Below are 288358 nucleotides of genomic sequence, written 5' to 3'. Positions count from 1 at the left end.
CTGCAGGTGGCTCACAGCCAAGCAGACCAGAGGGGGGTAGGGTGTGATCTCAGCTGTCTCTGTGGGGAGAGCTTTACTACAGGCTTCGATACTTTGCCCTGGCAGCAAGTCAGTAGCCCAGCAGAGAAAGTAAAAACACCGGGGGTGAAAAATACAATCCTGAACAGCTGGAGTTTCTCAGGACCTGGCCACCCCTCCCCCACAGCATCTCAGCAGGCTCTCAGAGTCTCAGAGTGCAGGCACAGCACAATCCTGCTAGTGCCTCGCTGCTGCCCCCCCCCACAGTCTGTAGAGGAAGCTCGGTAACACCACCCATCCCCTCTCCCCCCCAAAAAAGCAGATTCCATTTGGGGTTTTTTTCTTTTTTTCTTTGCTAGTTTGTCTCTGATTCTTCTCTGACAAAATGAGTAAAAAACTGAAAAGGACCTTAACGATTGACAGCTTCTACATGGATAAAGAGCAGACTCTAAACCCTGAGGAGACTAAAAACAGACTGTGTCCAGGTGAATCCCCATAGGAGGAGATCATCTGTTCCTCAGCACAGATGAATCTCATAGAAGAAATTAAAAAGGCTCTCACAAGAGAGATAGAAGAAAAATGGGAAAAGGAGAGGGAGGCTTGGCAAGAGAGTCTGGAGAAGTCATCCCACTCATTTAATAAAAAGTGGATAAAGAAATCAAATCCTTGAAAAATAGGATTAGTGAACTGGAAACAGAAAATAGCTTTCTAAAAAATAAAATTGGCAAAATGAAAAAAAATTCCACAGAACAAAACAACTCAATTGGACAATTAGAAAAAGATATAAGAAAAGTGAATGAAGAAAATACTTCATTGAAAATCAGAATCGAACAAATGGAATTGCATGGCTCAAGGAGATAACAAGAATCAGTCAAGCAAAACCAAAAAAATCAAACAATGGAGAAAAATGTGAAATACCTTCTTGGGAAAACAACAGACCTGGAAAATAGGTCTAGGAGAGACAATATGAGAATTATTGGACTCCCACAAAAATATGATGAAAAAAGAGCCTGGACACTATTTTCCAAGAAATTATCAAAGAGAACTGCCTAGAAGTCATAGAAACAGAGAGTAAAATAAACATTGAAAGAATTCATCAATCACCTACTGAAAGGGATCCTAAAATCAAAACACCAAGAAATATAGTGGCCAAATGCCAGAACCCTCAAACGAAGGAAAAAATACTCCAAGCAGCTAGAAAAACCCAATTCAAATATAGAGGAGCCACAATAAGGATCACCCAGGATCTAGCAGTATCCACATTAAAAGATTGAAGAGCCTGGAATATGAATTCCAAAAGGCTAAGGAATTCAGTATGCAACCAAAAATAACTTACCCAGCCCGAATGAGCATCTTTTGCCAGGGAAGAAGATGGTCATTCAACAAAATAAGTGAATTTCACCTGTTTTTGATTAAAAAAACAGAACTTAACAAGAAGTTTGATCTACAAATATAGAACTCAAAAGAAACCTAAAAAGATAAAAAGAAATCTTGGGAACTATATTTCTGCTATAAAGATGTATAAAGAATACATGTATACCTTGTTCTAAAAATTAGAGATGGAAAGGACATTGTACCAGAAAAAGGGTAAAGTGGGGGTACTACATCTCACAAAGAGGCAAAGGAAACCTATTATATCTGAGAGAAAGAATGTAGGGGGATGAATATAGTGGGTATCTTACTGCCATCAGAATTGGCTTTAAGAGAAAAATTTTTTATTCAATTTATGGTGAAACTTCTCCCACCTCACTGAAAAGTGAGAAAGGAAAAGTGAAAAGGGAAGGAATAAGCTAAGCAGAAGGGAATACGAAAACTGTGAGGGAAAGGAGTAAGATAGGGGGAGGAACTCTAAGGTGGGGGGGATGCTAAAAAGGGAGGGCTATGAGAAGCAAGTGGTGCTCACAAGTTTAATACTGGGAAGGGGGGGAAGGGGGAAAGAAGGGAGAAAAGCATAAACAGGGGTTAACAAGATGGCAAGTAATACAGAATTGGTAATTTTAACCATAAATGTGAATGGGGTAAACTCCCCCATAAAGAGGAAGCGGTTAGCAGAATGGATTAAAAGCCAGAATCCTACAATATGTTGTTTACAGGAAACACACCTGAAGCAGGGAGATACATGCAGAGTAAAGGTAAAAGGTTGGAGCAAAATCTACTATGCTTCAGGTGGAGTCAAAAAAGCAGGGGTAGCCATCCTGATCTCAGATCAAGCAAAAACAAAAATTGATCTACTTAAAAGAGATAAGTAAGGGCACTATATCTTGCTAAAGGGTAGCATAGATAAATGAAGCAATATTAATATTAAACATATATGCACCAAGTGGTGGAGCATCTAAATTCTTAAAAGAATAAACATTCAAATGTTAGCTAGACAAATTCATATCACAGCAACAACAAAAACAATATTTTAGTTAAATAAAGACTTTAACTTTAAGGTTTGCAAAGAACTTTACAAATATTATCTCATTTTATCCTGACAATAATCCTAGGGGTAGGCGCCATTATTATTTCCACTTTATAGATGAATCAAGGGACTTGCCCAGAGTCACACAATGTATAAGGCTCTGAATCCAGATTTGAACTCAAATATTCTTGGCTTTACATCCAGAAGTCTATCAAATATACCATTGGACTCATAAGAAAGTAAGATGGTACTAGATTGCTTCCTAGCCTCTCCCATAATTCTCATGACTAGGAGTACTGAGTTTTCAGATGAAGGTTGTTCAATCTTGGGAGGCAGGATTATAAGAATGATCCTATCGATTACCTGCCAGTATTTTTTGAGTAGAATAGAGATCAATTCTCTTCTTAGGACTTAAGATCATATCTTCTGTTTGCCACTCTCATAACTCAACTACCTAGTTTCCATTAGAGTGATAATACTGGCGTTGAAGTGATTGATGAATGGGATAGGAACAACATGAGGTGTGGAGAATACTGCGGAGGGAAAATATCTTGATAGGAAAGAGTATACATAGCTTCTGTACAGTTTTACAGAAATGGATGCCTCAAAAGCCTTACCAATTTTGAAGTGAATCCTAACTTACTGAGTATTTTTCTCCTCTGAGATTCAAGGCATCCCATTTTCATGGAAAGTAGGATTCTGGTGAACAGTATAATTTGGTCCTGTGGGGTCCTAGTGAGCCATCTGTGAAACTGAGCTTGCCAAATACTCTACTACACTAGGTTTTGTTTGTTTTGCATCCAATTTCATGTATCAGGGCTAAACACAAAGCATCTCCCCTCCTGTTATTGTCATAACAAGCCTATGCAGCTTTTGTTTGTTCAGTGTCACTGACCTGAATTCCAGTGAGAAAAAGCCCACAGATGAAATAGTCTGCATAAAAGTCTTAGAGATGTCTTAAGGAGAACAAAGTCACTGTGGACACATGGACTTCTCTGGGACTACTTCTTCATTACCAAAATGTGTAGGGAAAATGAAGTAGAAATCCCACCATTTAATTCAGAATCACCTGCATAAAAGTCAGGCACTAAAAAGGAAACTGAGATAGAAAAGAGATATTCTCTCTTTGTCTTTCTATGTTGTTTTCTTTCTGTGTAACTTTCTATTTCTCTCATCAGTGTTAGGAAGTGGACCTCTTAAATACATATATTTTCCACTGGGTTCCATGCATTGGGATAAAGATTACTGCTGTTGTTGGAACTTTGTTCTCAAAGAAGACCATGACATCAGGGAGAAGATACTATGAAATGCAAGTGAATTGGATTCAAATGAGAGAAGGCAATGCAAAATCAACAGCTTCACACTCATTTCCCATAGTTCTTTCATTTGATGTAGATGGTTCTCTTCATTATTGAACAAATGGAACTGATTTGGTTCATCTCATTGTTGAAGAGAGCCACGTCCATCAGAAGTGATCATCATATAGTACTGTTATTGAATTGTATAATTATTTAAGCTAAGGTCTTTAACAGGTCTCAGTTTGAGACAATGCCCAAACAGTGATTAAGGCTAGCTAAGAAATGAGGTAGAGAATGTCTCTTTAACCTAGAAAAAAAGAAAGAAAGAAAGAAAAGAAAAGAGAGAGAGAAAGAGAAAATGAAATTAAGAAAAGAAAAAGAAAAAACTCTCAATCTGGGGAGGGGAAGACACTCAGGATTTCTAGACAAAACAGAAACATTAGTTATTTACATTCACTCTGAGCCCATCAGAGCCCAATGACCAGATTGAGCTTGGCCTGGGATCTTTCACTTTCATGTCAAGGCATCACCTCCTTATGTCTCGGTCCTCTTTGAAAAGGAAGGACAAACAACAATCTCTGTGAGTAAGAGTAGGAGCCCTTCCACTGAGGATCCAATTGGAACTGTCCAATTAGACAACATAGCTTCTTTTCTTTTCCTTTTTTTATAAACTAATCTTGGTTAAATGCCTACTATCTTTCTCTACTAGTTGTACTCTTAATATGGCATATAGAATTTAGAAGTCTAAGTAAAACCTTCATTCTTCTAAATCCCCTCAGATATTCATGTTGGCATCTATTGGCTTTAACACATTGACCATGATTTGGGAAAGTCTCCATTCTCCCACAAACAATTAGTAAAAATCACTTTTACATCTGGGCTCCAAAGCCATTTCCCTCAGTTAATTCAGCTGTTAATGGTGAAACAAGATGTTCTTCTAGCTATACTAGATGTAGTTCAGGTAATAAAACTCAGATCAACAGGTTAGATCTATTCCCATACATCCTGACTCCACTGCTCCTTTTCCCAGACTAACTTGTTTTTTAGCTTTTAACAGAAATTTTCAAATAAGCCTAATTTCAACTCTTTACTATTGGATGAACTACACTGATGAATACTCCTGTGGTCCAATAGAAATATAATTTTCTCTAGTTGCTAGCTAGAAATATAATAATTTATTCATTTTAGGGTTATGAGTCATTGGTTCTATTTGAGCTTTTTCAAATCCTTTATTAGGACTGAATCCTTGAATCTACATATCATTATTATAATTATAAATAAGCTTTCATAGATATATCAAAATACTGACATATTTTCTCCTTCCTTCCCCACCTCCAATCAGTTCCTTATAAGACTAGCACCAATGACATGTTTTAAATTGGTGATTCCATATAGGAGAACATAGAGCTTAGTGGGAGGGATAAATTGTTAGCAAAATGGTTTTGATTTGGAAAATGTCCAGAATCGCCATCAGTAGAAAAAGAAACAAGAAAAAAAGTATCACTGCATTGTCATGATCACAGAAGGAAAAGGCCGCTCTAAGATGGATTAAATTATGACAAAAGATAATAAGGGAAAAAACAGAACTATTCCACTCTTATTTTGCTTCTGTTTTTCTAAGTCAAGGAGAAAAAAATCAGATGGTTTGGGAAAAGAGATCCAAAATAGTAAACATGGAGCTAGCACTCAAAATAAAGTGAGAAAGTGATAAGAAGGCACCTTGTTTAGTCATGCCCAACTCTTTGTGAGTCCATGGATCATAGCACACTGATACTAAAATTTTCTTGGCAAAGATATTGGAGTGATTTGCCATTTCCCTTTCCAGTGTATTAAGGCAATCAAAAGTTAAATGACCTGTCCAAGATTATATAAGTTAGTAAGTATCTGAGGTTGAATTTGAACTCAGAGCTTCCTGACTCCAGGGCCAATGCTCTATTTATTTACTGACCCATCTAGCTGCTCTCATGAGGCATGCTCTATGTGCTCAAATAAATTATACCCCATCATTATGAAAAACAGGATTGGAGAGAAATTAATCATTTTATTTGATTCTAGAAGATAGAGACTATATTTAACTTTAAAAAAATCAGTTTTCCAAATATAGAATTGTAGAGGTGTGTCCAGACAAAGGTCATGTGAAAAGAATTTAAGGTTTTTAATGGGATTGTGATCTCAACATAAACTCATTAAAGCAGCCAAAAAAAGCTAATTTATTTTATGGCTTCATTGAGAAGTGTAGCATACTGAACATGGAGCCTGGGATGTTGTGCCCAATTCTCAATGCCACATTTTGGTAAGAACATTGACAGGTGAGAAGACATCTAAAGGAGTATAATGAGGATGCTGAAGTTGTTCATCATGTTCTAGTAAAAATGAGTTGAAGGACTGAGCATTAGACATAGTCTAAAGAAGAGACTTAGAAGTGACATGATAGTTTTGAAGAACTTTCATATGGAAGAAGAACTAGACTTGTTCTACTTGATTTAGAGAGCAGAAATAAGAGACAGTTATTAGTTCAATGCAAGGAAAAGCTAACTAACAATTAGAACTCTCCCATAGTAGAAGGAGTTGCTGAGGAGGTAGTGAGTTCTTCATTGGAAGTCCTCCAGGAGAAGATAGTCACAATTGCTGGGAATTCTTGTTCAAAAATGGGTTGAACTAATTAGCTTCTAAGGTCACCTCCAGCTTAGAGATTTTTGAGTTTGATTTCAGGTCCTGGTTTGGCTCCTGGGATATTATCATAGAGGAAGGAGAACAACATTGAGGTTGAGAAGGACATGTTTGGCACTTGGACTTTCCACTCATCTCTTAAAACCCCAGGGGAAATGCAAGATGTTTTTACCATTTGGAAAACCTCCAGGCAGGAAGGAAGCACAGAAACAAGTGATGGAGCCTATTGCCAAGTTCTGAATATTGCCAAGAACTAATGTTTAATGAGATACCCTAATGCATGACACTACCCCAATTCCTTTGTTTAGGACTTAAAAATTAGAATGTCCCCATACACTGGGGGCTTGGCACCCAATATTCTTCCTGGAGTGTGTAGGAACCAGCAACATAGGCATAAGGATTCCATTTAAGTCAGTGAACTCCATCAAGTTAAAAATCTGGACACTTTGAAGAAATACCAGTCTGTTTGCCAGATGAAATCTTTCCTCATAACTATATTTTCAAGGCCTTAGAGGGGAAAAATGTTTTTACATACTCATAATTATATCTGAATGTAGTTCAACTTCTGCAAACATCTCTATAGGAGACAGATAAGAGATAAACATGAGAAGAGGGAGCATTTCAGCTAATGAAGCTCTGGGAAGGGGAAGTGATGAAGTTTTAATTAACTGGTGTCCCCTCTGTCTCTGCCTTTTCTCATGGCTCTTTGCCGAGGTGTTTCATTTAGAAGCAAGTGTGATTTAGATGTGAATTTGAGTATGAAGGCCTTTGATGAGCTGACCAACCTGTCATTACTTTAGAGAAAGGACAAGTCCATTCATGCAAAGGTCAAACCATCCAGACACTTTGGACTTCTGTCTCCTTCCTCCCTACCCCCTCCCCTGCCTTATAGAAAAGGAGTCAGGAAATACTCAAATCAAAAGTCCCCTTTTGATATTGCCCAACACTAGTTGTATGATCTTGTACAAGTTACTGAAGCTCAATTTCTTGCTTGGGGATAATAGACACAACAATGTCTCTGAGCCCTGGTATTCTCATTCATAAAGTAGAAATAAAAATAGTGGTAGTACTTACTTTACAAGGTTATTTTAAGACTCAGATGAGACCTAACAGAAATATAATATACAGCACATACCCAAAACCTCAAAAATTTTAAGTAATTAAAGACCTTTGGGACACCTTGTATTATTATTATTACTCTCATCTCACTCCCTCTATCCTTTCTTTACCCTCCCTCCTTCTTACAATGGAGGCAGAGGATCTTAATTCAAATCTTCTGTCTACTACTTATCTTTATAATCTTAGCTAAGTCACTTGGCCCCAATTCTTATGAAAAAAGGTGTGTTTGTGAGGGGCAGTGCACTATATTGCTTATAACATCTCTTTTAACTCCAAGTCAAGTGATCCTCTTCTTTCCTTTCTTTTAAGAACTTTATTGCTTCTATAAGACATTTACACTTCAGTTTACTTCTACCAAAAGTTGTGAATTTGGACCAATTAGTTTTCTTTTGTTTTTTAAACCTGAAACTTTAATGTGAAATTTATTGATACAACTTCACATGTTTTGCTAAAGTAGACCTCTTTGATGTCAGAGATGTCTTATTGTAGGTGATTTTTAAATACTTCCATTTTGAAAAGACCATTCAAAGAGGAAAAACCTTGAGTGTTAAATTTATTTGGAATAAGTTAATTTTACATGATTTTACTAAACAACTCAAAGGTACTTTAGTAGCAAATTAATATATCCAAAGGTTATTGAGTTTATAGTATAGGGAAAATTCCTTTATTGTCAACTTTACAGATGAAGAAAGAAAACAACATGAAATAGATCAATAAACATTTATCAAAAATCTTCTCTGTGCCAGGCACTAGGCTAGGTAGGGGAGATTCTCACAAACATAAAATTGAAACAATTCCTGCTCTTGAGAAGCTTAAATTCTTTTGATGGAAAGGGTATATGTCTTGTCTATATTTGTGTCTGTATCTACATTGTATCAATATATTCATATCTATATTTGTATTTATATCCACATATATTCTCTATATATGTATCTTTATATCTATACAAACATGTATATATGTTTTTTCATATACATACATATGTATCCTGTCATACAATGTATACAGACACATATATAAGTATATAGACTACATACAAAATAAATACAAGATAGCTTTGGGAGGGCAGGCATTAACAACTGGGGAGATCAAGGAAGGTTTTATGTAGAAGGTGGTATTTAAGCTGAATCATAAAGAAAACAAGGGATTCTAAGAAGATGAGGAAGGAGGGTGAACATTCTAAATATGAGGGACAAACTAGGGAAAGGCACACAGAAAAAGATGGAGTGTTGTGTGTGAAGAACAGCAAGTAAATAGTATTGGCTGCAGTATAGAACACAGAAGGGAAAATCATATTAGATTAGACCAGAAAGATAAGATTTTTAATTTTCGTTACAGAAAATGACAGATTTGTGCAAGTTTGTACACTGATACAAATCCAGTGAGTGGGATGCAAGTGGCAGGTGGTAACTTGTCAGAGCAGCAGGCACCTGACTAAGTGTGTTTAGGATAGCTCCCAGCATGGTGCTGGAGGCTTGGGAATTGCTAAGCAATGAGACCAGATTGTACAAAGGAGACTAAGGACCAGGAATTCTGATGGTGCCCAGGAGCAGTTGGGTCTGTGTTGTCTGAACGATCCCCCCTCACTCCATTGGCCAGGATAGTATCCAATATCAGGAACAGTTCACATGAGCAAGCATGATGAAAAAGGAAATAATTTCATTTTAAGTAGGCTTTTTAAAATTGGAATCTGTGACTTTTTAAGTTAGTTATCCTTTACTTATTTTGGGAAAAAACTAAGGAAAAAGTCAGGGAGGAGTATGAGAATGACATACAAATGGGAGATGAAAGGATGCTTGATAAGACCCTTTTCCCTTTCTGCGAGGTCTGAGTTAGCTTCCTGTTGACCTCAGGATTAGCCAGAGTCAGGATCAGCAAAAGTCCTTGGTCTTTAGGGGGAGAAGTAAAGGAAACAGACAAACCTCCAGGAGGCTTACCACCAACCTCCTCTTTCCTTGTTATCCTCTTCCAAAGTGACTCTAGCTTGTCTTACTCCACCCCCCTAATCCCTCCTACAATTATCTGTATACACGAAAAGTTCCAGCCAGCACAGAATAGTGCGAAGGGCCATTTTCCAAGAATATGCTAATAGAGTATTGTCCAATAGGTAATTAGCCTTAAGTGCTTGGTTGTTTGATTCCAGTGTACCTATTCATAGTTTCAGCCCTTTATACCTTTCCTATTTGGTTTCTGGAAGACTGGCAGTGATTAATCCCAGCAGAGATGCCTCTGAATAATTCAAATTGTAGTGCAAAGTTTGGCTTTGAATTTGGATCTTTATTGAGTAAGGGTTTCAGGGATGCCTAGCACACAGTTTCCTTGACACGTGTCCTCAGGTGTCACATCAACTGAGAATTACAACTTATTCTTCATTCCCCTCCCTTCATGTAGTCTATTATCTAGTGCCACTGGCCTCTTTCCTGTTCCTTGAACACAAAACTCATATCCCTTCTCTGTGAATTTTCAGTGACTTCCCCATCCTGGAATTTTCTCCTTCCTTGTCCCTATCTCCTGGTTTTCCTGGCTTTCTTCAGATCTCAGCTATAGTCCCGCCTCTTACAGAAATCTTTTTCCAATACTCCCCTTAATATTAGTTATTAATTTTACTTCATTCTACTTATTTTTTCCCAAATGTGTATATCTTGTTTCATTATATCTTGTTCATATATAGTTGGTTCCATGCTGTCTCTCCCATTACACCTTAAGCTCTTTGAGAGCAGGAATTGTTTTTTTCTTCTTCCTCTATTTCCAGTGCTAATATCTGGCATATAGTAGATGTTTAACAAATACCAAATAAATTAACTTGTCTGTCTGATCTTGGCTAAAAAATCCTTAATAGTTTGCTATTGCCTGTAAAATAAAATGCAAACTCCTTAACATGGTATTGAAGTATTTGTACAATATGGTTCCATATTACCTTTTCAGACTTCTCTCATAATTCCTCTTCATGTTCTCTATACTCCAGAAAATCTGGGTTACTATGTGTTCTTCAAATTCAACACAGGATCATAAAATTATAGGATCACAGCTCTAAAGGGATGGGGGAACTTAGAGACTATGTAGTCCACTCCTTTTAGCCAATTTTAAAGATCAGGAACTTGAGGTCCTTGGAAATTAGATGGCTTCTCAAGGGCATACAGGAAGTCAGTGTTAGAGATAGGTTTTCAATCCATGTTATGTATTAACTTGGTAGATTTGCATAAATCATTCCCCATGCTTAGAATATATTTTATCCTCAATTCAGTTTTCTCATGAAGCCTTCCCTGATCTTCCCAATACTTAGTGTTCTCCCTATGCTCAAATTATTTTGTATTTACTTCTCTGAGTACATATTATAGTGTTACTAGGCAATAACTACTTTGAGGGCAGAGAGTTTCATTTTTGTCTTTGTAGGGATCACATTTAACACAGGATATTGTATGCATTCCAGTGGTTCTTAAACTTTTGTTTTCAGTATCTTTATCCTATTAAAAATTATTGAGGATCTCTCCAAAGCAATTTTGTTTCTCTGAGTTATATTTATAGACATTTACCATATTGGAAATAAAAACTATTTTTGAATTTGTAGACCCTCTAAAAAGGTTTCATAGATCCCCAGGATTTTCTAGACCATACTTTGAGAACCACTGCATTAGGCATTTGATAGATATTTGTTGAACTGGATTGACTAGAAACCATATCTCTATATTTCCAGTCCAATTTTCTTTCTATTACCACTACTAGTGTCATTATCATAGCTACTGTCCATGGCTCAGAAGACGTTTACTTGTGTGGTGAATTCTGATCAGTGTGCACTTTAATGACTCCAGGCCTATGTGCTTAGCTGGGTCAAGATGGAGAAATGTGATCAGTGCCTGATTTATGGTACATGAGATTTTCCATTCTTTCTGAAAAGTCTCCCCTAAGGCTCATGTTCACTACTAATCTTAAGCCTACTCATTTCATTAAATCTTAAAATTGGGAGAAATAATCATTCAATTTTGCAATGAAAAGATTTGAGTCAATTGAAGAAACAGCATCAGGGAAGCAGGAGCCATAAAAGATATTTTAAAAAGTCAGTTGCATTATTCCAGTTTGATCCTATAGAATCTTCTTTCAGCCTAGGGTTTTTAAAAGGAGGGATTAAAGAAAGGAATAGCCCATTATCTCCAGGGAAACAAGCAGAGACCTATGGTGGGTCAAATTTTTTTTTTAAAAAATGCCTTGTGCAGAGGAGCTTTGGAAGACAAGGTCTGCAGGCAATTGGGCTGCAGCTTACTGTTTTTGATGAAAATCTGATCCCCTTTAAATTTTATTGCTACTTTTTATTTTTGCACCATAGTGATTTCCCATTATCTCTCCCCCATTGAGCCCTATTTCACAACCATACTAAGCAAAACTAATGGACATAACAACTGCATCTGCTGGCATTCCACATCCATCGTCTCCCTCCTCTCCACTGTGACTAGAAAGAGGTGTTTGATTATGATGTCCCTGGGACTGGAATTTCTTAATACAATCCATCAGAGTTTGGCTGTTTTTTAGTATTATTATCATTTACATTGTTGCGTTCATTGTGTATATTGTTCTATCAGTTCTGTTTTCCTTAATCTGCCTCATTTCATACATCTCATGGTTCTCTGAAAGTGTTTGAATTTTGCATTGAGAAAACAGGGTATTTAGAGAATAGTACAGTGTTGAGAGCACTTTTTGGAATCAGAAGACTTAGGTTTGAATCCTATTACCTGGGCAAATCATTTTTCCTCTCTCAACCTTAGTTTCTCACATATAAAATGAGGAGATTGACCTAGGTGACTGATATGATTTTTCTGCTTCTAAATCTAGGATTCTGTGATTACACTGTTTCTTCCTCATCTGATCTTTTCTAGCTACTAATATTTAATCATTCGTTTTAATCATTCATTTATTTGAATGAATAGTACACTATTCTAGGTATTGGGGGGACATATAAAGCTTAGATAAATTATACTCTCAGTCCTTATATAATTTACAATTTACTTGAGAAGTTAGCAAAAATCAAATAGCTGTATAAATATGTATACACATATTGGATCTAACATGCATTTCAACATATTTAACATGTATTGGACTACCTGCCAGATGGGGGAGGGGAAAGGGGGAAAAAGAGGAAAATTTGCCACAAAAGGTTATGCAAGAGTCAATGTTGGAAAAATTACCCATGCATATGTTTTGTAGATAAAAAGCTTTAATAAAAAAAGAAGTTAGTAAAAACAGCTATCTAGGGGCTGGGATGGCATCAGTTTTAACCAGTTCAAAAGAGCCAATTGTTAAATTTTATAAGCATTTAAATCAAGTCCTTGACTTCACTCCCCTTCCCCCCATACAAAAGAAACCTAGGATATGTCTGTGGCCCTTGTGTCCCCTAGGACTTGTAACTGAGGTCATAGAGCAAAGAACCACTAGGGACCTGGCAAATCCTGCAAATCAATGCTTGATTTTTTTGTTTTGTTGATTAACTAAACTTAAGAAAACAATGGAGAAAATGTTAATGATGCAGATTAAACTTGAAAGTGTGTCTTGCATACATTTTTTTCTAGAGAATGACTCAGCAAATATTTACCAGCACACTTCTATTACCCATATACTGAAATAATTACATTAGAGAGAGGTACCAAAAAAGTGTCAAGAGAGGTCTAAGGGGAAAGTCATTATACCATGTTTAGAATCCAGAAAGGTTTCCCCAAAAAAGTGGCATTTGAGTTAGGGTAAGAATGTCACAAGGATCAATTAGCTGATATAGTGAAGTTAGGAAGACCTGAGTTCAAATTTAATTTCAGATACTTAATACTTCTTAGCTTTGTGACCCTGGGCAAATCACTTAACCCCAATTGCCTCAGAAAAAAAAAATTTCCCTAGGAAAGGGGAAGAGGCAATTCTAGAGATAGATCACGGCATGGGCAAAAGCTGAATCAGGAAGATGAACATGTATTGAAAAGGAGAGAACAAAATTGGGCTAAATTATGGGTTGTATGGAAGGAGAGTATCATAAGATAAGCCTAGAAATGTAGGGTAGTAAATTGTGGAAAACACTGAATATCAGATAAAGGAATTTAAACTTCACAGGCTAGATAATAGAGAACCACTGGTTTTTCATCAGAGAAGTGATATAAGCAGTACAAGTATAGTCTTCAACTACATACTGGTAAAATGGCTCAGGTATGTCCCAAGTGATACATACATAGACATATATATATATACACATATACATATATATTTGTACTTTTCATTAGATCCAAAATGCTATATTAGAAGGATTGTTTTCTATTTCAGCTTTTTCTAACCAAATGAAAGAAGTAACAAAGAAGTTACAAATCAAGATTAATAAAAGAAAAAGAAAAGCAATGCCTTCTTGAACTTAAAAATACAGGGTTTGGTGGGGAACATGGATGACTTTGGGGTTTTCTTTCAGATATGTACCTTTGAACAAATCACTTTTCTTCTAGTGAGTCTCAGGTTCCTTTAATAATAATAATAGTAAGTGACATTTACATAGTGCTTTAAGGTTTGGAAAATGCTTTACAAATATCATCTCTTCATATTCTCACAACAACTCTAGTAGATAAGGGTTATTATTATCCTCATTTTACAACTGAGAAAAAAAGGCTTAAGTAATTTATCCAGAGTCACACAGTTAGCTAAGTATCTGAGGATAGATTTGAACTCTGATTTTCCTGACTTCAGACCTGGAATTCTATTCACTGTACTACATACATTCATCTCCAAACTTGTATACTTTCAGTATATTCTTTGAACAACTAAGATAATGGTAGATAGTGAAGTGCTTAGGGGCTAAATTTATCCTTAAGCAATTCTCTCTCTATCATCTACCTAATATTTGTGTATCCTTAAATAAGTAATTCCAAGAGATTCCATGCTTCCTTCATTTCTCATTTCTCCCCTTTCTTCCCCTACCCATCCCATTTCAGTATAGAAAGGTCATACCAATACAGATTGATATTTTTTAAACCCAGTGACACCATGGATTATTCTATAGAGACCTGGTTAAGTAATGAGGGAGGCCTGGACAAAAATCCTACCTTTGGCCCATATGGATTATCACTTTCTCTCTGACTGCCTTGGACAAATGTCTAAGTTTCAGGGAAAATGTTGAGCTGCTTTGATAGGGAAAGTTCTTCACTGGAAGCATTATCTATATTTCTATGTCTGTCTGTCTATCTATTTCTTCCAACCCTCCATACACATGGAATCACTTAGTTGGAAGCTCACATGTGCTCTTAATGTTTTAGATTGAAGTAAATTTGAAGAAATTAAAGCTATCTAGGAGTCACATAAAATGTTCTAAATCACTATTGATTAGAGAAATGCAAATTAAAATAGCTCTACGATAACATCTCATACATATCAGATTGGTTAATATCACATAAAAGGAAAATGATAAATATTGGAGAAGATATGAGAAAATTGGAGTTGTGGGTGGAATTTGAACTGGTCCAACCATTTTGGAGAGCAATTTGGGACTATGTCCAAAGGGCAATCAAACTGTACAAACTCTTTGATCCAGCAATACTACTACTAGGTCTGTATCCCAAAGCAATCATAACAAAGGGCAAAAGACCTAGATGTGCAAAAATATTTACAGCAGCTCTTTTTTAGTGGCAGAGAATTAGAAATTGAAGGAATGACCATCAGTTGAAGAAATTATGATATATAAATGTAATGGTAAAATATTGTGCTATAGGAAGTGATGAGCAAGCAGATTTCAGGAAAACCTGAAAAGACTTACACAAACTGATCTTGAGTGAAGTGAACAGAACCAGGAGAACATTGTACACAGTAACAACAACTTTTTATGATGCTTAGCTATAATTGACTTAACTCTTTTCAGCAATACAGTGATCCATGACAATTCCAAAAGATTCTTGATGGAAAATACTATTCACATCCAGAAAAGAAATATGGAGTCTGAATGCAGATTGAAACATACATTTTCACTTTTTGTTTTGTCTTTTGTGGTTTCTTCTTTTCTTCTATTTCTTCTTTCACAACATGACTAATGTGGAAATATCTTTAGATGATTGTGCTTATGTAACCTATATCAGATTGCTTGCTGTGTTGGAGGGGATTTCAAAAAAATTGAAAATTCAAAATCTTATTAAGATGCATGTTGAAAACTATCTTTACATATAATTGGAAAAATAAAATATTATTTACAAAGTAAAATAAAATAAAAATTAGGTCCCTCCTAGACCATGAATTTTTTTGTTTTCCTATGATTCAGGATTCATTTTATTGTCTGATCATTGCTTCTCTGCAAAAATAAAGTCAATTGTTTCCTTTTGCAAGATCTCTAAACTAAAGCTATGCATTTAAATTAAGTCCTTGACTACATCTCCCCTACCCCCACACCCATATATTATAGCAGAAATCAAAGAAACATCCTTGATCCCTTGTGTCCTTTAAGACATGTAACTTAAGTCACAGAACAAAGAATTACCAGAGAACTTGGATTCTGCTGTCCAAAGCATTTAGGGCAGCACCTTGGACAGAGGTATTGGAAGATAGGAGATTTGGACTCCTAATAGTCTCAGTTCTTCAACTATCTTTAGATATGACTGAGGGCCTCTGTTTTTTCATTTTTTTAAAATGAAGATGATGATATCTGAGATCCCTTCTAGGTCAGCCACTCTGTGTTTGATCTTGAAATGAAGATGAACTGAGAAATACAAAGGTGGTAGTTTTGTGGATTGCTCCTTTCATTTCTCCACAACTTTTGCTCTGACTACTTTTTTCCCTCTTGTAGTGTCTCTCTGTCTCTCTCTCTCTCTCTCTCTCTCTCTCTCTCTTTCAGTAGGCAGGAAAATATAAGGAGTGAGTCTGCAAATAGACTTATTCTCCCTGTCACAATGGATCACTTCTCAGCCTAGAAATGGATCTAATATTAGATCAACTTTTATCCACTTATTAGTAAGGCTAAACATGCCTAGGAAGGCATAGGACTGCATGCCAGACAACATCAACCCAGAGTCCAAATGTTCCTTTAAGTTTTTGCAAACACAGTTTAACTTCTTAGATGCAGAGATCAGTGACTTGAGAATGGAGACAGATCTTCTGTGGCTGAGAACTAAATGATTATAGAATATCAAAGCTATAAGGGAACCCAAGAGATCATGGGCATTTAACATATGAGAAACTGACCAGGCAACTCCAATCCAAGATACTCTCAGTGAAGTGCTTAAATTCATCAGATTGAATGCTGGAATAAGTGAGCTCAGGACCTTGTATTACTAGTACCTTGGCAAAGATAAGTAAAAAAAACTTCAAGCCTCCATGGCCCCCCAAAAAAACAATGGAGGCTCTCTGATCCAGCTCTCACACAATAAAGAATGCAGCTTCCTCTATCTTGTGGAAACTTCTTTTTCATCACCTTTTGTCCAGGCTTGCAGTTGTCACTAAATTCCTATGCAGAAAAGGCTTTCACAACTGTAAGGCCCATCTCCTGCCTTAAATTGGTAAAATTTGCTGAGTGTTCCTCAAGTCACAGTTGCATAATTGCAGCCAGACTGGTTGGAACTAATGAGCTGTGCATGATGATCTGAGGATGGGGGTGTTTCTCGAGAGAATCTGGGATTTTTTTTAAATAAGAAAGAATACTTTGAAATAAGAAGTAATGAAAATAATTTAAAAAAACCATTTATCCTGACAGTAGAGGGGATTGAAGAAAAATGAATTTTTCCAACATGTATTTCATAACTCATAGAATACCAATTTGTGCTACTAATGCCCAGGAAATGTATTTAAGCTTTGAAAACTGGTGTCACAGTAATTGTCTATACACTAGGACTGGGAGAGAATCCAGGGCTACCCTGGGAATTGGTCAAAAGACATAGAGATGTGTCATGTGCTTCTGAGAAGGCTAATTATCAATCATACTGCAATATTATCTAAGATATATCCTTGCATTTAAACGGAAATTAATCTTTACACCTGCCTATGAAGAATGGAAGATGTTTGAATATTCTTTAACCAAGTTTTTTTTTAATGAGGCAGGAATACTTTAGGAAAAGATATAGAACATTGGGGAGGGGGGTGGAGAGAAACATAGAGACAGAGAGAGACAGACAAACAGAGAAAGATAGAGACAGAGAGAGAGAGAGAGAGAGAGAGAGAGAGAGAGAGAGAGAGACTCAGAAAGGGTGAATTATTGAAGTCTGCAAAGGAAGCTTTGTTAGTCTAATTAGAAATAATTAGAAATACTCAAAGGCAATCCATCAAAGCCACACTGAATATTCATAAAGCTTTCTGGGCCCATTCCCAGGTAGCCTCTGAGAGGAATGGGCTTGGCGTGATCTTTTATTGGCTCCCACTTTTTTTACAACTGACTTTACTGCTTTTGAACTAGAAACATGATGGGCTATTTGTGGATATATTTTTGTCAACAAGGAAACAGAATTGTATTTTCAAACAATCTTCTGTGCTAAGAAAACTTTCTCTCATCTTGTATCTCTCAGTCTCTTTTCATGAAAAGTAGGGTTAATTTCAGTCTTCCTGAAGAAAGAAGGAGAGAAATTGATAGTGGAATAGTCTCCCTGGAACTTGATATATATCTAAACCTGTGAAACAACAAAAGAGATGATTAGAGACATTTGCCTTTTTCCTAATTCAAGGATAACTGTAAGACAGGAGGCAATATGGTGCAATGGAAAGAATGCAAGATAATGCTGTCTAGATTTGGATCAGAGGACAAGCAGTTGAATCTTGGCTTTGTCACTCTCTGTGTCATCTTGGGACAGTCCATTCATTTCTCTGGGTCATAGTTTATTACTCTTATCTGAAATGAACAAAGGAGTGTTTAACACACATATTAGTAGTTTAGTGAAGAAATATATCATTCTCAACAGGGAAAAAGGCAGAGATTGGAGTGAAAGGTTAAAATGGATGATATTACCAAGATAGGAAAGTAACAAATAAAGCAAATGAATTTGAGTGTGTGTGGTGGGGGAAAAAGGGAAAGTGAAGAAAAGAAAAGAAATAAAATCTAAGCATTTAAGGCGGGTACCTTAGATTACTTTAGAAAATTGAGGAATGAATGAACAAATCATTGAATGTGAATGTAATAAAATATTATTACTCCATAAGAAATGTTGAAAGACATGATTTCAGTAAGTCCTAGGTAGTATGAAATAAAGAGAACTAGAAAAACAATTTATACAAGGACAACGAAATTGTAAAGAATATGCTTATTTTCCACAAGAGTTTCACCCTCTTAATGTTGGTTATTTAGAGGAAGACAGTCATAAGCGGAAAGGGATTTAGTAGAAGGGATGTCCTCAAAAGGGGACTATTGTAACATTTTTAATGCATGAAGAGAACAATAAGAAGTTCAGAAGGAAGAAGATAAGTAGTACAGTTTTGAAAATAAAGTATAAAATTTACTATATATATATATTTTTTAAAACAAGCAGTATGGGATGGAGAGTCATGGTTTCATACTGAATTATCTTTTTTATGGCATCTAGGTGATGCAGTGGATAGAACACTGGACCTGGAGTCAGGAAGACCTGAGTTCAAATATGCTCTCAGATGTTTTTAGCTGTGAGACCCTAGGCATGTAATTGTAATTTTGTGTCTTTTTTAAAGTTTCCATAATTTTAAAATGGGAGTAATAATAGCATCTGTTTCCCAAGGTTGTTATGAGGAGCAAATGAAATAGTATTTATCCAGTGCTTAGCACAGTCCCTGGCACATAATACATGTTATACAAATGCTTATTTCCTTCCTTTTTCATGCTATAGAAATGGTCCTTTTAAATGTTTAAGTTCAGAATAAAAAGTAAAATTTTAAATAATTTCAAAAATAAAAAAGGAGACCAAAATGGTCTCCAATGTCCCTTCTAGCCTAAAATCAATAATTTACAATGTTTAGCATAGTAGAGTGAAGATAGCATAAAATTAGTAATTCAAATACCTGGTTAATCCTGGACCTACAACCTACTACACAAGTATCTTAAAGTACTCCAGAAATATTACTTATTGTTATTATTGCAATTTATATGATCTTGGACAAGTAATTTAACTTCTCCGATTCCCAATTTTCTCATTTGCGAAATAGAAATAACAATAAGATTTTAGGAGTGAAAGGTGCTTGGAACCATGGAAATCATAGTCCAACTTCTTTTTAAATAGAAGAGGATAGTGAAGTTCATAGTAATATGATTTGCTTGATATTATATAACCAGGACTCAAACTGAAGATGTTCCAAAAACAGCACTCTTTCCACTGGATCTTGAAATTTCCACCTTTCTGATCTACCTCACAGAGCTGTAACAAGGCTAAAATTTTAAAAAAAGGCTAAAATAAGATGATGTTTATGAAATAAATGAGTAACATGCCTGTGGAAACCCCACTGATAAACCCCTTTTTATAATCATTTACTTACAGGTTGTTTCTTACATGTTTCTTTGTTTAAGCTATGTTCTCATTCCTCTGAATGGTGTATCTGCTATTGAGAATTCATCCATCTTGGAGGAAAAGGGGTCACTGCCCTATTGATTGTTTCACTGGGAAAAAAAAAACTCCTTCTGTTAATAACAAAAACCAGTTTTCTGAGCTCATTATAACAGATGAATGAGATGAACTCTAAGGTTTCTTCAAACTCTAATTCTCTGTGCTTCTATGAAATACATTGAGATTTGAATATTCAGTCTCAGAATTCTAGTTAAAGTTCTCTATTTTCTATGCTGATGAAGGGTTGGAGTAGGGAGGGAGAAGAGGTTCAGGTAATGCCAAAAGGATAGATGAATCAAAAAATATTCTTATTCCTATTTGTCTTTAGAAGGCCAAGAAAGACACATAGTTGGAAAACTTCAAGGAAACGTGATCCTATTAACTGAAACTTTAAAAAATCTTCTATGAAATAGTTTCCTTATATATTTCAATGTTTTGTGACAGAGGTGATGACTTGGAAAGAAAAAGAAAAATGGAGGAAGGGAAAGGAAAGGAAAGGAAAAAGGAAAAGGAGACATAAAGAAGAAATATGGGGAAAAGAGAGGAAGGAGGGGAAGGCAAAAAGATGAAGAACTTAAGGGAGATAGGAAAAGAAAGAAAAAAGGAATGGGAGCAGAAAGAATAGATAAAGAAAGGACAGAAGATAAGACTAGGGAAAAAGAAAAAAGAGCAGAAAATGGAGAAAGAGAAAGGAGAAAGAAGAGCAGAGGAAGATATAAGAGGAAAAGAAAGAAGAGTCAGGGAGGGAAAAGATGATTTCAGAATATTGAACAATGAATGACACATCCAGCCATTGACTCTCCAATGGCTAGCTAGCTACTCTTGGTTCCTGCTTTGTACTTATGCTTGTATTGGAGATCCAGGCAGCCATACAGCTGAATTTATTGAACTGAACTGATTATATTGAATTTGCACATGTGTGTCCATAATTGATATTAAATGAGAAATTTGTTAAAAAGACTTAATGCCTGAAAAACCAAGGGCACTTTCCTCTCATACCTCTAGAGAATGAGGGGTCATTCTTTATGTTAAAAGCAGTAGTTGTTAATGTATTCACCGGAATTGCTGTGAAAGCAGGAGAAACAAAGCTAGTCATTTGGCTTCAGTTGTTTAGTTCATGGTAAAGAAGTGACTAGAGATGCTTGATGGACTGTGACCTATTATTCACATTGCATGGTGAGGGAGTCAGAACACACTCATCTGAAAAAGGAGCCTTAAGACTAGAGCCACTAACTTGAACCAGTGACCTCACTAACAGTAGAGATATCACAGCTTCGGTGGTTTGCTTAGTTGTAGTTATCTTTCTGTATGATCTAAGAGAACTGAAGTCCATATTGCTCTGCATTATTTTGCTCCTCAAACTTATCTCTCTTCCTAAGTTATCTTTCATGGAGTGCACCATGATCTTTCTGGCTATTCTGGTTCTAAACCTTGGGCTTACCTTCTGCTGTTCTTTTTACTATACCACACTAGTATATGTTGGCTATATACCAAATGGCTGCCTGATCTTATCAATTCTACCTCTACAATGCTTCTCTCATAGGTTCCCTTCTTTAGGTTCTCATGACCAGCACCCTCTTTCAGGTCCTCAGTACATTTCATCTGTACTACCATAAATGTTTTCTAATTGGTCTATTTTTCATTTCTTCCCACACACCTGCCAATGTAATATTGAAACATAAATACGATTATCTCACTCCCCTACTCAAGGAGTTTCAGTTACTCACTATTGACTAACATAAAATACAAATGTTTGTCATTTAAAGTCCTTCATAATATGATTTCAACCTATCCAGATTATTCTTGAGGGACTTCCTCTCATACACTCCATATTTTAGTCAAACTGATCTACTTGATGTTCAGTACACAACAGCTTATATTCTACACCCAAATCTTCGTGTAGACTGTGCTCCATTCCTGGAAAGCCCTTCATTCTTACTTCTGCTTCTTAGAATTCTTTCCTTGCTTTCCATCTCAACTCAAGAGGCACCTCCTACAACAAGTCTCCTGTAATGACCTTCGTTTTTAGTGTCTTCCCTGAAATTGCTTTGTTAGAGGAAGAATGTTATAAGGTAGAGAGTATTGGGAAGTGGCTCTGGTATAAACAGAAAGTATTAATAAAATATGAATAAATAAATGAAATGAAAGGGCAGACTAGATTTCCTCTAAAATCCTCTTGCTTTATAAATCCTTTGATCCTATTTATTGAGGGACTATCATCATATGCCTGGTCAGTCCTGTGTTGGACTCAGGGCAGTAGGAAGACAGGAGAGAAAGACAGGCAATAAGGATCTGATAGCCTAATTGAGAAAACAATTGTAAAATAACATTTAAGGCAATATGATTATGTACCAAATGATGTGGTACGGATTAGAGTTTTCTTTTTGTCAAGAGTACCACCATTTTCCCAATCCTCCAGGCTGACTACCTACTTGTTATTCTTGGCTTTCTAATCCCTCTTATCCCCCATATCTAATCTTTTCAAGGCCAATTAATTTTACTTTATAGCATCTCCCAAATATATCCCCTTCTCTTCTCTGCTACTGTCTTCACTTTGGTACAGCCCCTCATTACCTCAAGCCTGGATTATTGTAATATTCTACTTGTTAGTTTACCTATCACAGGTCTTCCTATTCCAGTCCATTCTTTGCAAAGCTATCAAAGTGATGTTCCTAAAGCATGGGTCAATACCCAACCAGAGGTATAAACTCATGTAACTCCCTGTAACCTAGAGTATTAAAAATAAAATTCTCTGAATGGCATTCTAAGTCCTTCATAACCTGCCCCCTCCTACCTTTCTTGTACTCTTATAATTTGTTTCCCATGCCCATATTCTTGGATCCAACAATATCTACCTCCTTGCTGCTTCTTAACCACAACTCCACCTATCCTTAGCATTTTCTCTGACTATTCCCTGTACCTGGACCACTCTCTTTCTTCATCTAGGCTTCCTGACTTCCTTTAAGTCTCAGCTAAAATCTTATCTTCTATAGGAAGTCATTTCCAGTTTCCTTTACTCTATTACTTTGCTTCTGTTGTTTCCCCCTTCCCATATATTATCCACTATATAGCTTATTTGCCCATAGTTGTTTATATGTGGTCTCCCCCATTAGACTGTGAGCAGAAAATATCTTTAATCTTTCTTTGGATCCCTTTGCATAGCATAGCACATAGAACATAGTAGGTCCTTAATCAATATAAATTTTATTTTAAATGATTTATTGATTATATGTTAATTTATATTAGTCCATTTCTTCTCCTTATTCAGAGAGCCACTACTTATAAAACAGAATTAAAGAATAAGAGAGGAAAAGCAGTTCAGTAAGATTATTCAATATAGTAAGCAAATCTGACACATTCATAATCTACTGCTTCCATAAAAGAAGGGAGGAAAGTCCTTTTTCCTATCTATTTTATGGGACTGAGCTTATTTTCACCTTTACATTGTTGTAGTCATTGTACATATTGCTCTGATTTTGCTCACCTCATTTTGCTCTACTTCATATAACTTGTTCCATGCTTCCCCTTATTATTTATGGTTACAATTTCTTATGGCATGGTAATATTCTATTACATTCATATAGCACAGTTTGTTTAGTCATTTCCTATTTCATAGATATCTATTTTTTAATAAATGCTCTTATAAATAACTTTGTGTGATGGTTTTCCCCCCTGATATTGATACCCTTGAGGAATATGCTTTGCAGTTGAATCTCTGAGTCAGAGTATGGACATTTTGCAGGCTAGAGTTTCAATGCTGTTAAGTTGGTTCTTATTGAGCAAGTATAATATATACATCCCCATGGAGATAAAAGAGGAGAAGATACAGTCTCTGTTTATGAGTTTATAATCAATAATAAGGATATAGGACAAATATGCAATCCATATACACAATAAGCATCAAAGGACTTTGAGACTGTGTATGCTAATGTCATAAGGGAGAAGTAACTGTGAGCTGTAGGGTCATGGAAACAGTATTTGAGTTTGGTACTGAAGGATGAGTAAAATTCTGATATGAAGAGGCAAGCTTGGATGGTAAAGTTGGGGTGTGGAGCTACAGGAGAGAGTAGGAAGGGTACAAAATAGGGGCACTGCTAAAAAGGCCAAATATGAATGGAATGGATGGGAGGCACTCTTAATAGTCAGAAAATATGACCCATACAGGATGCTTGACTAAAAAGGGAATGATAGATTCCAACACAAACTCCACTGACTTCCCAAGCATACCTACTAGAAGAATCTAGCCTAGCTAGGTGGCTCAGTGGATAGAGTTCCAGGTCTGGAGTCAGAATATTCATCTTCCTGAGTTCAAATCTGACCTCAGACACTTACTAGCTGTGTAAATTGGGCTAAATCATTTAACCCTATTTGACTTGGTTTCCTCATTTATAAAATGATCTGGAGAAGTCATAGGAAATCATTCTGGTTCTTTGCCAAGAAAACCCTAAACAGTCATAAAAAATAGGATATGACTGAAAAATGATTAGAACAATAACAATAAATTGGTGCTTCTCTTCTAGTCTAGGTGATAGGTGGTGGTGGCAGGAACCAATGAGTCATTGCTTAAATAATCACCTTACTGATTATTTCACAGAATCACAAAATCACACATCTAGAATTGAAAGAGACCTCAGAAGCCATCTAATCTACCTCCTATCATTTTGCATAACTGAAGCCAACTGACTTATCTAGGGTCACATGGACAATAAATTTCAGAGGTGGATTTTAAACACAGGCCCTTTCATTCTAGAGACAATATTCTTTCAATTAATTGACACAGAAAGGGTGCCTGGTATATTGGGCAGCTTGCCATCTCTCTCTCTCTCTCTCCCTGACTGTTTCAGGGCAGAGAAATGGTATGGGAATAAAATGAGATTGAGCCAGTGCTGAAGACAAGGTTTGTGCCTTTTTTGCAGTCATAGTCTCATTAGCTGATTTAGATCTGGAAGGGGACTCAGAGGTTGTTCACTCCAACCCCCTCATTTTCATCATGATGGAACTGAGAGATTTTTTTCCCCAAAGGCCATACAGGTAATCTATAGTAGAGGTGTGACATGATCTTGGTTCTTCTGATTGCAAATCCAGCACTATCTTCCCCTGTGTCACACTGACTACTCCATGGGACACAGGGGAAGGGAAGTTCAATTAGTTCTGAATGCAGAAGAATTCTGCTCTCCAGGCAGTGGAGGGATTGCTGCTCTATATATGGGTTGGGGAGGATAGGGAAAGAAGATTTTAGGAGAGACTCTAAAAATGAAGAAATTCTCATTCAAAGATAGGTCATTTTAGTTTTATATCTTTTTAGTTTGCTAAGAGGATTTGGATATACCTGTTCTGTGATGGGAAGACCCCCATATCTTAATCTCTAAGGTCCCTTCTATGATTCCTTGTAAAATTATGTGATTCTTAATGCTAACTGCTAAAAATTCTTAATACTAAAACCTGAAATGCATGAGAAATGAAGGTGAACAAGTTTGGAGGCATAACAAGTACTTCTATGACTCTGTAGTCAAAGGGCCTCTGTTCAAGAAATTAAGTAAAAGCTAAAGCTAAGGAAGTTTGAAAGAAAAGTCAGATATTGTTCTTCACTACTATATGCTATCTGGAAGATGCGGTTCATTTGGTGTGGCTCATAAGGAAACTCTTCCTTCCCTGTAGTCACCCAGTTCTCTCATTATGACCCTAACATAGGCCTGTTTTTTCCAATAATATCCTGTGTTGATCTCTTGAATGATATTTTTGGGGAATATATGCTAGGTCTGATTTTAAAATGAGAGAATTAGCCACCCTAGATCCTGAGAATTTAGACTCTTTCCTTAGGAAATGTCTGCCTTCTCCCTGTGCTCTCCTTCCCTTTTCTATTATGTCTACCCCATCCCTAATTTCTGGAAAATCAGCTAGTCATGAAATTGGTATAATAGGGACAAGTTCTAGACTTCATTTGGAGCCTAAGGCAAAAGGGGCAATGGTTTTAGTTGAAGTGGAATTCCTCTCTTATTTCTCTTCCCCATGGGCAAGTATATAGAGCACTTGTTTCTTTACTAGTTAAGGGATGAGGTTTACAAGAAATTTAAGTAAATAAAATTGTTTGGAGATTCTAGAGCTTAGGGAACTTTAGGGAACCTGAAATACATGAGAAATGAAGGTGAACAAGTTTGGGGGCATGAACAAGTATTTCTGTGACTCTGTGATCAAAGGGCCTCTGTTCAAGAAACTAAGTAAAGTCTAAAGCTAAGGAAGTTGAGAGAAAAGTCAGATACTGTTCTTCACTACTATAGGCTATCTGGAAGCTGTGGTTGGTAAAAGAAAGGCAATTCACTCATTGCACTGCCACCAACCAAATGTTACTTCAGAGCTCATCTAAAAGAGTAGACCTGGGAAGAAAATCCTGCAAATCCCAGGGCAAAGGTTTCTGTCCCTTGTGAAATAGCAAAGGCTAAAAGCAGAATGATTACCTGTCCAATTGTGAGGTAGATTTGTAGAGGAACTATACAGCTTAGTTGTAAAGATACTCAACTCGGCAGCAGGAAAAGTCCATTTAAAAGACCCTACTCTATCAATGAACTTAGTAAGGACAATTGTTTCTTCATTTATAAAATGAAAGATTGGACTATATTGGCTCTGTGGTGCCTTTATATGTAGGAAACTAAGATCCCCAAGAATGAGAGAACATTTAAATTCATTGTTCCAGAGTTATCTTAATTGCATTGATTTGTTAATGGGAAGCACACCTGTGGAGGTTCTGGAGCTATAGAAGTATTTGCAAAATATACTCTTTGAATACCAAAAGAAGTTATGGCAGTCCTACCACCCAACCTACTAACCTTGGTGCATATTGGTAGTGTAAAAGTGCCCACAGAAAAAGGGAATCCAGCGTGCTTATACTTTACACAGGATGTACATACTTTACACACATATTTTATCTGATGGGAAAACCGAATCTCCATAAAACAAATAAAAGTGCAACTTATCCCCTCCACATTAATATCAGGAAGATTTACAGATAGATCAAGTATAAGAAATAGAAATCATATCTTATATATCTAAGTTCTTTCTGAAAAGAGGCTGAGAGGAGGTGCTGGGGACAATTTCAGGACCCTTGGATATATTATAACTAGAGGAACTCAGCAGAGCAGCACTCACCCTTAACTCAGTCTCCAAATTATTGATCAAGGTGTAGAGACACATATCTCTCTAAGCACTGCAGGTTGACTTGTCTGCAGACACTATGGTACACAAACTCAAGCTTCCACCATTACAAGTTGTGCAAATATATTATAGAAAATGCTTGTAGCACCAGGGAATTTGAAGCTTATCCTGAGTTGTCCATCTCCCTCTCCTAAGGCTTTTCCCCCTCTCCCTCTCATTACCCCTTTTCACTGGAAATGCTCTGAAATTCTGTTGGAAGATTCATTCTCCTTTCCCCACCATCCTCCTCCCAAACCCCCCCCCCCCAATCCAGCTGGAGCCTGCAGCTTCAGAAACAAGCCCAATCACGTGGGCTTTCTAGCTTTAGGGAGAAGGTTTACAAAGACACCAGCTCTGGGGTAATTTCCAGCCACCGAGAGCCAGGGCTTAGGATTTGGGGCTCTGCCCACTGATGGTGTTGTTTTTTAATCACTTCTGGATGCTAAATCAGATGGTAGCTCTGGGATATATGCACAGCATCCAGAAAAGACTCTTAGCCATCTCCCTTCTCAGGCTTCACTTTGCAACCCGCCCCCCATCCTAACCCCACCTCCTTCCTGTTCTTGTCAGATGACAGCATGCCTCAGGGATCATTGCTTCATGGAAATGAGCAACTTGCCTTAGTAAAATGATTGAGAAATTAAAATATCGTTTTCCTGGCATCTGGTCTGATTTGTTTTTTAATCAAGGTCCTCAGCCCTGGCCTTCCTTGAGAGTGAGAGAGCAGTCTAGGGCCTTTGGCAGCACATCAGCACTCATCCACAGCAAGAGCCTTTGGTAGTACGGGTAAGCACTCCTTGCTTGGATGTCTACAACAACCTCCCATTACTTACCATGTTAAACTCTAATCCCTATGTCTGCTTTTCAAGCTTCTCTGCAGCCTGGTCATCTCATCCCTTGCAGCTTTGTCCCTCCCCAACATAGGACCTGAGAGGCTGAACTGAAAGGGACTTTAGGGGTCAGAAAGTCTCCTGTCCTTCATTTTGTAAATTAAAAACTGGGGCAAAGAGAGATTAAGTAATATATCCAGGGTCACATAGTGCCTATTGGGTGGGATTTGAATTCAGACCTTCTTTAATCCTTCTTGACCCCTAGACCATCTGTTATCTGTTATCCATCCATTATACCATATTTGTTTGAATCCAGTCAAATTACTCTCCTTGACCCTAAATGTGTCAGATTCAGCTCCATTTTTTCCAAGAAGTTTTCCATTATTCCTCTTCTCATGGATTGCCTCCTTCCCTGAGTTTTTATATTGTTAGTTGTTTATACCATGTATTTCTCCCTTGATTGCATCCTATCTTGTTTTGTTGTTTAATTATTTCCATGATCAATTCAACATATGTTTAGTCCATTTCTTGAGTGACATGTGCTAAGCAATTGGGGGTACAAAAATAAAATAAGAGAATTCCTGTTTTCAAGAACCTTAAAATTTTACAAAGGTAATGGAGTACCCAGATATTTTCAGAGATCATATATACATAAAGGAGGTGTGTGTGTGTGTGTGTGTGTGTGTGTGTGTGTGTAAATAAATTCAGAAATGAAGGAACTATGTGTTATCTTCCCTTTCTTCCCCCCCTCTCTCTTTCCCTCTCCCTCTCCCTCTCCCTCTCTCTTTCTCTGTGTGTGTGTGTGTGTGTGTCTCTCTCTCTCTCCCCTCCCTCTCTGTCTCTCTGTCTCTCTCTCTCTGTCTCTGTCTCTCTCTCTCTCCCTCTCTTTCTCTCCTTTTCTCCTCCCTCTCCCCCCTTTATGTGAGTTCCCAGAGGGCAGGATTTGATATTCTTACATTTCTTCCATAAGTTTGGGCAAACAGTAACTATCCAATAAGTGCTTGTAAATTATTTCAGACACTCTGGGACTCTGGTAACTCTAGCTCACCAAAGAACCTACAAAATATATTAGATATCTGCTGAACCTTTCCCTCTGAGAAAGAGGAGAAAGTAGCAGGAACCTAAAACTTCTGCCTCAGTGTTGGGGCTTAGACTCCTGGAAAGAGCTCCCATAACTCAGGGATATTATGCTCCAAAAACAGGGCTAATATCTAGTCTAGATCTTGGGAAAGAAAATCATCCTTGTTCTGGGAACTTCATATTTAGTTCTATATAATGACATTTACTCACCCCAATCCTAAATGAAAGTCGAGCATCTCTTATTGCCAGAGTTTAGTCCTTGCTTCTTAGCCCTTTGACCTTCTGCCACTAGACCTCAAAGCTCTGAGTTCTGGCATCAGTTATTTATAGGAAGAAGAGACAGAACCCTCAGCCCTCATTCCTTCCAAGCTAAGGTCAAAGTAGAGAGACAATGTTTTTGGGATATGGATGGGGCTAGAGGAGAGGATAACCCTCCACTTTTAAATATAACTTTTCATAATTTATACATTTTAATATCTAAAAATTCTACTCTCTATGGCTCATATAATTTGTTTTGAAAGTTAAGTCTTATGTCAACTTTTCTGGAACATTAGTCCCCTCATGTTCAAAATGGGGACAGGAGGAGAGTGGATAGACTATATGTTCTAAAAACCTCTACTAATATCAGAGCCCTCCAATTTTATATGATTGTTTGTGCTACAGTAAAATCTTACAGTGGAAAATAATCTGAAGGAGAAAAAATACTGAAACCTTACCTTGGACTCCATTCCCAAGTCAAAATCAAAAATCTGTGAACCAGATTTTCACCCTATAACAGTTTAATATTTCCTTCATTTCTTGATTTGTATCATACTAAATACTTCTAGACCCCCTGATCCAAAGGGTGCAGAAAGAGCAGAGTACTGAAAAAAAGGCTGAAACTTGTTGAATTCTAAAAGGCAAAGATGATTCTCAGGGAATATAGTGCACACCATGAAAACCTTAAAGCCTATATAAATATAAGGTCTTATTAATGATATTAACATAATTATTTTGAATAATGTTATTACAAAGTTTTTAGAACACTTTCTCTTTTCATGCTGTTGGGAGCATGTTTTCTCTCTAGTAAACCCCTAGCATAGCCAAAGTTTTCTATTGTAGAGCCTCAACCAGATGCCCTTCTTGGGCAGAGTCTTATGGCCCCCAAATATTCTTTTTTCCCACCTCATGGAATCATTATAAAATGACAAAGTTCTCAGAGATCTGGTCCATCTAAATAGATATCTTTCCAATAACATCCCAGATAAATGGTGATCCACCTATTCCACTTAGACATCTCAGGAAATTCTTTATATTAAACCTATGAAAAGCATATTGGATTTGAAGGCAATCTGGTTTTAAATCCTGACTCACTTGTCTGTGTAGCCTGAGGAAAATAACCTCTTTGTGCCCCAATTTCTTTATCTCTAAATTGAAGGTATTGAGGTAGATGATCTAAATGTCTTTCCAGTTCTAAATCAACCCATAAGGCAAGCAATCATTTAACAAGCATTTTTCAATCACCTACTCTTTGCCAAACACAGTGCTAAGTATTGACAAAAACAAAGATAAAAATAAAACTATCTCTGTCCTCAAGAAGTATATATTTTATTGGGAGACACAACGTGCACAGAAATAAATATATAAAAATTTCTAAAAGGTTAATTTTTGGAAGGGAAGGCACTATTAGCTGGGGCACGGGTGAGGGACCGACCAGGAAGACTTTCCTGTAGAAGGAAGTGTTTGTGCAGAGTTTTATAGGAAACAAAGCACTTTAAGAGGTAACAATGAGAAAGAGATGACTTCTAGACACAGGGAATAGACTGTAAAGTTATGAAGATAGGGAATGAAGTGTCATGTGTGTAGAAAAACTAAAAGTCTATGTTGACTGAATTGTAGAGTGAATAAAAGGTAATAATATATTAAAAGGTTGAAAAGGTGGATTGAGATCAGGTTGAAAAGGACTATAGATGCCTAACAGTGAAGGTTATATTTATTATTGGAGGATACATAGAGCCATTGGAGTTTATTGAGTAGGGAGTGGCATTGTCAGACTTGTATTTTTAAAAAAATCACTTGGGCAGTTGAGTGTCAGATGTACTGGAGAGAATATAAACTTGAAGCATGGAAATCAATTAGGAGGCATTTGAAATAGGCCAAAGGTGATCAAGGATAGCAGCTATGTGAGGATAGAGAAAGAGACACATAGGCAAGATGTTAAAGATGCAAAATGACAAGATTTGTTAACTTATTGGCAATGTGTTATAAAGGGGAGTGTAGAATCAAGGAAAATGCTAAATTGCAGATGTGGATGGCTGGAAGGATGATGATGCATCATCAGGTATAGGAAAGTTTGGGAGAAGAGTAACTTGTGGTGAGAAGATAACTAGTATAGTTTTGCACATCTTGAGTTCAAAATGCTTATGACATATTATTTGAAATATTCAATAGACAATTAGGTATGTTCAACTAAAGCTTGAGAGGTAGGCTAGGGTTAAGAGCTAGACCAGGGAGGTATCTGCATAAGAATCATGTTGCCTATTGAAATCATTTAGTGAGATAGAGAAAGAAAAAAGAGAGTTGAGGACACAACCAAATTTGAGAGAATAATATCAATTATAAACCAGCACAAGAAACTGAAAAGTAGACTTATAGATAGGCAGAGGACCAAGAGGGAGCAGTGTCCTGAAAACTCAGAGAGGAAAAAACATCCAGGAAAAGAGAGGGATCAGTGGTATTAAACATTGAGGAGAAGACACGAAGGATGGGAACTAAGAAAAGGGCACCATATTTGGTTATTAAAAAATCATTGGCAACTTTGAAAAGAACAGTTTTAATACAGGTCAGAAGCTAGGTAGTGAAGTGTTGAGGAGTGAGAGCAGAGGAAGGGGAAGCAATGGAGACAGACAGCTTTTTCTAGGGTCTTGGTAGTAATTTTATGGTCTTATACTGCTATGTTTTTGCAGTTTCCACCCACTGAGCCTAGTTCTATCCTCCGAAGACAAATAGTATAGCCTTTTTCTTGAGTTTTCCACTTCAGTGAGTTGTGAAAATTTAATTCCCACTCATGGATGGGAATTAACTAACTTCTAAACTCTTCACTAGGTTCTAACTCAAACCTTTACTGCCACAACCTCCTTCAGCATTATCCTTCCTCTGATCAGATGATTGGCATACCAAATTCCTTCCAATGCCTTCCTTTAGAAAGTATAGAAATGACTATCAACTTTGCTTTAAATTTGTTGCTCTGCCTGGGTCCAATTCCATGGGACAAGATACCTTTTGGTGCCTCTACCTTCATCCCACCTTCTTTTGTGTCTTCTCTTTCTAATTAGATTATAAACTCCTTGAAGATTAAAAACTGTTTCTTTTTGTTAATTTTATTCCCAGTACTTAGACAGTACCTGGTACATTGTAGTTGCTTAATACATATTTATTGGATTAGGCTGGGAGGCAGTGTTATGCAATAGAATGGCAATCAAGAATCTATCCAGAGAAGGGTTACCAGGTTAAGCAGGAATATGACTTGTTTCAAGTATTTGAAGGCTGCAATGTGCACAGTTGGGTGGTGCAAATGGCCTGGTCTGAAGTGAGAAGATTCATCTTTTTTAATTCAAATCTGACTTCAGACCTTTCCTAGCTATATGACCATGAGCAAGTCACTTAACCCTGTTTGCCTCAGTTTCCTTATCTATAAAAATGAACTGGAGAAGGAAATGGCAAACCACTCCCATATCTTTGCCAAGAAAACCTCAAATGGATTCAGGAAGAACAGGATACAACTGTAAAATGAGTGAACAACAAACATGAAAGAGGAATAGACCTTGTTCTGCTTGGTGAAAGAAACACATTAATTTAAAGTTGCAAAGAAACCAAAATGGAATGTACTACCAGAATAAGGAGTGAGTTCCCCATCACTGACAATATTAAAATAATTTTTGGATAATCACTTTGAGATGATCTTCAGATGAAATTCTATGATGTGGAGCCAGAAGACAAGTGTCCAAACTCTAGCTCTACTTTTTTTAATTAAAGCTTTTTATTTTCAAAACATATGTACAAATGATTTGACAACATTGACCCTTGAATAGCCTTGAGTTTTGATTTTTTCTCCTCCTTCCCCCCATCCCCTCCCCTAGATGGCAAGCAATTCAATATATGCTAAATGTTAAAATATTTGTTAAATCCAATATGTATAAACATATTTATATAATTCTCTTCCTGCACAAGAGAAATCAGATCAAAAAAAAAAAAAAGAAAGTAAATGAATAAGAAAACAAAATGCAAGTGAACAACAACAATAAAAAGAGTGAGAATGTTATGTTGTGATCCACATTCAGTTCCAACAGTCCTCTCTCTGGGTATAGATGCCTCTCTTCACCACAAGATCATTGGAACTGGGATCAATCATCTCATTGTTGGAAAGAGTCATGTTCATCAGAATTGATCATCGTATGATATTGATGTTGCTGTGTACAATGATCTCCTGGTTCTGCTCATTTCACTTAGCATCAGTTCATGTAAGTCTCTCCAGGCCTTTCTAAAATTATCCTCCTAATCATTTCTTATAGAACAAAATATTACATAACATTTATATACCATAACTTATTCAGTCATTTTCCAACTGATGGGCATCCTCTCAGTTTCCAGTTTCTTGTCACTACAAAAAGGGCTGCCACTAACAATTTTGCACATGTGGGTCCCTTTCCTTCCTTTAAGATCACTTTGGCATATAAACCCAGTAGAAACACTGCTGAATAAAGGGTATGCACAGTTTGATGACTATATGAACGCAGTTCCAAATTGCCCTCCAGAATGGTTGGATCCATTCGCAACTCCACCAACAATATATTAGTGTCCCAATTTTTCCACATCATCTCCAACAGTCATCCTTGTCTTTTCCTGTCATCTTAGCCAATCTGAGAGGTGTGTAGTGGTATCACAGAGTTGTCTTAATTTGCATTTCTCTGACCAATAGTGACATAGAGCACCTTCTCATATGATTAGAAATTGTTATGATTTCTTCATCTGAAAATTGTCTGTTCATATCCTTTGACCATTTATCAAATGGAGAATGGCTTGGATTCTTATAAGTTTGAGTAAATTCTTTATATATTTTAGAAATGAGGCCTTTATCAGAACCCTTAAATGTAAAAATAATTTCCTAATTTATTGCTTCCCTTCTGATCTTGTCTTCATTAGTTTTGTTTGTACAAAAACTTTTTAACTTGATATAATTAAAATTATCTAACTGGTGTTCAATTATGAGTTCCAGTTCTTCTTTAGACACAAATTTTTTCCTTCTCCATAGATCTGAGAAGTAAACTCATATGTTCTTCTAATTTGCTTATAATGTCACTCTTTATGTCTAAATCATGAACCTATTTAGATCTTATCTTGGTATGTGGTGTTAGGTGTGGGTCAAGCCCTAATTTTTTCCATACGGGTTTCCAATTTTCCCAGTAGTTTTGTCAAATAGTGAGTACTTATCACAAAAACTGGGGTCTTTGGGTTTGTCAAACACTAAATTGCTATAGTTATTGCCTGTTTTGTCCTGTGATCCTAACCTATTCCACAGATTAACTACTCTATTTCTTACCCAATATCAAATGGTTTTGATGACCTTTGCTTTATAATATAGTTTTAAGTCTAGCACCACCTTCATTAGCATTTTTTTCATTAATTCCCTTGAAATTCTTAACCTTTTGTTTTTCTAGATGAACTTTGTTACTATTTTTTCTAGATCTGTAAAATAATTTCTATGGAAGTTTGATTGGTATGGCACTAATAAGTGGATTAATTTAGATAGTATTGTCATTTTTATTATATTTGCTTGGCCTATCCATGAGCACTTGACATTTTTCCAACTGATTAGGTCTGACTTGATTTGTGTAGAAAGTGTTTTATAGTTGTGTTCATGTAGTTCCTAACTTTCCTTTGGCAGATAGATTCCCAATACTTTATACTATCAACAATTATCTTGAATGGAATTTCTTTTTGTATATCTTGCTGGTGGACTTTATTGGTAATATATAAAAATGCTAATGATTTATGTGGATTTATTTTGTATCATGGAACTTTGCTAAAGTTGTGAATTGTTTCTAGTAGTTTTTTTAGTTGATTCTCTAGGTTTCTCTAAGTATGCCATCATATCATCTGCAAAAAGTGATAATTTGGTTTCCTCATGACCTACTCTAATTCCTTTCATCTCTTTTTCTTCTTTTATTGCCAAAGCTAACATTTCTAATACAATATTGAGTAGTAATGGTGATAGTAGACAGCATTTTTTCACTCCTGATTTTATTTGGACTTGTTCTAGTTTGTTTCCATTACATATAATGCTCACTGATAGTTCTAAATAGATGCTACTGATCATTTTAAGGAAAAGTCCAATTATTCCTATACTCTCTAATGTTTTTATTATGAATGAATGTTGGATTTTATCAAATGCTTTTTCTGCATCTATTGAGATAATCATGTAATTTTTGTTAATTTGGTTATTGATATAGTCAATTATGCTAATAGTTTTCCTAATATTGAACCAGTCCTGCATTCCTGGTATAAATCCTACTTGGTCATAGTATATTATCCTGGGGATGACTTTCTGTAATCTCTTTGCTAATATTTTATTTAAGATTTTTGCATCAATATTCGTTAGGGAAATTTGTCTATAATTTTCTTTTTTTGAAAGAAGTTTACATATCAGCACCATATCTGTGTCATAAAAGGAATTTGGTAGGGCTCCTTTTTTCCTTATTTTTTCAAATAGTTTATATAGTATTGGAATTAGTTGTTCTTTGAATGTTTGGTAGAATTCACATGTAAATCCATCTGGCCCTGGAGATTTTTTTTAGGGAGTTGATTAATAGCTTGTTCTATTTATTTTTCTAAAATGGAACTATTTAAATAATTTATTTCCTATTCTGTTAACCTGAGCAATCTATATTTTTGTAGATATTCCTCCATTTCATTTAGATTATCAAATTTATTGGCATATAGTTGGGTAAAATAGCTCTTAATTATTGCTCTAATTTCCTCTTCATTGGTGGAAAGTTCTCCCTTTTCATTTTTGAGATTAACAATTTGATTTTCTTCTTTCCTTACTAAAGGTTTATCAGTTTTGTTGTGTGTTTTTTTCATAAAACCATCTCTTAGTTTTATTTATTAATTCAATAGTTTTCTTATTTTCAGTTTAATTAATCTCCCCTTTTATTTTCAGAATTTCAGATTTGGTATTTAATTGAGTTTTTTCTTTTTTTTTAGTTTTTTTTAGTTGTAAGCCCAATTCATTGATTTTTCTCTTTCTCTGTTTTAAGTAAGCATCTAGAGATATAAAATTTCCCCTTATAACTGCTTTGGCTGTATCCCACAAATTTTGACATATTATCTCATTATTGTTATTCTCTTGGATGAAATTATTGATTGTCTATGACTTGCTGTTTCATAAAGAATGAATATTCATTAGAATTAGATTATTTAATTTCCAATTAACTTTGATCTATTTTCTTCTGGCCTTATATTGCATGTGGTTTTATTGCAACATGATTTGAAAAAATTTCACACAATGCTCATCCTCTTCCCTTCTTTCTCTCAATTAAAATAGGTTTTCTTTGCCTCTTTGTGAGATTTAATTTCCCTTATTTTACCTCCTTTTTCCAGTACAATCTTCTTTTTTGATTTTTTTCATATTATCATAATAAAATCAAATTATACCCGCATTCTCTAAGTATATCCATAACAGAAAAATAGTTCTTAAGAGTTCTTTCCTTTTTACCTTTTTATGCTTCTCTTGAGTTCTGCATGTGGAGATCAAAATTTGTGTTCATTTCTGATTTTTTCATTAGAAATACGTGAAATTCACCTATATAATTGAATGTCCATCTTCTTCCCTGAAAGATAATGGTCATTTTAGCTGGATAGCTTATTCTTGACTGTAATCCAAATTCCTTTGCCTTTCAGAATATCAGATTCCAGGCCTTCAATCCTTTAAGGTGGAAGCTGCTAGGTCCTAGGTAATCCTAATTGTGGCTCCTCAGTATTTAAATTGTTTCTTTCTGGCTGCTTGCAATATTTTTTCTTTGGTGCAATATTCTGAAATTTAGCCATGATATTACTTGGGGATTTAATTTTGGGGTCTCTTTCAGGAGATGATTGGTGAATTCTTTCAATGGCTATTTTACCTTCTGATTCTAAAATCAGTTTTCTTTTATGATTTCCTGTAAGATAATATCTACTTTTTTTTTTATCATGGCTTTCAGGAAGTCCAATAATTCTTAGATTGCCTCTCTTAGCTCTATTTTCCAGGTCAGTTGTTTTTCCTAGGAGATATTTCATATTTTCTTCTATTTTTTTCATTTTTTTGTTTTTGATTGATTCTTGAAGTCTCATTAAGTCATTCACTTCCATTTGTTCAATTTTAAATTTTACAAATTTAAATTTTACACTAAATTTTAGTGCCTTTTTAGCTCTTTTTGTAATTGGCCAGTTGAATTTTTTTGTTCATTGCATTCTTTTTTCATTTCACAAATTTTGTTTTTCTGTGAATTGGTGTCTTTTTCACATCTCTTTTGTAGGGCATTATATGCTTTTTCCATTCCCTCTTGCAATGATCTCATTTTATTTCCCCATTTTTCTTCTCTCTTTTTTAAGATCATTTGTTCAATCTTCCAAGAAAGCTTTGTGAAATGAGGACCAGCTCATGTCTCCATTTTGGGCTTCATCTGGAGTTAAGAGGCTCACAGAAGATTCCAAGGTGAACGGAAGTTGCAACACTCTTGACTCCCCACCCCAGCTCCTTGTGCGATCTCCATGTGCTATAGTCTAGGCTCGGCAGACTGTCCCTTTGCCCAGTTGAAACAGACCTGTTCTGAGGTTCTTACAAGTTACCTTCTGAGAATGTAAGAACCTTGGTAAGGTTCCTTGGCATGATTTTTTTTTCTTGTGGTAAGGGCTTCTTTCTGGTTTTCCTTACTCATTACATATAAGCTAGTTAATAAGATCTTAACTAACTTGCCTTTTGCCTTCCTCCCACCTTCCGCCCCCACCCACCACTTGATAAATCAGTTTGCAAGACAATTTGAATATGAGAATGAGCTCATGGGGAGCCAACAAAGCATTTGGTCCTTCCCCTCTCTATATCCTCACCAAAACCAAGGACCCAAAAGAATTCTAAGTAATTTTTCCTTGTAGCATTCTCCAGGAAATAGCCAGAGAATTGGATGGCTCTCATTTTGCAAACCATATCCCTGCCTGGAGGCTGCATTTTCCTCACTTTTTCTAGATTTAGCTCCCAGATCAAGCAAAATATAGCAAAGAATCCCAGCTCCAAGATAGAGCTTCTCTTATTGTGTGAGTTGAAGAGGAGTGGGAAATGGAGAAAGAGCCTTTAAAGAAGTCGCTTGAACAACAAAATTTTCTTTTTTTAAAAAAATTTCCATTCCCAATTTCCTTTATTGTTTTTTCTGATTAATTTCTTTTAATTACATTAATTTCTTTTAAAAATACCCATTTATTTGTAAATCACGTTGGGAGAGAAAAAATCATAACAAAAGGGAAAAACCATGAGAGAAAAAACAGAAGAAAAAGAAAAAAAAAGTGAACATAGAATATGTTGATTTACATTCATTTTTTTTCCATCATTCTCTCTCTGGATGCCAGTGGCATTTTCTATCCAAAGTTTTTTGGAATTGCCTTGAATCACTGAATCGCTGAGAAGAATCAAGTCTTTCAGACTGATCATCACACAAGTTTGCTATTACTGTGTACACTGTATTTCTGGTTCTACTCATTTTGTTCAGCATCAGTTCAAACAACAAAATTTTCCTAATTTTCCTTGTGGCTCAGACCATTCATCCATGCAGGTCAAGCCAATCTGGTCAGCATCTTCTGTTAAAAGACAGAGCTGGAAGGGATCTCAGAGATTATCTAGTTCTACATTTTTCATCTTACAAATGAGGAAACTGAGGCTCAAGAAATTTGAGAAACTTGTCCAAGGTCTGCAAATGGTATCAGAAGTGAAATGTGAACTTAAGTCCTTTGACTGTACATTCAGTGCAGTTTTATTTTCATAAACATCTCTTCAATGATCAAATAACAAAATTTTATTTAGTTCCTCTAATATGCCAGAAACCATACTATGTACTGGGAATACAAAGGCAAAAATGTAAGAGTTCTTGTCCTTGAATAGTTCTTATTCTGAAGGGGAGGAAAATATTTATCAGTATAACTATATAAAATGGAAATGATCCTGGAACCAGGGAGCAAAATGAGCATTGAAAAAATCCACCAATCAACTCAAGAAAGAGATCCCTAAATAAAAACATCAAGAAACATTATAGCCAAATGAGAACAAGGAAAAAAATAGTACAAGTGGCAGGAAAGAAATAATTCAGATATCGGGGGAAGGGAAGGAAGAGTGTCACAATCAGGATTACAAAGGACTTGGCAACTGAAATATTAAAGAATTGAGGGTCATGGGGCATGATATTCCAGAAGGTAAAGGAGCTAGGACTACAATAAAGAATCACATACCTAGAGAAATTAAGCAACATACTTTAAGGGAAAATATGGTCATTCAATGAAACAAAAGATTTCAAACTTTGGTAAGGAGAAGACAAAACCAAAAAATTGACCTCCAATAACAAAACCCAAGAGACGCATAAATAGGTAAAAAGGAAAAAGAAATATAAGAGATTCAATAGTGCTTAACTGTTTATATCCCCACATGGAGAAACGATACTTGTAATTTTTAATAATTTTATTACCAATGGTATAGCTAGAAAAATATACATAGAGGGGGGAAATAAAAAAGGAAATATAAGTTAATTGGGAAAGGAAAGCAATAGCACAAAGATAAATCAGGGAAGTCTTCATGTAGGAGATGATATATGCTTAATCTGAGCATTGAAAGGATTCTAAGCATTTACAATGCACAAGACACTGATCTGAGTCCCAGGGATAGATCCACTAAATGAATATTCAGCTTTTTTAAATTGAATTATTGAACTGAAGAACAGCCAGTTTATTGAATAGAGCATGGGGCTCTACTGAATATTATTGATGACCCATTGGCTGAGACTACTTGCTGTTGTGTTTCCTCATTCCAGACTAACTCCAGGGTTCCAAGGGATTTCTTTTGTGACTAGAATGATTGGAAGAGAAGAAGAGAAATTGTGATCAGAGCATGGAGGGAAAATTCTATAAAATAAGTCTTTGCCCTGGAGTGGGATTTAACACTGGCCAAAAGGAAAGCACTAAATCCACAATATTCTTCTCTGAGGGACAATCAAGAGCCATAGTCTGAGCTTGGCTCAGTGTGTGAATATAGAGAAAAGGATTAAAATAAAACCGGGAAGGTGTCCTTCAAGGATAATTCTCAGCAGCAGAGAATTTCCCCTTCAGGCCCCAATAATTACCAGGAGATGGTGATTCCCACACTAGGGCAAACTGGATCTGAGCTATGTGTTGAAGCCTTTGAGATAATCAAGAAATAAAAAAATAAAAAAAAGATAATCAAGAAATACCCACTGTTCTGGGAACCATCATTCCTGAGTTCCTGGCAAGAAGGATATCCTGTCATTCCCACCAGCCTTACATGAAAAACCATTAGAAGTCAGATAAAGCACACTGGGGACAATGGTCTCTTCTGTACCTCTGGCTTGTTGGCATGTGATTCTTTACCAAGATCTCTGGGGACTCACTTTTCTTCCCTGACACTCACTCGGCTCCTGCTTCGTGGGCACCTAGGAGGAGAGAGCCCATGGCATCAGCTTCTGCGGACCATGTCAGCAAAAGAAATAGGGAGGATCAGGCAGTGTTTACATCTGGCTGCTGCTCCAGCTCAGCAGGGCCATTTTATCTTGTGATAAAACAGAATAGAACCTGCCTGGAGTCCATGCCCTTAGGCCAAGAAGTGGTGCTAGTGAAAGCAGCAAAACAATTTTTAGGTTATTTTTTTTAGCCCCTGTTCTCGTTTTTTCACAATGCTTGCTATAAAAAAAGTTTGGAAATAAAGTGTTTGTCCCAGAGAACAAATCTCTGCATGCAGCAGGAAACCTCAAGGAAACCTGTCCCAAACTCTATATTTTGGACAGGACTAGGGTTGACAGGGCTATTCATTTATTGACACTTTCTCTCTCAAGCCCTAGAGATTAGGAAACTGCTTTTTGGCATCTTTGAATGGAAATGTTTCTCTTTGTCCTAATTCAGCTGGCTGGCCAGGGGTTACCTTAATCAGGAGGCTCTGAGGAGAAAGCATGCTGCCAAAAATGTATTTAAACTTATGGGCATCTTCTGGTTGACTTTCGCAAACTTGCTATCTTGCTTATTTAGTGAAGAAAATTAATGATGATGATAATTATCCATATTTAATATAAAATATCACTTACCAAGTACTTTGTTCATGACTAACTTTTGAGAAAATAGATATTATTACTCTCGTTTTGATGAATGACACACTGCTATTAAATGACTTGTCCAGGGTCACCTAGTTACTAAGTTCCAGAGTTGGGACTCAGATTTAGATCTCTTGACTTCGAACACATATTTTTGCTACTCTATCTTTTTGTTTCTGATCCATCCTTAAAAACTTAATAGGGTTTTATTTTATCCTGGAGAGGGGTGAGCTTCCTGCTTCAAAGTAGAATCAGTTTACTGAAATCATAATTTAATTTGCTATGTTTTACATTTCCAGAAATCATATCACTTTATCCAGCAATATTTTCATAAACCTGAATATGCAAAAGAGACTATTTTCACCACTCGTTGTTTGAATGCTGGCGTCTCTGCTCAGTGAACAAGAGAAAGGATGAAAGGATGAGGAAGGAAGATAATGCCAGGGATTCAACTACTCCAGAAAGGGAAAAGATAGGACTTGAAGAGTGCTGGGAAAGATGGCTGGAGAGATAAAATATCAAATCTTTTAGTCCCTTTAATCCAGAAATCCCACTACTGGCTATGTACTGAATAACTAGAACTTGCATAGTATTTTAAGGTTTGCAGAGTGCTTTACAAATAATATTTCATTTTATCCTTGTAATAACCTTGAAACATAGGAGCCAATATTAGCCCCATTTTACAGATGAGAAAACTGAAGTGACTTGACCAAAGTCATATGGATAGTGTCTGAGGAGATCAAAGACAGAAAGATCCCATGTGACCAAAATATTTATAACAGCATTTTTTGTGTGTATTGGCAGAAAAAAATGGAAACAAAATAAGCATATATCATTTGAGAATGGTAAGTGAATTTCCAGGAGGAAATATACTGAAATGGAAATATTACTGGCCTAGAAGGCAAGAGATTTTCATCCAGCTGTCCCCTGCAGAAGTCCCATGGTTTCCCACCTAAGTGCCTTTGCTTATGCTATTGTTCATTTTTGAAATGCAATACTCCCCTAGCTTTTAAACACCTCATTTTTTCAATAAATAAGCAGTTGAAATTTATACAGCTTTTAAGGTCTGCAAAGCCCTTTAAAACTCAATTCAAATACCATATACTCTTTTAAAAAAAAGAAAAAAATCCTTCTCCAGATGTCCCTGTCAGTAATGACCTTTCTCTCCTTGACCCTAGACCTTATATAACACTATTTGTATTTCATTTGTGCAGTTGTTTTGTATTATGGTTATTTATATATGGGAACTATTGAAGTAGTGATATCACATGTCCTCAATGAGAAGGATGAACTAGAGACAATATATAAGGCCCTTTTTAACTCCAGATCTATGCTCTTAATTTCATTATATACTTAAGTATGACAGAGGTCATGTCTAATCCAAACTGGAGATCTTCCTTTGCCCCAAGAACAGTTCACAGCTTTTAGGAGGAATTTTAATATTTATTAAATTGAATCGATGCATAAGCTCTGTGGCATAGTGGAAAGTGCTCTTTCCAAGAGCACTTGAAGCCAAGATATTCTTGAAGTCAAGAATATCCAGGTTTAAAGCTTGTTTCAATATTTGTGAGCTATGTGACCCCGAGCAAATCACTTAATCACTCTCTACCTCAGCTGCCTTTTCTGGAAATTAGGAGTAATAATAGCACTTGTTTCACACAGTTGTTGTGAATCAAATACAATCATGTAAAGTGTTTTGCAAATCTTAAAACATGATATAAATGCCAGTTGTTATTTTTGTTAAATTACTTCTTTCTGGTACTATTGAAGTGTGGTTTCCCTGAAGTCTTTTTGACATGGCAGAATGATGTGATCAACTTGACATTAGTGAGACAAAAGCAATATCTGCCAGGTAGGCAAGCCTAGTTTTCCTGAGAAGGTATTGAAAGTATCCTCATGATTTAATTGGCTTAAGGAACTGAGGCTGGGAATGCAGGGGAGATTTCATGTGCCTTCTTAGTGACTGAAAAGAGTCAGTGCATTAGGAGGTGGGATTTTCTTCATCTGGCCTGACCAACACCCTAGCGTGGCCAAGTCAGAAGCAAGGATGCTGGGCTTAACTGCATCAATGCTGTATCATTGATGGCTATCCTTTTGTGGTATGGCTAAGAAATCCTCATTTTGTTAACTGTTAAATGGCTCATGGGTTTCTTGTTTCATTCTTATTCCAAACACCTTGCACAGATGGACTAATCTAAACCTCAGGCACCTTCTGATATTTCACTGGGAGATATACTCTAAAGAATAGCCAAATACAAGAAACGAAACCTCTAGTCTTTGAGCTGCTTTCACTTTGGATTGTTGAGGGTGTGGGAAGCCATGTTTAATATATACAGACAGTAAAAGCAATTACCGGGTGCAAATACTACGTTCCATTCATGCAGATCAGAAAGAATTCCTCCTAGACTAATTGCTGGAGTCAAGCAGGGTATGGTACAATGACTCTTAACCCAGAAATGGCAGCAGGCAGAAGAACAATACCCCCCAATCCCATGTTCAAAATTCGTACAAGGATATTGGGCAGCCCCTGACATGTAATAACAGATGTTAAGGGATCCTCATATGCAAGCAATGATACATGCAGGGACCAGGTTAGGTGGCAACAAAATGAGACTCCTAAGGATGAGTTTGAAGGAAGGACCCCAGGCTAACCCCCTTTTTGGTGAGGCTGGAGATTAGTGATCCCAGCTGTCCAAGTTACTGGAAGTTGGGGGTAGAATGGGGATAGAGAATATGACAGAGAAGGATGGCTTATTGACTTAAAACATGGAGTAACTGGCATAAGAACTTTCTTCAGGTAGAAGCCCCTCTTGGGTATTTCTTAGGGAGAGGCCTTTTAAAGAGTATATAAAAGGGCTGCTTTTTCTTTGTGTACCAAGCACTTAGAACGGTACTTAGCACAGAGCAATCTATTATAAAATCCATTTTGATTGATTGATAGGGCTGGGGAGACCCTTTCAGAGTGACCCCTGGCAATGCTTTTATTCAGGGTTGTTGATAAAGTAAGGGAGGAGGGAGGAAAAGAAGAAAAGGGAGCTGAATATATATTTCAGTAAAAGTAGCAGTGGCGGTGGGTGAATTGCTTAATCCTGAATTTCTGAGCTTGTCATAGGCTTAATGTGGATTGGATCTCTGCACTAAATCAGGTACCAATATGGTGAGTCCTAGGGAGCAGATGCTTACTGAGTTACTTAAAGGCCTGAGTCAGAAATGTGAAACAGGTTAAAGCTTCCCTTATTACCAATTAGTAGTGGGATCACATCACAAGTGGCTATTATCCTGATAGCCTGGGCAAGGGATAGGGAGAATCAGTTTCAAAAAAGAAAAAAAAAATTTAAAACACCTGCCAATTGAGAGTGGCTGTGAGTGTTCCTGTCAAATCAAAACTTTCCCAGGACAGGACCAGCATTAAGAAAAATGATTCTGGCATCTCTCACTATCTGTAACACCTCTGGCAGATCCCTTAACCTCTTTGATCCTCAGTTTTGAGAATCTGTGAAATGAGAGGGTTGGATTATTAAATGACTTCTAACTCTAAGTCTATTGTGTCATGACTTCTTGTGTCTACCCACTTCTTGGGTAGTCTTTGATATCCAATGAAACTTAACTCTGATAGTTTTTACAGGTTTTTTAAAAGAGATTATTACTTTCTACTGGGGGCTGGAGTGAGGGGAGGATCCCCAATTTCTGCATTGGATCCTAGATGATCTTCTTTGGGAAAAGGTAATGGTAAGCCAAGATGGAGAACTGTCTTGCAGGTTCTGAAGGAATAACATAAAATGTTAGTATCCTAAAATGATGAATACAAAAATATCTCAATTGATTATCAATATTAAATAGAATACAAGCCCATCAGCTTTGATCAACATCATTGACATAAAACTGCCCTAGATTTTCTAAATCTTTTTTTGAAGAATTTAGAGCTATGCCTCTGTGCAATGCCCTATCTCAAAGCCTCTTGCATTGGGAATCACAACTGCATATGGAGTCTTGTAACTGAATGTGGGAAAATTATGTTTGTAACTGAATGTAGCAAAATTATGTTTTATTATCAGTAAATGCTTGATTTGTACACCTATTTTATATACCTATATGCTTGGGGTCACATAAAAATATCTAGGCAAAAAAAAATGTCTAGGATAGAAAATGTTTAAGAAATCCTGCCCTACCTGACAGGCAGGTGGAGACCAGTATTACTTTCCTCATAAATGACCTAGGTTTCTCCATAACAGAAGCCACTACAGCTCTATATCTCAGTCAGGAGCCAGATTTAGCTTTCCAGTTCCCTCATTCATCTAAGAAGCTGTACTTCTGATAAGTGTCACTGATTGGCTAAAAGCAGAGGTACCCTGATTGGCTGGTGCTTACACCATTACTGTTATATTCTACAATCTGCATTTGGTCCATTCATGAGGAAAGTGTGCTATTCTCACACACTAGCTTTTCCTTATTTCTAAAATGTTATTGATATCTTTCATTTTTACATTACCTACATTTCTGAATTCCTTCTCTGTCTTATCTAGTCATCCCTCATAACAAAAAAACTAGAAAGGAAAAAAGATGACTTGGCCAAGCTAACAAATACATCCACTAAGTGTGACAGTGTTTGCTTAATCCTCCACATTTGCAAAGGGAAACAGGTGAATTTTCTCAAATCTTCTTTAAGACCAAGCTTCTTGTTCATTCTTTTAACATAGCAGTTTCTTTTGTTGTTTTGGCTGTCGTTATACATAGTTGTAGTGACACACTATCATCAAACAGGAAGAGAAGAATTTAACATAATTCACTTGACCCAATGGGATTATCCATGGAATGATATGTACTAGAAACATATTGATGGATTTTTGTTTTTAACCCTAGAGGCAGGAATTCTATGCAGCTGTCATAGACCACAATCCTTAAGATGCACTACATCTTCATAATCCCATTGTCATGTAATGGAATATATCCATGACAAGTATTTCACATTCAACAAGACTATATATCAGCAAAGCTATATAGTATTGACCTGCCCCAAACCAACAAGGTGAAAAATCAGTATATTCACTTTTGCATCATCCAACAAATGAGCAGAGAAAAATCAATGTGGTGAAAAGGGATTATTTGAAATCCTCCCTTAGTTTACCCTTTAATCTTAGTCCCATTTTTATCACTCCTGCCAGTATGAACCATCTCCTAAGGAAAGCTTAAAATATAGATTTTATATGTGTGTGTGTAGCCATCCCTAAGGGTAGGTGAGGATGAAAGTTGGGAGGGCACAGGGTATATTAATCTCCTCTTTGTGGTGGTGCCATAAGTCTGGACCTGTGATCTAGAAGGTAGAGCCACAATCTAGATAGATCTAACATGGACAGGGCCTCCAGTGGAGACCATGGATTATATGTGGCAGAAAAGAAGAGAAATTGGGGTCCAGAGTCAAAGCTAGGAACAGGATGATCTATAGAGATTTGTATTTTACACAACTAAACTAATTCCACAAGATCAATTCCAGAGGCAGGGCATGTAGTTTGATGATCTGTCTGCTTTAGCTCATTGATTCTGGTCATTGATTAAATCAGGAGAGGTCACTCCATTTTTATATTATATTTTATACTTGTTTGTATCACCTTTCATTCCCATTTTCTTGCCTTTCTCCAAGGAGTACATTACCTATAAACATATTCTTTCATTGCCAGACTATTTGGTTCATCGCTGTCCTCTAGGCAAATGATTCATTATCCCCATCCTAGCCTTTTCTGTTTCCTGCTCCTGGGCTCCTTCCTGAGCCTCCTTGCTGCAAAAATTACCCATTTTAGTTTTGCTTGAGTTTTCCACTCTAGTTGCTGCTCATTTTATACCTTTAATGGAACCCTTTGTTTACACAAATAATCATTGTTGGGAGTATGTCCTCAGTGTTGGATGTTGGAGAGGGAAGTTAAAAAAGAAAGAGAGAGAGAGAGAGAGAGAGAGAGAGAGAGAGAGAGAGAGAGAGAGAGAGAGAGAGAGAGAGAGAGAATGACCTTTAGTAGACTTGTTCCTCTATAGAAACAGAAAATTATTTTTCTATTTAACCATTGGCTGGATTTGGGGGCAGCAATAATGCTGTTCATTGGGGGCTACCTTTCAATTGAAGGCATCTGTGAGACAAGCATTGTATCTACTCTGCCCTTCCCCACCCCACATCCCCTCAAGGCTGAGGTAGACCTCCGTGGAAATTATAAGCCTAGAATCATCAACATATTTGTTGGCAGACAGAGTGAGCATTACTAAAGCAGCATGAAAGTGTCTTCCTCCCTGCCCAAAGCCTAGTTTAATTATTTTGGTGAATCGTGGGCATGCATTTTACATTCCTTTGAAGCATCAGTTACTGAGAGCTGCTGAGAGGGCACCAGATAAAATGGAGTAATACACAGTCTAATTCAGGCTTATAAATATTATGTTCCTATGACTGGCACTTTCCAGGCAGGGAACAGGTGGAGAGGGAGGAGATTTGCCTGGTAAATAACCCAATTTTTAATAAATTAATGAATCATACCAAATTAATCTTGGAAGAATCCAAGAGAAAACCAAGCATAGTTGGGTCAGGTGTGTCTGCACTGTAGCAATCTTTAGTTCTGGGACTCATGCAGATTGGGCCAACTCTGAGCTAGGATTTTAAATAAAAGAGAAATAGGCCTATTGGCAAAGAACACACCTTCCCCATATTGTCTGGGGCAGAATTCACATGCTGAAAATTAGTTAATAACACAGGCAGCTCCACTCCAATTTTGCTCAAAATGAGAGAAATCTTGGAGCAAGGTTATTTTTGTTGTTCAGACAAATGAAAGAGAAAACACTGAAGACCGACTCCTGAAGTATTTTTACCATCAGTGTCTGTGGTACAATTGTACTTTTTAAAGAATCCTTTGGTATCTGCCAATCCATTCTCCTACCTTCAGATCTCTCTGAACCCTGAAGAATCAGACAAATAAATTTATGTTTATACAATATATTTCAATCCAATTAATTTATCATGCTTGCAAAATTGATTCCTCTTTTTAGATATCCTGAGCAAGTCACTTAAGCTTATTTGCCTCAGTTTCCTTATCCGTAAAATGTCAAGAAAATTCCCAAAGGGGTCATGAAGTGTTGGACAAGAACTGAAATGACTGAACAGCAACAACATCTAGGACGGGCAGTTTGATTTAATGGAAAGAGGATTTATGTTTATGAGATCTCAGTTTATTTCCCAATTCTGAACTTAGTATCTATGTGATTTAACATCAATTAACCTGGGATCTTAAACTATAAAGTGGGGGGATTTGATTAAATGGTCTTTAAAATGTTTCAGAATTCTAGATCTATGATCCTAAGATCACAAAGCTTATTAGTGAGTAATCTAGGATGAGAAATTAAGTGTTTGTGTGTATGTGACTGTCTGTCTGTCTGTGTCCTGTTTGCCACAAATAAAATCTTCAAAAACAATAGCTAAAATTTACAATTTCTCTTTATTTGCCTGTAATAAAAAAAACACCAGAGACTTTCAGATAGTAGAACTCAAAGACTATTTGTAAATTGATGGAGTGAGGAGTCTGAGGAGAGGCAGTGTTGTGTCTAGTAGAATGAATATTAATCTTAAAGTCTGAAAAGCTGATTTCAAGTCCTGATTCTGATCCTAGCTCTAGAACCCTGGTCAAATCTCAGTTTCTTCATCCGTAGAGATAAGTTCTTATACACTTAACCTCATTGAGCCTCCATTTCCTCATTAGTCAAATGAGAAAATTGAACTAGATGATCTCTAAAATCCTATCAAGTATAAAAATTTGTGTCTTCAAGTGGTAATTATGTAATTCTGTAAAGACATTAAAAACTAAAAGTTTGCTAGGATTCACTCAGAAATTCATCTCATCCAGGGATTTTGTTCCTTAGAAAATTCATTTGTGATGTGTTCATTCTTTTCTGAGATTGTGTTAATTTCTACCTCTTGTTGTTTTCAATTGGATTTTATTAATTTTAAAGATAAATATTAATTTTCTTTGAATTTTCCATTTTATTGACATTTAGTTGTATATAGGAAGCATCCTGGCATCATAGATAGAAAGCTGGCTTCAAAGAACATCTATGTTCAAATCTTGTCCCAGGCCCTTGGGCAAATTATTTGATTTCTCAGTCTCCAAGAAAACTCTCCAAATCTTTAAGTTGCATAAAAGGATCTGATCTAATTGATAGAGGGAGTTTCCTATACTAATAAAATTAGAGGTTCACTGTATGTGCAAGAATGTTTGTGGCAGCCCTCTTTGTAGTGGCCAGAAACTGGAAACTGAGTGGATGTCCATCAATTGGAGAATGGCTGAATAAATTGTGGTATATGAATATTATGGAATATTATTTTTCTGTAAGAAATGACCAGCAGGAGGATTTCAGAAAGGCCTGGAGAGACTTACATGAACTGATGCTGAGTGAAATGAGCAGGACCAGGAGATCATTATATACTTCAACAACAATACTATATGATGATCAATTCTGATGGACGTGGCCCTCTTCACCAATGAGATGAATCATATCAGTTCCAATAGAGCAGTAATGAATTCAACTAACTATAGCCAGTGAAAGAATTCTGAGAGATGACTAAGAACCATTACATAGAATTCCCAATCCCTCTATTTTTGCCTGCCTGCATTTTTGATTTCTTTCACAGGCTAATTGTATACTATTTCAGAGTCTGATTCTTTTTGTACAGCAATATAACGGTTTGGACATGTATACTTATTTTGTATCTAATTTATACTTTAACATATTTAACATGTATTGGTCAACCTGTCATCTAGGAGAGGGGGTGGCGGGAAGAAGGGGAAAAATTGGAACAAAAGGTTTGGCAATTGTCAATGCTGTAAAATTATCCATGTATATAACTTGTAAATAAAAAGCTATTAAAAAATAAAATAAAATTTAAAAAAAATTAGAGGTTCAGTCCAATTTCATAGTCACATATTGTATGTCCTGATAAAACTATTTTCCATTTCTATTATGAATTTATTTCTTGATTTTTTTTATTTTAGTAACTGTATTTTTCTTTCTCTTTTCCTCATCAAGTCAGCTAATGGTTTATTGATTTTGTTAGTCTTTAAAAAAAAAACAGCTCTTATTTTTGTTTGAAAGATTTTTTACAGTTTTTTTTTTTTTTTGTTTTCGAGTTTCTTTATTTCTCTTCTAATTTTGGAGATTTTTTAAATTTGCCTTTGTCTTGTTAATTTACTTTCTAATCCCTTGAATTACATGGTCAGTACTCTTTTGTTATGTGTGTATGTATATGTATGTATGTGTGTTCCTTTAAAGATTTCTATGATTGCAATTGATAGGTTTTAGCATGTTATCTTATCCTTAACAATATCTTTTCAATATACTAATATTTTGCTGAGGCAATTGGGGTTAAGTGACTTGCCCAGGGTCACACAGCTAGGAAGTGCTAAGTGTCTGAGACCAGATTTGAAATCAGGCCCTCTTGAATTCAGGGCTGGTGTTCTATCCACTGCACCACCTAGCTGCCCTCTTTTCAAACTTTTTATGGTTTTTTATGTCCTAGTTCATGGTCACTTTTAAAAAGTGCTGAAAAATGTTTTATCTAATATTTCCCTTTAGAAATCACCACAAGTGAGTCAAATCTATCCTCTACCTCAAAAAAAAATCTGTTGAGCTATCTTATTTATTTTCCTATTGGATTTATCTAGCTCTGAGGAATGTTACTTTCTGAGACTTAGATATATTTAACAGCAAGATAAGGAAAAGCTAAGAACATTTACATTTAGGGTTATAATTGTTAGGTCCAAGGTTTTTTGTATTAAATTATTGATAATTTTACCCCTCTTAAATTTGTATTTAATTTCTGGAATGTATTTTGCCTACTCTAATCTAATAACAGTATACTCCCACCAGCTTTTCAAACCCATAATCCTGCTCAGTTCTAAGTTACTTGGATGTCATCATCACCATCAGTCTTTTATGTTTTATTTATCTCTTTCCTTTCCCAGTTCATTTAAAAGTGTAATGCCTAATCTTTTCTACCCTCTAAAAAATATTGTATTTATTCCACCTACTTTCTTTTTCCTTTATTTCCATAGCATACACTCAAATCTAATCTTTCCTTTGTGAGTTTTATGTTTACCTAGTTTTTATTTTCTCTGTGACACAAACACTGGGATCTTTGATGGAGATGAGATTTGCTCTTGCATCTACTAGTCCATCTGGATTCAGCCCCACTGATAAAGGTTCTTGGAATTTTACAGATGAAGGAAGCTGAGATTGAAACTGATAAAAGTAACTTGATCAATGTCATATAAGTAGTAAATGGAAAATTGGGAATTGAACTCATCCCCTCTGGTTCCAAATCTAGCATTCTTTTTGCTATCTTCTGCTGCTTTTCAGTGTAGGAATTTTGATCCCACCCACCCCTACAAACACACACACACACACACACACACACACACACACACGCACATACACTAGTACTCTAGTAGCTGTGGCCAATTTGATAGCATTATAAACCCAGATCATAAGGTAAAGAGGCTATTGTTATCATTTATTTGTGTTAACTTTGCATGACCCTACTTGGGTTTTTTTGGGCAAAGATATTTGAAATATTGGCCATTCTTCTCCAAATCATTTTACAGATGAGGAAACTGAGCTAAATAGAATTAAGCAACTTGTGGAGGTTCACAAAACTAAGAGGGGTCTGAGGCCAGATTTCAATTTGCAAATCTTCCTGATACTTGGCTTGGCACTTTCACACACTCAGATCATCTAGCTGACCCTCTAGTCAATATAGTAACTAAGTTTAAAAGTAGCCCCTATAAAGTAGCTATATCAGGAAGTAAGGTTGCAAAGAGAATTCTAGAAGTTGCTACAAACTGTCCCAAAAATCAAAGAAGCATAATTTACAAATTATAATATATATTAACCGAAAATCTTATATTAGAAATAAATGCTGAATCAGGGGAAGCCATTTAGGCTTTACTGTCATGATGCTCTTATTCCTATGATATATAAATCTTAGAGCAGTTCCAGACCAGCAGAACACAAAAGATGCAAAAGAACAAAAAAACTTTGAGATGATTTGGACATGTTAATGAACTTACTCCAATCTGTGCCTCTTTGGAGTAAGTTCCCTAAAAAGTTCTATAAAAATGAGGTCTCAAAATTCTGCCCTATCCCATTTTTCTATCTCCACCTAGATCCATCCAACTGACTACTTCCAGTTCTAATCCATGGATAAATGAGTGCCTCTCCACTCTCTGTCCTCTTCATCATACCTTCTTACTTCCTTTATCACTGTATTCCTGTATCCCCACACCCCGCCCTGCCCCGTGTCTGTACCCCAGCTTCATATTTTTTATGCCATTTCCCCCATGCCCTCTGAGCCTCATTACAGTATGATTTCTGCCTGATTTTCTGTTGCCATCGAAATTTTTCCCAATGAGTATTCAAAAACTGGATATGCTTGCCCCCATGTAATAATTTCATAAATTAATTATCAAATTAGGAATATATTCCAAGAATATAAGACAACATAGGGAAATAAAAAGACAAAGGATATGTCCCTTGAAAAGGAATTTCAAATTTAAGTAGGAACTAGTTGTCCACTTTGACTGGCACATAAGGGAATGGAAAATAAAATAAAACTGAAAGAAATATTGGACCAATGTGATGAAGTTCTTAAACATCATGCTGAGGAATCTGTATTCTGTTCTCTATAAAGTGGGCCACTTAAATTTTTTTTCTTTAAAGTAAGGGAGTAACATAGATCAGTTTTGGAATGGTTATTTTTGCATTTGTAAAAGAATGGACTGGAGAGGGTAGAATCAAAAAACAAGGAGAAAAAATCAGAAGCATTATAATAGTTCAGATGATGAGGTCCTATGCCATGATGGTGGTCCTGTGGTTGGAGAGAAAAGGGGGCATTATGCAAGAGATGTTCTGGAGATTTAGTGCTGTTATTATTCCCAATTTGCAGATGGAGAAACAGACATTAAATTTAATTTGCCCAGCACCACATAGCTTGTAAATATAAGAAACAGAGTTCAAACTCAGGTCATTTTGGACACCAAGTATAGCACACTATATATCATGCCACCTAGCTATATAACTACCTTGACCACTACCTCCTCTTAGATCCTGATAGAAATAGCCCAGGTTTACCCAAGATAATACCCAAGAGAATAGTCCTCCTTTTATCCTAATCTTCCTTGCTATCATTAAGAGGAACAACATTTATGAAAAAAGGACCTACTATCTTTGCCATTATAACCAACAATCAACGGCCACCAATGTACAAAGTTTTGAAGTTTAGTCATGCTTAAAGAGAGGAAAAGAGGGATGGAGAGTAAATTTGCAAAGGAGACTGAAAAAGATTGATCAGACAGGTAGGACAAAAACTGGGGATAGAAAAACTGGGTATCACAAAGTAGGAAATAATACTCAGGAAGAGAGAGTGATTGATAGTGTCAAAATATAGAGAGGCCAAAAATTATACAGACTGAGAAAAAAATAGTAGGTATAGCACTTAAGAGAAGGTAGCCTTGGACAAAGAAATTTCAGTATAGTGGTAAGGCTAGAAAGCTGATTATAAGGGTTTGAAAACTGACTGGGCTGTGAGGAATTATAGGAATAGCAAATAGACACTTTCCACCTAGGAACTTGGCAGTGAAAGGGAAGAGAAATTTAGGACAAAAGGAGATAAGGTCAAACAAAAGTATTTTTAAGGTGGAAAGACCTGGGCATGTGTGTAGGCAGCAGAGAGGCCATTTAAAAGGATAAAATGAAGGTAAGAGAAAGGAAAAGAAAGATCACTAAGGCAATGGGATCAAGGAGATGAGATCAAAGAAGAAATTGGATGAAGGCCATGAGCAGCAGAGTTTGCTTTTGATGAGAAGAATGTTGACTTCAGAGAATGCAGTAGTTATATGTACTTTATAGAGAACTCATGATGATTTTGACTTTCAGTAAAAATAGGAGGTGGAGTCATCTGCAAAGTGGGATATGGGAAGGTATAGGGTATATAAGAAGAGAAGATATGGTTCAGAACAGATAATGAAAAGAGTATGATAGAGTCAATGGTAGAGGAGATGGTAAAGAAGAGAATTGCCATGCAGCAGTGAAAACTGAGTTGAGATTAGATATCATGAATGTAGTGGATCCAGCTGATATAGTTGCATATATTCAGCAGTAGAGATATTGTAAGACTATCACAGGCTTGAGAATTAGTAGATCATGGATAGTGAAAGGTAAGGATCAAAGCATTTAAAGACAGAGGAATGTAGATAATAAACAATTTTGATTGGTTTGGCCCTAACCATTTTTCAGTGCCACAGAAAGGGTTTTTGTTTTTGATACAATTAAAAAAAACATTTATTAGGCAACTACTGAGTGCAAGGCACTGGTAACAATATGCAAATAAATCTGTGAACACATTGATTTGGGAATTCCCATCAAAGTCTATTTTCAAGATGGTAAAATAACAGACACACCCAAGAGACATCCCATTTGTGAAGTAAGTACTTGTCTCTCCATTTTTGAATCCTTGTGAGCACAAACATTCACACATCTTTGGTTTCCTGAGGTTCAGGATTTCTGATGGATTTTAGTGTTCTTTAGCATCAACATGCTCCTATCTTTTTTCTTAGGGAAGTGACTAAGCACTGATTTAATGAACAAATCTCTGGGGACACCTGGTTCCTTCTTCCTTTGAGTTGTGAATGTATGTACCTTTATATCATCCTGTCCTTAACTTTGTTGCAGAAAAGGTAATTTATGTCATCTGTGACTCAGTGGAAAGAGGGTTTTTTGGTAGGGAAGAGTGTTTAAAAGGAACTGTGTGTCTCTGTGGGACTATAGATCTGGAGTAGGTCAAGTTATGGGAAGGCTGGAAGCAAAAAAAGATGGAGATAAGATAGTGAAATGGGAAGAGGTTACTCTATCATCAGGATTTTACATGAGATTCACAGTTCTGAGAGAAAGGCAGGCAGGCCAGGCAGAGGAAGAGGAAATAGCTAACTATGGTTTAAGGGGTGAAGACCCCTCTCCCATACATACATTTATTCATAAAATCATCTGATCAAATTTGGAAGAAACCTCATAGCTATAGTTTAACTCATATCAAACTGAGAATCCACTCTATAATATCTCTGACAAATGGTTTATCCAATCTCTAATTGAAAATCTTCAGTAAGAGGAAACCATAGTAAAACATCTAATTATCTTGAAAAGTTTCTGAAGCAACTTATGCAAGTTTTAGATGACTTTTGCTGTTAGGATATCTTTCCTTACAAAGAACCTAAATTTGTCTGTCTGTAGTTTACATCCATTATTCTTAGTTCTGTCTAGAGAGTCAAGAGGAACAAATCTAATCTCTTTTCCACATAATATACCTTTGAATTCCTGAAGACAAGCTTAATCTCTCCTTTCAGATTTTGCTTCTTCTGACTAAATATTTCAAGTTCTTTCAATTAACTCTTATATGACATGGTCTTTAGAGCGTCATAATTTTTGTTGCCCTTATCTGGGAGCTGTCTAGTTTCCCAATATCCTTTCTAAAAAGAACTGAACTACTGGTGGGATCTGAGTAGATTTTACTGCATGGCCATAGATTTGTTGTTGTTAGTCACATCCAACTCTTTGGGGTTTTCTTGGCAAAGATCCTAAAGTGGTTTGCCATTTTCTTTTTTAACTTATTTTACAAATGACAAAACTGAGGGAAATAGTGTTAAGTGACTTGCCCACAGTCACATAGCTAGTAAGTGTCGGAGGCTGGCTTTGAAGATAAATCTTTCTGACCTCAGGCCTGGAACTCTATCCACTGCACAATCTAGGTTATATTGGACCCTGTGTTTCTCTTAATAAGGCAGGCAGAAGATATTTCTCAAAGGAGATAGAACTTGGTAACTATCTCTCAAAAGGTACTAAAAAATAATTAAGACATGGAGAAGTAAAGAGTGGGCATAACGAGATAAGCAAGAACTTGAAGGTGGTGATAAACAATGCCATGTTTGAAGAATTAGATGGAATAAGGAATATTGTTATGAAATAATGAGAGTCAGAGTTGGAACTAGATTTTGGAAGGCCTTGAATACCTGGGTAAAGAGTATGGACTGTATCCTATAAGCAATATTTTGGAAAAGAATGTGACATAATGGAAATAGGATTTCAAGATGACTAATTTGTACCAGGTGTGCAAAAGTTGAGCCTAAAGATAGTCAAACAAACCAGAAACTTTGATCCAAAATTACCACTTAAAAAAATACCTGAAAAACAAAACTACTACTTGTCTAGGTCTGATTCAAATTATTCATAAAACACAGTATATTGGAAAATTTGCTGAGATCAATGACAGAAGGTATCAAAGACTGAAAGAAAATGTTTATCATTATTCCAGTCATTCTTCCTTCCCAGCTCCATGAAGAATCCTTCTGGTATAGACTTCTCCCTCTACAGGGGACACTAATCTTATTTTAAGGTCAATAAAAAATGTGCAGGAGAAACACAAATTGTTTGCCTACTTGCTTTCTGTATAAGCAACATCTAACCCTTCCTCTTTTGGAGTCTCATGAAATAACTGTGCTATACATACATACATACATACACACACACACACACACACACACACACACAAAACCCTACCTCTCAAGATTGTTGTGAAGATCAAATGAGATAATATTTGTATAGTGCTTACAAAGTACCTGTTATATATAATAGGGCACAATAAATCTTTCCCTCTCAGTGTTGTTTCTTCCCTCTTTCTTTTTTGCTTCCTTCTCCCATTATAGCTTGATGGATTCAACGGAAACAGGTAAATCCACTTTTAAACATCATTTCCCAAAAACAAACAAATAACAACAATAACAATCAAAACTCAACAACAAAATTTCTACACTGGATCCCTGAGTTTATCCCTCCATTCATTGGCTTTCAACATTCTGGATATATGACAATTGAAAATGGATATATTTTAATGAGTATTCCAAAAGGCCCCCCCAAAATCTTATAAGGCAACTATTTCTCAAGATTATGTCTTCAAAAAGGACCTTTGATTTACATACATATACATGTATATATATATGTATATATAAATATACATTTATATATACATGTCTTTATTTAAATACAGATATACCTATAGGTATTCAGAAGAAGTTGGGAGAACTCCCAGTTTTCAGAACTAAATATAAATAGGAAGGGGCTTGTACTATCAGATGCCCACAACTGCATTTGTAGCCATGGGGTACATGATGCTTTGGATCTGGAGTTTTGGGGGATGACTAGAAAACTCAGATTTTGGGCTGGAGTTCACTTGGCCAGGCCGAGATGCTGATAGCAAAGGCCAGCAAACCATTTCCTACGATAGATGGGATGATTGTTGAAAAAAATGCAAATCTATCTTAAAACCAGGGGAATGGGTCTCTTCTTTGTTCGCTGGATGTTTCCACCCTCACTATTCCTTCTAAGGAGCTGTCAGTGAATGGACTGCTGCCCAGATAGACCCTTTACTTTTTCTACCATTGGACCGTCAAAGATTTGCTAAATCTGTACCAGAAACGACAGAGGTTAACTGCAGTGACCGCACCAAACCTGAGATGTTTTCTGAAAATGTAACAGATAAATCCCCAAACCCCACCCTTGTTCCAGTTCTTCCCTCCCATCCAAATGTCTTCAATCCCTCTTCTTTAGAAAATGCGTTAACCCCTTCTTTCCCTTCAGCAGAAAACCAAAGGTCCGACAGCATTCCCCTTCCCCAATTTAAGAATTAGGGAGAATCCTTTCTGACTGCCCTTTTTTGCGGGGGAAGACTGGGCTGGCTTCAGTGTTTTTCCCAGAGGTCAACCAGATCATCCCCCCGCCTTTAAACAGCACTGTCAGTTCTCCAATCATACTGTGGCGTCAGGAACCGGGTAGGGAGTGTCTTTAGGGAATGACACTTCTAGCTAGGATTCCCCAAATTCTCTTCTAGTGTCTTGAGGATTTGGGGTCTGAAAAGCCAAGCTATACTCGGAAACTGTCCCAATCCCACAGGAGGAAGAGAGGGAAACTTTTCTCCCGTCCCCAGCTAGCAAAGCTAGGCCCGCTACTCTACCCTACTCTTGCTTTCCCTGCGGCCGTCTTTCTCCCCCTCCTCCGTACTCCCCCGCAGTTCCCCCCTCCTTTTCTGCAGGAGGCGGGCAGGTCCAGGCGGATTAAACACACAGAGCCACAGTCCCGGCCACCTCTCTTCCGCCCTGTCTTGGCGGGCCATTCCCTCTTTCTTGGTCCCTCTCTCTGTCAGCCTCCGCCTTCCTCTTTCCCTCCTCTCCCTTCTTCCTGAGCTACAGCCACCCGACGGGAGCCCGCCAGCTCCTGGAAGAGGCGGCTGGCCGGCGGGACTGACAGCTGGCTCCTGGCGGAGCTTTGCAGGGCGGAGGGGAGTTGGGCTGGGTGTTCGGAGACTGCCCCGCGGAGGGCGCCCTAGGATCGCGCCGAAGGGGCATGAAGTTGTTCGCTGGGGAGAGCCAGACAACGGGAGGTGCGGGGGAATCCAGAGCCGCCTAGGTCTAGAGACTCCTCAGTTCAGTGCGCCATGCGGCTCCAGGGGCCCGGAGGGTCGACGCTGCTGCTGCTGCTGAGGAGACTGATGCTCCTGGGAGTTTTTCTGCTGCCCGGTAAGTTTTGGGGCGCTTAAATGTGTCCCCATTCCCAAGACAGGCTCCTGACCCCAAGAAATAGTCAGTGGGTTTAGACTCTGGGAGCAAAGCGGGACCACCGCGCTCCTGAGATCTCAGGTTCCATCCCATCTCGGTTAAAGCTGAGAGGGAATCTTGCCCCTCCCTCTCCTCCTCCTCTACCTTTTTGGGCGGCGGGGTAGGAGAGAAGGACGTGCTGTTGGACCTTTGGTTTTACACTTAGGGGAGGGGGAAGGAAAGAGGTTAACTCGTTTGTTAAAGTAGGGGGATAGAAGGTATTCAGAAGAGATGTTGCATGGGGGGGGGTGTGGAGGGGGAGAGGAGAGACGGACAGAGACAGGGGAGAGGGAGAGAGGAGGAAAAAATTTTTTTTAATACCAGCTCTGTCTTTGTTGGCTATTGACATAAGCTCCTCCCAAGCCTTCTACGCCTGATCCCCAATCTGTTGCCCCACCTTGAATTCCTAATACCCTCTTCTCGATACTCCCCCCATTCTTCTCAGAAAGAAGGAATGACTGTCAATGACTACTCAAACCCTTCTCTCCCTTTTCCACATAGTCTGTCACCATCTTGCCCTTGCAGTCACGGAGTTATTCTCAGTTCCCCTCCTTTCTGTCTTCTTTCCACCCCCACCTCTAGCTTCCTTAGGCAATGCCTTGCGTGTGGACTTTATTCCTTGCTCCAGGTTGACAATTCCCTTCCATTTATCCCTATTCTCCAGCCTTTGATGTCTTTCCTTTCCCCACGTCTTGTAGAGGCTCTGAACTATGAGGAGAAGGGATCATTCGGCACTGCCAAGAGTATCTCTTCTTCTTCTTCATGTCCTGTGAAATGTGAATGGAGTGTAGAGACTTTCCCATCTTTCTTCCCGATAGAGGGGCTCTATTGAAGTGCTGAGTAGTCTTAGTGATGATGTGATGGGGAAGATAAGTGCTGAGGTGGACATGAGGGATTTGGAGATTCATGGCTCTATCATTGCCTTGGTGACCTTGGACAAGACACTTAATGTCTCTGTGAAATGGGAATAACTAGATGTGGTCTGGTGAGGTGGGTGAGTGGGAGTATTGTGAAGATAAAGTAAATTATATAAAAATACAAATACAAGAGAAAGTAATGATGTTAAAAGCTAATCAGGCTCCGTTCCCAGTTTACACCTTTTGTCATATCAGGGACTGAGTTTCTCCCTCTAGCTCTCAGTGCCTTCCCCAACTAACCTGAAATGAGCAAAGCAAATCTCTCTGTATGCTTTTTCTCTCTTTGAGGGGTAGAAAAGAAATATTAACCCCAAAAAGAGGGCTTCAATTAATTTCAAACACCTTTACTTTATCTCCATCAGCCTGTGCAGTAGCAAGTCCACCACTTGTCAACTCCTGTGTTCAGAAGACACAGGTCCTGGGCATTTGAGGGGCTAATCGTCTAGTTGAGTGTGCAAGCACACACACACACACATACACACACACACACACTCTTAGAGGAAAAATATATAACAGAATATGTTTAGTATTTTGTAATTTACAAACTGAACAAAAACATATAAAATAGGTTGTACTAATATAGTTATTCCCATTTTATAGCAGTAAAATCACTTGCTTTTGATAACACAGCTGGGAAGTTGGTACATATCTCTTCTCCTCAAAGCAGAATAATTGTTTTTACCTGAAGCTATTTTCCACAGGCAAACCTCTTGATTCCAGTTCACCTTACATTTGCCCTATTTTATATGTCTCTGCAGCATCTGGCCATGTGGAGACTCGAGCCCATGCTGAGGAAAGACTGCTGAAGAAACTATTCTCTGGCTACAACAAGTGGTCACGGCCTGTGGCCAACATCTCTGATGTGGTCATTGTCCGGTTTGGATTGTCCATTGCTCAGCTCATTGACGTGGTAGGTTCTGTTGCTTCAAAGAAAGATTGGGACTTGTACAGCAAGCATTTGGCAGTGTTGGGCCTATGAAACTGAAAAAATCCTTTAACAGCTTTTTATCATAGGGCCATTTCATCCCTCACAGGATAAGCATCAGATTTGGAAGCTTTTCAAAATGGGGCCCAATTCACTGGAACTTTGTATTAGGACAACAGAGTGGAAATATTTATTAAGGTGTTATTTTAAATGTGAGGTTCTGCTCAGTTTCATAGTTATTCAATTCTAGAACTGGACACTAGCCACCTTTTCTCAAGATAGGAGTAGAAAAAATCTTGGAACAATAATGAGTAATATCTATAAAGCACTTGAGACATACCCTCTCATTTGATCATCATAACAACCATGGGAGATAGATGATGTAGGCGCCAATATCCCTAATTCACAGATGTGAGGCAGCATTGAGGATAGAGAGGATAAAGAGCTGCCTTTGTAATTCCTCCTTGGCACATACAGGCTATATTATCTTGGTCCCCTCAGTGTTCTAGGAAACTCTTGGATTCTAAATCATAGAAATGGCTCATTTAGAAGCTGTCCATGGTGCTGAAACCACTGATCCAGTCCCTATCCTTTAATTAGGAGGAAATCCATCACCACATACTTACTAAGTATCATAGGTGAGATTCAAACCCAGATTTTGAATGATTCCAAGTATAGTGAAGTTTCCACTATACAATGCTCCTCACAATGCAGGAGAAGGCTAATCTAAAATAACATATCAGGGAAATGCCACACTGATGTCACCTATGTCACCATAAGTTCAATGTTTTCCTGTGCCACTTAAAAGTTGTTGTTTTTTTAAATTCAGCCACAAACTTGCTACTAACGTCCAGTCACCTCAAAAATCCATGCTACTGGTCATAGGAGATATCAAAGGAGAGTTCTTGAGAGGGGTAAATTGAGGGGCGGTAGGAGTGAAGGGCTTCCCAGAATAGTTCCTTCTGATAATATGAATAGCAGTCTAGGTTTGTGATAAATTAGTACAAGCCTGTGACTAGCATATATAACTGACCTGTTGTAGTTTGTTTCTTTCAAGACTTGCAGAGACTACATCTTGCTCAGCCATTGCTCTAAGAACACACAACCCTCAGCAAATCCTGTGCCAAATTGTGACTGAGTGGTGACTTAAGCTCTCTGAATATTGTAGTTGGTTCTCAATTATCCATGCTCATGGAATGGACCAAAGATAAAGAAAAACTATTTGTAGTGAGATGGCTAAGAGTTGTTACTGTCATGGGCAGCAGCTGTGTTCCTTATGGAACACCAAAGGGATGAAATTTCATGGACCAGATCACAGACACTAAGAAGTTTCTATTTCTCAAGGTAGGTTTAATCAGCTCCATTTTGTGGGCCCACTTTTAGCATTGACAGTCTTACTGGATGGTGACTGTATTCCAATCATTGAAATCTCTGATTTCTGAAATACAGTGTGCCACCAACAGCTATCTCCACCACTGGACTGGCAGTCAGGACACCTGGTTTTTGGTTTTGGCTTTCCTTATTACCTGTAATCCTGAGCACACAACACTTAGAATAGTGCTTAACATGTTTTTGAATAGGAACCTTTGGACCTTGTTTTTTCTTTAAATTTATAAAGCTAGAAATTTGTACTACATGATTTCTAATGTCCTTTACAATGACAAAATCTATGATCTTTATGACTAGATCTTATCTAAAGTTCTTTTTCTAGCTTTGACATTCTATATTCTAAGTTCTTTTTCAGCTATGTTTTAAGGCCCCTTCCAATTCTGACTTTCTTTAGTCCATAATCATATAAATTGGGGCCAAGCTCCCTGGTCTACCTGTATCTAGCTTTCAAATTAGTGCCCATTGTGGTGAATCTGAATAATTCAAAATGCTGGCCCCAAGAGCAGCTCTGCTATTAGAATTTTGTCTATTAGCTGTGTGGAAAGATCAATAATAGTGTTTTGATGGATTTGGCTTTTCCAAAAAGATCTTTTTTTTTGTAGAGGCTAGAGCTTTTCATTTCAGCCCAGCTCAGGCTGGGGTGGGAATAGAAAAGTGGTCTGAAAAAAATCATTGCAAGGATGTTATTCATATCATGTGATCATCATGGGGCTGAAGAGCAAACCCAAATATTAGTCAATGAGTCAAAGGTTGTTAGGGGATTTGCTAATCCCCTTTTAGAATCAGTCACTGAGCATTTACAGATGAAGAAGGTCTAGGGGCAGAGGTCACACAGGTATTACATGAACAGAGTAATGAGGGCAGGATTGAGCTTGGTATATGAATGTGTGTACATGTACATGAATATGTATGTGTATTATGTGAGAGAGACAAAGATAGAGAGAGAGACAAAGATGGTGAGAGAGACAGAGACAGAAACATAAAGAGAGAGAAACACACACACAGAGCAGACAGGCCTAAGCATATGTAATATGCTCTCTCATTTTCTCACTACCCAGTCAGAGAGATGATACTGGGAGACATATAAGAGTAAAATGAATTCCAGCTTAGTATTAGCATCAATCCCCTCCATTAGACCAAGGTCACTTAGACCCTCTTCCTGCTGTCTTCTCAGGGATGATCAGAGAAGCAGGATCAAGCACAGAATCTCTAGGCCAGCTAGATGGCTCCAGAGGCTTGGACAGGCTTGCTTGAAGTCTTTACCTTTTCCAGTACCACTCTGCAAAACAGAGGATTGCACACCCCAGGGAAACTGGGCTGGTTGCTAGCAATATTCTCCTTATTTCAGGTTTCTATGGCCACTTCCTTTCTGTCTTCTTTTTTTAAGCTTTCCTTTCCTTTCCTTGTCCCTCCATTTCTCCTCCCTTTTCCTTCTATCTCCTGTCTTTCTCATTGTCTCTTCTCCTTCTCTATTTCTTCCTGCCCCCTTTGGTTGTCTGGCCCTTCAATGGAATTTGTAATTGGAAGAGGACCCATAACTCCTTTTCACCATTTCTCTTACCCCATTTCTCCATCTCAGACCACCTAGGAACATGGGATCTAGATTCTTTAGTTTTTTCATCTGTAAAAGTAAAGGGATCGAACTAGAGGAGATCTTCATAAAAATCTCTAAGTCAGATTTATGATGATAAAAGTATTGTTTTAAATAGATAAAATTGTTTATTTAATATTCAGGAACCACAGAGTGGCAATCCTTATTGTCATGGCTTCTCATGTTTGTCAGCATCTGACAAAGTGGACCATCCTTGGCCACCAGAACAAGTTATAAAAATGGTACAAAATTGACCTTTGATAGAAAATGTGTAGCTAGGCTCCCTTTCCTTCTTGATAAATCTATTGCCCTTAGAAGAGCCTTAGGGAAAGCAGTAGTAAGGGAGCTGTTTTCTGATTTTTTTATCTCCTCTTACCTATGAATTTTTTGTCAAATAATTTCATTTCTCTGAGTCCCAGTTGTTTCCCTCAAGTAGAAATATTATTATCTGCCCTGCCTACAATACCAGGTCATTTTTTAGTGGGGGAGAGGAGGGGAAGTATGAGGGGAATCAGACTTGTGATTTTACTGGTGTGGAGAACTCTGGGTACAGAGACTCACTTGACCAGTATAGATAGCAACCACCTTGGACATTAAGAGGTTAAATAAATTACTTAGGGTCAAACTGTTAGGACACATCAGAAGTGAGTCTTCTTATCTCAGGCCAGCTGTCTGTTCCTTATACCATTAGACTGTCTCCCCACTGGGCTGTTGCCAGGGTCAAATAGGATAATGTATGTGAATATGTTTTAGAAAGTATAAAATGATATGCAAATATGAAATATCATATAGTCACTTTGCATTGGCAGAAATGGAGAGCTAGCTATCCAGTACTATCAGAGCAGCATGGAGTTCAAAGTCTCCATGAATTGTTTCTGCAAAATATTCCCCTGCTTGTATTGTCCAGCTAGGAGAAGGATCATTAGTTTGCAGATCTGACCTTGAAGGGGTTCAGAGGCCAACTAATCTAACTCTTCATTTTATAGATGATAAATCTGGGACCCAGGGAGTGTACAGAATCAACATAACTTATCCAATGTCTTACAATTTTCTAGGCAACATTTGAGCACAAATCCTTTGAGTCCAGAATTTGATCTCTTTCTACTGCATCAGTGGAACTGTGAACTTGGTGTCCTAATCATAAAGCCTGATTTTTATATGTGTATACTTCATCTTAGGCTAAAAAGTGACTTCTGGTAAGAGGCAGCTGCCTCATTCTTTCTGTCCAAGGATTCTAACATACTAACACTTTATGCAGATGCACGTTTCACTTTCCAAAGAACTTTCTCATCTAATTTTCACATCATTTCCAGGTTGGCATTTATTTCAGCACTTTTAGAATCTGTGGTTTCTCTGCTGTGCAATGTTCTCTCCACTGAAGCAGATCACAGCCCCTTTAGATTATCTCTGTGAATTGTCATGGCCCAGAAAATTTATTACTCAATGACCATCTTTCCAATGAGGAGTTCCAAACTTAATCAGGCTGGTCCTCAGATGTCAATGATGCATCTTGGTAGGAGTTTCCAGAGTTTAAGTTTCACTGGCATGGACTTTCAGGACATTAGGTCATTTCTGTGTTGTGATGAGGCATCAGAGAAGGATTTTAATGGAGCACCAAGTAGGTAGCATAAATGTTATCATATCCATTTTACAATATGATATGGAAATTGGGGCTTGGAGAGGTTGTGATTCACTTAACATATCACCTCCACTGAGTCACAAAGCTAGACTTCAAATTCTTCATTATAAATCTACTAGATGATTTATTATTTTGTAGAAACTTTGAGGTTGGATTAACTCAGGTCTCAGATGAGGTAGAGAAAGAAAGGGCACCAAGAGGACTGAGAGAAGATCTCATTGTCAATTATGAACAATTTCAGCCAATGTAATGGAATATAATTTGTGAAGAAGAGAAATTATGAAAATAAACATTCTCCTCTAGCTGGAATCCCTGACATCATAGCCCTCTGGGATCTATGCCCTACCCACCAGCCCTCAGATTTGGTGCAGCATTTTCAGTTGGCAGAAACTACATTGTGTCCCCAGCACTTTCTGTCAGTCACACCCATGGCTGTTATGACAGAAAATAGCCTGCAGATAGTAAATAATTTAATTAAGTTGCATTAACAATGCCCCAGTCTGACTTCATTTTATTTATATATGCACAGCTATTTAGTGTATTTAAGTACCCCTTGATGTTACATTGGGCAAAAAAACTTATGTCCAAACAGTATATCTCTGGTGAATTTGTCTAATATTGTATAAATGGATCAGCTTGTATGTGAACATGGGTTCATATGGGAATGAAAATGTGGGTTGATGAATGAGCACATGTGAGTCTTAGCATGTGTCAATATGTGATTTTGTGTTTGGATTAGCATATGAACATTACATGAGTGTGAGTGAGCATTTAATTATGAATGAGGAGCCAAAAAGTAAATTGGCTGAAATGCTGAGCCTAAAGTAGGAAAGATCTAGTTTAAAAACCACCTCAGGGATTTACTGTATAATCATTGGCAATTCATTAAACCTTTCTTTTCCTCAGTTTCCCTATCATAAAATGAAGGGGATGGACCAATTATGGTTCTATGTGTATGTAACTATGAGTGTAAAGTAATTAGGATATTCTAGCATATGAATGTTAATTTGGTGTATGTGAATGTGTGCATGTCAGAATATGTTAGTTTATCAGTTTTAGTGACTGTATAAATGTGTGTATCTGAGTCTGTGAATGTCTCTGTATATGTCATAGATTCCAGGTTTATGCTACAATATGTTTTTAAGCACTAGAATGAATCTTAGTTTTTGCCATCTGTGCCAGGGAATGCATTTTTACTAGAGCAAAAGAAATCTCCAGGAATAAATAGCTGGAGAATGAAGTCCAGAATGTGCAATACAAGAAGTGGACTCTGTACATTCTCCCAAGCAATGCACCATAGATATTTTATCCCTATTGTTCATTCCTTATGTGTGGGCTTCCAGAGGAGCAGCCCCATTCTAGTCCTCCATCGGTCTGTCCTATCTATCTCCTGTTCCCCAAGTAATTTCAGCGATTTTAACTAGAAGTGTTGAAAAGTCACTCCGAGGAATGATAGGAAATTGGACAAAGGAGAAAAGAAATCATGACTTTCAAATGGGAGAGTATTTTTATTACAAATGAAACAAAAAGAAAAGCAAATCAGATTTTCAACAAAGATCCCAAATTTCCCAATGAAGATGTGGGTAAAGATTTCTTTTACTAGTAGAAACTAAGTGTATGTTGTTATTGTTATTGTTGTTTAAGTGTTTCTTTAATACCGTAAGATACTAGGAACGTTGACTCATATATAGCCTTTCCCCTCAGATGGGGGAAGGCCTTTTGGTTATGGGAAAATAAGATCTTCCCCTGTTATAGAAGAATGTAGATCTTTTTCTGCCCTCCTTTTAATCTAATGTAATTGTGAGGATGATTGAATACATCAGTCCAATCATCCCAACTTAGATAAACTGAGGCCTAGAGGAAACCTTAGTTTAGGAAGACCAAGGTCACCCATTGCATCCTGGGTCTTTGCCACTCATCTTGGCTTTTGTCTTGCTATTGGATTTCAATGACTCTGAAGGACAGAATCAGACTAATGACTTTGCTGAGTTTTGCCTCACTTAAATCCAATTCACTCATAAGTCACCCTTGTGATGTTATTGGCCCCCTTTTAAAAAAAAGAAAAGGACAAACAACCACAAATACATGTAATGGCACTGAAAGAAGACAGTGTTAGCTTATAGAAGTTGTTAAGGTTCTCAGCTTTGAGCTAAGTAAAGACTTGACTTTATACAAACTAGGTTCAAACTTGTGATTCTAATGAATCACTCTGGCACATGTTCCTACCCAGGTTTGCCTTGGAAACATAATAATTTGATTGATCTCCCATCCCTAAGATCCCCCCTCAAGACATCAAAATATGTATAGGATTCTACATTTGTGAGTACCCAGAGTTCTCAAGTCATTTATAAGCACTCAAGTTAATTTTGTAAGATACAGGACAGTCAATCAATTTTCTTTAATCCATAGAAAATGTAAAATACTCAAAGGACTCACAGAAGCCCATAACCACCAAGACAACTCTTCTTCCCTCTAGGGATTAATATAGTTCACCAAACTAAGCACTACCTTTTAGTCAACATATCTGTAGAAAATAAATGTCCAAATAGCCTCTCATCTTTGGTGTTCCAATCTCCATTTCTGCCATGTCCTCTAGGTAACTATGAATCCTACCAGACCTTAATGTTTGGGAATTTCCCCAAAAGGAATTTCTTTCTGGAGTTGCTAAGAGTCATTCACTCTCACTGTAGGTTATGTAGGAGAAGAGATTAATCAAATGATTAGATTTCTAGGAACAACCCAGGTTAGGAGCTAGAGTAATTTATTAGAATCACAAGGTTGAGCCTAAATGACTGTAGTAGTAAAAGGTAAGATCCACATTTGATCCTCTTCATTCTGGCTTAGGTTCTTGTTGCTCCTACTACTACATGTTTGTTCATTTCTTTTCTCTTGTAGAGACTCTGCCCAGAAACTCAGTTTTATCCAGGAAATCCCCATTTCTCTCTCCTGGAGGATTTGTCCAAGAACATTTGACACCCTCGCACTACATCTAGCAGCTCCTATTTCTCAATCACTGTGGTTTGATCCTTTGGGAGTATGTGGTTTTCTCCTCAGGGAACTCTTTCAGCACTCTGCCACTACCTTTTCATGGCTGAAATATCTGGGGCTAAGAATTCCTATCACTGCTTCTTCATGGAAGGCAGCCATAAATGGTCAGTGGTAAGAGATCTCAGCCTCAGATAGTTCAGCCATGAAGAAGGTTTTCCTGGGCACTGCCTGGATTCTCAAGTTTCATTTCTTGCCCCTTCTCAGGGACATTCTTTGTGTGTCTATCTCTCAGGTCTGGTCTTGATAGGAAAGGTCAAATAAGAAAATATATTTCCCTCCCTTCTTTGTATATATGAGGTACTATGGGTAGAGAAAATTGCACACAGTGTCAGACTCAATTTAATGTGTTGGATAGTTTTGTTCAATTAAATGTGTATTAGCCTTTTAAGTTTTCTTATAAGGGATAACTAGCTAGATAGGATAACAAGGAAGAAATATATTTAGAAATGAAGTTCATATAAAAAATGAGAATCTCTTAAAGAACAACAATTAGAAGCAAGGAGAAGTGGAGGGAGAAGGACAGATGATTATTTAAGAGCACGAAGTGAGAAATTACAGTTATCATGCAAAAAGTGCAGATTTTCATACATACAAATTATCAGTCGAGAATTTCTAGCTGAAGTTTCTCTATTTGGTCTATATCCCAAAGAGATCATGAAAAAGGGAAAAGGACTAAATTGTGAAAAAATGTTTGTATCAACCCTTTTTGTAGTAGCAAGGAACTGGAAACTGGAAGAGTCCATTGGTTGGGGAATGGCTAAATAAGTTATGCTGTATGAATATAGTAGAATATTATTGTTATATGAGAAACAATCAGAAAGGCCTGGGAAAACTTACATGAACCAATGCTAAGTGAAGTGATTAGAACCATGAAAACATTGTACACAGCAATAACAAGATTATGTGATGATCAACTTTGATGGACTTGGCTTTTTTCAACAATGAGATTATTCAGGCCAATTCCAATAGACATGTAATGGAGAGAACCATCTGCATCCAGAGAGAGGACTGTAGGGACTGAATGTGTATCACAACATAGTATTTTCACCTTTTTTGTTATTGTTGTTGTATGCTTACTTGTGTTTTTTGTTTCTCATTTTTTCCCTTTTGATCTTATTTTTTTCATGCAGCATGATAAATGTAGGAATGTTTAAAAGAATTGTGCGCTTTTAACCTATATTAGATTACTTGCTCTTTAGGAAAGGAGGGGTTGTGGGGAGAGAGGGATAAAAATTTGGAATACAACATTTTCAGGGGTAAATGTTGAAAACTATCCTTGCATGTATTTTGAAAAATAAAAAGATATTATTATTATTAAAAAGAAATTCTGAGTAAGAATAAGAACAATTTTACTTTTACTTCCTGGAGTACCAAACCAAGAAATAGTAAAGACAACCCTTGTTCTGCAAGGTTGAAAAAAATCCTTTTTCTAGTGGTCTGAATGGGAAGATCCAGAAGGATAGGTCTTGACAATGGGAAAGGCATCTAAATTTAATACAGAGATTTCTTCACCAAACATGAGATTTCCAATATGATGATTAAATAAAAGAGCAAAATCCAAGTTCTATATGGGCTTGCCAAAGCCTTTCTTAGAGGTCTTTATTTGAAGGATTTATAGAATTTCCTCAGGGTAATACACCGACACTTACTCTCTCTTCTCTGAGACCCTGCTACCACCAAATGAATGTTTGCTGAGGGTGGCATAGGTGCCTGTTGTGCGGTCACATAGCCCCACTTTACATCTGTCCCTTAGTAGGCTTCTGGCATTTTTGTTGCTGATTTTATAGTGGAGGAAAATGTGGGAAATCAAATGATTTAATAAGGTTCTTCCACTGCTCTGTAGAAAAATATTTAGTTTGTTTCTTCTGTCTCCTTGCCTTTAATAGGATGAAAAGAATCAAATGATGACCACTAATGTGTGGGTGAAGCAGGTGAGTGTATCAAAAGGGCTGAGTCCTTTTTCCTCCATTCATTATCCTCTTTTCCTCCTTCTTTTCTTCTCCACTTCTAATCATTTTTTTCTTTTATTGTGTTTGATTCTGGGCACATGGGTGCTTTCAGGAATGGCAAGATTACAAGCTTCGCTGGGACCCAATGGACTATGAAAATGTGACCTCAATCCGTATCCCCTCAGAGCTCATTTGGAGACCTGACATTGTTCTCTACAACAAGTGAGTTTCTTCCCTATAATGACTCCTTCTACCTCCCCTCCTGATGCCAGAGAAGGTATTTTTGCAGCTTCTATATTTGTCCTAGGGTGCTGCATGGTGCCCTATTGTGTCTCTGGGTGTGATCTTGGGCAAGTAATCTTTACTTTTGGGTCTCAGTTTTCTCATTTATCTAATAAGGAGGTTATCCTGGATGACTCTGTTATCCTTTTCAGCTAAACCATTCTTTGAGTCTATAGGGAACAGAGAATAATCTTGTGATTCCATTGGTATAGGGAAATCTTGAGTGAAAAAATTTTCTCAACAAATATAAGTTGGTACCCTCTCTGCAATTATAATTGTAAGAGTTATTTACAGCATTGAGAAGTTAAATAGTAAAGATGTATAAGGAGCAGGATTTGAATCTAAGTCTTCCTGGCTTCGAGGTCAACTCTCTATCCACGAGGTAATACTGTCTTTTCATGTCTATGGATCTAGTATTTAGTCTGTTACAGCATAAACACTTGCTTTCTGTGCCATTGAGTGTCACTTAATTTCTCTAGATCTGTTTTTTCACCCATAAAATAACTTTGTTGTTCAGTTGTGTTTGATTTTTTTGTGACCCTGTGGACCAACTATTCATGAGGTTTTCTTGGCAGATACTGCAGAATGTTTTGCCAGTTTTATGCAGGCAGAAGTTAAGTGACTTGCCAGAGTCACACAACTAGTAAGTGTCTGAAATCACATTTGAACTGTGGTCTTTCTGATTCCAGTACCAGTACTCTATTCATTGTGCCATTTATGCCTTATAAAATGACAAGATGACCTCCAAAGTTCCTTCAAATTCTAAATCTATGCTTCTAAGAAATTATTTAGAATGATCTTAAATCCAAAAGACTTTTGCAGGGACTTTCCCAGAAGACACACCTTCAGAATTTGGTTATGTGCAACATTTTGTCCCTCTCATATAAAGAGAGACTGTCTAACCTATCCCAGTCAAGTTTATTGTTCATTAGAAATGGACCTTTCCTTGTATAAAGCAAACATGAAAATCCAAATTTATATCAGAGATAAATGAGCTGGTATCATTAACTACTTCATTTTATTTAAGGTTTCATTCTTAGGCAAAATCTAGTGGAGATTTCCCTAATGAATTTAAAATAGAATTTAATTTATAGATAATTCTTCAAATATGAAAATATATGTAAATTGAGACCTATTTGGAGAACATATTTAGATATTTCAGTTCTCCACAGACAAATCCAAATGGCTTCAATTTGGTTTGAAGCCCCTTCTGACAAGTTTGGTGTGAAAGGCAAATCTCAAACATGAAAGTATTTTAGAATCCTTAGCTCCCCCATAAGTTCTGCTCAAGTGCCATCTCTTAAAATAGGTTTTCCTCATCCTCACAGTTTTTAGTGCCCTGTACCTGTGATGTATATTTTCTTTGTATTCCACATTGATTTAAGTGTATTTAGGATTGCCTGTGCCCAGAACAAAATGGAAGATCCTTTTTTATCCCTAGCCCCTACCTTTCTCTTGCATACAGCAGGCACTTAATAAAACACTATGACTGCCTGAATGATTAGAAGATATCATTTCAGGCTAACTACCAAATTGTATGACATCTTTATATATTGCTTTATTTGCTGTTTCTAGCTTTTTAAAAATTTATATCATTTCAATAATCAGCATGGGTATCATATTCTGAGTACGCAGTGAGTTCCATTTTCATTTCAACACACCAATTATGTTTGTCTTTTGCTGGGAAAGGAGAAGGTAACCCCAAAGATATACAGAAATATGCATAGGTAGAGGTGATAAAGAGCTCCTGATAATAGGAACGAACTATTGCTTTCCTTAGCAGTACTTCCTGTCTCCTTCTGGTTGATTTTGAAGTCTCTTCTCTGGGGCAAAAGAAAGACACAGCTCGGCAGATGTCATCACAAACTCCTAGCTAACTAGGGTCCCAAAGGAAATAAAAAAGTTGCCTCCTTTCTGCCCAGTTTGTTCAGGGCTCCTGAGAAGTTGAGAAAAAAAATCTGATAATTTAGAGATCTTTTTTTTCCGTCCTTTTCAATTGGAATTTGCCTAAATTCTCAAGAGATTAGCTATTCCAAGTCTCTTCTCTCCTCCTTCCTCTTCCCTTCATGTAACTGAGGGAATCAGCCAATTTCTCTCTATCTACTGTTCTTTTTACCTTTACCCTCAGTGGTCATTTTCTAATATGTGTGAGAATGGGGACTAGTTCTTGAGGGAAAATCTGCAATGGTTATTTCATTTTTTTTCTTCTCCATATGGAAGGCACCAATTAGTCACTCCTTAGTGCCAGCTAAATCAAATGTAATGCATTCACCACCCAGATGTTAATACTCAGATTCCAAGACCCAGACCCAGCTGTCTGGGCCCAGCAGAAGTTTTCCTGCAGTGCTTACAAATAAAATAAATGGGTTTATTCCTTCCCTTCTTGTTTCTAACCATCTGTCCACAAAAGACTCATAGTATTCAGTCAAATGCCAGGCCTAATCTCTAAAAAATATCCTGAGGGAATATGCTTTCCCTAAAAATGATTCTATTTGATTGGGTTTATCTCTAGATTTAATGTATTTTTATATTACCACCTGAGGAAGAAACCTTATTAATGTTGAATGTTGTGTTATTTTAATATTATTTTAATTGGGATGTGTTAAGGAATAGCTCTGGTCATTAAAGGATATGGAAGGTATTATTGTTGATGTTTTCACCCCCTTATATATTATGTGCAACTAATGACCTCCAAATTGATTTGGATTTTGGACTACCTAGATTTGACTTTCCAAATTTACCATTTCCTACCAGGGACAGATTCATTCCAGAGGGATGGCAAGTTGGATTCAGACAATATATGTGATTGTCAATATTCAGTTGGAGAGCAAGAGTAAATTAATATTCTGGGGGAGGAATTAGGATTCTACTGGGTTTGGCTGAGCTGGAGAGATAAGCAGCTTTGGGAATCTGTAAATAGTCTCTACCAGATCTGAGAGAACAAGGAAGTATGTGAAAAGCCTGGGCTTTTCCCAAACCTCCCTTGTCACTAGGGGAATCAGAGGTGTTTAACTGTGGGTTTCTATCCTGGCTCCTCTGTAAAGCTACTTTCTATAGAGATTGGTATCTACGCCAAAGTGACCATTCTCTAAATTCTCATTCCACAGCCTAGATAGAACACAAGCAGCTCAGCAGGCATCTTGCCAGTTAGAATGAATCCTTTGGAATTGGCAACAAAGACTGGAATCTAGCCAAACCGAGACAAGCTGAGGCTTGAGGGGGAAATGGCAGCTTGTGGTTCTGGACACTAATTTCCAAAAAAATCGCAGGTGATCTGTGTGGGCTTGTGTGCCTTCAGCCATAAAACTGAGTATTCAACTCACAGTCTTTTTTTTTTTTTTGAAAAACAAAGGGAGAGAGATGTCATAGATAATCAAAAAGTCATTTCAAAGACAAATAGAAATAGCTTTTTGATTATTCATGGCATCTTTCTCCCTATGTTTTAAAAAAATGGCTATATATATATATAATTACAAATATATATGTTCATTAAGTGATATGAAAATGACAGAAAATTCATTCAAGACAATAAATGCTGAGGAAGACACAAAAGAATAAGTATTTATTAAGAGCTTTCTATATACTAGGTACTATACTTAGTACTTTATAAATGTTTCATTTGATCTTCACTACAACCCTGAGAGCTAGATCCTATTATAAACTGAGACACACAAGAGTCAATTTGCTTGACCAGAATCACACAGTTAATGAGTATCTGAAGCTATGTTTGAACTCAAATCTTTCAGACTCCAGACCAGTTCTTTATCCTCTGTGTTACCTAGATGCAAAAGATGGCTAAGACTCAGTTTCTGCCCTTAACAGGTCTAACAAGGGAAGCTAAAGTAAGCTGATATGTAATGACAATAAAAGATAATATGTTTCATCAGGAAAAGAAAATATATTATTTGGAACATTAGATACAATGTAAAGAGATACAATAAATGTGACAATAATTTCAAGATGGAAAGGATTATTGTAGCTAGAGCTGTAGCAGAAGCTTTACCAAGATGATAGAACTTGTAACAGTACCAAAAGACGGGGAAGATGTTCCTGGCAAGCAAACTAAGTCCTGGCAATGGGAATTTGCAATGCATATGAAGGGGAGAATGAGGAAACCACTCGGGTAAATAGGAATATAGGCTATGTGGGGAATGAAGCCAGGAAGAGAAGGTGGGGCGTAGTTTTGAAAGCCATATGGCTATAACATTTCTTTCTTTAAAAAAAAAATTTGCAAGGTGATTGGGGTTAAGTGACTTTTCTAAAGTCACACAGCTAGTAAGTATTATTTAATGACTGAGACCAAATTTGCAGTCAGGTTTCCTGACTTCATGGCTGGTGCTCTATCCATTATGTCATCTAGCTGCCCCATAACATTTCAAATATGAAACAAACAAGCAAGCAAATATCCTTTTTTGAATGAATTTTAAATGATTTAAAAAATAATTTGTTTTTCTTCCCAGTTTCTCTGTTTCTTTAAATAAACAGGAATCAAACTTTCCATAATATACCATGACCTTCTTATGCTCTAGGAGGAGGATAAAACCAAAACACCAATAACATGACACAAAACAATGTATGACAAGAGAACAGAAGAAATATAACAGTGCTGGGTGAGGCCTGGGAGGATGAAAGTTGTTGCTAAAGGGTTGGGGTGAGATTTCAAGAACTTTCATAGAGAAGGTAGCATTTAAACTGGATTTTAAAGGATTGGGAGAGGCTGGGATGAAATTCTAGACACAGGAAATAGCAAAAGCATGGAGTTGGGAAAGTGAAAAGTATAAATAATCTAGTTTGGCTGAATCTCAGAGTATTGGAAAGGAAATATAATGAAATTCAATTCCATTAGATGAATATTTATTGAGTGCCTACTATGTATAGTATGCTAGGGGCTAAAAATGAAACAGTCTCCGACTTTAAAGAGCTTTTATTCTGCCCTGGGTTGCAAAATATATACATATAAGTAAATAAAGCATAATTTGAGAAAGGAAGGAAGCACTGATAATTGGGGGAAATTAAGAAAGATTTGCATAGAAGGTAACACCTGAGCATATCATTAAAGAAAGCTAGGTATTCAAGGAGGCAGAAGAGATAGGATACAGAATGTGAAGTTTAAGGAACAGTTAATATAAGTCAAGGAAAAGTAGTGGTACCAATGATGAAAATATGCCAGCCCAAGATTGTTTTGATTTGCATTCCTATTATTTTTAGTGATTTGGAACATTTTTTTCATGTGATTGTGAATATTTTGGAATTATTCTTTAGAGCATTGCTTGTTCAAATCCTTTAACTACGTATCTATTTGGGAAAGCTATTATGTGTATGTACACAATTATGTGTATACATAATTTATATACATATAATAGCTTTCCCAGATAGATATGTATACATACACACATATATATATTATATGCACACATATAAACATACATGCATATATATATGTATATATACATATATATGTGTGTATATATATATATATATATATATATATATATAGTTTATACATCTTCAGTATCCAAATTTTTGGATACTTTATCAGAGAAATGTGATTCAAAGGCTTTTCCTATTAAACCACATCATTTCTTTTTATAGATACATTAAACTTGTCAGTTCAGAAGCTTTTCAATTTCAAGTAATTAATTATCTATTTTGTAATTGTCTCCATCTCTCATTTGGTTGTGAATAAAACTCCTGCCTAAAGCTGTGGCAGGTATATGATCTATTTCTCTTGTAATTTTTTTAATACCATGATCTTTAAATTTAAGATCCTATATCCATTTAAAATGTATTGTTGAATGTGGTATCTTAGGTCTAAGCCTAATTTTTGCTAGCCTGATTTCCAGTTGTTCCAGCAGCTTTTCTAATCAAATAAGGTATATTTTTATTTTTATTTTTCACTTATAAAATATTGGATTATTGAGTTCTGTTGTGTCTGATTCTCCCTTGTCTATTCCATTGTATTGACCTATCTCTCTATCTTTGAAATAAATACCAGATTGTTTTGATGACTGCTGTTTTATAATTTAGGGCCTGAAGGTATTATTCTCTCTGTCCCTACCTCTTTTCATAATTTTCCTTGATATTCTAGATCTTTTGTTTTCCAAATGAATTTTGTTTTTATTTTATCAAGTTCTACAAAATATCCCATTGGTTATTTGATTGGCATAGCATTAAAAGTTTATATCAATTTTAGTATTATGGTCATTTTTATTATATTGGTATAGCTTAATGAATATTGACTATCCAGCTATTTAAATTGTTCTTTATTTGTTTAAGGAGCACTTTGTAATTAAATCTATATAAGTGTTTTGTGTGCTTTGGAAGGTTGATCTTCAGATATTTTATGCATTTGGTAGGATTTTTTTTTGGAATGCAATTCTTCTATTATTGCTTCTGGTGTTTTGTTATTATCACATAGAGATGCTATTGATCTTTATGGATTTATTTTGCAGCTTGCAACTTAGCTGAATTTTTGTCTCAATTACTTTCTATGTTGATTCACTTGAATTTTCCAGATATACCATCATATTAGCAAAGCAGGATAGTTTTATCTCCTCTTTACCAATCTTTTTTTATGGAACTTATTTTTCTTTTCTTACTGCTGTAGCTAATATTTCCAGATTAAATCAGACAATAATAGGGAGAATGTACATCCTTGCTTCAGTCTCATATATATTGGAAAATGTTCTAGTTTACCCCCATTGAATAACATGCTTGCTTCAAGTTTTAGATAGATACTGCTTATGATATTTTTAAAGGTCCCTATTTATCTATGCTTTGTAGGGTTTTTAGCATAAAAAAAGAGTTGTACTTTGTCAAAGACTTTTTCTGCATGATCATGTGGTTTTTAGATGTTTGGGATTTTAATATGACTAATTATGTTAATTTACTAGCTGATAGTGTAGAGAGAGTACTGGTTCTGGTGTCCAGAGGATCTGAGTTCAAATTCAGTCTTAGAGTGTTAGATTAGGAGTCAAGATTCTTCTTCCAAGTTCAAAGTTGGCCTCAGACACTCACTAATTCTTATTATCCTGGGCAAGTCACTTAACACTGTTTGCTCATTTGTAAAATGATCTAGTGAAAGAAATGGCAAACTATTACAGTATCTTTGCCAAGAAAACCCCAAAAGGGGTCAAGAAGAGTTAGGCATAGGAAATTATAGATCTAGAAAAAATAATAACAAAGTTCATCTGGAAGAACAAAAGATCAAGAATTTCAAGGGAATTAATGGGAAAAATGCATATTAAGGTGGTTTAGCTGTACCAGACAAAACTATATTATAAAACAGTGGTCATCAAAACCACTTGGTATTAGCTAAGAAATTGAGTAGTCAATCAGTGGAATAGAGTAGATTCACAAGACACAATAATCAATGATTATAGCAATCTAATGTTTGATAAACCCAAAGGCCCCAGCTTCTGGAATAACAACTCACTATTTGGCAAAAATTGCTGAGAAAATTGGAAAATAGTATGGCAGAAACTAGGCATTGACCTATACCTAACACTCTATACCAAGATAAGGTTGAAATGGGTCCTTGCTTTAGACATAAAGATCGATACTATAGGCAAATTGAAAGAATAAGGGATAGTCTATCTCTTAGGTATGTGGAGGAAAAAAGGAATTTATGCAGAACTAGAGTATATTATTTTAAAAATGTATAATTTTGATTATATTAAATTGAAAAGTTTTTATACAACAAAACTAGTGCAGATAAGATTAGAAGGGAAACAGAAAACTGGGGGGGGGCAGAATTCATATCCAAGGGTTCTGATAAAGGCCTCATTTCTAAAATATATAGAGAATTGACTCAAATTTATAAGAATACAAGCTATTTTCTAATTGCAAATGGTTAAAAGATATGAACAGAAAATTTTCAGATGAGAGAAATTAAAACCATTTCTAGTCATATGAAAAAATGCTTGAAATCATTGATTATAGAACTGCAATTGATTATTGATTAGAGAAATGCAAATTAACACAATTCTGAGGTACCACTACACACCTCTCAGATTGGCTAAGATGAGAGAAAAAAATAATGATAAATGTTGCAGGAGATGTAGAAAACCTGGGATACTAATATATTGTTGGGGAAGTTGTGAACTGATACGACCATTTGGAAAGCAATATGGAATTATGCCCAAAGGAATATCAAACTGTGTATACCCTTTGATCCAGCAGTGTTTCTACTGGATCTACATTTTTATATAGCTTTTTTATTTAGAAAAAATATGCATGGGTATTTTTTAAGCATTGACAATTGCAAAACTTTTTGTTCCAATTTTTTCCCTTCTTTCTCCCCATCCCCCTCCTCCAGATAGCAGGTAGACCAATACATGTCAAATATGTTAAAGTATATGTGAAATACAATATATGTATGTGTGTGTGTATATATATATATACATATATATATATACATACAATTATTTTCAGAAGAATCAGACTTTGGAATAATGTACACTTAATCCATGAAGGAAATAAAAAATGCAGGTGGACAAAAATAGAGGGATTGGAAATGCTATCTAGTGATTCACACTCATTTCCCAGAGTTCTTTTGCTGGGTGTAGCTGGTTCTATTTATTCATTATTGAACAAATGGAACTGATTTGGTTCATCTCATTGCCGAAGAGAGCCACATCCATCAGAATTGATCATCATATAGTATTGCTGTTGAAGTATATAATGATCTCCTAGTCCTACTCATGTCACTCAGCATCAGTTTATGTATGTCTCTCCAAACCTCTCTGTATTCATCTGATGGTCATTTCTTACTGAACAATAATATTCCGTAACATTCATATACCACAATTTATTCAGCCATTCTCCAATTGATGGGCATCCACTCAATTTCCAGTTTCTAGCCACCACAAAGAGGGCTGCCACAAACATTCTTGCACATACAGGTCCCTTTCCCTTCTTTAAAATCCCTTTGGGATATAATGGGTTGTATTCTAAAGAGATCATAAAAGGGGAAAATTACTCACATCTGCAAAAATATTTGTAGCAGTTCTCTTTTTAGTGGCAAGGAGCTGGAAACTAAGTGGGTATCCATCAGTTGGAGAATGGCTGAATAAGTTATGATATATGAATGTTATGAAATACTATTGTTCTGTAGGAAGTGATCATCAGGATGATTTCAGAAAGACCTGGAGATACTTACATGAACTGATGCCAAGTGAAGTGAATAGAACCAAGAGAGCATTATACATGATAGCAACAAAATTATGCGATGATTAATTCTGATGGACTGTAGTTCTTTTCAACAATAGGGTGATTCAATGAGAAAGAGCCATTTTCATCCAGAGAGAGGACTTTGGGAACTGAATGTGGATCACAACATAGTATTTTCACTTTTTTGTTATTTGTTTGCTTTTTGTTTTCTTTCTCATCTTTTTCCTTTTTGATCTGATTTTTCTTGTGCTGCATGACAATTGTTGAAATAATAATGAAAGAATTGCACATGTTTAACATATATTGGATTACTTGCTTCTAAGGGAGGGAGTAGGGGAAAGGGAGGAAGAAAAAATTGGAACACAAAATTTTGCAAGGGTGAATGTTAAAAACTATCTGCATATATTTTGAAAATAAAAAGCTAAAAAAAAGAGTTAGGCATGACTGAAAAATGACTAAGCAACAATAAATTATGTTGATTGTTTTCCTAATGTTGAACCTTTCCTATTTGCCTGGTAAAAACTTTATTTGGTCAAAATTAATTATTTCTTGAATAAATTGCTATATTTTTCTCCAAGTGACTATTTTCCTCCTCTTCTGATGCAAACATAGCATTGTGTTCCTTAAGTGATTTTAATCTTTTTTTTTAAGAGGTGGTCCTGTTCCTACTGGCATTCTTCTTCTGATCCCTGATCTCTTCTGCTTGTTTGTCACCCTTTCTCTTTGGAGTTTTGTTTTCTTCCTTTTTTCTCTCTTGCTTTTATCTGGTTATATAGTTCTTCTTACACACACACACACACACACACACACAGAGTCCTGTCCTGATATCTTATCCTTCTCTTTGTCCCTTAGTTATTTGGTCTTGAACCAGCAATTCAGAACTTTGTATTCTGATGCTACAAGAGTTGTGGCTTCCACAATCTTTTGCTCCTGAAGGGCTGCTGTCTGGCATGCTGGTTATCTGCTACTGCTCAAGAAAACTTTTACAGTCTGGAGCCTGCCACTGGACAGAGGCAAGGGTACTAGGTTGTAGGTTTGGATTTCATTATGAGCCTGTGTGTGGGTCTACTAATACAGTCTCACTGCTAGTAGCATTGGTAGTAGGGAAGGGGTATTGCAAGGGCTTAGAATAAGTATCAGTTCTTCATTTTTAAAAAAACATTTTTTGAATTTTGAAATTTTCTGAATTCTGGTCCAGAACATCATAGAGAAAATTGAAGTTGTTTTATCCTTGGTGCATAATTTCTATTTCACAGAGACATAATCTCTCAGGTTATGAAGATTAGAGAAAATGCCTAGCGATCCATCTTGTTCCTGATGTGAATCAGAGTAGTTATTCTTAATCTGTAGTCTAGGAACTTGTTTTTTAATTGTTATTGTAATTTAATGTAATTTGTTTCTTGTACTTCAAGGGTTCTAGTCAAAACAGAAACAATTGCTATTTATACTCATTCTGAGTTAATCAGGGCCCAAATAATGACCAAGTGGCCTAGGACCTATTGTTGGCTAATCGATGAAAGCCAAAGTGATTTGGGTTTAAGGCATGGTCCTAACTCATAAACCCTAAGATTTCTTGTGAGGTTTCAGTGATGAAAATTTATATTCATTTGGGCAGAGCATCTGCAGGTAAGGGTATGATATGCCCTATGTGGACAGAAGGAAGGGAAAAAAGAAAGAAAAGAAGAGAAAAGGAAAGGAAAGAAAAGAAAGGAAAAGAAAAGAAGAGAAAAGGAAAGAAAAAAAAGGAGAGAAGAAAAGAAGAGAGTTAAGTTGCCCAATTGTCCATTCCAGGTAGATCCTCAGTTGGCTAGTTCTTACCACTAATCACAGAGGTTGTTGTTTTTGTACTCAGAAAGGACCAGTATCTCAAGGACCTTGAGATGGGAAAGCAGTTTCAGGCCTAGGTAGAGACAAAGGGTGTTGAGTCTTATTGGCCATTTGTTATTTCAATCAGTTTAGTTCAGCCAATGATAGAGTGCAACACTAAAAAACGTAGTTGGCTTTGGAAATATATGCTGTGAGAGGTTTATGTAAAATGGGCCCATTAGCTCAAAGAAGAGGTATAGGAAATAAGATATGGTATCTGAATTGGAAGGCACCTTTGAGAGTATCTATAGTCCCTTATTTTATAGATGAAAAAAATTGAAGTCGATAAAGGAGAAAGGCTTACTAAAAGTCATACACCACAAAGTTACAGTAGCAGAGCCAAGATTTCCCCTACATGACATAGGTAACTGAAGTATTTCCTCCTCTTCAAATACTAGATTGACGGAAAAAGTCAACATATAAATTTGTTTAGGAGGGAATTTGTATATTTTATCTAAAACAAAAGAAAACAAAAATCTATGTATTTTGTCTAAAATAAATAAAAATCTATGTATTTTATCTAAAACAAAAACAGCATGGGAGAAAGAGAAGAGAGAGAAAGAAAGAGAAGGGTAGGAGGAGAGACAGAGACAGACAGGCAGACAGACAGAGAAGAAACAGAAAGAATTTTAAAATTATTTACCATGGACCCAGCATTGTGTAAAGTACTACAGATAAAAAGGCATGTAAGCAATTCAGTTTTTGTCTTCAAGGAGCTTCTATTCAAATGGGAGTAAGAAAACATATAAAAGAGAGCAAGAAATGGCTGCAAGTCCTTTGAAGGTCTAGTTCTGAGAAAAATATAGCAAGAGTTCTCCTCTCAGGGAGAGTCCAAGGTGATTCTGAGGGTAGGATCCAATATTCCTATGGGGATGAGATAGAGATGTTAACTGGAAGCAGTATGGTTTGGAGTGAGTTGACTAGAAAGGGACTGAAAATCATGATCTATGAGGATTAAATGAAAGAAATGTGGCTGAAATGGAGAAATTTGAAGAAGGACATTGAAAGCTGAGGAGCATCCAGAGGAAAGCAAAGCTTGATGTTGCGGGGTCTTGGGTTCACATCTTTAGCCTGAAGAAGAGAAGACTCAGAGAGAAGACTCTCAGTAGAGAATTGTTTTCCAGTATTTAAAAGATGAGTAGATAGCAAATATGAACAAAATAGGAATGTTATATATAAACTCCTAATTTCTTTTTAAATTGAGAAGTAGGGAAGAGAGATAGAATGGTGATTGGGAAGGCAGAGTGACCTTGCACAAGTCACATTCCTTCTCTGGATTTCTCATCTGAAATACAGAAGACTAGACTATATATTCTCTGTTATTTGTTCTTGTTCTTACCTTTTGTGAATAAACAACTCTATGAAAGCAATTTCTCACTGGAATTTAATCATTTATTTATTTTTGCTGAGGCAATTGGGGTTAAGTGACTTGCCCAGGGTCACACAGCTAGGAAGTGTTCAGTGTCTGAGACCAGATTTGAACTCAGATCTTACTGATTTCAGGGTTGGTACTCTATCCACTGCACCACCTAGCTGCCCTCAATCATTTATTCTAACAAACTCAGGCTGGGAAAACTGGAAGGTATTTTGAAAGCAGAGAGACAGTAGCTCTTGGAGAAATAAGATTCCAAATATATGAGAGAAGGGGTTTAATTGCTAGATTAAGGCTGTAGGGAAGGCAGGAAAGATGGGATTAGGTACATGGAGTGAATATATTTGGCAAGGATCTCTAAAGGAGTCATTGCTATCTATAAATTGACATCAGTTTAAATTGTATCCCTAGTATCTGTCTATAGTCTTGTATTCAAAAATTTATAATGTTCAATATTTTTGAGTAATGACATGAAGGTGGATGTGACATATTTATTAACTATGAAAGTGACATGAAACTGAAATGGAGAGCTAGCATGCTGAGTAACAAATGGGATTCAAAAAAGTCTTCAGAAAACTATGGCTCATAAAATGAAATATAGTAGGCATGTGCATATAATCTATACTTGGATTTAAAACACACACATACACAACTGTTCAAGATAGGCAAGGTTGTACCTAGACAATAATTCTTATTAATAACAAATCTGAGGTCTAATAAATCATAAAATCAATACTAGTCAATGATGTTAAATGGCAACACAAAATAATTGCTATCCAAGACATCATTAAGAGAGATATAGCGTCAGAGTCAGTAAACATTTGTTGTTGTTGTTCAGCTTTGACTCTTCATGACCCTTTTTGGGTCTTTCTTGGCAAAGATATTAGAGGGGCTTTCCATTTTCTTCTTCTGTTCATTTTACAGAGAAGAAACTGAGGCAGAGAGGGTCAAGTGACTTATCTAGTGTCATCCACCTACTAAGTGTCTGAGACCAGATTTGTATTGCAGTCCTCCTGACTCAGATCCAGTGCTTTATCCACTGAGCCACATAAATTCCCTATAAACATTAATTAAGCACCTAGTAGATTAAATGATGGAGATAACAAATAAAGGCATAAGACAGTCTTAGCCCTGAAGTATCTTAAAGTCTAATGGGGGCGATAATATACAAAAAGAAATAAGAAGGTATGAGAAAGTTCTGTAGCTGGGATGGGAAATGATCTGAGGGGGGGGTTGTGAATTACAAAACTGTTTTTCTCTTGCAGAATGATGAGTTTTTGATGATAATGAAATCTGGAGAGCAGCTGGATGGGAAATGATGAAGTAAATAGCCTGAATGCTCTTCTTAAATGGTGTCCAAAATGAGCAAGTAATAATCATATTGTGCTTTGCCCTGGTCATATCATGCCTGGAATATGTGTTTGGTTTCAGAAGCTGCATTTCAAAAATCAACATTGAAACAATGGAGAAAATTCAGAGGAAGGTGGTGAGGGAACCACAGACAATTTCAAACGAGCATCAGTTGAAAGAATTGGGAATACTTAGAGAATGCTTCTCCAGGGAGAAAGAATAACAACTATCATGTATTAAGGGTTAATCATGTACAAAGAAAACCCTGTGCTATTCTGACAGCACAAGGTGGGCTAAGGGACAGGGGACACATGGCAGTTATGTTTACATCATAATATAGTAAAAGAATGTTGGATTTGAAATTTGAAGGTTTGGATTTGAACCCCTGCTCTGCAGCTCACTCCCTGTGTGACCTTTGATAATTCAGTTCCCCTTTCTGGATTTCTGTTTCCTCATCTATAAAATGAGAGAATTAAAAGAGATGATCTCTAAAATTTCTTTGGATTCTCTAGTTTAATGTTTCTGTGGAATTACCATCCAGCATACAGGCTGTTTTCCAGCAATTCTATCTTGCTTTACCTTTCACCTACGACTGGATCAGAGATCAATTCCCACATTAGGGCTCTGCTCTGATGGATGAATTTATCATATTTAATTGATCCCAGAACTCTTTCCTCTACTTTCTACCTTTTCCTCTGGAAATAGTCATCGAATCTACATTGCCCTTCCTGGAAAGGTTAAGCTAATCAATTTCCCCATGATTCCCTTCATAATCCCCATGACTTTCCAGAACAAAGCACCTCTCCCTGGCTACCACTCATCTATATGTGCAATATTCTCCTTTTTAAAATGAAAGCTCCTTAAGGGCAATTGTTATCCTGGTTTTTGATTTGATATATCCCAGTACCTATCTCAGTGTCTGACATAAGGTAACTTCTTCAAAAATCCTTTTTCTTTCATTCATGATTGAATGAATTCATCTAAAGAATCTGAAGATTTGTCATAAGAAATTCCATTTTACAGAGTCTTAGAAGACATAATTGGGAGCAACCAGCAGAAGCTGCAGGGAAACATATTTTGACTTTAAGAAAGAAGACTCTTAGAGCTGTCTCAAAGTTGAATGGGATGCTTGCAGAGATAGTAAGTTCCTAATCCTTTCCCTGATTCTATCATCCCTGTCTGTCTTCAAGAAGAGACTGAAGGATGATTTCTCATTAGTTTGTTTAGAGAGAATTTCTCTTTGTGTATGGAATAGATCAGTGATTTCAAAAATCAGAGAATCCTGGGTATTTCTGAAACTCTTTCACAGGGTCTATAAATTCAGAATTGGTTTTTATTTCTAATATGACAAATAAATATAATCCAAATATACAAAAAAACTCTTTGAACAGATCCTCAATAATTTTTAAAAGTATAAAGATACTGAGAATAAAAGTTTGAGAACCATTGGAACAAATGATCTGTGAGATCCTTTCCAACTTTGACAACTTAGTTAAGGCATTCCTCTTTGCTCTTAGACTAGAAGAAAGGAGGGGAGAACAAGTTGTGCCCCTGAGAAGTCTTGAAAAGTAGGGGAAGAGAAGTGAGAGAATATCTGTTGAAAAGCTTCAAACTTTTCAATGATATAAAAGACTTTCATTTGCACTGAGTGTGGAAGTTAGTGGTACTTTTAGGAGTCAGAAGAGAAAAGGAAAATGATTTTCAATAAGAATAGCAGTAAAGGTTTCATTAATGAACTATACCTTTAATTTATGATATATGGTAACTTCATTCTGAGATTTTTTTTCTCATGATGCCCAACAATCCAGAATCAAGAGCAAAGAACTTGAAGGGTAGATTGAGGATTAGGATATAGGAAATCTATCTCTATTGTTGAATGTTGGGAATGGGGTAAGCAAAGGAATCTAGGATTATGCTAGTGAATAATTACAATGGCAGATAATGGAATATAATTGCTGAGAATAGAAATAATTGAAGTCAATATTGGGGGAAGATGAATTAGGAGAATTAGGAAGGGTGAAGGCACTAGACAGCATAGTAGAGCATTTTCTTGATGAAAATTTAGACAGTATTGCTTCTCTTAGACAGTATTGAATTGTTTTTGGAGCCCAGAGTCAAAATAAACCTAAACTGACATCAGTCTTAATTTTTTCATCTGTCAAGTGAGAATTATAACTACTGATTTACCAACTTCAGAAAAGTTTTATGCCAGTCAAGTAAGATAATTAGGCCAACAAAACAAATCACTAAAAAAATTTTAAATAATTACTGTGTATAAAGCATAGAATTAAGTACTGAGGAAGACACATTTGCATAAGTTCCCTTGTGGAACCCACAGTCTAGTAGGATGATAAGTATCTCACACAGATTTCTATAATACACAATATTACATGTTAAGTACTTTAGAAAGCTACAAAACAAACTGTTAGATGAGGTTTGAGGTGGAAAGTGGGGGAGAGGTAGTGGGAGGAGTGGGATGGGAATAAGTAAAGGTTTCCTGAAAGAGATGTGTTTTGATTTGGACTTTAAAAAATGATTTCAACAACAAAGATGGAGAGGAAGAGTATTACAGGAGTTGAGAGTTGCCTGAACAGACAAGGAAACGTGAGAACTCAGTGTATAGTTAGAGGGCAGAGAAATGTCTATTTTGGCTAAATTTTAGAGGGTGTGAAAGGTATTAATATGAAATAAATCTGGAAAGAGAGTCATGCTAGTTTGTAAGGAGGTTTGGAAGAGTTTGGACTTCACATGGGAAATAATAAAGAATACTGAAGATTTCTATCAGAGGAGCAAGTAATATTCCCATATCTACATTTAAGAAAGAGTAAAGTATAATAGCATTGGTACAAAGGATGAACATAACAGTGATGTGCTGATAATATATAATCACTGGCTCATACATACATACATATAATATACATACATGACATAATTATCAAGTTCAACCTACATTATTAACATTTTCCCCATTATGTGCTTAAGTCTAGCGCCCATCTTCTTTAACTGTGGGTTGCAACCCCATGGAGTCTTGTAACTAAATTTGGGGGTTATGAAATTATGATTTATTATCAATAAATTTTTTATTTGTATACTTATCTTATATACCTATGTACCCAATGTCATGTAAAAATTTCTTGGGTGAAAAAGGACAGTGAGCAGAAAAAGTTTAAGCAGCCCTGGTCTAGACAATCAACAAAATAAGAAATCAAGCCCTAATTTATAAAGTGTAATTGCTTACTCTGGAAAGTTAACAAATAGCTCTCTCTCTCTCTAGCCTATTTGAGCTGGCTCCAGCACACCCTTGACTATAAGGAAGACTGTAGAGGTGAGAAGACCTATTAGAAGATGACTGACTGCAACAATTCAGTTGGCTAATGCTGAAGGCTAACAGTGATGGCAGTGGTAATAGAGAGGTGGTGATGAATACACAAGATGTGGAGATAAAATGGACAGAATTTAGTAATTAATTAGATGTGAAGGTGAGGAAAAGAGATGAGTCACTGATAAATCTAGAGTCATCATGCAAGATTGGTTGGAAAATGGCATCATTGATAGATGGTAGATGATGGTAGAAGTAGAGCAGGCTTAGAAGGAATCACGATTGAATTGGAAGATATCCTAGTGTGTGAAGACCGTGTATTTTAAAATCAGCCGGAGTCAGGAATTCAGGTTAGGGGAAAATCGTCAGTCTTATTCTCAGTGAAGAAAGATCGGAGGTGGAAGAGAATGGGCAATAGCAATGTGTGCAGCTGAGTCAAGAAGCTAGCTAGACCAGCAGCCACATGACCAGCAGCTAGGAGTATGGAACCCAGGCCAATCACTCCCAGCTTCTCTTCCTGTCTCCCTGTCTCCACCCACCCAAATCGTCATTTCCTATACAACACATCAGGACTTGCACAGAGAGTGGGCAAGGACCCTTCTTTATCCAACCATGTATATTAATAGAGTATAGCCCAATTACTATTTAGCCTCATGTACTTGGGACCTCAGTGCATCAACTCAAACCTCAGCCCATTACATCTCCTGCTTTCTTTTGTTTTAGAACACAGGTGGTCATGCCATCCCTGACTCCTCAAGGAGGTCAGAGCCCCCAAGGGGACGTGATCACACCCTTCCTAACTCCTCAGGGAAGGAAGTGAAAGCACCGAAAAGGAGGTGATCACAGCCTACCTGACTTCTCTGGAAAGGTGGTGAAAGCACTAAAAAGGAGATGATCACGCCCTCCCTGGCATCTCAGGAAGGGAGATGAAAAGCAAAAAAGGGAAGTGGGGGTTGCTAGCGGGTTTCTGGGCTGATGGGTCTTATTATGCACAAACCCATCAGCATGGGAGGTATTACACAAGCACATAGCAATAACGCAGAGGCTATTAGGGATGACTCTCCCCACAGTCAGTGCAGGCTCGATGTGGTGTAACAAACATGAATTGTACACGCAAGTAGCGGAATAGCAAACAATATAAATCAATATGGTATTGGAAAAGATCACCAGAAGTCCTAGAAGGAGGGTATGTACAGTCACACATACACCTTCTTCAGCAGCAAAGAGATAGTCAAAACCAATCTATTGTCCATTGCTTCACATGTCAGGGAATCCAATGATCCCCCTGAGTTTTTGAAGTCCTGCAAAAGTCTTTTTATGTGTTAGGGAATCCAATGATTCCAGCAGATTTTGAAGTCCTGTAACAGTCTTATCATTTCTCAGAGAATCCAATGACTCCTGGGAGTTTTCAAGTCCTATGTCTCAGAGAATCCAATGATTCCTGAGGGTTTTCAAGTCCTATGTCTCAGAGAATCCAATGATTCCTGAGGGTTTTCAAGTCCTACAACAATCTTATCATGTCTCAGAGAATCCAATGATTCCTGAGGGTTTTCAAGTCCAACAATCTTTGATGTCCATGAGTCAAACGCCATAACTGCCACGCTCTTTCAATGGTGAGCACAATCAGCAACAGAACCACCCGATATTTCTTGGGTCTTCTCCTTTGTTTCAAGGGTCTGCTCTGTCTCTCTGTGATGGACAAGGTGAATATGGCTCATTGGCACCCATCTGATTCCTTCTCCACCTGTAGAGATACAAGCAAACCCTCTCCCCAAAGCAGTTAGCCTATCTGGTCCTTTCCATTCACCACTTTCTGGGTCTCTCCACATCACCTGGCGATTATCTAAAGATAGTGGAGCTGCTCGCACTGGACACTGACCTTCCGGTGGGTTATAAAACCTGTCTGCCGGAGCCAGTGCATCTTTGTCAAAAATCAAGAAGTTAATAGTATAAAGGGCTAGATTTAGAAGTTCTCTAGGATTACCTGTGGCTCCCCCTTTCTTTTGTTTTTGGAGGAGCGTCTTAATATCTCTGTTTCTCCTCTCCACTATTGCCTGTCCTTGAGGATTAAAAGGTATGCCCGTGGTGTGTAAAATCTTATACTGTGCACAAAAGTGTGCAAAATGTTTCGAAGTATAAGCAGGTCCATTGTCTGTTTTTATTGCTTGTGGCACACCCATAATGGCAAATGCTTGTATGAGGAATTCAGTGACCACTCGGGCTGTCTCTTTTGCTGCTGGTATTGCAAAAGTGAATCCTGAAAAGGTGTCTACCACAACATGGATAAAAGATAGACAACCAAAAGATTTATAATGGGTCACATCCATTTGCCAGATTTCATTGGGTCTCAAACCACAAGGGTTCTTCCCTGGAGGCAGTGTAGGAGCGTGGAAAGGAAGGCAAGCCGTACAGGCTTTTACTATGCTCCTAGCTTCCTCTCTTGTTATTCCAAATTGTAAACGTAAAGCTTGAGCAGCCTGATGATATTTAGAATGAGATGCCTGGGCTTCTTGGAATAAAGGGGTATTGACCAACATAGTTAGAAGGCTATCTGCCTTTGAATTGCCATCAAAAATGGGACCTGGAAGTCCGCTATGAGAGTGGACATGCAATATATGGATCTTACCTGGATGCTTTCTCACTTGCTCTTGAAGTTTCTTAAAGAGCTGATATATATTAGAGGCTGCAAATCTTATTTGGACTGTGGCAATTCTTTGTACCACACCTACTGAATAGGCCGAATCAGATATTATATTTGTGTCTCCTGGATAATAAGCAAGAGCTAGAATGATCACGTACACTTCATTTTGCTGAGTGGACTGAAAAGGAGTTCTGACTACTCTCTTATAGTTAGATCATGAGTACACAGCACAAATATTATGTTTGGATGCATCCGTGAAGATAGTTGGTCCTTTAAGAGGAATTTTAGAAACTTTTTCTTCAAGAATCCATCCCCAATTATGTAATAAGTCTGGTTATCTTTTATGGAGACCCATGTATAAAATTTGGAGCTATGGCTAATAAAATTTGCCACTCTGGGATGGTCTCACAACACACATTAATTTGTGTATTGGTATAAAAGGTATATATCTTGTCAGGTCTTGTCCCAGATAATTGTACTGCCTGCTTAGTGGCCTTTAATAAATTTAGCCACAAGAATTTGAAGGGAGTAAGGTTTTGTTCTGGTTGGTGGAGATTCACCCAATTTCTATCACACTGTTCCTTGATGAAGAACTGCTGTGGTGCTTCTTGTGTGGCAAAACTGATATTTCCAAGGGTTTTTGAGTGACTCTTTCAACCACATTGGATAAAGCCAGTTCAATTTCTCTCAAAGCCTCTTGAGCTTCTTTTATAAGCTGGCATGGTGAATTTAAAGCACTGTCTCCCCTTAAAATGTCATATAACGGTTGTAGCTGATAGGTAGTCAAACCTAACATTGGTCGCATCCATTGGATGTCTCCTATCAATTTCTGAAAATCATTCAATGTGTTTAGCTTCTCTGTTCTTAAGGACAGTTTTTTGAACTGTAAGTAATTTAGGGTATACTATATCCTAAATATTGAAAAGGAGCATGTCTTTGAATTTTTCTGGTGCTATGTATAATTTGTAATTCCTTAATGTTTCTATGGTCTTTGTAGACATGTTTCTAACATTTGTTCCTTAGGTGCAATCCCAATATGTCATCCATGTAATGTAATAGCATAACTTTTGGGAATGCTTTTCTTACTGGAGCAAGAGCAGCAGCAACATACATTTGACACATAGTAGGGCTGTTTTTCATTCCCTGTGGCAAAACTATCCATTCATATCTTTTATAAGGCTCAGCTAAGTTAATGCTGGGCACTGAAAAGGCGAATCTTTTCATATCCTCCTTATCTAGAGGGATAGAATAGAAACAATCCTTAATATCTATGACCCAAAGAGGCCATTCTCTAGGCAATTAAGTAGGAGATGGAAGTCCAGGCTGAAGAGTTCCTATAGTTTCCATCTGTTCATTCACCTTTCTTAAATCTGTTAAATCTCCATTTTCCAGATTTCTTTTTTACAACAAACACTGGGGAATTCCAAGGACTTAGAGAAGGTTTTAAGTGTCCTTGGTCAAGCTGCACCTGTACTATATCTAATAAGGCCTGAATTTTGTTATTACTTAAGGGCCACTGTTCTATCCACACTGGTGTATCAGTTTTCCATTGGATAGAAACAGGGCCTTCAACAGCAGCCCTGCTTAAAAAACCAAAGTACTCATTTTTAACCCTAATTGCTGTAAAATGTCTCTTCCCCACAGATTGATGGAGATTTTTTCAACTATAAAAGGAGTAAACTCCTGTTTTGTTCAAAAGTCCATCTCATAGGCAGACTAACTTCAGCTGTATTGATCCTCCTACACCAGACATGTAGGTGTTGTTTAATCTTTTGGCCAGTGACGGGCCAATTGCATCTCTAAGACTGTCCGACCTGCACCAGTGTCTACCAACCTTTCCAATGGAACGCCATTTATATAGATCGTGAGCACAGGTTGGTCAGTTGTTAAGCTGCTGTCCAGTATATTGTGATTTTGATCTGGAATCAGAATCTTGGGTGACTATCACCAGGCTGCTTATTAGGATTCTGTATGAGTAAACCTTGATGCTACTACTTCTCCTGGGTGATAAGTCACACATTATCTGGCCTGATGGGATGGGATATTATCTACATTCTAGTTTCCACATCAGTGTGTGGATGGACACTGTTTTGTACGTACCTAGGAGGTAAAATGGTCAAGCTTATTGTGCCTGGAGGCAGGATCCATAAGGCTGAGAGGAACAGAACCCTCCAGGGAGTATCTAGTTGTCTCAGCTGCATACAACTCTATTCTCCCTAATTGTAATCCCTTTCTCCCATCAGGTTGCTTCTGGCTGGTTGATTGTGTAATCCTTTCTCCCATAATATGGCTTCCTGGCTTGATTGATCATATTGGGGTATTGGCTGTCTAAGTACTTTCTGGTCCCATTGCTGCTATCATGCCCAAGTGTTTTTTGCCTGGGCTCTGGGGTTGGGCCTCATCCTATTTCTGAACTTGTTCACATTCTGAGGCCAATGGAAGCCTCTTGTTTTTTTGGACATGGGGTACGGGTCTTGTTCTTCCCACCCTTGTTTTTCTCACTCTGCTCTATACTAAATTGAGCTTAGATGCCCTACTTTTACCACACTGAAAGCATTACATGTCTCTTAGAAGTCCCTTGCCAGAAGGTACCTTGTCTACCCATGTTGGGATCTTGGGAAGTCTGCATCATAGTCTGGCTATAAAAGGCATTTGTGCCCACTGTGGCACAGCGTCTTATGAACTCCTCTAAAGAAGCATCCTTGCACAGTCCTAGTATAATTCTTCTGCACACCTCATTAGCATTTTCTTTAGCAAGCTGCCTTATTAAAACATCTGTTGATGAATTTTCCCCATTAGTTCTTGTGATAGCAGTCTGCAAATGTCCCACAAAGTCAGCAAAGGGTTCATCTGGCCCTTGTGTTATTTTTGTGAAGGCCTCACCTTTGTCATTTTTATTGTGAATCGAAGCCCATGCTTTGATACCATTAGCAGCAATTTGCTCATATGCTGCTACTGAATAATTAATCTGTGCCGTGACATCTGCATAGGGACCTATACCTGTTAGTAGGTCACAGGTGATCGCAGCATGAACTGCACTTTGACTATTTTGTTGGGCTTGTATCCTACAGAGCTCACTATATTCAGAAAGCCACATGTAATTTTGTCCAGGTTCTAGGCATACCCTTGCTATAGATTTCCAGTCATTAGGAGTCAAGATTTCAAAAGCCAAATTCTGTAATAGCATCTTAACATAAGCTGATGTAGCCCCATAAAGAGTGCAAGCCTTTTTCAGGTCTTTGAGGATTTCTATGTTAAAAGGAGCATATCTTCGACTTTCTTGACCAGAGGAATTAAACTGGGAAATTACAGGAAAGATATGTGGCTGTAGCTCCCTCATATCTATGCCCTTTTCTTTGGCCTTCATTAAGCCTTGTTGCAATCTACTCATAATTGGGTGCTGGGGGGAAGGTGCTGGTGCTGTCACTGCCCCCCCCCCCCCACTGTCCCTTCTCCCTTCATCCTGGAGGGTGGAGTTGATGGAGAAGAGTCAATCACTGGCTCCTGAGGTGAAGCTGAAGCTGCCTCCTGAGGTGGAAAGTCACCACACCCTTGCTCACTTAAGTCTCCATGCCCTGTGGGGATATGGTCATTAATCTCTTCATTGTCTTCCTCCTTAATATCAGGCTTCCCTATTTGGCTACTTCGAGCAGAAGCAGCAACAGCAGCAGCAGCAGCAGCAGGAGCAGGTTTTTTCTTTCTTCTAGGGATAGGGTTTCTTAGTGCTAACTGAATTATATTGTATAAATAGAATGCCTCGATGGAAATTGAATGAGGACCATTTTCACTGTAATACGTGGACACTGTTGTCCAACCAGGGACCAGTTATCTCGAGAGATCTGCTCCTCCTCTACAAACCAAGGGGAGATGCGGTTTAATGTACCCACAAGTCTAGCTACCTGTTCCCAACCTATAAGTAGCCCTTGTCCTTCTATCAGCTTAAGCATGCTTTCTATAGAACCACTCTTGGGTGGGGTTGAAGGGGTTGGGGGCAGGGATGGAGAGTCTTTAGCTAGCATTTGTCCCATTTTAGCCAAAAAGAAAGATTACTAGTTAAGTTTTTAAGAAAATAAGTTCCCTGTTTGTCTATTAACAATACTCACCCAACTTCCTGGTCACTGGAGACTTCTTCAGTCCTTGGTTCCCACCATTGGGCGCCAAATGTGAAGACCACGTATTTTAAAATCATCCGGAGTCAGGAATTCAGGTTAGGGGAAAATCGTTAGTCTTTATTCTCAGTGAAGAAAGATCGGAGGTGGAAGAGAATGGGCAATAGCAATGTGTGCAGTTGAGTCAAGAAGCTAGCTAGACCAGCAGCCACATGACCAGCAGCTAGGAGTATGGAACCCAGGATCAATCTCTCCCAGCTTCTCTTCCTGTCTCTCTCTGTCTCCACCCCCAAATCATCATTTCCTATACAACACATCAGGACTTGCACGGAGAGTGGGCAGGGACCATTCTTTATCCAATCATGTATATTAATAGAATATAGCCCAATTACTATTTAGCCTCATGTACTTGGGACCTCAGTGCATCAACTCAAACCTCAGCCCATTACACTAGTGTAGGTTTCCTATAGCTGTACCTAATAGGAAGTTGAGTCTGGAGCTCAGAAGTGAGATCAAGACCAGTCACATAGATCTGAAAGTCATCTGTATAGAAGTGGGAGTGAGATTACCAAGGAAGTATAGCAAAAGAGGAGAAAAAAGCTAAAAACAAATCCCAGGGAAACATCCTTCCTTAGATACAGGAAAGTGATTTGCAAAGGTCAAAGCACTATATCGATCTACATTCTTTTATTATTAGCATTATTATTTTAGTTCTCACTATATCTGATGAGTATGTGTAAGTTGATGAACATTATTAACTCCCTGAAAGCCCAAGGGACAAATAAACTAGAGCTTGTTCCAGAGCTGAGGGCAGTAGAATTGGATTCTATAATGGTCTGACATAGATTGTTAACTGAGACAAAATCTTTGTTTCATGGACTCGTTGCTGAAACTGATGTTGGAAATCATTTAGTTCCTCATTTAACAGATGGATAAGGTCAATTTAAGTCATCAAATATTTATGAAACACATACTAAGTGTTGGATTTACAAAGAAAGGCAAAAACAGTCTTAGCCTCTGGAAACTCACAGTTTAATGGGGATACAGCATGGAAACGATGATATAAAACAAAAAAAAATTGAGGATAATCTCAAAAGGAAGATACTAATATAAAGAAGGATGAGGAAAAAGAGAAAGAAGAAATGACTTTTCCTAATGTTAAAATGGTAAATGCAATCCTGAACAGGGACTAAAACTCTTGCCTCAACTTCCAGTGCAGTAATTCATTATGATATTTCCTATCTCTAGTCAATTCCAGAAGGACTTGAAGATAAGGGTGTTGGAACTTTAAACAAATACCAGAGTACTTCTCTAATAAAAGCAGATATATTGGATAGACAGTCTAGGTATTTTCCATTTTTCACATAGCTTATCAATGTGTAACTTGGATGCTTTCCATATAAAATAGTTGCTGAATAGAAACTTCTCTAATTTGTCACTAGAGAGTATTTTAATTTCTGCATTAAACTGATTTCTGGAGGTAGGGAAAGGAATTCAAGTTTGCTAACTTCAGTAATCCAATTCTGCATATCCTAATAAATGCAAACATGCACTCAGATTCACTGAAGCCTTTACTTCTGGCTTCTGGCTTAATGAAATCTACAGATTCAGAGATTAGAATCCTTATGGTAAACTAAAATCTGCTGCTCTATGAAGTCCCCAATTAATTCTTCTTTTTGGGACCAGAGAGGATAAGTATAACCATGCCGTTCCACATGACAATCCTTCACATATTTGAAGAAGGTGATTTGAGTCTTTTCCCATACTCACCAACAAATTTCCCTTTTCCCTCCAGCAAGTCTTTTCTTCTCCAACCTAAATAGCCCTGGTTTCTTCAAATAATTTGAACATGGTATGGCTTTGTCATCTTACATCTAGGTCACCTTTTTGTTTTTCTGTATCCTTTCTAAGTCTATCCCTCTTGAGTCCAGATTTGGACATGATATCAGGACCATCACCTATCTTGCTTTGGAAACTATATTTTTGTTAATGTAGCCAAATATTTCATTGGTCTTTTAGACTAATGACAAATGAATATGTGTAATCATTAATTCATACTGAGCTTTCAATCCACTAGAATTCTTAGATCTTTACATTTTTTTTCAATTAGCAAGCATTTTTTCCCTTTTAATTTCCTTCCTATTGAGAAAGGAAAAAATGGAAAAACAAAACTGTTGTAATAAAAAGTCTTAGGTGAAAAAATGTCCATGCATTGATCAGAGTTCTAAAGTCTTTCAAAGTTTTTCTTCTGTGCATGATGTTTATGGAAATATGTATAGGAGAATTGCACGTTTGATATTTATCATATTGCTTGCTGTCTTGGAGAGGGGATGGGGGAAAGGGAGGAGGAAATTAAGAGCACAAGATTTTGTAAGGATGAATGTTGAAAATTATCCATGTATATATTTTGAAAATAAAAAGCTTTAAAAAAGGTGGCATCTAGGATATAGCCCTAGGACAGTGAGTTGTAATTGTTATTTTTGTCCCCAGAACATATATCCTCTCTCATGCATATTACCTGACCACATATGTTCTTACTCCCACATATGGGAGGGTATATTCCTTTGTGTTTGGGGTGATTTTCCATATCATTTATTTTGCTTTGTTGGTTAACTAAATATCTTTTACTTTGAACTAATATATTGTCTGTTGACCTGGTGAAAGGGATATCAATTCATGCAAGTTCCTTGAATGTGGGAACTGCATTCTTTCCTCTTTGCATTCCTAGCAGTTGTTAAATAGCACATAATAGGTATTTAATAAATGCTTGCTGCTTAATTGAAAAAAAAATTCTTTTTCTCTTCTCCTATTCTTCCTCTTTCTTCTTTTTCTTCTTCTTCTTCTTCTTCTTCTTCTTCTTCTTCTTCTTATTATTATTATTATTATTATTATCCTAATTCTAGTCTCTTTATTTTAGATCATTTTATGCAAATCTTCCCAGGTTTCTCAGAAACTATCTTTTGCCATTTTTTATGGAACTATAATATTTCATTGTATTACATTCATGTATCAGAATGCAACCATTTCACAGGTAAACAACTTGTTTCTTTTCAAAAACTGCTTGTTATAATGTCACTCTATATTCTGAATTTGTAGAGTTTTTGAACCCAAATGAAAGACACTACATTTGATCTTATTAGCTTCATTCAACCTTTCAAGAACCATTTGAATCTCAATTCTTTCATCTAACATATTCACTATCCTACCTATGTTTGCATTATCCACCAATTTAAAATTAATACTATATCATCTATTTTTCATCTAATTTAGCAAAATGTTTGACAGAATAAATCCAAATTTAGAGGTTCATATCACTGCACTAGAAATTTCCACTCTAGGTGACATAGATTCATTAACTACCATTCTTTTGATCTGTTTGTTCATTCAGAATTCAGAATCACTTAATTGTACAATTGGATATAGTTTATATATCCTCACTTTATTCACAAAGACATTATGAGAAACTTCATCAAATGATTTATAGAAACCTAGGTATACTATGTCTGTGGAATTATCTTGATCAAATAGCAAAGGGAAGAAGTCCCTGTACAAAAGGAAAAATGAAGTTAGTCTGGCATGACTATTTTCATAGTGATTGTTCCTTCTCTAAATGGTTATAAACTATTCCTTTAACAATCGACTTCAGAGTCCTATTCTGCATATTTATGTTTTCTCTTTTTAAATTCTTTTTTATTATAGCTTTTTATTTTCAAAACATATGCATGGATAATTTTTCAACATTGACTCTTGCACAACCTTGTGTTCCAAATTTTCTCTCCCTTCCCCTCACTCCCTCCCCTAGATAGCAAGTAATCCAAAATATGTTAAATATGTTAAAATAGATGTTAAATCATATATATATATATTATATGTGTATATATGTATATATATAATTATAGTGTTGCACAAGAAAAATCAAATCAAAAAGGGGAAATGAGAAAGAAAACAATGCAAACAAATGACAAAAAGAGTGAAAATACTATGTTGTGATCCACACTCAGTTCCCACAGTGCTCTCTTTGATGGTTCTCTTCCTCCCAAGATCTTCGCAAGTGGCCTAAATCATCTGATTGTTGAAAAGAGCCACATTCATCAGATTTAATCTTCATATAATCTTGTTGCCATCTACAATGATCTCCTGGTTCTGCTCATTTCACTCAGCATCAGTTCATGTAAATCTCTCCACACCTCTCTGAAATCATCCTGCTGATCACTTCTTATAGAACAATAATACTTCATAACATTCATATACTCTAACTTATTCAGCCATTCCCCAATTGATGAGCATCCATTCAGTTTCCAGTTTCTTGCACTACAAAAAGGGCTACCACAAACATTTTTGCAAATGTGGGATCCTTTTTCTTCTTTATGAACTTTTTGGGATATAAGTCCAATAGAAACACTGATGGATCAAAGACAATACACAATTTGATAGCCCTTTGGGCATAGTTCCAAATTGTTCTCCAGAATGGTTGGATCATTTCACAACTCAACCTACAATGTATTAATGTCCCAGTTTTCCCATATACCCTCCAACATTTGTCATTATCTTTTCCTGTCATCTTAGCCAATCTGAGAGAAGTGTAGTGGTACCTCAGAGTTGTCCTAATTTTAACTTTTCTAATCAATAGTGATTTAGAGCATCTTTTCATGTGACTAGAAATGGATTCAATTTTTTCATCTGAAAATTGTGATCTGATCATTTGTCAATTGGAGGGATGGCTTGAATTCTTATAAATTAGAATCAATTCTCTATATATTTTAGAAATGAAGACTTTATCAGAATCCCTGAATGCAAAAATTTTTCCCAGTTTATTACTTCCTTTTTAATCTTGTCTGCATTGGTTTTGTTTGTATCTATTTTGTGTTCAATAATGTACTCCAGTTCTTCTTTGGCCACAATTCCTTCCTTCTCCATCTGAGAGGTAAACTATCTTTTGTTCTTCTAATTTGCTTATAATATTCTTCTGTGTTTTCTCTTTATATTTCTTTTTGCCTCCCCATCTCCCTTCGTGTTTCTCTTTCATTATCCAATCTGAATAAACATTTACTCATCCTCTATTCTGTGTAAGGCACTATGCTAGATGCTGAGGATACAAAGAAAAGTAAATAGTCCCTGCCCACAGAGTACATTCTACATATTATACTCATGATACTTTGAGTTAAGAGATCTCAATCAGTTTTTTTTTTTAGTTTCTGATACATGATGTCCCAGGTATTCCTTTGACTTATCATTTTAATAACCTCATCCAAGAAAGGAAATGCCATTTATCTGGTATGATAAAAAAATTATAGATTTGGGGATAGAATGTACCTGGGGATGGGGGTGGGAGTTCAACTACCTATTTTACAGATGATGAAATTTAAGCAGTGGAGTTAGAATTTAATATGAATTCTCTGATTGCAAATCCTTTTCTCTAAATTATATTGATGAATCTCTCCTGGTTCTTAGTGATCACTTTTTTTTTCTTCCCATAAGAGTTCACAAACCAGAATTTTAACATTAATAAATATTAAGTTTGGGAACCCATAGTTTGGAAAAATCTACCTGTTTCTCTTTCAGAGAATATAGTTGCCCTATGTCCAGTTTTGTGGCATCTTTTTCCTTGGCACTATTCTCTCCCTCCAAAATTTTTCAGAAATCAGTGATAGCAGTTACTCTTCTAATTCTTTCAGAATCCTGGATATATTTCTTCAGGACTTCTTGGCTTTTAGTCTTTGAGGAAATTACATACTTACTCTCTTACCATCTTCTATTTTACTTTGTTATTTAGTTCTTTGTTAGCCATTTTTGTAGAGAAAACAGAAAGAAAGGAAGAGTATAATAATTCCTTTTTGTAGCATTTGTTATCATTTTCTCATTAGAGGGTCATAGATTTAGATCTAAAAAGGACATGAAGTCATCTTTTCAAATCTCCTTGTCTTAGAGAAGAGGAAATTATGAGTCAGAGAACTAAAAATAATTTCCTCAAGATTACACAGTTGGTTAAATAGCAAAGGCAAGACTAAAACCCAGGTCCCTGCTTCCAGAACCAAGTGCTTTTTCCACTGTATCAGACATGGTCTCAGCCCTCAGACTCTTACCAAGTGGAGATTGTATTTCTTCCTTGTTCTCCCCATGCCTCCCTTTTCCTTCATCAGTGAATACAAAACTAGAAACTAGGAGTGGAGGGAGGGAGTGGGATACTGGAAAGGTACAAAAGGGAAAGGGGAGAATGAAATACATCTGTAAGACTATTCAGTCTTAAAGCTCTCTGTGACTATATTTTCTGTAGAGCTTGCAGGATCAAATGAAGAATTTTGAGTTAGAAAGACTGGGATTTGAATCTCAGTTCAGACTCTGTCAAACAGTGCAATCCTGGGCAAGAATCTAGACTGGTTTTCCATTTCCTTCTCCAGCTTATTTTACAGATAAGAAAACTTAGGTAAACAGGGTTAAATGACTTTTCCAGGCATTTCCAATACACTTATGATGGAGAGTGTCATTTGCATCCAGAGAAAGCACTATGGGGACTGAAGGTGGATCATAGCATAGTATTTCACCTTTTTCAATGCTGTTGTTTATTTGCTTGTTTTTTCTCCCTCTCTCATTTTTCCCCTTTTGATCTGACTTTTTTGAGCAGCATAATAAATATGGAAATATGGTTTTTTAAAGTGACTTGTGTAGGGTCACATAGCTACTCAAGTGTCTTGAGGTCAGATTTGAATTCAGGAAAATAAGTATTCCCGACTCTAGATCTGAAAATCTATTGATTATGTCATCTAGCTGGCCTAAATATAAAATGATTAAATACCAACTATTTAATGCAAGGTAATTTGAGGGGCATTAGCAGTTGAACAGATCAGGAAAGGTTTCTTAAAGAGAGAAGAATTCCATGAGGTATGTAAGAAGGGAGCACATTCCTGAGATGGCCAGTGTAAAGAAAGAGGGAGGGTATGGAGTAACATGTAAGGAACAGAAAGAATGATAACAGAGGTCAGGATAAAATACAATGTCCAATTAGGCTACTAAGATAGGTTGGGACCAATGTGTATAGGGTTTTAAAAGCTAAGAACTTATATTTTATAGAATAACAATTTCTTTTATCTTAGAGGCAATAGAAATCTGATAAAAGATTTGGTTCAGTGAGGGAGTCCCATGGCTACCTCTGCACTTTAGGAAAAAAATTTGGTAGCAGTGTATAGGGGGCAGTGAAGTTTGTAGAGAAGAAACAAGGTGGACAATTAAGAGAATGTTACAGTAATCTAAGCATGAGGTGATAATGATTTCTTTGACAGAGCCAAGGTGATTCTAGCTATTTAAGCTAAATAGTGCCTCCTTCTCAGACTTCCATCTATCTTTTAACATTAGCATTGTGCAGTAGAAAGCATGCGAAATTTGGAAAGATAGCTTCTGAGTTCAAATCTCTACTCTACCTTTTACTGTGTGACCTTAAGTAAGTAATTTGAACTCTCAAGGTTTTTAGGGATTCAGTTTAAGATGGCCTTTAAGACAATTCAATTTCTAAATCTATGGTCCTTTGAACTGTACCATTATGTCACCAAGAGCTGCTTCTTTGTCATAATGTCAGTCTTTGCAACTCACTGCTCAGTTTCCATATGGCAAATATAATATAAATGTTTTTAGTCAATATTAGAGGCTTCCTCCTACCCCCATAAACTTTCACTAGTTCTCTGGGTTGGAAAGCCCTCAATTTCTCTATTCCAAAACTCTTTTGCTCTCTCATTTAAATGAGTGGGAGGAGGAAAAGAGACCTTGAAACAAAACTAGACCCAGGAGACAAGGTCTTGGTCTTTCCCAGACTAACCGAATTTGTGGTCTTTCATATGCCTATGTAAACTTTTCCAGGCTTCCAGCCCATTCTGTATCTCAACATGAAAAACCCAGCTGTTAGACACTTCACACTTTGGCAGTTCAGACAACTGGGACATGGTCTGTTTGCCAAAAAAAGCATTTTATTATATTTAAGGCAGAGACCAGTAGCTTGCTAGATTCAAATGGACTAGATTGTCAGAGAGCAGGCTGGTTTAAACCATGAACAATTATTGATTGAGTGCTATGTTAAATCCTCTGAGAGAACACAAAAAAGTTTACGATCTAGTCCCTTCCCACAAGAATCATACAGTCTTCCTAAGGAGATGAAACTCACCTGAAATAAAAAATAACACAAAATGCTGTGTGATCCATTATCGGGCTCTGTGACTCAGAGCCTCAGAGTATCTGGCTGCAGGATGTTACCTAGAAAACCTCTATGTCAGCATCTGCTGCTAACTATGCCTCTTTCCATTACATCATTACTAGTATCTCATCTTTCTGAGAATCACAGAGTTTTAAAAGATAGGTATAAAGCAGGTATCAGTGGAGACAAGGTGATCTATTGTCACATAAGAATTTTATCAAATATAGTATTGTTGATGGGTTCAATTTGAGTTGTCCAGCAGTCTACTCTTAACTTAAAGTCTATAAACTGAAAAAAAAATTGAGAACTCTATTTCAATTTAATTTGTTTTCTTTGTAACCCTGTGTATTTTGTGTACTTTTGTCCATTTAAAAACAGAATTCTTAGGAGGAATCAGTTGGCTCAGATTGACTACTGTGTATTTAAACATGACACAAAATCTATAGATAATATACAAATGACCCCATAAATAAGACACAAGAACTTTCAATGGCTTCTCTACCGAGCCATATCCTACCTCATTAAATTTATGGCACATTGGATCACCCCAGTGTGGATCAAACTATGCTGGAATAAAACACGTTAAATTTTCCTCTATTGGATGACATCATACTAGATTATACATAGGACAAGATTACATTGGGTGACACTACAGTAGATACATTACAGTGAATTATATTGTCCTGGATCAATTTGCACAACACTTAACACTACAAAAAAACCCAGACATTTTCCCTCAATCCTTCATTAAAGTCTATTAAATGAATCTGCCAAAGAAACAACTTGGTTTTAGTTTGGTTTGTTTGTTTCATTGGTGACTGAACAGAATTAAGCTCATCTAGTTTTTTTTTTTTACAGTCAAGCAAGAAAATGAGGTGGTAACAATGGACCAGATTGAGTAGTATACTGGTAAATGTTTAACAACAATCTCTTATGAGGGGGCCCTGAAAAAATAATAGACTTTCTAATTTTATCGCATTATTCACATTTCATCCATTACTCTTTTAAATCTAAGCAATCAACAAAACAATAGATGAAGACTTGATTTTTAGCATTTACTGACTTCCGAGGTATAGATGTTCACGATGAAAATTTAACTCTCAGCTTAGTTTGAACTGACTCTCACACAACCATTACCAAATTTCACTGGTGTATTGTAAATGATCTATCTATTGTTAGGCTACTTGTCTGGCAGAATTTGGCTACTTCTTGAGTTGGTCTTTACTTCTGTGCTCATCTGCAGTGGGACTCCCCTGGGAGGAGAATGTATCTAATTCATTCTCTATGTTTACATCCAGACCAGCCTCAGTGTCATGCTCATTAAGGCTGAGTGGGAGGCTAAGGGTAGATCTGGAAATATTGGAAGCTCTAGTTCCATTATGCAGAAATTTGTCTTGTTTAAGCACCTCCTACTTTGTATTTTCTTTACTGTCTAGTGAATGTAGAGTAGATTGGCAAAATGAGCTAAAATCTCAGAACTTGGATCTGGGTTCCTACTGAAGAGATGGCAAGCCCCAAAGCTGAGATTCTTTTTGGTCCTAAGTTTTGGGCTGTGGCTGTCTCATAGGCTAAGATGTTGGCTATAACTACAACATAATGCTAATTTGCAGCTTCCAAGTCAAAATGGGGTCAACAGTGATTCATTTGTAATTGAGTTTGACACCATTCATCTGGATCATTGCTCCACCAGAGAGAAAAATGGCAAACCACTCCAGTATCTTTGCCAAGAAAACCTTATGGACAGAGGTCCATGGGATACCAATGAGTTAGGTATGCCTGAACAAAAACCACTGATCTAAAACACTGCGAGAAAGCTTAATTGACTGGCCCTGTGTCATAGTCACCATGTGTATAAGATGGAGCAGGTCTTCCTGGCTTAAAGCCATCTCTCTACTACAGTATAAAAAAAGTATCTAGGAGCCCTCTTTAGTGCTACCAGAAGCAGATTAAAATATAATTGGGAAATACTTAACAAAATAAATAAACATAGATAACATTATGTTTTCAAAGGGAGTCAATATGCCACCCACAGAGATCTTTATGTATGTATGATGAATTAATAGCTCCAATTCTATTGGAATCTGACTCCACTACACTACATCATGTAGCTTTCCTCATTATAGAATAACATCTTCCCTATGACTCATGGCTGGTTGTTAAATGGCTATTGAATATTATCCTTCCTGCTGTTTCAGTTTTAAATTTAAATTATCCATGAGAGGTTGTCTGACATGTTGGATAGAAGGAGCTTGGTGTTAGAAGATCTGTTAGAAGAAAAAATCCTTTCTGTTACTGGCTTTATGGGTTTAAGCAAGTTACTTAAGCTCTGGAGTTTCAGCTTCCTCATTTGTAATAACACTTATAACACTTGTGTAGCAAGCTTACTGGGTTGATATAAAAAGAGTGATTTTTTAAAACTTTTAAATGCTGCATATCATCTATCATATTATCTATGTATGACATTCAGTATCATATTATCAAATATTCAGTATCATATTATTCTTAAAGTAACTGAGATATAATCTATTCAGAGAGTTAATTGTAGCCTGGGAAGATAGAGTGTTCCACTAAAAAGAAGATTGGAGGCATGAGATCTAGGTGCCACTTCCTAATTTTTCTACAGGTTGATTATATGGTCTGGAGCAGGTAACTTAATTCCCTTGAGTCAGCCTTCCAATCTATAAAATCAAGATAGTGACTGCCTTACTTCTCTCATAGGATAGATACCTTGAAGCTCAAATAATTAAAGTTCTTTGAAAAGCAAAAAGCTATGCACCACTACAATTAACAATAACAGAAATAACAATTCCAAATCTTCAACTGAAATGGAGTAAATAGTTTTCAAAATAGATCCAGTATATGAAATCAAAATAACCTGAGAACAGTATGAGGTCATATTCTTCTCATCATCCTGTCTGCTACAGAAGTTGTACTATGAATACTTTTGGTGAGCCTACAGAAAATGAACTTATATTATAATTCTTTTATTCAACTACAAAAAGCAGTTATTTTATCATTCTGTGAGCTTTCCACAGGCCATTAAATATGAAAGAACAATAATGGGTTATTGACTTTCCCCAGAACTGTTTTTATTTGAACCCCATTGAACAAGATGAGAATAATTTTTCTATAATAATAATCTGATATTTATGAAGTATTTAAGATTTTAAAAGTGCTTTATATACATTATGACATTTGAGCCTCAAAATCCTGTGAGGCAGGTATTGCTGGTATTATTATTTTTATTATCATTATAAAAAATTACATTTGGGTAATTATGCCTATATTTATACCTATGTCCATATGTGTTCTCTCAACTCACAACTGAGGAAGAAATTACAGTGTGACTAGCCAGGGCGTGTTAGTGCTCACAGTGACACTAATAAATGTAATGTTCTTATTGGCTTCTCATCTTCCCCACTATAGTGCTGATGGTGATTTTGCTGTAACCCACCTGACCAAAGCTCATCTCTTCTATGATGGAAGGATCAAATGGACACCCCCTGCCATCTATAAGAGCTCCTGCAGCATTGATGTCACATTTTTCCCCTTTGACCAGCAAAACTGTACCATGAAGTTTGGTTCCTGGACTTATGACAAAGCAAAGATTGACTTGGTGAGCATGCACAGCCATGTGGACCAGTTGGATTACTGGGAGAGTGGCGAGTGGGTCATCATCAATGCTGTTGGAAACTATAACATTAAGAAATATGAGTGTTGTACTGAAATTTACCCAGACATCACCTACTCCTTCATCATTCGTAGACTCCCCCTGTTTTACACCATCAACCTCATTATCCCCTGCCTTCTTATTTCCTGTTTGACCGTCTTGGTTTTCTACCTGCCCTCAGACTGTGGGGAGAAGATCACATTATGCATTTCCGTGCTATTATCCTTGACTGTGTTTCTACTTCTTATCACTGAGATCATCCCATCCACATCATTGGTCATTCCCCTGATTGGGGAGTATTTGCTCTTCACTATGATCTTTGTGACATTGTCCATCATCATTACAGTCTTTGTGCTCAATGTCCACCATCGCTCACCTCGCACACACACCATGCCTGCATGGGTCCGAAGGGTATTCCTGGATATCATCCCCCGCTTGCTCTTCATGAAACGTCCTGGTGTGGTGAAGGACAACTGCAGGAAGCTGGTTGAGTCCATGCACAAACTTGCTGGAGGTCCAAGGTTCTGGCCACAGCCGGAGCCCAATTTTGTTACCTCATCTTCCACCAGCCCCCAGAGCCCAGACCGGTCACCCTCAGCTTCATTCTGTGTCCATCTGGAGGATCCAGTCAAATCTCAACCTGTTTGCAAGTCTCCCTCAGGTCAGTATACTGTGCTGCAGCATCCTGAACCTGGAAAGCCCAGTCCCTGCTCTTCACCCATTCCCCAACCTCCTCCAAATAATACCCATCCCTCTGGCTTCTCCAAAGTCAGATCTCTAAGCGTGCAACAAATGTACAGCTCCAGCAAAGTGGAGGAAGGAGGCATCCGTTGCAGGTCAAGGAGCATTCAGTATTGTTCTCTCCAAGAGGATTCTTCCCAGGCAAACAATGGACAGTCTGCCAGCTCCCCTGCCTCTTTGAGGAGCAACAAAGATGAAGTCCAACCCCAGGAGAAGACCTCCCCATGCAAGTGTCAATGCAAGAAAGTCAAAGGTGTACCTGTCTCAGATCCAATGACCAAACCACGTAGTACCAAAGAACAGCATGCCCTGCCCATGTCACCAGCCTTGAAACTTGCAGTAGAGGGAGTCCAATATATTGCAGACCATTTGAAGGCAGAAGACACAGATTTTTCGGTAAGTCATTCAATCAATCACCCAAAAAGGATTTATTTATTTTTGCTGAGGTAATAGAGATTAACTGACTTGCCCAGAGTCATACAATTAGGAAGTATTAAGTGTCTGAGATCTGGATTTGAACTCAGGTCCTCCTGACTTCAGAGCTGGTACTCTATCCACTGTGCCTATCTAACTGCTCCCCCAAAGGATTTATTAAGTCCAATCCATAGCAGCTGTTAGAAATTATAGGGCCTACTGGGATAAGTTCCTAAATAAATGATAGACAGTCTGCTTTTTATTTTCTTCTATAATGACAGGGAAGGATGAGTCAAAAACAGTTCCTAGTTCCCAAATTATGTACACAAACTTTTGAAATATATTGAACGATCTATGTGTCTATTTGCTGCAGATTTAATTTCTTCCCTACTCCCTCTCCATGCATGCCTAGTTAATTTTAAAGAAGCCTGATTTTCTTCAGTTCACTTGATGAGGAGGACTGCAAAGTAGGACTCTTCAGGGTAGAACTTATGTACTTGTGTTGGAGGTCAGAGAAAAGCCAAAATCTGCCCCCATACAACTGAAAACCAATTGTACATAACTGCTCTTCGCTTTGTGGACAATATCAATCTCAGAACAATACTCAGAGTGTGACAGGTAAATGACTGAAAAATGGGGCTGACCCTGGGTCTGAAACATGAACTTATGCAACATTGCACAAGAAAAAAAAAAATTGTTGACTCAGTTATTCAATCTGGGTTTACAAATTCCTAAGAAAAATCTCCTGAGGAGCAGCTAGGTGGTGCAGTGGATGGAGCACCAGCCCTGAAGTTTTAACACTTACTACACCTCCTAGCTGTGTGACTCTGGGCAAGTCACTTAACCCCAATTGCCTCAGGAAAAAAAAAAAACAGAACCTCCTGGAGAGATAACTTTTTTTTCTAGATTAAAGGAAGGAAGGAAAGAAAGAAACTAGCATTTATAAAGGGCCTTCTATGTGCCAGACATTGTGCCTTATACTTTGCAAATATTATCTCATTTGATCCTCATAATAACACTGGAAGGTAGGCACTATTCTGAACTCCATTGGACAGTTGAAGTAATCAAGGCAAAGATTAAATGACCTGCTCAAGTTTTAGTATCTGAAGTTGGTAAGTATCTGAAATCTGATGTGAACTCAGATTTTCTTAATTTCAGGCCCAATTCTCTATCTATTGTACCACCTAACTGTCTGAAAATCAAAGTCTTGCGCAGTGTGGATGATGGGCACAGAGAAGAAAGAAACTTGACTTAGGAAAGAGAGTGGAAGCTGACATTTAGTGTTCCTTCCCATTTATCTTGTATATAGTTTGTTATTGCTCAGTTGTTTTCAGTTGTGTGTAACTCTTCATGAATTCCATTTGGAGTTTTCTTGGCAAAGATACTGTAGTGCTCTGCCATTTCGTTTTCCAGTTCATTTTACAGATGAGTAAACTAAGGCAAACAGAATTAGGTGACCTGCCCAGGATAATACGGTAAGTGTCTGAGACCAGATTTGAATTCAGGAAGATGAGTCTTCTTGACTCCAGACTCAGTACTCTATCCACTGCACTACTTAACTTTGTGTATAATTGCAGGTTGCCTCCCCCATTAGCCTTAAGGGCAGGGATTGACTTGTCTACTTTTGTATCTCCAGCATTTAACACCACCAGCTGGCCCACAGTACGCATTTAATAAATGTTGATTAATTGATTGTAATAACCGAAAGAGTCAAATGTGACTAGGGCTGTGTGAATTTTGAGAGACATGAAGGATGATAATAATGGTGGCATGGGAAGAGAAAAACAATATTTATAAGGTACTTTTAGTTTTACAAAACACTTTTGTTATAACCACTCTGTGAAGTAAATAATGTAAGTAGTATTTTCACTCCCACTTTACAGATGGAGAAACTGGGGTTCTTAAAGGTCAAGGAACTTTCTCACATTCATATCACTGCTGAAGCTGAGCAATATTGAGATTCTGGTCTTCTTTCCATTCAGGACTTCCTATGGCCCTTGGAGTCAAGGACAAAAATAGAATTTGATCTCTGAGGGTTATTTCAAGACCCATCAATGGTGCTATTTTCAAGAATAAGGCAGATGATGGAGACACCAGGAAAAATAGTTCCTTCCACTGGGATTTTAACCTTGGATTTCAAGGACCTGATGGAACAAATTAAGTTAGGATATTTACAGAGCCAGTCTTAAACATGTTACTAGGTATACAGATGACCTTGGGTTATCTGCAGAACATTATGTGAAATTATCCTATTAAGGCAAGGTACTTGTCTTCTTAAGAAAATCTTTGCAATAATCCTATATGGTTGGAGATTTGGAAGATGGAAGAACCCAGAGAAAGCCCAGGAAAAAATGATGTGTTTGATTGTTTAATTCAGACTATTCCTGATTAAACTTACACAGAAATTGCTGTGAGAAAGAGCATAGCGTAGTGCAGAGGTGTCAAATACCTGTCCATGGCATGCATTTGTCTCCCAACACTCCTGACTGCATCCTTAATCCAATTAAAATATAACTGGAAATATTTGACAAAATAAAAAACAATACAATAAAACATAGATAATATTACATTTTAAAACTAAGGCAACATGCAGCCCATGAGGATCCTTATGTGGGGTTGTACATTTCTATTTGTCAGACACAGCTGGTGTCATAGATGGTCTTGAAGTCAGGAAGATAGGTTCCACCATGCTGGTCATTTGACCCTAGGCAAGTCACTAATCTTCTTAGACTAATACACAATATTCTAAGAATATAAGTTGAAGAACAGCTACTGGCCTATATTGCTGTCAAGAGTTTGTTCACAAAGAAATTCCTTATACCAATGAAATCAAAGATCCAGACCCTATCCCTTGACAGCTGGAAGTGGTGAATAGAACTGGAGGAGAGGGAGCAGGCATTTTAAGCAGCAGCTGGAGTTAATCAATGACAAATATTTATTAAACACCTATTATGCTCTAGGTGCTATATGTGCTATATCCTGGGAATACATAGAATGGCAGAAACGTAGCCTTAGCCCTTAAAGAGCTTACATTTTAATTAGGGAGAAGACATACAAATGATTATGTATTTCAAAGATATAGAGAGTATAAGTAGAGAGGTGGGTGGAAGACACCCACAATGCCTCCACAAGTTGAGATTTGAGCTGGGACTTGAAGGAAGCCAGGGAAGTCAGGAGGAAGAGATGAAGGGAGAAAGCATTTTAGTCAGGGAAAATTCATAGATTCAGAAGATCGAATCTTTTGTTTGAGGAACAGTTAGTAAGCCAGTATCTTTGGAACAGAGAGTACATGAAGGGGAATAAAATATTTGTAAGAAGGGACTAGTTGTATAAGGCTGGAGGTAACAGGGAACTCCTGAATAGAGAGGTGACATAATTAGGCCTGCACTCAAGAAAGAATTATTTTGGCAGCTGAGTGAGAGATGAACTGAGGTGGGAAAAAGTGAGGAAGATGAATCAGCAGTAGTTTAAGCATAAGATGATGGTTAGTGGCAGTGTCAAAGAGAAGAGAGCATGTGAATATAGAAATAACAAGAATTGGCAACGTATTGAGTATGTAGAGTATTTTTGAGAGAGGAATTGAAGATAACCCTGAGTTTGCAAGCCTAAGAGGTGATACTCTAGGCAGTAACAGGGAAGTTTAGAAGAGTAGAAGCCTTTGTAGTGGGGGTATAATAAGTTCTGGTTCTGATATGTTGAACTTGAGATGAATTTGATATAGTTCAAGATGTCCAAGAGAGCAGTTGGTGATGGAAGACTTAGGAGAAAGGTTAGAGTTGGATCTATAGACCTGGGAATTTTCTGAAAAGAGATGAAAATTGCACCCTTGGCAGCTGATTGGATCGCCAAAGGAGATAAATACTATGGGGTGAAAACAAAAGAGCAGCCAGCTTAGCATCTAGGATAACATCCAGAATTGGTGGTATGACTTAGATAAGGAAAGAAAGGTGAGAAAGAATTAGAGTTAGATTAAAGAAGTGCTCAGATAAGTATGAAGAAAACTAAGAGAAATCAGTGTCATAAAATTCTGAAGAAAAGAGAATATCTTGGAGAAGAAAATGACTATCAAAGGCTGGAAAGTGATCTAGAAAGATGAAAATTAGTACAAGATTCAATCTGTCAATTAAGAGCATTGGTGACTTTGAAAAGAGAAGTTTCAATCAAATCATAAGCTCAGAAGTCAAATTGTAAAGAGTTTAGAATCAAGTTGGAGTAAAAGAAATAGATGCACCACATATAGACAGCTTTTTCCAAGGGTTTAGCTATGAAGGAGAGGAAAGATATAGGATGATAACTAGTGAGATGAATGGATCAAGTGAAGATTTTGTAAGGAGGGGAGAAATGAAAGTGTTTATTGACATTAGGGAAGGAATTGGTAGGTAAGGAGAGACTGAAGATTATTAAGTTAGGATGATGGGGGGATGGTGGGGGGTAATCTGGAGAATATGGGAAAGGAAAGGATTTAAGGATGCATGTAAAAGAGCTTTGACTTGTTGAGAAGATACATGCTTTTTCACATGAGATGGGGGGTGAAGTGCATGAGTGATATAAGATGAGAGAAAAAGGAATTATCATTGAATGGCTTTTTTAAAGTATGAATTGAGGTCTCCACTTTAGATCATGGGAAGAGGGTTCTTTGGGAGGCTGAAGAAGAATGAAAAGTTTGGGATAGCTGTAAGTAGGATAAAGAAGCTGTTAGAAAGATATAAAAAGATTGCCTTGCTGTAGTGAGGATCCAATTAAGATTACATAACATGGGTAGTAGATCCTATCAGCTCTATCAGCTCAGTTTCTTTATTTCCTGTAGTTTCATTCAGTAGCACCTGAATAGGACAGGTGGTAGGAATGATCAAAAGTTGAAATTTGGTAAAGAGTTTGTCACACATGAAACACCAGCAGATAATATAATGATGTGTTTGATTGTTTAATTCAGACTATAAGGGCCTTGTGAGTCAGCAGAGTAGAAACATCAATGAGGGCTGGAACTGACAAAAAAGACTTCATGAATTAGATGGGGAAATATGCTAGGTTCTAAAGGATGTGTAGGATTGAAATAGATGGAGGGATATGGGAAGCACATTTTGAGTAGAGTAGATTAATATTCCCAAAGGCACGAACAGAGAAACAAAAAGGACATTTCCAGAGGATAATGAGGAGAGCTTGATTTGAATAGAGGTTGTACACTGGAAAGGAATAAGAACTGAGGGAAGATGGTGGAGACAATGCATTCTGAAGAGGATTTTGAATGTCAGGCTGGGGAATTATGGTAAGTAAACTGGGAGCTTTTATCCACCATTAGCTGAAAATTGATCCTATAACAAACCCTTTAAATGAAGGGTGGGGAAATGAGCAAGTAAAACCTATGACAATCCAACTACAGGATAATGAAGTAGAGAATAATGAGGAGGGAAGACTCAGGAACAAAGTTTGCCTTGAGGATCCCCAGAATATGTCTCATGTCAATAAATGTCAAGGGTGGAAGCCCAAAGATGCCATTATGTAATCATGAGAGAGATTTCCCTGTGAGTTCTTGAAACAGAAGAGAGATTTCCTATCTCTTGGCATTATACATATCTGAGAAAATGTGCCCCTTAGGGGACAACACATTCTCTAGTAGTTTAATCAAAAACTTAATGAAAACCAAGAGATAAATGTGGCATTTATCAGTACATAAAGTTCTGTCAGAACAAGTGCTCTGGAATGAAACTGGAAACAAACAAACAAAAAACATGCATAAAACCCTCATTTTTTTCCTTCTTTAGCTCACTATGTCACTGCTATCCAAACAGCCCTTTATCTCTGGATCCCTTTCATAGGGCTGAGGTGACCGGCTTTTCATCTGTGATGAGTTACAAGTCCCTGGGGAGTACAGCAGACTTCACACAGATCAACATTCAGGAATGAGTTGCAGGAACACTTTGGTCGGCTCCTATGTTTCATCTTCAGGAGAGAAACAGGGTGTTGGGAGGACAAAAGGAAAAGGCAATTAGAAGAAAATTGGAAAAATAATACCCTGGGGAACCAGGCTTTTTCGGCCTTCCATGGGAATAGAGGGATAATAAACAGCATCTTTACTAATAAATTACCTTGTTGCTTCTCTGGCCCTGATTAAATAAACACATTTGTTTCGATTTGGCTCAATACCATTGGGATTCCAGCAATTACATAAGAAAGTGGAACAGAAAAGTCTATTGAAGGACTATCTCATACCTCAATATACTTGCAAAGCCCCCAAATTGAAGTTTGGTTCTACTTTTCCCTCTTTTTCCCCACCACTTTAAAGGGTTTGTTTTATTTTAAATATTTTTATAGGACCAGGGATTAAACATTAGAATAGGCTATTTTGAAAGTAGCTAAGACCACTATCTCCTATACAGTCTCTGGATTTGTAAACACACAGGTAGAGATAGGTGGAAAATTGTTCATTTATAGATTAGCTGTCCCCCTGAAATGGGCCCTGCTTTAATTTGGAGAATCACTCATACCATCTAAAGCAAATTGAGATGTCAGCACTCTGAAAGAGAAAAACTAATGATCGAAGAGGAAAGTTACCAAGATGGCAAAACAATAAGTCTCGAGAAGGTACTTATGAAACACTCAGTTTCTTTTCTCCAACTGATAGGGACTTGTTTTCTCTATGTCAAATCAGAGCTAATAGGGCTGATAGATTTGAATAGCCCTATGAATTTTTTTGGTTTCTCTCTCATATACAAAATAGACAGACATAGATACATAAACCCTCAGAATCTATGTAAGAGTATCAGCTAACATGTAGCCCATTCATAGCAGCCCATGTAGCAACATTCATTCATCTTTGCACAAATTTTTAGACACAGACTAACAAGATCCTAATTACCTTTCCATAAAATCATGTGAAGTTTACTAACCCTTCTTCTCCCCATCTATTGTTATACAGTGGACCTATACCTATTATAGCCAAATCCCAATATAACAGTTTTGGAATTGGAATGGCAGGCAAATCTGTCTGTGTCTTATCAGAGCAATATTTTCTTCTATGCCTAGGGACAGAGAGATATGGGACTTTAAGTAGTGAGAAGAAGACCGAGGAAAACTTTTTGACACATTAAGATTCAAAACAGTATCACTTCAGAGCAGTGGTTCATTATTATCTTTACCCCTCTCCAAAAATGCTTTCAGTTTGTCTCATATGCTACTTGTATGATATTTCAAGAGTTAACTGTAGCCACTTAAAACCCAGATTTGGAGGCAGTTCGGTGACACTGTGGATAGAGCACTGGGCCTTGAGTCAGGAAGACCTGAATTCAAATATGGCCTCAGACTCTAGCTGTGTGACTTTGAGCAAGTCACTTCAACACTATAGGCCTCAGTTTCCTTAACTATAAAATGTAGATCATAATGGTACCTTACCCCTTGTTGTAAGGATCAAATGAGATAATATTTACAAAACACTTAGCATAAAGCCTAGTACACAGAAAGCATTAATAAATTCACATTCTCTCCTTCCTTTCCAGATGCTTCCTCAGTCAGGGTAATATGCAAACAGAAGAGAGAAAATTGGCTGAGAAATAAGAACCCACCACATCTCCCCATACTCCCATTCCTTTAAGGCTTATTAACATCTCTGTTAATCAGAAATCTCTTGACCTATTCTTATCTCAGAGAATTTAAATTATACAGTGGGAGCTCTTATGGTGCAGTGGAACATCTTGAACTGGGAGTCAAGAGACTAGGTTTCCAGTCTCAATTCTTCCAGCAATTAACTGTGCAACTTTGAACTTACCATGATCAAAGATTTAAAGCTGGAAGAGACATTAAAGATCATCACATTCAATCACTTATTTTATAGATGAGAAGACTGAGGACCCCCAGATACTGTGATTTTGCACCGATTACATGAGTAGCCTTTCTCTGTAACTAGATTTCCTCACCTGTAAAATGAAAGGATTGAGTGAGATGATCTGTTAGGCTTTTTTTCTACTTTATGGAAAATTTTGCTATACTTTTTCAGAGAGATTCTTTTGCTACTGAACAGAAAGTCAAGGATGGAAGTTGATGGCATATGTTCCAGATGCTTCATTAGTCAAGGCCACATAAGGCTTAACTAACCAATTGATCAGTACATTGCATAGCAGTGGAGCTCAAGGAATGTGTCTATATGTGTGTGCATATATATATATATATATATACATATATATATACATGTGTCTTTGGGGGACTTCCTGTAGCTTGACAAACTGAACATATTCATGATTGACGTGCTTGCATAGGCTTTATTTAAGGATACACACAGTGTGAAATTATTTGTCTCAAGATGACCTTGAGCAGCTATGGATCTTCTGTTTACTTCCCCTGGCTCTGAAATGCTTTAAATCCTAGAGAGTTCATTCCAAACAGGTTAGAGATCCCATTAGAGGAAAAAAAAATTTCCTCTTTTAGGTAATGATGGTTTAAACAAACAAACAAACAAACAAAAAAACCCCTAAATAGAGACTCTAGACCAAGCTTTATGTACAAAGGCTTTCAACTCAAGGTCTACCCCACAGTATTTCTCCCCACTTGCTCAAGTACTGGGCACGTTCCCAGGATTTAGTGATATGTGTAGGCTAGGCAGAAGCTACCCTGGCTCCTAGCCTGAACATTCTCCTGCAATAATGGGTTTGTGGTTATCTGGAGTTAACATGAATCAAGAATATCTATGGCTTCCTATATATCCCTTTCATCTCTCATTAAGTCCTAAAATAACTTCTTTTTGCACAAGCAGAATTATACAGGAAATGCTTCTGAATGTTGGAGGGCATGGTTAGTAATTCAATGTTCTGTCCCATTTCTAGGTGAAAGAAGACTGGAAGTACGTTGCCATGGTCATAGACAGGATCTTTCTGTGGATGTTTGTCATTGTCTGCTTGCTAGGAACCGTGGGACTCTTCCTCCCACCTTGGCTGGCTGGAATGATCTAATAGAATGAGAAAACATTTAGAATACATTTGGAATTTTCATCTACCTGGAGGGAGAGAGTAAGATGGAAACTCTCTCTATGAATTATTCATCACATATCTGCGCATGACTCATTACTGAGAGCTCTGGAAATCTTCAGAGATCACATCATATCCCAAGTTATCCCCATTTTCTGTATCCATTTTGAAGCAGTCTTGGAAATAGTCAGTGACTAGCCTATTTGTCTGGAGGAGAAGATTTTGGTTTGTACTGATTCCGTTCATACCCCCAATTAATCTTACCTCCTTGGCTAGTAAAAAGTATGTGGAGTGTGGATGGTTTTATCTTTATTTGCAAGACTATTTTAATGGAAAAAATCTTATTAAAGATCATCTTCAGCATGATGATCATCATCAATATCCCAGTATATGAATAGATATTGTTGCAAGTTGTGGGCAAAGATATGACCCTTAAATAGAACAGAAATATTATGGCGTTCAACCCATGACCCAACTGAAACTCAACGTACGTTGAAGACCCCATTGGAGAATGGTGACAAGATGATTTGGTTGTATGTCTTTATCTAAGTCATTCTGTCAGTAAATAAACTCTCTACTGGTCTTTTGGGGTGTAGTATGAGGCCAACTGTGAAGTGAAGGAGAATAGAAAAGCTTCAACATGACTTAGGGATGTTCAGTAGCATAGACTAAATTTTAATATGTTTAGCTTCTGATAAGAAGCTGCTGAAGTGAGTCAGGTGTCCCAGGTCCAAAAAATCCTTGATTCTATTCCTTAGCATATAAGTGACTCCATGGACTTATCTGTCTGATGAAGGGGAACTATTGTGTAAACCAAACCTCAATCTGAAGAAAAAAATGTTAGAGGTTTCACCTATTTCTTATTTAAATCTGGTCTTTGTTGGGTCTAGGAGGTCCTGAAAGGTGATGTAGATGCTATATCTAAACTATGAAATTAAGAGAACCCTTTCCCTCCATCCTCCCTTTACTTGGCCTAGAGCTTATGTCTGTTTCTTTTACGTCCTGAAGGAACCCAGCCTCCAAAAAGGCAGAAGGCATGTTATCTACTTTTTTAATCTTCTTCAGCACTTCTGTGCATAGTTCTTCATACATGCAAATATAATCTGTAATTTCCTCAGTGTAAGGAAACAGATTGTGACCTGTATTATGATAAGTTCTAGGATTTTGTCTGAAGCACAAGGACATTAAATGACCTGCTCAGGCTTACAAAGAAAGGATTTGAATCCAGGTTTACTCCAAGTTCTACATTTTACCTGCTATACTATGCCATCTACGGTAGGCTCTTAATAAAGGTATGTTTAAAAAATGGCTTTCCCAAATTATAGATCCTTCAGGATGGACAATGTTCTTTCCTCTATGAATAATAAATTAAATATTACTTCACATTTATAGAAACTATTGAGGATCTGGTATATTAGAAAATAGAAGCTAACCCAATAAAGGAAAGATCTGAAGCAGAGATTTCATACTTCATCAAGAATAAATCTCAGCTACTTATAAATGACATACCCTCTGGCACTGTTCTTCATGGTACCATTTGAGTAAAGTCAACACCATTGGTATAACTTTTCTTGGATACTCAGTAAAGTCAACAAAAATGCCCATTTTCTGAATAGGTTAGCCAAAATTTTCTTGACACATTTCATGGGAAAAAAAATCTAAAATGGTTTCTTAAGAGTTGGATAGAGATTTGGTCTTGGCTCCATATAAGTCAGTTTTGTTATTCTAACTATTGGGGCACAAAAAATGTCATGAAAATAGCAAGAAGTTTATGGAAATCCCTATTGTCTGAGGATTTAAGATCAGGTTAATCCTAACCTGCCCACTATGTGAATTTACATTTTACCCATGTCTATTCTCTGACATCATGAAATGTCAAGAGTTGGAAAGATCTGACCCATACCAGAACAAGAATCATCTCTACAACATACCTGATAATTAGTCACAAAATAAAAGTGATCTCTAAGCTTCATTAATAGGGCAACTAAGTGAGGGTATATAGAGTGCTGGATCTGGCATCAGGAAGACTCATCTTCCCAACTTCAAATCCAGCCTTAGACACTTTTGTGTGATTCTGGGAAAATCACTTAAATCTGTCTGCCTCAGTTTTCTCATCTGTAAAATAAACGAGAGAAAGAAATGACAAATTATTCCATCACCTTTGCCAAGAAAATCCAAACTGTGGTCAGAGTCAGACACAAATAAAAACAACTGTACAATAGCAATAAGCTTCATTAATAAAAATATAATATATAAAAAGATATATCCCTATTGTCCTTTGCCCTAGCCAGACTACATCTTAAATCCTTTGCTCAGTTCTGAGTATGATGAAAACACACTATTAAGATGAAATCCACCCAAAGAATCCTGGAAAACTGGAAACTATGCCACATGAGAAAGGTCAAAGGATGTTATGGTATTTTATATTTTATACTTAGCTGATAGACATGTATTATGTACCTGTAAGAAAGGCAAAAAACAGTCTTTGCCCTGGAGAAACTGACAAATTAGTTTTATTTTGAAGAAGGAAAAAGTTGGCAGGAGTGTGTGTGTGTGTGTGTGTGTGTGTGTGTGTTAGATGGTGTGTGTCTGTGTAATAAGAAGCAAGGATTAGAATTATTTTGTTTGGCTCCAGAGAGCAGAACTATGAACAATGGTACTTAATTTACAGACAAACAGATTTTAGCTCAACATAAAGTTCGTTAATAAGTGGAGTGGGCTACCTTGGGAGGTAGCAAGTTCTCCATCACTAGAGGTCTTCATGTAGAGGCTGGATGCCCTGCCCCTTATGGGGATGCCTAAAAAAGGATTCTTGTTCAGTTATGGGTTATACCAGATAATCTCTAAGGCCCCTTCCAACTGAGATTGTGTGCTTCTATGATTTTTCTATAGCAATAGTAGTTTGAGAGACAGGAAGAAAATTGAGATCAGAATAGATTAAAGTTATAACCAAATAAACATTTATTTAAGCACATAGTAAATTCAAGGACCTATTTTCAATGAGTGCTAAGGATAAAAAGAATAAAAACTGTACTACACAATTCTTGCCTTCAAGGAACTTATAATTTAATAAAAGGTATAAGATTCAAGACAGAATGTGGTAGGATAGACAGAGATAGAGAAATGAAAGTGAAACAGACAAAGAGAGAAAGTATATCATAAAAGACAAAAATGTCTAAAAGGAAAAGGCCAAAGATAGTGATTGTTTAAAAAAAAAAAGGGTAAAACATTGAATTTCATAATTGGGACACCATAGATGATCTAGGAGAGAATGATAGGATGGTGTCTGTGGAAGGGGCAGCTAGGTGACATAGTAGATAGAATGCTGGACCTGAAGCCAGGGAGACTCATCTTTCTGAGTTCAAATCTGGCTTCAGACATTTACAAGCTGTGTGACCCTGAGCAAATCATTAACCCTGTTTGCCTCATTTTCTCATCTGTAAAATGATCTGGAGAAGAAAATGACAAACTACTCCAGTATCTTTGCTAAAAACAATCCTAAATGATATCATTGAAAGTTGGACACAACTGAAAAATGACAACAGTAACAAAAACAGTGACAACAGTGGAAGAGTTACTGGAGGGGTTTGGAGGATTATGGAATTCTTATCATTAAATTTCTGATAAATGTTTTTATAATTCTTATTCCCTTTTATTTCCAGTGATCCTAGAGTTATGGAGGAAAAGGAATATATGACTGAGAAGAAAAAAATATATAGGAACTTGGTGAGAAAGTGTTAAGAGAGATCATGACTTTAAGGTGAACCAACTTCCTGAGGACTTTAATACAAATCTTCCTTGTATAGGAAGCAAGTGATAACTAATTTTTTTTCCTGAGACAATTGGGGTTAAGTGACTTGCCCAGGGTCACATAATGAGGAAATGTTAAGTGTCTAAGAACAGATTTGAACTCAGGGCCTCCTGACTTCAGGGCTGGTGCTCTATCCACTGTGCCACCTAGCTGCCCCCGAGTGATAACTATTCTTAAAGAGAATGAAATAAAGCATCTGCAGTTTCCCTGTATCTTGTCCTTCTTGAGATAGACAATGAGATTGAAATCATGTATGAAGAAGGAAAATATCCAGAGTCCTTCCTACCTCTGGAAGTCAGTCTTCAAATGCTTAATATGAAAATTTATCCACACTGATTCCAAGGATAGCCGGCCTATTTTTTCTAACAGGGACTTGCTAAGAATGTGAATGGAACACACTCCAAGAATTCTCAGCAGCCCCATTTCCTGGCAAGTTAAGGGGCACAAAAACCATCCTTACCGTATATCCCTTCCAAATGACCTGACATGGTCCCATCATTAGAACAGGAGGGCAAGAGAATTATCTTCAGATATTGCCTTGGTTGAAGCACTCTTCCATTAGCATTTGAGCTGATCAGATTAGCTAATATTTATCTTGGGAGGGGCTGACTTATTTAGTGGTAGGAGGAGAGAAAACAGTGTAAATATTTATGGCATAGGAGAAAGTGGATAAGGTAGTTGGGCTTAAATGGTGGTGGTGTCACAAAAGGAAAGGAAGATGGAATATTTGTTGACTTTGAGCAAAAGGTTCTTCTACATAGAATTCTTCCATTCAAGCACACATGAAAGACAGAAAGGAATGCAAACCAATACTACTGTGATCATTTCATTATTATCACCAGCATGAATTACTGAATAATTTTTCTAAGTACATCCCTGTGGATGACTCTTAAGTAAACTCAGACTGATAAATGAAGAAATAAGGCCAAGATTAGGGGAAAGGCAAATTCTTGGATTTTTATATCAAAGTTTACATCAAAAGCCTGTAGTCCATGTCCTACCAAGGAATTCCAAGGAAAGATTTCAATGAGTCTGTGAACTTAGATAGGAAAATATATCTGCATTTTCATTAACCTTTGACCTAAAATTTGATATTTCCTTCGATTATGAATATAGAGATCAAACCCTCATTTTGAAATGAGGCCCATAGGCTTCACCAAACTGTTTGAGGAATTCATGAAACAAAAACAAAATTAGTAACTTCTGCTGTAAATAATTAATTCCCCTATTGTGTGTAAAATAGGATTTGATTTGCTAAAATTCCATCTATAATCATGTTTTCAGGATCATATCTAACTGTTAATTGAGGATCACTTCTTCTCAAAATTTTAGGAAAGTAAGAATAATCACTGACCTCAAGAATGTTATGTCTTATATATCTAACATATATATGTTATAAGTTATATGACTTTCTGATCTATATGGGAGAAGAGGTATGGGGATGGGTGACTGAGATCCACTACACAGAGACCAGAAGCACTTATGCAATCTGGGAATGAGAGAAGTTAAGAGGCTAGATTTCAGGGACTTAAGTCCCACAATCCTGTTTACATAATGCTATCCAACTTGCCAGATGTATGCAGCAGCTGAGTCTACTGAACAGACCCTTGTACTTTATTGAGGTTGTTCTTTTGGGAAGCAGAAAAAAAAGTTCGAGATTGCCTTGGCGTTACTGCTCCTGGCTGGCAGCTCCTGCTCACTCATCTATTGCTCCGATCAAATTGGAAGCTGGTAAAAGGAGCAAGAAAATGTCTAGTCTTTTGATTGAGTCTTTTCCTGTTCCAAGGTCATTGAAATCTCATCTGATGTTTGATATCTAATGTGTTCTTTGTAATAACCATTTTTGCCATAGGCTAATTGCTTCCAAGAATGGGAAAAGAATGAAATTATTTCTTCACCATCTCCTTTGCCCTGGATTCATTTCCAAGGGAAATCTTGAAAGATAGTCTTGGCATTCTGCTGTCATCCATTAAGAGCTGGCTCAGGGTTTTGGGCTGACATTACCTTTGCCTTCAGTCTTATAAGGTCAGATTTCTTCCTCTCCCAGACCTAGAGCAAGCTCTTCTTGGATGAAGGGGAGGGTCAGAGTGCCATATTTCATAGGAAGAACAGTAACAAACTAGAGAATTGCTGAGGGGAAGGGGGCTGTGATGTTGATAAGATTATAGATCATTTCCATAAGAGGGGAAATGACTGGAAATGTTTTTCCCAAATAAAAGACTTTCCACAGGACATGAAAGTTTTTTTCCAAGCTGTCATTTGGAAGAGAGATTATTAAACTCATTTTGCTTTACTTCAGAGGGAAGAACTAAAAGCTTCAAAGAGGCCAAGTTTGTAAAAGTAGCATGACATTTCTTAATAAGTAGTGAGTTCCACAAGGTCTTGCAAGGGTCATTGTTGAAAAATTATCCATGCATATGTTTTGAAAATAAAAAGCTTTAATAAAAAAACAATAAAAAGAAGTAGTGAGTTCCTCATTATTTGAGGTCTTCAAGTAGTCAGTCAATAAACAGTTATTAAATACCGATTATGTGTGCTTGCAAGCACTCTGAAAAGTTCTGGGGATACAAATATAAAAGAGTAAGACAATCCCTGACCTCAAAGATCTTAAATTCTAATGGGGAAAGACAATAATCAAAATGAAGCTGAAAAGGAAAGGGATAGGTGCCCATGCAAGGTATGTGATGAAAAAAATCCAAAGGAGTATTAGTTTTTAGCTAGGACGAAAGTGGAGAGATGGTTGGTGCCATCTTAAACAGAGGTTTTGGGAGGATCTTTGCTCTTTTCTCCAATGAGTGAAACAGAGAGTATTGAGGATGCTGGTGAGGTTTGAGGATCAAAGATGATGCAATTCAGCAGGATGAGGAAGTTTAGTGATGAAAATGAGATTTTTGGAAGACATGATGAAGAAATCTAAAGAACAGCAGCTTATAGAAATTAGAAATGAGTGGAGACTGGAGAGCTACTTGTTGGAGATTCAATTTAATCCATTTCCACAAATAAATAGTTGCAAAGTACTCTGTGGGTCCTAGTAATGCAAAGGAAAAATATCTCTGCTTTCAAGGAGTTTGATTCTATTTGTGTACACATATAAACATGATAAGAGATAATTAGAGGAGAGCAAACATTCACATCTAGGAGCTGTATAGAAGTCCCATGTTCAAGAGATATTTGAGACTTGAACAAAGATAGAGATACAAAGATAGAGATATTAAGAGTTAGAGCTGGGGGAATTCTTGTCAGTATGATCAGGATTAGACTAGACTAGAGGACCCTTCCAATTCTGAGATTTGTGTGATTCTGAGGGACAGATACTCCTTTAGCATTGAGTTTGAATTATAGAGAAAAAACAATTAAGAATTTAGAACTCTAATCAACATCATGACAAACTATGAATCTAAAATAATGAAGATGAAACACCCCACTAATCTGACAGAGATGAACTAAACATGTGGAAAGAGACACAGATTTCTGAATGTGGCTAATGTGGAGATTCATTTTTCTATCTAAGCAATTATGTATTGAAGGCTTTGTTTTTCAGGATAAATTTGCACAATTGGGGAGAGGCAGTAGGAAAGACATATTCATATAATATTTTCTTCTTACTTAAAAATAAGAGAAAAATAAAATAGAATTAGAAAATGATTGATATCCTTCTTGGCAATCAGTGGAATTATCTTTGTCTAATAAGTATCTGCTAAGTACAAGTAATGGAAGACCTGTAACAATTCTTCATTCATTTATCTATTCAACAACATTTTTTAAGAGATTTGTTGAATATTGGTAATATAAAAGTAGATAGTACAGCCCCTGCTTTCAAGGAGCTTTTCCATCCTTTCAGAAGACAAAGATGAGTTCTTGAAGAAAGGTGATTAGGGAAGTCTAGGAGTAGAAAATGGCACTAGAATGATGATGCTGTGATTTACACATTTGTTTCTCCCTTTAGTGGTCCTGGAAAAGGAGGTCCCTATTTCTACTCATAACTCTGAAAAGAATTCTTTGCCTTAGTTTCTTCATTAATGAGTCTTAGCTGATTAGCTTCAAATTTCTTTCAAGTGACCCAGGAAATACAAATATTTTCTCCATCCAGAGGGTACTAACTCTCTGTACCCAAGCCCAGATTTGCTATTCTGATAATGAATGAATACAGGAAGGGGAATTGAATGAGAAAAACAGGAATTATAGAATCAAGAGAAGATAGATCTGGAATAGATCTTAGAAATCAGTTAATATAACCTTCTTGTTTGAAACTGGGGAGGGATAACTGAAGACCAGAAAAGGCAATTAACTGAGTCAAATTCACACAAGTTCATAAGTTAACCAAGACTAAAACCTACTTCTCTAGATTACCAGTTCCCTATTGTTTCTACTGTCCTAAACTTCTATTGTCTGGAATATTTATTCTAATTATGGATCTCTACCTCATCTGAACTGCTATAAGATTAATTAACTGAAACAAACTACCTAGCAGGTTTCTGTATATTCTATTTGTTTTGTTTTCTCATTGTTTCACAAATGGGAATCTTGGCTTCAGATGTAGAATATGAGACTGCCAAGAGGAAAGGCTACCTTATTTATCCTTCTCTCCCCCACAATGCTTAACACAAGGTCTTGTCCATGTTAGGTGTTTGATAAATGCTCACTGATTACCTCAGCACTTGCCACAGACAAGTTTTTCAAAATCAGTTGCAGTTTAGACAGCATTAAAAATAAAAATGAACAGAGAGGCAAAGTGAGTTGAAAGAATAATGGATTTTGGATCAAAATAACATCATTTTGTTTCTTTATCTTCCTTTTTATACATCCATGAAATGGGAATAACCAGAACCACAAACTTTAATAAAAGTTCATTGAGGGGTTGGGATCACTGGTACAATGAAGGTGAATGGAGTATTTGACAGACTGCAGTGGGAAGGTTAAGCCACAGGTAGATGCATAGGATGATAAGGGGTCTTGGAATTATTTCAAAGTGAAGATTGGTAGATAGGACTAAGGAAGTCTAGTTGAAGTCTATGGTATCATGATCACTGACTTCAAATATATGAAGGATTGTCATAAATTTACCTTCCTTGGTTCCAGATGACAGATCTCTGAGTAATAAATAAGTAGACCTCAGAAGAGCATTGTATTTGGGTTTGAAAAATGCCCTAATAATTGGGACTTTCAAAAATGAAATAAGCTATTTTAGGAAGAAGGAAATTTCTATTATAGAAACTCTGATACAGGGAGAAAATTCAGGGATTCCACTTTTGTCACACACTATTTTTGTGACTTTAGTCAAGTCACTTAACCACTGTGATTTTCTTTTTTTTTCTCTGAGGACACTAGGTCTCCCTATTTCACCTAGGCTAGAAGTATAACAGCTCCTCAAGAATGATGAGCTTTTACCTGATCAATTTTTTTCTGACTTAGACTGCTAAGATGACCTCCACTCCAAGGGTCCACCATATTGACACTGGACTTAGTGCAGACACTTGAGACTTTAGCTCTCCTGCAGTTTAGAACTCCCTAAACTCAAGCCGTCTACCATGTCAGCCTTCCTAGTAGCAGGTTCTATAGGAATGCAGCATCATACCTAAGAAATAAGCTGCATTTTCTTGATCTGTAAAATGAGGAGATTCAACTAGATGTTGCCTCAAATCCTTTCTAGTTTTAATTTATTAAGCTATGGGGTCTTCAAGGATGGTTGAGCACTTCTCAAGGATCTTAGAAAGGATTCTTGTTCAGTTATGCATTGCACCTCTGAGACCACTTACCATTCTGTAATTATGTAAAACTCACTTGATCTTCAGAAATGGCCAGGAGTGGAAGCCAATGGAAAGTGAATGGGAGCCTCCTTGTCATAAATGGACCGATCAATCTTAGTTCTGTGACAAATACCACAGGAGCATATGAAATTGGAATTGTTTCTATATCCCTGCCAGCAGTTCATCAGCAAACCCAGACTGCATTGCTGCCCCATCTATTTTGCATTTCAAATGAATTGATGAAATATTCATGGAAGAAGGATGGGATTCCATTTCGTGGTGATAGTGATTGGAGGGTAGAATGGGGTAGGATGCAGGGGGGTGGGGGGTGGGGGAGGATAGCCAAGACAGTGACTCCCAACATTAGTTCCCAGGCTAGCAAATGTATTCATTTGATATGCAAGGCAGTTAGATTGCTGAACCATAGCTAGAGATGTTACTGTGTAAAGCTATGCAGAGCCTTGCTCTGAATACAGCTCAGCTCATTCTCCTTTCCTTTGCTTCTTCATCTTAAGCCTCATCCCTGATCACTCTCAGTCTCCAACAGTTTCTCCTTTCATCTGAGAAGTTTCTGTCTATTCACTGGGCTACTTTGAGAAACCTCTAAATATTATTAAATATTTTTATATATAATATATTGATATATGAAACATGATAAATATAAAATATTATTAAATATTATAAGAAGAGCTTAAATTTCTATAGCTTAGTGAGACTTACAAAGCAGTTATCCTACAAAAGACAAAAGTCTTGGGAGGCAGATCCATTATTATTATCCCCATTTAACAGATAAGACTGAAAATGAGACATTTCCTGGGATTTTCCTAAAGTCATACAGGTAATAAGTGGCTGATCAACAAGGTGGTTTTCGGATGGTAGGTCCTGGGGTCTTTCCATTATACTATTAAATCTCCATAGAGACTCATTTGAGGATGTTTTTGCTTCTTTGCTCATATTAATAATAAATACAAATAGCTAGTATTTATATGGTTAAGTTTTGCAAAGCACTTTACAAATATCACCTCATTTTATTGTCACAGGAACTCTCAGGTAGGTGGTTTTAGGATCTTCCTTTTATAGATAAGGAAATTGGCCCAGAGTCACATAGTTATTAAGTGTCTGAGGCTGCATTTAAAATGAAGCCTTCTTGATTCCAAGTCCAACACTCTGTCCACTGTACTACCCAATTGCCCCTTTGAGTTGAGAGCATTCAAAGGATGTCTTAGACTGATACCTTAAAGATGCATTTATTTCAAAACCCTTCCAAAATAGAAAAGAACACAGAAAGCAGAAGAATATTCAGAAGTGGAGCTGGGAATATCAGGCCTGTGAGGGAAATGAAATAAATGGAAATGGAGCAAGAATGAAATGAAGAATTGTTAAAACAGGATTATAAAATTAGGATCAGGTGGGATCTTGGAGGTCGGTTTGGAGCCCTCCTCAATTTACAGACAAGAAAATTGTGACCTGGTTTAAGAGACTTAGCTAAATTCAAATTCCTTAATCTTTACAATATAGAAAACTAGTTCCAGATCAAGGACCAGATTCCATCCCTCTGGATTCAAACACATGGGATTGTATATTTAGAGTTGGAAGGGACTGAGGGACTCCATTTAGTCCAATCTTCTTATTTTCCAGATGATGAAATGAAGGTCCAGGAAGACTGACTTCACATAGGTAGCAAGCATTAGAGATGAGATTTGAATCCACACCTTCTGTCTCCATAGCCATTTTACTTTCTGCTATTCAGGGGTTCTATTCATTCATTCAATCAAGCAATAAAAGCTTCTTTTTAAAATACCGGCTATGTGTAGGCATTGCGCAAAATGCTGAAGAAACAAAAACAGGCTAAGGAAAGACCATGCCCTCAAGAAACGTATCACATAATGAGGGAGACAACATGCAAATAAATATGCAAAGATATATACAGAACACATAGGATATAATTAATGGAAAGAAGACACTAAAATGCAAAGGGACTAGCGAAGGCTTCCTGTATAAGATTAGATTTTTATTGGGACTTAAAGGAAACCAAGAATATCAGTAGTCAGAAAAGTGGAGAAAGAGCATTCCAGGCAAAGGGGCCACCCAGAGAAAATAAGAACCAAGAGATGGAGTATTTTGTTCACGGAACAACAAAGACGCCATTGTCAACAGATCAAACCATATTTGTCAGAGATTAAGGTGAAAAAGACTGGAAAAGTTGGAGGGGACGGGGTTATGAAGGGCTTTGAATGCCAAAAAGAGCATTTTTATATTTGATCTTAAGAGGCAATAAGGAACCATTGGAGTTTATTGAGTAAGGGTGTGACATGATCAGAACTGCACTTAAGGAAAATTACTTTAGTGATTGAATGGAGAATGGAGTAGAGTAGGGAGAGACCCGAGACAGGTAGATCCCCCAACAGGCTATTGCAAATACTTCCATTACTATCACCACTACCACTACCATTTATATAGCATTTACTATGTGTCAGTCTCTGTGTTAAGTACTATAAACTTTTATTTAGTCCTCACAACATCCCTGGGAGGTAAGTGTTTTTATTATATGGTATGTGATTTTGATGTAATACTATTATATTTTAAGAAAAAAATAAAGAAAAGCCCAGGAAGACATTGTTACAAAATGAAATGAGCAGAACTAGTAAAACATTTTACACAATAATAGCAATGTTGTTATGACAATCAACTGTGAAAAATTAGCTACAGATCAATATGATGATTCACAATAGTTCCAAAGGACTCATGATGAAAAATGTTTTTCACTTCCAGAGAGAGAACTGATGAACTTGATGCAGATTGAAACATCTTTTCTTTCACAATATGACTAATGGAAATATGTTTTGTATGACTTCGTATGTATTAATTTGTGTCATATTTCTGACCTTCTTAAGGGTAGGGGGTGAGCAGGAAGAAGAAAATTGGAACTCAAAATAATTTTTTAAAGGGTCAGAGGCTACAGAGAGGTCAAAGAATGGAAATAAAGAAAATGCCATTGGATTTGGCAACCAAGAGATCATTAGTAAAAGTGGAAAAAGCCATTTTGGAGGAATAATAAGGCTGAATGCCATATTGTAAGAGGTTAAGAAGAATGAGAAGAAAAGAGAGGCACCTATTGTAAACAGACAGCCTTTGGGAAGAGTGTAGTTACAAAAACAGAAGAGATAGGATAATGGAAAAAGTGTAGTTACAAAAGCAGAAGAGATATAGGATAATAGTGGTGATGCAAGGACCAAGTAAGTTTTATCAGGATAAGACCTTAGGAATTTTGTGGTCCAATAATAGGATTCTGTTCAGTTTTGTTGATCAATCTTGGCTGTGATCCTCTATCTTTTACCTTCTCTAATACTATATTCCCAGCTTGCCACTACTTTATGGTAGTGGCTGCTAAATTGTGTGTGATCTTCACATGGCTCCTCAATACTTGAATATACGCTTCTGACTATTTATGGTATTTTTTTATTTGACCTGAAAGCTCTGGCTTTGTGTCTATAATGTTTTGGGGAGTTTTTATTTTGGGGTTTCTTTTAGGAGGTAACAAGTAGATTCTTTTCATATCTCTGATTATAAGAGAGCTAGGCTGTTTTTCTATAAGATTTCTTGATATATGATGTCTAACTCATGATGAAACATGCTATCCACTTCTAGATAAATAACTAATGGACTCAGAATACAGATTGAAGCATATTTTCTTCTCTTTTTCTTCCATTTTTTCTTTTTTTGGAAATGGCTAACGTGGGAATTTTTTGTTGTTTTTACCATACATTTTTTGCGATTTTGAGTTTTGAGATTCCTCCAAAGATCCTTAGACCTTCATTGCCTGTCAAAGATAGAACCTAGTAACAGAGAGACTCTGGTGCTGTTTGACAAGAGAACTTTGGATAATATTCATCTTTAATACTTCATTTTTTGTTCACTCTTATGCTTAGCCCATACCAGCTGCCTTGCTCCCCTAAGGATGACTTTATTTTGAGGGATCTTTGATGATTAGTGGCTGGCTGATTGATCTCTCTGGTCTGCTACCCACACATGAGTGCCCTCCTCCATCTCCCCTGCCTTTCCAGTCCCACTTAACATTTTGTCTTCCCTTATTAGAATGGAATCACCTTGAGAATAAAGACTGTATTATAATCTTGATTTTATTTCCTCAGTGCTTAGAACAGTATCTGACACATGATGGTAAGTGCTTAATAAATTCTCCATCTTTATCCTCTATATAAGATTGAGAGGAGGGTGGAGAAAGAGAATAGGGAAAGAAGTTTTTTCCTGCAGGGGAAGGTGAGAAAGGAAGAAGGGAATGGCAATGGATAGGACTTCTGGCCTTTTTCCTATTCCAGTTGCTCCAGAGATCCATTCTGCTTTCTGGCTCTCTCTCCTTCTGGAGCCACAGGCCCCTGGAAAGGGAGCTCATTAGTGCCAGGTGGCACACATCAGGGAGAGCAGCTTCCCACACACCATCAGACATGTCAAGATGACTTGTTGGGGCCCAGCATCCTCAATTACTCCATTTGAGCACCGTTCCCTGAAGCGTGGAAGAGCTCTGAGAAGTCAGCGTGCTATCTGGGAAATGGAAGTCTTTGCATATGTGTTCCTGGCTCCAGCCTTCCACATTCTCTTAGTAAGACAGCCCCTAAGCCACAGCCTTCCTGCTGGATGCTTAACTGCTTATTTAACCAGCTTATGTGAAGTGGGGCAGAGAATCACTAGTTGGGCCCAATCAGGAGGGGAACCACTCCCCTGGTTAATCTGCTGCCCAGGGGTGTTCAGACAAATGAACTTTTTTGCAACTGCAGTCAGACCTCCCCATGGCCTAGGAGGAGGGGGTGGGCAGGGAACAGCCGAGCACACCGAGTAGGTGAGAAGGGTTTGCTTTTGATCTAACAAGGCTACCCAGAAGCAGGTGCACATCAAGCTTCTCTGCAGATCCCTACTTGGGCTTGTGTAATCACCCAGGAGCACTTTGCCTTTTTTTTTTTTAATGTTTTTCCTCCTCCCTGTCCTCATTTTACCTCCTGAGTCCCCCTTCACCTGAAACATAATTTATGTTCGAGGACATGAAGAGAATAACAATAGGGCATTTTTTTTACATTGCTGGATCCAAAGAGCTCTACTGAGAAATTATTCCATTTGACTGGGGAAGCCGAAACCTTCCAGATCACTCCAGTCTCTCCCCCTTCAGATTCTACCCTGGGGAACAGAGGGACAATAGAGTGAGGAATCACTTTTCACCAAATATGAATTGAAATCCAAATTATTTGACTTTCCACAATGTAAAGAATCAAGACACAAGAGAATAGAATATAAGCTCCCTGAGGGTAAATTACCTCTTTTTGTTTTTGTGTCTCTAGCACCTAAAGCAGGGCCTGGAACATAGCAAGTACCTAATAAATACTTATCATTGGTGAAGAGAGGATACTAAGGAGAAACTCTTTTTTTGAAAGTATGCATGACCATGAGGCAGCAAGGTGGCTCAGTGGATAGAGCACTAGCAAACCAAGAAGACCGGAGTTCAAATCAAGCCTCAGACATTTACAAGCTACCTGACCTAGTCTTCTCAACTGTGAAAGTGCTCATAATAGCACTTACTTCCCAGGGTAACAAACAAGAGAACATTTGTAAAGTGATAAGTTTTATAGTTGCTTAATAATAAATAATAATAAATTTTAAATGCTTAATAAATAAGCTTCTTTCCCTCTTCCAGGCAACCCATGTTGGACCTAGATTGATGTTATATGTCTTCAGTCTATCATCTCCGTAACACTGAACAAGGATATGTTATGCTAATGCTGGTTGAATAAAATTAATTGAGATCAAGCATTATGTTATCTTTCCTATATTAAAGAGAGAATTTGCTCTTTATATTTTGGATAAGAAAGTCTATTTAGAACTAGAATGGACTTTAGAACTCATATGTCCAGTCTCCCCACTTTACAGATGGGAAAAGGGAGGCTCAGGGAGGTTGTGACTTGCTCAGAGTCTCCTAGCCAGTAGGAATACGAGAAAGGGTTTGAATAGCCCAAGTCCAGAACTCTATCCACTATGTCACAGTAATTCTAAAATTACCTGCTTATCATGAACACATACACTCAATTCTTTCCAACCTTAGACCTGACAACCAGCCTTGAAACTTCTGGTTCTATGTTATAGAATCATTGGGTTTTAAAACTAGAAATGCTTTTAATGTTTTGTTGTTGTTTGTTTGTTTGTTTTAGGGCATAGATGTCAAACATACATCTGCTGCCTGCAATTTGTATGCTTCCTACCAGATTAAACTGTAATTGAAAAATATTTACCTAACCAAATAAAAATACAATAGATGATGTTAATATGGGGTTTTCTAAGCCCAAACGCAGCCCTTTATGTGTGATATGTGTGATCCTTATGTGGATACAAGAAATGCTAATAATCATTTTTACTGGAGTGTGATACCGCTGATTTAGAATTTGCCTCTCAAGTTAGAGGTGAGGAAAATGAGACTCTGAGGCAGAGTGATTTGCCTGGGGTCACTCAGCTCATTAATGGAAGAGCTAGTATTTAAAATCTTATATCTCTTCGTATTTTGATCAAGGCTCTCCCTATTAGAGCAGAGCTGCCTTTCTATTAAAATCAGTTATGCAGAGACTTGCCCCTAAAGTACTGGACTCAGTCCAGGTTGAAGGCCATCACAAAGGTTGACAACTTCCAAGAAAAAGAGGAAAAGAGTTTGAGATAAAAGCAGCTATGGAAGAGAGATGGAATCATCTACAAAGCTCTTCAGCTGAGGGTCAAGTATAAAAGTATTTTCTTGATGACTTGAAATCATATATTTTAATATGTAATTCTTTACACATAGAATGTTCCTTAAGTTCCTACATTACACTGAATCGAAATAAACCAATTATAAATGTCAAGATGCTTAATCTTCTAGTCTTACCCAAACATCCCATGAAAGATTCCCATACTCCCATCATCTAAGTATCCTGATTACATCCTTTTCCCTCTGGCCATTTAGTCATTTCATCAGGCTCCCAGTAATGTTATTAGCCATTAAATGTGTAGCACAAAGGAATAAGATCTTTCAAAGAAAATAACTGAAAATAAATTCAATTGAGTAACAACGATTTGGTCTTTGTCCAGCCCCAGAGCCAACAGAAGCTAAAAACAGATTTCTGAAGAAAATTTATGGGAACAAGATATGCTGATTCCAAGCTAGATAGAAGCAGAATACAATGGCAGGAACATTGTAAGGCTCTTATAGAAGGCAAACCGGGAGCAGGACTCTCTCCACTCACATCCCTTTCCCTTTCCCATAACTAGCACAAATAACCTTGCTTAAAGCTATAGGGCTAAGGAGAGGGGGAAATTTCTTATTGACTGTGTACTTCCCCCTCATTCCATCTACAGGCTCCTCATGACATTTTCCCAATCTCTCTAGATTCTCCTACAACTGTTGTCATTAAACCATTAAATACCCTATTAATCTAAATGCATCAAATATGGACAAAGGTGGATGAAACCAACAGGTCAAGCAGGAACCAAATCACTGTGGGTTACTGAGAACCTGCTCAGGGTCCAGCCTTCAGCCAGGATCAGGGAATCAAGTCCAAATCTGGAAACAAGAGGAAATAAAATTACTATAGGCAGATACTAAGTCAAATCAGTAGATCTGAGCATCACTCCATCTCCCTGCAATGTCTTTTCCTAGTAATTCCTGAAAAGTGCTCATTAGTGTTTTTATTCTTATATCAATTATATTTCCCAATGTATTTCCCCCTTTTTACTTCCTATCCTTTTTCTAATGAGTCACTTCTTATAACAAAGAATATTAAAGAGGGGAAAAAGGTCAATATAACTAACCAACATATGAACTAAGTGAAATACTCTGTGCAGTTCTCTACAGTCATAATTCCCCAACTATTGTGTTGGTTTTCAGACATTTTTCAGTGATGTCTGACTCTTAGTGTCCTCATTTGGAGTTTTCTTGGCAAAGGTCATTGGAGTAATTTGCCATTTCCTTCTCCTGCTCATCTCACAGATGAGGAAACTGAGGCAAACAGGGTAAGTAACTTGCCGACAGTCACACAGCTAATACTATCTGAGGCCAAATTTGTACTCAAGAAGCTAAGTCTTCCTGTCTCCCCCTAACTCTATCCACAGTACCACTTAAATATCCAGACAACTAAATTCCCATGAGTAAATTAAGGAACTTTCAGTTTTTGTCAGAAGGGAAAGGAATAGAGCTGAAGGACTTTCTGCAGGAAATAAATAGCAATAATGATAATGTCAGCAATAATAATAATAACATATTTCTATACAGATCATGCATTTAGAGCTGGAAAGGACTTTAGAATCTATCCAGTCTAATGCCCTAAGTTTCAAGTAAAGCCAAGAAAGGTTTAATAACCTGCCTCAGTCACTCATATAATAACAGAGACAGGATTTGAATCCATGTCCTCTGACCTTGTTCTTTGTATATCATAGTATACAAAATATTTTTTTTACTACAGCCCTGAGACATAAGATAGTAGTATGCGTTTCCATGAGACTTCTTCCTATTCTTCCCTTTTCTTCAAGATTAATCACTCTTTGTAATTTTAAGGCTTCCCTTCAATTTCCCCCAAGATGTTTTCATCTTGGAAAGTCAGACATCAGCTTTCTGAATAGTCTTTATTATTGGAAGAGAAGCTAGGTGAATTGAAGATGACCAAAGGCTGGTCACTTCTTCAGGTTCAGCTAGATTCACCAGCCAGGTATTCTCCTAGAGCAAGCAAACTGAAAGTTCCAGGAAGACAAATTGCTTCAGCATGAATAGGGATTGCTGGATAGTAGACCGAGCTTGCAAAGCCCAGGAGAAAAGTCAGGGGCTGAAACATTCAGTCCTCAAACCTCCAAGCATAGGATTAAATTTACCTCTTGGTCTCTCTAGGAGACATCCCGAGGGTTCACAGTCCTCTGAGGAAACAGATTTTCCAGCTTGGCTTGCAACCCCTGAAAATCTCGAAGATCCTGTAGAATCCTGAGATCCCAATTTTCCCAGCAGATCTTCCCCTGATTGACCTAGAATGTAGCATTATCAGAAAACTTAGAAATTCATTGGTTCATTCATCCATCAGTAGACTAAGCTCTTTAATTTGTTATGTCTGGCACTCAACTGGTAGTCAGTGAGAGCTAGAAAAAAAGGGAGATGCAGTTTATAATCTCGTATTGATGAATTAACTGAAAAATAGACTTTCCAAGCTGAATCCTGGTATATTTGTGTGTATATCTGAAGTAAATAAGGGTAATATAAAACCTTTTCCAGGTCAGTATAGGAAGGATTTCTGTAGGAGGCTGAGATCAGAGGCATAAGCTTACAGGATGAGGGGAGGATTGATGAGGCTAGGAATCAGTATGAGACAAACAATTGCTGGGTTAGGAGAGACAACAGAGGATCTGGAATGTGCAGTGTGGATGTGAACCAGACATAGCTGTACTTGGCTTCTGAAGGAGTCTGCCATGTTAATGATCCTAGGGGCGAAGCAATTTTACCTGCCCTTCCGTGGAGTCCAGGAGGTCCTTGTACTGATAAATCGGGACTGTTCTGCTCTTTGGCTCCTAGTCCACCTATTAGGGAAAAGTCAATTGGAAACAAGTGGGATTTTATTTCTTAGTTCATTAGGAAACCTGGGCTGGGGATTTTCTACTCACACACTTACACATATAGGGTCTCTACTCTCAGGATTTCATGTTCTGATGGGGAGACACGGCTCATATCCTCAATGAGCTTTTAGTGTGAAGTGATAATCACAATACTTGGGGGTCTCTTGTACTAAAGTGGAGTGAGGAGACATGGCCATTTTCCTCAGAGACCTTCTGTTCTAATAAAGGGAGACACAGGCTGATGTTAAGGAGTCTATTTAGTGAGATACTGAGTGTGACTAAGACCAGAGAGCAGCAAGGCACCTTGCTTTCTCTATCTGCATTGAAACTGACTTTTATTAAAGCTGCTCTCTGTATCCTATTCTCTGTCTGCATCTCAGCAGAGAGAGGGAGAAAGGAATAGGCTGGAGCCCAATCCCTAGTGCTAAGAACCATCCATCAGAGATAGTTTGAGAAAGTTAGATACTAGACCCCTTGACTAGAAATGCCATATATGACCCTTAGCCTGATCATACAAATCTCTGAGCTGGTTATATAGGGAAAACTGAAAGGCATAGATATGGGGTTCATGGGACTCCTGGGGAGAAATTCTGATAAAAAAAATACTTGCTTGCCCTGAACGCATAGGTTTGCCAATTCACTACTTAAACACTGTGGAAATCTAATTTGTGTAATTAAATCCTATTTAATATACACTAGGGGAATCCTGGAATGAATAATTTTATAAATCTAATAATGATCCTTTTGCTGAGCTGTTTTATTTTAGATTTTGGACCACTGAGTTTGCTTAAAACAAGGTGTACCTTACCCTGATCTATCTGCCTCAGCCTCCTTTCACTTCTTAATGGAACAAGCTAGTGACAGCGAGAAAGTCCCCTGAGGTCTACAGTCATCTCAGCTCTTGATCAAACATCCTTCACTGCATTGATTTCTATCTGATGCCAGGCCTCCTTTCCCCACCCCCAGACTCTGTCAGTAATAAGCACCAGGATTGAGGGGGTTGCTGCTTTCTCCCACCTTTGCTATAGGCAACCGCCAATGCCTGATCCCTCCAGCTGTTTTCTTTAGGAATAGGGGCGAACAGCTGGAAGAAAGTGGGGTGCAAGAGAAAGAGACCAAAGGTGATAGTTCAAGAGGAAAAAAGGCAGGAATGGTGGAACAGCATCTTTCCCCAAGGATGGTGATAGATCCTAGCTGTCCTGTGATGTCTAAGCTGAATCCTGCCAATTAAACCACAGACCTGGAGTCCTGCACAAGACCGAGGGAGAGAAAAAAATAACAGGCTTCCCTGCAAACAGTCATATAGAAAGACAGTTAGGTTCAAAGTCTGTCCTTAGCCAGCTTTATACTTTTTTTTCATCTTCTTTGTTTTTCCTCTCCCCACCCCCTGCAAGGTTTTCAACTCTAATCTCATTGCTTGTGTCTCTTGGAATCGGCATCTCTATCCATCTCGGCATCTGATCTCCGACCTTCCGTCTGCGTTGAAAGCTGGCTGCTGTGGCCACCAGCCAATCAGGAGGACGGACACCTGCCAAGGTCATCTCCACCAAACCTCCTTGATGGGGGCCCCCCCTCTCCTCCCTCCTCCCAGAAATGCAGCTGCCTCCAAGGTCTGGCCTAGAGTAAGAAAGGGATGTGGCTCTTTGAGGGGCTACCACGCAACAAGCTGACTGAGGAAGCAGCTGCCAGACGCGACAATTCCTGCATTGGTCCAAGGCAGGGACAGCCCTATCTGTCAATGGTATTTATTAGCAGGAGGGCTGGTGAAGACGTAGTGCAGAAATCAGTGACAGGCAGATTAAGCTTCTCCTCCCCGCCCCAATCTCACCCCCTCCAGGGCTCAGTAAAAGGCAATATGGTATAGTGGCAGAGAAAGTGTACTGAACTGGCTCTCAAAAGATACTCAAACTGTGTGACACTGGGTAAGCAAATGTCTTCTCTGTGCTGCAATTTCTTCAGCTGCAAAATGAGCAGTCTAGTTTTGATGGTCTCTGATATCCCTTCCTGCTCTAATATTCCACAACTTTTATTTCCTCTTACATGTTCCCAGGGAAAGAAATCTCACCCTGTCCCATTCCAATCCTGATATCTGAAGGCAAGGACTATATCCTGAAGATCCTGGTACCCATTACAGCATCTGTTATTCACAGAATGTCCGAGTTGAAGGGACCTCAGGGATAATATAATTCGATTGGATTATGCACAATTAGTGATCATTCAATCTTTACCCAAAGACCCTGCTACTAGGAGGATAATCCACTATCTACTGAGACAGTCCATTACACTCATGGATGGTTCTAATTGTTAAGGAACTTTTTCTTCTCATAAGCAAGTTTAACTTCTATAATTTCCACCCAGATCAAGTCCTTAATCCTCTGAGCAAATAAATAACCCATAAACTCTTTGACCTCTTCCATAAATATATGCAAGCCAAAATACCTGGATATCCCTCTCTCCCAGGCTCTCTAGGGAATCCATCCTGTCCTCTGTCTTCTTTCTGGCCAGGAAGACTAGAAAGAGCAGGTAAGCCTGGCTCTCCTGCCTCCTCCCAGACAGGCACCGGGGGCCTGGTGTTCTCATGAAGAAATGGATCAAATTTCAACACATGAGCTAAGAGAGAAGAGAAAGGTTCTTGGTCACCATTCTTCAGAGAGGGCTGGAAGAAAGACAGCTTATACACTGGGGTCCTAGGGGAAGCTAGTGAGGAAGAATAAGGTATGAGGCTACACAATAGGGCTACCTACAAATGATGGAAGAGGGATGGGAATTGGGATCTCTGGGAGCCTGCTCTAACTCGTCACTATAAACAAATCACTCAAACCCCTCTGGACCTCAGTTTCCCCATCTATAAGAGGAGAACAATTTTCTCTGAACCCTATTGCTTTATAAGAAAAGTACAGCAGATAGGAGAGCCTTTTATTCATTTGGAGGGAGGTTCTATATGAAGGCAAAATGTGTTGAGAATTGGGCAAAGGTAACCATGTGGGTAGCCTGGGATGCTATAAGGCAAGGAGATAGGATATAGGTCAGGGAGAAAAGAAGTCTCATCAAGTCTCATTTCATACTTTTGCTCTCCTCCTGTTTGGGGTGGGAGAAAGTTTCAGGTCCCACTTATTCAAAGAGTGTGACTTTCCTAAGAGAAATGTCTCTGAGATAAACACTGACCCACTCAGCCCCTACTCATTTGGAACTTTGAGAAGTTCCCCAAATGGGTTCAAGTTATTAGGTGTGTGATCCTGGAAAATCAGCTGTCTGATTTCTGTCTGTTTCTCAATTTCTCAATCTGTGACATGTGGATAATAATAAACATCTACTTCATGGGGAAATTGTGAGAATAAAATACGATTATGTAAGAGTATTGCAAAACTTAAAGCAGAATATGAAAATGATTTGCAATTGTTTTGTTATTATTACTCACTCTGAATGAATTCCTCACAGGCCTGGCTGGCCAGCTGGTAAATGGTGGCAAGGGACTGAGGTTCTCCCTAAGAAGCAAACATTATTATTTTTGCTTGATACAACAGTATGATAATTTAATCTGCAGAGAATTTGAAAGCTAGGCTAAGTTAGTGAGCCATAAAAGTTTAAAATGGGCACTGCTGTGTGAGGAATAGCAGAAATACCCAGATAATAATGACCTTTTTATTATTGGTATGCATTACACATGGAAATCTGGGGTGAGCAGTAGTGGGGTCTAAGAGAATTGGACATGAAGTCAAAAAGTCTACGTTTTCATTCTTATTAGTTTTGTGGCTTTTGGCAGATCACCTTCTTTTTCTGGGCCTTAGTTTTCTCATCTATAAAATGGGGAAAAGGACACTACCCTTGCCCATCTCATGGGTTTCTATTATTTAGTGTATGGTAGTCATGAACAAAGTGGTGGAAGTAAAGTGCTTTGAAAAAGGTAGTATTTTATAAACTGTACTATAAATTGTAGACTGTTTATTATTGTTATTGTTCTGATTACTACCACTACTAACAACAGCTGACAATGCATGATTTTTGCATGCCCTGAGAAATGGCATGCAGCACAAAATCTGGATTGTAAGGCAGGTATAACCTTCTGGAGGACTGCTGACTAGAAATGGAACAGAATAGAAAAAGAAACTCACTTTCTCTCCTCGCTCTCCTTTGGGTCCAGGAAGTCCCTGAACAGGAAGGAAGGAAACAAAGACACACATCATTATCAGAATTCTCAGGAATCTGAAAGGAAATAAGAAGAAAACTGAGAATGTCTGGGTCTGACTCTCACTCAAGGTAACTGCAGCTATGCCCTGGGTCCCTGGCTAGCACTGGATGTATCCTAAGTTCTTGCTCTTTTTGTGGATGTGAAGGACTCATACTGGGAAACCCATATCCTAGCACTCTTTATACAGTGCTGCAGCTTTTTCAGGCTCAGTCTAATGTTTCCTGGATGGGAATGGAGACAGACAGACAGACAGAAGCAGATAGAATGTAGGTAAGCCCACGGTCAAAGGCTTGGAGAGTGTGAGCATTGCTCATAAGCATTCCTGTGTGTGCTCTTGCAAGTAGGTAAATACACAGAAAGAAGCTGGGAACGTGCTAAACACTGTGCCTTGGGTTTGGATGTGGCTCTGTAGGCGTACGTGAGAATATGAGCACAGGTCTGCAGCATCCAGGTGAGGGGCCACTGTGTGGATGTGTATTTGAGCACAGAGGCACAGAGAGGTTTGGATTGTGCAACACTGTACAGCCATTCTAGCTGCTCTCCTTGCCTTAGCCTAATTCAAGATTTCAGGAAATTCTTGATTGGCACAAAGAAGCTGAATTTTGGGGGGGAGGGGAAATGGGCAAGATAGGCAAAGAACATGGGGAAATCTTGAAATATTAGATTCTCTTCAAGGTGTAAGGACAGAGGCTGAGAGGTGACGTGACAGAGGGATAAATAGTAAGCCTTCAATTCTGTAGAGTAGAATGAGGGGTCTTTCTTTGAATGAGAAAGAAATCAATTTAAGAAAAATAAAATGCTATTTCATGCAATTGGAAATCAACTCAGGGGCTCAGTACTTCCACAATTTACAGATGAAATGCAAACAGCTTCAAATAAAATTTACTAACATTTCCGTCTCTCTTATCTTTATATTTTCCCAGAGCCCTGAACGTTAGGTCCTGATAGACACTTAAAAATATATTTATTGAGTGAATGGGCTGGTAATGAAGGGCAGTCAGGGGGGATTTATCGATATTCCCAACCTTCAGAGAGGAAGATTCAGAAGAACAGCACAACCTCCTCAGGTTATTTGGTCTTCCCCTCCTTCACTGATTCCCCATTATAATGCAAAGTTTTAGGGACCTTACTGGCACTGCTGATATTCTGCCATTTGCTTTTCCCACTGGGTACTCAATGTCAAAGCTGGACCACAGATGCAGGACACAGTGGTTCTTGCAAACCTCAGGCCCAAAAGTTCATTTCTGCACAAACTACCCTCTTCCCCCCCTGGAGGCATCCAGAGAGAAGCCAGTCTCCAGAGGAGGAACTTTACTCACAGGGCACTTTGCCAAGATCAGACAAGCTGCTGACTCCAGGTAAAGTCTCCCCTCCCTGCTGGGCATTTACTGCATGAGCCAGGGGCCTCTGGTGCCCGCACAGCAGGGGCAACTGGGACTGCTGCAGGGTATAGGACTTAGGCGGAGCCATCCAGCATTCTAACCCAAGAGACAAAGTGGAGGATGCCTTCCTCCCAGCCCGCTGTGTCCAACCACGAGATACAGAATGGCAGTGAGTCTTGCTGATGTATCATCTTGTTATAAACCCAAGGACTAAGTCCAGTCTAGCCGGGTCTGTTCCTCTTTAAATAAATCTGGAATATACAATTCCAAGCTTTTGTTAACAGTTACACTGGGGGTAGAGGACTGATGTTTTTCTTTACCAAAAAAAAGTCTTTTAAAGAGAAATAGCTGAGGTTATAAAAATGGGATTTTCCCCCCAAAATTGCTTTACATATCTGTTTTCTATAACCCATACAAGGAGGCACATCCATGAAATTTCAGCAACATCCACACTCTTCTACTCTCTCAAGTCCCAAGGCCACAGCAGAAGCTCATCAGTCCTATACTCACAGTGGGTCCCACGTCTCCAGGGGGGCCCTTCTCCCCATTGATGCCTCTGGCGCCAGCTATTCCCTGAAAGCCCTGCAAAGAGGAGCAGACACCGAGACGTTTCAGTCTGCTCTTGCAGCAGAGGACTTCGGGTCTAGCCCTCTATACCACTATATGGTCCAAGTCTTGTTTGGGATTCTTCTTCCTAGCTCAAGAACCCAAAAGAACTCACCATTGCCTATGGGGATTTTGTAGCATGGTATTCAAGGCTCTCTTTAGACTAATCCAACCCTATTCTCTGTTCTCTTACATGAACTTTTTGTTTCATCTAAGTCAGTCTTTTCATTGTCCTTAGACATAAATCTCAGTTTTCTGGTCTGTAATATGGGTAGGTAGGTGTGGATGGGCTGCTCTATGGCACACTCTATCATGTGAAATCAGTAGCATGTTCATTCCCATCTTTACACCTTACTTTTTTTTACACTGCTTTCCCTCTCTATAATGTTTTTCCCTTCTGCCCCAAATTTGCCCATTATTCAAGGTCTGTCTCAATTGTGGCCTTCTCCATGAAGGCTTACTGGGCTAGAGAACTACTCTCCTATACCACAATGGCATGAAATCAAGGACATATATATTTGAAAAAAAATATGTGGAGAGATTGGGTAGTGGGAATAAAAGATGGCAAATGGGCAAAGCAACTGGGTTCTGCAGGGGACAAAGCTCCTGAACGCCTAAGGAGAGGACGGTCTTCTCTTCCTTAGGGTCCTCCTAAGTGAGAAACCTTCTGAAGTCCCTGAGGCCAAAATCCATATACTCCCACCTCATAGCCAAGCTCAAAACTGGCACGTGGTAGGAAAATCCTGGTTCCGAAATCCTGGTTCAATTGATTCTTGGGGTCTTATATGGAGGCAGCTCTGACCTTTTCTTATCCTTCTCTGCTTTTCCTCCCATCCCTCCCACTCAAGTCCTCCCTTTCCCCCATAGTTCCACGCACTGGTAAAAAGTGTAATAATTACTTCAATGCTAGTAAATTGCCTAATAATGAACAGCAACAAAAATTCTGATTAGATTTTTAAAGGCCCCAAATTACTTAGGATGCTACAGGAAATTAAAAGTAAGGATGACATCATGGAAAACAATTATTCTCCTTCCCTGAAACCCTCTGCCATATCACCCTAAAAAAGTCTAGATCCTGGCCTGAAGGAACTATGGGGATAACCCTGGGGGCAATGATGGTGTTCTGATGTTCTATTCTTCTGTTCTCGTTTCAAAGTTCTCTGCATAGTGCCCCCAGCATCCCGGAGGCAAGAAGCCAGAGAAATCCAAGAGAGAAAGGAAAACACTGGAAAGTGTGAAGCTGGGGTGCACAAACTGACAGCCTGTCCACCAAAGTTCCCCTGATCAAGAAGTGACAGGCTGCTACTCACTGAGCAGGGGCTTCATCTCCACCTTCCCCCGGTGCTATGATCCTCAGGACAGGAGGATGGAAGGCATTTGGCTCAAGGCCCCTGGTGCCTTTGTTCTTTTTCCTGTGCCTCCCACTCCAATTACATTATACAAGCAGGGAGGGGAGGGAGATAGAAAGATTCAGAAGAAGAAGCCAGAGGAGAAGGGGAAAGAGAGAGAGAGGCGAATAGGAAGAGGCGGGAAGGGAAAGGGGAAGAGAAGGATGAAGAACAAAAGAGAAAGAAGGGGAAAACAAGAAAGTCAAGCAAAAGGCAAGGGAAAGGAGGAGCTGGAGAAGGGAAAAGGGAAAAAGATGAGGAGAGCAGCAGGAACAGTGAAAAGGAAGAAGGGGAATGGGAAGACAATAAAATGAGGAAGGGAAAACTGTCAGAGGTTTTCTCTTACCCTTGGGCCAGGAGGTCCTGGAAAACCAGCTGTACCTTCAAATCCCCTCATCCCCTGGAAATGAAAATCAGAGTTTAAAGATTAGGCCTGAAATTGGGTTTGGGTAATTCATCCTTAAGGTAGAGAAGAGCTAGGTTAAGGTCCTTGGACACAGATACACACACACACACACACACACACACACACACACACACACACAACCACACAGCATACTCAAGCACACATGCATTTATATAACACATCCTTTGACATTTCACTTCCCAGTTTGAGGGGACCTTTTGAAGGACCACTCTGTGTCAACAACATTTTTACCTTTGGACCTTGGAGGCCGTGTCTCCCAGGTGGTCCCTGATGGCCAGGGTGGCCCTGTAGGAAGAAACCCTCAAAATATGAGTGCAGAGGAAGAAGGGCCAGGACCCCTGAACTCTCTAAGAGCCAGTTGCTCTGAAAGTCCTAGATATGCTTAATGGTAGTAAGAAAGGCCCCCATCTTCCCTTGCCCAATCCCCAGACAAAGCATCCATTCTGCATATAATACCTGTAAGCCTGGATGTCCAATGTCCCCCTTCTCACCTTTGACCCCTGGTGGACCCTGTACAGAAACAAAACTATAGAATTCCTTCCTATAATTGCCCTTGACACTATTTTTGTATGCATAAAAATAATCCAACTTGTTGGAAAATAGGAAGAGAACACATAGGTGGTTTTGTAAAAGGGCTGGAGGGAAGAGGAGGGGAGAAGGAAGGATTACCTACCACTGGTCCCTGAATGGTAAGACCCTGAGTCCCTGGTGATCCCTGCTGGCCTCCAGGGCCCTCTGGTCCTGTCTGTCCAGGTGGACCTGGTTCTCCCTGAGGACAGAGAGGAGATGAAAGATGAAACCGTATCTTTTTTCCCCTGATTCTGCTATAGACCCTCAAAAGCTTCCACCCTGTGTCTGAACCAAAGCTAAACTCTTTAATTCAGCATTTCAAAATCGTCTACAATCTCGGATGCCCACAATGGTCTGATTTTATGATTACAGTTCAAAATGATCCTTCTCCTCAAGTCAGAACACAGATGCCCACAGAAAGGATTCCACTAGAGGCAGCTGGGTGATGCAATGGATAGAGTGCCAGAACTGGCATCAAGAACACCTGATTTCAGATATGGCCTCAAATGCTTGTGCTGGTTGTGTGACTCAGGGCAAATCATTTAACTTTTTTCAATTTCCTCATCTATAAAATGGATGTAAACGCTGTCCCAAAGCCAATTGGTATGTGACTCTCTCCTTATTGGTGGAGATAAAGATCCTCCCCTGGATGAGGTGAAGGACCGAGTTTTCAAGAAAAGAGAGCTTCAGTTCTTGAGTCAGTCCTTGTTTAGGGACTCATCATTTGGGTGCTCCTGGCTTCCAGGTTCAGTAGTGAAGATGGAAGAGGCCAGCCCCACTTAAAACTGCTGAAGAAAAAGATTCTGGGAGGATACAAGAGGATGTTTATCCTATAGTGCGTCCTTATTCTCATTTTGCTACTCTAGAGACTTCAGGGAGTTTCTCCTTTTGGTGAGATCAAGAACATTTTCTCTTTGTTGAAGTTGAGTTATCTTAAGTCCAATGGAGAACTCCTTCATGCTTTATTGTCTGTTATATATTCTCCAGTGCACAATTTCTCTGACTTTTGTTTTGCTATAAATTGGATAAATAGGCTTTGAGACAAGGGTTACATGGGGGTGATAATGATGACATTTATGTTCCAGGATAATCCAGCATCTCTCTTGTTATTAGGCTCACATGAGATAATTGTGAAGCTCTTAATATAGTGCCTGGGACATATTAAGGGCTATGTAAATTTTTATCATCATCATCATCATTATTTATACTCCTCACTAAAGGCAGTTAGATGATCAGTGGGATAGAATGTGGGGCCTGAACTCAGGAAAACCTGAATCAAATTCTTTCCACAGATACTTTACAACTATGTGACCCCATAACAGACACTTAATTCTGCCTTCCTCGGTTTCTCCAGCTACAAAATGGGGATAATAGTAGTTTTTATTATTGTGAGAATCAAATGAGATAATAATTATAAAGTACTTAGCACAGGACCTGGCTTAATAAATGCTTTTTTCCATTCTCATAATTTTAACCAAATTGATGAGGCATTGGGGGTGTTGGATGACTTGGAGTTCCACTTGCTTCAGCTATTTTGCTGGAGGGTCTAAATTCACAAGAAAAGGCAGGAGGCAGAAAAAGTACTAATTTTGCCACTTGTCACTTGTGTGATCTTGAGGAAGTCACTTTCTCATAAGGAGGTTGAAGTAGTCTGTAAATCCTTTCCAGCTCTCCATCTGTGATCATACAAGCCTACAATCCTAGGCATCTATGGTCCCCTGAGTTCCAGGGAGACGGCTGAAGGTGCTAAGGCTCCTGAACCCCCACACTGTCATTTTCCTACTTCACTCTCAATAAGAAACTGACAGAAAATGGAATTAGTTCTGACCAGTATGACCAGGAGGGAGGAGATGAGCTGACATCTTGTGGCAAGAGCTTATTTTCTAGAGGGAGAAGTAGATCTTAGTGAGGGAGCAGAGCAAGGGGAATTTACCTGTTATTCACAGTGAAACTCACTGGACACTTAGTAGGCATTTGCTAAATGTGTTGCCTTGAATTCACAAAAGTTTCCAAGCTTTGTTTGGTCTAGGAAAACCGAAGGGATATAAAATACTGATCCATCTAAGGGATGTTTGTGCATAGGCAGAGACTAATCCTGAAAAGGTCATAGGACTGTGGTGGAAAGCTATCTTGGGGAATCATGGTTGAAATAGGGGGAATAAAGATTTCCCATTGGAAGGTTATTCAATAATAATTCAAATTCAAAGGCCATCAAGTCTAAACTTAGAGCAAGTGATTCTTCTTAATTTTTTTTTAATTATGTGACTCATTGGCAGTCTGATAAAACCAACAGACCTCTTTTCAGAAGAATAAGATAGGGTGGTGAGCATTATTGTCAATAGCCAACCTCAGTGTTCCTGATTTTGTGAAATGTAGTGAAGAGAGTATATATTTTGAGTGTATATATATATATATATATATATATGTACATATATATATATATATATATGTATATGACTGTCAAGTCCTTTTTAGCCTCAGCTGATGGCTAACTCTTTTTTCTTCCCTTTTGCCTTCTTTTTCCCCTGAAACTTTGATTTCTATCATCATTATCCTCAAATATGTGAGCCATTCCCCCCTCTAATGCATCAGGGTTAGTGTTTTGTCCGTTTATCATTATGGGGAGAGGGTTCTGCTTCCAAACTGCGTCTGCCCTAGCTACGAAGATTAGTATTCATGGAAGCTCTGAAGTTTGGATTGGTTTTCTACAGATTTGAGAATTCACTGGTAGAAGGGGGGAGTAATAATCATGAGAGGGGGAACACAGAATTTCCCTAACAGAGAGACTGATCCTTCTTTAATTCTTTATCCCTTAAGCTCAGCTGCTTTTGCATCCCTGGCTGTTGGGAGTAATGTTATCGTCAAAAGTTAATTAGTGCGATGGAACTGTGTCTCCTTTCCCTTCCTTCCCTCCTTCTCTCTCGAGAGGCTTCCCCGCCCCCATCCCAGCCCCTGCAGCAGCACATTCTGCTGAATGGTGTTTCCCTGATACTGAGAAGAAGCTTTGCATGAAGATGCTGGGGATCCCAGCGGCCAGAGTTTAATGACTTACTTACTTTCGGTCCTGGAGTTCCTTGCTCCCCCTGAATGCCTCTTCTCCCTGGGGTACCCTGGAGAATTACAAAAATCAGCCTTGCCAGCAAATCCAGTACCCACGTGCGTCACCCACCCTTCCTTGGGGAATGAGATAAATCATAGCTCATGATCATTCTTTCCTGTATAATCAACCCTCTAGGCACAAATCATCCTTTATGATAAAAGCCACCCCAGTCCCACAGAGCCCAGCTAGACATCTCTTGAGAGTGGGAAGGCCAGAGCAGGGGAATACAAAGGGAATTCTCATTTTAGGGCTGTGGGGGAGGGAATATATGTATATCTATTTATGTATATTTACTATATTTTATCTTGTCCCAGGAAGTCCATTAATTGGAGTTAAATATTTGAAACAAGAGAAAGGTGAAGAAAGGAGAAAGAATTCTGGACTGAACTTGAGAGCCGAGTTTTAGTTGCAATTCTGTCACAAGGTTACAGTAGCTGTGTAACCTTGGACCAGCCCCCTCTCAGATCTTGTTTCCTTCTCTATAAAAGGAGGGGGACTGGACTTCTTGATCTCCAAGGGAAGATCTGCCATTCTGTAGTTTTACAAATTGATCAGATTTCAAGAACTTTTTTGTATTATGAACTCTGGAAACAGTCATTTCAAGCAAAGAACAATGCCTAGAGGAGCCTAGGTTTTAATGGTATTCTAGGTCACAGTGGAGTCAGATTTAGGATGAGAATAGCTTCTTTAGAACTATCTGTCAAGAATACATCAGGCAAGGCAGGATGGGTTAGGCAGTCCATTGTTCCGAGCTCTGGCTGGAAGAATCCAATGTCAGAATGGAAGCTCACCCTTGTCCAGCCCAGGTGCTGCAGAAATGCTTAGGGCTTTAACCTGTAAGTTATGGCTGGTCCTAAGATTTAAATTGAGGGAGTTTAATGAAGCATTCTGCTCATTAGGTATGAGCTCAACTCTAGCCAAAGAATTGCCCTGATCACCAAAGTCACTTCTGATTTTCTTCATCAGTCTCTCCCTCCCTCTTCCCCACTCTCTCTGCCTCTGTCTGTCTGTCTCTCTCCCCTCTTTATTTCCCTCTCTCTGTCTCTTGCTTCTATCTCTGTATCTTTCCCTTCTCTATCTCTCCCTCCCTCTTTCTCTCCCATTCTTTCCCCCTTCTCTGTTTCTCTGTCTCTCTCTCTCTCTCTTTTTCTGTTTCTCTGTCTCCATCTCCCTGTCTCTATCTCTCTCTGTCTCTGACTCTGTTTCTGTCTTTCTGTCTCTGACTTTCTCTGTCTCTGTCTATTTCTGTCTTTCTGTCTTCTCTATCTCTTTCTCTCTCTGTCTTCTCTGTCTCTGTCTCTATCTATCTATCTATCTATCTATCATTTCTCTGTCTCCTCTCTGTCTCTGTCTTTTTATGTCTCTCTGTCTCCATCTCCCTGTCTCTGTCTCTCTCTGTCTCTGACTCTGTTTCTGTCTCTCTGTCTCAGTCTTTCTCTGTCTGTTTCTGTCTCTCTGTCTTCTCTGTCTCTTTCTTTCTCTGTCTTTCTCTGTCTTCTTTGTCTCTGTCTCTCTCTCTCTCTCTATCTATCATTTCTCTGCCTCTCTGTCTCTGTCTTTCTCTGTCTTTCTGTGTGTGTTTCTGTCTCTCTGTCTTCTCTGTCTCTCCATCTCTCTCTGTCTTTCTTTCTTTCTGTGTCTCTGTGTCTTTCTGTGTCTCTCTCTGTCTCTGTCTCTGTTTTTTCTCTCTCTGTCTCTCTCTCTGTGTATCTCTCTTGGTCTCTCACTGTCTCTGTCTCTGTGCCTCTCTCGCATCTTCGCATCTCCTCTCTCTCTCTCTCTCTCTCTCTCTCTCTCTCTCTCTCTCTCTCCTTCTCTCTCTGTCTCTCTTTTGGCCTTTCATGGAGAAAGACAGAAAGTGGAGAGGACAGAGAGACAGAAACAGATAGAGATAGAGAGAAACAGATAGAGAGATGGGGGAAAGAAAAGGGGAGAGAGAGATAAAGAGAGAAAGATACAGAGATAGAGAGAAACAGAGACAGAGAGGTAAATAAAGGGGGAAGAGACAGACAGAGGCAAACAGAGAGAGAGGGGTGAAGAGGGAGGGAGAGAATGATGAAGAAAATCAGAAGTGACTCTGGTGATCCTTTCTGGGAGTTCCCCATAACAATGAAATCCTAGGCCTAATCTTTATGCCTTTCCCTTATCTGCACTTCAATTATCCATAGAGCAAAGGTTAGAGAGGGAACCCCTTCTAATAAGTCACAGAATCTGCTTGAATAGAGGGGGAACGAAAGCTAATTTTCCTTTAAGATAAGCCTTTATATGAAGAAAGCTTGAGGGAAACTGCCTTGAAAAGGCTGCCTAGTCCCCTAGGCCTCTAGGAAATAAATAATATTTTGCTAATCAAGACAACTTTCCATTTCCCTATCCCTGTGTCCACTAAAACATCCAATCCTACGACTTTGATCTATGCAAAGATACTCATATAATACATTTTTTGGACATGGGAATATGGGAATTTGATTATTCATATAAATTACAAAGGTTTTGTTTTTCTTTTTTTTTCCAATTTGAAGAGGGAGATAAGAGGGAAAAAATAAATGTTTATTAATTTAAAAAATAAATAAAAGTTTAAAAAAAGAATCTTCAGACAGAGGTGAATAGAAGGAACAATATCCTTAGTGAAGTCAGGACAGCCAAGCATCTGGGCCAGCAATAGATATTGCTAATGGGGTCACCACATAGCCATCATGTAGCAAAACGTGTGTTCAGACATTGGGCTGTTTGGCCACAGTAAATGTATTTCAATCTGGAAAATAGATTGGTCTTGTACTAAGAGCTGCCCTGGGTCCATTTTAAATGCTGAAAGATTGAAACTTTGGAATAAATGTGATTTTACACCTGACAGAGGGTCAAGGTAGCTCCACAGTAAAAATTCTTCCTGGTCAAATCTCAACATGATGAAGGATCCAGGATTTTTTGTTATATCAGCATTCATTCTACTATGTCCTATATCATAGAACTGAAGGCTGTTAGGGATAGGAAGGGACTTCAGAGGTGATGGTGCTCAACTTCATTAAAAAGTTAGGTGTACACATTTAACATATATTGGATTATATGCCATCTAGGGAAGGGGGAGGAGGAAGAGGGAAAAAATTGGAACACAAGGATTTTCAGGGGCCAACACTGAAAATTTATCCTTGCATATGTTTTGAAAATAAAAAACTTCAATAAAAAATAAAAATAAAACAAAACAAAAAAGTTAGGTATATTGAGACCCCAAATTGACTTGTTTTCTGTCCCATAGTTTATCAGTGGCAGATTCATTGCCAGAACTCAGGTCTCTGACTCCCAGTTCTTTCCTCTAATGAACCATTGGACAAGGTTTTTTGAAAGCTCAAATCTCATTGAACTACTTTTGTAAGAGTTTTTACCATGACAGAACCTGACCTATATTTCTAAGGCAGCTTCATGGAAAGGATAAAGAAGCCTGACTCACCCTACTGCCCTATGATGTGAAATCCTCAGTGATTTCAGGCCCCTCTAACCCTGAGAGAGTAGAAAGAGTGAAAGCGAGGAGAAAACTTAATGACTAGCCCATTTTGGAGATTGGGGTCAGGTTCTGGGGAACAAGCCAGATGCTTATAGGATTAAGGAGGATCATTTCTGGAAGTTCCCATTGCCTGGCAAGAGTATGGTTTTCCCCACAATTGTCCTTCTGGATTAGACAGTGTCTGTAGTTATATGTAAAGGAAAGATAAAATAAACTTACAGGGGGCCCTGGAGGCCCTGGAGGGCCAGGCTGATCTAAAGAGCAAGTACAGGCAGAAGGCAGGGCAGGGCAGGTTTCTGCATCTCTCTGAAAAGAAAGGAAATACATTCATCCACTTACACACATTTGCCTAGAACCTAATGAATTAAGGCCATTATATATACAGGCAGGAAAATTGAAAGGCACAAAATAAATCTTTTCTAACCCAGGACATTCCACTCTAGCAGTGGAATACCTCTCTTGGAATGATTATCCTGACTAATGGGTAGATGTTAACTTAACATCTACCCATTAGTGTTCCCAGGTTCTACTATCCCAAGCACAATTGTTCTTATTCTTTAGCTCAAATGCAACCTCACTCCTTCTCAATCGGATGTAACTTCTCTTGTCTTTGAGACCCAAAAGTACTTTATTTGTAATCTTTTATAATCTTTTTGTCACTTGTATTATTTACATATTTTACTTTTTTCCTAGCAGACTATAGACCCAAATTACATTCAATAAAGGGCCAGAGAAAGATACACAAAAATAAACTGGAAATTAAGTAATCTAATTCTAGACTATAGACTCCTTGAGAACAGGAACAATGGCTTATGTATTGTTTATATATCACACTGAGTTTTGTAAAGAATATGTTCTTATAAAAATGTTCTTATAAAATCTTATTAAATGTTTATTAAATGGCTTAACAAATGGGGAGATGAATGAATAAGTCAATGAATGGAGCAAATAAAGACACAACTGTACCAGTGCAGGGACCTCACAGCATCTGTCCTCCTCCGCCCAGGTATCACTGCAAACAATCTGCAGGGCCTGGAGCTGAAACTGGGAATGCAACAAAAATGGCAGTGTGATCAGTACAGCACTGGATAGATGACCAATCTAGACTCAATCAGGATGAATTTTAGACAAAGCCATAAAATCAACCAAGTTTGTCTTCCCACTGACCACAGCTCCAAGAAGAAAGGAAATGTGCCTGAGCTTACAGTGGCCGAGCCACTCCGGGGTCCTCTGGTTTTGGTTAGTTTCCCCAGGATGACAAATCCTGCAGTGGATGGGCTCCCCGCCTCATTGATCAGCCTCTCTGTGACCTTCCGACAATCAACATAGAGCTTGACCTTGGTGCGACTGACTGCCACATGTACCTGCCAAGGAGAAAGCCAAGCAACATTTGCCCCAGTGCTTTGCAGGTGACAGAAGAGATGAATATAGAAACAGAAATTCTCATTGGCAAAGAGCACCCACCAAGTTCAAAGGATGAAGCCCTTTACCTTGAAACATAAGGTAAAGAGCTATCATCTGAGAAGCAACTAAGGCAATGACAGACTGGCAATATAATAAAGTCATAAAGTCATCGTCTCAATATCATTATATGTCACACTTCCTTCTTACTGACATGCTCATAGAATGAAGCATCTAACCCTACAATTCTTCACAACCCACTTAACTTCTCAATCCTTTACAATCTGTCTTTTCAAGTCATCATTCTACTGAAATTGCTCTCTCCAAGGTTAACAACAATCTTTTATCTGTGAAATCAGGTATCTATTGATTGGGGAATGACTGAAAAAAAGACAGATTTTGTGATAGTATTATCATGAAAGTCATGTGGTTATTATTGTGAAGAAAGAAATGACAAATACAAGGAATTCACAGAAGCAAGGGAAGATTTGTATGAACTGATGTAGAGCAAAATATCTCTCTTCAGAATGGTGGACACCCCTATTTTGTCAGACATTTATTATATAAGACATATTTGCTTATTTTTCTTGCAAAATTGGGTTCAATATGAAGTGGGGTTGGTTGTATTTCTTCTGCATCCTAGATTTATTTTTGGATAACCTGTAGCCATCTCAAACAAGGCATGTCTAAAATTATATCTCTGCCAAACTTTTCTTTTTCTGCTAACTGCACCATCTTCCTCCTAATTCATAATCTTTGAGCCATCCTCAATTCATCCCTCTCTCTCATTGCATCTTCCCAATCAGTTGTCAAGTCTTGTTGTTCCAGTCTCTTGTCCCTATCCCCTCTTCTCTCCACTCATGGAGCCACAGTCTTCTTTCAACTTCTCCCCTTACAACCTCTCTTTTATACAATTGAATTAATCAACTTTGGAATAAGTCACTTTGATGCTGTTTTCCCTTCCAGCATTCATCTTTTGTACGATTGCCAAAATAATCTTCCCAAATCACAGGCTATGCCATTCCTCAGCTCACAAAACTCCAGTTGCTCCTTCTCCTCTCTAGGATAATATGCCAGTTTCTTATCCTGGCTTTTCAGATCCTACATAATCTGGCTTCCATTTTATGAATTCCTTGCTCTGGCTCAGATGAACTACTAGTTGCTATCCAGATTTAATACTTCAATTTCAGTGACTGCTCTTTTGCCAAGCTATTTCCCATATCTAGAGAATACTCTCTCCTCATCCTGACCTCACAAATCCCAGAATGCCTCGCTCCAGGTGCTACCTTTTCTTGAAGCCTTATCTCTGATTCTCCCAGGTATTAGGGCTTTCTCTGTCCTCAATTTTCCTCACAATACTTATGTGTCATATTATCTAATAGACTAAAACCCCTTTTAGGGAAGACTATTTTAATTTGTATTATTTTGTTTAATTTTTGTTATTTCGTATCTCCATAAATTGAGTTTAATTAAGCACATTAACTGAATCTAATTAAATCAAAGAATGTAACTTTGAGATCCTTTAATTCAGAGGTTATTAACCTGGATTTGACATATCCAGAACCATGAATAGATATCAGGGATTTTTTTTATTTGGATGAGGAAAAAATTGCACCTATATTTTCTATATTTTCATTATCTTGTGATTCAAATTTAGCAGTTTCTTGTAATAAATAAAAAATTATTCTGAGAAGGGGTCCAAAGGCTTCATCAGACTACCCAAAGAGTCAATTACACAAAAAGTTCAAGAACCCCTGATCTAATCTCATCTGCTCATTGTACAGAGGGGAAAGATTCATCCTGGGAAGTAATTTGTTGAAGGCCCTAGAACTAATGGATGAGAGAGCCATGACAAGAACCCAGTGCTAGTTTCTGTTCCACTGCTCTTTTTTCTCAAGAGTCCAGAATCTTAGCCCTGGCTTTGCCACTCAAACTATATCATCCTTCCTCACTGATCATATTCTATTCAGCAAAATATTTAGCTAATGAAGGCAGAAGATTCACATAAAATGTATGGAGATGTGAACAAAAAGTGAAAAGCTCTCCAGAAATGCAGTATAGAAAATGTTTCAGGCAAGACAGAGCCCAGGTCAGCAACCAAGCTGTGACCCTCTTCAAAGTTAGGACCTTGTGGAAACTCCCATAAAATATCTTCTTCACTTCTTGAAAATCAAATGTGACTTCTTGCAACTCAGCCTTGTGGTCACGATTGAAATAGGTCAAAGACTTTCTGCCAGCTGTAAGGGGAAAAAACAGATGATGACAGAGCTGATGCCCAAATTGGACACACCTATCACCCTCAGTCTATGATCAGGTAAGGAATACAGGGGTCATGAGCCATTCCCAAAATAGTCCCTCAAAATGAACTGTAATTATGAAGAAGTTATTCAAAATTGTTATATTGTGTGGATGATGGAACAGGAAGAGAGCTGACATGAGGTTTGGGAAAAGAGGAAAATAGTGGGTTTGCAGGCAACTTTCATTTTATCTGTTCAAGTAGGTAATATTGCAAAATAGTGACTAATTAAAAAGTCATAAATTTTTGGCTTCAGAATTGATGATACATTAAAAAATAATGGTTTTGCTTCCTTAGTTATGTTTGACATGAATGGGGGGGGGGGGGCAAAGTTCCACCTGATCTATTTGACTCCTAATTAACAGTAGGTAGAGAGTGATAGAAAGAAATGGGTTGGGGAAGGTGGTTGGAGTGAGGGAAGAGATAGCTTAGATTTCTGTCTAGGATGACAGGGATGGGGAAGGAGGGAGAAAGACTGGCCTGGAATTAAAAACCTTTTGTGGATAATGCACAGGCACACTATTTAGAGCTGCCTGCAAATATTATTTGGTGGATTCTTAAAATGTGAAATGACTTTCCACAGCCCCAGCTTTTCACAGTCTTTTAAGTAGCTATGTTTTCATGAGTTTCAGTTCACAATTCCTTGCTTTAAGTAATTGAGAGAACAATATTTAGAGAGGTTGTCTATCAATTTGGACCCGTGCCCCTCCAGAAACCCCAAAATGATACCATCAAGGGTGACTCCAAGAAGGGGTTCGAAGGTCTCATCAGTGATCTGCCACAGTGCAAAAGGCTCCCTAGGTGTCTCTGGGAGAACACGGAGGAGAAAGCTGATGGTGTGCTCAGGGGGGAGGGCAGCCGGATGGATTTCACTATATTAATACAAAGACAGACACCCCCACCCCAGGAGAAGTGTTAGGGACAGCTCCTATCATGGCACTGGCAACCCAGGAGGGGTGGACACAGAACTGCTTGATTATGTATGTTCCAGCTTCACTAATCAATGGAAAAGACCATGACAGAATTCAGAGGGGAGGAAGGGAGCGGAGGTAGAACAATGGTCTTCCTGAAGCTCAGGAGTCACTATGAGAAGTAGGTGCTAATCTTAACCCTCCATATTTAGACTCTGCTAAGTGGGAAAATATGAAAGGCCCAGCCCTTCCAGGAAGAAGTCTTTCTTGGTCCCTGTCATTGATCCCTTGAAGCAGGATCATGGAATCATAAAATCATAATTAAAGAAATAAAATGACCTCAAAATGTCATTTAATCTAACTCCCTCATTTTACAGCTGAGAAAATAGTGGGGTCAAACCCAGGTTTTCTAACTAATTCCAAAAGCAGCCCACTCTTCACTGTAGTACCATCCTGTCTCAGGCCTACCTGGCTCGCCGCATCAGCTGAACATCCCTGAATAGCGTATATGTACGAATGCCACTGAAGACAGAGGGCTCCATTGAGACCCCTTTGATGGATGCATACTCCTTTTCCACTAGGCCAAAAGCCTCCATCATGTCAAAGCCTGGAACATTCAGAAAATGAGGAGTAAGAAGGGGAAAAATAAAGAGAAAGAGACAATAAACGGAATACATATACAACTGGAGAGATGGGCAATAGGGCAAAGAGCAAGGTACAGAAGAGGGAAAGAGAGAGGGAGAATGTAGAATAGTAAAAGAGAGAGGAAAGAATAGAGATGGAGACAAAGAAAGACAGAGACAGAGAGTGAGAGAAAGAGATGGAAAGAGAGACAGACAGGTAGAGAGAGAGAAAGAGAAAGAGAGAAGGAGAAACAGAAACAGAGAGACAGACAGAGACAGAGAGAATGAGACACAGAGAAATAGAGAGGTAGGCAGAGAGAGATAGACAGAGAAAGACAGAGAGATAGAGACAGAGACAAACAGAGAGACAGGAAGAGAGGGGGGGAAGGGAGGGAGGGAGACAGAGACAGAGAGGGAGGGAGAGAGACACACACAGAGAAACAGAGAGAGACAGAGACAGACAGACAGAGAGGGAAGGAGAGAGACAGAGACAGAGAGACACACACAGAGGAATAGAGACAGAGACAGAGAGACAGAGACAGACAGACAGAGAGGGAGGGAGAGAGACACACAGAGAAACAGAGAGAGACAGAGACAGACAGAGACAGAGAGGGAAGGAGAGAGACAGAGAGAGAGACACATACACAGAGAAACAGAGAGAGACAGAGACAGAGACACACACAGAGGAATAGAGAGAGACAGAGACAGACAGACAGAGAGGGAGGGAGAGAGACAGAGAGAGACAGAGACAGAGAGAGAGAGAGAGAGAGAGAGAGAGAGAGAGAGAGAGAGAGAGAGAGCAGATTAAGAATCCCTTTGATGGAAGGGTTTAAAATTTCCCACTAACTGGTTTATTCTTTCCTTTAGTTTTTGTGGTTATTCCCTGATCCAAGCAGCATTAATGTGCACGGTAGGTTAATATGCATGAGGCTACCTTGTACCAGGCTTGTCTAGGTCAGACATAATCTGGAGGCTTCCCTGTTCTTTTCTATCTGTCTTCTTACTCACCACAAGCTGCCACTCTCTAAATGCTAAGTGATCCGCCAACTACCAGACCCTGTGAACATGAACCAAGCCCTGTGGAGCTGCCTGTTCAGAGCTCGGGGCCATTCATCGTCTGTTGCCAAGGTCTATCCTGATATCATCACTCAATGCCTTAGGCCCTATGTATTGAAAGGGCCTCGAGCCACTTCAGAGAGAATCACACTAGCTCCTTCCTTTCTCCATCCAGGCAGACTCAAGAGATAGAATTACCAGTATGGGATACTGTAGGAAAAACATATTATCTGTTTCTCTGCCTAGCAGAAGTTTAATAAGCTAGTGTGTATGTGTCTCTCTGTATGTGAATGTTTTAGAAAGAGATCAATAATGAATTTTTCCTTCCTAACATGGCACCAAATGCATTATTAGAAAAGAGGAATATCAGCAGACTGTAAAACTTGGAAGGAAAGTCATTTTTACCTCTGTGTGTCCCACCTTATGTTTCATATATCACAGAAGTTTCTGATCCATCAAAATTATGTTTCCATTCCTTGCTCTTTTAGTCACTTATTTTCTCATTCCCTAGAGTCCTGTCAGGACTTTCAGAGACTTCTTCCTTCATTGCACCATCCTGGCTGGTTTTCCTCTGTCTTAGCTGGATATCAAAGCACTCTGACTCACTCTTCATTTCAGATATTAATTGGTATAAAGCAGAGAGTGAAATCTGAATTCCTGTTTCTAACTTATCAGAGCTTCCAGAAGGCAAGTAATAGCCAGTTATCTCCAAGCCTAGAAAAGTAGTAAGTTTGTTTTTTAAAAATCCTGTTCCAAATGCCCTTCCCTCCTCCTCCTATCCTGACCATTCTATTTATTTTAGTAGCCATTATATATTTAATATCTTTTGTAAAAGGAGTAATAGGATATAAAATTCTACCCAGGGTAGGCTGTGTGTGGGGGTGGGGATATGGGTGTGGTGTGCTAGAGAGAAACAGATGAAGAAGAGAGTCAGACACAAGAAAGGGGAAGAGAGGAGAGAGGGAATGAGAAAGAGAGAGGAAGTGGGGGAGAGAAAAAAGGAGAAGAGGAAGAAGGGAAGAGAGAGATTCTATGGAACAGAAGATAGAGACACACACAGAGAGAAAAATAGAGACATCCTGAGAGACAGAGAGAGAAAGAAGAAAGAAGAGGAGGAACAAAAGAAGCTAGAGATATTAGGATTGTGTTATGTATAGAAGAATAAGGATAAATAGGAAGATGAGTCTGAGAGATGAGAGCTTGGTGCAGCTACCAAGGTCCAGTTAGGAACAGGACATCACAAGTTCCATACCTGGTAAAGAGCTGTTGGCATGAAGACCCGGGCAAGCCGCTGAAAGGTAAAGAGAAAAGGAATTTAGAGAAGCAAGTTAAACCCATCAGGTGTTTCAGCCCTAGAATTGTCATGGAGAAGTCTAGGAAAAGTATTTTGGAATTTATATTTCTAATTTCAGAAATACTAACTTCATATGTCAATGTAACTCATTATTTTATAGAGGAAAAACTGAATATCAGAGAGGTTTAGTAATTTTTTATAGGTACATAGCAAATATTAAGAGCCAGAATATATGTCTAAAAATCCCTTAAAGTAGTGAGGATTTTTTCTGAAATGAAACTCATTCACTTTATATAGATCAGTTATCCACAAATAGGAGACTGTTTACAGGTTTTTCTTCCTCTACCAACCAACTGGTCCAAAGCCATTGATCCCAGTATTGATCTAGTCATTGAGAGCCTGAGTATACCTGCCCAGAAGAGTGTTTTGTCCTGAGCATATTTCTAGTTTCTAAAATTAAATGTTAGTCATTTAGGGATTATTTCTATCCCTGATCCCCTTCTCCACACAAATGAGAATTGTCAACTTTTACAGACTTTATCTAATGAATGAATCTTCCAAGTTCATTTATTCTGGAAAAACTAAAATCCATTCTTCTGGAAACAAAGAAGGAGTCTCTGGGTAGGATTGTAGAGAGACAGAGAAAACCACTTGGGTGAAAATGAAATCATCTATCTGTTTGCATTCAAAAAAGGGACGAAACAATACCCATACTTAATTAAATTTTAGTCTCAAAATATGACTGGAAATTACAGAAATATAGAAGGAACCTTAAACTTAATCTAGTTAGAAGGAACCTTAGAAATAACATGACCCTGCTTGCCATCTAGAGGAGGGGGTGAAGGGAGAGAGGGGAAAAATCGGAACAGAAGTAAGTGCAAGGGATAATGTTGTAAAAAATTACTCTGGCATGGGTTTTGTCAATAAAAAATTATTATAATAAAAAAATCTAAAAAAAAAAGAAATAACATGACCCAACTCCCTCACTTTAAAGGGAGGGATATTGATATTAAGGTCACAAACATAAATTCTCCACACTCCTTTCACATACTTCCACAACTTCATCCTTGTGTGCAGATCCAGCCTCTGGTCAAAATACTTTGAGTGATGGAAAAATAACTACCTCACAATACATACCAATTAATTATTGGACACCTCTGGAATTTAAAACCCAGACTTGAACCTGCGGTCAATCTCAGTCACATGTATGAATGAGCTGAAGTCAGTCTACTCCCTATCCACATTCTGAGCCTCATCTCTCATTGTGGAAACTAAGGTCTGTTAAAACAATTTCAGAGACAGAATTTCTTTGGAAGGGTGAGAGCACATCAGTCCCTTAAACTCAATCTCATAACAGTTGTCTTTTCTATCTATAGGTAAGGCTACCATGTTGTTCAGTAGAAATCTAACATTTAGAATAAAACAAAAAAAATAATTCCTCTATGCCCAAAGGGCTATAAAACTGTTCATACCCTTTGATTCAGTAGTGACTCTGCTGTGTCTGCATCCCAAAGAGATCATAAAAAGGGAAATTACTCACATGTGCAAAAATGTTTGTAGCAGCTCTTTTATAGTGTCAAGGAACTAGAAATTGAGTGGATGAACATCATTTGGGGGATGGCTGAATAAGTTATGGTATATGAAATATTATTGTTCCATAAGAAATGATCAGCAGGATTATTTCAGAAAGACCTGGAGAGACTTATATGAACTGATGCTAAGTGAAATGAGTAGAACCAAGAGAATATTGTACACAACAACAAGATTATGTAATGATTAATTGTGATGGACTTGGCTCTTTTCAACAATGAGGTAATTCAGTACAATTTCAATAGTCTTGTGATGGAGAGAGCCATTTGCATTCAAAGAGAAGACTATAGGGACTGAATATGGATCACAACATAGTATTTTCACCTTTTTTTGTTGTTGCTGCTATTTTCTTGCTTGTTTTTTTTCTCATTTTTCCCCCCTTTGATTGGATTTTTTCTTGTACAGCATGACAAATGAGGAAATATGTTTAGGAAAATTGCTAACCTATATTGAATTACTTGTTGCCTAGGGGAGAGGAGAAATGGGGAGGGAGGGAGAAAAATTTGGAACACAAGGTTTTGCAGAAATGAGTGTTGAAAACTAATTTTGTGGATATTTTGAAAAATGAAAAGTTATTATTTTAAAAATAATAAATATGACATTAAAAAAATAAAGTCCTTCACAAACTGGAAAAAAATACTCTTCCAAGTCAGAGCAAATCTGGTATGTTGGGCTCAGGTATAAATATTATATTTTAAGAGGATCCAACTGACAAATTGGAGAGTATCTGAAAAAAAGCAACCAGAATGAAGATGGGACTGGATATTACATCTTTTAAGAAATGGGTAAGGGAGCTAGAGGAATCTAGCTTAAAAAAGAGAAGACTTAGGAGAGATTTGGTCACTAACTCCGAATATGTAAATGACTGGCAAATATATAAATTATTGGCAAGTGAAAAAGGGATTAAACTTGATCTGCTTGGCTTCAAAGGGGAGAGTGAAAGTGATAGTGAGACAATATTTGGCTCAATATCTGGAAGAAGTTCCCACTGAACAGAGCTGGGTAACCAGGATTGGGCTCTATCATTAAGCAATATGTTTGCCATCTTTCTGCGTATTCAAGCTGAACCTGAATGTCAACTTGTCAGAGATGCTGAGGCAATTCTGGCATGTGATAGGAAGGTGAACTAGATTGACATCTAATGACTCTTTCAACTCTGAAATTGTAAGAGTCTATGAGGAAAGGCAAAAAGGGCCAACTAGATTTGCTGCAAGTGTTAGCTAGTGTTTGCTTTTTAATTCTCCAGACACTGAACTTGGCAGAACTGGGGACTGGGAAAGCTATCCTAAAAAGTTAAGGATGATTTGCAGATTCAGTTTTCTCAGTAACTTTCACAGCTACCAATACAATCAGCATTCGGGACCTTATAGTTATCTTATGAACTGTGGTTGCTATATCTGCAGCATCTGGTAATTTGGACACAGCAAACAGCTACTTCTATAAAATGATTTCTATAAAACTCTAACTGCCAGTGTCTGGCTTCTGGGAAATGTTTATAAACAAAATACGTGCCTATTGATTAGGAAATAGCTTTTAAAAATCTATGGTACATAAATGTAATAGAATATTTTTGTACTGTAAGAAGTGGAAAATGTAAGAAAATCAGATGAATATGTTGTAGGAAATAATGTATTGTAAAATAAAGAAAATCAAGAGAATTATCTATATAATGATAACAATCTAAATGAAAAGATCCCTAGAAGGAAGTTGGACTGGGTGATCAAAAAATCAATGGAGATACTACAGAGCAGATATTAAAATGTGCTTATCTACTCATGCCAGGGAACCATTAGCATTGAATATTGTATACATAGATAGTTTACAAGCACTGCATCATGTTTCTTTCCCTAATTCATTTTTTTTCTCATAAGGAGATTCTGGGCAAGCCATTTAACCTCTGTTTTCCTTGAATGTAGCTAAATGACTCAAGGAATGAAGCACGGGGCAGACCTGATTTCAGCCTTAGACACTAGATGTGTAATCTTGGACAAGTCACTTAACTTTTTTGGCCTTAATTCACTGGAGAAGGAAATGGCAAATCACTCCAATATTTTTGCCAAGAAAACTCCAATGGCAAAGTATGGTCTATAGGATAACAAAGAATCTGACTGTACTGAACTACTGAAAATGACGTCATCAACAGATTGTAGGAAAGAATTGAAATAATTGTGATGCAAAGAGAAAAGACATCAATAAAATGAGTTTTTGTTTGTTTGTTTTAAGGAAAATAGTATTTAGATGAGAAAATCAGAGGAAGGAAAGGGAAGGATCAGTTTCCAGGGGATTTTGATATTTAAAAGGCCACCTCAGTTATCCAGACTGATACATTATTTCTGCCATTATAGTTCAGAATGAGGGAATGATAGCCTTTTTATTCCCTGTTCTGGTCATTGTGTTTACATTTTACATTAAAATATTGGTATTGATAGCTTTTATGCCATTTTCATTTCTAAACATAGCACTTCCCTCACTTATAACCATCAAGCCATCCTTATAACAAAAGTTTAAAAAGAAAGATTTAAAAAAAAACAATTTAGCAAAATTATCCAACATATTACCCAGTATATGTGACAGTACATGCAATGTTACACATGTATAGTTCTCCACTTCTAAAAATAAAAAGAAGAAAGTATGCTTTTCTCATCTCCTCTTTGGGACCAAGCTTGGTCAATATAATTACACTGGTCTTCACAGTAAAATGGGACATTGACAAGCTGGAGTTCATCCAAAACAGATTATCAGATGGAGGTAAAAATTAATCAGAGAACACAGAGAGCTGGCTCATGAGCTATTACAGAAAAAAAGATGAGAAGCTGGCTAGCTCAGATATAGCTTGACTAGATGACTATCTACATACAGTAATAAAGTTCCCTTTCCCCTTAATACTGACTGCCCCACCCTGGTCTGGGCTCTCAATCTCTCTGTCTTAGACTATGCAATAGCCTGCTGGTTGGTCCACTTGCTTCTTCACTTTCTTTCCCACTCTATTCTCCACTCATTTATCAAAGTGATGTTTCTAAAGCACATCTGATCATGTCACCCCTCTATTCAGCAGGGACTCTTTATGACCTCCAGGATCAAATGTAGAATTCTCTATTTGGCTTTTAAAGCCCTTTATAACCTGGTCCCTAGCTACCTAACATTCTTATACCTTACTCCTCTCCAAGTACTCTGAAATCCAGGGACATTGGTTTCCTTGCTGTTCTCTCCCCCCAAATCACTCCATTTCCAGGCTATTGCATTTTCACTGACTCTCCCCCATGCCTGGAATACTTTCTCTTCTTACAGCCTCCTGGTTCCCCTGATTTCCTTCAATTCTCTGCTAAAACCTAACCTTTTACAAGATTTCCTTAACCCTCCCCCCACTTTTTGGTGGTACCTCTTCTCTAAGATTACCTCTAATTTATCCTGTATATATTTTATTTGAACATAATTTTTACATGTTATCTTTTCCATTGGATTTTCAGCATTTTGAGAAAAAGGACTATTTTGCCTTTCTTTGTTAGAACAGTGATTAGCAAATAAGATAGTATTTAATGAATATTTCTTGAATTAATATGGGGGCACTAGTAAGGGCAGTCAAGAAGCTTAATGGATAGAGCACTGGGCCTGGAATCAGGATGACCTTAGTTTAAAATCTGGCCTTTGAAACTTATTTAGCGGGGTGACCCTGAGCAGGTCAGTTTTTTTCCTTTTCTTTTTTAATTCTTAACCTATATTAAATTGCTTGCTGTCTAGGAAAAGGGGGTAAGGGGGAGGGGAGGAGAAAAATTTGCAACACAAGGTTTTGCAAAGGTGAATGTTGAAAACTATTTTTGCTTGTATTTGGAAAAAATAAAAATCTATTATAAAAAATAGAAATGCAAAAAACATTCTCTTATTCTGTTTGTTTACTTTTAACACCATTACTACTATTATTTGTATGCCACACTCAATGCACTCCCTTTTTTGTGTGTATTTATTAGAATCTCTAGTTTTCTTCAAAGTTTAACTTAAGCATCACCTTCCGCATGAAGTCTTTCTAGATCCCCCAGTTGCAAGTGCCTCTCCCCACAAATTATCTCTGGGCAAGTCTCTTTGACCATTTTTGCCTCAATTTCCTCATCTGTAAATGAGCTAGAGAAGGAAATGACAAACCATTCCAGTATCTTTGCTAAGAAAACCCCAAATGGGGTCATGAAGAGCTAGACATGACTGAAAAGACTGAACAAAAATAACAATAAGGCCCTCCTTCCTACATACATACCTAATTAATCTCTCTTCTCTGGCCTTTCATAATGGCTATATTTCTAGCATTCATTCTTTATGGTAAAGTTCCCCTAGTTTCCATATTAAAATGAAAACACCCTTAAAAAGAAACTCTATTTAGCCTTTCACACCATGAGATTATCAAAGTTTTTCCTCCCTCACTGGAAGGGCTCTGGCAAGATTAGGACAGTGTGAGTCCTGAAGGAGACAATAAATACATGGCAAGAAATTTTTCAGCAAGTGAAAATAGAGTATCCTAAAGGTAAACTTAATAGAAATTAATAAAAATAATAGAGAGGGCCCTAGGCTCCAAAGTCAAGAAATCAGGTCTACCTCTACCACATCCCAGCTATGTGACCAAAAGGAAGTCATTTACTATTTTGAAGCCTTGATTTATTTTCTGCCCTGGAATAATTCCTGCCCTGCCCCACTTCATAGGATTGTTGGGAAGATGAGATGAGCTCTGACGTTGGAAAGAAATTAAAAGTACTATTCCAGTGCAGTGCCACGGATCAGCCACCGATAGCTGCACCTGGAAATAGGGATAAGGTTAGTGCACTCACCGGTCCTTCCTATGGCAGAGATGACATTGCTCTCACCCAGACTATAGACAGCTGAAACCATAACCTTGTACTTGGTGCCAGGAAGCAGGAGAGGAAGCGTCACGTGGTTCTCTAGGCCAGGAATGATTATCTACCAGGATCAGCAAAAAGGATTTTTGTCATCTGACCAGGGACACGTCTGTCTCCATTCTGTGCATCATTACCAATTGATATATTGCTTTATTCAGTTTTGTACTTTCTCCCTCAGTTTAAGGACTCCTAAAGGTAGAACTATGTTTTCTTCCTCAAACTAATCCCTGCACTTGCCCCACCAGGACAGAGCTAGGACTATTTTCTCAGCCCCAACCCCCATGGGCTTGTTTCTCCTTCCACAGACTAGCTCAAGGATGGGGCAGTATTCCCATCTCTCACCACATTTCTCCCCATCCCATACTAAATCCCAGCTATCTGGATGCAAGGATTCAGTATACAGGGGAGCCTCTATAAAGTGTAATAAACTGGTCCCCTGCATGTTACCTCAGTTGAATGAATATTCCTCAATTCAGCTTCAGACTTACGGTTTTCTCAGGGCCAGAGCCAGAAGCCAGGGCATAGGTGAGTCGGTAGTGCAGAACGTTGTCATTAGGGGGTGTCCAGAGGATCCGAAGGCTGCTGGGGGTCTCTGAGGCTAGCACAAGGTTCAAGGGCGGATTCCTGCTCACTGTAGCAGAGAACACACAGTACCTTGGAAAGGGAGGTTGGGGCTACCTAGAGATAGCAAAGGTCACTAAGGGACATGGGCATATTCCACCAATTTTGTAAAAAGGGCAAGGGACAGTGAGATACACTAGAAGTAGGACAGTAGGGGCTGGAGGGAGACAGAAAGCTGATATACTTTGATTTAAGAATCTATTAGGCAACCTTTGACATATATCTTTCTGCCTTTGTACTTTTTTGTTCATGCAGTTCCTGCCACTAGAATGCTCTTTTCCATGCCTATTGCCATCCCACAAACTAAGGTTTAACTCAAGTCACCTCTCTATGAGTCCTCCCCTGACTACTCCCACCCATTATGATTGTTCCTTCATTTAATCATTTATTATTGTGACATATAAAATGCCACAAACATTTATTAAACACTTAGCATGTGTACAGATGGCATTGTGCTAAGCACTTGGGGATCAGACAAAAATAAAATAGTTCCTGCCTTCAAGGAACTTAAATTTTATTGGTAGATATAATAAGAGAGAAAATAAAAATGGTATAGGGACTAAACTTGGTTCTTTTTTGGTACATTAATTCCCAGATGATAGCATTCAGGTCTATATTTCCTATGCAATTTATATTCTACTTACAAAGTTTCCTGGAGCACAGAGGTTAATTGTCTTTCCCAGAGCCAGTATGTGTCAGAAAAGACTCGGAACACTGGTCTTCCCAGTTTGAGGCCAGCTCTGTAATCACTACATTATGCTGCCTGATTAATATATTCATGATGAATTGAGGGAGAGGTAGAAGGAGAAAGTATTAAAAATTATGAGGATCAAGGAAGACCTCCTATAGAGATGGTACATAAGCTGAGCATTGATGGTAGTTAAGGATTTCCAGGAGTGAAGGTGAAAAAGAAGGGAGTCCATTCTAGACATGGAGGTCAGAGATGGAATGTTAAGTTGAGAAAGCTGTTTTGGCTGGAAAGCAAAGTACATGAAAGTTTTTTTAATTCAGGACTTTGTGATCCAAACTTTTCTCCCTCCTCTGTTCTCCCCCTTCCCTAACACAGCAAGCAATCAGATATAGGTTAAATATGTACAAATCTTTTAAATATATTTCCGTATCAGTCGTATTGCACACACACAAAAAAAAATCAGATAAAAGAAGAAAAACCACAAGACAGAAAAAGAAAACAAACAAAAAAGGTTAAAATGTTTCAATCTGCAGTCAGTCTCTGTAGTTCTTTCTCTGAATGTGGATGACATTTTCCATCCCAAATCTATTAGAATTGTCTTGAATCACCACATCGCTGAAAAGAGCCAAGTCCATCATAGTTGATCATCAGATACTCTTGGTGTTTTATATTCAGGGTTCTCTTGGTTCTGCTCACTTCATTCAGCATCAGTTGCATGAAGGACTCTTTTCATTATAATGAGGATTCTTTTCATTATTCATTCATTTTCATTAAGTACTTCTCTTTTCTACTTCCTATTTCTCAATACAAAAACTCCTGAAAGAGATCTTACACTTAATCCACACTGTTTAGTGAATGAACCCATCCAAGACTTTTGATAGGAAGGCCTGAGCAATATTGGGCATTAATTCTGACTAATTCCAACTCTACTCCTACCCTTATTCTAATTGTGAAGGGGCAAATAGAGTAATACTTATTTGACAAAAAAGGAGCCACCAAAGCTTCTTGAGCAGAGTGACGTGGTCAGACTTGTGTTTGGGAAGATGATTTCAACAGGTAGGCGGAGAATGGATTGGAGAGGAGAAAAACTAGGAATCTGATTAGGTGGTTGTTGTCCTTTGTGCTAGAAGAGGACCAAATTATGTCTGATTGTGGCTGATCAGACCAAAGCTCTCCCCCACAGGTTGCATACAAATAAATAGTCCAAATAAACATTTGGAGTGGAGATGATTCTAAATTTGTGCATCTCATGTTCCCTTTGAGCTATTGCAGTTCTCCTTTGCTTGTAGAGTATAGTGTCTTCTTTCTTTGTTGAAACATGAATGCTGACTGGCCCTGCATGGGTATCTCCCATGTCTCATATTCAATTCCAAAGCTCTTCGGAAAGACCTTAAGAGTGTCCCTTGTGCTACTTCTTCTGATTTAATGCAAGTGCTTGCCACATGTGCACTTAATCCACACTGTTTGGTGAATGAAACTATCCAAGACTCCATAAAATAATCTTTTAAGTAAACATATGTTTGGCATTTGAACAACATGGCCAGTCCCTTGGAGTTGGGCTCTTTGCAGCAGACTTTGAATGGTTGTCATTTTGGCTTGAGGATAGACCTCAGTGTTCAGTACCTTATCTTGCCAGGTGATCTTTAGAATCTTCCTAAGACAATTCAAATGGAAGTGATTCATTTTCCTGGCATGGCACTGGTATGCTGTCCAAATTTCACAGGTATATAACAATGAGGTCAGCACAATGGCTCTGTAGACCTTCAGGGTGGTAGGCAGCCTAATACCTGTTCTCTCCCACACTTTCCTTCAGAGCCTCCAAAGCAATGCTCTAGCTCTGACAATATGTGTTTCAAGCTAATCATCTATGTGTGGATCCTTGGAAAGTATACTGCCAAGGTAAGTGAACTTATCCAGAGTATTCAAAATGTCTCCATTTGCTGTAACTGATAGTTGCTTGTATGGATGGCACAGAATTGGCTGGTGGAGAAGCTCTGTTTTCTTGGTGTTAATTGTCAGGTCAAAATTCACACAAGCAGCAGAGAATCAATCTATATTCTGTTGCATGTCAAGAATCTAATCTCTAGGAATCCAATTAGGAGAGCAATTATACAAGCAAGAGGTGATGAGGGACCAAATTAGGGTGATGGTCATCTGAGTAGGAACAGATGTTATAGAGAGAGAATCGACACTTTTTTATTTTAGATTTTATTTTTTAATTTTATTATATATGGAAAATAAGAGGCAGGGAAGAATTAAGAATGGTAGTGAGATTTTGAAACTGGATGAGTAGATGTATATTACTTTAATCCCCATGTGTCTATGTTCTGTCCCCCCCAACCTGTTAGATCTGGGAGGGACCTTAGAGATAATCATTTTGCAAATAGGAAAATGGAGGTTCAGAAACAATTTATTTAATTAGTGGCAAAAATTAGTGGCAGAGTTGAACTAGTTGCTAATTCTAGTTCTATGACAAACTCTTTATGTGATTTTTGGTAAGTGACATGTTAATGCCATCTCCAATAAATGAGAACCAATCTTCAGACATAGAAATTCCTCTTATTTTCCTAAGTGCCCTGTGTCAGTAAGCACTTAGATGCTCAGAGAAAGCTTCACCTGCTGTTCAGGTTAAGTGGAAAAATCTGACCATAAACTAGTCATATTCATTAGAAAAAATCCATGCTATAAATTAAGTGCCCTAGAGCAAATTAGCCTTTTGGCTTCCTAAACTGTGAAAAGCATTGGACTTTAGAGTTAGAAGAGACCCTAGAGATCACCCAAACAAACCCTCTTATTTCATGTAAGAAGAAACTGAAGCCCAGAGAAATTTTTGTCAAGGTCAAGCAGTAAGTAAATGATAAAACTTTCAGCCAAAATGCAATCAAAGCTTTGTGATTTATGGATAGTATTTCATTAGTGGATGAGCTGGGACATAATTTCAATATCCGACTGTTCTTCCCACCACATCTAGAAAATATCAAAACCATTTTTTTCCAAACTTATGCCTGTGTGGGGAATACACTCAATTTGCTCTGTGAGTCACTGGGGATGACGGCAGGGTTTGGGGAGGAGCAGGGAAGGTCACATATACTATCCCAAAGTCCAATAGAAATAATTATTATATTTAAGGATGTGCTGGAGCCAACTCAGATCAGCTCTAAAAGCCCACTGTTTAATTTTCAGCATTAATTTGCACCTCAAAAATCAGTAAACACTATAAACCGCTGCTAAATTTATTGTTCTAGTGATTGTTAATAATGCAGATTAAGCTTAAACATTTGTCAGGAATACTTTTTTTTTCAAAAGAGTTTATGGTTAAATGTATGCCATGACACTTTGGTTTACATTACTATACAATCTTTAAGAGAAAGTATGTGGTGGAAATTGCATGCTCCTAGGTATTATATTATCCATGTCCCTCCATTCTTCCATTAGTATATAAGGATCATCACATTATGATCATGGTATTGATTTATTCTGGGGTGAATATTCTGGGATGTGCTGGTAAATGTTTAACAACCAACTCTCTGAAAATATGCATTTATGATGTACTTTTAAGTTTAATCTGCTTTTTTAACCTTTTCTCTATCACTTTCTTAAATCTGAACAAATAGCAAAACAGTCAATCAAACTCTGATTTGTAGCATTTTCTCATTTTGGAGGTATAAATGCTCACACTGAAAATTTAATAACTGGCTTTTGTGCCTTTATGGAGCTGGCTTCAACATGCCTCTGGTTATATTTTATATACTAGTATGTATATACTATTTTTATATACAAGTTTATATGCATCATACCATGGTGCATGGAAAATAAGAAGCAAGTAAGGGTCAAGAATGGTCATGAGCTTTTGAAAATGGGTGAGTAGATGTATATGACATGTGTTTATGTCCTGTTCCCTCCTACCTGACTCACAGAGTCACAGAATGTTAGATCTGGGAGGGACCTTAGAGGTAATAATTTTGCAGATAGGGAAATGAACTATGGTTCTAGTCTTATTGGGAGGTCTCTCCTCAGTGATCAAAAAGGGGAATTTATGACTTACTTGGAGTATATCGGAGGGATACTGTGTCACTGCGGGCCCCATCTCTGTAATAGGCTAAGATGGAGATCTCATATTCTGCATGCTTCCCTAGACCAGGCAAAGTGGCAGTTCCTAGATTCCCCGGGACTGAAATCTGCAGTAAGAGAGAGAAATAGAGGAAATAAAGCAGTAGTCCTCAAACTTTTTAAATAGGGGGTCAGTTCACTGTCCCTCAGACTGTTGGAAAGCCAGACTATAGTAAAAACAAAAACTTTGTTTTGTGGGCCTTTAAATAAAGAAACTTCATAGCCCTGGGTGAAGGAGATAATTGTCCTCAGCTGCTGCATCTGGCCCACGGGCCTTAGTTTGAGGACCCCTGAAATAAGGAATAGAGACTACATTCTCCTAGATACTAGGGTTGAGTGTCTCTTCAGAGGAGATCAAGCCACTGAAGAGGTGTTGGATCTCTAGGTTCCTGGTTTTTAAGGATGAATTCCTTCTGGGGAGAGCAAGGTGGTATGTGTTCTCTCAGAATACCAGAGAACCTGGTATATTTAGTCTAGGCCCAGGAAAGATGGTGACTACTTTATTGACTTTCACTGAGGAAGAAGCAGCAGTAGGCTCAAAGACACTTGGCCCAAGAGGTTGGCCTTCAGGAAGGGAGCTAGAGAGTTCCCTCTCAGTCAGTGGATCTTCCTGTCACAGGATAGTTTGGGGGTAGGGTGGGGAAACTGTTGTGTCTTCTTTGCAAAACAGATCTCTTCGGCTCTATTCCCCATAATGCTCCACCAAGACCCCTCATCTTATACTTATACCTCATAAGCTTTTCCTTCACCCAAGGGCATCCATTTGATCTGATAGACCACCACGCCAACAGCTGCCGCAGCAGCCCACTCCAGCCGGACATCATCCCCTGGCAGTTCGGTTACTTTTAAGTGACTTGGGGCTGGGACTTTTCCTAAAGGGCAGGAAAAGGAGAAACATTCTTGACCTTGAATTTTGCCATTCCAATGCCCACTGGTACTGCTTCCTTGTCGTTCTTCCCAGCTGCCTGTGAGTACATACAGAGCAGATGGCTGGGGAGCTCAACAGTACCCTGACATCTGGCCCCAACTCATACTACAGCTCTCAAATGATGGCGGACAGGGAATCCAGGGCCTGGCAGAAATCTTTGTAATTCACCGATTTCATGATCATTATTAGACTCCTGGGGTAAGAGCTGCATTGTGATGCACAGAGCTTGAGTCAGTAGAGATGTAGGAGACAGAAATAGGCTTCCATCTCCAAAGGGGTTATAGAGATCTATGAGTCCAACTTTTCCATCTACACCCTTCATATCATTATTTTCCTCTGTCTTCTCCTAGGAATTACCCTTGTTTTTCTAGAATCTTGTCCCACAGTCTTAATGCTTTGTTTCTGCTTTCTGTATTTCAGTTCAATTTGCTAAATATTTATTAAGCATCTCTGAATCTAGATCCCTGCAATTCTGTAATCCTATCCTCACAAAGGATGTTCTCTCCCCAGGGCCCATAGAGAACTTGTAATAAAAGCTTCTATTTATATAGGAGTTTCAGAGTAAGCATTTATTATCCTCATTTTATAGAAGGAAATTTGAGGTACAGAGAGATTAAATTACTTCTTCCTGTGATCACACAACCATTTAATGATAGATAAACCCAGTTCACCTGATTCAAAGTTCAATGTTCTTTTCCTTGCACTATGCTATCTATCTAGGGGGACGTATCAAGGAGTTACTTCATCCTTTAGCTTGGAAAGATATCACCACAGATTTCTCTTCACTCACGTGTGGTCACTCGTCCAGTGAGCGTGGAGGAATCACCCTCTCTGTAGATCGTTGTAACACTGACAATATATGAGGTGGAGGAGGATAATGGGGCCAGCTTGACAGAAGAGGCATTCCTGGAGACATCTATCTGCAAGGTAAGAATTCTATAGCATTCTGGATTATAGGCAGTCATTCCCACTCCCAGGGAGAACAGGGGATTCACCTCATCTGAGAACCATGTAATTCACTCTCCATCCCAAAGTCAGTAAAGTCAATCCCAGGAGTCCAGGCCACAGAATGTATCCCAAGGGTTTACACACATCCTTCCCCCAGAAAAAAAAAGCTCACAACACGTGGTTTATAACAGCTGAAACTACAACTCCCTAACTTGGAGATGTTTTATTCCTCTGTGAAAAAAGTCCACAGGTCAAAGTCTGCTGTTGTCATGGTATGATTCTATTACTCTTTGGGCTTTTTTTTTCTTTTGTAGGTTAATTGTTCCCTATATTTAGCCCTTACAATTATATCTGCACGTATTATGACTCACTCCTTGTCCCATCTCCCACTGGCTAATAGGAAACTATAACTAGTTTTCTAAATTACACATAGAGCTATACTGGCCAAGGTTAACCAGGGGCAGTGATTCCTGATTGGTTATGGGCTTGGTATAGTTTATTAAATTCTGCTAAAATAGGATTATCAAACAAAAGTTGATTGGAGTCACGCTATGGCAAAGACAATCCTAGGAATACAGTAGAGTAGTTGAAATGGATAAGTCACATGAAGGTGTCTTCCTGAGAAGATAGTCCGCAGAGACTGAACCCCAGACAGGTTTGAAAGAAACTAAAGTACTCATAAGCTTAGGAGCTATCTAGACATCTAAAAATATTTCTTCCATGTATCTTGATTACATGTAACATCATGGTAATACTTTGGAATTTATTCCATTTCCTTGTAAATAAACCCTGGAAAAGTACACAGTCTCCTTTGAGAGTGCGTCATAGAGGGATGAAGGGAATGAAGAGTGAAAGCTTTGAAAGATTAAAAGAAAAGATCATAAAAGGAACTGGAAACCAAGGAGCTTAGAACTAGGAAGTCACATTTCTAGGGCATGACTACATAAAAACCAAAAAATTTCCCAGATTCTAAGGTACCTACCACCAACTTCTGATCTCTTCCCTTCCTCTATAATGTTTCCTACTGCTTTCCTTCCCATTCCCCTACTCCAAGCTTCTCATTCCACCATCTAATAAGATGGCATTCTGTCACTTACCTAGATTAAAGAAAGCATAACTCATCCCAGAGACATAGAGAGCTGAGGAAAGAAATTCAAGGAGGCCTGCAGGTTGTACTAGGAGACACTCTGGGACTTGCACCATCACAACTGAGATCATATTCTCCTATTACACACTTACCTCTCCAGCTTGGTTCCCTTCCAGGGAGACATAGGATACATGGTAGAGGCGTATCCCCCGTGATGATGCCTCCCAATGAACTCGAACAGAGCTGTGGCTGACTTCAGAGAAGCTCAGACGTTTGGGGAGATCCAAAGACACTATAAATTCAACAGCATGAACTTAGGGACTGTGAGGATTTGGGTTCTTTAACATGAATCTTTGAATGTGTCTTCTAAGTAAACATGCTAGGGTTATATTAGATTGTGGGAATTATTTGACCAAGGAGGAGACAAATTTGAAAGGAAATATCTTGTTTTGATCCCTCCTTGCTATGAAAGACTCCTTGACAGTTCTCCTTTTGTAAGAGGATAATGCCTGTTAAGGAGAAGATGGAGAAAAGACAGGTAGCTGTCCAAAGTTTGCAGGAGATGAAATCAAAAGGACAAATAAGGGAGAAAAAATGATGAATGAAAGAAGAATCATCAGGGTAACACTCACAGGTCTTGACTCGGATGCTCTGGGGTTCACTGACTTCCTCCCCCAAGAGAGTATACACAGCAATGCTATATTCTGTGCCAGGAGCCAGACCTTCCAGCAGAACCTCAGGATCCCCCACTCTCACCTGGAGCACAAGACCCCAATGTGCTATTGTGGTGGAAGGTTTGATCAATGAACATTCATCATCCTCATCCCAGAAATCCCCCTTCCCTGCTTCCATCTTCCCCATCATTTACTACTAACTTAGGTAACTTTGAGTAACTTTTTTATTCAGTTTCCTTATCTTTAAAATGAATGGGTTAGACTAGTCCCAACTCTTATAGAAAGAAGCCTAAGTCTAACCCTCTGCTTCCTACTATCATTCCCATAATATGCTCCTGAAGAAGCTGGGCTAGAAAAATCTCTGGTTATGTTGCTCTCTGGGTCCTAACAAGCAATTCAAGGGAGGACTCTGGGGAACAAGCTTGCACATACCTCTTTCCCACCTTCCTCTTCCTCCTCTACCTCCTGCTCTCTAGAGGAAGCTGATGAAATGCAGTGAACCAGGTATTGAGTAGCTTTATTTGTGGGCTTCCAGGTCAAGTGGATACTACTGTGGGTCACACTGAAGATGGTCAATGAACTTGGTGGAGATAGAGGTACTGTCCAAGGAGAGCACAGTGTCAGAGAGAAGCAGGAGAGGTGGACCCACATTAAGAAAACTCAGAATGGAAATAAATCTTACAAAGGGGATGAATGGTGCTAAAAGGTGGGGAGATGGTGATGGACGTTATTTACATGGCATAGAAATGAGGAAATTAAGGTTGAATTCTGGATCCATCCATAGTCACACACACAATAGGTTTATTGACTCTGACTCTGGAGCTTTTTGCATTGTCTCTATTGTATGAAATGAGGTCCACCTGCACAATTATAACATTTTAAGTAGGGAAACTAAAGCTCAACAAAGTGCCATGTCTTATACAGAGTTACAGAACAAGTCCACAGAAGTCCCCCACTCCCCAAAGCTAGGTCCTTCCCTCTGGATAACACACTCTATATGCCTTTTAGAATAGATCCCCTTATAAGTACCGGCATTATAATCAATCTCCCAAAGCCTGGAGAAGAAGCTAAGAGCTTCCTAACATTCAAAGCTCCCTGGATCAACTTCACTAAAGCCAAAGATAAGACCTGCCCACAGAGTACTCCTGACCTACGTGTAGTCACAATATCCTGGAGTCCCTCTCCAACACCATCCTTATAGACAGGAAACACTGTAATCAAATACTCTGTATTGGAGGTCAAATTCAGCAGCTGGGCAGATGAAGTAGCCCCCTCCACTGTGACCTGTAAAGGAGAGAGGTAGGGGCAAAGCAATTTTACTCCAACGCAACAATGGTATTGGAGAGGGCCTCCCAAAATTGAAAAGTACAAGGTGCCAAGTCACCTATATTTTAGCTCGAATTTATCTAGTATCTCTGGATCTCAACTTATAAACTTGTTAAAAGAGGAGTTGGAGTGAACTACTGTTCACTAAACATCCTCACAGTTTTAATGCCCTGTGATTGTTTTTAATATTACAAATTTCAATTAATCACTCAAAACGCATGAGAATTCAACTTTTGGAAAGGGAAATTAAGACTCAGAGGCCAAAATTTAGAAGTTATTCTATTAATAGGGATATGGGGCCAATCTAAAGCCAGAATTGGGTTGATGAAATGAAATTAAATTTTGGGATTTTAGGACTAGCTCTAGCTATACCAAATACTAGGAATATTTATCTAGTTATTTGACTAACCTGATTCCTGGTTTCCCCTCCTAACCAATGTCTCCTTTGACCAGAAACTCCACCAATGAGGGGCAAAAAAGAAAGCAAAATGTGAACCTGACCTCTGCCACGAGTGATGGTTCAACCAAAAGCCAAGCTGAATCTTTTGAATTGTTTGCAGGTTTTGACTATCCATGGTCTCCTGATTTCTCTTACCTCCCTGGGTGTGCCACCTCTAGAGGGATGATACACAATCCTGAACTTCCTGGCAGGCTCCAGAGGAGGGGTCCAGGCCAGGCGGAGCCCCGTGGCTGTCACCTCCGATGCAATCAAATTCGTGGGGCTTGGGTGGGGCCATCTATTAGCCTGCATACCTGTGGGTGTACAGGAGGGAAAGTGGGTGAGCTAACTCCCTTCAAGGTATTCATTCATTCCTTCCTCAGACACAGGGAGAAAAAGGTCCCCAAAATGTTTCTCCATTAACAATTCCTTCAGCTCCCTCTGGAGGTCATTTCTAGAAATGGGAACTGTGTATGTAGGAGAAAAGATAGAAAAAGACATTTCCTCCTTCACTCAGTGGAACAATCTCCCTCTCCCTCTTTCCCTCTCCCTCTCTCTCCCTCCCTCTCCCCCTCCCTCTTCCCATCCCTCTTCCTCTCTCTCTGTCTCTCTCTCTCTCTGTCTCTGTCTCTCTCTCTCTGTCTCTCTCTGTGTCTCTCTCTCTGTGTCTCTCTCTCTCTGTCTCTCTGTCTCTCTCTGTGTCTCTCTTTCTCTGTCTCTCTCTCTCTGTCTCTCTCTCTCTCTCTCTCTCTCTCTCTCTCTCTCTCTCTCTCTCCTCTCTCTAATGGATACCACATCTCCATCACTTCTTGGACAAGGGGAAATTTGTCAACAAATGTATGCTGTCACCTATGTCCCTGCTCCGACTTCTCTCTTGGATCTTCCAGCAAAGGAGTCGGATGAGCCTGTTGGTCAGGTTGCCAAGGAGAGGAAAATCCTGGACATTGTGAACTGTGACATCCAGGGGTAGGGAGGCCAGGTGCATCAGCTCAGATTCATCAGCATTCTTCACTCCTGCACAAAGAAAATCTGGGCATGAAGTTTCTGGGTGTGCCTAAGAATCTCACTTCTTCCATGTGGTTGAATCATTTTTAGTCATGTCCAATTCTTCATCACTCCATTTGGAATGATTTGCCATTTCCTTCTCCAGCTCATTTTATTGATGTGGAAACTGAGGAAAAGACCCTTTGTGATTCCATTTGGGGTTTTCTTGTGCCCAGGGTCACTTAGCTAGTTAGTGTCTGAGGTCAGATTTGAACTCATAGCTTCCTGATTCCAGGTACAGGAATCTATCCATTGTGCCACTTATCGGATCTAATTTTCTTTTCCTAATTAATCTCTCCTTCAGAGAGAGCACTGTGTACCTCCCTGATAAACTTCCTTGTACATTGCTTTTTAAAGAAAATCTAAAAAGAAAGAAAAAGAAAAGCAAAGGAAAGAAAAAGGAAGGAGTGAAGGGAAAAGAAGGGAGGGAAGAAAGAGGGATAGAAGACAGTCCCTGTCCTCAAAGGAGCTTATCTCCTAATAGGAATAGATTACACATATAAGAGAGTAGTGGCTAAATAAGGGTATGTTTTTATCTGGGAAGACTCAGGGATGGTGAGTTAAATAGGGACTCCTTTGACTCCCCTTCTGCAGAAGCAATAGTAATGTTCTAATGTAATGTTGATTGATTGCAGTTCTTTGAGCAAAAGACAGAAAGCAGGAGGGGAAGATGTATACATGCTTTTGTACAAGATGAAAAAATGCAGGAAAATAGTTTGCTTACATATTTCATCTTCCCTACTCGATTGTGAGATTCCTAAGGGAAAACATCACATTTTATCCATCTCTGTTTTCCACTCAAAGCTGGGTACATGGCCTCAAACAAAATAGTGTATTGTATAGCAATAATTTGATGGATTTTGTAAATGAGGAATTATTTACCAAGGCAGAGCTTAGTTTAGCAAAATTATCTTGATCAGAAAATGCTTGAAGGTCTCAAGGAGATATTTCCCCCAGGGTTCTGTCTTGGGCTCTCTTCTCTTCTCTCTATACTGTCTTGCTCAGTGATTTCATCAGCTTTTATGGGTTTAATTATTATCTATGCAAATGATTCCCAGGTCTATAGGCCCAAGTTCAATCTACTTCTTGAGCTCCAACCTTACTAATTGCCTCTTAGACATTTCAAACTAGTAGTCTTGTAAGCACTGAAAACTTAATATGCACAAAACAGAATTTATTGTCTTATCTCTAAAAACTCTGCCTTTGTCTCAACTTGCCAATTACTGCTCAGGGCACCAATATCGTCCCAGTTACCTGAGCTCACAATCTTGATGTCATTCTCTACTTCTCATTCACACATCCCACATATGTAATTGTCTGTCATTTTAAATTAAGTATTGTCATTTTTAGAGAAGGAAATAGCAAACTACTCCAGTATCTCTGAGAAGAAAATCCCCAATGGGGTCACAAAGAATCAGACATGACTTAAATGAGTGAACAATAAATTGTCATTTCTACCTTCATAACATCTTTTAAATATCTCCCCTTCTCTGTATTCACACCATCTACTTTAACTTTCTTCAACCCTATTATAAGCCATTATCCCTTTATACCTAGACTATTGCAATAGCTTTCTTGTCTCCCATTCTCCCATCTATCCTTAATTTTGCTGAAAAATTGATTTTCCTAAAGTGGAGATCTGATCATTTCATCTTCCTACTCAATATTTATTAGCTCCCTATCATATCAAGAATCAAATCTAAAATGCTATTTGGCATATAAAAGCCTTTACAACATCATCCCCTCTTGCCTTTCCCTTTTTCCTGCACTTTACTCCCCTACACATACTTTATGATCCAGCTCTGCTAACCTTCAAGCTATTCTTCTCATATTCATAGTAGTAATCCATTTCCTGACTATTTATTCCTCAGAAAACTTTATCTCCTCTTCTTTGTCTCCTGGATTCCCTGGGCTCATTCAAAATCCAGCTGAAATCCTGCTTTTTGCAAAGGGACTTTTCTGGGTCTTTCTTTCCCTTTCCAAGAGCCTTCCCCCCTTAGATTATCTTTGATTTACACTATACATATGTTGTAGGGCATAGTTATTTTCATATTGTCTCCCAAATTAACATGCAAGCTCCTTGAGAGTGGGACTGTGCTTTTCCTTTTTTTGTATTTTCCATACTTAGCAAAGTCCCTAGTAAATAGTAAATGTTCAGTAATTGCTTGTTCACTGATTGACTGACCTTATGCTACAGAGTCACAGAATACTCGAGCTGAAAGGTGGTTCAGGAAAAGCAAGTCCAATTCCCTCACTTGTCAGATGAGGAAATAGAGTTTCCCAAAAGGCAAAGTGCCCTTGACTCAATGTCACACAGTGAATAGTAAAGCTAAGCCTCCAAGCCTCAAAGTGTTCTGGCTTCAATTCCAATGCCTGTTCTGCTCTACCAGATTTGCCTCCCCTTTTGCTCAAAATTGAGCTCCGAGGAGTTTACTCAGATAATTATTATTTTTTAACAAAAATAATGTTAATAGCATTTATACACTGCCAATTATGTGCAAGTAATTGTGTTAAGTACTATACAAATACTATCTAATTTGATTGTCATCACAAACTTGGAAGTTAGGTGCTCTTATTATCCCCATTTCACAGCTGAGGCAAGCAGACGTTAAATGATTTTAATAAGAACCTCAGGTATTCTGACTCCAGACTTAGAACTCTAACTACTCCACCACCTAACTACCTCAAGCTGAGTGCCTGACCCGCTATCAGTACCACCTTTGTTTTTCTGCAACTGTCAGAGAAAAGGAAATGACTGAGTCCAAAACAGTCAACCAGAGGGATTGCCAATAGAAGAATGATGGAAACTCACTATGTGATGGATTGAGCCCCTCCTGTTGCACCTGCCTTAAACCTTAGAGAACTAGGGATCAGAGACTGGAAGATATCTCAAATGTCATCTGGAACAATATTTGAAACAACTGGAACAATATCATTTTATGGATGAGGAAACTCTCTATAAAGAGTAAATGTCATGTACAAAGTGTCCAAGACAGGATTTGAATCTCCATCCTCTGACTTGCATACTGACTAACAAAGCCAACACTCTTTAGGCCACGGGTCAAGAAAGGAACATCCAGAAGTTGCATTGACCATGCTTCTTCTGCACAAAGATCCAGGCAGAACTAGAACTCTGCTCTCTGGGGAGCTCCTAATCCAGGGCACTTTTTAACATCCCTTGCTCTCCAATGGCTCACAACATTCTCTGGTTTTGCTTTGGGAGAGGGAAAGCAGGAAGCTTTATTCCCAAACAATATGTATATAAGTTTGTGAGAAAAAGATGCTTAGAGAGGGTGAAAGAGAGAGAGAGAGAGAGAGAGAGAGAGAGCGCACTACAGAAATAGGCTCTGAGATAAAGACGGTGAAACATGGACAGAGCCAAATGTTCTTTTAAAAATAACATTCCCTCATTCCCTACTCCTTGGAGGCTTCAGCTACTCCCCCACACCCACGTCATACTAATGGGATGTCACACTAAGAGGCCAAATTGTGCCACAACTGATAACTATAATCACCTTCATTTGATTTACACTGTGTACAGAGACGCCCGGGGAGAGGTTGCTGTGTCTCTGTTTGTCTTATTAAGATAATTGCTGATCAGTGCCTTCTCAAAACAACACTCAGATCAGTCTAGAGCAGGAGTGCCAGGCAAGGCCAGGGCACCACTGATAAATGTGTACTCTGGGACCAAACCACCCTTAAAAAGGGGTGAAGAAGGTGGGCACACATGCAGGGTGATTTCAGAGCCAAGAAACTTCCTTTCTCTCATCTTTTCTTTAAATTCCTAGCACTTGACATAGCTCTTAGTCCAAATGCTTGTTAACTGACTGATTGAATAACCGACTGATTGGCTGACTGACTGATTGATTGACTTCATCCCAGATAATCACAATATGTTCAAGCTGGAAGGCAGCTTGGAGAAAATAAAGTCTTCCCATGTGCTTGCCTTTAGGACAAATCCCTGTCATTCTGCAACCAGAGAAAAGGTTTAAAATGCAGATACTCCTTGGAGAAAGAGCACAATGACTGTCATTAATGCATTAGCGAAGTGTGCAATGTGATAGAGACTTTCTTGGGATCAGATCTCGATGCTAGTGATAGTGAGAGCTAGGGAGAGTGGACTCCTGAATAGGGCAGATGATGTCATGGAGTTGGGGGAAAAAAAGGAGAGATCGAGAAATGTCTTCACCCATTTCCTAATGTTGATGTCAATTGGCCAGATTTATAAACTCAGGATTTGGACTTTAATGGAAAATGAAGAACATGAATACTCTTCACTTTGCATTCCCAGGAGTAAGGAATTGATTATCACAGAATATCACAGATCTTCATCCAATCTATACTCTCACAATGTGGTTGATGGAAGGTGCCCCCAAAAAGGAGGGCCAAGTGCCAGCTTCTAAGGTGTGTCTTACCAATGGCAAAGATATCCATGCCTAGATCTTTCAGAACTTGAGCAGCAAGTCGGGCATCATCCTGGGACTTGCCATCAGTAAGAAGAATCACTACTTTAACTGCCTCTGAGCGAGACCCGGCTTCCAGCTTCAGATTCTGCTCTAGTACATGAGTCAGTGCAAGACCTTTAGGGAGAATGGCACAAAGTCACAAATCAATAAAAATAATACCTCTTTCATGAAGCTGACTTTGAATGCTCCTGGCCATAATGGTCTTTCCCTTCTCTGAATGCTTATAATACTTAGAATCAAAATTTCCAAGTTTTGCTCTGAGGGTGAATGATGGAATTGAAAGGGAGATTTTCACATTTTACAGGTGAAGAAATAGGTTCAGAGAAGTTTAAATTACTTGTCCAGGGTCACATAGGTTGTACATACTGTTCTGATGAGTTTATCTTTCTTCTCCAACTTGAATTTGTGTTTCTTATAGTCAGGGATTATGGCTCCTCCTTTTTTCTCTCCTCAATGGAGTGTATGTCCAGAAATATTATATTGGCTAAATGGCTGAAACAGAAGTTACTAAACATTCCTTTGTCTGGTATTGATAAGAAGACTTTGACTATACTCTCCCTCCTAGTTACTTTCTCCTTCCTTAGGTCTCAAGATACTATCCCCTGGTTTTCCTCCTGCCTATCTCTGAATGATCATTCTTTGTCGATTCAGAGTCCCCTAAATCTAATGATCTTCCAAGGCTTTGTCTTGAGCCCTCTTCTCTTTTCTCTATATACTCTCACCCTTAACATACTCAGCTATTCCCATGGGTTGAATTATCCTCTCTATTCAGATAACTTCCAAATCGATACATTCAGTAATAGTTGATTATCCTAAGTCTGAGTTTGCACCACTAAGTGACTTCTGGATATCCTCTCAGCATCATAGACTAAATAGGTAAAAAACAAACTCTTGGTCTTTCCCCTAAATTTGTCCCTATTACAAAGTTCCCCCAGCTTGAAACCATAGCATCCTCTTTGATTTTTTTCTCCTCCTTCCATATTCAATAAGTTGCCAAGTTTTGTAAATTCTCCTTCAAAAATATTTTCCATATTATATTCTTCCTCTCCATTGACATAATCCCTACTCTGGTGCAGGTGCTTATTATCTGGATCATTGCAATAATGTTCTAATTGGCTTCCATCTCCATGCTTTCCCCTTGCCAATCCATCTTTATACATCTTCTTAAGGCACTGGTCTTATATCGTCCCTTTTCTATTTAAAAGAAACAGCTTCAGAAGAAGGATCAGGAGTTATAATATCAACAACACTGATAGCTTTTAGTGACTTTCTATTGCCTTTAGAAAAAAAATACAAAACTTCTTATCCTGGCATTGAAGGCCTTCTACAACCTGATTCCAGCTGACTTTTTAATAATTAGTCTCTAATCCTGGAATGCACTTCGTATACTTATTTATTAAAAATGTTCTCTTCCTTCAAGGTCCAGATTAAATGCCACTTTTTACATGAACTTTCCCTGATCCTTCCAGGTAAAAGTGGTTCTTCTTTTCTCAAATCTTGCTAGAGCATTTTGATCCTGTGGCTTCTACTTTGTGTCATATATTTTTGTGTGCAGCATAATCTAGTCCTTCCTCTCTGCATTTGACTATAAGCTTTTTAAAAGCAGAAACTCTGCCATTTTTCATCTTTATAGTAGTGTAGCCCTACTACAGGAGCTTGCAAGTAGTAAGTACTTAATGCATGCTTGTTGAACTGAAGTCAAACCTTTGTCCTGAACTTCTTTTATTTTGAGTATTCCTTAGTAGATGCTCCAGGAAGTGCAAAAAGTCGTAGGTCAGAATATAGAATAGGCTAGTTGTGCCCTGGTGGGTCAACATACATGGCTTACTCTTTGTGAATGCTTATGCCTCTAATTAGGCAGTTCAGTCTAGTAAGAGAGATAAGGACATACATATACATACAATTTAAAAGTACTTTTTAACATATACAAACTAATGTATGATTGAAGATATATTATGCTTTAAACCAGGGCTTCTTAAATTTTTTCCATTCATCACCCTTTTTTACCTAAGAAATTTTTACATGATTCTAGATATATAAATATATAAAGTAGGTACTCACATTAAACATTTATTGATAATAAATCATAGTTTTATGATCCCCACATTCAGTTATGTGATCCCATAGTTTAAGAAGCATAGTTTAAATCCATAGTTTAAGAAGCTGAACTCTAAAAAAACAGCTTGTCTGATACCTAAAATAAGGTCTCCTGGGAGTGCTGGATTTGCAGATGTCTAGATTAAAGTATGTTTAGGAAAGAATATTTAAACAGATGCAAGGAAGAAGGGAAAAGAAATAGCCCTTATTGTGAGTGATGAAGAACGTACCTGTGAAAGTGTTACCACCCTTGTAACGGAGATTTCTCACAGCCTCTAGAACTTCATCCTTGGTATTGAATGAATTAAGGTCCCATTCAGTCCGGGGATCTCCACTATATTGGGATAAACCTAAGAGAAGGTACCATAGATGAACCATTGAGGCCTTCAAGGGAGATATGCTTCTGAACAAAATTGCTTCCCTTTGGTGCTACTTTCTTCCCCAAGTAGTTTCCCCTGTCATTGGACATATTCAATAGTTTCTTAATTTATTTTTGTTCCTGAATATGTCTTGAAGATAATAAAATCCAGTTTCTCCTATAGCAAACCAATGAGTTCCCTCCCAAATGAAAGATCCTAATAGAGCACAATATAGATGAATTGACCATATCTCCAATTTGGAATCTTTTTTTCTGAAAATTTTCTACTTCTATAGGGCCAGAGCTGGGCCTTTGACCTTAGTCAAAAGAGTGTTCCTAGAGAGCAGAGGTTTTTTAACCTCTTTTCCATGGATCTCTTAGGCACTCTGGTGAATCCCAGGGATCTCTTCAAAGAAAAATGTTTTTAAATGTGTAAAATAAAATACATACAATTAAAGAAAACAATTATATTGAAATACAATTTTTGGGAAAAAAAAACTATTTCACATACATCAGATTAAGAATATCAGGTATAAAAATTTGGTTGACCATCCTGACCATGGAAAACAGGTGATTCAACACAATTTTCTCATTTCAGTAGAAGACTGGGAGACTAAAGTTACACAGTGCTTCATATACTGCCAAATATAATAGTTGTTTAGGCTATTTTTCTTAATTGTGTTTCTTACACACACACACACACACACACACACACACACACTTTGTTTCTATCCCAAATGATAAAGGATACTTGATATTTTCAGAAAGAATTTTGATGTGTATACAAACAGTTTTAATAAATCATTTTTTAAAAATAAAAATTAAAAAAAGAATACCAGGTATAGAGGGTAAGAAATAGTATTTTGTTTGCCCAAGTATTCTTGAGTGCTCCAGCACCTTTGTCATATGATCCATCAGCCAGACTAATGTAGAAAGCAGTGCTTTCTCTTGCTAATAAAGAAATTACTGGAGTTTCCCAAAGGAAATATAAAGAAGGGGGTTGCTGCTGATTGAAATATTCACATTTGATATCCCTCCAAAACATTAAACTGTTGTCTCCACTTATTTATTACTTCTGCTCATTGGGGGATCCTTTATATTTTTAATTTCAAATCCTAGAGGAATTAAGTCTTCATTGAATGAGTCCTCAAATCCTGGAAACAACTGTTAGGGAATAACAACCACTAACAGAACAACCTTGTACCTACCAATTCGGACTTTATCTTGGGCAATGTGAAAAGGAGAAATGATATTGGCCAGGAATTCTCTGATGAGTCTGAAGTTACTTCGCCCAATACTCCAGGACCCATCCACCAGGAATACCATATCCACAGGAATGGAGGTGTCACAATGGAACTGGGGACCTTGGAAAAGGGAGGCAGAAACAGAAATAACTAAGACAGAAGCAGAGAGAGAAAAGAATTCTTTATCTATTACTAAAAGGTACTTTATGGATTATCCACTCCAAACTCAGGAAGCTAAGGTGGTAAAAGGATGAGTGACTGGTCCAAGGCCACAGAAGTAGTATTAGTTGCAACTCAAATTCATTAAATCCTTTGGTTTCAAATCTAGCTATTTTTCCATTGTTTCCAGATTCATTCGTAAAGTAAATTTGAGCAGGCCAATTTCAGAACCATGGATAGCTCTTAATACTGAGCTGGGTTTCTGTCTCTTTTAACTGCTTGTGCAGGTTACCTTTTCAAGCATCTCAGACTATTTATGAGTCTGACTCATAAGTACTGATTACAGGGGTTACCTGCCCAAAGAGGCTCATACTTTATCCAACTGCCTTCTGTTCTGATTTATAGCAAAATACAACTCTTTCATCTTGAAATCCAGCTGGACTGCTTAGGAAAATATAGTTCCAGACCTTAAGGAACTTCTCATTTCATGATATGTATGTATGTGTTCTTATTTGTATATGTCATGTATGTATGTGCATGCATGTATTAATTGTGTATACATTGTACATATATAATGTATATACTGTAATACATAGTTGTTTGCATTTTGACTCCTCCATTAGACTATAAGTTCCTTGAGCAAGTACTTTTTTTGCTTCCCTAGCGCTTAGTATGGTGTCTGACACATGAATGCTACTCTATAACAAACTCTAGTTGACTGAGAGATATACACATATATGTATAAAACATATATGTATACACAAGTGATATACTATATGTATTACACAATATATACATATATAATTATATATACATAGTGTGTATATCTCTCTCCTCCCTCCCTCTCCTCCCCTCTCTTTTTCCTTCTCTCTCTCTCTCTCTCTCTCTCTCTCTCTCTCTCTCTCTCCGCCCTTCTCTTTTTCCCTGTCTTGCATTAGAGATACTTTAATATTATGTGAGAAGTATAATCCCAAAGAAATCCATGCAGTGAATTAGGACTAGGTAGTTAAGAAATAACAAATATCTATCTTTTCTCTCCTTTCCTCCCTAATATTTCCAACTTACTTCATCCAACTAACTACATTCTGTCCTGATTTATAGTAAAATATAGCTCTTTACCATTGGAGAGCTGCTGGTCTGCTGGAAAAATATAGCCATGGACCTTTGGGAGAATGAAAGGGACTTCCCAACTTCTCTACCCTGACTTTCTGGACTACTAGTTCTTAGATGTACTCTACAAGCTTTGCCATCATGAGGATATATCCCAATGGGTATAGAAACTGGCTTTGAAGGATGTTTCCCTTAGGAGTCTTCAAAAATTTCCTCTCCAACTTTTCCTGTTCCACATGGGGTAAGTATGGAAGGGGTGGTTCATAATTCAAGTGAATATTCTTTGGGAAAATCTGAGCATAAGCAAATAAGGAAAAGAACTGGGACCTGGAGACTTGGGCTTCCTGGGTCTTCTCTATGACTTGCAAGCACTTTTATTCCACTACCATCCTGTCCCTTATCTGAATTCCTACAGTTAAGTAATATAATTGGTGCTTGTTTTGAGTGTAAGAACAATTAAACAGTATGATCTGTGAATGCAGGGAGTATGCATTTCCACTCTTTTATAGCCCCCCAAATTCTCTAACATGGAAACAGTTACACAGAAGCGGACAATAACTGGCTGATTGGATAAGATAATCTATATAAAGTACCACATAAATGTCAGCTAATAAGGATGATGATGACAATAGGAACAGCAACAGTAAAAGGAGGCAGGGAAGAAGAAGATGATGATGATGATGATGATGACGACAAAGCATAGATAACTCGCAATTTAGATGTGGGCTGAATTCCAACATGGATATTACTGTGAAGCAATGTTGAAGGCCAAGAAATAACATGAGAAAGCACAAATTGAGGGACTCCATATTCTTCTTCTTTGCACCAATATCCAAGCCCTCTCCCTTGGTCTGTACCTACCTAAAGTGGGAGAGACTTCACTCCAAGTTGGTGAAGTTGCTTCAAGCTCAGGAACCTGTTCGAATTCATTATTTCCCACTGAAGAGGAAATGGACTCCAGGGTTTCCCCTGATTGTTTCCGGCTGTTCCTGCCCAAGGAGATGCTCTTCAAATCCTCAACTAGAATTAATATGAAACATTACCCAGGGCCAAAGTCCAGTGACAGGAATACAAGAAAAACTCCCATCACATTCATTGTCTCTTCTGATCCAATATAACAGTAATGTGGGAAGGATGCTTACTGTTATTCTCATTTTACTGATGAGGAATCTGAGGCTCAATGGATAGAATTACTCACCTAATGTCATACAGTTAACAGAACCCAGGAGAGAGGGAATTGGGGACAGCTGTAGATGCTGATTCTTTCTGAACAGATTTACTTTATGACTTTGATCTTGAGCCAATTATCTAATCACTCTGATCCTCAATTTTCTCATCTATAAAATGGTGATAATAATCTCACAAGTCTTATTAGAAACAATAAGTCTACTGTTTGTGATTCTGCTACCTTTCCCCAATACTCCTCTTCATCCTCCTGTTTTCCCTCTCATGAGGTCCTATTTAGGTCAAATATACTCACAGTCCTAGGGAAATCTCACCTAATCTAAATTCATTCTGTTTTTTGATCACTGCCATAATTCTTGGAGTCTATGCTCATTTTCCAGGCTTAGTTAGGTAAGAGAAAGCCACAAAGGGCAACACTAGCAGTATTGCCTAGCAGGCACTTACTCACAAACCTCCTCCTGGCCAGCAGAGTATCACGGGAGCCACTGAGTGCAAATATTTGGAGTGTGTATTCCTTGGTGGGGCTCAATCCAACCACAGTGACTTTAGGTGTCTTGGTAGTCAGCATTACTTCCTGTTCTGAGTCCCCTTTGGGAGAAACAGTAATCACAGTAAAAAGTTACAACTTGTCTGGGATGGGAACACATTGCTCTTAATTATTTGGGGGTAGGGAGAGGGTTTCCTACTTAAAGAACTTTTATGTCTTTGATTTTCCTTATTCCCGCCCCCCCCTTCAGCTACTTCCTTCCAAATAGGACCAGAGAGAGAATATTCATAGGTCTTCACTGTTTCGGGCATATTTCTGAATGGTTAGGTGAGAGATGTAGAGAAGTTATCATATATATTATAGGTTTTGGATTATATGTGGATACTCTCATTTACCTATGCTCTAGTCAAACCTGGCATCTTTTCATCCTCTGAACATCATCTGCTTTTCTGCCTTTGTGTCTTATTCATTCTTCCCCAAGCCTCAAATATCTTCTCCCAACAGCTTTGCCTATTCAATTCTGCTCATAATTCAAATGTATAGATGCCTCATGCTCCATGAAGCCTTCCTTGATAACCCCTGATTGGATGATCTCTGGCCCTTGGGGAGAGGGAATTTATTTACCAGATCAAGCTTGGACCAGATGACTTCTGAGGTGTTTTTCAACACTGAGATAAGAGATCCCTCTGAAGTCTCACAAAGCTCTTTTTGATAAATGTTGATTAAGCATTACTATGTGCAAATATCATTAAGCAACTTTATCATGCCATATTTAGGGTATGACTTTTTCTTTTTTGCTGAGGCAATTGGGGCTAAGTGACTTGCCCAGAGTCACACAGCTAAGAAGTGTTAAGTGTCTGAGACAGATTTGAACTCAGGTCCTCCTGACTTCACAGCTGGTGCTCTAACCACTGCGCCAACTAGCTGCCCCATATGACCTCTATCTTATTTAAAACTATGAGATCCTTGATTTTAAAGACTGCTTTAGGTATATTTGTATCCACTTCAGCACCAAGCCCAGGGCTTTGCTAATACAAATGAAAACAAAATTTGCTAAATGAAAATGAGTAAATGAATTGAATATAAAAATTAAGCATAAGAAACAAATGCAACTTGGAAAACTAAGTCCCAATTTTTAAGTCTTGAAGATAATAGATATTTGCACTTTGGAGTTCCCTGAAAAAATCTGTGTGCCCCAGCCCAGGCCTATTCCCTTGCCTAGTCTTGTAAACCCAGATATACACTCTCTCTCCTACTATGTCTTTAGTACCTGCCATGGGCTTTACTTGAACTTTGTAGCCATTGGTATTTCCTTCTGATTCCTTCCACTTCATCTGGAGCCGGTCTTCAGACAGCACAGTCAGCCTCAGTCGGCTGGTCCCTGTAGGAGAAATCAGAATTCTTGAGTTCGTGGAGAAAAATGAGGTCTTCTTTTCAGTCTGAGTCAGAGGTTTTTACTGAAAAATATGTAAATCTTGGTGGGGGGGGGGGGGGGGAGGAACAGGGACACAGAAACCAAGAGCCAAATAATTGGATATTTTTTAATATAATTTCCCACATAAATAATTTCACATTTTTCAATGAAAAAAAGTTCAAATCAAAGTCAACAAGACAGAATTTAATATAATGTCTTGACTCTAACAATAAAAACAATGCAGCAATTAGATTATGAGCTCCTTCTTGTCAGGGAATATCTTTTGCTTTTCTTTTTGTCTCTAGTACTTAACACAGTTGACTGGCACATAGTGGGTACATAATAAATGCTTATTGATTAACTGACTGACAGTTATTTACTATGGTCAAATCTGAGAAAGTATGAGATGTGTCAAATCTTAAGGAAATAATCAGCTACCATCATTAGTCAGAGCAGATTTGTGGTCAGATGAATTGTGCTATCCAGATGCTTGCTATATATGAAAATAAAATGTATAAACTCCAAATTAAACATTAATGGAAGTGAAATAAGGCATGTAAATTAATAGGAATGGGATAAAAAGGGAAGGAAAAGGTAGGAGGAGAAGGTAAGAGAGGTTCATGGATGAGGGTAGGTAAGGTAATATTAAGGCAAATTAAGGAGTAGAATTAAAGTATAAGTTATCAGGAATAGGAAATAAGAGGCATACACAAACACAATAAGAAAAATCAAGGGTATTTATTTTTTTAAAAGTAAGACTTGCAACCATTGATCTCAAAGCCCAACTTAAAGATTCAATCAAAAGAAAAATCTACATTAAATCAGCCATATTAATATTCTTCTAGATGTATATTTATGTATGTGTAAATGCATGTATATATGTGTGTATATATGCATATAGATACACGTATGTATATAGATATGTGTATCTGTGTGGGTGTGAATATATATGTAGATATATATTTATATATATGTATATATAAATATATTTATGCTTAACTGTAGCCTGCTTGGGGGAGGTGAGGAGGGATAAAAGAAGGGAAAAAAGAATAAAATTAAAAAGTACACAGAATGGAACAAAAGAATAATTTATAAGAAAGCAAAGGTGGACAGTCATGAATGTAATGTCTTCTTTCTTGTGTTCTCTTGAAATGGAAATTTATTGTTACATATTTTGAATCTTCTCTGATATTCTTCTGGGCACATGACAATTTTTTTAAAAAATTTACTTTTTCCATTTTTCTTTTTTCTATTTTTTCTTATTTTGTATTTAGTTTTAAATTAAAAAATAAAATTTCAATTACTTGAGAAGTTATAATAAATTATTTGAATTTTTCAACAAATTTAAATTTTATAATCTTAAATTTTTGTTTCTAATTATTTTAATATGAAATCCATCCCTTAAAGATTGATGAATATATTATAGGTTTAGAAAGAAGATCCCATGGAATATCTAAAACTAATAAAAAAAAAACAAAGATATAGTTTAAGTAATGAAAATACAGAAAAAAATGTAAAAAGCTTCAAATCCAGAAAATATCATCCACTGTATCTGTCATTCCACCTGTCATATTATGGCCACATGACTTACCATTGCATCCTTTGTACTGCTGAATCTCTGGAGATCTGGGTGACAGACTCCTCAGTTTTATGATTCCAGCTTGGACCTGACTAGTCAGGTCACTGTCTTGAGAATATGAGCCCAAGCTGACATAGTCCATTCTATCTAACTAGTCCTGGGCATCTTCACAAACCACCAAAGACATATTCTTGTCATTACTTACCCACCACCTCTAGACACTATCATTATAGCAATACTGACATTGTTGCTAGAACTGATATATTAATCAATTCCCTTTTGACTCTACTTTCTATCCCTAAGAATTCTCAAATGGGAAACCTGTCAGGTTACCATATCCCTATTTGTATTGTCTTTTCCTTCAGGTTCCCTATTAAAATGTAAAAGAGTAGGGACAGTAATATTTTTGTATTTGCAGTTCTTTCACTATTGAGTCCAATACAATTCTTTCACATTATAAAATTTTCATTAAAAATGTCATTGATTATGTTGAAAATTTTTATTGATATGACATTGTTGTCAATTAGTTTGGAAAGTAACAGCATCAAATCAACAGCATACCATACATATGTAATTAAATGACTTGCTCACTTTACTTTCCATCTGCTGCTCTGCCTGGTTTCAGCTCTAAGAAAAAAGATGCTCCTTCCAGGGTAAACTTAAGTTTTCTCATCTCATCATCAAACCTGGACATCACTCCCCTTCAACTTCCTCTCTTCTCCCCAGACTGGAGGCTGGAGAGTGGAGTACAAATACTTCTCAAAGCCTTCCTTTATAGAGGGTAGAAATTTCAATTAAGTTTACTTTACATCTGCTGTTCTGACTGGTTTTAACTCTATGGAACTACATTTCCTTGGTATATATATATCCCTTGGTCATCCCCCACATCCAACTTTCTTGTTTCCTTTTCTGTGTTAGTGTCTCCAATAGATTATAAGCTTTTAGATGTCAGCGACTATATTTCTTTTTCTTATTTGTATTCCCAGCACTTAGCAAAGGGTATGGTATAAAGTAAGTTCTTAATAAATGTTTATTGAATAGAAAAAATAAATATCTTTAAATATGTTATTTTATTCACTTATGGTACAAAATAGGAAGATTTTTTATTGGTCAACAATTCTCTTACCCACCCTATTATCAGTGTGTGGAACCATTCAAAGTTGCTTTGCAAATGACTGACCAAGCATCTTCCTTACTAACTCATATGTGTCAGAGGGAGGAGGACTTGAACTCGGGGCTACCTGACTGATGTCTGCTTTTTATCTATTATAAAACATGATGTCTTTATCAAGTTACAATACTTTCTTTGATGTATGTTTAATCTGAAAAAGGAGGTTATCATTTTTCTCAATAATAATAATGATGATGAAGCAAGCTAATTTTTAATAATTCCCTTCTCAAAATCCATAATTGATGGATATTTTTTTTAATTTTAAATAAACTAACATGACTCAGATTCATGATTTGATCCAGAAAGATAAAAGTGACAACATTTGCAAAATAAAGTAGAACAATGAAAGATACATTTAAAAATTAATAATTTCATTTTTCAATTTTAAAAACCTCTGACTGTCAAATGAAATTAAATTAAGTAAATATCTGATTGTTAGTCATTTGACCTGTCAACATAAGACATTTTTACTTTACATTCAATACATATTTCTAAATATTAATGGTAAGTAATTAATCCAACATGAATGGTTATGTTACATTAAGTCTTGTTCCATCTGAACAAGAATTGCTAATAGACTTGTCCTGTGATAGTAAGTTGAAACAAGTATTTGAATCAGAAAATGTTATATTTGGGCTATAAGTGAACAAAGGGCTCTAAAGTTTGTCAAATTAAATGATACTGCACACTATATTCAATTATCTTGTTAGCATTAAATGAAATTTTCCATTCTGGTTATTATAAAGACAAAATAATGTACTAGATTAGAAATTTAAAAAGAAGCAACAGTGTTATCAATGATACCATGTTTTCAAAAACTTTGAGTTAAAAAACAATCACCCTTATCACAATAATATTATTAATTATGGTTATTTTCTGTTATAAATTTGAGCATTATAAATTACTATCAATAAATAAATACCTATGTATATTATGTTATCTTTACTAAATGCTGAATATTTGTAAGTTATAAAAATTGTAATAAATTCTTAATTTAATTTCAATAAAATATAACTGAAGAATTTAAAAAATGTTTTATTATAAGATAGAACATGGAAATTTTTGGAGGAGGTTAAAAAAGCAAGGTATTGTAATGCAATGTTAAGCAACCATAAGTCTTAGTGGAAAAATAACTCTTCACTCAAAACCTCTATCGCAGGGACAGGGGAAGAGGGGGGAGAGTTTCAAGGGTGGTGGTGGGATGTGGGACGGGAGTAGAACAAATATTCAATTTATTATCACAGAGCCCCAGTCTGGAGAAGACTAACTCAAACAGAAAATGACCCATAAACCAACATATAAATCTATAATTTCATCTATATTGAAAATGGTCTTTGAATATGAGAAATGAAATGGGAAACCTGGGGTATGGACATCCTGAGGGGCACCACTTCCAGTTCTTGGCGTAAATTTCCTCCCAAGTAAGATGGTTCAGGCCAGCTGCAGAGAGGAGTCTCCAAGCTTGGCAGAGCATGAGAAATTACTTATGACAGAAAGAGCTGAGACAGCAGCTGGCAACTTGTCCCAGTCCAAGGGCCCTAGGGCAGGCCACAGATGTGGATCTCCTAGCACAGGCTCACAGACACAACACAGGGACAAGAAACTGCTGATGAGACACGGAGGTGCAACAGAAGTGGTGTAGTGGGAAGAGTTTGAGCTTTACATTCAAGAGGACAAGTTTTGAATCCCATATGTGATACTCACTACCTGGACAACCTATTTTGGACCTCAATTTCTTCATCTATAAAATGAAAAGGTTGGACTATATAATCTTTAAGAACCTTTACAACTCTAAAGCTTACAATCTTCTTACTGACTACTAGAGCTTACTCTCAGATTCCCTTTTAGGGTAGGGACAGTACTAAGAAAAAGTTTGTTGAATTGAATTAAATTCCATTAGGACACAAAGAACTTTCCATTATCTCTCTGTGCTAATGGGGTGGGAGGGAAAAATGACTCTGAAAATTGAGAACAGCAAATAGTCCTAAATCAAACTCTTATTAGCCTTGAGTATGCCTGAGGTAATAGAGCAGGTGAGAATCCCTAATTCTCTCTGATTCATAAATTGCAAAATTTCACATACCTATAGTTCTCCAGTTTTATATCCTATATCATTCCAATAGAGTGTTTGCTCAAGAGCATCATCTCCTCCCCCCACTGCCCATTTCCCTGATCAATCAAGCAATAAATATTTGTTAAGTGCCCACTATATATTAGGCACTATGACAGGTGCTAGGAGATAGAATAATCTGTGACATCAATTAGCTTACATTCTATTAGGAAAGAGAATATGCACATAAATAACATGGAATAAAGTTTACCCAAAATAAACTCAAGGAAATTTGGGGAGGGAGGATATTAGTCATTAGGGTAGCTCAGGAAAAACATCATGTAGAAAAACATAATTCTGAAGGAAGTAAAGAACAGATCTAGTGGAAAGGGTTCTAAGACCTGGATAATATTGCCCAAATCTCTTAACCAATCTGGGCCTTAGCTTTTTCCTGTATAAATCAGTACAGAAACACGGCATTTTTTAAAGTTCCTCCCAGCTCTAAATTCCCTTATTCTATCCTCATTTTATCTTCACCGCTGTGCCTTTGCTCAAATTGTTCCTCTAGTCTAGATTACTTTTTCTCTTCCTCTGGATTTATTCAAATCCGTCCTTCAAAGCCCAAATTATGATCCACCTTGCCTGCTCTATTTCCCAGCCCTCACAGATAGCCCCTTCTCTTAATCTTATAGCATTTTCAGCCTTCACTATGTGATGTGAACACTTAGTTATAAACATCAGCACTTTGATGGATCCATTAAATTATCAGTGTTGGCACTCCCTCCACTGGTGCATATCATCAGTCACTATAGCTTCTCTTCTCATATGCTTCTTAGCTATGTCCCATGAATCTCCATTGAATATTACACTCCAAAGTGGATGCCTTTCAATATTCCATAGTTGACAAAACAAAACAAAAAATAACCACTTAATAATATGCTCTCCAAAAGTGTTTTCTGATGTTTCTGAATATCATCTCCTTAGTTAGATTTTGAACTCCCTGAGGAGAGGGGATATTACTCCTTCTGAATCACCCATGGGCCAACTATAGAACTTAGTAAATAATATGTCCTTATTGTACAGTTATTTGTTATAATTAGCTTCTTGATTATAGTAGAAATAATGTAGTATTTTAACTCACAAGTCTTGAGTTTGAACCTTTGCTCTATCACTAACTACCATGGAACGATAACTTACTCTTTCAAGGTCTTAGTTCCCTCTTTAATCAAATTAGTTTGTACTAGGTGATCTTAAAGGTTTCTTTCAATTTCAAATTCTACAATCCCTTGAACTCCAATTGCCTGAAGAATGGGGAAGATGAGAGTGAAATGTCTAGGGAAAAGTACCATCTTATAGTTAGAAATTCTTCAGCTATAGGTAGGGCTGATTCCTTAAACAATTAAAATAAGCAAAGGAAAAAGATGAAATAAATAATTTTGATTACATGAAATTGAAATGTTCTTGCAGAAACAAAATTAGTTCAGCTAGGTAAAGAAGGAAAGCAATTGACTGGGGAAAAAATCTTTGTGTCAAAAATCTCTGATAAAAGTTTGAGATATAAGATATGTAGACAATTGATAAAAGTATATAAATCCCAAAGCCATCTCCCAGTAGAGGAAGAATAAAGTGACATGAATTAATAATTTTTAAAATAACAATTACAAACTATTAAAAACCTTAGTCACTAACCAGAGGACAAAGAAATCAAAATAACCTCAAGATTTCACTTTACACCTAGAAAATTAGCAAAAATGACAAAAGATAGCAATAATAGTCATTGTTGAAAGGACTATAGAAAGTCAGGCACACCATATTACAATATAATGCATTTTTGGTAGTTATGCGAATCACTACAATCATTCTGGAAATCAATTATGAATTATAAAAAAAAGATGACTAAAACATCTACAGCTTTCACCAAAGATTCCACTACTAGACATATATCCCAAGGAAGTTAATGACCAAAATAGGAAAGTTTGTCTCTAGATATTCCAAAATGATTATACTAGTATTTTTGCATAGTAAAGATCAAAAGACTAAGTAAATGCCATTAAAAATTACAAACAAATTAGAGAGACATGGAAAAACTTATATGAACTAATGCAAAGTTAAATAAATAGGACAAGAGAAATATACGCAATAACTTCAACAATGTAAATCTAAAAGAATAATCACAAAATAATCAAAATTGAATGTTGCAAAATTACAATGACCATGCTTGTTCTAAAAGAAGAAGTATGAGAAAATATCTTTCCTTGCTTCTTTGCATAGATAGGAGTTTACAAATGTGGAGCACTGCATATAATGTCAGAATTTTTAGGTGTATTGATTTGTTTTACTAACTTTTTTCTCTTCCTTTTAAAAATTCTTTATTATAAAGAATGGTTCTTTCAGAAAAAGAGGAAGGAGAGAGATTCAATGGGAAATATGAGTGATATAAGAACAAAAAATATCAATAAAATTTATTTGTAAAAAGAAAACATCAGGAAGTAACTGCCAGGGTGATTAATTTACAAAGAGTGAAAACTGAGACTGTGGATACAGGGGAGCATAGTTGGATCATAAAATCCAGACGGAAAGCTAATTTTCTCTTCCCACCCCTTGTCTACTCTTCCTATACAAAGTTCAAGGTAAAGTTCGGGTCCTCTTGACTGGAAACAGAAAGATGATAAGCAGAAGATACATAGGAAAGAGTAAAGGGACTCAGCATGAGTTGGGGAAACTACACCATGCTTCCTACTCTAAAGAAGTGCCCAAGACCCTGGATATTCAGCTTTAAGATGTGGCCTCTTGGGGCCAGTAGCAGTTTCAGGGGGCCATCATTGGGAGGGAAAGTTAAGGACATGTCAACATCTTTGCTTTTAGCAGGAACTTCTTGAAGCCTTTTACTATGTGATTAACTCCTTGGAAAAACAAGGATGAAATTCATTAGTTCCCTAGACTACCCCGATCTAGGAACAGAGCTGGGCTTCTTCTTACCGCTTTGAATATAGATATGGAAAGGAGGGTACTCAAGAGGACATCCATAAGGGGGAGAGAGGCAGGAGAAAGGAACAATGGAGGGATTCACAACTGGAAGAATCTGAGAACTCTCTCTCCTCAGGATATGATCGTCTCTCTGGGATCCCCCAAATTAAAAGACAAGAATTTCCTCAGTGAGAGAATCTGAAGTGGAAACTTTGAAAAGGCCAGTGTTACTCAGGGCATATTGGTCTCATTTCTTTAATAAGCCTTCTGTTCCCTGCCCCATGCCTACCCCAAAGCCTAGTGACACCATCTAGAAGAAGATCCGGTATGACTTTCTGGCTTAGAGTCAAAGCCTGCCTCTTGTCCAGAAGCTTGAAGAGTAAATATGGCATAAGGGGCAATTTATTGAACCTCCACACAGAAAAACTATATTTGGTTCTCCATTTTGTTACTTACAAGCTATATGACCTTAAGCAAAATATTTCATCTCTAAATTTGAGTTTCTTTCCCTATAAAATGGGCCTTTTTCTGTTGTTAGGAAGTAGCATTATATTTTCTTCAATATTTCCTCAGGAGTTTCTTTTTACTAAAGAAAATAAAATAAATAGGAATGTCATAAAATTGAGGTATATGAATGAAGTGGAATATTATTGTGCCATAAAAATGACAAACATGATAATTCAAAGAAACTTGGGAAAACTTGTATAAATTAATCCCAAGTGAAATGTATAGAACTAGGAGGGAACTTGACACAATAGACACAATAAGATAGAGGAGAGTAGCTTTGAAAGATTGATCAATTCGGGGACAATCATGCCTTCAGAATCCCATCTTCCTATCCCTTGTCAAATAGATGGTGAACTAGAGATGCAGAATGAAATATACATACTATCAAATGTGGTCAGCATGTTGATTTGTTTTATTTGCTCATACATAGTTGTTATGAAAAAGCTTTGATTTTGGGGAAGTGGAGTATGAGCTATCAATAGAGAGGCAATGATAGAGGAAAAAGGAGGGAGAGAGGAAAAGAGACAAAGAATAGAGAGAGGGAGGAAGGCAGAAAAAGAAACACAAATCAAACATTAAAAAATACAGAGAATGAAACAAAAAGAAATTTATAAAAGATGTCACAAAAAGGTCACAAAAAAACACTTTCTGACTAAAGTGATAAACTTTGTATATATTACATTAAAAAACAAATTGTATGTAATCGAAGCTTGCTATTTCCTATAAAATCCTCTTTTTGTACTTATTTACATATTAAAATATTCATCAACATTTAAATTCATAACAAAAAATTAAAATCAAATAAAGATAGTCTACATTATATTGTTCTGTCTACCAAAACTGTGCCTTGCATGGGGATCAGGCTTATGGAAAACGTTTGACAAATGCAGCTTGCATGAGATCGAATTCTCCTCGAGTTCCCCTCCTCCCAGACAATACTACATTCACCAGTGGTGATTTTAATCATCCTTCCTCACCCTCAGCTTAAATTTCCATTTTGAATCTTGCAGCTGGAAAATCCAATCCTGGCTTTTTGACGTTGGATAAAATTAAACTTTACATCAAATTTAACTAGCACTGTTGTATAGACAGGCTGAAGTCAGCATCCACCCCCAGTGCTGTTCCTAAGCAGACAGACAGAAGCCTGGCTTGTGAGCAGCCAGACGATTCCTGCTCATAAAGCAAACATTATGCATGAATTCACCCATGCGCTACCTCTGGAGACAACAACTTCAGTGAAAACTCAATCCTCTCATCCCCATTCCAAATGCATTGAAGGCTGCCCATGAAAATGAGGCTGCTCTGATTATTTGATATTTATCACAGAATCCAATCCTGGACCTGTATCTACTTCACTGGCTCTGAAAATGTACAGTCAACACTGCCTTGGATCAAGGTTAGGTACAACTGAGTCTTTTTGCTGATTCCCTATTGAATTGAGTGCCGGGAATGATGATACAATGGAAAGAGTACTGAATTTAGCATCCTAGCTTTGACCTTGGGCAAATGACTTCACCTCTGTGGGTCTCAGTTGTGCCATCTGTAAATTGAAGGATTTAGATTAAAATTCTTCCAAGGTCCCTTCTACATCTAAATCTGTGATTGTATGATGGCAACTGAAGTAACCCAAAGACTTAAAGCTTACAACTTCCATCTTCTAAAGCAGAAAAATAATTTCTCTCATTTGGTTTTGAAAGGCAACATTGAGGTTGATGAATTGAAATTAAAAGACATATTTTGGCTTAATATGAGGAAGAATTTTTCTAACAGCAAGAGTTAACAGGCACCTAACAGATATGCTTTGGAATATACCGAGCTCCCTATCACTGAAAGTTTTCAAGAGTAGACTTCCCTCAGAATGCAGAAGAGAAAGATGACAATCTAGATGACTTCCAAGGTTCCTTCTGATACTGGGATTCTGTGATTCTAGGATGGTCTGAGTCTATGATGCTGTTGCTTACCTTGGCCATGAATGTAGTCCAAGACTGATGCCCAGACCAACCAGATGCAGATGCATACTTGTGCTGTCATGGCACTCTGGGCCTGAAAAAAGACACGGGAGAACATGGCATTTGTATCTCTCAAACAAAAATGCTGTTGTAAGCATGTGAAGCCATCACCTTCTTCACATTTCATGCCTTGGGGGTAATCTTGACCAATGTGTCCTTTGTTTAGGGGAAATAAATCAGAAAGGAGGAAGAAGTATGGTCAGCTGAAGAGAGAGTTGCTCCATTTGGCTTCTAATCATTCTCAGAAGATACTAGTGCTTTAGGGTATTCTTACCTTTTTCAGGCTAGAGTTGTAGGAGCTAAAACTATCAGGTTTGTTAATTCATCTTCCTGTCTCTAGATAGGATGAAAACAATTTCTTCCTTTTTTTCTTTTCTTTCTCTCATTCTCTAATTATTAGAAGCTTTTTCTGCTTATCCCCAGGCCAACACACATAGATACCAAGAGGCCAGCCAGCTATCAGGATATAATTTTCCAGATAGAGTTTTTTTCTTTTTTGCCTCTGAGGAAGAATGGTATAAAGGGTGAGTTTTCTAATTAGCAGGAAGTGGTATTATAGTCATCTATCTCTTGTGCTAGAGAGGGTTCAGTGGGTAAAAGGGGAGAATTTTTTCTTTAATACTCATATACCAGGTTAATCTCTGACCTTGCTTGGAAGTGAAAATGTACAAAGGGAGCACAAATCCTGAATTTGTTAGGTGGGATGGGCAGGGAAGAGGATGTAACAATTAGAGACAAACAGAGCAGCCTACAGAAACACTGGACAAAAGCACAGCAGCATTTGAGTCCATGCTCATGGACATCCTTGGGATTTCTACTTCCAGCCTTGAGGGGAATTTGAGTTAGTGACTCCTTGATTATCCATGTGTGAAAGAACCCGAGTGGGATTACTATTATAACTGTGAGAGCAATGATCTTAAAATCCTGAGGTCTATAGTTACTCCTAATCCTAATTATTTAACTGTGAGAATTCAGGACTCTTTAGGGTCTCATTAATAGCTTCCCTCAATTCACTGCTCCCCAGGGAATCTCTTACTTGTTCCCCAAATCGGCATTCTCATGTTTCCCCCTCAACATGTCCTCAGGAGCCTTGATCTATGAAATGCAGTAAGATATTGGACTGAATAAGTCTGTGGCATTAGAGAATTTTAGCCCCCAGTGACACACCCCAATCCTGCCTACAGAGTCCCTTTCTAGTGTGAAACTCTAAACAGTTGAATTTTTTTTTAAAAAAAGCCCTTTGCCTTTAAATGCACGTATATATCTATGATCTCATTTTATCCTCACTAAAGACCTGTCAAGCTTAGAAAAAGTATAACAAAAATAAAGACCATAACAAAGACCATGAAATTATAACCAATAAGTCCACATGGTCTTCAATAAGTAGTAGCCTTGCTTGTCTCAACTTCCTTTGTGGACAGCCTTTTTAAAAATTTTACTTCTAAGAGTTAAAAAAAAAAACTCCTGAACTTTAAATTGTATTCCTAATTTGCTGGACATTTTTGGTCTTTGTGCCAATCTTATTTGGAATATGCACCAAAGTTTCACAGTCTCATTCTGCCCAGGACAGTCTCTCAGAAGTTAACCTCCCTCTTCCCCTGCCCAACTCTGCCATCCTGAGAAAGGATCCTAAAGAACATAGGAATTGGGTTCTATCACAAACCTTTTCCTTCAAAGAAATTTCCTTGCAGACTGGTCCAAGAGGGTAGAGAGGGAAAATATGTGATGTGTCCGTCTACATTCCTGATCTCTGAGAAAGGAGGCAAGTTGTAAACTGCTGCTGGTCTGGCCCCAGGGGACCTTATGAAAGTCCTTTGGAGGCTATGACATCACTGCTGAAATAGGATAGAATACTCATGCCCCTACTTCTCATTTTCCCTCCCCTTTTTTTTCTTTCCCTGATTTTTTTTTCTTCTTTTCCCCCTTCTTCTTCTCCACATCTCTTTTTTTCTCTCCCTCTTCCCTTCTTTCTATTTTCCTTCTTTACCCTCTTTTCCCACCTCTTCTCTTTTCCTATTTTCTTTCTTTCTCCCTTTCCCCCCTCCTCTCTTTTTCCTTCTCCTCCTTTCTCCTTTTTCTATTTAAGGGAAAGGATGGCAGACTCTGCTTCTCTGAAAGTCTTTAAAATAGAAAGAAGCTTTCTGAGATGGAGGTAAAGGTTGTTTTGTCTAAGAATGTTATCCAATTTGAGGGGAATGGAGAAAAGGATTCCAAATTTTAAAAGTCGACAGTATTTTTTCTATTTTTGATATTTTTTCCAATTAATGTAAAAATAATTTGGAATAATCTTTTTTGAGGAACTTAAATTTTATTTTAATAAAAATTTATAAATATCATATAAAATTATAAATTTATATTATGAATATAATTATAAGTTACATAAAATTATTATATATAAAATTATAAATAATATTATAATAAATTATAAACAATAAAAATCAAGTGATTTGTCCAGAGTCACACAGCTAGCAAGTATCTGAGGCCAGATTGGAAATCAGATTGTTTTAGAAGCTAGTACTCTATCCACCATGACACTTACCAGTCCCCAAATACTTATTTTTAAAAAAAAAATTTTAGTCCTAAATTCTTTCTTTCACTCCTTCTCTTTATATTTCCTTGGAAAAAGCAAGAAATTTGATATAAGTTATACACATGTTATGAGCAGCCAGGTGACACAGTGGCATCAGTCCTGGAGTCAGGAAGTTCAAATCTATCCCTAGACACCCCCTAACTATGTAACCCTGGACAAGTCATTTAATCCTTTTTGCCTCCATTTTCTCATTTGTAAAATGAGCTGGAAAAGGAAATAGCAAACCACCCCAGTATCTTTATCAAGAAAACTCCATGCATGTGCAGTTATGCAAAACATATTTCCATATTAGTCAAGTTGTGAGAGAAAGCACAGACCAAACAAGAAAAATAAATAAAGTTTTAAAAAGGAATATGCTTCCATCCATATTCCTACTCTACTAGTTCTTTATGTGATGATAGATAGAATTTTTCTTCATAAGTCCTTCAAAATTGTCTTGGATCATTGTATTGCTGAGCTAAATCATTCATACTTGATCATCAAACAAAATTGCTGCTATTGTTACATTGTTATCCTGGTTCTGCTCATTTCACTTTGTACCAATTCATATAAATCTTTTCAGATTTTTCTGAAAGAATTCTGCTTATTATTTCTTATAGCACAATAGCATTCCATCATTATCACATGCCACAACTTGCACAGCTAATTAATGAGCATTCCCTCAGTTTCCAACTCTTTCCACCATACACAAAAAAAAGAGCTGCTATATTTTTGCACAAATAGGTCCATTTCCTTTTTAAAGATCTTTTTGGACAACATCAGTTTCAAGGGATTGTGATTCAAAGTCTTTGGTAACAGAAGGTCTTTATTAATCATATTCTAAAACATGGTGAGTTCTTCAGAATCATCCTGCTGTCATGAAGCTCTCAGACAGACACAGCAAGATACAGATGCAAAAAGACAATATAGACATTAAGATAAAAACCTTAACCAAAACTTTGAACATTTGCAATCAAAAAAAAAATCTGTAAAATGTGTCCTAAAAAAGGACAAGCTTAAGTTCCTCTTCTTCCAGTAAGTCCTTCTTCATATTAAAGTTACATCCCTTTTTCTTGAATTCTAATTACTGGATTTAGAGTTAGAATATTTGAGTTCTAACATAAGATCTGACACTTACTACCTGAGTTGGGATGATCCTCTGGGCTTCATTTTTCTGATCTGTGAAATGAGATGACCTCTAAAGCTCCTTAGAATTCTAAATCTATGAACTTTAATCTCTTTCATGAATTTAGCATTCCTTGGTCCCCACTGATTGGCTTCTCAGAAAAGTGAGGCTTTTCTACTCATTGAGCATCCATTTATTCATTCAAAAAGGATTCTTAAATGGTCACTGAGCACCAGGTACTAAAGACAAAAGCAAAAAAAGAAGCAGTCCCTACTCTCAAAGAACTTACTTCCAATGGGGAATAACATGAATCTAGGTTAGGAAATACAAAGTATATTGAAAATATTGTTGTATATAAAAAAAAAATTTTAAAAATAAGTTTTGGGGAAGGGGTACAAGTAATTAAGGCAGGGGGATCAGTATAGATAAATGAGCTTTGAAGGAACCAGACAGAGGTAAGTGGGTGACAACCTGAGCAAAGACAGGATGCTAGGAAATGAAAGCAGTCGGTGAACTTCCCCAAGGAGAAAGTATCTCTTCTCCACCTTGTGTCATCTCACCGGCCCTGAGCAAGGTCCTGTTGCTGTTCGGTATTTGTTTTCAGAGAATACCGATGGCACCCCCACAGTAGTTATGGTGTGCTTAGCTGTGGCTGAGCTCGGAAGCTGCTCCCACAGACTGGGCCCAAGCGGTCCGTTAGAACATTTGAGTGGAAGTGGGTCAGGTTCCCTTCGTGCTCCTGCAGAGTATAGCACTTCTGATGTAGGAACGCCACGCTGGACGCCAGCATTTCTCTGTCTCACAGACTTCAGCAATCTCTCACTTCTGATCCCCGCATGAGTGCTCACCTGGTGAGAGCTCTCTGATTTGGGGTAAGCATGCATTTGGCATTCACGTTATACAGCTAGCCCACAGGAGCTGTGCTCTTAGGACAGAGCTTGAACGCTGGGTGGTTCCTATGGAAAGAGTCTCCAGTTCTCCCCTACCTTATTTCACAGGTGATCTTTAGGAACTTCTGGGACAGCTGAAGTGGAAGCGGTTAAATTTTCCCGCACAAAACTGATGGACTGCCAGGTTTCCCAGCATGCAATGCTGTATTCAGTACAATGGCTCTGTAGACCTTTAGTTGGTGCAAAGTCTGATAGCTCTTCCCTCTTTCAGCATCTCCCAAACACTGAGCCAGCTCTGGCAACGTGTGCATCAACTTCATCTCTATATGGCCAGGTCTGGACCATATCCTGCCAAGGTGAGGGAACCTACCACAGCATTCAGGATTTCCCCACTTACAGTGACCAATGTTCCACATATGGCTAGAGCAGTACAGCCTGGCGGGGGCCTGTTTTTTTGGTCTTGATTGTCAGGCTAAAACTAGAACAGGCAGCAGAAAATTGATCCCTACTCTGGTGCCTCAGTCTCAGAAGCTGCGTTGAAGTGCTGAGCATGTATAGTGTACTGTGGAACATACTGATGGTTTGGAGCGATATCATTTTCCAGAGCAGTCTCTGTGGAAAACTCAGGGAATCAACCAATTATTAGTTGGGGAAGTCTTTGGAAAATGAGCAGATTAGCAAAGTTTGATTCTAAACTCTCAGACTCCTTCCACCAATGTTGATATTTCTTCTTTTCAGGCATCTTGATTCCTCTTGATTTGCCTTCCCTCGTGCTCTCCTTCTTGTTCTGAAGAAAGGATGCACTTAAATCTCAGTGCAAATATTAAATGCATGTGCAAACTATGCATAAGAGGTGTGTGTGTGTGTGTGTGTGTGTGTGTGTGTGTGTGACCACTGCAGAGAAGCAGCATAATATAGATGATGAACAAACAGTATCCAAACCCGGAAGATCTGAATTCAAGTTCCTCCTTCGGACACACTGGTTGTGTGACTCTGGGCCAGTCACAGCTTCTCAGTCAGTGTCCTAGACATGTAAAGCTATAAATTTCATAATTCTAAATCAAATTTGGAAAAGGGCTTTCATCACCTGGGAGTCTCCTATATCAATGAAAGCATAGGACCCAGTCCCTCTGCCTATCACTTCTGTGGAAAAATATTGTCCCCTCTTAACAGAGTATCAGGAATCAGCAGAAGGTGATGGGGAGAGCAAGTGCTTCCTTTCCTGATTTTCATGAACATACCAGGCAAGTAACACCCTATCCCCAGCTATACCCCAGGCAGTTTTGCTTCCCAATTTTTTCTGAATCATCATCATCACAAAATAATCGGGTACTGTGCTAAGCCCTTTACAATGTTATCTCATTTTATCTTCACAACCCTGGGAGGTAGGATGCCATTATTATTATCCTCATTTTATAGGTGAGGAAATAAAGAACAATTGTTGGGAGAGAGGGAATGAGCATTTATATAACGCCTACTGTGTGCCAGGCATTGTACCAAGGGCTTTACAAATCTCATTTGATCTTCACAACCACACTGGGAGATATGTGCTATTAATACGTCCATCTTACAGTTGATAAAACTGAGGCAAACAGAAATGACTCATCCAGGACTACATAGCTAGTGTCTAAGATTGAACTATAACTTCAGGTCTTCCTGATTCTAGACCCAGTGCTCTACCCCCAGCACCACCCAGAAGCCTTGATAATATCACCACCAAAAACAGGGACACTAATACATTGTTGGTGGAACTGTGAATACATCCAGCCATTCTAGAGAACAATCTGGAATTATGCCCAAAAAGTTATCAAACTGTGCATACCCTTTGATCCAGCAGTGTTACTACTGGGCTTATATCCCAAAGAGATCTTAAAGAAGGGAAAGGGACCTGTATGTGCACGAATGTTTGTGGCAGCCCTCTTTGTAGTGGCCAGAAACTGGAAACTCAGTGGATGCCCATCAATTAGAGAATGGCTGAATAAATTGTGGTATATGAATATTATGGAATATTACTGTTCTGTAAGAAATGGCCAACAGGATGATTTCAGAAAGGCCTGGAGAGACTTACACGAACTGATGCTGAGTGAAATGAGCAGGACCAGGAGATCATTATATACTTCAACAACAATACTATATGATGACCAGTTCTGATGGACCCGGCCATCCTCAGCAACGAGATCAACCAAATCATTTCCAATGGAGCAGTAATGAACTGAACCAGCTACGCCCAGAGAAAGAACTCTGGGAGATGACTAAAAACCATTACATTGAATTCCCAATCCCTATATTTATGCCCACTTGCATTTTTGATTTCCCTCACAAGCTAATTGTACAATATTTCAGAGTCTGATTCTTTTTCTACAGCAAAATAACATTTTGGTCATGTATACTTATTGTGTATCTAATTTATATTTTAATATATTTAACATCTACTGGTCATCCTGCCATCTGGGGGAGGGGGTGGGGAGTAAGAGGTGAAAAACTGGAACAAGAGTTTTGGCAATTGTTAATGCTGTAACGTTACCCATACATATAACCTGTAAATAAAAGGCTATTAAATAAAAAAAAAAAAGATAATACCACCACCTTACATTTGTATTGAGGCAAGAGTGTTATAATGTAAAGCACACTGGTCCTCGTCAGAATTTGAGTATTTGAGTCCCCATTCTGACTCTTCCTGAGAATTTCAGGAAGTTGTTTGAGTCATTTTCCCATTTATGACGTAAGTATGATATTTATGGTGCCTCCGTACTGTAAACATTTCTAAAGAAAGTGCTTTATCGAGGACTCTGGGAATGTCTACTGTGGATGGCACACAGTGGGTTCACAAGCCTTCTCTCACAATCCCGCTCCCAGTCTTGTGAAGCTGCACACCAGACATTACCCCCATCCTACAGATGAAGCTACTGACCTTGTTATGGATTTAAGGTTCAGAAGCTAGTTAAGTGGCAGAGCTGAGAATTGGGGCCCATGCCTGCCTTGCAGTCCAGTGCTCCTCCCACTCTCCCCGCAGTGCCTTGAGTCAAAATTTTAGGAGAGGAAATCGGATGTGGCTGGAGAAAAGTTCCCTATTCTGAGAAACATAAAGTTGGGAATGGGAAGAGGAAAGGTGCCCTCACACTGAACTGCTCCTGCCATCCACTCCAACTCAACACTCCCGAGGAAAATCCCCAGAACACTATCTGAAGTTATTCAACTGTCGGCACTGTTTTGATTCAGTCATATCACAACCAGACTAGTACATACACATGTACACACACACACCAAGGTTAATGATAGAGAAATAAAGTAGTGCCATAGATTAAATATTCATAACTTTGCTCTACGGGACCAAAAAAAATTACAAACAACATGAGAGATTATGAATTATTTAATGACTAAACAAATGGACATATGAATGCAATAGAATAATATTACATCATAAGAAGCAACAGACAGTGCAGCACGGTACCCAGTGAGCTAGCCCTGGAATTAGGAAGATATGAATTCAAGTCCTTTCCCTGACACACACTGGATATGGTGGTTCTGAATAAGTTGTTAACTTGCTAGCAACCTCCCCTAGGCAATCTCTGGAAGTGTAAGCTGCAGAACAGGTGCTGATCAGCATGAGTAGAGTTTCCTTATTAGGAGCTTCCAATATTGAAGAAGTCACAAATCTAGGCCAAAAAAAAAGGAGGAAAAGGGAGAAGGCAGGGGAAGAAGGAAAGAAAAAGAGAGAAAGAGACAGAGAGACAGAAAGGGGGGAGGAGGGAGAGGGAAAGGAAGGAAGAAAGAAAGAAAAAGAAAGAGGAAGGAAAAGAAAGAGAGGAAGGAAGGAAGGAAAGAAGGAAGGAAGGAAGGAAGGAAGGAAGGAAGGAAGGAAGGAAGGAAGGAAGGAAGGAAGGAAGGAAGGAAGGAAGGAAAGGAGGGAGGGAGGGAGGGAGGGAGGGAGGAAAGGAGGGAGGGAGGAAGGGAGGGAGGGAAGGAGGAAGGGAAGGAGGGAGGAAAGAAATGAAAAAATGAATATACAAGAAAACATGGGAAAACTATGATCAAGTGATGCAGGGTGAAGGAAGCAGCACTACCAGAACAACAAACACAGTCTTCACAAATATAAAGACTCAAAGACTACTGAGTCAGATTGATTTCAATGAACAATCTGTTTGAGAACAGAGACTACACACCTTCTCTTAGGAAGGAGGTGGGGGATTACAAGCAAAGAATGTGGCATACACTATCAGATCAACTATAGCTGTTTTGCTTAAATTATTTCCTTTGAGACAAGGGAGGATTCAACGTACAGGGAGAGGTAGGGTATATAAGAAAATGATCCTAATGTAAGAAACAAAACAAATATCATCAATTGCAAAATTAGGGAAAATGACACTTTCTGAGGGCCTGGTCAGACCTTGATCTTAGGCTCTGGCCACCTCTTGGTTGGAGTATTTCTCCTAGTGGCACAGGGCCTCCCTCAGTTGCATTCTACCACTGTGAAAAAAAAAATCGTATTTTCCTGTCTCTTTTCTTGGTTTCTAACGTGGCCAAGCTTGTGTGGAACAGGAGAAACAAGGCTGCAGAACCACACGGGTCTGCTGGAGTTGCTCACACAGACCCGACGTGTGGAGGCCACCAAGCAATGACAAGAAGGCATGATGCCCTCAGAGCCCTTTTCACTGTGTCACAAACTCTGAGAGTCACAAGCTTTTAGGGCCCGGGAGACCATTAAGCCTCTTCTCACCTTCTGAGCCGGCTCTGCCTTCGGTGGCACAAGAGGGAAAGGTGGAGTGCCATAGTCATGGCCACAGGCAAAGGGGTCCGAGCTCTGTGATTGGGCCAGAAAGGCGGCCAGCTGTGAGCTCCACCCCCCCCCCCATTCACTCCTGTTTCAGCAGGTGGCCTTCACCTTCTTGCAGCCTTATAACTCTACAGGGCACATTTACAGACTGTCCCACTGGAGCCTCTCCTCGGCCCATTGAGAAGGAAGGGGGGAATTAACATCCCCATTTTGTAGGCCTCTAAGCTCAGAAGGGCAATACCTGGCCCAGGTCAGAGAGCCACGCGAGAGGAGGTCCGAGGCAGGGCCCTCGTGGTCAGGCTTCTCGTCCCTGATGTGAGCTGAAAGGGGATTTATGCTGCATCTGGCCCACCTCTGGACTCCCTCATCAGCACAGGCAAAGGTGGCTCTGGAGCTATTTGGAAAGCTCCTGGTAAAAAGGTCACTTGTCTACGATGTCCCCTGGATCAGTGTCTTTAAACAGAGACAGTCTCCATTTTCTCTAACCTGTCAGATTGTGTATTTGAAGCTCTCTTATGATCTTTAGGCATATCCTACCTTTTAATCTATCTATACACACATTTACTACATATGTTTGTGTGTGTGTATATATATATGCACACACACACACACACACACACATAACCGGTGGTGTATATACATATATGTGTGCATAGGCATATGTGTATATATGTATACATACATACATGTATATTAGTGTGTGTGTGCATGTGTGTATATAATATACTCCCTACTGGACTGCAAACTCTCTGAGGGCAGCAGCATAACTACCCATCTCTGTGTTGAACACAGAGAGTTTTGCACATTCTAAGTACTCAATAAGTTTATATAATGGGCATCTGGGTCATTCTCAGCGTTTTGGAATTTCTCTCTCTAAAGTTACAGCTCCTCCCCCACACACATCTTGGACTAGGATTTTGATGGCCTTAGACTTCATCCTGGCTGGCAATGGGAGTTAGGCCCTGGAGAGGGGGAACATTGCCAAAGGAAGCTTTCAGGCTCCTTTACTCCATGTCTTCCATAATCTCCATAATCAGTGTCCGTGGCCCCGTCACAATGAGGTTGCTGACTGTCTGATAGTCCAGATGTAGCACCAAAATGCCATTCACTGAGATCACAAACTGGCACACCTGGATTGGAGAGAAAGAAGACGTAGGGTATATGGAATTGGGGGTATGGAAACAGTCCGGTCTGAATGCCAAAGTGTCTTCAGGGGATTATCCCTGGAGTGTTTGCTAAGGCCAGAACGGGTCAGCAGGGGGAAGGGGCTATGTCTTTTACTTGATTTATGTGATGTGATGAAGAGCCTGGTTCCAAAATCATCTCATTTAAACCTCCTCGCCAGGTGGCTGCTTCCCCTCCCAGTCTGCAATGAGACAAAAGATCCTTATACCTCCTCTCCAGAAAGCTCACTCTCCCCTACAGAATCTTAAGCCGTGTCTTGAGAAAGACCTGGGATGGCCTTGCCTGGTGGACCCTTTCCCAGGGTCAAAGGTTAAAAGGATATGCCCGTTCTTAGAGGAGGAATGGTTTTAGGTCAAAGACCCACAAAAAGGACCTGGAGTTCTATTCTTTCCACATGAAGCACTGCCTTTCATGCAGTAGGCAACTGGTCCTGACATGGGCCCAGGAATGGGCCCAGTTGGATTCCATCTTACTTCCACCTAATCCCAAGAAGCTTGTGTTTTAAAGTAATTTTAGTTTAGTCTCTTTTTTTCTTTTTATAATGAACCAGTGGTCAATTAGTCCAAAGAACAACTTGTTTTGTTGCATCTAATTGACCCTGTTGTACTTTCAAGCATTCTTTTTATTTTGTTTTCCTTTTCTCCTTAACTCTGAAGAGAATATTAAAGAGAAAAAAATTGGGAAGAGAGAAGAAAAGAGATGAGAAAAGAGAGGAAAAGATATGATGGGAGGGGAGGGAAAGAAATAGAGAAAGGAAGAAAAGAAAAGGAGGGGAATGGAAGAGAAAGGAAAATAGAGAATTTGAGAGAAGCAGAGAGAAAAAAAAGAGAAAAGAGGAGATGAAAACAGAAGAGAACAAAAGAGAAAAGAAGCCTAGAAAAGTACTCCATGACTACTAGCTTTTCCTTGGTGATCCAACTCTGTAGCAGCATTTGACTCAATTACTGTTGTGAGTGACTCTGATAACAGACAGTAAACCCCAGGGCATCTAGGTGGTGCAGTGGATAGAATACCAGCCCTGAAGTCAGGAGGGACTGAGTGCAAATCTAACCTCAGACACTTAACACTTCCTAGCTGTGTGACCCTGGGCAAGTCACTTAACCCAATTGTCTCAGGGGAAAAAATAGATAACAAACCCCAAGCTCAAAGTACCCAACCCCGAGCTCAACCTCTCAAATTTCATGAGATAAGATTACAGAAGATAAATGCACAGGAAAAAGTTTAAGTCTCCCCCAAGAACCCATTCTTGACGTACCTTCATGCCGGCAGCAGCAGCTGGGCCTCCAGGATCCACAGCCTGGATATGGCAGGGTCTTCCTCCCCGGACCACAAATCCCCAACCCACAGCATCCCCTACGATCTGGAAGGAGAAGGCAAAAGATTATTGTGCAACAGTGGTTCAATAGAAAGAGGGCTAGATTTAGAATTAGCAGACTTGGGTTCAAATCTGGACTCTGGAACTATCTTATTCTGCCTCTTACCCTACTATGTGCCTTATCTGATGGATCTCAGGCAAGTCGTTTGACCTCCTTCCTTAAGCCTGTTTCTTCATCTGTAACATGAGAGGGCTGAACCAGATGGCCTCCAATGGCCTCTACTAGATCTAAATTTTTGGTTCTGTGACTATGAGGCAAAGTCAGGGGGCCACTAGACTCAAAGGCCCTCTGCCATCTCAGAGTGTCAAGATGTTCCCCATTAACCAAAATACAAAGAGGAAAACAAGACTGGAAAAGTGAAGTGGAACCAAAGAAAGGATGAGAAATGTTGTTGTACTACTGACTCATACTGAGCTTGCTTTCCACTAAAACCTTCAGATCTTTTTCAAAAAAGAAAACTATTGCCTAGCCATACCTTCCTCATTCTCAATTTGTGAATTTTATTTTTTGAACACAAGAGTAGAAGCTTATATTCGTTCCTATCAAATTTTATTTTAGGTTAGAATCAAAATCTTTTTTAGCCACCTCCCCAAGTTTCATGTCTTCAAATACTTTGATAAGCATATCATTAATGTTTTCATCCAAGTAACTGATAAAAACCATGGCCAGCATAGAACTAAGGACAAGCAATATGAAAACTCACATTTGCATAGTAATTTCTTTACAACAGCTCTTTAAAGAAAATAACACAAAGTATTTATTCCCTTTCTATGGATCAGGAAACTGAGGTTCAGATAAGGTGACTTACATCCATTGTTCCCCAGCCAAGAAATGTCAAAAACAGAATTAAAATTTAGGACCACTACCTCTAGTTCCAGCACTTGATCTACCATACAATATTCCTTTGAACCCAATGACTATGTCCCTCCAAAGCTGACAACAAGAGAAGTCAGCAACTTATTCAATCAAATTGACTTAAGTTATAGAGATGCAAAATTTTAGAATTGAAATTGAGTTCGGAGATCAATCATCAAATCCAATGCCTTCATTTTACAGATGAAAAAATTTGAGTTCTAGAGGAAGGGAAATGACTTCCTCAATGTCACAGAATGGACGGCTGAAATTGGAGTCCAGTTTTACTTCTTAATTCAGTATTCTTCCATTATATTGTTCATCTTATTACTTACCTATAATAAAGTGAGAGGATGTTTTAAAAAAGTAGAGATAGCAGAACAGGGAGAGAAGGGAAAGGGAAAAGAGAGGATACGTATAACAGAATGGTTCCACAAACAGTCATTCTAGATTCTCCCTTAACTTCCTACCTTGCATGGTTTCATTGACACATACTTAAATCTAACATTGGGAAACCAAGATTTTGTGTCAGGGTATCAACATGGAAGCTGGTGGGGGTAATGATTTGGGATTGTTATTCCTCTTCAAGAAGACCTCTCCCTTCAATGACTTCTTTCCCTCTTTACATCAACACATCCATAGCATGGCTGTTCACTGGCTACCACTTCTAGAGTTCCCTTTCCTTGGCTCTTCTGTCCTAAAGCTTATCTTCACCTCTAATAACCACAAAGGCCAAATTTCCTCCCATCGGACTATCCTCTGATCCAGCATGATTACATCCAGAATCAGACTATCTCCTGCCACCCAGCCTTCCCAATCACATCTTCTCTGGATGCCAGGATTTTTAGTTACAATTTCCCACTTACTGTTAGGGTCTTCTTCACATAGGGGGCTCCTGGGGACAGCAGTTCTTCACTGGTTACCTGTCTCTTTAGCACTGATATAAAAGAAAGGGTCATTTAGTTGGAGTTCAAGGAGGCCCATAGAAAGTAGTAAGGAATAATCCCATTCTTTTGCCCCAGTGAAGCCCATCAACCAATTCATACCTTTTAATTTATCCTCAACTTTTTATCTCAAGTAGGGAGAATGTTCCCTTACCCTGTCTTTGGGATAAAAAATGATCTCAACATATCAGAGCAGGTATCCATGAAGATCTAGGGAGAGAAATTCTGATCCAAAGACCCAGAAATTTGTATTTTTAGGAAAAGAGTCACAAGCTTTGGCAAAGCCTCTGCCTACAGCATAATTGTGGTACAAGCAGTGTGGGCATTCACTTATTTACTCATGACCAGTATGTGCCAGATCCCTCTGAGTAATATGGAAGATAAAACATGGTTTCTGACAATAGAGCACCCTCCATATAATAACCTCTAATTGGGCATTTGTCTGTGATATCGCATGTGAGTGTGTGTCGTATATGATTGCACATTGGGAGTCTGTGATATTAGTGTTTATTTATGACTCTACATATTGGGCGTCTGTGACATTAGCGTTTATCCATTTATGACTGTGTCTGTGTGACTGCACAGGTTAGCCAGAGTCCTACCTGCCTCACCCCACTTAAAGCATCCGATGACCACCAGGTCTTGGGTAATCCCTCTCTGCCTCTCTAGTCTTGCCATCTAGTGGCACTTTGAAGAACTAAATGCTTAAGTATGGTCCTTAGAAAATCCCCTTTGAAAGAGAGCAGGACAGCAGATAGATTTTATGTTCAATTTTCCCAAGATCACGCAGAAGGTGACAGACAATCCAGACCTCCACCTTCTGATATGGACTTCAGGGCTCTTTCTTCCCTACCACACCACCAAACTGCTGACTGATGTAGAGAGAGAGATGGATGGGGAGCCTTACCTGACTTGGGGTTACACTCAGAGCCTGGTGGGAGCCCCAGAAGGGGGGGACTGTTGTAGTAAGGCCCAGCTCCCCCTGTTAGGCTAGTGACACTGCTTCTCCTGACAGCTGAGACCACTTTGATTTCTTTATTAGGCTGAACTGGAAGAAGAAAAATAAGATCTTGCTTTGGCAGATTATTAGAACAAAGCAGCTGATAAGACTGCCTGCTTCCACCAGAATTCCATTTTTCACCAAGGCGCATGCCCCAACAATCCCCTGATCCAAAACTTTCTCAGGATGAGGCAGCTACATCTGGCAGTAAGGACTGGGATAGAGAATTCCTGTTTGTTTTTTCCCATATTGAACAAATGACAGACTCATAGATTATCCAAAACTCCATTGGTTTTTATGCAATATGTAAAGTACTTTTAAAAAGGCATATACAGAAGCATCACCTCTCTCTCTCTCTATCTCTGAGAACTTTGTACACGGCATCATTTTCAGAAGCCTGGTTCTCAAAAGGCCATTTTGGGTACCAGTGTGCCAATTACCCCTCCCCAGGAGGAGCGGAGGCCCCTGACCAGTTACCTGAGAGGAAGCTTGTATTGCCCTGGTCTGGATTGAGCTTTCGAAGACAGAAGGGGCTATCAGGACTCTCAGGGACGGTTCGGAGGCTGTCAGTCAGAAGCTCAGTCAGCCGCCTTCGCCTACGGAAATTGATCCGGAACTGATAGAGGAGATTGCTGTCAAAGAAGTGGTGCTTGGTAGAGACTGGGCAGAGAGAAAGGGGAGGTCACAAGGGCTAGAGAAAGTCCCTTTCTCACCTTCCCCATTCCCTTTCTCACCTTCCCTATTCCCTTTCTCACCTTCCCCATTCCCTTTCTCTTTCCCTCTCAGACTAAGCCTCTTCCACAGCCACCTATGAATGTGATGAGAGTACTGGAGGGTCTCCTACTCCTAAAACATTTCCTCCCACAACCCACAGCTCTGCTCCCTTGTGGGAGTCTTTCCCTGAGCACTGCACTTGGAGTCAGGAAGTCCCTCACCTCAGGTACTTACTAGCTATGTGACCTTAGGCAAGGGACTTAAGGTCTGTTTGCCTGTTACTTCATCTGTAAAATGAAGGAGGGGGACTCAAATGCCTCTGAGTTCCTTCCATCTCTTTGTTTATCATCCTATATTTGACCTAGAATGCTTTTTCCCCTTCTCTGGATTCCTGATCACCAGTTTCTCACACAAGGGGTCCTGTATCACACACTTTCTTATCTTGTCTTGCTCCATACATAAAAGCTTGGTCTTCCCAGCCAGAAGGAGCTCCCTGAAGGCAAGGGTTGAAGCTCCTCTTTGTCAATTTACACAAAAGTGTAACAGAGGATAGAACCACCCCAATAAGACTTACTAAAGACTATTGTTTTTTGGTGCCTGAAATTCCACCATTAGTGTGGCATTCCTTAAAAATATTTATTGCAATTCTTTTAAAATGTAGGAGCTACTCCACAGTGTATGAGAAACAGTGAGGGCACAGGGCAAAGAAGCTCTGCTTCCCTGGCTTTATTAAATTTGTCCCCCACTGCCCCAACATGCCATCCTCCTTGTACTTTGTCCTCTCCTCCCTCTCACCATGTTGAATGATCCCATGTTCCAGGAGAGCCCGACACAGCTCCACAGCCTCCTTCCTGCTGGCTGCCTCTCCCTCCTGAGTGAGCCAGTCCACCATCTCAGAGCCCAAGAAAGCGCGCTGGTACCTGATAGACTTTTCCTCCCGCACTTTGAGGATTGAGTCATCTGCACTCACCAGCCTAAGGACAGAGGCCACATTGGAATGGAGATCTCTCCCATCCTACATTCCCCCACCTCTCCTTAATGACCCTCCTTAGGGTACTTTGTAACATATAAGATGCTTGGACATCCATGGCATCCTTGGAGATGTGAGGTAGACATGGCAACAGGTACTCTGATCCTCATTCTCCAGAAGAGGGGGAGTGATTGGTGCCCAAAGCCAGGCAGAAAATGTGTAGTAAAGCTGGGACCACAGCTCAGGGAAGATCATGTGCTAAAGCAAAAACATCAGGAGTCTGCTAACTTAGACACCAATTTCAGCTGTTACTCAATTATGTGATTGAGGAAAATGAACCTCAGTTTATCTATAAAATAGGGATGACAACGCATGTAGAGTTGTTCTAAGGAGAAAGTGATCTTAATGGCAGTGAAAAATGCAAACTCCTTCCAAATGTGTGGGATGTCACCGTTCTTTGTTAATTATGTGTGGGTACATGTGCATATACGTGTGTGCATGTGTCTCTAACTGGACAGGAATGAGACTATCAAGCACTCTGGGGAGTACAGCAGCAGCTAGGTACCTCACTGAAGAAGGCTCAATCTCCTTGGTGCAGGCTAGGACTTCTTTCCCAATCCTGCCAAAGCGGATACCTTGGGACATCTGCCTCCAGCACCCGCCCGAGGGGCTGATGTTTAGCATCCCCAGGAAAGTGATGGAGCAAGGTGAATTACAGCTATTTGCACTATAAGACATGGTCAGCAGAGGGAGCTCCAGACCTGTGGATCCTCTGGCTACTCAGAAAGCTGGAGTAAAGCTAGGACAGACAGGTTCGCACACAGAGGGGATCACATGCACGCTGCAAGCAGGCTCAGCTCTCAGGGTGGACACTGCCGGCAGGCGTGAGCCCACACCACACGCACAGTGCACTCGTGCGCTCACCGCGTGTTCCCTCAGACATTACACAGACACGTGTGGGGGCCACCCACTTATTCGCACAGTCACCAATTCAGAGCTAAAACCGGACTTTGGAGGCCAGCCACTCTCACACTCACTTTACCAATAAGGAAACTGAGGCCCAGAGAGGACTTGTTTGAGGGTTAGTAGGTAGTAAATGACAAAACTGGCATTTGAACTCAGGTTTCCTGGGTCCAAATCCATCCTGCTTGCCTCCAGACCATATTCATCCATTTAATTCAACTGCATAAGAATCAATTTAGCATTTGTATGTGAGGATACAAAGAATAATGGCCTGTAAAAACAGGTAAAATGTTATAACCCTGCAACAGAAAACTAGAGCTGGTTTGAGATGGACATAAAATGTCCTAGAGACAAGAGAAATACTGAACTTCTTAAGCAGGGGAGGGCCAGGGTCAGACACATGTTTCTGGAATTTTACATTGATAGCTGTGTGGAGACAGATTAGAATAGAGGTTCTTCAATTCTTTCACTTGTGACCCCTTTTTGCCTGAGAAATTTTTTTTACAATCCCAGATATAAGTATATAAAATAGGTGTACAAATCAGACATTTACTGATAATAAATCATAATTTCATGACATTTAGTTATGTGACCCCATATAGATCACAAGCCGCAGTTTAAGAAACTTTGGACTAAAGATTGAGGCTAATTAGGGAGTTATTGCCAGCGTTTAGGCAAGCTTTGTATCTGACCTAGGATGATTGATCATATGAACAAAGAAAGATGTACAACAGAGAGAATGAAGGAGAAGTTAAATCACTTTGCATCTGAAATAGATATATAAAGTGGGAGATAAGAGTCAAGGGTGAAATCTAGTTTGTGAATCTGAATAACTAGAAGGATTATAGTGCCCTCAACAAAAATATGGAACATTAGGAAGAAGAGCGAGTTTGGGGCCAGATCAACAAGTTTGATTATAGCTAAGTTGAGTTTGAGTGCCTACAAGTCATCCATTTAGAAAAGCTCAATAAGCAGTGAGTGAGGCAATACAGGAGTTCAAGAGAGAAACTAGGACTGAGTATATAGATGTAAGAATCACCTGTGTAGAAATGATAGTTGAACCCATGAGATCACAAGACAAGTGAGTGGGAGATAAGACCGTTGAAACAATGAGTCTTGACAATTTTTTTTTTAATTTGTGAAGAAAGGAGAGATATAAGGACTATATCTTCAGGAATTGACATGATCAAGGTTTTTTTTTTTTGTGAATAAGGCAGATCTGAGCATATTTGTAGGCAACAGCAAAGCAGTTAGCATATGAGATTTTCAGAGAAAGATAGGATGTTAGAATGGCAAGTTCTCAGAAAAGAAAGGAGGGAAAAGGACAAAGGGCACAAGCAGGGACTGGTATAAGCAATGCTGACAATCTCCCCTGCACACTATGTATAAATATATTCATGTGAATGTAGAAGAGACAGACTCATGTACATTAATATATATGTACATATATATATGTGTATATGTATGTATGTGAGTGTGAATATATATATATATGTATGTATGTGAGTGTGAATATATATATATATGTATATATATATATATATATATATATATGTATTCCCATGGACTCTGAAGGCAGACATATGCACATGGCACTGATACAATCACAATTACATTGCACACAGGCTCTCATGTACACAAAAACACGTACACAAAAACTGATCATACTCAAACACACACACACAGTAAGAAACACTGGAAGTACACAGACAAGAAAGAATGTGCTTAGAAGTGCGCAAATGTTTGTATAAAGGAGGGGTTAGTTTAAAAAGGAAGAGGACAAAAAGCTGATGAAGTCTTTTATTGTCAGTGATGGTCTTGGGGCTACTATGAGAAAATGACAGGATGAAGATTAATCCCAATCCCAGTTCCCCTCCCCAACCATTACCCTTGTTCCCCCCATCCCCTCTCCCACCCTGTTACATACGCTTCATACAGACTCTGGCCTCGAAGAAACACTTTGACATCCTTGTTTAAGGGGAAGGTCCCATCATCCTTGCGGAAACGGTACAGCAGTTTGGCATCTTTGTAGTCTGAATGTTCATCACACACTGTGGAGGTTGGGGGTGGGTATCACTTAGGACATCCCACACCCACAGGTACCAGGTAGCACCCTCCCACTCAGAAGGGAATCCTCATAGTGTCTTGCTAAACAGTCCAAAAGACCACTGGAGCCACTGAAAGATGGGTAAGTAAACATGTTTATGAGGGCAGATGGACAAATGACCCTGATCAGCCACTCAGCATATTCTATTCCTGGTGTTTCATGGTCACAAGCTGGCCTTGGCACAGAGCAGGAAATCAGACAAACAGGAAATACTTGCAGAGAAAGTATTGATCTCATTTAGACAACCCTTACTCCCAAGAGCTGACTGGCAGGAGAGGAATGTTCAAAGAAAGCAATTAAAAAGTCAAAAGTCAGAAAGATAGTGAGTGGTAGAAATCTGACTAAAATTCTGAGCTGGTGTCTTCCCCTCATTCTCTCCTCCTTCATCTCTTTCTCTTATTTAGAGATAGTTCTTTTTCTTGACAAGGCAAATACATGCATCTTTGATCTCATCATTCCCAACAGATAGCCCCTTCAACCATTCTCAGTCTCACTAATCTTCCCCATTTATCTACTGGTTCATTCCCTGCTGCCTTCCAATACACCCATCCTTTAAAAATTCTCATCTCATCCAACTATTCCCCAGCTATATTTCTCTTTTCTCTAAACCCCTTTCCCCCTAAACTCCTTAAGAAAAAGCAGGCAATCCTGGATGTTTCTACTTCCTGTCCTCTTACCCTTAACTCTACAATCTGCCTTCAACCTCATCATTCAACTGAAACTGATCTCTCCTAGGTCCTTAATAATCTGTCAATTGACAAATATAATAACTCTTCCTCAATCTTTACCCTTCTTTACCTTTCTGAGGCTTTTAGCACTATGATCAGTCTCCTCCTGATATCCACTTCTTTCTAGGTTTCTTTCTCTGTATTTTCCTCCTGCCTATCTCATCACATCTACTCGGTCTCCTTTGCCAGATCTTCATCCTGCCCATACTCATTAACTATGGGTATTCCCCTAACTCCAGGTTCTATTTTTGGTCCTCTTCTCATCTTCCTTCATACTACGGGTTTTTTAACAACTCTATGCAGATGACTCCCAGTTCTACATATTTAGCTCTCACCTCTCTGCAGAGCTTCAGTCTTATATCACCAAGTGCCTTTTGGACATCTCAATACCACCAAAACAGAACGCATGAGCTTTCCTCCCAAGCTTTAGGATGACTGTGCCCTACTCCATAAAATTCCAGTGACTTCCTCTCACTTAAAGGATCAAACATAAAATCATCTTTTTTGGTTTTTACATTTTTCTCCCTTCCCACCTTTACAGCCTTCTTACACTTTACTTACCAATATGTACTTCATTTATCTTAGAACATGCTATATTTCTAGGCTATGTATTTTTTCAAAAATGATTTCCCTGCCTTCCTTTTTAGCTGAAGTCTCACCTTCTGCAAGAGGCCTTTTCTGGTCATTTTCTACCTATAAGATTACCTACAGTTTACACTGTATATTTTGTTTATACTTAGCTACTTTTAAATTGTTTTCTACTCTCATTCCCAAACCTTCCCCCCATTATAATGTGAAGTCATAAAGGCAGAAAACAGTTTTGTTGTTGTTGCTGTTTTCCCTTCTTTGTTTCCTCAGGGGAACGATTCACAGTAACCTGGATACATAGTAGAATCTCAATAAATACTTGTTGCTTGTCCAGAGATCCATTCATTCATCCATCCATCCACACATCCACATAAGACTTCTGTGTTTCCCAGGAAGGGTCCCAGGAGGAAGGGGTTAGAGAGAGTGGGTGGGCTGGGCACAGTGGACCAGAAAGAAATGAAGACAGAAATCAAAGTATTTCCATGGAATAGTCAAGTCACACCCTCTTCACCACAGTCCCTCCCTCAATAAACAGAGTCATTAAGAATGGCTCTAGAACCAGAGCTATTGGCCTGATGACCACATTAACACAAATAAACCATGACTGAAAGACTTCAGAAATGGTTAAAGTGGTGCCAAATCTTAACCTCAAAGGACTGCTGGTAAAGCAAGCCTTCAGTCCCTCAGAAGAAATAGCTGCTAGAGGAGACACTGTCAGACAAAGGCTAATGTGTTTGTTTTGAGAACCTTGTTACACAGGAGGATTCTACAGGGAGAAAAGGAGGACTTAGAAAGTAATGGGAGTATGACAATAATAGTTTTGAAAAAAAACTTCAGGACTTTTTTTTAAGAAAGCACAGTTTTCATGCCCAGGAATGAGTTGCAATGAGTAAATTAAGACAGTCAGCTTCTCAAGTCCTGTGTCGTTTGCATGTGAAGAGCAAGGGAAATGAGAGCGTCTAAGATGCAGGAGTGGAAAGCCAAGTCTCATTCCTCTGCGGCTTTGGCTTCCCGGACCGCAGTCCAAGGCCTGGGTAAGGGTCAAAGCTGGTTCTTGTTCCATCCAAATGGCTCTGTTCATCATTCATCCCTAATTATGGCCTGGCCACACAGCCTAGCTTAGGAGAACCACCCAGGAGACCTCCAGGAAGAGGAGCTTGTGAGGTTATGTGGGCCTATCTACACACATACACATACACACACACACACACACACACACACACACACACACACACACACACTAATTGAGGCTCTAACACAACCCTCCATACTCATAAATACCCATACAACCTTATATATGCTTCACACTCTCCCTCTCTCCCTCGGTCTCTCTCTCTCAGTCCCGCTCTGTCTTTCTGTCTCTGTCTCCTCCCTCCCTCCCCATTTTCTCTGCTCTCCCCCACACCCTTTGAGGATGGAATTCTCCAGATGAATTTGCAATCCAGACAAGGGCCTTGTGTTTCCCTCTCATACACCAGCCATTACTTAGTGGAGCAAAAACAATCTATCCCTCTGACCCAAACTGCAGACCATTAGGACTGCCTGACCTCTATGTTCTCATTCTAGGGGTGTCAAGAAGTCTCCCTGCTCCCAAATATCCCTCTGCCCTGTGGCTGAATTAATCAGAATAATAATGAACTTTCTCTGAAGTGAGAGGTTTCATACTTAGCTTACTGTATGATAAAAAGTCCAGATCTTCATAGACCTTATTGTCTAGCTCATATCATCTTTATTCTATATTTGTGAAATATATATATTTTTTAATCCAAGTGTATAACTTTATATATCGCCTTATTGAATTATTAAAATTTGATTTGGCTCATTATTCTAGTTTACCAAAGTCTTTGTATCCCTTTGTCTCAAGCTTTATGCTATCTATGTAATTGATAAGCATGCCATTTATTTCATTCAAATAATGAATTCAATTCTATCTTTGATGCTTACTAACTGTGTTTGACTAAACCATTTAATTTCCAGGGGTCTCGGTTTCCTTCTCTATAAAGATGGTGGGGGAGATGACTCAGATGGCCTTAAGTCTCTTTAAGTTCTAAAACCGTGACCCAATGATCTTTCCTAGCTTCATTCTTTTGGATTAGGCCCGGCCCTATCCAGATACCTCTGATTATGCCAACAACCAGAAGCACCTCAACACAAGGGAAATTATCACATGGATCACGACTTGTCAGAAAGGAAGCTTCCTTGAGCAGAGCCTGGTCATGGGGCTGGGTCATAAGGGTCAATTTTTTTTAAAAAACTCAGGTGAGAAAGAGAGCTAGTGGACACTAACGGAAAAAGGCCTCATTACCAAAAACACTCTTTCTTACCCCAACTTCAAATACAACTGGAATCCAGTGACAATGCAGCCCATTAGGGAGGAAAATAGTAGCTACTTATCTGTAGGACTAAAACTGTACACAGGCTGACACTAAACCATTGTCTTTTTCTACATGGGGGTGGGGGAAATTTTTGAACATGGAGGCAAAAGAAAATTGAAAAAGTGTCTAGAAAGGGAAAAAGGAATTTTGTAAATGCTAGGGCTTTTTGGGGGGGAGGGGGGAGGGAAGGACACAAGGTTTTGCAAGGATCAATGGTGAAAATTTATCCTTGCATATGTTTTGAAAATAAAAAGCTTCAATAAGAAAAAAGAAAAGAAAAGAAAGGGGGAAAAGAAAAATAAATAGCCAATTAAAGCAGAGACCCTCTCCATATCTTAAATTCAAAGGAATTAAACCACAGTGAGAGGAATGTAGGCCAGATACAGCTAAAAATGTGAGACACTGGAGATAATGAAATAAGGCTCTAGATACTGAAGGTGAGATCAGGCAAATAGAAGAAGCTGGGGAGAGAACTTTCTGAGGGGAGGAGAGGCTCTTCATAATGTTCTACCCATCCCTTACCCGATCCACACAGCTCCCCACCTACTCTAAGTGTGGCTGGGCCTCTCTGTTGTTCAGAAGTGAAGCTGTTGGACTCTACAGAAGGTCCAGGAGAGTGGGGAGATAAGTTGGAAGATGGACCACATACCATGATGAATGATGTAGTGGTCCATTAGTTTCTGCATGAGCCGAATGCCTGTTTCTCTGTCCGGGGCCTCCTTATGGTCTATTAGCCAATCTGTGAGCTCCTTGGCCACAAAGCAGTTGGGATACGTCCGAAGATGGTAACGTCGATCCTTGATGAGCTTCCCATCATGAAGTCGAAGCCTAAAACAGATGAGGGAGGGCAGAGGAAGAGCCCTTAGAAGTGATGTATATCTCCTCACTCTTTTGGCAGAAAATAAGGCCACTTTACAGTTTAACCACTGAAAGCTGAGACTTGGTGGTGGTCCATGATATAAAACTTGCAAAAATATAAAGCTTGCAGCGATATATCTTACCAAAGAGGACAAAAAGTGCAGATAACCAAAACAACAGGTAAAACTACAAAACAGCAGTTAGTCTAAAAGAGTGTATGTTTAAAGAAACAGATGATCTCCAAAGAGAAGGGAAAATACAACAGTGAGTAATTTAAAAGGCATTTCTGTCTGACTATGGACGTGCATGCCATATTAAAGTTACATTTGCCTTCCTATTTACACTTTGTGCAAAGTAGTATTACCTTGAGATGCAAAGACAATGCAAAGAGGGTATCAGCTTCAGGCAAGCTTAAAATAACAACAATACCCCCAGTATATACCTACTGCCTAACGTAATATAAATGCTAAATGGAAGCTTGAATAGTTGTATTAATTATAATTAATGATTGCAATTAATTAGTGATAAATCTATCATTCATGCATTCATCCATTCATTCAGTACTTATGTACATTTGAAAATGGATCACAAGGAAGCAGAGTCAAGATGGCAAGAAAAGACAGGAACTCTTCCAACCTCTCCCCAAAACCGCTCCAAATTCCTTTAAAAATGACTCTACACAACTATTAGAGCATCAGAATACCCCAAAAATTGCAATAGAACATTTTCCATTTTGTGGTCAAATACCTAGAAGGATCTGTGAAACAGCTGCATAAAACCCCTGAAGCTCGGCGCAAGGCACCCTCCACCCTGGAAACAGAGCCCTACTCTAACAAAGAGCTGGGTAATAGGCTAGAAAAATTAGCAGACAAACAGAAAAAGATTCTGACCATAGAAGATTACTATAGTGACAAGGAAGAGCAAAACATACACTCAGAAGATGTAATAACAAAGCTCCTATAATTTAAGCCTCCAAGAAAAACAAGAACTGGGCTCAGATCATAAAAGAGCTCAAAAGGGACTGCAAATCAAGTAAGAGAGATAAAGGAAAAAATAGGAAAAGAACTGAGTGATGCAAAAGGAAGTACAAAAAACTAATGAGGAAAAGAATGCCTTAAAAAGAAAAATTGGTCAATTGGGAAAGGAGGAACAAAATCTCTCTGAGAAAAATAATTTCTTAACAATTAGAATTGAGCAAATGGAAACTAATTATTTAATGATAAATCAAGATAGAATAAGGCACATGAAAAAGTGAAAAAAAAGAAAAAATGTGAAATATATCACTAGAAAAACAGCTGATGTGGAAAATGGATCCAGGAGAAATAATTTAAGAGTCATTGATCTACCATGATCAAAAAAAAATTGCCTGGACATCATTTTTCAAGAAATCATGAAGAAAAAAGTGTCCTGATAGTCTAGAACCAGAGGATAAAAGAGAAATTGAAAGAATCTGCCAGTTGTCTCCTGAAAAAGATCCCAAAATGAAAACTCCCAAGAATATTATAGCCAAATTTTAGAACTTCCAGATCAAGGAGAAAATACTGCAAGCATCCAGGAAGAAATAATTTCAGTATAATGAAGCCATGGTCAGGATAACAAAAGATTTAGCAGCTTCTACATTAAAGGACTGGAGGGCTTGGAATATAATATTCTGGAGAGCAATGGAGCTATGATTATAACCAAGAATCACTAATCTAGCAAAACTGAATATAATCGTTCAGAGGAAAAAAGTGGTCATTCAATGAAATAGAGGATTTTTAAGTATCTGTGATGAAAAATCCAAAGCTGAATGAAAAATCTGATTTCCAAATACAGGACACAGGAAAAGCATAAGAAGGTCATCAGCAAAGTAATCTCATAAGGGACCTGATATGGTTTACATTGCTACAAGGGAGGATGAGACTTGTAATTCATTAAAACTTTCTCATTATTATGGCAATTAGAATGAGTATATATTAACAGAGGGCACAGGTGTGAGTTGAATATAAAGGATTAATATCTTTTTTTTAATGATGAAATTAAGGGATGAGAGAGGAATGTACTGGGAGAAAGGGAGAAATGGAATGGAACAAATTATCTGCCATAAAAAAGAAGTGAGAAAAAACTTTTACAAGGGAGGGGAAGAAAGGGGGAGGGGAGAAGATGATGAGTGAGTGAACCTTACTGTCACCAGAACTGGCTCAAAGAAGAAGTAACATACATACTCAGAAAGGGTATAGAAATCTATTTCACCTCACAGGAAAATAAGAGGGGAATGGGATATGAGAAAGAAGGGAGCATTATAAAAGAGAGGGTTTATTGGGGGAGGGAGTGGTCAGTACCAAAATACTTTTGAGGAAGGACAGGGTGAAAAGATAGAGAGAATAAATGAGGAGAAATATAGTTAGCAAGAGTAATTGTAAAAAAAATTTTCAAAGCAAATTTCCCTAAGATCTCATTTCTTTAACATAGAGGGAATTGAATCAAACTTATTTTTTAAAAAAAGTAAGCACCATGCCCCAACTGATAAATGATTAAAAGATATGATTTGTGCACAAAGGGCACAAATGCATATACTTTGGCTTAACTGCATGAAAACTAAAAGAGATTCAGGGGGGAAACTCCCAGAAAGTGCCCTTAATATACAAAAAATATTCACAGCAGCTTTCTTCTCAGAGCAAAAAAAAAAAAAAAACCCTGGAAAGTTAGGGGATGTCCATCAATTGGGGAATGGTTCAACAAACTGTGATATGTGTTTGTGATGGAATATTATTGTTGTGGGAAATGATGAGCAGGCTGCTCTCAGGAAAACAACAATAAGCAAGGTGAAATGTAGTATATATAAAGTAACAGTAATATTCTGGGATAGCCAGCTGTAAATGTCTTTGCTATTCTCAGTAGGATAATCATCCACAACTACTCTGAATGGCTTACAATGAAAACTTCTATCCACACTTAGAGAAGGAAATGATTGTGTCTGAATACAGACTGAAGTATTCTCTCTCTTTTTGTTTAACTTAATTTTTCTCGAGGGTTTTAATTTTTATTAGGGTGGGAAATCTATGTTTTCTTTCACAACTTGACTTTTATGGAAATGTTATGCATAACTTCACATGTGGTTTCTTAATTGTGGAGAAGGGAAATAATCTAAAACCTCAACATTTTAAAAAACAAATGTAAAGAAAATTTCTTTTGAATGTAACTGGGGAAAATTTTTAAAGAAAAAAAAAAAAGAAAATGGGTTACAATTTCCCTGAAGCCCCTAGAAAGTTACCCCATGTATGGCAAGGGACAGGAGAGGAAGGAAATTCTCAGTTTGTGGAGGAGGGTTCCCCAGCTGGCTGACGATGCCCTACTAATTGTTGCTCAGATCATGTAGATTAAGGAAGACACTTTTCTCATGTCACACAACCCTGCCTAGCCCTGTGACCATGAATAATTTCACCATGGGATTTGACAGGGTAACTGACAAAGTCCTGAGAATGTAGCTGCTCTGTGTTGTCCCTCAACCTTTCTCCATCCCTGTTGGCTCCTCCCAGAGCTTCAGAATTTCACCTCCTCTCAGAAAAAAAGAACAGCCGTGTTCTCAGTTTAAAACAAACCCCTCAAATCACGTGTATATACACTCAACACCCCCCCATCCCCTACTAGCACAGCATACACACAGCACACCCACAAACACACAGAGGCACTCACAGATACCCACACAAGAGGCCTGTTGCCACACAGACCAAACCCTTGACATTTTGCTACCTGACTGGCTCCCCATCCTCAGGTGAGATCTTTGGGGTTTTCACTTGGCTTGGAACACGACTTTGCAGTCGCCTGCCCAGTCCAGCCAACACTGTCTGCCTCTCCCGAGGCAGCTTAAACAGGTTTCTGGTCAATAGTGCTGGCCACAGAGGTCTCATTCCTTCACACAGGGAATCTTTATCTTCCCTCAGATCTTGGAGGGTTGCCCAGCTCGATCCCAACTAGGGCCAAGTATAATTTTGTCCTGGATTTTGCTTAATGCAAAGGAATTATAATTTCATCAGCAAGGGAAATTCCAAAGTCTCTCCTCCCCCATCAACATTATTTGTGTCTTGTAGGTAAGTCTTCAAGTGTTGCTTCAGTTACCCAGAAATTAAGTGATCCAGGGTCACATAGTTAGTGGCAGATTGGAGATTTGAACTCAGGTCTTCCTACTTTTCAGCATTCATAATATTGTCTTTTGCTTCATGCATCAGAGTTTCTCTGAGAAGAAGTTCTCTGAGAGAAACCCTCGAGAAAAATTAAGTTAAACAAAAAAAGAGAGAATACTTCAGTCTGTATTCAGACACAATCATTTCCTTCTCTAAGTGTGGATAGAAGTTTTCATTGTAAGCCATTCAGAGTAGTTGTGGATGATTATCCTACTGAGAATAGCAAAGACATTTACAGCTGGCTATCCCAGCTTCTCTCTTCTTCAGAGAGACTCTGAAGAAGTCAATTTTGGGGATTGGGAGGATTGTAATAAAAACTGTCAGACAATCAAACAGTAAAAGGTCTAATCTCTAAGAGACCAGGATCCAAAATGAGTCACTAAGGCATGAAGGCAAGTTATTAGCTCCATAATTCTGTCACTCATCAACTTGCCTTATGATTTTAATGTAGCCTAATGGGTCACATTTAAATCTTACAATCCTTAGCTGCAGGGGGAATTTCCCCACCCTCAGCACATGGAGAGTGGGGAAAAAAGAGGAAAAAATACCCGGATGTTTTTGCAGAGACTTCCCTTCCTCTCTGCTGTATGGGCCCCGGCTATTGTTCCCCCCAAATGCCTCACCACTATCCAGGGGACATTTGGGAAGTCCCTATTGTCTCAGACATCACAGCTGAGTTTGTATACTAGGGTCTTATTTAGTGATCAGCCACTTTCCACAATCCTTCCCTTCTAGCCTCAGAAGTGTCAGATATGTTGCCACAGTGAGGATAATCCAGAGAAGTAGAAGGATGAGAGTCAGTAGGAACATCCAGCAAATAGCGACTGAACCTGGAGAGAGGAAGAGAGCTAGAAACATTATCCATCCTTTTCAGCAACGCAGTGATCCAAAACAATTCCAACAGACTTGGAATAGAAAATGCCATCTGCATCCAGAGAGAGAACTATGGAGACTGAATAAGGACAGAAGCAAACTATTTTCATCTCTTTTTTTGTTTGTTTCTCGTTTCCTTTTTGTTCTGATTTTTCTTTCACAACATGAATAATATGGAAATATGTTTCAAATGACTGTACATGTATAATCTATATCAGATTACCTGCTGTCTTGGGGAGGGGAGAGATAAGGGACAGAGGGAGAAAAAAATTTAAAACTCAAAAACCTTACAAAAATGAATGCTGAAAACTATCTTTCCATGTAATTGGAAAAATAAAATACTATTGAAATTTTAAAAAATAAAAAACATTCATCCAGTACTAATCCTAGAATCTTAAATTAGCAGTAGTTTCTATCCTTTGGAACAGGAAGAGTTGGGGGTTTTGAGGGATCAGCAAACCCCAGAGGAGGTGCTATACTAGGATCTATGTAAAGTATTCTAATGGGTGCTAGAGCTACAAAACACAGGAAGAGAGAAGAAATACTATCTCTTATAACTGGGGTGGATCAGAATAATAACTAGAATTTATATGGTGCTTTAAGGTTTTGCAGAGAGCACTTTACATATATATATATATATATATATATATATATATATATACATATACATACATATACACACATTATCTTATCTGATCCTCACAGCAATCTTGGAAGTAGATGCTGTTATTATTCCCATTCTACAGATGGGAATTAAGAAATTAAGAGAGAGAGGGGTTAGATGACTTGCTTACCATCTGATAGACAGAAAGGGATCTTTGGAGCCATCCATAACCTAACCACCTGTCTTACAGGGTGATGATTACCCCCCACAAGAGACTATCTTCAGACATCTGAACCTGTCAATCAAGAAGATGAGAAAGTTTCAGGAGAGTTAGAAACAGTGATTTATTTTTCTGTGGAGTAAGGAAGAAGTTTGGAAAAGTGAGAAGAAAAAAGAGAAAAGGGGAATGGATAGAGAAAAATGGAGAGAGAGAAAAAAGGCCCAAGGAAAATGAATGAGTGATAAAAGTAAAGAAGAGAGAGATGAAAAAGGAAAGGGAAGTGGTGAGACAAAGAAGGAAGAGATAAGGAGAAAAAAGAGGGGAAAGATGGAGGAGAAGGCTGGGAACAAAAGGAGAAAGAATTAGGGGGAAGAAGAAAAAACAAAAAACAAGAGTGAAAAAGGCAGCTCAGAGAAGAAGGAATCAGAAAGAAAGCAGGGTGAGAAATAGGAGAGAGGTAGAGGAGAGAACTGAGGGAAAGAGAGAAATTATTGAAGCTTTAAGATTGTATGATAGCATCATAGATTTAGAATGATTTAGAGGGGATTTCAGGGGTTATTAGTCCAAATTCATTTCACAGATGAACCCAGATATAAATACAAACCTCTTTCAAGTGTGGAATCAACTTTTATGGAAACTATAGTGAGCACTAGGGAGGGCTCTTAGGCCCGGTTCATGTGAGGCCCTTTTGCAGTTTCATTTTTTATGAATTGATCGATTGTTCCAAAGGTTCCTAACCACTAAATATGATCATTCAGAGTGACCCAGGGCAGGGGGTTTTAGCTGTTTTGTGGAAAGGAATTGTGGATACTTGGCAGATTGTACAAAAAACATAAGAGTGACTTTTGAAGGACAGTATTGAGCATGTGGCTAAATCCCAGGAAAAGGTGTTCAGTGGCCACCCACTTTCAGCTTCTCTACAGACAGTTTCTTTCTGGACAGGCTTCTCATTTAACTCATAGACTCAGAGAAGGCTGGAGCTGGAATGGGCCTTAGAAATAGATTATCTAACCCTATCCCACTTCACTTTTTAAAAAAAATTATCATTATTATTTTTATTTTAAACTTGACAGGCACCAACAACTATGGGCATTCCTATATATAAAAAAGAAAAAAGAATTATATATGAAAATGCACATCTCTATGATATACAACTTGTATTTTTAAAAGGATAAGGAACGGATTTGTGATTTTCATTAGTACAGGGAACATTTAGGTTAGGAAATTCCCTCCAGCAACACAAGTATGTACCTTCTTTGTAACTTATAAAGAACAGCCTAGAACTCTGAGAAGTTAGCTGACCTGTTTAATATGGTCCTTATTCTCTCTCTCTTGTGTATACACACATATATATACATGCACAGATCTATATATTTTAATGTCAGTCTATTTGTCTGTTTCCACTGAAGTTCCTTCTTTCTTCTGTCATTTTTTAAAAAGTCTTTGTTGACTCTTTTTTCTTTCTTTTCATTTTTAAGGAGGTATCACTAGCTCCCTCCTCCTCTATAACATTCCCATCTCATTACCAAAAAAAAAAAAATTCCTCCTTTGTAACAAATAAATTAAGCCAAGCTAAGTAAATCCACACCTTCGCCATGTCCGAAAATATGCCTTGTTCTGCATTTCTAGTCCACTAACTTTCTGCCAAGAGGTAACTGATATCTGCTATCATCAGTCCTATGGATCTGGAATTGGTCCTTTGTGGGATTAATAAGAGGTCTTAAGGCTTCAAGATTGTTTCTTTTTATTTTGTTGTAGTCACTATATATATATTTTCTGATTATGTTCACTTCACTTTGCATTTGTCTATATACCTTCCCAGTTTTCTCTATCTCTTGTCAGGTTCATACTTTGTTTTCCTCTTTAGATTTTATATCCAGGATGATATTCCTGAGCTAAAAGTTATGTAGTTTAGTGACTTTGGAGATTAAAATTCTAAATTTCTTTTCAGAATAACCCAAACAGTTCTCACCTCCATCAGCAGTGCATCAAAAAGGAAATATAAACATTTATTAAGTGTCTATTATGTGCCAGATACTGTGCTAAGCACTTTTCAAAATTATTGTCTATTTGATCATTATAACAACTCTGGAATGTCCATGAATATCCTCATTTTACAGTCGATGAAACTGAGACAAACAGGGTTTATGTGACCTGCCCAGCATCACAAAAGTAGTATCTGAGGCTGGATTTGAATCTCAATCTTCCTGCTCCAAGCTAGCACCCTATCCACAGCACCACCTAACTGCCTTATTGGGCTGCTTGTCCTCCCACATCTGCTCCAAAAATCGTCTGCCAGAACTTCAGGGTATCTTCACATTTCTCTTATTATTCCTGATTTGAGATGTTTTTATATAGTTGCTGTCAGTTGAGAGCAGCCAAAGCTCTCTAGGTTCATACCCTAGAAACATCTATTTATTAGCAAATGACTCATTTTTTGACTGTCTCATCTTAGAAATTAGGCCTTATCCTTTGATCCAGCAGTGCTACTAGTGAGCTTATATCCCAAAGAGATCTCAAAGAAGGGAAAGGGACCCACATGTACAAAAATGTTTGTGGCAGCCCTATTTGTAGTGGCCAGAAATTGGAAACTGAGTGGATGCCCATCAACTGGAGAATGGCTGAATAAATTGTGGCATATGAATGTTATGGAATATTATTGTTCTGTAAGAAATGACCAACAAGAGGATTTCAGAAAGGCCTGGAGAGACTTATATGAACTGATGCTGAGTGAAATGAGCAGAACCAGGAGATCATTATACACTTCAACAACAATACTGTATGAGGATGTATTCTGATGGAAGTGGATTTCTTCAACAAAGAGGAGATCTAATTCAGTTCCAACTGATCAGTGATGGACAGAAGCAGCTACATCCAGAGAAAGAACACTGGGAAATGAATGTGGACTACTTGCATTTTTGTTTTTTCTTCCCAGATTATTTTTACCTTCTGAATATGATTTTTCTTGTGCAATAAGAGAACTGTATGGATGTGTACACATATATTGTATTTAAGATATACTTTTAACATGTTTAACATGTATGAGACTGGCTGCCATCTGGGGGAGGGGGTGGAGGGAGGGAAGGGAAAAGTTGGAACAGAAGTGAGTGCAAGGGACAATGTTGTAAAAAAAAATTACCCATGCATATGTTCTGTCAATAAAAAGTTATAATAAAAAAAAATCAGGCCTTATTAGAGAAACTTTTAAGTTTCTCCTTTAATTTTTCTTGTATTCCTAACTTCCTTGATTGTTAAGTCCAGGTTAGCTCCCTGGAGGCCTCAGAATCAGCCAGAGTCAGGATAAGTAAAAGTCCTTGGTCTTTAGGGACAGAAGCAGGCAAACTACCACAGGCTTACCAAAGACGTATCCTTGATTCTGGAGTCCAAACTCACCAACTTCTCTCCTCCTTGTCCTGAGGCAAAGTGAGTCTCTGGCCCCTCTCCCTTTGCCCTCTAATCCTTGCCTCCAATTATTTTAACACCAAACATTGAGCTAGCACCTACTGTGAGAAGAGCCATTTTTCCAAACATATGCTAATGGAGTGATTGTCTCATATCCACACACCTTTTTCAGAGTTTCAGCCCTTTATACTTGATTTTGTTTGTGCAAGATGATTTTCAATGTTATATAACTAAAGTTCTCTATTTTCTCTCTTGTGATAATCACTATCCCTTATTTGGTTGGGAATTCTTCTTCAACAGTTGAAAAAGGAATTCTCTCCCTCCTCCTATGATCTGTTGCTGATACAGCCTTTTTTATCTAGGGCATGCATCAATTTGGAACTTATTGTACTACACAGAGTGAAGTAGTCACCTAAGTCTAACTTATGTCAGTCTGTTTTCAAAAAGTTTTAATGGAACAGTGATTAACTGGGGGCTTTTTGTTTATCAGAATGTTCCATTTTCTGTTCATTTGCTTTTGGATTTCGTGTGCCTGATGTTTCACTAACCAATTGTTTTAAACTTTTTAACCAATATGAAGTAGTTTTGATTATTACTGCTTTGTAGTATTGTCTCACATCTAATACTGCCAGGCCCCCTTCCCACATTTTTCCCCATTATTTCTCTTTAGATTCTTAACTTTTTTCCCTTCCAGCTGAATTTTGTTGCTGATTTTTTTCCACTCTATAAAGTAAGCTTTTTGGAATTTGATTGGTATAGTAATGAATAAGTAAATTAATTTATGTGATATTACTTTTTTATTGGATGCCTAAAAGGTAGCAGAAGAATCAAAGTCTCCCACATGTACCCAGAAAAGATTTTAGAATTGCCACAGACTGAATAACAATCAAGCAAATCCAAAGAGAAGCTATAATAAGTGCCTTCGTCAGGAGTAGCACTACATAAAAATTCAGTCTATGGTATGCCCTGACCTTGGAAGCCAGAAAAAGCCAGGTAACAAACCAGAAATGTTAGCTTCTGGGTGGAAAAAGTAGAGAAGGTTCTGAGGCACCTGAATTCTACAGTTTTCTGTACTTTAATCTGTAATATTGAACATGAACCAGCCATAAGCAATTCATTTATCTCCAACTATTTATCCATCTCTATTTAGTTCTCTAAAAAGTGTTTTATAGTTATATTTATAAAGTTTTTATATTGGTAGTTGAACTCCCAAATCTTTTATAATTATGTATTCAGTCTGAATGGAATTTTACTTTTGATCTCTTCCTGTTAAATTTTGTCAACCATATACAGAAAGGCTGAATATGTGTGGATTTATTTTATGTCCTGCTACTTTGCTGAAGTTATTAATTGTTGCAATTAATTTTTTGTTGAATCTCAAGATTTTCTAAGAAGACCATCCTATCATTTACAAGAAGCAAAAATTTTGTTTCTTCTTTGCCTTTGACTATTTCCCCAATAACTGCTGTCTTACAGCCTTTCTAGCATCAGATGAAATAATGGAGCATCTGGAATATCTCCAATCAGATTGCTTCAGATTTCTGGTCCACTGGGCATTCTGGGATCAGAGCAATTCTAGGTTTTGTCCCCCCTCCCCCTGGGACTTTACCCTCCACATTCTCAGGGCCGTCTCCCTTGGCTAGAGTCTAGTACAGGGAATTAAAGGATTTGGATGGCCTTCTTTGAACCGTAGCTGCTTTATTCAACTTAACCTTCCACGTAACCAGAAATCTCAATCCGCTTCACTTTGCAATTAAAGGATATGAGGTCTAGAGAGAGAAATTACTGCCCAAGGTCAAACAGCTAGTTGATGGCACAGCTAGAACCCAGGCCTCCTTGCTCCTAGACCAGTGCAGGTACTGGGTAACAATATCATCCTGTAGCTACAATGTTCCTCCTCCTCCCACCTCTTCTAAAACGTCCCAGGCCTGAGTCTCTCAGGAGGGTTCGCAGGGTACCCTCACCCACCAGAAGCTCAAGGAATTTCTTCTGAAGCACAGCCTCAGAACCACCTGCATGTAGGGCTGGGTGCCCAGACCATGATCTTCACCTTCAGGAACTTGCTGAAATGACATAGAGGTATATCAGTGAACCAGAGGAAGGGTAGAAGGATCCAGGAGAGCAATGAAAATCTTCCAAATATTCATTCACCTTCAGAAAGCTCTAGTGCACTGAATTGCTAGGCATTTCCAGAGCTCACTGTCTGTCTGTATGCTAAATTGTTCTAAGGTTTTCTCCCACCCCCATCCCAAAGAAATCCTTTCCTCCCAGACACCAAACTAATTTATCTACTTTAAAACACCCCCAAAGCCTATATAAACCTATGAGAAATCACAGAATTTGAGAATTATAAGAGCTTTCAGCTGATATCCATTCCAACTCATAATCAAAAAGAATCTTCAATATAATAATTCTGACAAGCATTCACCCAGACTTTGAAGAAAAATCTTCGAGGAAGGGCAACATATCACCTCCGGTTTTTAATTAGTCTTTCCTAACCTTAAGCCAAAATATACTTTTTGAAAATTTTACTCATTTGCTATTCTGTTTTCTAAAGCTAGATAGGTTACACCTTCTTTCACATGACAGCCCTTCAAATATTTGAAGAGAGAGAGATTAAGTAGCCCTGGGTTGTATCCAACCAAAACAATTTCAGAAATGATACTAAAGTCAGACCTTGAGTCCCTGCAGACATAATACTGGGGAATTGGTTAGAAGAGGGAATAACGATCCTCTAGACTCAGATCTTCTCATCCTAGAATTAGGCTTAGGAAGGGATCAAAAAGGACACATAATTTTCTCATTTCACAGATGAAGATACAGAAAGTTTAAGTGATTTCCTGAAAATCACACTGGTAGCAAAGAGCAGGACTAAGAGTCAAACCAGGTCTTTTGATCCCGAATCCAAAATTCCATATCAAATCCAACATACCAGGAGTGTTTTTCCCAAGGCAAAATGGTGGAGCTGAGCTATGACTACAATCCTTTCCTCTCATAAAATCTCAGTGTCAGAAGAGATTTCATAGATTATTAGTCTAGGGATTCCCAACCTGGGTTGTGAGAGGCTTGTTATGGGGAAATCAATAATATTTTTATTTGATTTTGAAGGAATTGATTTCCAATCAATGAATTTATAAATTTTCGGTCTAACCTCAAGAAGCATATTTCATCTCACTTTTCTTTATGAAAAATTAATCTGTTTTATTATATGAATATGCACAGTGAACTCAGGAATATATTTCCTTTCATATTGAATTAAGAGATTTATCGAAAGCCAAAGAGACTGAAGAGCTGAAATCTACCTCTCTATAATATCTGTCCATTGTTCCCAGTTTTGTCCTCTAAGGCCAAGCAAAACAAGCTTAATTCTTCTGTCCCATGACAGCCCTCCCAATTCTTAGAATATCAGATTCTTCCTCCTCTCCATAAATCTTTACTTCTCAGGACCTTTCACTGACCAAGTCCCCTTGCCATCCTGATTATCCTTCTTTCAAACCATTCCAGTTTTATCAATAATTTTCTTAAAAAGTAACATCCATATACTGCGACATATTCAACATGTATAGGACTGCTTGCTATCTAGGGGAGGGGGTGGAGGTTGGGAGGAAAAAATCGGAACAGAAGTGAGTGCAAGGGATAATGTTGTAAAAAATTACCCTGGTATGGGTTCTGTCAATAAAAAGTTATTATAATTAAAAAAAAAAAGTAACATCCAAACTGAACTCAATTATCCAGATGTGATTCTGACTCAAGTAAAGCCCATGGGGTTTCATTTTCTTTGCTCTGAGAACCATCCCTCTCAACACAGCTCCAGATTAAATCTGCTTTCTTGGATACCTTGCCAAAGTTGACTCATTAAACTTGCTGTCCACCAAAACTCCGGATTCTTTTCTTTATAAATAATAACAAACCGTTATCTCACCACCTCTCAAAATTGAGACTTTTCTTTAAATGTTTATGTTTCTAGGCTGCATCTGCCCTAGTGAAGCCTCTAAACTTACCGTTGCCTGAAGTAAGTATGGCCTCTGACTCTCTTTAGGAGTTCTCTCTCTCCTTTCCCATCCCCTGAGCAAACAAGTTCCTCCTCGTGATGCCCTCTATAACTCCAGACTCCCATCAGGTCTCCCCTCTTCAGCTTCCCCACTACAGATGGCTTATCTTTTTCTCGAAGCTAATCCCAATCCATAGTTTTCACCCTAATCTGACCACGCTCTGGGTGCTGCTGAGAGAACAGAGATTTTTCCCCTTCTGCCTCTCCTCAGACCCAGACTTTGTCATCTTGTGCTGTGTTCCAGGGCTAAGCCTTCGGGGCTTGGCACAGTGCCTGGTATATAATAGGCATTAATAAATGTTTATTGACTGACTTCTAGCCACCGAATTTCTCATTTTTCATGTCCGTTCTGTGAAAGGAAGGGGTGTGTGTGTGTGTGTGTGTGTGTGTTGGGCTTGTGGTACAGGCACGATGCCAATGTTATGGGAAAAAGCCAAGGACAAACTCAAGGGTAAAAAATTAAAAAGCTCGTAGGACTAGAAGTTCTCTAGGGAGGGGAGAAAAATCAGTTCTCTCTAGTGTGAACTCCCCATGATCAGTAAGCAAAGGAAGAGGAGGGACATCCTCGAAATTTCAAATCCAAGAGAAAAGAAAAGGAAGGGGCTGTAAACTGTGGCCAGGAGGAGAGTTGTTTACTCTCAATATTCAAATTCAGGTTTTCAAGACCTCTACCCAGCTTGCTTTAGGGTTTCCAGACAAGCTGGCTCCAGCCCAACCATTAAGATTTTCAGTTTATATATATTGACACCTAGAAAATCAGCAAAAGCTACAAATCAGGGGTTGATTTTTTCGATTGTTTAAACTTAAGAAAATGAAAAAGTGAAGTTAATGCAAATTAAACTTCAAAGTATGCCAGTTGTAAAACATTTACCAACAAGTGCATCTCTCCAGTCAGAAAACAGTTGGCAAACACTTAAACGAGAAAAGAATTTCTAATTCGGTTTTAAAAAGTAGGTAAATGGAGTTGCAATATACATAGCCCTGTAATGGAGGAAGGGAATTGAAAGCAGTCTGGCTCGGTAGGTCCAAGAGACCTGGGGAAAGGAAGAGAAAGAGAAGAGGGAGGAGGGAGAAGAAGAGGAGAAAGGGGGAACGAGAGGAGGGGAAGAAAAGAGAGGAGAAAGAGGGGAAGAGGAGAGAGGAGAAAGGGGGAACGAAAAGAGGGGAAGAGGAGAGAGGAGAAAGGGGGAATGAGAAGAGGGGAAGAAGAGAGAGGAGAAAGGGGGAACAAGAAGAGGGAAAGAAGAGAGAGGAGAAAGAGGGAAAGAAGAGAGAGGAGAAAGGGGGAAAGAGAAGAGGGGAAGAAGAGAGAGGAGAAAGGGGGAAAGAAGAGAGAGGAGAAAAGGGGAAAGAGAAGAGGGGAAGAAGAGAGAGGAGAAAGGGGGAAAGAAGAGAGAGGAGAAAGGGAGAAAGAGAAGGGGGAAAGAAGAGAGAGGAGAAAAGGGGAAAGAGAAGAGGGGAAGAAGAGAGAGGAGAAAGGGGGAAAGAAGAGAGAGGAGAAAGGGAGAAAGAGAAGAGGGAAAGAAGAGAGAGGAGAAAGGGGGAAAGAGAAGAGGGGAAGAGGAGAGAGGAGAAAGGGGGAACGAGAAGAGGGGAAGAAGAGAGAGGAGGGAGGGGGATAAAGGGAAAGAGACTGAGCCAGAGACAGAGACCAGAGAGGGACATTGGTCACTTGCCCTTTTCCTAGAGAACCGGCGCTGCCCTTTCTTTAAGCTTAGGAACACACAGACATCGGATCAGAAACGCCGCACTAAGACGCTACAGTTTTGGCCCCCGATACTTTCTCTTCCCCCACCTCTCTGGGGCCCCTTCCCCGCGGCTCCCCAGTTCCCGAGTCCCGCCGGCGCACTCCTTAGCCGCTTTTCCCCACCCCGTCTTGTTTCCCCTTCACGAGGTTGGTGGGAAGCAGGAGCCGGAGTCAGAAGCCGAGGGATCAAACTCCAGCGTAACAAGCCATTTCAATCAATGCGAGCCTCAGTTTCCTCATGCGTAAAACGGGGGGCGGGCGGGTATGGGGGAAAGGGGGAATTGAACTCGCGGGTTTCTGCGGTCCCTTGCAGCCAGCTCCCCGCCGTGGGAGTTCCGAGCCTTCCTCCCCGTACCTACCTCAGCTGTTCGCCCGCCAGCATCACCTCGGCCCGGTGCTGCCGCTCCGCCGCCTTCTTCCGCAGGGTACCGGGCCCGCTCTCCATTGCCCGGCGCCACCCTCTCCCTCCTCGCTTCCACTCCGTCCCGCCCCAGATTCTCCTGGATCCAGGGTCCGGAGCCAGCAGCCGTTGCGGTGGCGGCTGGGAGACCCCGACCGGACCAGCGAAGCTCCGCCCGCGGACTCTTCCCGGACAGGTGCCCCAGCGAGCCGCGGCTGCAGCTTTTCCTCGGGGGCAGGACTGCAGAGGGGCCCACGTGGCCTCCGCCCGCGGGCTGGCAAACTCCGGGGCCTGCCCTGTCCCCGGCGCTACCTGGACCCCGCCCCGCAAGCCCTCCCCGAGCCTTCGCGGGAGCTTTCTGCTGCCGTCTCCCACCCCCAAAATACACAGGCTGTGCCATGATGAAAAGAGCATCAGGAGGGAGCCGTCAGCGGCTTTTAAAGAGCTCGGCATCCACCTCCTTTTAAAAATACGGACAGCGGGGCTGAGTGCTTGTAGTTTGCACGTCGAAGGTCTCACCGAGAATAGCAGAGGGGGGATTTGAACCCAAGCCCTCTAAACTCACGGCCTCTGCTCTCCTAAGTGGGTTCGAGTCCCAGCTCTAGCCCTTCTGGGATTGTAGGAGAGTCACTCAAATTCAATGTCCTCATTTACAAAATGAGGGACTCCCACTACTCGGTTTCTAGGGTCCTTTCCTACTCCAGTGTTAGACTCCACGATTAATCCATAATCACACATATGTATGTACATTATGCACAGACCAATATCGATCAGCATAGGCTTGTAAATAGTAGATCAGTAGTTTCAAAATCTTCCCCTGTCCGGGCTCAGAATGTAATTCAGTGACCAGAGTCCTACTGAGATACTCTACCTCCCGAGAAGACATTCTCTGAAGCTATTCTTATTCATTAACACCTGAGGCAGATGAAGGAATTGGTGGAAGCGGAAAGGAGAAGGTTGTAGAACAATGCATGTGGAGTTCTATATAGAGGAAAGACAAAATTTTACCTAGTCAAAACTTTTGTTAATGCTTAACAAATGTTAAGATTAAATGGCTTTGACGAATTTGGAAATAGGTTTAGAAGAATTGCACATGTTTAATCTATATTGGATTTTTTGTTGTCTTGGAGAGGGAGTAAATTTGGAACACAAGGTTTTGAAAAGGTGAATCTTGAAAGCTATCTTTGCATGTATTTGGAAAAATAAAATACTATCAAAAATTTAAGATCAAATTGCTAGCCTCTCTCTACATATGAATACACACATACATACATATGTGTGTATATGTATGTATTTATTTATTGGCTGTTCTCTTACTAACATATTGTACTCAAATGACTATGCTAGAATATAAATCTCTCTTGTCCAGTCCTCTAGACAATCTCAAAAGCCTATTCATTGTTGGTTATAAAAAAAAATCCTATGTTCATACGATCTGGGGTTAAAGTTGGCACCAGAAAAAAACTTTGAATAGGAACAGATGACATTGGCCAATGCCATTGTTTGGAGAGTCTGTAATTAGTAACTAATTGGTCAGAGAAAGAGCCAAATTCATGAACTAGCAAAGGGAAACTGGCCCAGGAACTGGCTTTTTTTTCCCCTGTCTGATGAAATGAGGAGAAAGGGGCATAAAGCCTACCCCAAACATTTTATAGAAGAGAAAATGGAGCCCATGAGGATTTAACTTGCCCTAGATCAGTTAATCAACTTAAACACTTCTCATTCTGATTCTAATGTCATGTACCTCCTTTGAGGGCAGCAATTTAAATTATTTTCTGTTTAGCTTATGACTGTATATAATTTGGTCCTGACTTGTCTACTTTATGACAGGATCATAAACATAGAAATCATATAGTGCAAAACTGTCCATTCCCTAATCCATTTTTCACAAGAAACAAGCCCATAAGATTAAGGTCACATAGGTATAGGCAGTAAGTGGAATCTGTTCACCATCTGCATATACAATAAAGTACACTTTTCTCTCTCTGCTCATTTTGTTTACCTTATTAACTCCTTTAAGTGTAGGAAGTATTTAATTTTTGTCTTTCTATTCCCCAAATCTACAGAGTACCTGAAACAAAGTAAGCACTTAAAATTAATACTGATTCATTGACACAAGTTGGAATTAGCTCCCAGTAGTGTGGTGTGGTAGAAAAGTAGTACAGATAAAAGGGTCGCTCTTCTGGAGCCTAGGGACTTGGATCTGAATTTTGCCTTACTTCTTGAATGACCTTAGGCAAACTACTTAAGCTTTCTTATTCTCATCTTCCTTATTTGTAAAATGAGAGTTGAAAGAGATGACTGCTTAAAATGTCTTCCAACTCTAAATCTATGATCCTGAAATTTTTAAAAACATATTCTTTATTCTACAAAGATCAGTCCTAGCTTTCATCTTCTTCCCTTGATTGCTCTAGTCTCTCGAGAGTTAACTCAGCAGTCTACCTTGTCTTCCTCCCTCCCTCCCGGGTCTGAAGCCAGCCCTTAGTCTCCACTCGGTCTACCCTTTTATTCACTGCTTCAAACAAGTTTTGTGTTTTCCCAACTGGAGTATAATAAGCTCCTTAGGGCCAAGGACTTTGAGTGTCTTCCTACTGTATCATTTCTTTCACAACACTCAGGAAAAAGCTGGACTCTTTAGTAAATAGTGACTGAAGGATAATAGAACTGAACCTGATCACATATAGGGAGAGAATGCTTCAATCCCAGCACCAGAAACCAAGAAATAATTGCAATCTTAGAACAGCACTGGTCTAAATTGGATTTATCTGAACCCAAAATGGAAGATTTAATTAACAGTGGTTCTGGACAGTCAACAGGAACCAACTGCGTTGTTTCACTAATTTCTAATTATTTAGTGGTTAATCTCAGTCAGAACATTTCATTTCAGATCAACTCAATCATGCCATTTTAATTCCAGGAAATGAACACACAAAGCTTTATGGCTACAGAAGGTTCTCAGGTTTGGTGTTTCCCTCAGGGGAAGGTTTAGTCTCTGATGCAGTTTAAAAGACACACTCATAGCTTAGAAAACACATCTGCCCTTCCTGTTCAGTACAAATCCCAGTTGTGGTTTATATGCTATCAGGATGTATCAAACATGCTTGTAGGATAAACAGATAGAAATCTGAACTGGGACTTCCCTGTCTACTTAATTTGCTTTCTATAATCTGGGCATTCCAACCTTATAGTTTAGAAGTCTGTACACTCTGTCCTTCAGTTTGGCCAAAGTGACATTTGAACTAGGTACCTAAACTCACATGCCAGAAAGATGTGGTGGTAAAAGGGCCAGGACTAGGGACAGGGGACTGGAGTCAGAGGACTGAAGCTGCAATTCTGTCTATGATACTTATATATGTTTGACCATAACCAACTCAGTAAATCCCTATAAACCTCTTTTCCTTAACTGTAAAAAGGCGACACTAGTGCTAAAACTATCTAGTCACAGAAGTGTAGTGAGAAAAGTGCTCTGTAAACCAAAAGAAGTCATGTGCATGTGAATTCCACTTATGATCACCTCTTCTTTGAGCTTCACTTTTAGTTTTGCACTATTTCCTTCTCAATTACCCAATTTCTCTGGTTTGAAGCAAATGCCTTTCTGGATTGCATGTAACTCAAAGACTCCTGGGGAAGAGGGCTTGTTTCCAGTGAGTTACACAATCAACATTCTCCACTTCCTCTTTAGGAAAACTATATGTAAAAACCTACATTTACAAACAGGTAAATGAGAGAGCAGTGGTGAATTTTTACATTACAAAATCTTTATTCCATTCTCCAAATAAATATTTCAAATTTTTCTAATTCAAGCTCCCAAATGCCCACATAATTCACAATTTACATAAACAAAATCAATGCAATTAAAATTAGGAGAACAGCTAGAGAAAAATTTACCACAATTTCTCTGATAAAAATCTGATATGCAAGATAAATAGGGGACTAATAAATATATGAGAATAACTGATTCTCTAAGCAGTTTTAAAAAAGGAATGCAAATAATCAAGAACCATGTTAAAAAAAAAAACACTTCAAATAACTAACAAGAGAAATACAAATTAAATCAATACTAAGATTCTACTTCATGCCCAACAGCCTTTAAAATGTTGATGAAAAAAGAAAATACTTGTTAGAGAACCTGTTGGAAGAACTGTAAATTGGTTTGATTATGGAAATCAATTTGGAACTATATCCCCAAAATTATTAAACTATACTTTTTGCCCCAATGATATTTAGTAGTAATATCACTATTACTTGTAGAGAACTCTCAGGAAGCTAGAAACTTCAGTAATTGGGATGTTATCCTCCTCCTAAGATTAATCGAGCACATTTAACCTTGAGATCATGGAAAAACATAAAGCCTTGGCACAATTGCTGGGGCATCGTAAATTTTAAATAAGATTGACTACATGCTACAGAGAGTTAGATCATAGAAAAGAGAAACCAGAGTTGGTTATGAACAATGTTTTTCATAATAACATGGTTTTAAGATATATAAGCAACATGATTTTTCTCAATAAGCAGCTCTGTTGAATTATCAGCAACCATTTCCTTATTTTCAACTGCTCCTAACCCATCTGTGTTGTGCTGGTCATCACAAGTACCAATTGTATTGTGTAATACAGCATAAATACTGTAAATAAATTATAAAATAGATTCAGAGCAATCTGAGAGGACTTTGGGAACAGTGAACACTAGAATGGTTCATACAATGGCCACAATTATTTAAAAGAAAACAATTTTTAAAGAATTAACTCAAAATAATGCAATGACTAACCTTGACTTCACACTGATGATGAAACATGTCCATCTCTGGGCAGAGAAAGACTATGAAACAAATATGTAGAATGAGACACACACCTTCAGCCAATCAGTAGGTAAATTTGATTTGACTTAAATTATCTGTTGCAAAAGAGGACTTCTTCATTCTCCAGTTGATAAATGGTCAAAGGATATGAAGACAATTTTCGAATAATGAAATTGAAACTATTTCTACTCATATGAAAATGTGTTCCAAATCACTATTGATTAGAGAAATGCAAATTAAAATTAAGACAACTCTGAGATACCACTATACCCTTGTCAGATTGGCTAAGATGACAGGAAACGATAACAACAAATGTTGGAGGGGATGCGGGAAAACTGGGACACTGATGCATTTTTGGTGGAGTTGTGAACAGATCCAACCATTCTGGAGAGCAATTTGGAACTTCACTCAAAAAAGTCATCAAATTGTGCATTCCCTTTGACCCAGCAGTGTTTCTACTGGGCTTATATCCCGGAGATCTTACAGGAGGGAAAGGGACCCACATGTGCAAAAAATGTTTGTGGGAGCCCTTTTTGTATTGGGAAGAAACTGGAAGCTGAGTGGATGCCATCAGTTGGGGAATGGCTGAATTAGTTATAATATATGAAGATTATGGAATATTATTTTCTGGAAGAAACGACCAGCGGGATGATGTTAGAGAGGCCTGGAGAGACCTACATGAACTGATGCTGAGTGAATGAGTAGAACCAGGAGATCATTGGACATGGCAACAAGACTGTACGACGATCAATTCTGATGGACGTGGGTCTCTTCAACAGTGAGAGGATTAAAACCAGTTCCACTTGTTCAGTGATAAAGAGAGCCATCTACACCCAGAGAGAGAACCATGAGAACTGAGTGTGGACCACAACATAGCATTCTCACTCTCTGTTATTTGCTTGAATTTTGTCTTCTCAGTTTTTTTCTTCTTCTTCCTTCTTGATCTCATTTTTCTTGTGTAGCAAGATGACTGTATAAATATGTAAACATATATTGGATTCAACATGTATTTCAAAATATTTAACATGTATTGGAGTACCTGCCAGCTAGGGAAAGGGATGTAGGGAAGGAAGGGAAAAATTTGGAACAAAAGGTTTTGCAAGGGTCAATATTGGAAAAATTACCCATGCATATGCTTGGTAAATAAAAAGTTTTAATAAAAAAGATTTTTAAAAGAGGGCTTGTATTTGGGACTGGGCAAGGAGATGATGCATAGTGAGTTTTGGTTTAAAAAAGAGAGAGAGAGAGAAGAGAATATCAATGAAAATTTGAAAAAAAAAGCAGAGGGAAGTTCAAAAAGGGAGACAAAAATGTTTTTATCATTGTCATGTTAAATTTTATATACATTTAAAAACACTGTAAAGAATGCTTTATAGTTTCAGATGCAATTTTTTCTTCTTTATTAAGATGTTCTTTATTTAGATTTGTCTAGTGCACAAAAATATTATTTTGAGAAACCTAACAGGATATACATCTAACTGCTTCTTCCATACCTCAAAACTTTTCATCTATTCTTTCTCCTCCTTATTTCAGAAGAAATGTTGTGATCTTTACTTTATCCTTAACTCCATTCGGGGCCCTGATCCACCAGTCATCCCCTCTCTTCCTTGGCTCCTTCCCATCTACTTTCAAACAGACAAGCTTTAAGAAAACAAACTAAACAGCTCCCAAACTTCACAATTTGTTAAGCTTCTTCAAGTTATCACTTCCCATCTCTTTGCCTTTTAAAACTAAACTTCTTGGGAAAAGGTAGTCCAGGCCTGAAGCCTCTTCATTTTCTACTTGGTTGCACCTCCTCTGGTTTTTTCTATCATGCCTCTAGTAATCTCTTTATATTGGAAAATCATGTGAAATGGGGTATTCATAACTTATTACTATCCTTAGAAAGGAACCTTTCTAAGAATGTAGTGCCTTCTCCTCCCTTTCCCTACCCCTACCTCTATTATTTGCAACTTTTATGTGTTTACTCCCCTTAGAATGGAAGTTCCTTTAATGGCAAGGATTATCTTTTTTTCCCTTTATTTATCTCCCCATGGCTTAATTCAGGGTCTGGAACATAACAGGCATGTAATAAATATTGACTAATATGTTCTCATACCAGCTCAACTGAAACCAAAGTCATCAGACTTAATTCATTGAATCTAATGAATTTTTCATAACTTTTTCAGCCTAGATAAAATTTCCTCTGTATTCTTTATTTGAATTTTCTTTTCATAGGTACATTTTACCTTCCACTGATACATACAAGAGTTCAGACATAGAAATAAGAATCAAAGAAACACAATATGAGTAGGATCATAAGAATGACAATCACCTGAACAACCATAATGGACATGGCTCTTTTCAACAATGAGATGATTCAGGTCAATTCCAACTGGATGGAGAGAGCCATTTATATTCAGAAAGTTCAATGGGGACTGAATGTGGATCACAATGTAATATTTTCTCCTTTGCTGCTGCTGTTTGCTTGCTAGTTTTTTCTCATTTTTTCCTCCTTCTTGATTTGATTTTTCTTGTGCAGCATGATAAATGTGGAAATATGATTAGAAGAATTGCACAAGTTTAACTTGAATTAGATTACTTGCTTTCTAGGGAATAAGGGAAGGGTGGAAGGGAGGGAGAAAAATTTGGACCAAAAGGTTTTACAAGGGTGAATGTTGAAAACTATCTTTGCATGTATTTTGAAAAATAAAGAGCTATTATTTTTTTAAATGAATGATAATCACCAAAAACTAAAAACAAAAACAAAATGGCTCAAAAGACTAAAAATATACCCTACCCACTACAGTCAATTGTTAAAATAAATGAAAAACTTGTGCATTAACTTGGACAATGTCATATTTCTCTTATAATTTCATCCTAAATTCTGCTATGGTTGTCACTTACATAGTTGTAGCTTCTGTACAAGTTGTTCTTTTGTTCAAGCTTTTTCTTCCTTTGCATCACTAAATTTTCCCCCTTATTTTTCCCCTTTATATTTTACATTCTTTATAAAGCTGATAACCCACTTATACATCACCATCTACCTTTTTATTCCTAATCACTGATTAGTTTCTTACTAAATGTGATACTTTTTTTTTTTTTTACACAAATAGAAGTCTTTTCTTTCTTTCACTAACACTTTTAGGTTAAAACTAAATATGAAATTCCTGGGTCAAAATGAATTAAACATTTTCCTAATTTTTACTGTATTATTCTATGTTGTTTCCAAAATAAATCAATCTACAACTCTATTGCCAATGAATTAACATCCCCAACAGTGTTAACATGTATTCATTTTTCACTATCTTTTAAGGATGTATAAGGTGGTACATCTAAAAGATGCTTTAATATGCATTTGTCACAATTTTCAGTGTTTTTTCAAGTAGTTGTTGAGAGTTTGTGTTTTTTCACCAGATAGGATGAACCTTAATATTATATCAAAATACATGTCAATTTCTTTTAGATTTGGGGATGTCCAACTTTTACCAGAGATGATTAATTTTTTAAATACTTAAAAGGTTTTCCCCAATATGTATTTTCTTATTATTCAGGATGAAATGCTTTTCTCTGTGCAAATTTTTTTTTCATATAATTGAAACTATGTTTATCTTTTATAATTTCCTATAAATTATGATGATGGGCCTTTAATTTTTAACTGATGACCGAGTCCTCCTTTTGAGTACATTCTTCTCCCCAAAAGAATGAGATATGCAGTCAAAGAACCTGAATTTATATTATAGTTTTACTACCATCCAGTCTCAGACATGTCACTTACCTCTATGGTCCTTAGTTTCTTTATCTGTAAGTTGGACCAAATTAACTTTAAGACTTTTCTTTTAATTCTAAAACCCAGAATCAACAATTTCCATGACATCACATTGTATTAGTTCCCTTTTCTCTTAACACCTTCTTTCTTTTGCTGTCTATTCCTCTTTTGTCCACACACACACACACACACACTTTCCTTAATCTCCCATAGATTTTCAAGATTTACCTCTACACAGATGAATAACAATGAACTTCCAATTCTGACCTTTAGACTCACATCTCAAACTGCCAGAAGAACTTTCTCACTTAACGTCTCATTGATATTTCAAATTTGGGTTTAAAACTAACAGCTGGTATTCCAAATCCTGTTTTCCTCATCTAATGTCCCTATTTCTGACAGGTGACTTCATTATTAACCCAGTTAGCTATGATAAAATCTTTACTGTTCGCTTTTACTCTTTTCTGTTACCTCCTACATTCAATTAGTTGTCGAGTCTTACCAATTCTACTTCCAAAACTCTCTCAGATTCAGCTCCTTCTTCTCCATCTGACTACACTAGTATAGGTGCTCATTAATACCTGGCTGCACAATAACATTAGCTTCAATTCATCCTTCACAATGATGCCAAATGTTATCTTCCTTTGCAAAATTCTGATCATGGCATTCTCAACCTGAAAGGCAAGTAGGTGGCACAATAGATAGAGCACAGGATATGGAGTCAAGAAGACATGTTTCTTATCTAGGCTCAGACACTATCTAGCTATGTGATCATGAATAAGTCATCTAACTTTCTGTATCAACTTTTTCAATGTAAAATAGGAGTAACAGTACCTACACCTCACAGAGTTGTTGTGAAGATCAAATGAGATCTTTGTAAAATACTTAGCATAGTGTGGTACATAGCAGGCACTTAAAAATGCTTTTCCCCATCCTTTCAATAACATTATTTAATGGTTCCATAATCACATTGATTAGAATATTTTAGCTATTGATACAGATTGAAGCCCATTCATACCCTTTTATCCAATACAATTCTTGTCCATGTTTCATCATGTATTCTTCACAGAAGAACTGAGCAATATCCCAGAGGTCTTCTCTAAGAAGAGAGTATTTTACATTTTGTACAAACCAGTGCAGCATTTCATATTGTCCATCTCTTTATCTCTCATTCTTACTATAAGACAGATCCAGTTTCTTTTCTGGTCATACATTTCATAATTTATGTCCTTTTTTTGTATGTGGATCATCATAGGAAATATATAGTTTATTTTTAAGCCTGTTTTACACCTTTCTGCAGCTCCTTGCACCTGAAACATTAATCCTCAGAGATATAAAGTTTCATGGCTTACAATTATACAGTATCACTAGAAGAATATTGGTGTTAAATAGATGAATTTGTTAGAATAACTAGGGAGCATTAAAAATACTGCAAAATTTCCCAAAAGTGATTCAGCCCACTTTCTTTCTTCTTAGTCAATTTTATGCCCAGTTTAATGTCCATCAGTGCCTATCCAGGATGAATGTATTAATTCAATAGTATGAACAATAAGCATATTTCATTCATTTATTTGTTCCTGTATAGATTATTAGGATTACCTCTTGGGTAACCACAGAAAGGTATAGAGAATACAGGATTCCATTGTTTGCTAATTACAAACAAACAAACAACAACAACAACAAAAAAAAAGAACACTTGATGCGGTACAGAAAAACAAAACCTTAAAGGCTCATAGCAACAAGGAGACTTTCATTTACATGTGAAGATTTTTTGCTAAATGCAACCAGATATAATGTTCATCTAACCCATGATCCTCTGATTATTCTTAGGCAAAGGCATATATAATAGGGAGCCAATGCTAGCCAAAGATGTTTGCTACTGTCTCTCATGGAGGACTTCCTACACAAGTCCGAATGGAAGATGAATTTCTCCATATATAGTGAGACACTCTAGATGTTCCTCCTTGTAAAATAACACTGTTCTGATTACAATACCCAGAACATTACAGGGTATCAAGAAGATCCAAAATTAATCAAAAAGGTCAGCCAAATAGTCCTTTTGGGAAAACAGCTTCTCTGTTGTTTTTCAAATAAAGTGCAAACTTCTTTGCTTGGCATTCAAGCAATTGAATTGGCATTGGGCACCAACTTAATTTCCTTAATTTCATCTATCTACAACCTCTCCACAGTAAAAACTCCATCAAAACAATACTAATTTTATTCCCCTGCCTCCCCCACCCTGAGCTTGTGCACATTCGTGCTTACCCACTAGCATATTTTTATTTCCCTTTGTTGTTCTCTATATCTGGAACACCTCCCTCTCCAATTCTCTGCTTATTGAAATTCTTCACATTCTTTTAAGGCCCAGATCAAATGCCATTTTCCATGAAGTTTTCCTGGTTCCTTCAGTGAGTAAAGATCCTTCTTCTTCCCCTGAAATCAATAACATTTGACTTATATATGCATTATATGATTTGAATTTTAGTTGTGTATGTATTATGTCCCTTAATTACTGAGCTTCATGAGGAAAGGGAACATGTCCTAGTTTATTTTTGTATCTCCCTGTCTAGTAGGTTGCCCTGCAAGTTAATAGGCATGCAAATGTCTGTTGAAGCTAAAGGAGTGAGCTACTATTACATTCCTTTAAACAGGAACACTAAAAATCTAAGGATTTATCTGGGGAACTAGAACTAGCAAATGGTAGTTGAAATTAAGTGAACCACACTGACTCCATCTTGCAAACTCAATTCTGGAGCTACCTCAGTTCTCTAATTATGGGTCTAGTTCAATTTCTGACTTGTGAGAAAAATTATGGAAATTGGGAGAAAACGTTACTGCACTGTTTGAACCTAGGCCTGTGTGGCTGGGAAGTAAGATTACCTCTACCTATTGTTCTTAATCTAAGGTCTCTACCTAGGACCTAGGTATGCTGATCAAAAACTTGCTCAATTCTGAAGACTGATGCAAGTTTTCTTTCAATTATCCATTTCAAGCAACTTATATGTCTTATCTGAAAACTGGCCCCAAACTAGTCAATTATTTTTTTTTTCCATGTTCTTTTGATTGGATACTTAGCAGGGAGTTGGATACCTTTTTTTTCTAATTTCAGGAAATTACACCTGTTCATTCTCCCCCTCCCAATTTGTAAAGTCCCTAATTTTTCTTCCAATTAGAAATCATATTATTTGTTTTTAATGTATAAAAATCTGCCTCCTCTAGTATTCAACATCCAGTGCTAAGCTAAAAAGGCCTGATCCTTAATGTTATACACATGGCATCCACTGCTTAATAAATCAATATGCTGAGAAGCTCAAACCTTTTGTTTCCTCATTCATCTTTTACCTGTCACACAATATGTCAATTTTTTAAAAGTCAGATTGGTAAGCAGCTAAGTCAAAACCCACTGGGATTGAATTGCCTTATAAACTTAAAGTATTTGTGATTTTGTGTGTGGGTACATCGTGCAAACTAGATAATAATCACTCTACAACTGTATAGTCTGAGAGGTGCTGTGTTTAAAACAAAACAGCAACAACAAAAAAATTACCCACTACCCTCTAGTTAACCTAGTAATAAGTCTCTCCAAAGCTAGGTAGACTGTTCCTCAGGAAACAGAGCTGGGCCATTATTTGAAGTCTTTCTAATTTGATAAGACCCAACCTGTCAGAACTTAAGTTCTACTGGCATAGCTTTCATACCCCTAAAGTTCCACTTTATACCACAATGAATAATTAGGGTACATTTCAGTAATCTACAGATATTAAATGGGATAGAAACATGTTCTCTAGAGACCCTTTTCTGTTCTAATAGAATGCACAAAAAAGGTATAGATATAGAAGAAAAAAATCTGTAGTTTTTCTTAATCCCTCTCTCAGGTGATGGATCCCTAGCTGAGTAATTAAACTTTTCTGGCTCTCAGTTTTCTCAGATATATCAAAGAACTTATATTTAAAATCACTTGGAAATCTACAAATGCATTTGATTCTGTCAAGGGTTAGCAGGAATTCCTTTCCTTTCTTAATTCTTTAATTCTTTGTATGCAAACTCATCAAATGAAACTGTTCTCTCCCAAGTTAATAGCCATCTCTTAACTGTGCAGTGTCATGGCCTTTTTCTCCGTTTCCATCCCTTTTAACCTCTGTAGCTCTGATTATTCTTCTTATTCATTCAATGATTTCTTATTCATCACTATTTGACCACTTTTTCTTTATTGGAGCTTGATCCAGATCACACACAGAGTGTTCCATAGGGTTCTCTGTCCTAGGCCACCTTCTTAAGCAGCTCCCATAAATTCAATTACCATCTCTCTGCTGATGGTTTCCAAATTGACTTATCCAGTAAATCTTTTGTCTCACATCTGCAAATGCCTATTTAGAGATTTGAACTGGATGTCTTGTCAACATTTTCAACATGTCTAAATCCAAATTCATCTTTCCTCCAAAACCCTCCCCCTCTTCCAAAGTCCCCTAGACTAAGGGCAGTTACTAAGGCTAGCAACCTCCAAGTCATCTTCAATTCCTCATTCTCTCACCCCTTATTATTTATAGTTGCTTTGCAGATTTTCTGCTCCATTAGAATGTAAACTCAAGAGAAACAACTTACCTTTATGTGTCACCAATATAATTGGTGCTTAGTGAATGGTTAACAAATATTATTGACTGCCACCACAAATGTCTTAATACCTTGAAAAAACAGTTCCTTTAAGATACACACTGCTAAAGTTAGGAAATAATGGAAATTATATAAATCCCACAATTTTTTCCCCCTACAATGTGTTTTCTGGAGCAACAGGTAATTTAAGCTGTAATCCAACGTAAGTACTTGGTCCTACAAGAAACCTTCCCTTGAAACACCTTATCTCTCTCAAACTTCTTCTCCCATCATATACATCAGTGAACTTTACTGAGCTCTTTTCACTTACTGCTTTCATTCCCTGAAATGGAAATTTGTTGGCAATTTTCTCCTCATTGTACTCAGTAGAGTCCCTGAGATCCTATTATTCCCAAGGCCAAGCATGGGATCTTTGGCAAAGTATATGTTTAATGTTTTTTTGAATTATATTTGAAGTATAAAATCTCAGATTGAGATGACTTTGGACATCCAAAGTTCTTCATTTTACAGGTGAAAGAATTGAGAGCCAGAGAGATGATACAACAGAGGTCAAATACCACAGTGGCAAAGCTAAGATCAGAACTCAGGCCAGTGGTGCTTTCAGGCTGCATTTTATCTTCAGTCAAATATATTTTATGTCCTTGATAACAATGTACCCAAAACAATAGGGAAATATTTTACTTTTACTAAAAATAGTTTACTTTTATGTGGTGTGGGGGCAGAAAAATTGTAAGTTGAAATTTAACCACCAAATATCAGTATTATATGCTTTTTAGATGCCCAGGATAGGTTTTTTTTTTTTTTTTTTATAAACGGCCTCAGATATATTTTATTGCTACTTCCCAGGCATCAGGCATTCCTGATCCAGAGTGTACAACCTTGAGGTGTTGTTTCTCCTCATTCAGCACTCTTCCCAAACAGTTCTCTCTCAAAGTGTTCAGATTGCTACTCCTAATTCACAAAATGTTAACAGTCAGTCAATAAGTACTTATTAATGCTTAGTGTCACTTATTAAAGCTAGCATCACTGGACTGAAGAATATGTGAAAAGACAGAGGGTGTCAAGCACAAGATTGAAAGGTAAGAGAAAACACGTTTTGAAGGGCTTTAAATGTCAGGATTTTATATTTGTTCTTGGAGGCAATAGGAAGGTATTGGAGTTTACTGAATGGAGGATTGGGAGACAGGAGAGGGTACAGTGGGGTCTGACACGGTCAGACCTTTAATTTAGGAAAATCACTTAAACAGCTAAATAGAAGCCAGAATGAAGTGAAGAGAGACTTGAGAGAGACCCACTAGCAGCCTACTACAATAGTCCAGGTGCAAAGTGATGGAGTGCCTGCACTACAGTGGTGACAGGTCAGAGAAAAGGGGGCATTTTTGAGATACTAAAAAAGTGAAATTGACAGCCCTTATAAGTATGTCAGGGATAGGGTTGAGAAAGTAGTACTAGGCACTGTGATTTCCCTGGTGTAGACAATTCTATCAACGCAGGTTGACACTTTGCTACTTAAGACTTTTAGAAAGCTAACTAGACTACCAAGAAATTGACCAATTTGCCTAAGGATAGAATGGGTATGTTATCACAGGTGGGAATAGAACTTAGGTCCTTCCTGGCTTCAAGACCAGATCTCTACCCAATGAGCCATGTTGTATCTCATTCACAGGAAATATTCCTGCATTTCACAGAAATCTGTATGCCTACCTAAGTCTATGTACATCCTGCTACTAACAAGGTAGGGAGATTCACTCAAACAATTGCATCTACTTCTCTTTGCTTTATTGTAATGCTCATTTAAAGGATGACATGGCAGTTTAAGTCCAATACCATTTTTATAGAACAGAATAACATCACCAAAATTTCCAAATCCTTAAAACACCACAAAAACAGACCAAGAAAATTGAAGATACAGTCTCCCCTTATCTTGGATGGCATGCTATAAAATTATCTGCAACTGACACAGAGGAAGAATTGTTTTCTTTGATATACAATGAAGGTCACATTAGAACACCCTGTTATAGCATTCTGGAAACTGGTTTTGGAATACACCTTTTGACTAGCACTGAGAATTCTTTCAAATTTTCCCCTTGAGCAACAACAAACATTTGCAAGTGAGGTGTCTAATACTCTAATTTCAAAAAGGGAGACTGCACCTTAAAATTTTACTTCCTGGATTAGATAAGAAGAAAGGCAAATTTGTTCACACATATTAAAATATTGCACAATTGTTACAATCATAACAAATTCTTTACCTACCAGAGGAATGTCATTAAGTTTGGACAGGGAAAAAAAAAAAAAAAACAAGTAGCAGTTTTATCAATGAGTCCAAAAAAATGGGGGAAAATAAAAAATTAAAAACCAAAACCCAACATTGTAAAGTTCAAGAGCTAAGACAAAACAACAGTAACAAAAAACTGAAGCCAATTTTAAAAGGCTAGGCTCTCCTACAGCATTCTAGTTTGAGAACAATGGAAGACAGATTTGTTACACATAATGGCTCAATTTCTTGAACTTCTCCAGAGTTTGTTCTTCCTCCAATATACCATCAGAGAATCACTATCTTTGACTTTGAAGTATGTTAAGTTAGTCCTAGGAAAGAAATGTTCACCTATATAAAATCCTCAAGTTCTTTTACATTTTCAACCTATTTCACCCAGGCAAAGATTTCTCAATGTCCACCAAGATGCTTTATTCTTCTCCCTATCACTACTCTATTTGGAGAGAAGAAATTTGACTTTCACCTTGTTTCAAAAACACACAAATTCCTAAACTGAAAGTTGATTTGTTTTATTACCGACCTATTCATAAACTCCTTTAAATGCTATTTCAACAAACACTTATAGCAGTACTTGGTGACTGACAACTATACTTCCTGGAACTGTGAGCTTCAGGAATATTTTTCTTTTAGGAAAAACTTCATTTTCATCAAGTTGTGCTTTACTGAGGTATGAGCTAAAAATATTCCACTTCATGAAATGAATTAGACTTAAACAAATCCTAGAAATATGAAACAGTACTGATGGACATAAATATTAACATAAGCACAAAAGGATAAAAGAATGCAATGTTAAAGCAAAAGAATATGCAAGAGATTGTTTGCTCATCTAAAAATCTATCTTGTTAATGAAAGACTGATAGAATCCAACAATAATAAGAAAGCACACAGAAAGCCAAAATGTCTATGGATCATTTGAGATAGATAACTTGAACAATTAGATGACCCAATCCATCCAGTGACTTCTGTTGACATAAATACTGCTACCATCATACACACATACACACACACACATTGCTAATCAAGAAAGTGGAGAAAACATTTTATATTTAAATTAGACAAGGCTCTCAGGTTACATGCACTACTGTTTCAAAATCCACAGATGACAAGTGATGAGGTAAGAGTTGATGCAAAAAAGATTAACGGACAAATTATTTCATGTTAACATGCACTTAAACTGTGGAGTCTTCAGAACAAAATGACAAGATGAATGAAAAAAAGTCTAGGCATTCCTAAAAGAGCAGAGAATCTTGACCATTATGGCAGAAATTCTTATTATCAAAATATAGATCTGTTTTGTTTTTTGTCTAAAAGAAGTCTCCATGTAAAGGAAAAGAGATGGTGGAAAAAAGTAACGTATTAAGCTAGTATATTTAAACCAGATAAAAACTCCCATATGGTCAAGTAAAAATAGCTCACTAGAAGATTCAATAACTGCAGACAAGTAGAAGACACTTATCAAAGGAAAGACAATAGCAAAATAAAATTAAAAATAAAAACCACCAAGAATTAAATGTTAACTTGAAACAGGGGAAAATAGTGCAGTGACCACAATGGTGCCAACTTCCAATATACAAAGTATGATTTTTCCATCTTCAAATCCTGACACTGCTTTGGTAACCAAGATCTAGCACAATTATAATTTGAAAAGATTGCCCCATCTTCCCCCATTCCCCTCCTCAAAAAAGAATACTTCTTTATGGTTTTTGACCAAATTTTTCAATAACAAAGAGTTAACATGAATAAACTTGTGTAGATAACAAATATCACCCTTTTTGGGAGTGTAAAAATTCTATGAAAGCCAGTCAAAGGTTTAAAAGGGTGTCATATTTTCTGAGAATTTTCATCCATGGCATCATGATTGGAGGTTTAAGTGAATTCCAAAATTGACTTAAAAAAAAAAAAAAAAAACCAAACTATATTAACACTGAAACAGTAAAGAAAATTTGTAGAATGCCTAGAGAAAAATGAATAATAAAAATCTGTTTCTCTGGTATATTTCCCTACAAAATTATTCTTTTGGGCAATTTTGTTTTAATCAATAGTGTGAATTAAATTTTAATGCTCACTGCTCTGATGAACTGCAGTGCTAGCAAGAAAATATAAAAACAAAATTCTTTTCGCAAGCATAATCCAGAGCAAACAGGTAAGAAGAAAGAGAAAGCAAAGATTATTTTAATAACTAGCCATACAACAAATAAAGTAAAACTAGATTTGGAGAGCCAGAATGTAGATTAAAAAATAACATTTATATTTGGAACCAAAGTGGTTTACCATTTTATTTAATGCTATTTTATTTTTATCCTTTCATTTTGATATCCTAGTTGCATTCCTTTATAGTATTAACACTGATTTAAAGTTCACATCTACAGATGTGAGTGTGGTAAAAAGATCTCAAAATAGGTACTATGAGAAATGGTAAGGGGAAAAAAGTTATTAATTAAAGTGTTCATGTTAGCAAGTAAGAGTAAAAAGGTTAAAAAGGAATGACAAAAGAATACTCTTTTATAATAATGTTTTAAGTTGTATCACTTTGCATTATAAATATTATCACCCTGAGGGATTTGAACAATGGGCATATAGATCTGAAATGGTAAGAGAGAGAGAAAAGGCAACAAGGACGATCTGGACATCCAAGTAGGGGCAGGATGGCCAAAAGTCAGTGTTGATATTGCTTTCTGTATTTTTCAGTTTTCCAACTCTAGGAATTCTTTGTAGAGAACAATGAAAAAAAATCAAAACCCTTTAAACTTAAAAGGCATTTCAATTTAAAAAGACATTTCATAAAAGGTCAAAAACATTTCACATAATTTCATTCATCCTAACAATTCAGGAAGGTATTTTATTTAGTGTCATTTCAATGAATGTCTTTCATTCTGCATTCAAAGAACTGCAGTTCTTTTTGTTGCCCCTTGATGACATCATCTGGTCCTGGACTCTAACACATCAGTACAATGAAGGCTGCACAAGAAATTCTAGAAAAATTGCACATGCAGTACGGAGCCAGGAGAAAGTGCTTGCACTTGAACTGGAAGTTTCTGGGGCAGGACACCCTGAAGAAAGTCATCTGGCTTCAAAGAATAGCCCAAGAAAGCTCAGATGCCTGCAAAGAGTTTTGATGACTGAAGAACAAAGGTCATGCTGAATCACCTAAGAGAATTTCACTTTGCTTCATACGTCTTGTTGTCTCAGGCAAAACAGATGTCAGAAGAAATGAAGACTAAGCACAAGATGGCCTATAACTGTTGGAGGACTTCTCTCCACCAGTGGCCAAGGTTGTGTCTACCAGTTCTGGTTGTCCCATCCTTCGTCAGAGGATGTTGCTGCTTTGGTCGCCTTCTTTGAGGCCTTGGTAGTTTTGCCCTCCCCTCCAGCACTTTCCCAGTTGGTTTCCCAATTCTCCCAGCTGTCGCTGTTATTACTGTTTTTGTTGTTGGAGACAGTTCCTGAGCCCCAGATATCCCAGCTATCTGAGCTCTTCTTCTCTGTGGAATTGTCTGCATATGTCCAGCTGTCACTGCTAGGTGATTTATGAGTCTTGGGAAGTTCTGAGTTTCCAAAAGTTTCCCAGAAATTCTGATCTATAGCACTGTTCTGGTAGTGTCCTCCTCCACTGTTCTGGTAACTATCACCCTCAGGTGGTCTTTTAAAGAGAAAGAGGGAGGAAAAAAACCTAAATACCATTTTTTCAAAGTTAGAAATTTAAGCACATCAGCATTTCACATAACATTTAGGTCTTACCTAATTATTATGACCTCCAAAGAAAATACATTCACTAAGAGATGGCTTGTTAAACTCCTGTTTATCCAGAATGGTTGGGAAAAAGAATGCTCTAATTAATTGAAAATTATTATGTATGCTATGGTAATCAGCAATTTTTAAAGAACAGACTACAAAAATACTAAATATGCTTTTTAATCTTTTTGAAAAAAATATTTAGAAGCCATTTCAAGATCTTCAATGCGCCAGGGTCATTGTTTTGAATTTCAATCATTATTAAATACCACTACCAAATATTCTGCCTATTCTTTTAGTTTAAAAAAAATTGTAAATCAGAGTTCATATTCTGAACATACTGGGTTAGAATCAAGACTTTCAAACTTAAATTTTGTCATTTTAGAAGAAAATACTAGAAATGACTCAAGAGGTCTCTTCCATCAAGTCCTGAGTTCTGTACAAAAAGAATAAACTCAGTTGGGCCAGAATACAAATGCAAAATTGGTATCCAATTTTTGCCTCTCCTCTTACCAAGACAAACAGAGAACAAGTCTGAATCAAACTCTTATATAGCATGAGGTGTTTTGCAATTATCATTTACTTGCCTATTTCAGCTACAGATAAATTGTTTTTCTAAAATATGTACAGCAAGTTTCTGAAGAAAGTGAACACAGCGTTCCACACAAGTTACAAGACAGCAGTGATCTGATCATTAGTATTACCTTGTGTTTTGGATTCTTAGCAATCATCAGTCTGGTTCATACTTCTATATTTGAAATATAATTTCTGATTTATTTCATTATGTCTCTGGAATATCATGAGCAAATGGAAAAAAAGAAGCAAGTTGGGTATTCCAGCCACAAAGCCTAAGAAAATTCTAATACATGTGCACAAACAGCAGTATTTGGTTTTGATAGAAATATTTATTATGCATCCTTGTAAAGACAGTAAAACAGGATGCAGAGGACCTCGGCCACTTCTACAGCCTGAATCTTTTTTTAAATTCTGCAATGTCTTGACCACTCTGATTGTCTTTTACCTCTCTTTGTATCCCTAGTGCCTACCTGGCACACGGTAGGCAAATTAGTGAACAAATACTTATTGACTGACTGACTACATAAAAGAGAAAGAAAGAGGCAAATACAAAGAACACTAAAAAATCAAATAGTCAATAAATTCTTCTCCTTGTATATCTTCAAGCAGAGGCTGAATGACTCATAACATGGGTATGTTAATGAGGATTCCTTTTGTGTTCAACTTAAACTAGATGATACAATGGTCCTTTCCAAATCTAAATCTGTGATTCTGTGAAATTTATTTGTAGACTATACATTAAATGACTTAATGTGTAAACATTTATTTCTTTAATAATTTAAAACATTCACAACTTCATTATTATAGCTGTCACTGTCACTGAAATAAAACTTGACCCTTCCACATCTTAGTAGATATTTGGTCCTCATAAATTTCTGTGGCTAAAAAGAAAATCACTACCTGGCAGTCAATCTTCTCATGATTAGCCTCTTTGCACTTAGCTAGAATGATTTTCAGGCAATAGACACATCCTGCTCAAAGCCTTTCCAGCTTATTAGGAAATGCCAGAGCTTGTACTCCATCAGAATAGCCTTTCAACAATCCAGAGTCACCTTCGTGCCAGAGATAGAGCACTTTAAAAGAGGAAACAGTCTTAATATTCTTAAGAAATTACCCATGTGAAGAACAAAATTAACAAGAAAATTTTTTAAAAAGTCAGAAGAGAGACATACCTCTCTGAGGGTTCATCTGTTTTTCCTGAAAAGAAGGTAGTGACATCTCTCCATCCTTTACTGCCAACCCCCTGAACCTGGAAGAAATGACAGATGTTTGTCATGACTAAGCTCTTTGAACACTATAGGAACTCACATTTCAGTTAATGAAATAATATTTCATTATTTCATTAAACAAACAAACAACAAAAAAACCAAAAACAGCAAATAGAATAATGTACAAAATAGATTTCGGATATTTTTTTCTTACCTTTAAGCACCTTTCACACTGTCTTTAATATTAATAAGTATCATCACTTTTTAATCACTTTAATATTAAGTATCACTTTAATATTAATAAGTATCATCACATCAATATTTATTAAGGGTTGTTAGGGCACTGTTCTAGGGATTAAGGTAGAAGATTCTACTTGAAAATTCTCCTTGAAAATTACACATATTGATGACACAATAAAATCAAAAATCTTCCAAAGATGAAATTTAGTCAAAAAATTTCTAACACTAAATTAATGTGAAATTTACACAGCTCTTTCAAAAAACCAAGGCACATAAATCCTCTTTAAAAGTAGCACAGATTTTCTTACAAAGTAAACTCCCTTTTATCTAGAATTCGAGATGACCAGAAAATTCAAATAACGAATTTTTCTTTTACACTACTGTACAATGAAAATACTCATCATTATGTGTCTTGATAGCTTCTGAATCAAATTAAGAATGTGTTTTGTGATAAATATCAGTTTTAGCAATAAGTATATTTTGTGTTCTTACTCTAGAACTTTATAACTCAAAAAATGGCATATAAGGCAATTGCCAGTTAAATGAATTCAGTTACTATTACTGAACTAATATAACTATATAATATATAAAATATAATGAACTATAACTAATACAGTTACTATTAAAGAACTTTTACTGGATTTGTCATTACTATTATGAAATTACTATTCCAGATAAACTGCAGTGATTTACTGTAATAATCTTTCTTAAACATCACTTTTAATTATACAATAATGAAATGTTAGGAAAAAGTAATTCAATTCTAAGAAAAGGACAAAGCATTTATAGATGCTACTATGTTTCAGGCTAAGTAATTACTATTATAATTATTATTATCTCAATTGAACTTCATGACAACCCTGGGAGGCAGGTGCTATTTTACAATTTTACAATTGAAGAAACTAAGGCAAACAGAGATTAAGTGACTTGCCCAGGATCACACAGCTAGGTAGTATCTGAGGTCACATTTGTACTCAGATTTTCCTTATTCCAAGCCCAACACCTATCCACTGCACCACTAATCACCTTAAAGAAATGAACTGGTGAATTATAAAGGAAAATTCAATAGAGCATGCAAAAGAAAAAAATAATTTAAAAATGTCTATTAGGAAATCAAAAGTTCTTAAGAATGAAAATAAGTAGTACTTGATTTTAGCTACCAACATGAAGAATTCGTTTATGACTTGAGTTTACTCATTTACTTTAATAAAATGGAAACATTGTCAAAACTTCCAAATAAGTATGGCAACATTTGATACCAATTATTCAATGGGCAGCCTTTGCTAATAAACATTTTCAAATGTCACTTGCTTCCTTTCAAACAGCAAACTATTCAAAAATCAAAATGTTCCCCAGGAAAGAGAGGACCTTTTGCTGGGAAACACACACATCCCCAATATTGATTTTAAGTTAATAATTTACTCTTCTGAACTTAAAGTTATAGAAAATGACAGGTACTTTAGTAAAACCCTATAAGGCATGTCCCAAATGGACAGTTAGAGCACTTACCGCATAATCAATGGCAGCAAGATAAAAACAGGAAAAAAAGAGGCAATGGACGTTAATATCCTTTACAAGTCTATATATTTAGCTTAAGCTGTCTCCATATTCCTCAAGTACACAGAAACTAGTACCACTGAATAACCCACCTTGTGCCTTGACAAACAATACATCACAGGTACAAAGGTGATATCACAGTATGGTATTACTTCTCCTGAATTAGCAAAGGAGGAACTGAACAGTAAAAATGAGTAGCATGAAAGTGACATTTTTTTCCTTTCATAGGAAAGAAATGCTTAAATTGCACAAGTCTTTGTGTGAAACAGAATATGGAGACTGGCTTAACATTTGTGCCTGGTTGTTGACAGGCAAGACCATTCCCTACCTTGGTTGCCAAATGAGATACCCCACTGGACACATCATCAAAAATCTTTCCCTCTTTTACCTATGTGAATCAAAATGTCATCAGTTAAAAAACAAAATAGCAAAAAATGTTTCTCACTAACCTTGAAAAATGAAGGCACTAAATTTTAAAAAATTAAAATGTGTGAACAAACTTCCCAATTTTTACTACCACCATTTTATAAGAGTACTTCTTAAGCAATAAGGAGAAAAATGAAGATGGCTATAACTCACCTTTCAATTTTCTTATTCAATATTACACTAAAAACTTTGATTTATGTATTAATATATCACAATTAAATTTTGGCATGAAAACCTTGTTCTTTAATTCTTTAAATGCTATTCTGTCTTGCAGAAAGGCAGACAAAGCTCCTATCACAGAGGACATTTTATTTCAGATGAGAACAAAACTTGATGAGCTTTGAGAGAGTTTTTGTTACCTCAACTGCTTTTTGTAACTACTCCCTCCCCAGGAAAAAAAGAAGGGTAGTCTACAGATTAATGATTTAATCTTTATCTGGGTTATTCTGATCCTACTTTCTTTGGAAGATGAGAGATAATTCATCTGCAGGATTCTGTCTCAACTTCAAACTAATTTTTTTTAAGGCAGAGGCTAGCATTTACGATGTGGACATTATCACAATAGAGTTACTAATATAGTATGGTGGACAGAGTATTAAATGTAGAGTCAGAAAAACCTCAGCTCAAATCTTGCCTCTATCTGACAACACCTACATGATCAAAGGCAAGTCATTTTAGCTGCTCTGAGCCAGTTTTAGCATCTATAAAACAATGGCATTAAATTGGATGGTTTCTAAGGAACTCTTGCTTTTTTGTCTCAATTAACAATCCTTCACACAGAACTAGTACTAAATAGCACAAATCCAAACAATTATTTATAGGTGTCATTTATATTTTAAATTTTGTTTATATATATATATATATATATAAATGTTTATATCATTTATCCTAAATTGGAACCGTAATCCTGAGATTATCAGGCATAAAATGAAAAAGAAGGCTTGTATCAGAAGAGGCAATACAAACTGAAAATGGAAACATGTTGCCATAGACATTTTAATCACTGATGCTTACATATTTTTAATGGAAATGAACATTTAATTGGTCCAAAATAGAAATGATACATTTAAATGTATCTAGCTAGCTATTTGTGAAAGGAGGATTGACAAAAATGGTTTTCTTAAAGAACAATGATTGTCTAAGTACTATTTGCCAAAGTTACCTTTTCCTGTGCAGGTTTGAGAACATTTTCATTTAAACTGTGACCTAACTCTGAGGCCTATTTAAAATAAAGCAAACAAATAAAAAGAAGTCAGTTATATTTTCCTTTATATAAATACAGCCAACATTCACTGCCTTCAGAAGCTGGTATGCAGGAATCACCAACACAGAAAAGACTCAAGCACAGCATTTATGAAAGCAATGGATGGGTAGCTAAGCAGCTATGAATATGCCATAATACTTTGAAAAAATGTTATAAGATAAAAACCTCAATTAATTCTGTTTCCCCCAAAAGCTTAAACAAGGTACATAAGGATTAGCTAGGAAGCAAGCATAACCTCTACTCTACCCATTCCAAAAAGTGGCTTCTCTGTTTAACCATTCAAGCAAAAGAGATCAACACATGCACCGATACACAAAGATTTACATAGACAAAATTTATCATCTCCACCCATAAAATTTATGGCAATCTTTTTATTCTGAACTATATTCAGCTTCTAACCAGGAAATATGCTACTTCTTTAATACTTAATATGACTTCAGGTAAGAGCATAATAATTTCAAATTCCTTGTTACTAGTCAATAACAGAAACCATACCAAGATATCAATAAAGCTTTATAACAAATATTTTTTCTGTAAAAATGTGAAAGTATTGTGGAAGGAAATAAATTTTTATACCTTTACCTTTTCATTGGGGAAGAAAATTAAGGGCCACATAAATTGTATACCCTCAAAAAATGTTATCACTTTTATACAATTGATTTAGGAGAAATGGAAACAAAAGAGATAAAAATGAGGGAGCAAACGCTAAGTCTTATGAACAGTACAGACTCATTCATGCTTACTAAAAGCAACAACTCCAGTACTTGAACTTTCCATCTGGCCTTAACTTTTCTTCTCAGCTGAAGTACTGGTAAAGCCCTTAAGCTGGAGTTCAGAACAAAGATTTAAGATAGCCTAATTTTGAAAACTAAACAGCACTAGCAATGATGAGGAAACAAAATGAGTCATCTTTTTGTAGACACTGAGAAACCATTGAAGAAGGGAAGAGATGTTCACCAGACCTAGTACTGCAAAAGGCAGAACTACTAAAGGATAGTACCCAGGAATTAGTCAATTATTATAGAAAGGCAGGCCTCTTAGAAAATATTTGCATAAAAAATATTTTATTCGGGTGTTATGCAAGTTGATAGGTAGTTTTTAGTTAGGTTTTTTTTAAATAAATTATTTGGGAATTAAATTCAAAATATGGAAACTTTTAAAAATACCTCCATCAATCCAAATCTAAAGGAAAGAGCACTGGACTTGAGGTTAGAGTCCTAAGTTCAAATTCTAGTTCTTCTATTTAATACCTATGTAATTTTGGATAAATAATCACATCCTTCTGATCCAAGTTTTCCAAATCTTCTAATTCTATATGTAAGCACAAAGATAAGCAAACTATATATTTAAAACATAATTTAATAAAGTAAGTTTCAAAGAAGGCCTTCCAGAGGCTACTCCCTAATAAACTGAGGCTAGCTTGTTTAGAACAGCCCATCTAAGTATTTGTGAGAATAGACATAACACACAAATATCCCATGTAAAAGTGCTACGACTAAGCAGCACAGCTTCACATGAGCTTTCATTCCACAGATCTCACAGCTACCACTGCTACAAATTCCTATTTACTAAGCACTCATGAGAGCAGGTGACTTGTACAAGCAGCATGATAGTACAAATTGACTTAATTTAGGCTGAAACATACAAGGTGAAGCACACAAAGACAATGAATGAAAACTGCAAAAAAGTTAATGAAGAGCAGCCCACAACCCAACAGCAATAAGCATATGCTCAGAACAAATAGTGGTAAGGACCCATGCACAGGAATATACGTGAGGGCTTTACCGGCTCTGGTTGCTGCTTGTAGCCCCAAAACTTGACCCAAGAAAGGGGGCAGTGAAGAAAAAGAGAAAGAGAGCAAGGAAAGTAGAAGCAGCATTTAGCAAAAACTGGAAGCACTTTACAAGCAGGCTAGCCTAACTTAAATGGTAAAATTCTTTTCTATTTACACCATCTATTGACAAAGTGAACTTTCTTCAAAGGACATGAAATTGTGATAGATTTATTTTTATTGGCAGATAAATATGACTGCTGAAACTAAGTACACTTCTATTTACGGTTAACCGATTTCATCTGCCAAGTATGCCAAGATTCAGAATGAGAATGTTGTCAGAAAACAATACTCTCTACATGCACATTCTTGCGAAAAGAACACTTTACAAAATGTGTTTTGCAAATGGGAACTCTTAACTTGTGCCATATTTCCATAATTATAAGGCAGGGAGGGGACCTATGATCTATATAGATAGTATTTACCTCATTCAAACTAAGAGGCAAAATATATGACTAAATTTTGGGTCCCATATCTGTCACACAGGTACACAACAGTACAGAATTTTATCATTTCTGATGGTCCGTTCTGAAATTTTAAAGGAAAAATAATACTGATGATAATTGCAAATTGTCTTAACCAAACTTCAATTTAGAGAGGAGGAAATAAGATGAAAAATAAAAAAAAATTGAGATTACTTGATGAAAATTAATGGAACAGAAGTGAGATTAAAAATCCATGGTAAACCTAAATCTCTCTTAAAACCTGCTCTCATACAAAAAAGAAGCACTTTTATTCTAAGAAATACTAAGAAAAACTCAAGCATAACTCGAGCTTGGCTTTTTGTGTCTGAATTTTTGTGCTGTGCAGCATTTGAATCAGAATCAAACATAATTTGTTTGACAATCCATTTGTTTTAGCTAAACTCCAAGAGTGCACTGTTGCATTTTTACAGATGAAGTTTAATTTAATTCCATAGCAGTCTTAAAATTCTTCCGTTTTGCTCCACATGAAGTTAATTTAGTTCATGCAATGCCCTAGCACATGCAGTCTTTTAACATACTTGCTTATAGGATGTCATAAAATTATAGAAGAATATTTAAAAATCAGACTTCTGATGTTCTAAATCCTTGTAAACTATGATGTGTTTTTTATTTTTAAAAAGATTTTCAAATAATTACAAAGATTTACCTTTTAAGATAAATTTTTTCAATCACTTGTCAACATGAGGCTTATTATTTACTTTTCTAATCCATCAATTATGCATTTGTTGAGGAGCAAAAGGGAAGCTTAATTATTTATTATTGGGAATGATAACAATGTGATTGGGAATGATACAAAGTGAGATTTATTAAAGTAAACTGATGTAGGACTAGTATAGTTGTGAATAAACCACGTCTAAAAAGAGAATGGCAACAGTTATTATAAATAATGATGTAGTCTGACTTTTAATTTTAATCCTCTGACTTTTACTTTTTAAAAAAAATTATAAAAGCAGCCAGAAAATTATACAAATAAAATAATCAAGATGGAAAAGCCAGCATTTCACTACCTTTTGACTTGCTTGGGATCCAAATTTTGTAGCCTGTTTAAAAAAAAAAAAAAAAAAAAAAAAAAAGATTTTTCATCATCCAAGCAATACATATATAAAAAAGTTTCCATTTTAAAGTTTAGTTATTAAAATTTCAGTTTTAAAATAGTGTCACAACCTAAAATTAAGATATGCAACTCCAGTAGTAGCCCCATTCTGGGTATCTCTAAATCAGCATTCCCCACATATTAGCCTATAAAACGTTCTGTGTAATATGAATAGTTCCAAGAGAAGGTTCAACACGCAGAAAATTTTTACCAAAAAAAAAAAAAAAAAAGCATTAAAATATGCAATTTATCAAAATGTATTTGGCATTTTTTTCAGTATGAAATTAATAAAACTTTCATTATTCTGTTCCCTGATTTTTTTCAGATGCCATTTCATCCTATAAGTATTCTGTATATCAAGTTCCCCTAGAAAAACTTATATTCTATTGATTACCAAAATTGTTCTGGAGTCAAATTAATTTCAGAAGCATTGCTCCAAGTCATTCTGAGCAAGTCTACTGAAAGGTCTTAAGAAAACTCAAATTTAACAATGAAAATTTCATAGGACATTACTACTTCAGTGATACACATTTGATTCAGAAGTTAGTCACAGTATATATGTTGAGGACTTATATGCAGAAAACTCATTTAGGTATTAATGGAAACACTAAAGAAACCAAATTGCCATCTTTCCCTTATAGGACAGATATAACATCTACCTACTGATAGAGGTTGAAGAAATAAAGCATTCTATTTTTAGAAGTTTTTTATTTCTATTATTGGATAGCCAAAATAATAAATAATGACAGTGTCTCAGTACCAAACTTAGCCCCTGACAATATCCAATCTATGAAGAGTAGATTAATAAGAAAGTGTTCTTCCAAACTCTTTCTATGATATAAATATAACCTTGACACCCAAACTTCATCAGAAGAGTGAAATATGGGGATCTCTTTGCATTAATGAAACTATTTCATCAACTAATCAAACAACAAACATTTATTAAGTACCTACTATGTTCCAGGCATTGAACACATGATTGCTGGAGATAAAATGATAACAGGGCTAATACATTATTATTTCCAAAGACAGGTTCAAATTTCTTTCTTTTTTCAAAATTTTTTTAATTAAAGCTTTTTATTTACAAAACATATGCAGAGATAATTTTTCAACACTGGCCCTTGCAAAGCCTTGTGTTTCAAATTATCCCCTCCTTTCCCCCACCCCCTCCCCTAGAAGGCAGCTAGTCCAATATATGTTAAAAATGTTAAAATGTATGTTAAATCCAATATATGTATATATATTTATACAGTTATCTTGCTGCACAAGAAAAATTGGATCAAGAAGGGAAAAAAAACTGAGAAAGAAAACAAAATGCAAGCAAACAACAACAGAAAGAGTGAGAATACTATGTTGTAGTCCACACTCAGCTCCCATGGTCCTTTCTTTGGGTATAGATGGCTCTCTTCATCACTGAACAATTGGAATTGGTTTCAATCATCTCATTGTTGAAGAGAGTCATGTGACAGGTTCAAATTTCAATACTAAACAATGAAGTTTGAATTTTGCTCTAGAAGCAATAAGGAACTGAAGAAATTTACTAAGTGAATGACATGAATTGATCTATATTTAAGAAAAATTATTTTGGTAACTGTGTGAAATCATGTTTGGAGTAAAAAAATGATGAGGCAGGGAGACTAATTAAGAGTATACTGATAGATAAGAGATGATAAGAGTCTAAATTAATATCAGAGCTGAGTAAACAGGAAGGAATCAACATCAGAAAAGTTGTGGAGGTAGAAATGGCAAGATTTAGCAAATAATTGTATATGTATGGTGAGGGAGAATGACTTGTCAAGGAAAAAGTCAAACTGACAAACTTAGGAGACTGGAAGAATGGTGGAAGTAACTGAGAGAGATGAGTTTAGGGAATGAGTTATGTTTTGAATGTGTAGAACTGTAATGTCTCTGGGAAAATCAGTTTGTAATGTTTAATGGTACTATAAGGCTGAGGGATAGACTGTAGCTGGATCTGAAGATCTGACAATCATATGCATAAATAATTAGACTTATGAGGTTACCAACAGGATAGAGAAGAGAGATGGAATGTGTGTATGTATCTTTTGTGAACACAAACACACACACACACACACACACACACACACACACACGAGAGTTCCAGGCAGCAAGTACCCCAAGACAAAGCTAAAAAGATTACCAATAAATTAAGGGGAATGATAATGAAAATGAACTAATAAAGAATAAGGAGCAGACTAGGAGGTGGAAAACCAAGAAAGAATAATATCACAAAAATTAAGAAACAAGAGTAGTAAACAGGGTCAAATGTAGTTGAGAAGTCAAGAAGAATAACTGACAAAAGATAAACAGAGCTGGCATAATCATCCCTGATAATATATGAAACTTTAGCTGTTCATCCTGAAAGGGACATTTCAGATCAATTTGTATAATAATATGATAACTGCTTTGATTTGTTTTGAAAATTGTCATATACCCTAAATGAAGAGGCATAACAAAATTCACCTTAGAAAACTATAAGTAAACTCTTAAAGAAAAATGCTCCAATACCAGATGGAGTCACAAGTAATTTCAAACATTCATAGACCAATTAATTCCAATACTACAAACTCTTTGCATTAATAAGAAAGCATCCTTCCAAATTCTTTCTATGATATCAATATGGAATTGACACCCAAACTAGGGAGACAAGCTAGAGAAAGAAAATATAGACCATTGTATATAGTCTTACTGATGCAAAAAATTTAAATAAAATATTAATAAGGAGGCCACAATAACATATTAAAAAGATTATACATTATGACCAGGTTGAATTTATAAAATTAGATTGTGAGTTCCCTGATAGCAGGGACTAGTAACTAGTCTTTAAACTCAATTACTCTGACTCTAACTCATTGGCCAAAAATAGGTTTCTACCAAGTCTCATTTGCTCACTGTTTAGGTTTGATGGATCAGAGTGAATGTAAATAGCAGTTGTTTCTATTCTGGACAGAAACCTTAATTGAGATCTTCTCTTTCCAGACTGAATCTTTTGTAAAGTCAAACTAGGCCATCAATTGCCTCAATTCCTACCTAATCTTTAACCACTGAATGGGTTTTACTTCAGACACACACACCTGAGAAAGATCTTGGCTTAGGGTCAGGATTTCCTAATGCATCAGGAGCTCTCTTGCCACTGATCCAAAATAAGGAGAAAGTGAGGCTAATGATTTTACACAGCCCTACCTACAACAATCTCTAAAATGCTAACAGTAATATAGAGAAAAACAATTTAGTAAAACTTTACAACACTGATCAACATACCAAAATACTGAAGATGAAACATCATTAATCTCCTGATAGAGAAGTAATGAGCTTAAAATTCAGAGACGTGCATGTATTAAATACAGAAATTTGTTTTAACAGACTATCTAGATAGGTGTTGAGGGATTTCCTTTTCAGGTGTCAAAGAATTATAAATAATCAATTAGTAAATATTTATCTTAGTCAGAATATAGCTATAGTACTGTGTCCAATTCTGCTGACTATATTATAAAAAGGATATTGACAAACTGAAATGCCTCCAGAAGAAAGTGACCTCCAGGATGATAAGAGGACTGGAATCATGAAACATAAGGAAATATCCAAGAAAGGATATTTAGAATAGAGAAGTAAGACTTAAGAGAAATATTTGACTTCAAGTATTTCTAGAGTTATCATATAGAAAAGAATTATTCTGCTTGGCCTCAAAGGGCAAAAACAGAAAAATGGGAAGAAAATGTAGATGTAGATTTAAGACTGTTATAAGATGAGAACTATCCATTAGTATAATGGGCTGTTTTGGCAGGCAGTTAGAAGCTGGACAGACCACTTGCTGAGAAATTTTAGAGACAATTCCTACATCAGTACAGTTTACAAAAGCCTTTTTGAGTCCCTTTCAATGGTTTTAAGATTCAACTCCACCAACTTCCACATTTATACCAAAACAAACAGTAATATTTACTTTATTATATGGAATAGGGTAAAAGAATTAAAATTAAAATGAGTACAGTCATATTTTTAATCCCATTTGTTTTTCAACCAACCAAAACAACCTTTCAGGCTTGTTTCATTCTTTTAATACTTTCTATGGATTATACTGAAATAACAAAATCCCACAATTTCAGGTTCTATATTCCTGTAGTTTAGATTACTGTTTCATACGTACAATCTTTTAAAAAATATATTCTGAAGATCTTAAGTATGTGAATATTATTACGTTTCATTTATACAAGTAATAAATTAGATTGAAGCTATACCAGTCACATGCCATTTACTATCTGTGTGATCTTGGGAAACTCATTTATTCTTTTTGAATAAGTCCCTTTGGGACTTAATTTATCTTAGTTTCTGTAAAATGAAGAAGTTTGAAAGAGAAATGGAATAAAAATGTAAAAAGTACCTACTATGTGCCAGGTACTCATCTAAGAACTTCAGAAATATTATTTGATTTGATCTTCATAACAATTCTGAGAGATAAGTGCTGATATTTCTTTCTCCATTTTACAGTTGAAGAAACTAAAGCAGACAGGTTAAATGACTTATATAGCTAGCTAAGACTAGATTTGACCTCAGGTCTTCCTGACTCCATGTCCAGCACTTCACCTACTGAGCTACCTGGCTGCCTAGCTGGGCTGGAATAGAAGACCTCAAAAATTCCTTTTAAGTATAAAACTATGATCATAATATTACAGGACCTAAAATTTGGAAGGGACCTTCATAGCCAACTAGTCCATCCTACATCCAAAAGGAATCCCCAATATAATCTGATAAGAAAGATATCCTGAGAGAAAATTAGTTATTTCACAAACTGTTAATTTTCATACTTATCTAACATACATACAAGACTGTGAGGAAATGTGTTTTGCACATTATATTTTAATTAATTTTAGTTTTTAATCCACAGAGAAAGCTAGAGCTAATGTACAAGTCAAACTTTGAGAACTAAATTGTAAATTCAATATGTTCTACTTGTATGACAGTCTTGAATGTTTTTGTTCTCTTCACTGCAGGAAATACAACTTTCATTTGTTTAGAATATTTGTAATTTAGTAAAAAACAAAAAAAAACAAACAAACAAAAAAAAACACCTCACAATGTAATTTAAGGACACTGGCTCAAGCTAATCTTTTCACTCTTGTTTTAAAAGGAGCTAAGTGAGCTCTATATAAACTAGTGTTAAAATAGTTTGGTGGTTACTTACTTACCCCTTCTTTAGCTGCAGAAGCAAACTTGCTTGCTCCAGTTGTAAAACTGCTCCAGCCCTGAAAGAAAATTTCTATATAATTAGTCAAATACATTAAGAATCAACTGTTACTCCTATTTTTCTAATTGTAAAAGCAATTACACAGAACTGTAAGATTAGCTTTGCGTTATATAATTCAATTATATACCCTAACATGATAAATCCTGATTTTTCCCTTGGCTATATTGGATAGTAATTTTTAGCATCTGCTTTTACTTTCAGTTTCAAAATGAGAACTCAAAATTTTAGCAGAACTTTCCCTCCTCTTGAAATCCTATAAAACTTACTAAGTCAATCATTTGTGATCTACTACATTCTATTTTGTTAGTGAGTTCTCTGTAAAAAGTTGAACTGAATTCAAGATTCCTGAGAAAGATTTTTTCACATAGTAGGCATACAAAAATCTGTTCATTAAATGATTACAATGATCATTCTGCTTGATTCATTGGTTTAAGGGCAAGATTAGAAACTCTAAGAAGTAAATGTAATTTACTTTTTAATATTTTAATAGAGAATTGGAATAAACTGACTTTTAGATTTAAAAAAGAAAATAAATATTTGATTTAGAGAAAGCTTATAAGAACTAGAAAAAATAGGTTCTGATATTGGTCAACTTTGAAAATCTCTCAATGAGGTTATCACAACCATGTTAACAGAATCTAACGTGAAAAGACACAACAAGGAAATAGGCACTTTTTAATAATTTTATAAAATTTTCTATCTCAGACATGAACAATGAAGATGATGCTCCTTTATTCTATAAAATGTGCACATCCTGACAAATTAGGTGGTATAACAAGTGCTTTAAAAATCTGTCCTATTAGTCTATGTAAAGAACTTTACTTGTACAATAGATGTCAGTTTATTAAGTTTACTAAGATCACTGAGAAAATCTGCTTATCAATATGAAGAAAGTTCTTGATAAATTAACATAATGAAATGAACCCAAGACGATGAATCTATTAAGATTAACCTGAAGTCCTACACTTAGGTACCTTAAAAAAAAAAAGCAACACAAGAATAGAATAAAGAATACATAATTAGAAAAAACTCAATGTGCAAAAAAGACCTACATATTTTATTATTCCTATTTCATAGTCAAGAGTATGAAAATTCAGGTCAAGTATAATACATAATTTTGGTACCAAAAAATCAAAGTGAAAGCATATTTCTTTACTTTCTACTAAGAGGAAAAGAGTAGAACGTACTACTTTCCCAATACAACTATACTATTGGTGCTTTTGCTTAACTATTTTGGAGGAATGTAACACATATTTTGGTAGAGTATTTAGAAATGTCATGGTGAAACAAAATGTTCAGATTTTTTTGTGTAAAGAGTTAACAGTATGACATGTAATCAAAAAAGCCTATTTTCACAAAATAGTGTGCAGAATAAAGTTTGATAGTACACACTTGTACTGCAATCTCTGCTATTAAAGACACTGGTGGATCAACTGAGTTCTGAACCACTCAGTTAAGGCAATCAAATATTCCCACGAATATGGTGAGCTGTGGAGAACAAAGGGCCGCCAAACTGCTGAAGGATGGTGAAGTGGCCCAAAAACTATGATAAAGTGATTCAGGGTAAAGGAAGCAGTATAACCAGAACAACAAACACAGCGACTATCAAAGTACAATAGTTTGTGTTTACAAAATGCTTTATATATATTATCTCAGTAGATTTCAATAATTCACTCACATTTTTGCTGCCTTTATTTTTGATTCAGACCTATGATTTTATCAGGATAGGCAGCTTCTCAGTAAAGAGAATTTTTTACCAAAGCAGATCAGCAGCTATTTTACAACTTAGTCTTTGAGAGGTTGTGTAGGCCTTGAGGCCTTGAGGCATTGAGAGGTAAAGTGACTTTCCAATACATATAGACAGACAGACAGACAAGGCAGATAGAGAGGGAAGTATAGATATATGTAATCTTAGAGGTAGGATTTTAACTATGACGCCAGTTCTCTATCCATTATATACTTGCCTCTCCACATATCTGCTTCTGATAGGAAGCCACAACCAAAAAAGTTCAGTATCTAATGGCTAATCTATTGGCAACATGCTACTCTGTATTGAGCTGGGTTTGTCCTTGAACAACAGATACAGACTGAGGCCTTTCCAGACTGATAAGAGTTGACCAAAGTTTATGTGCTATCAGCATTGTCTTGAGAATCCAGTCACCTTTAATAATTAGGCACTAGAATAAAACTTTTGTGGAGGAGAACATAAAATAGTTAATTTCAAAATAACCACGATTTTCCATTAGCAAATGAAATTTCTATCTCTTCTACAGTCAGTAAACATGTCAATACCAGGACATCAGTGCAGTCAGCTTTCAGTCTTATAGCTCAAACATAGTATTCTATGAGGTCTTCAGACTTTCATTACATCTTCTCAATATAGTCATAGCAAAAAAAGTCATCATTTTCATTTTGGAAGCATTTTGCGTGCTTTTAGAAAAAAAGGAATCATGTAAATATTATTTTTTTAAAGCAATGTGCTGAAGTGCTAACCACACAAATTCTTTTTTTTTTAAACTACATATTTTAAGTTTTCTTTTGATAGTAAGGATAAATGGATCTAAATATCACAGGTAAAGAACTACTCCTAGTACAATGATTTTTGATTGAGAAGTACAGCACTGAACAGACCTATTCTACCTTAAGATTATTATTTCTTAAACTCTACACAGGGAAAGAACTAAAAAAAGTCTGAACAAGAGCTCTAAGAGAATTTCCTTACCGAATACAGTGATGACATGGCATTATTGAGGAAGTCATCATCTTTTTTCTGAGGAGGTACTGTGTTACCAAACCCAACATAGCGATTCTCTTGGCCTCTAAAATATTAAACATAAACAAATTAATTGAACAATTTTTTTCTACAAGAAGCAAATAGCATTACCTCTCAAGTCTATCACACAATTATGTGTCTCTTTAAAAAAAAAAGAGAGAGAGAGAGAGAGAGAGAGAGAGAGAGAGAGAGAGAGAGAGAGAGAGAGAATGAGAATCAAGCAATGCTGAAAGAACTATTTTTTACTGGAAACAAAATGGTGAACATTTTTCAATCAATGGATCCTGACCTATATACCACCACCACCAAAGAAACTGATACTCAATCTTTTGCCATTAGGTGTCAGATGAAGAACACTGCTTATCTAGTAGGATACAAAGAATAATTTTTTTCTCTTCATCATTTATTATGAAAGGAAATTAGATTAGATAAACTAATTTATTATTCATGAGGCCTTACCCTTGATATGAGTTGATATCATCATTCAACCAGTCTTCAAAAGCTTTGTCTGAAGAGGCAGTCATATTCTGGGACTGGCCAGAAGCACTGAAAATCAAGGATTAAAGGTTAATGAAACAAATACTGGTAGAACAAATACAGTTTTCTTTCAACACTTCAAGGATCTGTGATAAGACTACTGGGGATACACCCTCCACTTTCACAGATCACAACTCTCAAAGTTTTAGCAAATGGGCTCCATGAAAGATTATGCTGGAAAAGTTCAATGCTCAGTAGCCAGACTTCTGGTGCTGAGCCTCCACTAAGTTGAGCAGCCCTTTGGACAAGAAATACAGATTGTACTCAAAGCTCTATAATTGGGAAAAGCCTGTCAGATTTCATGCTCCACTTTAGTGAGTCAGGGAAACCTCCATACCGTAATGTTACATCATAGCAGCACTTAGATGGAGGTACAGAGAACATAACAGGAAAAACAGGCCCACCTAGTGAGACTGGAATGCTAGTCAATGTAATGATTATGGCTTTGCTTCATGACCGTTATGATTTGCTATGGAGGGTAAAGCCATGATAACTTAAATTTCTTATTTGGAATAAAGTTTGAGGAAAAGATGAAAGCAAGTAAAGTGATTTTCCCCAACGCTATGCAAATCAAACAACAATTGCTATTAGGATCATTAGATATGTAGCAGGACCAAGTAATGGCAATTAGCTGGAAAATGAAGGGAACAAGGGGAAAGGAGGGATCAGAAATTTTTTTTAAGTAGTTCTTCAGAAAACCTTCAAATAGAAAACACCTCAAACACACACACACACACACACACACACACACACACACACACACTTAATTATGGCAAGAAAGCATAAATGCAGTTTAAATAAAAGAACTATAATTTTAAAATAAACACTGAATTAAAAAACTATTTATAAAAGCTAGGATTAAAATTTAAGTAACATCAATAGAATTCTATACTGGAGCTAACATCAGAACAAGAAAAGACCTACAGGAGAATTCCAGTACTACAAATGAATGAATCTACATCAAGTTTACCGGTGAGCTGAGGATAGAGCCATTTTAGGTTGAGGTGGAGTCCAGTTTTGAGCAGATGATGTTTCAAGTGACCATTCTTTTCCTTCAGCTAATGTTGCTACCTAGAGAGAAGTACATGACAGAATAAGAGAATATGAAGTCAAATAAGAATTTTAAAGATCATGGATTTTTGATTTACTTGTTCTTGTTCAAGGAATACCTATAGAAATTCCTAGCACTCCAAGTCAAACCCTAGATCCCCCCCAAAAAAAAACAAAGCAAAAACAAAACTATCTCATATAGCCAACTTGCTCGTATGGTAGATAATTAATGTCTAATTGTATCCTAAATCAAGTTTTTAATGTACATTTTTCACACTTTAAATTAGTCTCGGTTTTGATTGCAGTTGAAAGCAATTTCAGAGAGCTCAACTTAAGCACTTTCATTCTATACATAAAGCCTTGGGAATCCACTTATCTATCCTGTCTTGCAATGTGCTTCACTCTCCTGAAAAGACTATTTTTCTCAAGATGTATATGAACCTTTCATGTTCAATTACTATATAAAATTCCTCCCCTGCAATAGAGTTAGGGAAGAAAGTGCAACTTCCATCACTCTGTTTATCAAAGGTTATTTGTTCACCCAATTATCAAAATCAACAATCATTAATCTTTAGCACCATTAGGCAGCCTTTTGACTAGAGAAAACTTTGACCTAACGATGGCCACATCCTCAGTAATTTACAGTGCCTTGCTATTAGCCTCTGAAACATTTTGCAAGAAAGTAATTCCACTTTTCTTCAAACGTGTTTAATTTGCAAAATGCTTACTACATAACTACTAAAGAAAACACAAGGCTCACTTTCTAAAAAGACCACGTTAGAGTTTATATTCTTTTACCCATACAGAAAGTTGACACTTAAGCTTACCTTGTCCCTAAAAAGAGCCGCAGCTTTGCTGTTGTATTTCTCCTGCATTGACCAACAAGGATCATAATCTTCTTGGGATTCTAGGAATTCTCGAAATCTGGCATTTCCCCCAACCTTCATCTTCTCAAGCTCAATGTCCTTCCATTTGTCCATGGTAACAGAGCGCACAAAGCTAGGAACCAAACACACACCCATTGTCTAAAAGTTTCTTCAATTTATATTATTTAGCTCTAAACAATGCTGTATATACAATGTTCTGTTTTTTAAAATTTCTCAATGCGTAACTTACCTGAGATGAACTCCTAAGCCTCGATGTTTCCCTGAGCATTCCAAACAGATCCAAATCCCATAGGTCACACTCACCCACTGGGGATTGAATGCACCACACTCAAAACACACCTTCCAAAAAAAAAAAAAAAAAAAAAGTATGAAAAACAATTCATGATAGCCTCCCCAAACATAAAGCAATGAACAAAGAGGAATAACAGGGTACATGAAGGTTGTTCAAAACCACTGAGTAAAAGAAAGATGGAGCTGACGAGAGAGGTTTCAGAAAGGATGGCTAAAGAAGTATGAGAAAGAAGATAAAGAAATGACTCAAAAAACTAAGGTAATAGGAGATTTGATCAAAAAGTTCAAACAAAGCAGGTTTAATATAGAAACAAGATTCTTGAGTTAGGCTAAGAAAAGGTCAATGGAAAATACAGAGAATGTGGTTTCCATGAAATAATCCTAATGGAAATTTGAATTTAGGGTATCAGACAAAGCTAAAGAAATAGATATAGGAAAGGACAGCATATCTTCCTTCTCAGAAATCTGGATGCATAGGATTTACAAATAAAAGTGAATTCAAATTAAAATATTCCTTAAATAAATACTATATAATAAACATGATGGACTGAATGAACAATTACTATCTGAGATTACTATTTTATAAGGTACATTTTTAACTATGATGCACATAATTACATGCTTTAACTTTAGAAGTTAAGCTAATGAAAATGAAAAAAATCACTACAAGAAACAATTCTGCACTGGATCATTAAAATGATTCATTACAACTAATTAAAACTTCAAATGAAATACAAATCCTTACATTGTTTTCATCCTGTGCTCTGACTTCTTTAAGAACCTTCCTTGTTCTTGGACTTGCCATGATTCTGGGAAAAGAAAGGGGAAATGTATATTAATTTAAAAAAAAAAAAAGATAACTCAATTGAAAACACTTTGTGTGGGGGGGAGGGGAGCAAAGAATTGGTTAAACCAGATGCTTTGCACAACAGCCAATCCCAATTTGATAAAAGACCTCAATTCCCCGATTCCAAGAAGGACAATAACCTTAATAATACAAGTTTACTAACCTGTAGCCTGGAACCTTGGAAACTTCATTTCTTAAATAAATTCAAGTAAGAATTTGTTACCCTAACTGTGAAAAAGAGAGCAACAGTTTGAATGCTAGAGGAGAATCCTATGTCCCTTGAGTGGAATTTAATTTTTTAACACATTTTTCCATTTTGATTTAAGAATTTTATGCAATTAGAATTGTACATTATTCTCAAAATATCACATTCTTTATAATTGAAGTTTATAATTTATAATATAATAGTTCTTATATTGTGATCTTTTTCAGTCGTCACAAAAGTGATTATTTCCCTGGGTGGACCCTAAACTTGAATTAACTAGTTTTAAAATGAAGTAAAAAATTTTTTCAATAAGCTTAATTCTATCTGTTGCTTTTTATGAATTTAGAAATTAATCTCTCCTTCGCTCCTCATAGTAAAGGTGAGACATTATAAAAATCACAAAACTGTTACATGTAATAAGAAAGTGACACCCCACTATCATTTCTCTCCCTCCTCCCTCCAAAAAATCCTTATAAAATAAAGGATCCTTAAAGGCCAACTAGGTCAACCTTATCATTTTACAAGTGAGGCAACTAGGATTAAATGACTTGCCCAAAGTCAAGGAGGTAGTAAGCACAAAGCCCTTTTAATTCAGGTCCCATGATCTTGAGTTTACTGATCCTTCCACTAAATCAAATTACATTGCCTCTTTATTTAAGTTATAAAAATATACTTTTTAAAAGATGGATATATGCTATACATTTTATGGATATATGTTATACATTTTACTAAGGACAACTTGTGAGTTAGAAGTATCAGTTGGATTGAACTGGCTTCTAACCTATGACTAGCTGGAATGGAATAGGGCAGACTAGAGACAGGAGAATCGGGAATCAAACAGAAGTTATCATTTCAATGAGGGAAACTGACTTGCAAGCAAAGCCTAGGGCCTCAGCCTTAGTAGGAGGATCCCAAGCTGTGTGGGGAAATCTCTGTACCTACACCAATGGCTACACAGTGAGCTATATCTGAAGATGAGGGATAATAGAAACAGTGAGACAGCAGGGCTTCATGACTAGAACACTGGAGCTTGTCTGAACTCAGAGAATACCTGGTGCTGGTCAAAGAATAGAATAATGATGTGATTTTTTCAGAGGGTGAGTGCAAAAGATTGTTGTTCTGTCCAGCTGAGGACACACAACTTGCTTTGGCCTTAGCCTTGGAAAACAGGGTATCTCCTAATATCTTGATGGAAGTGACATCCAAGACTTGTATGAAATGAGGTTGGTTCAACTATATGACAAGTTTAGGAGACAATGAGGAGCCCAGTTACTAAGCTCATATCCACAAAACATAAAAGAACCAGAAGGCCTCCAGTGCATAGATTAGATACTATATGAAGTATTTAAAGAACAGTGTCAAGAACTGCATAAGTGTAGAGATGCTATATTACACTGTGGAAGGAGTACCCACACTGATAAAAGCTGTAGATACATTGAAGTATAACAAATAACATATTTACATATACAAATAATACAAAGAGAGACTTGACATATATCAAGTGCTATTTCTTATGAAGATAGCAGCTTCCTCACTTTTCTCTTTTATGTCTTTCTGGCAAAAGTAGATGTGGAATTTGTACTGCTTGGGGGAGAGGACGGAGAAGCATTTTTTTCTCCCTTACCTACTGGATTTACCCATCTTGTCACTGCTATTACTATAAGAATTTACAGACATCTTCCATTGGAGTCACCTTTTTTACCTCTTCCTCATAAACTGCAACTATGACAGATAATATTATAACAGGCAAGGTCAAGTGTTGATGTCTCACCACCAGCCCTGTCAACATAATTCATAAAGAAATAGGTAGGAAGTTGTAGCAACATAACTAAGGCTAAAATGAAAAGTTATTTCTCTCCAGAACTGCTAGACTTAAAAGAATGCAACCTCAATTGGTTTTTCCTTTTAATTCAGTACCAAGGAGACCAAAAGTAATATGAAGCTTAAAGAGTAATATCTAACTTTTTTTGTGGAATGGTTTGAAAATTAATAATTCTCTTTAGGTACATTATTTCATTTTAGTTTAGCAGAACTAGCACTAGCATGAGTCAGAAAACAGTTTCTAATTATACCTTTACCACAAGTTAGCTATGAGAGCTTGAGCAAATCAATTAATCTGAATGCCCCTTTAGTATATCTGTCAAATGGGTACAACATCTGCCTGGCCCAATTCAAAAGCTTTTCATAAGAAATCCTCCAGTAATAGTTGACAAAGGATTACTAAAATAAACAATTAGCTTTCCTACAAATATTCTGACTATAATTTTACATTAAAACAGTTTTAAAAAATGGAAATAATGTTAGTTATCCAATTTTCCTTTTAAACTCATTGTTTAACTATTGACTCGGGATAAAAGTGAATTTACTATGCCAAAAAACTTTTCAAATTTGAGAACGCATTCATTTAACATGTATTAATACCCACTGATTTATTTTAACCACTAGGTTTATTCTTCAAGTTCAGATTTTCTCTCCATCAACCCCTCATCTCCCCCCCCCCCCCCCCCGCAAAAAAAGCCTGCCTTCATTTTCTGTCTCCTAAGTATATTTATGTTTTCCACCTATATTGTCAATTTCATGAGAACAAAGACTGTCTCTTAATAAAGAGAAGTATGGCCCAGATCATGATTGTTACTAATCATTCAATTAATGTATCATTTATGCAATGACTCTATATAGAGAGCACAGAACAACAAAATAATAAAGTAAAGATAAGCCAAATAAATACTGTACAATTTGGATAAAAATACAGAAGAAAAAAAACAAAATCCCAATGAGAGATTTGGCAATTTTGAATTCTATGTAAAAATAGTTAGTAAGGAAACTGAAAAAGGTGATCCTTTATGACTCCTTTTTTTATGACTAAGCCTCCTTCCTGATGAACTGTATTGAGTTTCCAAAGGAAAAAATTAACCATAGACTTTTAAGGAAGGGACCTTAGATTTCAAGAACTTGAAGAACCCCAATCTCCTAATGCAAAGTCCTCTTCTCTTTCTACTATAGCACAAGTGTTTAGATGGGAAAGAGGGGAACAAGAGGGAAGGGAAGGGGGAAAGGGCAATCCCCCCAAAATATATGATGATAAAAGTTTTTAAACAGGCAAAATTCTTTTTTTAGTTTTTAATCCACACTGGAATATAAATTCATGGTATTTGTGCTAAGCAAATAAAACACTTTTGTAAAACATGGAAATGTTTTGGTTCATAGGCAGAAAAAGTCAAAACATCTGAGTCCAAAGAGATAAATCTACCTGTTCCAGAACAGTCTGAATTATACAAATGCTGTGTCATTTCTAGGCATTTAAGACATAAATACCTGACAATGCCAATTACAGAAACTGGGACCAACATAAATTAAAAGGCTTACTGTATCTTTTACATTCTTAAGATCAAAGATGTTATTAGAATTTTAGCATGAGTCACTGAATGGGGATGGGGGACTGTGCAAAACAGATTATTTTTGTTTCAAACTCTTAAATTACTGGAACTTTTGTATGGTTCCACCATGACCCAGGAAGTTTATTACTTGGAAAATCTCATCATCTTATAAGATCTCATCATCCTTGTACTCTACCTCATCATTATTCTTGGCCTCTCAGATTAGAGGACAGAGCCATGAATCCCAAAACTCCATTTAAGTTTGAGAGATCAGCATAGAACATGTCATTAATTACTTGACACATTAATTACTCAGACTTTTCCTACACTACTCTTTGACTTTTCCACAATGCCCCACCAAAGGTTTTTCTCCTCAATTCCCCCTTTTCAATTTCCTTTTGTGTTTTATCTTTCCTTATTAGAATGTAAAAGCTCTTTGAGGGCAGACTTTCTTCTTTTAGTATTTGTATCTCCATTACTTAGTACAGAGTATGATACTCAGTAGACATTTAATAAATGTTTAACTTTTGAAGGAAAGATTTTTCAGTATGAAAACAAAACAGCATGAAAAGCATATCAGGACAGGCTCATTTAACAGCTTTCTTTCCAGTTTTAACCCTTCACCAAACCCCCCCCCCAAAAAAAATACAACAAAATCTAGAAGAAAACACAAAGGAAAGTTGAGATTCAGTGCACATCTCTAATTATATATTGCTATTATTCCTAAGACTGCATATTAATCTCATAAAGGACAAAGTATACCAATGAAAAACTGTTTTTATGTTCAACATCAAGCAAAAGAAAAGTCACTTTTTTGTTGCACTATAATACTGGACTCTGGTTCCTAGTGAATTCAGTGCCCAGAAGATTCCCACTGCCTAAAAGGGTGTAAGGAGAATGGAATAAAGGATAATAAATAAAAGGTAGTAAGGGCACATAGTGTATTGGGCCTGAAATCAGAAAAACCTAAGTCTAAAATCAGGTCTCAGGCAATTATTTACTAGCTGTGCCAGTGTGTCTGTTAAGAAAACCCCCAAATGCAATCATAAGGAGTCAGTCATGACTGAACGACACAACCAAAAAGGAAGCACCTTTCGGAACAAGGGCTGGGAAGAATGAAGCAAGGGGCCCAAACTGGCCTAAGAGAAGAGCTCGGAAGAAAAGCCTAACGTAGTTAGGCTGCAAAAGCCCAGAAGGGGGAAGCAGGAATCCCAAGAAGCTTGAGGAGGTCCTGATGATGATAACAGTTGACATTTATAAAAACAGGTGGGTAGGTAAGTACTACTCTTCCCTCCCATTTCACAGCTAAAGAAACTGGGGTTCAAAGTCGGTAAGTGACCTGGCTTGAGTTCCAATGGCTGGTTAGTGACTGCTTTGAAATCTTACAATGGGGGCGCACGACGCCGAATGGAGCACTCTGCCCACTGCAGCCAGGCCAGCCGGAGTGTATACGTGGAAGGGGCTTGGAGGAGGGGCGGGGGGGGGAGGGGGGGAGACTGAGGATGGGAGCAGGAAGGCACGAGTGCGAGGCAGAAATGGTCGGCAGCCTGGACGGGGGATGGGGTGGAAGGGTCTCGGACAGCGAGGGTGGGGAAGGGTTTCAGTGAGAAAGAAGGGATCGGCCTCGGGTGGGGGAAGGGAAAGATGCCCCAGCCACCAGGACACGACAGAAGGACGGAGGGCGAGGGGCAGGGACTGGCCTGGAGAGAACCGAAGCAGCCGAGCAGAGATGTTCGTTCCGGGCGAGTGAGAAGGGGCTCTGAGGCAGGCCCTGCCGATGCGGAGCGAGGCCGGGGACTCCGGGACGCCCCGGAGGAAGGAAGGGGCCCAGGGCCGGGCCCTGGGAAGGGGTTACCTGCAGAAACCGGAGGCGGGAGGAGGACTCGGACCGGCTGAGGAGTCGGAGCCTCCGACGCCGTCGGGGCCCCACGAGGCGAGGAGTCACCGGAGCAGTCTAGGGAGCCGCGGTCCCACATCTACACCGCAGCCGCCATCTTCCGGCTACGTTGCAGATTGCAAGGCATTGTGGGTAGGCTTTTGACGGGAGGGCGGGAGAGAGGGAGGGAGGGAAAAGAGGGAGGAAGAGGAGGAGAGGAAGGAGAAGGGGGAAAGGGGGGAGGTGGAGGAGGAGAGGAAGAAAAGGGTGGAGGAAAGGGGGAGGAGGGGGGGGAGGAAGGGTGAGTGGGTGGGGGCACGGGGGCACTTCCGCGTTTGCCCTGTCGGGCCCTAGGGCGTGGTCCCGTCACGCCCCTCCACGCACGCCACGCAGTTGCCATGGAAAAGGAAGGCTTCTTCGTCCCTCCCTTCTTCCCTCTCCTTTTTCTCCCTCTGGCAGTCCTCCTCCCCGCCCACCCCCGCTGTACTCGCTTCCTTACGTTTCCACGTCTCCTTATCCCGAAGCCTCCAGAGGGAACGTGAGGTCATGAAAGGGACTTTGGAGGGCATCTGAGTCAACTTCGCGTCACGGAGTCAGGGGAAGGGCATGGGGCGGGGGCGGGGGCGGGCCGCTAGGTGGCGCGGCGCGGGGGGGCCGGGACCTTGGATCCGCAAAAGGAGGTGCGAGCAGCCTCGGACGGGACAGACGTTATTCTTCCCATTACACAGATGAGGAACTTGAGTCCGGAGAGGTTGTCATCGTTTCAACTAATCAGCAAAACAAGTAGCAAACACTTATGAAGCCCCTACTGTATACCAGACACTAAGCGAGGCCCGGGGGCGAAAGAGAAAAAGAGAGCCCCTGCCCACAACACACGCGCGTTAATTGGGCGAACGGCTGGGGAAAAGGAAAGGCTAGCGATTCTAAGAAGGTTAGACGGAGGAAGGCGTTTCAGGCACCGAGGGGACGGCGCGGCTTTTTTAAGGGAAAATTAGGAAAATATTTAATGTTTCAGGGGAGAAACGGCAAGGACAGTTTGGCTAAACCGCATGTAGTACGCAAAGGGCAATCGTGTGTGTAAAGCTAGAAAGGCGAATCGGAGCAGGCTGCAAAGGGCTTGAGAGGCCAGAGGACTCTGTCTGATCCTACAGACAATGAGATCGAAGCTTACTGAACAAAGCACCCGCATTATAGGAATGTAGATGTGCATGTCCGCTCCACAGTGCACCTACTCCACAAAACATCAGTGGCGTGTGCTATGCATTATTATAACGCAACGTGTGATTACATGCAATAAATGATCTGAAGTACAAACTGTGTTGGTTCAGACCCTAATCGCCTCCCCCCTCAAATGTTACAGTAACCTCCTCGTTGGGTTCTCTATCACTCAGCTTCTAATCCATACTCCACACACGTCAAAGATATGTGTATATATATTTATTTCTATATATATATATTATAATGTGTATATGTGTGTTAAGTATAAAACATAATGCATGTGTATATCTATGTTTATAAACCTACATATACGTGTTGTAGTACACACACACACACACATATATATCACATTCCAGATGAGAGACGATGAGGTCTTGAACCAGGGTGGTGGCCACAGGAGGAGAGAGAAGGGGACAGATGTGAACCCTGTCAGGATATTAGGAATCTATTAATTATCTGAGTGGTGTTTCTTTTCCCAAAACACAGCCAGGTGATAAAAAGTTCAGATCTTTTATTGTGTCCTTCAATATAGCCCGGTTAGCTCAGAGACCTATCTCTCCCAAGAGCTCTTGCAGCTTTGTCCTTGGCTTCTGCCTCTGCTTTCTTCAGCCTCCAGCCAGCACCGAGGTAGAAGATGCAATGAATCTCTCTTGCCTCCAAGATAGGGCTTGTAGGCTTCCTCCCAGAGTGCTCCTCTCCGCCCCTGGGAATGCTCCCAAGTAAAAACTCTCTCGAGTGGCTCACTGGAGCTGTATTTATGCTACTTCTCCGAGAGAGGGATTGTGGGATATCTCCCAGAATGCTCTCTGGCCCTAAGGGAGGTGTGAATTTGGATATCTCTTTCTGAACCCTGAACTCTCCCAAACGTGTGAACTCCATTGAGTACTTAGATACTTATGAGCTCTCTAAAGGTGTGAACATAAGCATCGTTTCTATCAGTCGTACTTAGTACCTTGTTTCAAGTTCTGGCCCAAAATATCTCCTTCTAAGATCAAATCAATCATATTGAACCATGCTAAATTAGATAATTATTGTCTCTATCGACTCTAATGGCTTAAGAGTTTGTAAAGATTCCAACATAGCTGTATCCATGTTTCCTGATTCCAAGCCCACATTCTTTCCACTGCACTAAGCTATCTGTTGTCTAGCCATGGACAGGGCAGCATTTTTTTTTTCCTCTGCTAAGAAGCAGGCAGGACACTAAAACCACTATATGGGGCTCACTAGATTTTCTGGAGTGGCTTCACCTGAGTTTGTTCTAGTACTAAGGAGACTTTAATCGTGAGCATCTATAACCAGAAGGGAAAACCATGAATAAATGAACTTGCAATAGTTACCCTTTTTATAAATGGCAGTGTGATATAGTAGAAAGAGTGCTATTACTATACTTGATATCAATAGAGACAATTTGAATCCTGGCTCTGATGTTTACCAGTTGTGTGACTTTGGGCAAATCATCTCATCTATTTACACCTTAATTTTTCCATCTGTGAAGGGAAGATTACAATACTTACACTACTTTCTTTGTAAGGTTGGTGTAAGAATAATACATAGTGATGTTTAAAGGACTATGTAATTTTGAATCATAATGATTCATCATGTTTTCCTCAAAGCCATTTGATTATATGGGTATAGTATAATCTATGTTCAATTTTATTAAGCAGATAATTAGTGAATACCTGTTCAGTGTCTGTTCCTGCCTCTATGCTGGAAGGGGTGGGATATAAGAAATAAAATAATTATTAGTCTTGCCTTTAAAAAGAGCACAAAATTTATTAGGGTAGAGTAAAAAATCACAAGGAACTACAATAAAAAGATAACTAATATAGATGTTAGCAATGTTGGCACTATGGTCAGTAATAGTGCAAAACAGAAGAGTTGACTGTTTTGGTACTTAGATGGTGAATAGCACAAAAATGCTGATAGGAGAGGCAGTTTTAAACCATCCTAATAGTAAGTGCTGAGGCAGCATTTTTTCTCCTCAGTGAAACCTTTGATTTCAATAGTATAGGGAACTCCCAATGAGGACATTCCTTTTATCAATGTAGATATATCATTGATCTATAATTTATAGTCCTAAGGAGCTGCTTAGGAGACTGTTAATTTATATAAACATATAATAGTACAGTAGTATACTATATAGTAATATATATGTAATATATGTAATATTCTTCTCTAAAATGTAATGTTCTCCCGGAGCAGGTTTCTTAGGGGGCTTCTGGGAGCAGCCTTCATTTCAGTTCAGTAATCACCACATGAGTACAGCCAGGTGTTAAAGTCCAAATCCTTTATTGTCTCCTTCAAAGTCCTATCTCTTTCACTTGGGGCTCAGCTAGTTTTCTGGAGGCCTATCTCTCCCCTTGGTTCCACGAGCTTCTGCTCCCACCTGCCTTCTCTGGCTTCTGAATCTCCCTGTGAGGGATATGGAAGACCCTTACCCAAAATGACTACTCAGAGGTCACTTAGTACAAGGTAGAAAAGTTGTTTATTAAAAACCTCCGGAGGATGAGCTGTCCCATCGCGAGATAAGAAAGCTCAGGGGTAGGAGGGCTAAAGAAGTAGTAAAGATATATAGCTTTTATACAAGCAATTACATCACAAGTAAGAGAGCATTGAGAAGAGAGGGGGAGGCATCTAATTGGTTGTTGCTATTTGGGGAGATTGGAATGGAAGGTTTCTGTTTCCCTGAAATCTCCTGATTTCTAGGAAACAGAAAATCAGGCCTTCAGGCTTAAGCAGATAGTGGTCCAGATAATAGACTAAAGATCGATAAATGTCAAATATCAATAAATGTCATCAGCTCAGATTAAGTAAATAAGTTTCTAGCTGGCCAAAGCTCAAGTAGATATGAGCCTGCACATATTATATAGGTCATAGGGGAAACACAGAAAAAATAAAATACAGAAAAAGAATTCATACATTCCTATAAATTCTTCACCTTATCTCTCT

At 37.8% G+C, this 288358-nt stretch overlaps 4 protein-coding genes across 14 annotated transcripts; 1 reads left to right on the top strand and 3 right to left on the bottom strand.

The window, feature by feature from the left end:
• The first annotated feature begins 58357 nt into the window (after positions 1 to 58357).
• CHRNA4 (cholinergic receptor nicotinic alpha 4 subunit) lies at positions 58358 to 118224 on the top strand. The gene is made up of 6 exons (XM_003757603.4): positions 58358 to 59102; positions 60856 to 61007; positions 70576 to 70620; positions 70751 to 70860; positions 106354 to 107734; positions 116566 to 118224. Exons 1-6 carry the CDS (start codon positions 59021 to 59023, stop codon positions 116689 to 116691), a joined length of 1896 nt encoding a protein of 631 aa, XP_003757651.3. The 5' UTR covers positions 58358 to 59020; the 3' UTR covers positions 116692 to 118224.
• Positions 118225 to 131116: 12892 nt separating this feature from the next.
• Positions 131117 to 199812, bottom strand: COL20A1 (collagen type XX alpha 1 chain). Its single transcript, XM_031951769.1, has 37 exons — positions 199715 to 199812; positions 189336 to 189446; positions 188023 to 188166; positions 187255 to 187413; positions 185089 to 185244; positions 183753 to 183872; positions 181375 to 181539; positions 176765 to 176929; positions 176072 to 176229; positions 175305 to 175434; positions 174583 to 174749; positions 174109 to 174232; positions 173629 to 173768; positions 172232 to 172361; positions 171243 to 171385; positions 170449 to 170581; positions 165580 to 165722; positions 165023 to 165152; positions 158580 to 158618; positions 156117 to 156255; positions 155467 to 155609; positions 154569 to 154678; positions 152246 to 152404; positions 152007 to 152084; positions 151260 to 151346; positions 147501 to 147554; positions 144548 to 144643; positions 144331 to 144384; positions 144106 to 144159; positions 143794 to 143847; positions 141964 to 142035; positions 139995 to 140030; positions 139301 to 139367; positions 138322 to 138492; positions 135772 to 135846; positions 135154 to 135300; positions 131117 to 133852 (listed from the first exon to the last, which is right to left on the bottom strand). The coding sequence occupies exons 1-37, from the start codon at positions 199782 to 199784 to the stop codon at positions 133833 to 133835; spliced, it is 4143 nt and encodes a 1380-aa protein (XP_031807629.1). The 5' UTR covers positions 199785 to 199812; the 3' UTR covers positions 131117 to 133832.
• Positions 199813 to 209772: 9960 nt separating this feature from the next.
• On the bottom strand, positions 209773 to 239709 carry LOC100916953 (DEP domain-containing mTOR-interacting protein). 3 transcript variants are annotated; one of them, XM_031951767.1, is made up of 10 exons: positions 239201 to 239709; positions 223573 to 223751; positions 219053 to 219176; positions 215988 to 216166; positions 214956 to 215138; positions 214386 to 214526; positions 213401 to 213471; positions 211562 to 211666; positions 210403 to 210487; positions 210169 to 210251 (listed from the first exon to the last, which is right to left on the bottom strand). In XM_031951767.1, exons 1-9 carry the CDS (start codon positions 239692 to 239694, stop codon positions 210446 to 210448), a joined length of 1518 nt encoding a protein of 505 aa, XP_031807627.1. In that variant the 5' UTR covers positions 239695 to 239709; the 3' UTR covers positions 210169 to 210251; positions 210403 to 210445. The 3 variants fall into 3 exon arrangements, with proteins under 3 accessions (XP_023350220.2, XP_023350219.1, XP_031807627.1); XM_023494452.2 differs by lacking the exon at positions 210403 to 210487 and having other exon boundaries at positions 209773 to 210251; XM_023494451.2 differs by lacking the exons at positions 210403 to 210487; positions 239201 to 239709 and adding an exon at positions 237045 to 237301 and having other exon boundaries at positions 209773 to 210251.
• A 14446-nt stretch (positions 239710 to 254155) lies between these two features.
• ARFGAP1 (ADP ribosylation factor GTPase activating protein 1) lies at positions 254156 to 284419 on the bottom strand. Of its 9 annotated transcripts, XM_031951758.1 has the most exons (14): positions 284171 to 284419; positions 278632 to 278695; positions 277825 to 277934; positions 277536 to 277707; positions 276629 to 276729; positions 275581 to 275667; positions 275071 to 275167; positions 272290 to 272346; positions 267003 to 267035; positions 265465 to 265494; positions 263578 to 263634; positions 262318 to 262377; positions 260157 to 260233; positions 254156 to 258316 (listed from the first exon to the last, which is right to left on the bottom strand). In XM_031951758.1, exons 2-14 carry the CDS (start codon positions 278689 to 278691, stop codon positions 257956 to 257958), a joined length of 1302 nt encoding a protein of 433 aa, XP_031807618.1. In that variant the 5' UTR covers positions 278692 to 278695; positions 284171 to 284419; the 3' UTR covers positions 254156 to 257955. The 9 variants fall into 9 exon arrangements, with proteins under 9 accessions (XP_031807618.1, XP_031807620.1, XP_031807621.1 ...); XM_031951760.1 differs by lacking the exon at positions 262318 to 262377; XM_031951761.1 differs by lacking the exon at positions 262318 to 262377 and having other exon boundaries at positions 260157 to 260227.
• Positions 284420 to 288358: the final 3939 nt, after the last annotated feature.

Source organism: Sarcophilus harrisii, chromosome 2 (genome assembly GCF_902635505.1).
Source record: "Sarcophilus harrisii chromosome 2, mSarHar1.11, whole genome shotgun sequence".
Classification (NCBI taxonomy): Eukaryota; Metazoa; Chordata; class Mammalia; order Dasyuromorphia; family Dasyuridae; genus Sarcophilus; species Sarcophilus harrisii.
The sequence above is the reverse complement of the archived record's forward strand: the minus strand, read 5'-3'. Positions and strand labels throughout refer to the sequence as shown.

Coding starts and splice junctions, on each gene's coding strand:
- LOC100916953 (XM_023494452.2), bottom strand. CDS start 239,694: ATGCCGAGCTCTTTAAAAGCCGCTGACGGCTCCCTCCTGATGCTCTTT. Junction 219,177..223,572: donor CCACTACATCATTCATCATG/GTATGTGGTCCA, acceptor CAACCTCCACAG/TGTGTGATGAACATTCAGAC. Junction 211,667..213,400: donor ATGTGAAGAAGACCCTAACA/GTAAGTGGGAAA, acceptor TTCTCCTTCCAG/ATCGTAGGGGATGCTGTGGG.
- ARFGAP1 (XM_031951758.1), bottom strand. CDS start 278,691: ATGGCAAGTCCAAGAACAAGGAAGGTTCTTAAAGAAGTCAGAGCACAG. Junction 262,378..263,577: donor TCAAACCTGCACAGGAAAAG/GTAACTTTGGCA, acceptor TGATTCACATAG/GTAAAAGAGGGAAAGATTTT. Junction 258,317..260,156: donor ACAGATGAACCCTCAGAGAG/GTATGTCTCTCT, acceptor TCTCTTTAAAAG/ACCACCTGAGGGTGATAGTT.
- COL20A1 (XM_031951769.1), bottom strand. CDS start 199,784: ATGACAGCACAAGTATGCATCTGCATCTGGTTGGTCTGGGCATCAGTC. Junction 176,930..181,374: donor CATGGATATCTTTGCCATTG/GTAAGACACACC, acceptor TTCTTTGTGCAG/GAGTGAAGAATGCTGATGAA. Junction 171,386..172,231: donor CACTGGACGAGTGACCACAC/GTGAGTGAAGAG, acceptor CCTGCCCTTTAG/GAAAAGTCCCAGCCCCAAGT.
- CHRNA4 (XM_003757603.4), top strand. CDS start 59,021: ATGCGGCTCCAGGGGCCCGGAGGGTCGACGCTGCTGCTGCTGCTGAGG. Junction 59,103..60,855: donor GGGAGTTTTTCTGCTGCCCG/GTAAGTTTTGGG, acceptor ATGTCTCTGCAG/CATCTGGCCATGTGGAGACT. Junction 61,008..70,575: donor TTGCTCAGCTCATTGACGTG/GTAGGTTCTGTT, acceptor TGCCTTTAATAG/GATGAAAAGAATCAAATGAT.